The following is a 242,622-nucleotide window of genomic DNA, read 5'->3' on the forward strand; positions in this document are numbered from 1 at the left end:
CTCCACAACCTCCCTGGGCAACCTGTGCCAGTGCTCAGTCACCCTCGCACACTCAAAACGTGTTTCCTGATGTTCAGAGGGACCCTCCTGGGTCTCAGTTTGTGCCCACGGCCCCTGGTCCCGTCACTGGGTGCCACGGCAAGAGCCTGGCTCTGTCCTCCTGGCACCCTCCCTGCAGGTGTTCACCGACACCGAGATCCACCCCGAGCCTTCTCTTCTCCAGGCTGAGCAGCCCCAGCTCCCTCAGCCTTTCCTCACAGCAGAGATGCTCCGGTCCCTTTGTTGGACTCTCTCCAGCCTGTCCCTGTCTCTCTTGTACTGGGGAGCCCAGCACTGGTCCCAGCGCTCCAGGTGTGGCCTCACCAGCACCGAGCAGAGAGGAAGGATCACCTCCCTCGGCCTGCTGGCAACGCTTTGTCTGACGCAGCCCAGGACACCTCTGGCCGCCTTTGCAGCAAGGGCACGTTGCTGGCTCAAGCTCAAACCCAGAGTGAGCCTAATGCTGGAAGGGCAAGAAGCTCTGAGCCATCCAGGGCACGGGGGAACCGCTTGCTTTGGAGGGAGGGAGAGGAAACCTTCACATAGAGAAGACACAGCCAGGAAGATGCCAAACCTTCCCCTCCTGCGAAGCCTCACTACCATTCACCCATCACTCCTTTCTTCTGATAACATCCACAACCTAAGCCTGGAAATTCAGGGGCAGGAAGGCTACTTACCAGCAATCTTTCCCCTCTCATCTCCTCTGGCAGGAGCCGGGCAAGGCTCAGCTCCACCTGGCAAAGGCCGCTGGGGCTCAGGGCTGGTGTGTTCACACAGTCTCAATTTTCCTTTGTCCCAGGATGTGCAGGCATCAGACACTGCAGGTGGGACGTGAGAGCACATAAGTTGATGTTATGGAGGCTGCCAGACCTCACAGACACTGGCAAAGGAGATGCATGTCCACTCAGCCCATTACAGCCAGCTCCCACAATACGATGTGTTAAACCACCTTCATCATCAGCTTAGTGGATGTCACTGGGCTTTCCTCTGAAGCAGCCGAGAAGCAGCAACATGTCTTCTACAACCCCCTCCAGTAAGAGGCAGCTATGGAGAGGCAGGGACTGCTGCAAGGGACGTTCATCTTAAACAGCCTTGGCAAAACTCAGCAGTGCAGACATGGAAGTACCCTCTGGATCAGGATATTCTGGAGACAGTGTGCACAGAGGTCTTCAAGGTAATTCCTGTAGCACATCGGCACCCATGCAGCTGGCAGTGCCCAGCTAACCTGATCCATACCAGCCTGCTTCTGGAAACCTCTTTGCTTTCTCCACATTGCACCTTCCCACCCCAAGAAAGGGATCTGGTCATTGGAAAGGAAGGCTCCATCCATCTGCCTTCCAGCTCACTGACCCTGCCATGGGGTCCTGCCGGCACTGGGCTGGCCGGCAAGCAGCAAACGCTTGGGTAGCCCCTGTGCTTTAGGAAGGCAAAAGGAGCAGGTTCAAGTGATAGTGATGTCTGGGTTCAGCCCTGTCCAGATGCTGGGGAAAAATGAACTCAGTGTTGGGGTGCTCTAGGACCTAGCTGAAAGGAAGGGACTTGATCTGAAAGAAGACAAGCAAAAATGAAGTAAATGAGGTAGTGCTGAGTACCTTGCAGCACAAACTGCTCCTTGTCCCGCTAACAACTGCGTTTTGTCCAGCTGCAATGTCCTGGCTTTTCAAGCAAGAGCCTCCATAGCAGACAGACTCTGAACCTGGTCTCCTGCTGACAGGAGACTCCATAGACTTCCCCTGCTCTTCTTGCTCAAGTTGCAAAGCCAGGGTGAAAGCCACCATCTCAGATTGGGGGCACCACCCAACTGAGACCTACTTATTTGGTCCAGACTTTTGCACTCTATTATGGTCACAAGCTTCCTTCCACCTCCCTCCCCTTTTTCACAGTTATCATTCTGAGCTGAGATGTTCACCCTCCTCTCAAATTGCAGCCACCGGTGGTGTGGGCCTTAACACATCTTCCCTGCATATCGGAACGCTGCAAGATGCTTGGCCAGCAAATAAATAAAGAATTTGGCCATCAGGAGATAATTACCCAAAGTGGACTGCAGCCAGTAACACTTTTGTTGTTTTCAGAAGGACACGCTGATGATGGTGAGACACCAGATTTTACCTAAAGCAGCTCAGGACATGTTTGTAGCTGATGTTTCCTCAGGAGATTTTCATCTCTAGGAGGGATGGAAAACCCACCAGGACACAAAATTCTGTGGCAACGCAGGAGTGGAAAGACCAGGTTTACCCAGCTACCTGGGTCACTCACCACAGTGCTTGGAAGCCTTTCTACAACACCCTTCTTCAGAGACCTCCTGGTGAACCCAGCCTGAACATCCAAAAATTTGGCTGCTGCTTCTCCCCCACAGCTCCTGAGCCCAGCTCAAGTTTCTTGTCTGGCTGGGAGCCGACGGGTGGCTGCTGGGTCCTGGATGCTTTTTTAGTGCCAGTGGCTCCAGCTGGTCTGCCTGTGCTGGGGAGAGTTGGTAGGGGAGGGTGTAGGAAAATAGTGTAGGAAAAAGATGTGACTGTGGCTGTGTTTTGTAATCCAAGGGCACTCTGGTTTTAATCTAGCTTGGGAAAACCCTGAGGGATGTCTCTGCAAGGAAAATAAAGAAAGAGAGCACTGAGCTGTCAAGGTCAACTGGCTCCTCGTGTTTCGAGAAAGGGCAGGACTTGCGGCAGCGCTGAGCCACAGACAAGGCTCTGCCCGAGCTGCAAGGCGAAAGCAAGCCCGAGGCAGACTCCTGCAGACTGAAAGTGCAATTCATGCAATTTCCATCATGCTATGGGTGAACCCAGGCCAGGACAGCCCTCATGGACAGGCTGCATTGGTCACTCACCCTGGCTTCAAACTCTGCCCTTCAACCTGGATGAGAAAGACCTTGGACACCATTAATGCACCAGGGTCTGGAGGACACAGAACTTGGCTGAAGTTTGGCCCAAAAGCACATTTATGCGCCAGCAATGGGGGAGATGGCAGAGCATGGGCTTGAGCAAGACCCTTTTTACAGGCAGGCTGAGAAGTGCATCGATTTAGCACTGTGGTTCCCCTCTTGAAGGTGTCACTACCCAGCAAGTAACATGCTTGTGCCAGTGCAGCACATCCCTACCCAGGTAAGACACATCACCACGCTTATAGCAATGCAGTGCTCCCACAAGGAGAAGTCATGTAAGGGGCAGGTCTGAGGGCAGTAAATCCTTTGGAACCCAATCTCCATACAGAAACTGAGGGACATCAGAGCCCCCCAAGTCCCAGCCTCCTCATTCCACATGCAGGTGAGATCTTGGCTGGCATCAGCCCCTTCCCTGCCATGCCATGTTTGCTACCAACTAGTCTCCACTCAGTCTTGTGTCCAGGGTTGGGATGCTTCTTCCTGGCCCAAAACGAGGTTTTGGCCACCCAGGAGCTTTCATCCTGCTTGATTTTGTCCCTTTCCCACCCCAGTCTAGCCACAAGCCAAGGACATAACTGGGAAGCTGTGCACACATACGCATGACTCTGCAAGCCTTCCCAGCACAGGGCTCTACCCACTGCCTTCAGGCGTCAGCCAGTCAGGAATATTTGGACAGACCTGTCTTCCTTCCCCCAGAAAATTACACAATGTATAGATACGTATCTCAACAGGATACATTGCCTTTCCCAGCTCCGGGGACTTGGGGAAGGTTTGATGTCCTGCGAACATCCCGTTTTCCATCCTCCTAAAATGCAATGTTATGTGCATGAGGATTTTTTGGGTTCAGTTTTGCTGCTTTATTTCAGATTTCAATTATTCTTGTTGCATTTGCAGTAGCCATCGTACCAACACTTTGGGGTGTTTTAGCTCCCTGGGAGAAGGATTCAAAGCTCAACCTTTCCTTTAGGACACACAGACTGTTTCTTCCCAGATCTGAGGTATTTGCAGGGCCCCTTGTTCCCACCATCCCCGCATTCCTATATAAATCATTGGCAATGGGCCAGGAGGTCTGCCCCTCTATCCCACAAGCACTCACCTTCTCTCCAGCAGTAGCAGAGGCTGGAGGCAGCTCATCACATGGCAGAGATGCTCTCCATAGGGAGAGCCCAAAGCCACCCTCTCAGAAATTGTGTTCCAAGCCATATTTTTTTCCCCTATGCCAAGCTCCATATGTCTTTTCTCCCACCTCCTGGGTTCAAACAGGGATGGGGAGGAAGGCAAAGTGTTAAAGAGGGGAAGCAGGAGACGTCTGGAATGTCCCACCTGCAGTTTGAAAGGAGAAGAGACAAGGGGGCTGAGATCAGACACTGGATCTTTCCCTAACGAAATGGCCTAATACTGCCAAAAGGGGTTTTTCCACTTTACAGCTACTATAGGGTTGATGACAGGAAAGCTAATTATATCAACATCCTGTTTACCCGGCAGCATGGAACAAGAGCTGAGATATACTTGGGCTGTGAGGGCATACTCTGATCTGGTTGCATGAAAGAAAAATTTCAGCCATGCATCTGGGTCATTTTCTTCTGCAGGTGAAGTGCTACCTGCTCCCACTGCCCCAGCCTTCATTGGTTTGCCCAGAGAGAGATGCTGGAAAGCAAATCATGCAGTGTCTACCTTGTGCAGTTGCTGCTGAGAACAGCTCGCAGAGCTGGGAAACTGCTTACCCTGCTCTTGTTGGAGATCGTGGGGTTTATTTAAATCCCCATTGGGTTCCTGCTAACCCTGCAGCAAGCCCCAGCCCAAAGCCTGGAAGGGAGCTTTCCCTCAGAACACCCTGACCAAGCAATACTTCGCAGAAGTAGCAAAACACCCAGCAAAAACCACCCAGCAAGTCAGGGCACCTTGCCTCAGTTTCCCTCTCTGTCAGGGCTATATCCAACAGGCCAGTGTCTTTTCTCATCCCCTCCTGGCCCCACACCTGACATTTCTGGCTGGCAGGCAGATGGGGGTGCTGGCAGGGTCCTCTTCAGATGTGATTTTGGTTTCTGTCCTTCCGCATCAGCCATGGCCCCTCTGCTCATCTGCTGCTGCCCTACTCTTTTTCCACATTTCCCATCACTTTACTTCTCCTGTTAAGCCTGAAACATCACAGGACAGCAGGGCTGGAGGAGACCACCAGCAATGAGCCTTCTCCATCTCCCTCCACTCCCTGGCATGTTGCCACCGTGCCCTGCACCTGAAGTCCTTGAACTTGTTGTGGGTTATGTGGTGGGCACTCACCGGCAGCAAAGCAAGTGCATTCTGTTGGCTTTTCCCCCTTCATATCAGCATTCCAGAGCACCTGTTAAATGCAAACCCAGAGAACTGAAATAATTCGTCCAGGCTTGGAGAAACCAGCCAGGACCAGAAAGTGTCCATGTATTCTTGCTCAGCTGCTGGCTCGGAGAACAGCTGGAGAAAACATCTTGTCCTACCGTCTCCTGGCCAGCAGGGCCCACGGCGTGATGTGGTGTAAAGAGCTGAAAGGCACAAATTCCTGAGGCAGGGCTAGAGCTGCCAGCCGGCAGGGGAATGGGCACCTGGATGTGGTCCAAGGAAAGTGCTCAGTCCAGGTGTCAAAAGCTGCCAGCATGTTTCTACCTGAGTATCAGAAATAAATAGAATAGAATATTTCAGTTGCAAGGGACCTGCAATGTCCAGCCCAGCCGCCATGTCATATTGATGCAGCCAAGGGAGACAGCGGTGGAGATCCACATCTGGATCTGAATTTATGCAAAGCTCCAGGGGGCTCAGCAGAGTTTAGGACTGGGCCCACCCTGGTGAGAGCCCACAGGGTGGGCAATGGTCTTTATAGCTAACGTTTAATGCCTTCAGCCTTTCCATACAGGCGATGTGCTCTGGACCCTCACTATCCTGGGGCAGGGAAACAAGGTTGCTGGACCGCTGGAGGTCCTGCCTTCCGTGGCAAAACAAGGCAAGGTCCTGTCAGCTCTTTGTTATTAGTGACCCACCAGCATTTTCAGTGAGGGCTGTGTCATTAACCACGAGCCCCTGGGACCTTTCTGAAGTACAGTTACCTCCAGCCTCCTTCAGATGCTGCTACAATTTCCAAGCGTTGTGCAACAGCCAGACCATGGCACAGCGGTGTGGGGCACAGTCGTGTGGTCAGATGTCCCCTTTCAGGTGGACTGCCTTTCTGCAGCCAGGGCGCAATGATCACCTTTGCATTAACATCTAGGTATTGTGAAGCTTCATCACTCAGCTCTCACAATGTGCTCTGGAAAGAGATGGTGAAGGACAGATAGGCAAAGAACAAGGAGAACCTGAAGGACCAATGTGAATGTCCAGAAAAGTGTGGCCGGCAGGGCGGGGGCAGCGCCCGTCCCCCTGCCCTGGGCACTGGTGGGGCCGCCCCGCGGGGCCTGGGCTCAGCGTTGGGCCCCTCACGGCCAGACAGACACTGAGGGGCTGGAGCGTGTCCAGAGCCGGGCAGGGGCTGGGGCAGGGGCTGGGGCACCAGCCTGGGGGGGCGGGGGGGTCAGCCTGGAGAGAAGGGGGCTGGGGGGGACCCGGTGGCTCTGCAACGGCCTGGCAGGAGGCTGTAGCCAGGGGGGTCGGTCTCTGCTCCCCAGGAACCAGCGACAGGACGAGAGCAAACTCTCGTTGTGCCAGGGGAGGGTGAGATTGGGTGTGAGGGAACATTCTGCACCGAGAGGGCTGGCAGGCGCTGGCACAGGCTGCCCGGGGACAGGGGACAGTCACTGTCCCTGGGGGTGTTCAAAAAACACATAGCTGTGGTGCCTGGGGACATGGTTCAGTGGTGGCCTTGGCCATGCTGGGTTAATGGTTGGACTCGACGATCATAAAGGTCCTTTCCAATGTAAACGATTCTGATTCTCTGACCCACACAATCATTCATTTCAAAAACCCAAGGACCCCAAATCCACATCTCAGCCAAGACTGGGTCGAGTGAAATCTGTTTTAAGGATTTTGTTCCTCTTGCCAGAGGCAGCCTCAGTCCTAATTAAGGTTAGGCCAAATGCCATGGCCAAGACTTCAGGAGACCACCCTTGTTGCCAAATCCTTTTTTTCTTCCTTCCTTCAAGTCAACTGCAAAACCAAAATGACCATGTTTTTTCCAGACCTTATTATAAATTAGCAAGGCTACCCACATATATTTATTATCCTACAACACAGAAATGTCATTGTAAACCACCACGGCCCACCATTTCAACCTTCTTTCCCGTCGTCTTTCATTAAGGTCATCTGAAAAGAGGGGGAGGTCGTGCCTCAGGCCCTGTGACGTGTCCCCTCAGGGGTACTGAAATGAAGAACATGAATTGCAAAGCCTGGCAGTCCCAGCAGGCTCTGGGGTGGGATGCAGCTGCCCACCAGGGACACCTGGGCCATGGAGAAGCTCATGTCTCCATTTGCAAGGGGCTCGTTGATATGACCAGAGGACCAAAGGGACATGCACACCCTCCCAGAGCAGCACCTGGAGACCAAGAGCTAAGACAGCTCTGCGACCCTGTGCTTGCACAAGTGTCCTACGTGAGCCATCACACCCTAAGGTAACAGCGTCTCCCTCAGACTACCATTTCCACTGTAAAATGTGGATTTAAGTGGCCAGAAGAAACCATGAACTTGGCAAATCATTCTGGCCAGATGAAAAAAAGAACAAAAAATACACAAAAGTGGGGGAGGTGTTCAGAAAAGTCAACATCTGCCACAGCTTATTCACACTAGCAGTACTAAATCAAAACAAAGCTAAGGCTAGAAACAAAAGCAAAACAACTCTTTCAGTTTGGGTCCGATTTCCTTGTTTCTTTTTTAACAGTCTCTGTTTTCAGTGGAGGAGGTTCTTCTGTTTATTTACATGGTTTGACTCAGCCCCAAAATTCACTTTGATTTCGCAGTGTAAGCTGGAGTCTAGCTGGGTTATTTGCACAGCTGTCTGCGCGCCCCACTGCAAAGCACGAGCCCCTTGTACCGGAGGGCACAGGGACAGCCACCTAGGGTCAGCTCAGAAGTGCCACACGAGACATCCTGTGACGGAGGAGCAGGAGGGATGGCCACGGCATGTCTCAGCCTTTCTCTGGTCCTCCAGTGTCCCGGTGCAACCCACAGCACCATGCAAAGACAGGAGTGCGGTGAATTCACAGAGCCATGGCATCATGGCATGGTTTGGATTGGAAGGGACCTCTAAAGGCCATCTAGTCCAACCCACTGCCATTGGCATGGACACCTCCCACTAGCCCAGGTTGCTCCAAGACCCGTCCAGCCTGGCCTTGGACACTGCCAGGGATGGGGCATCCACAGCTGCTCTGGGCAACCTGTGCCAGCGTTCACACCCTCTCCTACATGCCATGAAAGCCACCAGAAACAACAGTTATTCAGCTAAAAGGAAAGGTGAGGTTAACATCTGCAGAAATAAAAAATAAAGCAAATTTAATGAAGAGTTCTGTGAGCAGCATGGAAGCAGGATCCTGGTTCCTTCTAGCCAAGGTCTGGGAAGACAGAACCCCCATCTAGGCAAACTGGTAGAGAATTTGCATGGACAGCCCCAAACCACACATCAGAGAGTAAAGAACCTGGAACAAGCCCAGCTTTTCCTCTTACAACTTTCTGTACAAGCACAATCCCAACCTGTGTGAGACAGCATGGTAAGAAAGAGCCACTGCTCTATGGTGAAGCAATTCCAATGTCAAGTTTAACCCAGATCCAGCCTCTGCAGGAGCCCCATCTGCCTCTCAGCTCAGGGTGGAGGAAGAGAAGGGTATGGAGGGTTTCTTGGTGACATCCCTGGTTTGCAGCTTCTGCCCCATCTCCACAAAGGTAGTGGTGGGGGATTTTGAGGGTTCGTGTTTTGGGGGTCAGTTCCAGCAAAGGAAAATCATGCCTTAATCTTCTGGATGAGCTGATGCATCTCCTGGGAAAAGCAAGTTGGGCAATCACACTGAGACTTTTGATGTGTACCAGAAGTGCAACCACATAGTTAAGCAGTCCCAGCATGAGAAGCAAAATGATTTTATAAAGTAGAAGAGGAGATAAAATGAAGAACCAGATGAAGGTCACAGCCTGTGTACTCATCCTGGCATAGCATTACAGTCCAGTCCTACCACTACAGGAGATAGATCAGGACACCAGGGCTTGGTTGAATTGTGTAGCGGTCCAATTGTGTAGGACTGGGATATCCCACCTACCTCTAGCTGCGGTGCCAGAAGAGCCCCAGTCTCTTGGAGGTCCTCTGCTAAATCCACCAGCCCCACAGGGATAACCCAGGAATGCCAGGTCATTGCCTCAGAGAGCAAAGTTGCTTCTACTGGATTGAAACTTAGGGAGGGAGGAAGCACTGGCTTTATAGAATGAATGTATTACAAACTTTTCCAGGACTGAAAAGGAATTTTAGGAAGATGTTAAAAGCTTTCATGTTAAGCCTACAGTCCTTTCTTCCTTTTCCCTGACTGAGCATTGCAGGAAGAAGCAGCCTTGCTATGCCAGGAGGAGGTTGCAACAGGCATGTGGCCAACAGAGAAGATGGTTTGCTGCCAGACAAGGAAGAGATCTGCTCAAGGACAGAACCCCATCCTTGGGAAGTACTGTTGGTATAGCAAATGCAAGGACATTCCCCCCTCTGATTGCCCTGATTTCAGGCCTCCCTCTGATGCATGAGGAACGAAACAGCTGCAGAAAACAGCTGGAAGCTTCCCTCTCCACCCAACAGGGGCAAAACATTTTTTTTCTTCTAATCTCACTTTTGCAAAATGCTGAATTATTTTAGCTGAATTTTTCCAAAAACGTTTCAGTCTGCAGGCAGCCAGCCAGCCTGGAGAAAAAGTAAAGTCTGGCAGAGTTATCAGTAATTAAAGACAAAGTTTTATAACAGGAAACAAGGAGCATGTTAATGATAGATACCAGCTCTCCCTTTAGAGAGGCAGCACCTCACCAGCCACTGAAATAGAGATGCCCTGGGGCACTAGAAAGGAGTGAGTTATTTATGGAGGGATGGGGGGATGGGTGGGTGGGTGGGTGGGTGGATGGAGCAAAATGGTAAAAACCCAAAGAAGCCCATTCCCAGCTCAGGACAAAAGGCAGTGTACTCTTCATGTCCTCTGGATAAAGCCCTACAAGCACAGCCATAGCCAGAGGAGGTCCTCTCAGCCCCTCCTCCATGGGCATTAGACATGCTTCAGGCTGCCCTTCACAGCTGCCCTGCAGTCCATGGCACTGGTGGCATCAGTTGTCACCTCACTGGGAGATGGGGTGGGGATGCAAACTAATTCATTTCAGTTTTCCACTGATACCTGCAGGGGTCCTTGGTCTTCTGACCATGAGCAGCTCGTGGAGCACCAGACTGCCCAGATGGGATGCTTTCCCTAAGCTACCCATAGAATCACAGGGAAATCATGCATGGTCTTCCAGTGCTTGGACCACTGAAGATGGTATCTTCAACAGAGGACAGGTCTCCTGAAATAAGAGGGGTGCTTTGGGATCTAGCAAGGGGACAGTGCCACCAAATTAATTCAACACTGCACAAACAAAGCTCTGCATGGGTAGCTTGCTCCAAAGGCACAAAGCAGTCCTCTTTGTCCTTGGAAAAGCAGGCTTATGACCTGTCACAAGCTCCTAATACATATTAAGACCACCAAAAGCCTCACCAGAATGCAGTTCCAAATTGCACAGACTGACCTGGGGTTTCCAGCTAGCTTGGCCATTGAACACACATGGAAGCAGCATTGCAGAGCTCTGGGCTTGCTCACGCCGGAGCTGGTGCTCCAGTGAGAAATCCAGCTGGAGACTGTAATCCAGCAACAGACAGCTGGAGGGTAGCAGATTTCCATCAAAACCACAAAATGACAGGATTGCAGATACAGCAAAAGCTGTGAACAATCTGAAAATCTGCTGTGGCCAAGAGTATCTATATCTCATTTGGGATCAGCAGGATAGACCGACCAGCACATTCAGACCTCAGGAATACCGACTTAGGAATTCTTGGATTGTTAAAGTATCTTGTTTGGACTTTTTTTGGTCTGTCTTCTTGATTTTGAACCATTAGGTCCTATCTTTTCAGCCTCCTCTGTGCAGCTGGATGGACCAAATATTTTTCTTGCCTGAAGATCTATTCATGCAGTATTCCTGTGAACACTCACACAAGCTAGGGCATCAGAGATCCAGCCAGCAGCCAGAAGTGTCAGTATCCCTGGTGTATTGTTCTTAATTAGTTGCTATAATAATTTTTCTATTAATTGATTTTATTGTTTTGGTTCCTAAGCTACTCTTTCATGGGCCAGGATCACTTTGTGCAAGATGCCATAAAACAAAACCAGTTTCTGGTGCAAAGAGACAGGATTCCCACATTTCCAATCTATATTTCAAGTTTGCAGAGTGAGATTTCAAACCTTTGTACTCTTGGACAGGGGAGTAATAAGGTCAGCATCACAAAAAGTACAAAGGGATGTGTATCCAGCGACATGTGTTTCCCACCAAGGAGCCAGAAGATGCAACGACAGCTTCAAGCATGATGATTGCCTGCAGAGAGGTATGGTCAATACTCCATCCCTTCTTCCCCTCCCTCTCCCTCTCCATCGGCATGTGAGCAGAGGGAGGTCTGATGTAGCTGGGACAGCTGTGTCCATCGCTACAGAAAATCCTGTGGTGAGAAGGGACTGTGTCTGGGAGAGGAAGGCAGGCAGGGGAAATAGGGCTGTCAGGATTTAAAGTAAATATCTTGTGCTAGCCACATCTCAGGCCCTGTGATGTTCATGTGCCCACCAGGGTCTGATGAGATTTCGCTCAGGGCCTAGCCCTGGTTTGGGTTTATCTAAAAAAAAAAAAAAAAAAAAAAAGTGCTTTATGGCTCCCTTCTGCAGATATCTCCTTTCTGTCTCCTTGCTCCCACCACTGTCCCTTCCATTGCTGCACTGAGTTGCCTGGTCCCCTCTGCAGGGAGTAGCTCAACAGATGAACCCCTACAGCCACTGGCTCTGCTCCCCCAGCACATGGCCTTCCAGAGATGCTCCCCACCGCGTGCTCCCTCCATGACAAAGCAGTGCCTCGAGACTGGCACAAGGCATGGGAAGGGGGCAAGACCTAGTGCTCTGATGGATCTGGGAGACCAGGTAAAATCCTGGCTTTGCCAAAAAAAAAAAAAAAAAAGCTGGACTTCAGGCCAGTTGCAATGGTCACTGGTCCATCACTCCTGCTAACTCCAGGGTTTCCCCAGCTTGGCCCTCATCTGTTTCTGCAGCAGGAGAAGCATGTGATCTTTCCAGAGCCAGATGCTGGCCAGCTGCCCTCCAACCGGTTTCTCAGGCTACCTGGTGAATGGAGGCAGTGGGATCTCCTTCCACCGTCACTGAAGGTCCAGCGTGGGGTCCCTCAAGCATGATGCACGCATGCTTAAAGGGATGCCAGAGTCACCCCTTTTACCTTCCCTTCTCTCCCTCATCTGTCTCCCACATAAGCCAGCTCCCTGTGCCCTGGCCTGGCCAGATACTAACCTCACCTGCTGCTCAGACGGCATCATGGATACACCCCTGCTGCAGTGACCCTGTCTTCTGGCCCACAAGACCTCCAGCCTGGGACCTCCTCCCTGGTTCTGTACACCTCACTAAGCAACTCCTTGTCCCCGGAGCAGCTCCCAACACACTTTCTCCTGCTTGGAAAGAGGAAGCGAGTCTTTTCTGTCCTCCCTAACATTACACAACCTCCACACAGTTGTAGGCCCAAGTAGTAGGTTCAAGTCAAGAACACTTTGAAGATGCGGCTCAAGTAAGCGTGGGGAGACATCAAGACCACAACTTACAAATGGAAAAAATTTCCCAAAGACCGGGCTCTCACATGCCTATCTAACACAGCTCCTCATTCTAAACAGCCCACAGGAATTTATCTGAATGAACAGAGCTAGTAGCTGGCCTCCAAATCCACCCCTCCTTGGAGAGCCAGACCCAAGACTTGTAGCCCTCAGAGGAACTTGGTGTCGGCTGCAGATAGCAGTGTGGCATGAGGACTTGTACATGGACCAGCCCGCAGCGAGGCCTGGCTTTACGTCATTCTCCAGTGTCTGTGTGGATGATGATGGGGTAAATATACTGAAAATCTCAGCAGGGCAGCACTGTTGTCTTCACACTGAGCAGGTGAAGCCACAGCCATGCCTGTCCCATCAGCACGGACCAGAGCAAAGCACCAGTCCCTGAGCAAAGCATCGCCAGCAGAGTTTTAAATACAGGTTTCTAAAGGCTAGTGGTAGTGGACACCAAGCACTTTTCAGGCAAGAAAAGCTGCCCCCGACCTTCACTGCTGATGGAGGAAGGGGAAAGGAGAGCATCCATGCAGGTCCTCCCAACCCCACTCTCCCACCTTCCCAGAGAAGAGCCACATTCCCTGCATGGCGCCTGCGACTCCGGAGACATCTCCGCCCCACCATCACTGCTGTGCTTCTGGATATAGCCACTAGAGGATGGCAATGTCCTAGGTCACCCACCGCATGCTGGAAATCACCGAGATCCAGTTTCAGAAACCAGTGGTATGGGGGATCCCATCAGCGCCGAGGCCACCGAAAACACCCATCCCGTGTCACTCAGGTCCGAATCACAAGCTGAAAATCCCCAGCCCTCAGCTCTGCTTCACATCCCAAGCAAAGACAGCCCCTCCAGAGACCAGTCATAAAGAATTTTCAGGGGATCAGCCCACACGTGCTCCCTGGTCCCCTCAGGACATAGGTGGGTGGGTGTTTTGCTATATTACCTGGTGCATTTTGAGATGTTACTGTTCCCCCCCAATTTTTCTGACCACAGGACAGTCAGACCCCCAGCATCAGGGAGTCCCTGACACTTCCATGGTTTTCTTGCATCCACCATCAGATGGCTTGACCAGAGCAATGACCCTCTGGGTTCTCCACAGGGCTGTGATTTCCAGCAGAAAGCAGGGAGCCTGACAAGCCAAGAAGATGGAGGCAGCCCTGCACTAACCCCAGCATGCTTTCCAGGGGACTTTCAAGGCAAACAAATGTCTGGGAATGACAAATGACAAAGTAAAATCCTGATTATGCCAAAAATGCCCTGTCTGAGCCACAGCTTGAAGAAATATTCCTCCTCACGAGGAAACATAAAAGCCAAGCTGAGCTGCAGAATGAGATGAGCTGTATTATCTTTGAACGATGTAATTATTCCCTCACTGGGGAATAAAACATCATCAGTTGTTTCAAACTAAGATCACGGTTAGGAGTGTGAACAAACTTGGGGCTGTGTGTGCCTTATTCATGGGTGCACATCGCCCTGCTGCAGCCACGGTGTGGGTGATCTGAACAGTTTCTGGGGGAGCCAACCTCTCCTCTCCCCTGGGGTTGAATTCTGCCCACTGTGCAAGTGCTTTCCTCCAAGCCAAGAAGAAAATGTTCAGTTCCTGGTGGGTTTGAGCAAAGCAACAAGGATAGCCCTCCTAAGACATGGGGGAGAATTAATTAGCTCAATATGCAAATAGATCTCAGTATGCAAGTAGGTAGAATTTGCTCATGCCTGCCTTAGAGTGAATATCGGTAGTGATGACGACCTCTTCACCAGCTGAGGGCAGCTGTGGATTTCCTCTTCTCTCCCATACAGAAGACAGACCCAGCTACTCTGAGCACAGTCCAGCCAGCGTGGTGGATCTGCTGTCCTGGCCCTAGTACACCAAGGTCTCTCTTGGACTGGGGAGCTCAGAATAGGACATGGTCTCCAAATGTGGTCTTGCAGTGGTCCCAGGTCCTGCTGTGCAGGTGTCCAGCCTGTCCTGAGGTATGACATTTGCCTCTGCTGAACTTAAGGAGGTTCTATTGACCTCATTCTCTGTCCTGATGAATAGCATCCCTTCTCCCTGGTTTGGTGTTGCCCAAAAAATGCAAAGACCCACCGTTGGCTCTGGGAATCCTCGCAACCAACCTCAGGATGCTGGGGAAAAAAAAAAAAAAAAAAAGAATAAAGCTCCTCAAGTGCCCCAGGGCACCCCACATATGTTGGGGATACTTTGCTTTGGCCATCTGCACTAGCCATTGAGTGCTTTCAGGGGCCGGAGGGACATGGTGATACCTTGCCCTTCCCAGGCCATATCCCAGCCCTGGGGAGGGGGACCCGGTGGCACAGCATCCACCGCAGTATCCCTGAAACACTTCCCTGCTGCCAAGTAAAGGCTCTGACATCAGTGTTTTGATGCCAAGCAGTTGCATAACACCTGGGGGTGTCCAGGGCTCTACGCTGTGTCAAGGGCAGGGACAGAAATAGATCCCCAAATTCCAGCTCCCTGCTTTCTGTCTCCCTCCTCAGGTCCATGCTGGTGGCCTCCAGCCTGGCACAGGCATGGGAGGGACAGAGGGAGCTGCTGGCCCCGGGGAAGAGGTTGTCCCCCTCCATAACAAGGTGGTAGCAGAAGCAGTACAGATCAGCACTGCTGGTGGCACACCCTGTGGTGCCTTCAGAGGGGGACCCCAGCTCAGTGACCCCTGCCACCCTCATATGGACTGTCTAACTGAGCATCGGGACCCCTTTCCTCTCTGGTGGGGATTTTCACACAGTGGCTCAGCTTTCTCCACCCAGAGTTATAAAAAGATACAGTGAGACCTAAGGTTCATCCAGCAAATTCCTTCCAGCGAGAAGAGTAGGTTTTCACAAGGGACCGGGTTGATGTTTCAAAGCCAGAGCCAAGTCCAGCTGAGTCAAAGCTCCCTACCGGCTTGCCAGCTGGATGTGATGCACCCCAGTTTTACGGGAAAGGCATCCAGCCAAGAGGTGTATGAAGCATTGCCCAGGTCATGTGGTCCTTACCTGCACACAAAACAGGGCATCAGCTACGTGAATGGAGGCAGGTGCCTCCTCCGTGGGACCAGCCTCCATAGATCATAAATCATCCCAAAGATGCTCAGATTGAAAATTCCTGATACTGCGCAGGAAAGTCCTTGGTTGGAAGGGCACTCGCACTCTAAGCTCTCCCAGCTCTCCCCGGGGCTGGTGGGACAGGGGGTGAAAAGCACCTTCTGCCCCCTCCCCCCCCCCCCCCCCAAGGAGAGTGGCTCTGCTGCAGCACCCAGGTTCAGGATGGACTTTGGCCAGCTGCTGAGCAAGGTTACCCAACGACCAATGCCATCCTCAAAATGCTGAGGACACAGCCCAAGTTTTCTGGGTCAAGCCAGTGAGACTGGCCTCTCCCAAGGCCTTGGGACAACTTTGCATTGAGCTGCAGGTCTCCCAGCCTTGCTCTGCAGAGGTAATAATCCTCTTCAGTTCAAACCAAAGCTCTGACCTGGAGTTCTCAAATTTTGAGGGAGCTGCAATATGTTTTCCAGGGCCTCCTGCTCTCTCCTTTCCATGTGACAGTGTCCCACACCATGGTGTCCCATTTCCCATGGGAGCTGCTGATCTTTCCCCCTCTATTTCCAGCAGCAATGTGAAAGACCATCACTTGGTGCCCTGAGAAGAACATTACAAAGCCGGATGTCTCTGGGGAGAACAGGTCACCCCAATGGGCTGTGCCTCAGTTTCCCCAGCTATCAAAAGAGGATTAGTTCATTTCCAGGATGTCATGAGGATCAGAAATAAACAACACTGGGGCAGGACCAAGCATCATGCAGGCAACAGCTTATCTGGGCTGCTCCCAGCACTGCCCAGGAAGAGAAGATCTGATGAAGCCTTGCATCCCCAATTAGCCCAGTAACAGGCAGGGACATCATGGGGGCAGACACGTGGCGTGCTGTGTTTCCTTATGCTCAGAAATTACTCCAGTTGCTGAGCCCCAGTTCTTCCAGTCTCCCCATTTATCCACAGTATAAATGCAGAAAGGGTTTGCGGGGAGAATCCCGGTGCCACACCTGCACTTCAGGACTGGCCACCCACATGTCAGGGTGGGAGGAGAGGTGAAGCCCTTACAGGCATGGCTTCCATTTAGCGAAGGTGCTGCTGGGCTGGGATTTCTCCTACTGGAGAGGTGTTTGCAGGAGGATTTCACCGCAGAGAGGAGAAAAACACCTTCAGCATCACCCCCATCACCCTATCGATGAAGCCCCAAGCCCACCCAAGAGGAAGGAAAACCCCTGTGAGGGTTTTCACCTACATTTTACACCTGGGGAAACTGAGGCACGGGGCGCACCTTGGCCAGAGGGTTCCCAGCTGCTGTTTCTCTGCAAGCATGGGAGGATTTAAGGGTGCAGCCAGCATCATGCATCTTCTCTCACTTTCTTGGCCCAGCTCATGCAGAGTAAGGGATGCCCACCTCCCCATCTACCCCCTCCTTGTGCAATCACCTTAATTATGGCTTCAGCGGAGGATCCCACCTCTCCCTCCTCATTCACTGCCGTTTCTACCTGGGTGATTGCACACTGATTTTCTGCCTCACGAGCAGCTTTAATCCCCCCATGAGAAGCTAACCTTCTCCCGTTACAGGGCCAGGATGGCGCGGGGGAGATCACTTGGGATCATTTCTCACAATGTGTGTAACAAGAGGTCTGGGTTTCTCTCCCTGGGCTCACATTGCAAACTCAGCTCTGTTGCTTCCCACCAGCTTAATCATGAAAATTTCTGAATTCCTGTGTGACATCAATGCCAACCTCCTGAAAAGCCAACCACTCCCCTCCATGGCTGGCCAGGGCCAGGGAAGCTTTGCAGAAGCATCATAGCTTCTGTCCGCAGGTGGAATGGGAAGTCCCTTCTCACCCTGCTTTAGTATAAGGGCTGATGACCGTGCTGGGAGCTGCAGACTCCCATTGGGGTGTAAAGGCAGGGGGTGACCATCTCATCATGCTGCTGCCAGGGTAGCATCATGTTTGCAGGGTGCTTTGGTGTCCAGGTCCAGCAAGAGAAAAACAGGTTAGAAATGACTGTGGGCAGGATGTGCTGACCCAGCGAGTCCTTGGCTCTCTCCTTCCATGCCGTGTAGGGGAGCAGCCAGAGCTGGAAGATGCTCGGGGCAGGGACTGAATCTTCCTATAAACAGAGGCAAAATTTCCCGTAACCACAAGGCAAACAGCTCTAAGAAAGGCCAAGACCCACAACCCCCAAAAAAACACTTCAGAGGAGCGAGTGCTGGAGGAAGGATTAGAGGAGAGCCTTTTTGGGTGGCCCCTGCTGATGATGCATTCAGCATTTCCTTCTCCTCGCTCTCCCGACCGGGCTCAGCCGGCTCCACAGGAAACTCTGTGTTTGCTGGCGAGCGATGCTATCAGGATCCACAGCTCTGCCCATACTTGCAGGAGGTAAATCTGCATTTGGTACGAAGGGTGGGGACTTTCCTCGCTCCCGACTTTAAGGCAACTTCAGAGGAGCAGTGCCTGCCTCCCACCAACACACAAGAGCAGGCGCCTGATGGCCACTTCACCAGATTTTTTCAGACATGGAAGAGGCAAATTAATTGGCCCCTCCAGCCTGGCCCCAGTGGTAGCCATGAGAACAAGGCTGGAGATGTCATTTCTTGCAGCAGCTCCAGGGGATTTATTTTCCTCTCTATATATTTATTTGTTTGTTTGTTTGTTTATTTATTTATTTATTTAAGGATAGAAATTATTGGATCTGCAGAGTCATTTGCTACCTAAAGCTCGCTCCACGAAGGATCCACTCTTCACATGAGGCAGGAGGCTCACCAACAGTATGCTGGGTCCCAAATTCAGTGTCCTCAGCTCCAAAAGCATTACGCAATCAGAAGAGCTCTGGTCATCCCATCTGCTGGATGTTGCAGTGGTGGCCCTCCAACACTCAGAGACCCTTGATGTCCATTGCATGAGGTCTTCTCTGATTCCTCCCACATGCTGCTGCCCCTTGAACATGGCAACATCCCCATATCCTATGGACCTGGCATGGGATAGGAGAAATCTCATACCCCTGCCCACCTGCATCCTGACTTATTTGTGATGCCATAAGCCAGGTAGCACCCCACCACCTCCACGCACAAATGCATCTCCTCTGACTTTCACCTGCTGGGAAATTGTCCCCCATGTGAAAGTGGTCCCCGGCTTTACCCAGGAACCCCGTCTCTCTGCAAGGTCTTTCCCAGCCTAATTTTGAATCAAACCTAGCCGATCAAGTGTGGCATCACCAAACTGAGGCATCACCGCGAGGATCTGAGGAAAGGACTCTATTTAATAAAGATTCTCTGGGCTCTCAGCTCCCCTCCTCATGCTTTGATTGCAAGATCTCTATTTCAACAACAACAACATAAAATCCAAAAAGCAAATTGCCCTCAAAACCCCTGGGGCAGTGACGAATTTTGGCCCAACACTCCACCTTATGGCTAAATCAATGTGTTAGAGGGAAGTGGCTGCTCCTGGTAAGGTGGGAATCGCCTTCCATTTCCAACACAGCTGCTTGGAGGGGTGTAAAATCCCTGAAACTGCCAAGTCTCAGAGGGATGCTGGTGAGACAAAGCAGACGGCAGATCACAGGAACTGCAGACTCCAGCTCTTGCATAGTCTCATGACCAAGTGTACCCCAAAACTGTGCCTGGAATGGATCCCACCTGCAAACCCCAAACACTCCTGGACAGGATGCACTACAGCAAAAACCCGACTGAAGGCCTGGCAGAGCTTTTGGGGTGAGACTGTGTGTGTGTACGTGTGTGTATGTGTATGTGTGTGTGCGTGTGTGTGACCATCTGAGTCTGCGGAGGGCAGCTTGGACCCTTTCCTAGTTTGGAGCATTCCTGTCTCTTTATGGCTGATGTTCTCCAGATGTTTTGTATTGCAGTCTCATGTGGAAACCCACTGGCCCCGGGGCTGAATCCTGCTCAGCCCTCCACGTTACACCAGGCAGAGAGGAGGAACATAGCTGTACGGACACCTTTTATTATATTTATCACATATTTAAAGCAACCCTGGAGCTGAACCACGGCTGTGCAAAAGTGCCTACCCCAGCATTCACTCTTACCTTTGAACTCTTTTTTCCCAAGGAGACACTGCATGCGTGATCACCCCGTCTCCACAAGTCCATCAAGTACAGTTAAACAGAAAGATACGGATACAACCTCTGGCTCAGGAAGTCCCAAAGCAGCAAATTGCCGGAAACTGAGAGAATATAATGTGGAAAGCATTACCCTGGCTTGGCCCTTGCCTTGCATTCCTCCCGAGCAGCTCCCCTCGGTCCCGGCCAGCTGATGGATACTAGCAGAGATGGACCGTGGCTTTGAGCCAGGAAGAGCTCTCGTCTCACCTTGCATGCGTGTTCCTTGCCCCTATTGTCCAGTTTCGGTGGATTTTGTTGAATGAGTGGAAGCTGCAACCAAGGATGCAGCCGGTTTCACTCCCTGCCTGCGTATTCTGTGGGTGGGATGATGTACTTGGGGCACACTTAAGGGTAAGGGGGAATTTGGATCCCCTCCTTCAGTTCTCAGCTCTGGTTTGGTTCCTGTAGGCAATGAATGTGGCACTTCTCAGCTTGGTCCCTGTTGGTAAATGCCCCATCCCCAACAGGGACATGGTGGATCCCCAGCCACAGGACAAGGCCATGGTGGCCCTGGCAGCATCACTGCAGCAAGGCATCACATTTTCTGTGCATTAGTCACCATGAGGCCTATGTACACACTGTCTCGGCAAACCGGTTTGACCTCCTTTTAAGGAACTTTCTCATTTACTATTTATAGATTTTTTTTCTCTTTCCAAAAACATCCCTCCTTTGTCCTTCTCCCTCTTCACCCCTCCATGGTCCATACACCACTGAGGTTGAGGAGCAGTCCTGCCCTCTCCCGTCTACAAATCTGCCCATTACTGGGGCTGCATACCCCGCCCTAAGCCTACTTCTCCATTTGCCACCCATCCTCTGCTCTTCCCTGCCTGTCCATCCTTGTACCAGTGACAGATCCTGCACAGGACAAGGGAACTCAGGCTAAACAAGGGTCTTTTTCCGTGAGCAGGAGGCTACAGGCAGAGCCCTGTAGCGCTAATGGGGTGAGGAAAGTTCTGGCTGCCTAATGGGAATTCCTGATCTCTTCCTTGCATCTCAGGAAACTGCCTGCATCCACCAGCAAATGCTCCCTGTTCCAGAAGAAGGCACTTGAAAAGTTTTCCTGACCTCAGTGGTAGGAAAACAGCCATGGCAATCAGCTTTCCATTGTGATGGCACTGATAGCAGCTCCAGGCTGTGCCGGACACCCCAAACTGCCAGAGGCTGGACACTCCTGGAAGGATTAGTCCCTGCCTGTAGCTCTGAGCACTACAGCCATGCTTTTCCCAGCTAAAGCTTTCAGCATTGCCCAGCAATGTCCAGATTGTTCATTTTTCCTTGGCACGTTTTTGGTACAGTCTGGAGCACAGCATGAAGATGAGGATGAACCTGTGTGGATGCAGGCTGTGCTGTGCCACCTCCAAGCACCTAAAAACGGGCCCCAACTCCATTTACTTCCCAGCATGGGTGCAAGCAGTGATTACCCAGATTCCCCTTTCCTATTTGGACTGGCAGGATCCTGTGTTGCAGCTGAGCCCCACAGTGCATCAACGGAGAGGAAGAGCCATGGGGTTTGAGTTGCCACCCAGGAGCAACACCTGCTCTGCTCGTTAAGCGGGACGTGATGCTCACAGCGAGATCACCCTGGGTGGGTGCAAGGACCGCAGAGGTGGGTCACGAGGAGGTGGGTCACCCTTGGGCAAGCCCTGCAAAAGCAGCATTGTTCCTTGACTCACAAAGCCATTCATGAGTCAAAGCTCCCAGGTAATCGTGCCCTGTTACAAGGAAGAGGAATAGTCTGCCCTGCTCCACCCCACTCCACATCAGTCTGGCAAGGGGCAAAATCAAAATCCTGCTGACGCCGTGAAAGGGGCGGAGAAGAGGTCTGAGAAAGCAATCCTACACCCCAAGTGGAGCAATGCCTGTGCTACCAGCTGAACAACGCTGTGGCAGCAGGGATGGAGTGAGGAGGTTCCCTTCATCCCATTTCAGAGGCAGAGGTATGGGATGGGCACGTTCTGCATGAGTCTGACATTCACCAAGTGTCCTTTGCTGGCCATGCTCCCTCCTGGATCAGTGAGCAAGGCCACAACATAGACCTCAAGTGAAAGGGGGGAGAAAAGGAAGCAAGGTATGGGGACATCAAGCAGTCATGGTGGATGAAGAAGGAATAGAAGGGGCAGAGCGAGGGGGATTGTTTCCAGTGAAGGAGCTGGAGGAGGATGCACAGGCTTCTGGAGGTGTCCTGGACCTGACAGCAATATACCATGGTGTCCTGGTTTTGGCTGGGATGAAGTTAATTTTCTTCCCAGTAGCTGGTACAGCGCTGTGTTTTGGGTTTAGCAGGAGAACAATGTTGATGACACGCTGATGTTTCAGTGGTTGCTAAGTCGTGCTTACCCTAAGCCAAGGCCTTTTCAGCTCCCTGTGCTCTGCCAGCGAGGGGCTGCACAAGGAGCCAGGAGGGAGCAGAGCCAGGACACTGACCCGAACTAGCCAAAGGGCTATTCCATACCATAGAACGTCATGCCCAGGATATAAACTGCGGGGAGCTGGCTGGGAGGGGCCGATCGCTGCTGGGGGACTGGCTGGGCACCGGCCAGCGGGTGGTGGGTGATTGTATTGTGCATCACTTGTCCTCTTTGGGTTTTATCCCTCTCTCTGTTTTCTCCCTTTTCATTACAATATTATTATTAGTAGTATTATAATTATATTTTACTTCAATTATTAAATTGTTCTTACCTCAACCCACAGGTTTTACCTTTTTTCTGACTCCCCATCCCATGGAGAGTGGGGTGGAGTAAGCGAGCGGCTGCGTCGGGCTTAGCTGCCAGTTGGGGTTAAACCATGGCACATGGGGCCTGGGGCCAGAGGAGGGGACACTCTGCAGGAGCCCAACGCTTCCTCTGCCCCCCAGGTCTCCCATCAACACCACTTGCATGATAGGCTTGGCCAGACTGCTCAGGCTGAAGGTCCCTTTGACCAGCAGAATCAAGATATAAGAATAGATGGTCCAGGTAGGCTGGTTTTATGTCCTCTCTACAGCTGACATGCTGAGATGGCCAAAGCCTATTGCTGCTGGCAGAGTTGAGCTCACACCACAGCTTCTGCCACTGACAGATGGGCTGAGGGATGAGATTTCGGCAGCTTAGACCTCACCCAGTAACACGGTCAGGCAAACCCTGAGGGAAGCAACCAGAGGGTCGGTGATGAGAAGGGAAGGTCAAACAGGAGTTCTCCTGTGTGACCCACTAACACCTTCTGCCTCATTTCATTGAGGCCGCAGCTGAGGATAAACCCTTTATGTGAAATCCCTGCTGAGGCCAGGAAGGGCTCCGGGGGGCCACGTGTCACCAGGCAGTGACAGCACTACGGATCTACACCTCCCACCACCTCCTCCATGCTGGAAGTCAGAGGGTGTCTCCCCCCACAGCCACCTCATTAGTTTTTATCCAAATAGGGAAAATTACACTCAAGCCCTGCTGAGGCTGGTGTTCACCTCCTTGCCAGACAAATTTTAGGTTTTCTGCTCAAATGAGGGCCCTTGGGCAGTGACAAGTCCTGGGTCCATCAGGCCCACAGAGTAGATTACTGCTTTTGTTGGGCTACATGAGTGGAGGTAGGTCTAACTTGCCCCGGGGAACCCAAAACTCTGCCAGCTCTGCTCTCTCCGCAAGCAAGACTGAAATGCCACCCAAAAAGAGCTTGTCTCTGTCCCACAGGCAAGTTGTGATCCACCCAAGGCAACCTCAGAAGAGGAGATCCTGGCAGGCTGCAGGAGGTGGTGAGTCAGGGCTGCTGCAAGCACTCCAGCCTCCACTCACTTCACAGGGACATGCAGGTCCCATCCCTGGGCTTGTCACCCCCTTTGTCCTGCGATGACAACAGATCTGCCATAGCATTTGTGGCCCAGCACCACCTGAGCTCAGGACTGTGCTAGGAGGAGAGCTTTGCAGCTGGCTTGGTTCATGTGTTGTGAGAAGAGTCTCCTAAAGATGAGCTGCTCCACAACAAGTCCTCAACCCCCTCTGCTTCCTCCCCAAAATCAGAATAAAGACTTCAGGGTGTCTCTAGAGACTGGATCAGTGCAGAGGAGTGTCATGTGCATCGTAAGAGGAGGAGGAGGTCCCTGGCCCCAGAGAAGGCAGCCTCTGCTCCATCTGCTCTACGCACTTTGCCAGCGGGGGCTGTGCTTGTGCAGCGCAGCCGCAGCTTTGCAGTGGGATGGAAGGAGGCGGTGGAGGTCCATCAGCCGGCCTGCGAGCCTTCCTATAACTAAGGGCGGGTGATTGTCACAAAGCAAAAACATCCCGGAGAGGAATGAGAGGCGAAAGGAGACATATTCCACCTTCCCCACAAGACAGACCCACCCTTCCTTACCATGTCATCTCTCTGCAGGAAGGTCCAGGCATGCTCGACCTCAAATGCCTTCGCTCATCGGGTAGGAAAAAAAGGATCTTCTCATACATGAAGTGGGTGTTATTAGCAGGAGCACATGGAGCAGGGAGAAAGTGACCAGCATGGTTTCCTCCGCAGTCAGGGTGGTGAATCAGAGCTCAGGGACATGTCCCCACTCCCCGAGATGAGCCAGTTTCAGGTGCCTCTGTCCTGCAAGCCTCACACCACCAGCCCACAGACAAGACACTGCTCATCTGATCCTTCCCCTTCCACCAAGGGGACTTTCCTGGCCACATCCCCATGGAGACAGCAGTGCTTCCCAAAGGGGACACTGAGGCAGGGAGGACAGTGCATCACAGGGAGCTGTTTGCTGTAGTGGCAGCAAAGTCTGGGTGCGGGGCAGTATCTGGAAGCCCAGTGCCAGCACTGGGAATCCCCACAGCCACCCCGCACCACGGTCCAGGGGCAGAAGGTCCCTGCCTGTGGGGCTGGTTTGTGCATTTTTTTCTCTCTTCCAGGGAATTTCTTCCTCTGGTGAAATGTCACAGCCTGGTTTCCACCTGCACCCCAGACTCCTTCATGCCTGTGTCATCACCTCCTTGGGGTGGATGTCATCTAGTCTCCTCCCAGGTCTCAGCAGCTCAGGAATGCTAGAGGAGGAGGTGGCATTTAAGAAGCCATGCACTGAGCATGCTAGTCCTCAGCTCCCTCTGGGTCCTGACAGTCAGACTAAGCTGGAGTCCTACTCTCCCACATGCAGACTCCCACCAGTGCAGCCCCGTCCCTCAGAAATCAACCCTCACAGACTTCCCAGAGGAGCAGCCTGCAGGGACACCCTGCCCTGTGCATCCTCAGACTGTGGTGACAGCAAGCAAGGCCGTGCCGCAGGACTGGTCCTGATCCATGGAAAGCCCATGCTCATGTGCCATCCGGCTGGCAGCATGCTCTTCCCAAACCCCGCCGGTACTTGGGCTGGGCTGGTTTTCCCCCTCCCACCCTTCGCACAAAGCCCGGCGAGGTGCTGGAGCCAGCACACATCCCCACAGCTCTGCGCGGATTCTACCAACCAGTTCAATAATAACAATTTATTAATAAGGGCCAGACTCTCTTCCTTTAATATGGATAACAGAGGAAGCAGTGTGAGCAGATGCAGAGCATCGCTTGCCTTTGTGTATTATCACAGCCTGCTGTGATGAGCGCATTGAGAGCAGCCCCACGAAGGACCTGGGGGTGCTGGTGGATGAGAAGCTGGGCATGACCCGGCACTGTGCGCTCACAGCCCAGAGAGCCACCCGTGCCCTGGGCTGCATCCCCTGCAGCGTGGCCGGCCGGGCGAGGGAGGGGGCTCTGCCCCTCTGCCCCGCTCTGGTGAGACCCCCCTGCAGCGCTGCCTCCAGCTCGGGGGCATGAGGGACATGGACCTGCTGGAGTGGCTCCAGAGGAGGCCACAAAGATGGTCAGAGGCTGGAGCAGCTCTGCTGTGGGGACAGACTGAGAGAGTTGGGGTGGTTCAGCCTGGAGAAGGCTCCAGGGAGACATTAGAGCAGCCCTCCAGTGCCTAAAGGAGCCTCCAAGGAAGATGGGAAAGGACTCTTTATGAGGGAGTCTAGTGATAGGATGAGGGATAACACTTTTTAAACTGAAAGAGGGTAGATTTACATTAGATCTTAGGAAAAAATTCTCTACTGTGAGGGTGGCAAGGCACCGGCACAGGCTGCCCAGAGCAGCCGTGGATGCCCCATCCCTGGCAGTATTCAAGGCCAGGCTGGACGGGGCTTGGAGCGACCTGGTCTGGTGGAAGGTGTCCCTGCCCATGGCAGGGAGGTGGAACTAGGTGGTCTTTACAGTCCCTTCCAACCCAAACCGTTCTACGATTCTATATGTGCAGAGGACAAAGACTGCGTTTGGGGCCAGCAGCATTCCCCTCCACCAGCTGCAGCTCCAGGCTTCACCCAGGGGTGATGACGGCTGGCCAGCGTGGGAGGAATGGCAGAACCTGATCTCCAAGTGCATTTGCTTCCCAAATTCATCGTTAGCTGCTGGCAGTAGGTCCTCACAGAGCCCTGGCTCTGCAGTCTCTTCGTCGACACCAGGGCTCCCAGCTAAAGAGAGCTCGAGCATGTTTAGGCAAAACCCTCCCATGCAAAGTGGGGATTCCCACAGCAGGAATGAGGCTTCACTCAGTGAAAACATCCAGCAAACTGGCTCCCTGTCTCATCGCTCAGGCATCCTGAGGTCAAGGCCAGCGTCGTCTTCAAAGATGCTGCGAGTTCTCCCATGACACCACATTAGGGCATCCTGTGCTCACGCTGCTGCCTTCCTCCGCTGGCGGGGTAGAGCAGGTCGCAGCTGGGATTAGTTCATGCTCTCAAGAGCGCCCGAGGACCTTCACGTCACAGACCTCTGCAGAGCCTGGAGAGAGGCGAGGCAGGAAAGCAGTGCTGGTCCCCGCTGCTGGAGGAGTTTCCCACCATCGCCGGCAAAGGCCATTTGATTTCACTGGGATGTGGCTACTGCCACAGCACAGCCCGGTGTGTGGGGCCAAGGGATGGAAACAGACAGACGAACTGTATTCACGGGTTTCTCATTACAGACTCACAGCTAATTACAGCCCTACCTTCTCTCCTTGGCTTGCCCACCATTGGATCTGGCCTTGCCAGGCTTCGCACGCCCAGCTGGGAACGGAGGAAGATAAGACTTTCCTTGGCACATTAATAGCATCCTCCAGATGAGCTCGGGCGCCTCAAACCTTGAGAGGAGCTCTGATAAGGTTGAGATGAGTCACTGATGTGCCCGAGATCCTGCGCTCAGTAAATCACTGCAGCTGATGACGCGCACGCCGCTATCACGCCAGTTGTCACCCGGTTCCGGCTGCGGCAGGGTGCGGAGCCCCCGCTGTGTAGGTGCCCGCTGGCCTCTCCTGCTGCCCACCCAGTTTGTCTTCAGAGGGTGGGAAGAGAAAACCTGTTGTCCTCAGGACAACAGGAGCTCGTTCCGGTGAGGTGACACTGGCTAGCTGACATCCTGGCACTGGGGGGTGGTGTCACTTCTCTCACAAATGACGTCATGTCCCTGGGGATGGGGTCAGGGATGGGTCCTTCTCCCTCTGCACAGCCGGCTGCTGGCAGAGGTGACCGGAGCAGGACAGTGCCTGCCTGCACACCCACCTCAGTGTCACCTCCTGTTCCCTCTTGACCCCACTGCCACCCTGGACAGGGTCACCCCCCCTCCACATCATCTGTCTTGTCACCACCATCACCCCATCCCCGCTGTCACGCCCTGTCTCTATTTTCACCCACTGCTACCCCCATCCCTGTCCCCACAACCCATGTCTCCAATGTCACCTCCTGTCCCCACAGCCCTTGCTCCCATGGTCACCTCATGTGTCCCCACTACCGCACCCCCTGTCCCCAGTGTCACCTCCGATCCCCACACCATCTCCCTGTCCCCACAGCCACCTCATGTCCCCACAGCCTCTGTCTCCAATGTCACCTCCTGTCCCCACACCATCTCCCTGTCCCCACAGTCACCTCATGTCCCCACAGCCTCTGCCTCCAATGTCACCTCCTGTCCCCACACCATCTCCCTGTCCCCACAGTCACCTCAGGTCCACACTGCCTCTGTCCCCACAGCCACATCCTGTCCCCAGAGCCCCTCTCCCCTCACCACTGCCTGGTCCAATGTCACCCCCTGTCCCCTCACACCATCTCCTCAGCCCCCGTGCCCCAGCCCCTGTCCCCTCACGGCCCCCAGTGCCACCCCTCCTCCCCTCACCCCCTCGGCACCGCCCCACCCACCATCCCCTTCACCCTGATGTGACGTCACCCCGTCGCTCCGCCCCCGGGCGCGGCGCCGCGCAGGCGCAATGCGGGCAGCGAAGCGACCAGGCGGTGCCCGGCACCGGGCGGGGGCGGGGCGGGGCGGGGCCTCCTCCATCCGGGTCCCTCCCCGCCGCCGGGCAGTGCGGCCGGCGCGAGCCTCGGCGGGACAGCGGCGGGTGAGTGCGGGGCGGCCTGCGGGGCGGTGGGGGCCCCCTGGGGCGCTGGAGGACCGGGCACCCCCTTCCTGTGCACCGCTCTGTGGGGCAGGGCACGGCTCCCCCCATCCGCCGTGGGGCACGGCCCCTTCCCTGTGCGTTGCTCTGTGGGGCAGGGCCCCCCTGTAGGGCAGGGCCCTCTCCTTCTGCACCGCTCTGTGAGGCAGGGGCCTTCCTCCGGCCCCGCCGTGGGGCAGGGCCCCCTCCCTCCGCGTTGTTCTGTGGGCCAGGTCCCATCCTTCAGCACCCCTGTGGGGCAGGGCCGTTGTCCGATGCTCTGTGGGGCAGGAGCTCCCCTCCCTGTGCACTGCTCTATGGGGCAGGACCCCCTCCTTGTGCACTGCTCTGCGGGGGAGGGCCCCTCTTTTATAACCTCTGTGGGGCAGGGCCTTTGTGTGACGCTCTGTGGGGCAGGGGCTCCCCTCCCTGTGCACCTCTGTGGGGCAGGACCTCTTCTTCAGCAACCCCTTGGGGCAGGGCCCCTCCTTGTGCACTGCTCTGTGAGGTAGGGGCACCCCCTCCTCAGCAGCCCCAGTGGGGGATAGGCTGCCCGTTCTCTTGGCTCCGCTCCGCAGCCTCCCGATGGGGCAGGGACCCCCACAGGGAAATGGGGCTGCTCCTGACTGTGCCCTGCAGGGCATGGTCTGTCCTTCCTGCCCCCATGCAGACCCCTGTAGGGCAGGCCCTCAGGGTGACCAGGGTGTGCCTTTGGGGTGGCTGGCAGCCCGGTGGGGATGCCATAAGGTTTCTACTTGGGACCCATAAGGTCCCCACTTGTGGGGCAGAGAGGACAGCCTGGAGGAGGGGGCAGCAGGGGCTGGACCGTGATCTGTGACTGCATTGCCCAGGAGTGACAGAGGAGGGGGCTGGGGTGGCACAAAGGGACAGGGACTTGTGCAGGGGATGTGTCCCTATCCTCCCCACACCCCCTTTATGAGGGGGAGCTCCTGGGAGTCCCACCCCATGCTCGGCTTGGGGTCCCCGGTTCACCCTGTTCCTGGTAGCTGCTGGCTTTGAGTCAGGCACGTCGCCTTGCTTTCCTGGGGCTGAGACAGGACGCTGTGGGTTTCTTCGGCTTAAAAAAAACCACCCAGAAATGGGAAAAGCTGCTTTTCAGAGTTATACAGGGCTGCTGTTCCTGCCATACAGGCACGTACGGAGCTGTCCCAGCATCCGCTGCTTTGCCTGTTTTGGCAGGAGACTTGTGTGGGTCCCGTGGGACTGAAAACTAATGGGTAAAAATGCACCTCCTGCGTTTTTTGTTTTGGTTTGGTTTGGTTTTTTTGTTTGTTTGTTTAGTTTAGCCTGTCTTTGTTTTAGCCTGGGCAGGCGGAGGAGAGCATCTCCATAGGTCCAGTCACCCTGTGCACCTATAAATGGTGCCAGATCCTTCAAATGTGCCAACGTGTGTGTCTGGGGGTTATTTCCCCCATCCCTTGCACACCTTTGGCAGGGCGTTTGGATGACATCTTGCTCTGGCACGCTCCTCTCCTTTGATCTCGAGTTTCCTACCATGTATAACGTGTTCGGCAACATGCGAACCCAGCTCCGCAGCTGCTGGGGAGGGCAATGCGGGTGCCTCCTCGCCCCGGTTTTCCCCAGCTGCCTCCTGCCTACAGCTCCTGGCTTTCCTTTGTCTCAGCTGCCGCCAGGACGGGCTCTTGCAGCCCAAGGATGCTCTGAACAGAGCAAAGGCAAGCACAAAACAAAAACCCTGTCCCTTTGTTTCCTGACGTTTGCGGGCTCAGCTGATTTTGTGCAGCGTTTTGTGTGCCCAGGCAGATAAACCGACTACTTGCATCTCTTTTTCTTTTTTTTTTTTTTTTTTTTTTTATTTTTCTGGGTTATTTTGGGTGGTTTAGTTTGCAGGGAACATATCCCAGCTGCAGGCTGTGGTGGAGCGATGCGGCACCTTCCTAGAAATGGTGTGAATTAGCCAGAAGCGTAATTGGAGCATCTTGTGGTTGTCCTCTCGTGTCCTCGCCTCTCCTCAGGTGAGCAGAGCCATAAGCTCTCAGCACCGCACACTGAAATCAGGGTTCAGCACCTCTCCTCCTTGCTTGTAGGAGGAGAGGGTTGACCTCTGTTTGCATGACCCGCTGCCCACAGCAGCTTTGGGGCCAGTGAGGAAGGAGGAAGGTGAACGAAGCCCAGGTCTGAGCTCAGACCTGACTGCCTTGTCAGCTGAAATAAGCCTTTCTTTGTATGCTTGACTTGCGAGAAAGCAAAATACAAGTTTTAATATTATTATTTTGATTCCTATTTTTTTCAGTTCCCCTGGGTGTTTAGTTTGATAGCGAGACTGTAGCCTGAATTCATATTAACACTTCTTTTTTTATGACGGGTGTAAATAGAGCTACTTTGAGCGTGTCAAACAGCCCCTGAGTAAATCAGATTATTTGCTCTATTACTTTATTCATACAGGTTAGATGCTCCAGCTGACGCATCTAGAGTGCTGTGCCATCTGGAGCAAAAATTAAATACAAATTTGGCCCCCAGCCCGGAAAAATAACAAGCCTTTGCCTCCAGTAACTGGTGGTGGAAGAATATAGCCCCTGACAGAAGAAATGCTTGGGGGCAAAGTGGAAGGAACCCAAAATGCACTAATTGATATATTTAAAACACAGCAAAAAACAGGAAAAGAAATCCTTCTAGCCCTGTGTGCTGAAAGCAGCTGGGAGGGATACTGTGATCCAGTTACCAAGTCAAGGTGCTGATGCCCACAAGTGAAAGTGGCCTGGTCCTGAGCAGGTGGTGGAGCTGCTGGAGGTGAATGTGGTGGTGACCTCTGGGCCTCCCAGTCTTACTGTCAAAGTAAATCCCCTCCACAACCTCCTGAAGCTCCACTTGACAACCTGCTCAGTTCAGGTTTGCTTATTTTTCTTAGACCAGTAAAAGTTCATGCCAAAGCTGGTGTGCTGGCTACGACCTTCCTTCTCATCTCCAGCTGGGTTTGGAAACTCCAGGCATGCTGCCTGGGTCACTGGCACTGTTGTTTGGTCAAAGGCTGTCTCAGGTTTGGGGGCACAGGAGGTGGGTAAGCTGTGGTGGGACCTCTTGCTTGTGCAGCCCAGGCTTCAGTCCACTTACCTCTGAGCACAGCTGGGGATACCTGTGGTGGACCAGCTGTGAAGGACACCTTGGTTGACATGCACTGGATGTTGTGGGATCTGTCTGACCTTCAATAAGGAAGACCATACGTGCCAAATGGGAATAAGATGATGACTGCTGGTTGCTACCATTATTCTTGGCCAGAGAGTAGTCCTGTCCACGTCCTGTGGGAGATTTAGATGAGGCATCGGCAGAGCTGTTCATGGGATGTCTCCAGACTGTGAGACTGAACCAAGCCTGGGGGTTTTTCTGAAGGAGGTCTGATTTCCAGCTGATCTCCTGGACTAAGTGATGCATGGAATGATACGAGGACACCTGGCTTTGCTAGAAGGGCTTTTGTGCTTATGGACCACCTCTCCATATGTTCCTTCTTGGGGCATCCCTCCCAACAGCCCAGCTGTTGCTTCCATGTTAGCTGTACGGCACAATACATGTTGAGAGTGATTAGCTTGTAGCCGTAAAACACCACCTGAGTGTAGAAAAGGTGGAGAGGAATGGCTGGGCATGCTCATCTTCTCCTGCTCCCACCACTGTGACTTGAAATGCTTCTGCCAGGGGATGGCAGGGCTTGGCACGGCTGAGACAAGGTCCTCTCCGAATGGGTCAAACTCCTGCTGTCTCACCCAGCTGCACAGTAAACCCAGGACTCCATCCCTTGGGGATGCAGATGCTTCTGGTGGTCTTCAACCACCTTGGAACCATTGGTGTCAAAGTCTGGAGAGTGTTTTTTTGGGTTTCAAGCTTTTCCTGGTCTTCAAGTGCCTTGGTCTGGACTGTGGTTGGTGTTGCTGAGCTGGATTTCGGTTTATTTTTATTTCCTGTGATCATTCATCATGAAGCTGAGTGTTGTTGACATAAGATAACATCTACTTTGTGTAGACTTCCCTCTCCTGTCCCTTCATAGTGACGTTGCCCTGAAACCACTCAGACTTTGTGTCGGGAGTGGCCATCCTGCCCATGTCCCCACCCTGAGTGACTGACAGCGCTTTAATAATGACATCAGCGATGATGTGATGTGGGGCTTATCTGCAGGCGAGCTCAGCTATTGCCTGACTCCAGTGGGTGCCTTTTGGTTGAGAAATGCAGGTGATCCCATCGAACACGTGCTCAAAGAGAGGATGCAAAACCCTCACAGTTTCACAGTAGCAATGGGCAGAGGTAACTTGCTTCCTAACTTGAAGAATGGGAAAGCCTCAGTATCTTCTTCATCAGGAATGGTGGGTTGGAGCAGTACCTGGTTCCCCCATCCCAGGATGCAGCGGTACCTGAGTGCTCACTGGGGATGGAGCTGCATCATTTTCCCTCCCCAGAGTGATGACATAGGCCATCCATCCAGCGTGTCTTTCTTCACCAGTATCGCACATTTCTTTTCCATCAAAGAAAAAAAAAACCTAAAAAGTTCCAACTATGTGTCAGGGGCTCCTGTGTCCTCTTAATGAACTGATTGCGGTGCCAGAGGGATGTCAATGGGAGGAAAGAGTGGCCATCCAAAGCACCTGGAAAGGATGCCAGCAGTAGCATCCGTGGTGAGGACAGAGCAATTGTGAAGCCTCCAAGGTGGGGATGAGCAGTGGCAGGAGAGGAGAAGACATGCTTCTGGAGGATGGTCAACTCTGTGCCCGACCTCGCTGCTCTGAGAGAAACAAGAAGCCTCGGTGCTGATGCATGGACGGGCAGCAGGAGCTGGGTGCCAGACCTCACAGACCAAATTAGCTGCAAGCAGCTGCCTTGGCGTAGCCGAAGGCTGCGAGGTCTCGGGTTGCTCCGACGCTGGAGCTAAAACTGGATCAGCCTTTGGAAAAAGCAGGCGAGACACTGAGAAGCAGGAGGAGAGAGGGCTGTGGGAAGCCTAGGCGGGGAACTCCTTCTGGTTCCTTTTTCTGCAAGCTCCAGGGCTGTGGACATGATAAGCAAGCAGGAATAACTTCTCCTTGTTTATTTTGGTGGTTTTTTGATCACAGGTCAGTTTACACAACACAAGGCTGCTAGCAACGGACAGGGTACACCGGTCTCAAAGCCGGAAAGGAATCTTCATGCAGGAGTTAGCAGGGCTCGTTGAAAGAGACTTAAACTAGATTTGAAGGGGAAAAGGGATAAACCCAGGCTCACTAGAGAGAAGCCTGGGGAACCACAGCAGCGTTTGAGGGACGGCACGCTTGCGAGGTCCTTCGGTCTGCCACCTCAGTGGAGGCAGGGGATGGAGATCCATGCGGCAGCGAAGACGCAAGGGTCATGGATGTGTCAGAACCACGGAACCGCCTGAGAATGGTCACGCAGGAATTGGGGCTTCTCCCCCCAAAAAGGTGGCGGGATCAACAGCCCAACTGAAAGGCATCACAGTGTGGGCAACAAGCAGGAGGAGCCGGAAGCCACTGTGCAGCAGGGAAATTAGGACGTAGTTGCCATCACAGAAACACAGTGGGATGACTTGCACGACTGGAGTGCTGCAATGGGTGGGTATGAACTCTTCGGAAGGGATGGGCAAGGAAGGAGAGGCGGTGGGTAGCCCTGTAGGTTGCAGGGTGTTTTGGTTGTCCAGGGCTGAACAAAGGTGACGATAGGGTTGGGGGCCTATGCGTAGGAGTCAGGGAAAGGCCAACAAGGCAGATACCTGGTGGGAGTCTGTTACAGACCACCCAGCCGGGACGAAGAGGCAGGTGACATATTCTATAAGCAGCTGGGAGAAGTCTCACAATGGCAGCCCTTGTTCTGGTGGGGGCCTTCAGCTTAGCAGCTGCCCGCTGGAAGTACAGCCCGGCAGGGAGGGACCAGCCCAGGAGGTTCCCGGAGCGTGTGGAAGAGACCTCCCTGGCCCAGCCGGTGAGGGAGCCGGCGAGGGAAGGTGCCCACTGGACCGGCTGCTCCTGAGCCGAGAAGGGCGGTGTGGTGGCTGGAGGCCGTCTACAACAAGGGCCAGAAAGAGGATCAGGAAGCTGCAGCCCTGTCAGCCTGACCTCGGTGCCGGGGAAGGTTATGGAGCATCATCCCAAGTGCCACCAGGCGGCACGTACGGGACAGCCCGGCGATCAGGCCCGGCTGTGATCACCTGCTGTGACAGGGTGACCCGCTCAGTGGGCAGGGAAAGGCTGTGGCCGGTGTCTGCCTGGGCCTTAGTGAAGCCTCTGGCACCGTCTCCCACGGCATCTCCTGGAGACACCGGCTGCCCGTCTCTGGACACGCTCCAGCCCCTCAGTGTCTGGCTGGGGCACCAGCCTGGGGGGGCGGGGGGGTCAGCCTGGAGAGAAGGGGGCTGGGGGGGACCCGGTGGCTCTGCAACGGCCTGGCAGGAGGCTGTAGCCAGGGGGGTCGGTCTCTGCTCCCCAGGAACCAGCGACAGGACGAGAGCAAAGGGCCTCACGTTGTGCCAGGGGAGGGTGAGATTGGGTGTGAGGGAACATGTCTGCACCAAAAGGGCACTGGAACAGGCTGCCCAGGGATGGGGAGGTATTTAAAAGACATGTAGCTGTGATGCTGAGGGACATGGTTCAGCAGTGTCCTTGGCAGTGCTGGGTTAACAGTTGGACTTGATGATCTGAAAGGACGTTTTGCAATCTAAACAATTCGAAGTTGTTTTTTTTTATCCTTGTGGAGCATTAATCTTGCTCCTAATACAGCTTTTAACTTGCAAAAGCGCCTTAGAGGAAATCATGCCAGGAGAGCATTTGCAAGAGAGAAACTGAAAGCGCTGAGTGGGGAGAGCAGCCACCCTCCTTTTTTCAGCCATCGTCAGGCTCGGGGCCGTTGCTGCTCTCCCTGCCTGCAAATTGTGGTGGGTTTCCTGGCTTCTTGGCTTGGAGGATTATTTAGGGGAAAATATAAGAGCTCTGGGGCCATGCAGATTCCTGTCCTGGGAACCAACAGGCATGGAAGCAGGAGGTTTCAGCTCTTCAGTCAGTCTGTTTGAAGCCAGGAGGAGCAGCCTGGCAGGTAAGAAAAAGGGTGAAGCCAAATTATCCATCAGAATTGGGTGGGAGGGAGCACGGTCTCCCACCTGATGGCTTCCAACTAAAATAAACTCATCGGAGCATTGTGCCTCCCCCTGACGAGGCTCTTTGTGCTTGCAGCCTGCGCGAAATTAAATTGCCGGCATACCGTACGGATTGAATTAAACTTCTCTTCACGCAGAGCTTTGTCGCGAGCAGGCAAATATTTCCATGGCGCTTTAAAGATTTTCATTTTTCTATTGTTCTGTATAAAAACCCGTCGTCAGGCTGGGCTTCCCCTGGGGTGATTTCCTGGCTCCTTGGTTATTAACGCAGCTGCAGGGCTGTTTTTTCTTTTGCTTTTTAGTTGAGAGAAGTGCTGGATTAAGACCCACCGTCTCACTCTCTTGGTATCTGAGATAAAAGATGAGGCTTTTGGAGACTCTGTGACAGTAGTGGCTATCCAAAGTGGGACAGGACTGTGTGGTGTTAGATGTTTTGTGGCTGAATAAATAATGATGATCTCGCCTGAGAGCTGGCTGGAGCCTGTCTGCTGGCGCTCACGTAGGTCTGCTCTCCATCAGCTGAGCTCTCCACCCTGGCCTCACTTTGTATTCGCACCCAAAGAAAACCTCACTGTTGTGCTGAGCGTTATTTGGGGGTGGCACATTGGGAGTAAAAGCAGAAAAAATGCATCATTTCCTCAGCTGTGGCTTTGTCTGGGGGACACTCAGTTGTTGTGTGCTCCTGACTACCCTTGAGACTTCCCCCTTGTGTCTTCCCCGCCTCGCATCAGCTGCAGCGTCTTCTCTTGCATCTCCTGCAGCGCCTTCCCCATGCATCTGCCATTGATGCAGCAGCAGGAGTGAGTCAGTGGTGATGGCAAAGGCCTGGGATGTGTTGCAGCCATGTTATAGGAATGGGGCTGGAGGCAAGCCCGGTGCTGGGTGGTTTATTCCAGTATGGAGGAGCCTTGGACTCTAAAGCTGGGAGTGGGAGTGTTGCAGCATTAGGAGATGGGCTGCACGGGGATGCAACGTGTTTTCCCAAAGCCAAAAGAAAATTTTTCTGTGCCTAAAGAGGAAAAAAAAAAAAAAAAAAAAAAGTGGTACCCCATTAAAATGGGCTGGAGAAGAGAGGTACTGCTCCTGTCCCATCAAGCGCCTCCAAAAGTGTCTTTAAGATTAGAGCTCTGGTTTAAGCTGAGGCTGAAGCTTAAATCCCATCAGGTTTCCTTTTTGCATGGCATTTTAAAGAGGAAAGAAGCAAGCACTAAGAAAAGTTTGCTTTCTTCGTTAGAAAACTTTTGTTTTCTAACTGAAGTGGCTTATCCTCACCAAAGGATCACCTGAATCTTTTTTGCCTGAAGCCCCCTTTAGGTTTTGATTTATTTCAGCTGTTAATGCTTCTCTTAAGAGCCAGGACATTGAACTTGGGAACAAACGGTGGTTGGTATCAAAAACTAGGTTGTACGTTGCCTGCTTCATCTTCTAAATCAAATAATTTATTCCTAATATTACGAATTATTCATTACAAATGTAGCAGCAGGTGCCAGACTGTTTACACAAGGATGCCATGTTATATTTATATATTTAGTAATTTGGGTCCTTGCCTCAAAGCTGTGTGATGAAGGTTGCTGTAAAGCTGTGCAAAACTTGGGTTTTGTGTGAGTTATCCAATTTGCTGCTTAAAAGTTTGCGCTCTTTTTGCCTTACTATTAAAATACCGTTTTCCTTAGCCAGCGCAGAACAAGTTGGAGGTTTTATGTGGTGTTGTGTGGTTTTTTGTTTTTTTTTTTAAAATCTGGAGCATCATTCCAGTAACAGTGGGACCCCAAAATGGGTTGTGATGCCCCTGTGGGATGTTCGCCTGGGACAGGATCCTGCCTTTTGGCTGCAGCTGGGCAAGCTGACTGGGCTTGCCTCAGATACCGGCATCACTCCAGACAACCCTCCATGGCGCTGGGATAGAAATTCCCCTTTTCCACCCCAAAACCAGCTCTGGTGAGGATTTCTCGGCAAGGACTCACTGTGTGGCAGCCATCTCTGCAGGCTGTTCTCCGCTTTTGTTTACATCTGGTAGAAAACTTCTTAAATTTACTGGTGAGAGAGTAATTCTAATCCTTTTCAATGAGATCAACGGATTAGTGTCTCAGATGCTTATAAAATTGCAAGGATTAGCCGAGCCTTTTTTTTTTTTTCCCTCCTCCTTTTCTCTCTATGCCATGTAACGTCATCGCCGTGTTTTAAAAGGGGATCTCTGTGCTGTTACTAAAAGCTGAACCAATTTATAGGAGCCTTTGTGAAACAAAGCATTTAAAACCAATATCTTCATCCTGTCCCTTCCTCGCTCTGGATTTTTGTGCAATATTAGGGATTTTTTTTCTTTTTTTCCAGCATCCCTGGCAGCAAACCGCAGTAGCCGTTCAGCAGATACGTTGGGTTTGCGTGGCTTGGCTGCATTGCGGCACCCGTGCGGGTAAGTAGGGAGCTGACCCAAAAGTTTTGCTTGATTAGAGACTTGTAAAATCGCATATTGAGTTGACCAGATCCTGAAAACAAGGTTATTTCATGAGGTTGCCCCTTATTGCAAAGGATTCAGACTTTCATGGTCCATCCCCAGAGGCGCTTCTGGGTTGATGGGATGCTCTCACCCTGGCTGTAAGGAGTGATGGGAGCGGGATGAAACTCCACGCACCCCACATTCCTGCATCCTCTTAGTTATAACCTGCACTTTCATTAGGACATGATCACTAACTGGCTTGTAAGGGAAACCATGGATGGAGCTAATGTGGAGGAAGGTTTAGTTCAAACCCTGTTGCTCTGCTTTCTCTTGCAATACTGCCCTGTGCCTTTCCCTGTAGGGTATTTTTTAAATGCCTTTTCTCTCGGGTCGATGGCTGCATGGTCGTTTGACCTGTGTGAGCAAAGCAATCCTGAACTGCCGAGTGGTAGGAGCTCCAAGCCAGGAATTTCTGGCCCTGACCCAATATACTTTCAGAGGCAAGCTTTTAAATATATACAAAGACAAGCTCATAATTTCCACTATACTAATGAGGCCACAGCGTTTTCATTGAAATGTGCCAATAGGCGCTGCGGTGGTGTTTTAGCAGCCTTGTACTGTGAATCCAAATGTGATTTAACATGGCAGCCCCCGCGGAGCGGAGGAAAACCAGCTTCTCCCACTGAATTTCAATGATGCTTCTCGGCAGCACTACCCAAAAATCTTTGCGGTGGTGGGAACTTTCCTTGCGTTACATCTCAACACGGGTTTTCCCCTCAAATGCCACTGTTTTGGTGGAGGTGGGGAAAGGTAGGAGTGGGTTGAAAGAGGGATAATGATATTTGAGGAAGGGCAGGTCTTGGCTTTAAAGATTGGTTTTAAAAGATGTGTGACTGGCTGGTGTGAGGTGGCAATTTAATAACCAGACTCGCTGCAAATATCTTTAACTCATAATGAAAACCGAATGCCCGGGCTCTCAGGCATCATGTGCTCTCTTGACCTTTAAAAAGACACTCAAGGCAGCCTGTCTGCCTGTTGCCAAGCCGACTTGTTAGTGCCACTCATGTATTTTGCCTTCTAGTAAGCGATTCAGTGCCCAGGAATTTGTAAAGAACTGACAGCAAACTATTACACGCATGAAAGTCGCATTGGTGTTTTTTAGCTTCGCTTCCCAAGGAGGCCCCAGTAGCCTTGAAGCAGTCAGAAAATATTTAGCCGTATTGTGCCGTCAGCTGCAAGAAAAATGCCAACTTCAAGTAACACTCTCAAAAGTTGTTTTGTGGGTTTTTTTATAAAAAAAGTGAGTCCTGCATCAGCAGCATGCCTGTAACTTGGAGTTTTACTTATTTAGGGCTCAGTTTATGAGAAACCTGTATAAGAAGCAACATCCTTGGGCAGAGGAGGTGTGTGGGTAGGTAATGCTGAAAATTCACAGATGCCTATCCATTACCTCGTGGTTACAGACTCCCAGGGTGTGGGTACCCCTGAATTTTCAGGTCCCCTGGCTTTCTCCATCCCACTAAGGTTAGGCCATGTTGCCAGGCAGAACAGGAGAGAAGGAAGGTATCCCATGGCATTGCCTTCAGTGCTGCGACTCTGTGTGACAGAGAAGGAGATGTATATGTTGGGTTTATGCATGCCTATCTCCATCAAGCACCTAGCTTGACTACACAACTCTGGGGTTTTCCATTTCCAACTAAATTTTGAGGGGTTTGCGATCCTTGCAGCCCCCTTTGCTTATGCTGATAGTGAAGTGTTTTGTCCCCCGTATCCATATGGCTCGGGGAGGTATTTTTGCTGGACTCTGAAGCATTGCAAAATCTTCCTAGTCTCTGTTAGCAGAGGAGAAGGAATGATAGAAAAAAATTACTCCTTCAAAACCCAGTACTTCTGTTAAAACCAGAGGAAGGGAAGACTGACTGCGCAGCTCATTTTTCTGTAAGCATTAGGAAAACAGCAAACAACAGTGACGTGGCATTAGTGTAAATTCCCAGCAGGCTGAGGTTGGGGTTTGTTTGGGTTTTCCTGAAGGCTTTATAATGCTGTCAGCTTCTTAAAATACAAACCTTGCACAACCAACGTGGGCTTTGGGGGACGGCTCCTCTGCAGGATTTTAGTGACTTTTTTTTTTTCTGGTATCCAGACACCAGCTTTTACACTCTTCTGCATTCAATTCCCTCTTCTCTTTAATTTTTACCACAAATATAAATGGTGCAGTTAAAAGGGTCTGTGGAGAGCATTCCTGGGGACTGAAATCCAGGATCTGGGAGCAGACATCAGCAACATAAAGAGGAATTCTTCCCTCTATGGCCTCATGCTGCTTTTCCACCGCAAGGCTTTACAGCCATCTGGATGCCCTTTCAGATTATGCCCCCCCTCAAAAAAATCCATAACCTAGCAACCTTATTTAGGGTAAACGAGAGCATTGTGCTTTCCTGCATCCCAGTTTATGCTTGGCTCCTCTTATTGCCTTTATAGGATGCCTGCTAGCAGCTGCAATTCCCATTGCCAGCACAGGGTGCCTACCTCCAGGAGGATTTTGTAGGGATTATTGATCCCTGGGTGTTGCACTGATTTATTTTATTTCCCGCGTGCCGCACCACCCACCCAATTAAAGGAGCTTAGGAAATGGGGAAAAGGGTTTCAGGAGGTCATTTAGTCCATCTGCCTGTCAATATGAAAGAGCAGAGAAGGCTGGTTGCTCTTCTGCTCTGCAGAAAACAATTTGCTTTTGTTCTGCCTGAAGACAACTTGATCAAAGCAATATTATTTTTCTTCCAGATGTGATATTTTGGGAGCCCCCAGTGGCTCTCAGTGTCCTCACCCAGGAATTTGCAAATTCCCTGAAGCTTTTAACACCAAGTTCTCTGGTCCAGCCCTTCAGCAGCATAGGCTGAGAGTTTCTTACAGGGTTTCCAATTGTCTTTCCCCAAAGAACCTGCTAATTGGGGAAAACTCTTGCACATGAGGAAATACAACTGCAGATGAAAGCGGAAGATCATTTCCACCAAATTGAGCAATAGGGGCGGGGAGACTGCAACGTTTAGTGTAAAGCTGCCCACCCTACAGTGGTGTGTAACTTCAGTGCTTTGCTTCAGCTAAAATACACCCATATTTAATAACATGCTGTGTTATTAAATGTTTTAGCACCTGAGCTGTATGGTATGGGGTGATGCTGCTCTGTCAAGCACCACAGCAGCAGGCAGGGATGGCGTGATATGGTCCCATCACTGTGACCCTGCACAGGGTCCTGGGGGCTGCTGCCTTCTGCCCTCACTGCTGTGAGTATCAAGGGGGCTGGGGGCAGGACAAGGCAGCAGTGCGTCCTTTCCCACCATGCTTTCAGGAGGAGGAGTGAGCTCAGTGGGTCATGATGTTGGATCTGGGATGGAGCTGTGTGCCCAGAAAAGGGGGGAAAAAAATATTAAAAATCCCCAGGGCCAAAGGGAAAAGATTCCTCAAGTGTTATTTCATCCCCGAGAAGCAAACTGAACCATACTTGAGCAGCTAGTGTGCACATTTCAAAGCAGGGAAACTACTGACTCCGCTTCAAACCCTCCTGATAAGTGATCTCCATTTCTTATTTCTGTGATCTGATGGGAGCCCAAGCAGGGCTCTCCTCCAACCTCCACTTCCCCCCTCCTGCAGACCTGATTAAAAAGCACTATTGATTTCTCCCACCCCCACCCCCGTTTATTTTTGCCTTTTTTTCCTGAAACTTGTGAAATCAGCCCTGAGCAAACCTCTGGTTTGCCTTCCCGACAACACTGGGTGAAAGCACTTGACTTTAAACTCAGCGATGGGAGCTGCAGCTGACCTATTTTCCACACGTTTCTCTGCCAATAGTAGCAAAAACATTTTCGTGTTTAAAGGTGCTCCTTGGTATTAAGGTTGTGGGATCATTATTCTGTTAAACTGTCCAGAATCAAAAGCACTTCATGAAAATTGCAGTGGTACCAGTTGCGCTGCTGGGTATTCCTTTCATTATAAAGACTTTTCTGGTTTTTTTCCAGTGGCTGATTGCTTCATCGCATTGCCACGTTGCTCTGCCTATGTCCCCCTGCCCGAAGACAGTGGAGAGGGTTAAGGTTTTGTGCTTGGTGTCAGCCAGCCAGGGATCACTGCCAGGAAATTTCCTGATTCCTATTCAAAAAAAGCATTGGATTCACTCTTGGGGGAAGGGATCAAAGGTTCCAAGTGGTTCTTGGTTGGAGGTCAGTTTGGTTTCTTGGTTGTCCAGGCATGCAGCAAAAATCCACCACCACCCTCAAAACCTGCACACAGCGGAAATGGGTCAAATAAACAGGTTTTGTTCTTGACACCCAAAAGTTTCCTCTGTTCCCCAGCCACGGCACAGCATTGCTCCAGATGAGCTTTGCTGGATCTCAGTGCAGCTCTGCCATGCGGTGTCAGGGATGCGAGGGACCTGTTGGGATGCTCTCCATTCCTGGCACACTCCGCTGCTCCGTTATTAATCCCACTAAGCAATAATGCTGCTGAGCCATGCGAGATTGCTCATGCTTCTCCTCTGTTCGCTGTTGTTTTTTGTGGTGAAGGAGGTGGGTCCCGTTGGATGCTCAGAGCCAGCACTGGATGTGGCCAGGCTGTGGACTGACACCATCCCTATAGTAGCATCATAGCCCAACTAAAATTGCAGCATGACGAGACTTTGGTTGTTTTCCCCCCACTCTCGGTTCTGTTGTCCCCTGGTTTTGAATGGCAAAGGACGTTGCTACCAGCTGGAGCAGCGCTGAGATTTCCCTCCTGTTCCATCCCAGGCGAAGGCGATGCAGCCTTGTGGCATCTCCGCATCTCTCGGGCAACAGCGGTGCTGGTTTTGGGGGCTGGCTCTGCAGCTGCTTGTGATTTTCCGACTGCCGCGGTGCAGATCCTCACGCTGGACCGGCTCCAGAGGTGGAGCTGAAGGAAATTCCTTCCAGCTGCTTGAGGTCAGGGCTTCGCTTTTCTTTTGGGGTTCACAAGGGGGGGGGGTGTGTATGCTTGCAAGTTAAAAGCAGGCATCTGTTGCTACTTTTTTAACCCTGGCAATTTTTTAATTTTTTTTTTTAATAAATATTATCCCATTAGTCATACCCATTAAATAACTTTTATGTTGTGGATTCATTGCATGGAAGAATACCCTGCTTCGCAGTACAACTTGGGATATTTCAGAAAGGTCTTGTCAGCTGCTCACAGTTTAACTTTCAGCCGAGTTAATAACCATTTTGGTTAAACCTGTATAAAACAGGTTGTGGGCTTGCGTAACGCCTTTGAAACTCGAGATGTCATTCACGCCTGCTTGAAAACTTTCCCATTGATAAAATATTTCAACTTGGATTTTTGCCACGGCTTAGCATTTTCTTTTCCCTGAGGTTCATGGCTTCGACTGGGCGACAGGAACCTGTGTGTGTCTGGCTTTGTTGAGTTTTTAAAGCTCAGTATTTCCTGGAGTTGTATTGGCTTCGCCAGTGGGGTGCTGCAGGGGCACAGACCACCAGCTCCATCCAGTTTCCTTAGTTAATGGTTCAGGAGGTTCAGACTGTCCTGGGTTTGCTTTGAATCCCTGTGGAGGAAGTTGTTCATCTCGAAAACATAAGGTAAATCCCTCTGAAAATGGGTTTTTATTTATGGCAGCAGAGGCAGAAACCACCCTTCCATCCAGCACATGGGCTATATTTAGGTACGATGCACAGCGCTCGTGTGGCCCCTTTATGCACTGGTATTATAAATAAATAATAACAATTTTTTTTAAAAAAAGTGCACACTCCTTTTAATAAGTAAAACCCAGAGAAGGAGCACACAGTTCAAATCCATGCAGCAAAGCAGCAGGAAACAAAAAAATTGCGGCTCTCAGCCCATGAGTGGTGCTCATGGCATCACCTACATCAGACTAGCAGCATCCCTGGTGTCATATTCCAGCCTCATAGACTGTGACTCTCCTGCCTCGCTCTGCTCCTCCCTGCCTCAGTTTCTCTACCTGTAAGAAGTTAATTGCCTCCTTTATTAATTCTTTTGAGATCTCCTAATGAAAGCTCTGGGTAAGAGGTTGGCCCCACTTATTAAGCGCATTAAGTGCTTGCTATGATTATAATAGGGATTAATTCGGCTAGGTGGCTTATTTAGGTTTGCCTTTAACAGCCCAACTTGTAATCAAAGCACTGCGAAGCCAGCGAGCTAATGCTGACCTGTAACACTTCACTTCCTGACTTCTTGATATGCCATTAACTGTAACTTGGCTTTTAATTAAAGCTCATTTTTGTAGTTGTTGAAGAAATGGGGATGTGCTCAGCCCTGCGTGGCTGATTCATTGGAGGGTGTAATGAAGGAGGAGGCACAGAGCTCGGGTTGTCCTGCTTTGTGGTGCTGCCTGCATGTGGCCCTATCGCGAGGACACTGCCATTCCTTTTTATTTTTGCAAGCTGTTAAATTGTTAAATAGTCACCCTTTAGTTGCCTCCATGCTGCGGCCTGGGAAAATAAGATTTTTTTCTCCTTTCCTTTAGTCAAAGATAATTTTATTTGCCATGTATTACATATACTATATATATAAATATGCAAAGAAATATGCATGCATGTATACGCACGTATATATTTAAATTTTTTTTTTATGTGCACTGAAACCATTTTCTTCCAGCCAACCCTTCAGACTCTCATAGGACTTTCCTGGTTCAGGGCTTTTTCTTCCCACTCTTTCACAAGGTTTATCTTTCTTTAGCAAACTTATTTCTTTTGTCCTGAGTGCTGCTGGCCAGCAGACATCCTCCCTAGCTCTCGATGTTTAGCAGTCCTCTCCCCATGACCTCACGCTCTGCGAGGACATAAAAACCCAATGGACCCAGATGCAGTCAGAAACCTAGGCAGAGATGGGCATCAGGCATTCTATGCTTTGTCTCTGCCATCGTGGCAGCTTCATTGTACAGACAAGGAGCAAGTCAGTGTGTTCCCCCCAGACCTTGATATCCTCATGCCACAGAGACAGTCTCATCCAGCCCCAGGGAAATCCTCCCCTCTGTAAGGTTTCTGCAGTATCAACCCCCTTTTCTCCAGGCAGCTCATGCCCCCCATCCCAGGGGCGGTGGGTGCCCCAGGAGGGGTATCTGCCTGCTTTGAAATGCCTTGCCCACAGCGAGAGCAACAGGGAGGCTTTTGTTCTGCACCAGAAACTTTTTATCCTTTTTTACAGCTTCTTTTTTATTTCTTTTGGCTGCATTCTCACAAATCTGAACTAGATTAAAATACAGTTCCTCCCCCCCAACTCCAAAAAAACCACCCCAACAAACCAACAAAAAAATCCCAGCCCCAAAGCGTGGCTGCTTAAAATCATCTGATTTCAGTGAAGTCTTTTAAAGTTAACAGTTTCCTGGATCCTGTGCAGGCTAAAATATTTTTTACCTCTGAGCTCCATGTTTTTGCCATAACGTTTCTTAGCTGTTGCAGCAGGAGGGAGGGAGGACCAGGTGGTTCCTATGTGGAGAAGGTTATTTCGCACAGGGGTTGGATGAATCTGGTGGTGGGACTCGCTGGACTTGCACCGTAGGGGACTGAAGTGTCCCCAGGAGGCTGAGCCCCTGCAGTATGGCCAGCAGGTAGGTCGTGGCTGCATTGGTGACATCCTTTTGGGGCAAAATATTAGGGAAGTAGTGCTGTTGGAAGAAGAGAGTAGGATGCTGTTGGTGGGAGGGAGCTCCATTTCTACTGACTGTTTCGTTGCTGGGGGCTGTGATGGTTTGTAGCTGTGGGCATAGTCATGGGGACTGGTGGAGGAGCTGTACAGCTGGGCTGGACACAGCCATAAGGAGTTTTTCTGGCTCAGTGAGATTTGCTGCCCTAAATGCAGCCTGGATCTTTCTTACCCACCATCTCTGCTTTTGTGCTCGGTCCGCTGAGGCATCTCCTGGTGGGAGAGCTGAACCGAAGCCCCCACCTCTGGTAAGAAGAGTTAAAGGAGTTGTAAAGGGAAGAAAAATAATAGTCCAGTGCTGGGTGGTTTTGTTGCCTCTTCTCAAAGAGTGGTCTCTCTTTTGGAAAAGCTCACCTGAAACTTGCCTGGATGGAGGATGTTTGACTTTCTCTTGGGTGGTTGAGGAGCTGAAGGCAGCCAACCTTGGCCAACACTAATACCAGCACAAACCTAAGTGTGAGCAGGGGCAACTGGAGCCTCGTCCTCCAGCCAAAACAGCCTCGGTCGCGTGAGCGTGACCAAGGGGAGAGCCCCTGAACCTGAACCGTCTAAAATCCCTTTGACTCAGCAAACGGCATGGAGATGAGAATCAGACCCAACCCTGTGCAGTAACTCTGAGCTGTGTATTAACTGCCAGAGCTGGGAACAAAGGTTTGGGGGCTGGTTTTGGCTTTTTAAAATTTATTTGCAAAGCAAAACAGCTCAGCTGAGCAGAGCAAGCATTGCTGGAGGACTGTAAGCTGCCGGGTGGTTGCTGTGCTGTAAAATCCCATCCCCACCAGTGCTCGCAGCGCGTGTGCCAGCTCCCCGAGCTCCTGTAGCATTTCCACATTGGCTGGGAGAGTTTCTGAACATGCGTGTTCGTCTCTGGAGGCTTTAATCAAATCCAGGCTTTACCAGAAATTGCCTCGAAACTTCCAGCGAGCCGAGGAAACTGAAAGCAAGGAGGATCTCGGGTGGGCGTTTGGCACTGCCAGAGATGCTGCCTTCAGCAAGGGGCGTGAGGAGGGTGCAGGCGAGGGGCTAGTGCTGGCAAAGCAGCCGGGATGAAAGGTGAGTCTGCTCCCTGCCTAGCAGCTGGGGAGCATGCAATGTATATCTACCTGAGCAATGTGTATGTGATGGGAGGACAGAGGAAAGCCCAGGGGGTTTGGTGTGAAAGGGGTCTGAAGGAGAAAAGGAGATGCGGGAGCAAGGATGCTGCTTGGAGGAGCAGGGCATTCAGAGGATGCTTTGATTTTTGGAGCATCCTTCCCCAATGCGTTTGGGTTCAGATCCCGCAGTTTCCCCAAGATCTTCTCATCCCATGCAAAACTGGGAGCTGTGCAATTAATGCACCATTGAAAACTCTCCAATCTGGGGGAGGATTTTGTTATTCCTCAGTAATTTTATTTGGGAAATGGGGTTCAGACTGCAGGTACTTTCCCTGTGAAACTGAATTGCACGCTGCATCCAGCCCTCTCCTGTGGGCCAAAAGGAAAAAAAGGCATGTTTTTTAACTTCCTTTTCTAAGCTGGGGGTGGGTGAACTTTATGCCCGGCCAGAGACAGTTGTGATCATTCAAGGGTGAGTGGCTCAGAGAATGATTGCAATAGAAAGGAATAATAATAAGAGATAGTAAATATGTGCTTTCCAGTTAAGGGGTTTAAGCATTAACAGCAGCAAAAGGGTTTATATGGTGATACAGAAACATCAGGCTGGTTTTCTGCCTGACTCCTGAAAAATACCCTGTTAAGAGCTATTGTAAAATATCAGTGTCCCGTGCGATGAATCATAAAACTAAAATCATGGGAGAGATGATACACTGAAGTCGTTATCCCGGGCAGCTGCTCGTGTTTCAATTGGGTCTGACTGAAGGCAGGGAGGTTTTGGTCACACGTCTGAGATGTGGTTATGTCGACGGCCAAAATCGTTGCATCTTCCTCTTGGAGGCCACTCACGGGTGCTTTGGGGTTTTGCTGCTGCGGGGAGCAGCCTGGGGTTGTACTGAGAAGTAAACTTGAAACCTGCAAAAATGCCTTTAAACAACCAAACCCAGATCTCACATGGAAAAAAACCAAACCAAGTCTCTTTTTACAGCCCCTATAATTTCTTGGCAGTGCTGCCGTATGGCATCAGAATGTCCTTGTCCTCTCCTTTCTGCCGGGGATGTGTGGGGAGTGTGTTGAACCTGCGCCGGTTCACGTGCATGCTCAATGGTTTTAGAGGGAGGATTTGTACGGAATGAGGAATCTGGCTCAGAAACCGCAGGAGGGGAAGGGAAGAAAACCTGCCTTGCTACAAGGCTTTCTGGCTGCTTTTAGTATTTGGCCTAACTAATGAAATTAGAGGTTTGGGGGACATCGGCTGCAGCTGGCGCTGCTTGGATGCAAATCCCCACCACCCATCTGATACAGCATTTAACTTGAAGGATGACGTGTGTAAGGAAGAGGGGAAAATAGCTGGAGGAGAAGCTCACAGCGGGAGAAGAAAAATCCCAGCCCTGGCTGATCCAGCCCTGCTTTGTTTTCAGGGTTGCTGAGCAGGGGGCTCGGTTTCAGGAAAGGATGCCTTCACCCCGGGGGATGGCAAGCGAGAAGGCAGCACTGCTTGCTTCCCTCTTCTTCCCCTCTGCCTGCCTTTGGAAGGACCGTTCGTCTCCAAAGGGCATCCCGTGCTGCCGAAGGAGCCTCACATCCATCTGTTTTCTCCCTGTCTCTGCAGCCTACCCATGAGCTCGGACTTCCAGCATTACAGTTTCAGGATGCCGAACATCGGGTTCCAGAACCTGCCTCTCAACATATACATCGTGGTTTTCGGCACGGCCATCTTCGTCTTCATCCTCAGTTTGCTCTTCTGTTGCTACTTGATCAGGTAAGGGAGTGTTTCCTGGCCGCTTTCAAGAGCTGCCCTGGTTCAGACTGAGCCTGTTGCTGATCCCTCCATCCCCAAAAGAGGATGGCATCACCTTGTCATCGCGCAATGCATCTCATGCCAGCCTGATGTGATCCCCAAAGTGATTTAACTTTCCCTCATCATCAAAGAATTTGCTCAGCCATGTAGTGTCAGATCCAACATTCATCCCTAATAGAGCTAATAGACCCGGTGCGTACGCAGCGAGTACTGAACGCTGGCTGCCCAGAGTATCTTGGAGCAAGGCAATTACATTATCCGCTTTAAAAACGGGAGATACATTTATATGTGTGCTCAAACAGGCATGAAAATGTAGTTGGCTTCTCAAAAAGACTGGAAAGGGATGTTTTATGGTTCCTGCTTTCTGCTTAATGTTTCAACACGTTTTCCTCTTTAATGAGTAACTTGTGTACTGTGTGCATAAGAAATGTTTAATACCTGCTCTGTTCGTTATTGTACACAAATTGCTCATTCAACAGCACAGTTTAGAGATTAATGATGCAGAGTTGCCTTGTTAATCTGAACGATGGGAGTGGGACAGGGGGGTTAAAGGTTGTTCTAGTTTGGGACTTGTTCTAATTATTTTATGGGCCATTGAGGAGAGAGTCAGGCCACTAATTGAGAGGAGGAACTCTTCCTGCCGGAGGGAGAGCAAGAGGCAAGTGGGGAAAAACGGTGCCTGGGAATTGAGGCAGCGATGGGGGCCAGTTGTGCTGATAGCCTGGGATGCAGGGCTGGCTGTGCCTCTCCCTGTGGCTGGGAGTGGAGGGCATCGCTCTGCCAGCAGTGGCTGCTGAAATCCCACAGGCCCAGAGTTCTGCCAAGTTGCAGAAGAGCTTTTCCATCCCCTTTCCACGCCCTCTGGCTTTTCAGATGGCCCCAGTTCCCTGCTAGCTGTACATCCCTCTGTACCTGTAAGGCAGGTGTCAGGTCTCTTCTTGCACCACAGAGGCTGCATCTGTCTGGCTCACAGCAGCCAGTCCTACCAGGTTTACTACCCAGAGGGTGTTGAAGATGTTTTGTCCTACTTTTGCAGACCAGGGAAGCAAGATTTCAGTGTCGCCTTCTAAATATTTGATAATTATCACCTATTTTCAACTCTGTATGAAGCAAAACCTTGTAAAACTTGCAAGTGAGCCCAAACCCAGTCTTACCCAGGGGTGACTGGGGCTGCCTGGACATCAAATCTTCACTTTTGCCCACAGTTATGTACAAGAAGAGGGTGTTTGAAGGTGCGACACATCTGTCCTCCCTGGCAAACAAGGCGGAAACAGATCGAGAGGTCATCCCTGACCAGGCAATTTGTATCTCGGTGCTCGATGTTAACAAGGCCTGTGCTGGGGTATTGCATCTGTGTTCAGCGTTTGCATTTTAGCTGGGATGCCTGTGGGAGGGGATGCAAAAATAAAAAAAATAGACAAATGGTGCTCAGAAGGATCAAGGATGTGTTTTGCCCAGATTGAGCTTGAATCTATATGGCTCGCTTGCAAAATGAAGAGCCTTTTGGACCTTCAGAGTATTTTTCTGGGCACCAGGTCTTGCTGGGTGTGTTCCGCCCCAAAGAAGAAATAACAAGTAGTAATGTCTGGAAGATCAAGCCAGAAAATCTTTAAATTTAGAAGCTGGAGGTGTGTTGTAAGAGGGAGGCTGAGTAACTGGTGAAATAAGCCAGAAAAAGAAGTGGCAAGTCCTCTGTCTCTTCATGTCTTTAAATCAAGACAGAGGACCTTTCTGGATGAGACGTACTGGCTCCCATTCCCGGGAGTAACGAAGTGCTATTTAACACCCTATGATAGATGGGAGGTTGGATTAGATCATCTAATGATCCCTTTATAGCCCTAAACTCTATGGAGACTCTATGAATTGCTCTTCAAACCACCGCCCCCAGCTCTATCATTGGCAAAACAGCCAAACAGGAACCTCCAGCCCCTGTTTGGGAGGGTTTCTCTGTGCCACGGGTTTTAGCTGTGCAGATGCGCCCCAGGAGTACCCACCTCCTTTGGAGCTGCCGTGTAATCTCAGCTTGCATGGGGTATAAAAGCTTGAAGCTTCAGCGTGGTTTGGAGAGCCTTGCAGGTGGACAGCAGGACGAGAGGACCACATGCCTGCAAGCGCAGAGCATTGCAAATGATCATTCCAGGAAAGATTTCCCATGTCACTCCCCTTCAGTGCTGTTAAACACCGAAGCGTTACTGGTGCCTGGCTGCATAACAAGCAAATACCCATAGCCCTGTGGCAGGAAGATTTGGTGTACAAAGTAAGATACTGAATCTAAACTGAATTTTCCCCCCTCCCATACCAGGTGCTAAAGCCTCCTGGATTACCCCCATGTTTCTAACCCTTTCTGCAATGACATGCATGACTTTAATGGAATTACATCTGGAGGCTGTATAAAAGAGGGTTGTTAATTTAACAAGCAGATGCAGCATGGATCAAACAGTGGCGTCACAGAGAAACAGACCCAAGGCAGAGGGGTCTGGGCAAAGAAGGTCCCCTCAGGAGCTCCAGGGCTCTGCTTGCACCTGTGGGGATTATTTGTGGGTAACAGCAGCTCATGGCTTTCCCCACGTCCTGCTTAGGTGGAGAAGCAGCACAGCCCATTCTCTCCCTCTCCCTCCTCTCTCATGACTTGCACATCTGCAAATATTTGGCAAATACCAAGTGGAACTCCTGACACCATCCCTGGTTCTCATCACCTGCTCCAGATCAGAGCATCCTGTGCTGTCCTCCTCGGCATCCCCAGCTGGGGAGGCATCCAGAGCGAAGAAGAGCCAGTATCTGGTGTGTCTCCCCCTCATCAGAGAGTTGGTGGCATTAAATGAAGGATGCACCAGGGGAGGAGAGCACCTGGGCTGCGCTTCGCAACTGTGTGAATAGAGAGTGTGCTGCCCTCTCTGATGGGAGGAAGAAGTGACATTTTTCATCAGGTTGGCTCAAAACGGAGTCCGATAGGCATTTCAGCCACAAACAAAGCAAAGAGCAGTGCTCTCTGTGCGCAGTCCAGGCGAATCTCCAATTTTTCTGCCGCCGCAAACCACTCCGCTACAAAGCACAGGTCCTACCCTCATGGATGCTGCCTCTACTTGGGAAAATAAGAAGAAAAAAAAAGGGGGAAAGAAAAAGGAAATGAAATTTTGCAGGCAGTGATTTGTTTCTGATCTCTGCTGAATTAATGAAAGTAATAACCTTGTGTTGCCTTCGGTCCCATAAAACTCAGTTCAGAAGGACACTGAGCTGAGCGATGCTATGCTTTCCACGTGGTTTAAATGGAAGGCACGCTCACCCTGGGTAAACGCCACAGCATCCTCTATACCCGTGCTTTGCCGTGGGTTATGCAGGGCTCATCTCTGCCCAGACTAGAGTGGCTTAAAGTCTACGGGAGGCGCAGGGTACAGAGCCCTTCAAAAGCCCTTTTTTACAGGGCTCTTTCTTTCTGCATTCAGACCTGCCAGGATCAAATGCTGCAGTTGGGTTTGGAGCGCCCAAGGAGCCCAGCCAGGCTGGGAGAGTGATGCAGTGATGGGGCAATGAGCCAGAGTCGGTACCAGTTTCTACACTTTCTGCTGTGAAGTGTCAAATAAGCAGATCTTGGAGGTAATCCTGCAAAAAATTGTTTCCTCTGCATTTCATTCCCATGGTTCGCTTGCTATAGATGATTCGGAGTCACCCGGAGAAACAGAGTACTCCCTTTCTTGTGGGAGGCATGGAAAACTTGGGAAGAGATCACAAAATCCACGAGAGGTGGTTATTAAATTCAGGGATGGGTGATGGCATGCGCGTGCACACACGATCTCCAGCCATGCGCTGGCTTTTAAGATGCTGTGTGGTCCCTTATCTGAATCAGCCATCTGCCAGAAATTCCTCCGGAGTCACAGCTCTTGACACGAGATGGATGAAGCCCTGGGCTCGACGGGGAATAACGTCTGCCAGGATCTGGGGTCTCGTTACGACAGCTGCCCTAGGTCCACCCAGCATCCATCTGGCCCAGGAATCCTGGCTTTGAAAGGAAAGCGTGGAGGAGCAGACTGAGCTTGCACACCTCAGGACCAGATGTGCTCGTGCTGTTCCCCATAACCTTCAGGGCGATGTTTATTTTGGCAAAGTCTCCCCTTGTAGCTCAGCACTAGCCCATGGCATTGTAGCATCCGTGCTCTGACAGCGTGGAGCTGCGCAGATCCATGGCCAGGTGGTTGCTTCTTCGCCATTGCTGGTCCAGATGCCACCACCGCGTCCCCAGACGCTTGGGCTTGTTCTGCGCGACACCTTCCCTCCAGTGGCTTTGGCTCATCAGGGCCAAAGCCTTGGTGGCTGCTCGGTTCTCCATAAGACAGATGCTTTTTCCTGTGCTGGGGGAGTTTTTCCCCCTGTATGTGGTCTCCAGCCGTGCATCTAGCTTTGCCCCATCTGTGTTTCATAACCAGTTTCCCAGCCACCAGGATCCCTGCGGATTGGGCTGGTTTCATCCTGTTTTCTCTATTGTTCGTGCATCTTCTGCTCGTGTTTCTGCTCAGGTCGTCGGTGGAGGCATGCGACCCCAGCCTTCTCCTTCCTGCCTGCTGCAGTTTTATCCGTGGCTCTGCAGGCAGGTTCCCTGCCAGGCAGCATTATTAGAGGAGGAGGGATGGCTCTAAATTTGGGGCTCAGGAGCTGCTGACTTACTTGCCACTCTGTCTGCTGCGTTAAGGTGCATTTTTACCCATTCCTTGACTTTTAAGGCCCACATTTTTTTGGAGTATTTTTGAGCAAAAAGGATAGGGATGTATTTTTACATCCTATTTTTATAACTTACTCGCTGCAGCCTTATGGGATCAGGAAGCCCCTGAGAGCTCAGAATGAAACAGCCCGGGTTTGAGACAGCTCCCAGAATATTTTCAAAGTGAAATTACAGGCGAGGGGGTTTCCCATCTGAAATCACACTCAAGGCTGGCTGGGGAAAACATTCCTGTGGCTGTCCAAGCCCTGCAGACACACACTGACATCTTATTAGAAGTCCTTGGCCAGCTCTTTAGCCTTGATGACTTCCCTCTTGCGTTTTCGGAGCGCTTTGCTAAATGCCGTGTCTTGTAATGAAAAGCCATTTCAGTTAGTTTTTTAAAAATGTATTTATTTTAGGAGCATATTCGGCTTCTCCAGCCAGCTGATTCCTGCAGAGCGCTCTGGCGGGCTGCGGGAAATGGGCTGCTGTTTTTTCTGCTGTGGAATTACGTTTTATTAATAATATGGAGGGATGTGATGGTTTTGTGTTTGCTGTTTTGTTCAGTCCCCAGGAATGGGGAAAAATGCTCCCACCCATGCCTCCCGGAGAAGGGGAGGCTGGAGAGGGAGGGGCCGGGACTGGCCCTTTGCTTGTGGCCTCAAATTCCTGCTGCCACTGGATGGAGTTCCCACAGCAGCAGGCATTTTTGCAACAGGTTCATCCCCTCCATCTCTGTCCCTTGATTTGCTCCAGGAATGGATGCTGTTGGGGAAAAAAGACCACCCAAAACCCCCAAAATTATGCTGAGCAGAGTGCTTTGAAAGCGGGGCGGGGAGCCAGCTTATGCAGTTTATAATCCTGATTTTGCTGCATTGGCTGTGGCCCTGGCTGCTTCCCTGGGGCAGGGAGTGCCCTGGGTGATTGTGTAGTCTTGTCAACCTGTGCCTTAATGTAGCACACCCCCGTCTGCTCTCCTGATTAGGAAAAAAAACCCCAAACCCCCCCAAAATCCCAAGATGCACGTTTGTTCTCCTGCGGGTTTTGGCAGCTTGTTATCTCTGGTTATTAAATTGCCCTGTGTGATAGGAGGTGAGAGATGGAAGACGTCTGGTTGCTTCTCTGCCAAAGCTTTCTGCTCTGGTGTTACCTTCGGATAAATAGCTGTCCTTTGCTTGCTCAACCAGAAGGGTGGCCTCTTGTTGAATGCTTCTTCCGAAGAGTTTGGGAGGCAGAAGCAGCACAATTGATCTCATAACTGAAGATAAAGCTGTGTTTGAGGAACCCAGCATCTCCCAAGCAGCAGGATGGGGGCTTTGGTGGGAAACCTCTGAGCCGGGAGGTCTCTATCCCTGTCATCACTCGGATGTGAGTGGAGTTTTCCTTGGCTCTGAATACCTATCGCTTGGAAAAAGGCGCCACGTCCAGTCTAGAAATTGTTAGCAGCAGAACTGGCTGGAAACTGAGGGTATTTGTGGCAGCGCGTGATTTACTCAACAGTTTTTGCTGGTCTTAACGGTGCAGGTGCTGTCTGTGTGGAAAATGAGGGAAGACAAAAGAGGAAAAGGGGAGGCAGTTGTGTGCTTCTGGATGGAGGTGTTGCCTTCCCAGCTACACGGAAAGCTGGCTGTTGCTTAAATATATAGTTTCATGTGGCCATACTCATTTCTGAAATGAAATTTTTTTTGTAAAAAAATGATTAAATCTGGAAAGGAAGGAAATGAAACCTGGAGATATTACAGTAATCCTGATTTTTTGCCTGAATTAATGTTTCTCTGTGTTTCGATTGCAGGCTCAGACATCAAGCACACAAAGAGCTTTACGCCTACAAACAGGTGAGATGATACGCAGTCAGTTGTCAGCTTCTTCCCTTCTGCTTAGTGCTGAATACACATTGGAGTAGTCACTCCATCGAATTTCCTTGTACTGTTCTTCTCCTGGGGAGCATTTTGGTCTTTGTGAAGAGAAATTGTAACACCCAGACAAACCTCTGTCCCTGCTGATTTAATGTTTTTCTACCAGCTGGGCATCCTGGGAGCATCTCTCACCTGTTAGTCTGCAGGTCTCTGCATTTTCAGATGAGGTCCCTGAGCAGTGGGGACATCTCTGACACACCTCAACTGGGAACCTCTTCAAACCCTCAGCTTATTTCCAGCTGGTGAGCTGTAACACCATTGCTTCCCCAGCAATTAAATGATGTTTTGTGGGGTCCAGATCTGCTCCCTGGGTTGGACCCGGCTGCTCCGAACCACCCGCAGCCATGGGGCTCTCATGTGGACCTCTCGTAGGGAGCACCTCCACGACACCTTGGCAAACCCAGCTGTTTTCTGCACGCTCCCACACATGCCAGTGCCTTGTATTAAAATAAACACGACCAAGAGGTCAGTTCAGGTTGCTGCTTCAACGTCCCATTTTCTCCAGGGCTTGTATAATTTTTCTGTCTCTGATGTGTCATTTGAGCAGGAAACTGGGTGGAGATGGGCTGATACCAGGTCGTCCTGGGTTTGTAGCCCTCTCCAGGTGTTTAGCCTGCATGGACTGAAAATAAAGTGGCAGATGTCAGTGGAGGAGCTTGTTGCAGAGTGTGGGAGCCCAGGAGGTTTAAATCTGGGAGGAGACCTCCTGGATTTGGTCCTCGTGTTAGTGGTTACAGCTGTGCCAGTGCTGCCTTCCCCCTGTTCCTGTGCAGGGGTGAAGATGTGATGTGCTCCCTGGCTGTGACGGGTTTACTGGGGGTTTCCATGTCTACTGGGATGCTAAATGGAATCCCTCTTTATGGAGATTTTTCCTGCGGACGCTCATGGCAGAAGCTGTGTCCTGACCCCTGGCACTCTTGTTTTACAGGTTATACTCAAGGAAAAGGTGAAGGAGCTGAACCTACATGAGGTGAGTATGTCCCTGGGGCAGTAGCATAGCAGCAGACTCCCTCACCCTCTTCTTCCTCGCACTGGAGAGGGGATGGAGGATGGTAGGAGGGTGCAAAATCTCCAGTTTAACTCCCATCGGGAGCAAAACACACAGCTAGGTGTGCTTTGGAAATCAGGAAAGCACAACTGCTTTACTTCTCCTTGGAGAAACGGAGCACCCTGAAACCTTTGTCCCGGGTTGGGAGTGCCTGGGCGCAGCGTGGGGTGTTGGCAGTGCCTGGGCAGGGTGGCAGGGCTGGACCCGAGCCAGGATGCCCTGGCCTTGGCTCTGCTTTTTGAGGGAATGTGGCCAGGGCAGGTTAGCAGCAGCTCCTGACGCTGCTTTACTCTTCCAGTAAGTCTGACTGCTTGTTAATGCAGCCAGTAAAAGCACATCTGCAGAGGAGGTCTGGATTAAACCATCTCCCTCCTCCTCCTGGGCCCCCTTTAGCTTTTACTGTATTATTATTGTTTGCTGTGTGGTTATTTTTATTATTTATTGCATTATTATTATTATCACTGCAGTAAAAAGCTGTGGATAAAAAGGGAGGCAGAGACAGGCTGGGCCATGTATAAACAGTGTCCCTTGACGGTTCTGTCCCCTCCAGCCCCGCTCAGCCTTGCCGCCATCAGAGCGTGACGATATCTAGCATATCTCTGCCAGCCGCGTTACTTGGGCAGAGTAAACTCTGCTGAAATTTAATTGAAATCAAAGATAAACACGTTCCCCCAGCTTCTACCCCTCACGCTCCAGGTTTGCAGCTTTGCAGAGAAGAGCTGGCTGGAAGAGGCAGGCAAAGGCGTGTCTGCTTGGACACATTAAGAATTAAAACCACTTTTTGCAGTCCCCAAAACAGAGGGCTTTCTTCTCAGGGTCGGGAGGGGGGCAGAGTCTGCAGCAGCTGTAAAGCAAAGCCCCGGTGGACTTTGCATTTAACCTTCGCAGGGGGAGTTGTGCCAGCAGTGTTGGGCACAGCAGTGGCTCTGTGCTGGGTCCCTCTGTGTTAACGGGTTGAGAGGAGGCTGAAATGTGGCTCAGAGTAACAATGTTATCCTAATCCACCTCCACCTACCTGCCCCTTGAGGTTCTCTGCAGGTTTCCAGGCTGCTTTGGGGCTTAGCATCCCTATTTATGGACCATTTTTTGTGCTGAAACTGAGCAGGAATCTGCTGGAGCCATGCTTCAAACGTGGGCTGGATTCCTTTCCCCTAATAACCACAAAAATGCCTACCTGCATCCCAGACACGAGTCCACTCAGCTGTTAAATACCAGCTCCATTTGTTTATAAGCTGCTTTTTTTTGGTTTTAATTCCCTGAGGAGAGCAACGTGTCCCACGTTTCATCCTCACCCTCCGCTCCCCGCAGTGCAGGAGCTAAATTCCTAGGGCAGGAGGGATGGAGTCTGTGCTTCAGGCCCCTGTCTCTGATCCACTCACATTACATTGACCTGCAGTGGGGCTTTTTACTGTCACACAGACTTAAAAGCACTTCCTGGTGTGAGAAGCTTGTTGCAGGAGGGACTTGGGAGTGTGCCAGAGCCCGAATGGCAGCGATAACCCTTTGCTGTCCTCCCCCATCTCCTCGGTTCCCAGCTCTGTGCAGCTCTCCCAGCCCAGATGCTTTCAGGGAAGGGGGCAGAGCAGCTCGAGCCTTTCCCTGGGATTTGGGAAGGGCTGGAAGAGTTCTGCTCCAGCTCGCTCTGAAACATCCCTTTTTGGGCATTTGGATTTGGGTATTTACAGTAAGCGCTTCTGGAAAGCAGAACGCGGGGGGCGGATTTTGCAACATCGTGGGGCGGCTGCCAGGGCTTCCTGGAGCCTTGCAGAGGGGAAGGTGCCCATCTAGCTCTTCAGCCCCGTGCTTCAGGCTTTGGTTTTCCCCTTTTTTCCATCACGCCACCTCTGCCAGGCTTTCACGGAGCTCGGGATGGGCGCATTCCTCCGGGGCTGGCCTGAGCAGCTGCACCAGTGTTTGCTTGCTCGATAAAAGTCTCCAACAAGCTTTGGGAAGTATCGATGGGCACCACATCCCCAGGAAAGCCGGGAGCCTCCCATGGTGCTTGCCAGCCACCTGCCTCATCCCAAGGGCTTTTGGCAGCAGGGCTGGCCCTTGTTTCGGACTGCCAGAGACTCCCAGGCCGGGGAGGCTGTGAAAAGCAGCTGGGAATATCCAAAATCCCCAGGATTATCCAAAGTGGGTCAGGAAAAGCCAGCAGTATGAGGGAAGCAGATTTTGGCTGGGTCTCTTTCCTGCAGGGAAAACAGCCAACCTTCCCGGCCCTGGGAGACACATGCGCCCTTTGCCTTTTCCTCTTCCCAGAGTTATCCCTACGGATGCAGTTCAGTCCCAGGGGTCAAGCAGCAGCGTGGATCCATCCCCCTGCACCCTAAAGCCTTATGGCACATCAAAACACATCCCAGGCTTGTGGCTGTTGCTTCGGGGTCCCCTCCATCAGGAAAGGGAGACCCGAGCCTCAGGCTGTGATCCTGAAGCCCGATCCCAAAGCCCAAAGGCCGGGCAGTGAAGCCTGGGAAGGCCCTGGGGGTGATGCCACACCGCTGCAATGCAGAAACCTTCCAGCACGGCGGCAGGGGATGGGGGGGGGGGCGGGGAGGGGCAAAAATAAAAAGCAGCTGCTTGGTCAAAACAGGGGGTTTGTAGCAAAAGAGGGGTTTGCTTTCCCTGTAGCACGGGGAGGGTTTCTCTCCCCACTCCCCGTGTATCCTTGCTGGCATCAGAAGCCAAATTGCCCTTCGTTCCCCCAACCAAGGGTGGGACAAGGCAAGCACTGGGGAGATGGAAGCTGGCTGAGGGCATCGCTTAGGGGCAGGGGTTTTTCTTTTTTTGGGGGGGAGGGTTTTGGCTGGTTCAGAGATGTTTGTGTCATTTGTATGTGCAAAAAAAGTGCTCCCCTGCTGCTGACTGCTGTTTCTCTCCACCTCTCCTTTCAGATCTGCGCCGTTTGCCTGGAGGAGTTCAAACCCAAGGACGAGCTGGGGATCTGTCCCTGCAAACATGCCTTCCACAGAAAGTGAGTGGGCAATGGGGGGGCTGCAGCTGGGCCACCCTGACTGCCTGGCGAGCCCCGGAGGTCTAGTAGTGCTGCTCCTCACCCAGGGTTTATTCCCACCCCAGTTCCAGGGGAAGGAGGGGAATTGCAGCTAAAAGCCCCTCATTGGATGGATTTGTGTTTGGAGCAGCAAAAGTCCAGTCGTGGACTGGCAAACCACTTAATTTTATATATACATACACACACATACTTCATATATTCCAGAATGTATATTTATATCTGTGTGTGTGTGTGTATATATCTGCATATATAACATTTATATATATATTTATAAAATAGGCACTGAGAACCACTGCAGCCAGCTCCCCAGGGAAGCGGCCACGGCCGCAGGGCTGTCGGTGGGCAGGAGGCGTTTGGGCGGCGCTCCCGGCTGTGGGGTTTAGCTTGTAGGTTGCCCTGTGCTGAGTGAGGAGCTGGCCACGGTTGTCCTCACGGGCCCCTTCCAACTCACTCCATGATTCTATGAAAAAAAAATAATAAATTTTACATATATGTGTTGTACAAAAACGTAAACCACTGAATTTTATATGCATCATATATATACATTCTGTGATGTATATATGAGATGTTTGTATACCTTCTATAGATCATGTGTTTATAAAATGCATATATTCATGTCACTTTTTATATATTCTATATTTTTGTGTATGTATATATTTTTATATCTCTATTTCACAAATATATATAAATTATGATATATATGTACACAAAAATCCAGATATACACACACACACACAGAAGACCCCTAATAAATGGTGAATTGAAAATTGGGCACCAGCAGCGCTCCAGGGAGGGTGACAACAGGTCAGGCCTGGTGTGTGGCCCCCAGGGCACAGCCCCTCACTGCCGCGGAGGGACAGGGTGGCTGCCACCCTGCAGGGCTGTGTGGGGCACTGAGTTAGGGGGTTATTTTTGCAGCACCCATGTAATACCACTATCCCCCCGTGTCTGTGTCCCCCACCAGGTGCCTCATCAAGTGGCTGGAGGTGCGGAAAGTGTGCCCGCTCTGCAACATGCCAGTGCTGCAGCTGGCCCAGCTGCACAGCAAGCAGGACCCCGGCCCCCCCCAGGGCCCCCTCCCCGGCGCGGAGAACATCGTATAGCTCCGCTGCCCCAGGGACTGCCCTGCCACCAGCCCCGGGGGACTTGGAGACAACCAAAGCACTATGGCACCAGCACGGAGGGACAGGCGAGGACGCAGGTGGCCGGGTGGGGAGCCCGGAGCACTTTATGGGGGGGCACGTCCCTACCAGCTGAAGCAGAAGAGCCCCACACCCCAAAAACCTGCCTCCACGGAGCCATACCAGGATGAAGGGTCTCGCAATTGAGCCCAGGCTCAACTGCCCTCCTGGGGTGTGAAGGGGGACTTGGGGTCCTCCGTGGGCACCTGTATGATATTCTTCTTCCAGCACGTCCCTTTGCCAGCGCGACATCCACCGGGAAGCGGCGTGGGCCATCACAGAGCAGCACTGATCCACCCAGGGTGCCCGATAGCCTCCCACAACGCCACGACATGCCCTCCGAACGCCCCAGTATGCTCCCCAGCCCTGCTGCCCCCATGCCACGCCGACACCGTCAAAAACGATGCCCAACCCGCATGGGGGGACTCTGGAGCGTCACGGCTGGTTCCTGCCTCGTTCTCCTCTTTGCCGTTCTTTTGATGGGGTTACCTCTGCCTTTGCAATCCCTACCTAAAAAATTGGATCTCGGCACCATGGGTGCAGCCATGCTGGGGTTCGTGCGGCCGTCGGGAGCCTCCTCGGCACCCGCTGCTCCTCCGAAAGGGCTAACCAGGACGGGGAAGCCGGTGTCGCCCCTGGGAGATGGCAGGGTGGCAGTAGTGTGGGGTCCCGTGGGCTTTGGTTACCCCACCCACCCTCCCCCAGGGCGGTGTCCCCCACCTCGGTGTAATGGGCTACCTCAGCGGGGCCGTGAGTCCCTCCGGCGGGCACGATCCTGGCGCTGAGCCATCACCGGTGAGAGCCGGCACCCGCCACCACCTCCTCGAAACCGCGGCACGGCCTTGCTGGGGAAGGGGGGCAGGCAAAACTCCTGTCCTTGGGGTTCACCCCATCGCTGTCAGCCCGGCCCGGGGGAGGCTCTGGGTGACGGACGCGTGAGCTGCGCCATTTTGCCTTGCCAAAACACCCCGAACCCAACCGGCATCGAGCGCAAAAGCTGCTGGGGGGGGGTGGGGGGGGTGGGAGCTGTGCTATTCCCTCGCCTCTGACCGCCCCGTGGGGCCAGTTTGGGCACCGTAGCAAACGCCCCGGCGTCCCTCTCTGCCTTTGCCAACTCTTCTTCCCTTTTTCCTGGAGCCGGGGGTACGTCAGTATTACATGGCAGCAGCTTTCCCAGCCCCCTCGGGCACAGGATGGGGCTGGGAAGGCTCCGGGTGTCGTCCCCCCTCCTGTAAATACCGTGCGACTCCCGAGACTGTTTATGGAGCGAGGAGCCTCATAGACGTGTTTGTACACTACGAATTCTGCAGCAGAATATTTTTTAAAACGTTTGCTGGTTGGTTTTTTTTGGGTTTTTTTTTTTTTTGTAAGCTATATTTTTGTATATTTAATTGCTATTTTAAAATTCTAATGCATCTTTTTTGCTAATCACACTATTCTTAAGGAAAAATGAGGAAAGGAAAAAAAAACAGTTTGCATGTGATTTGACTTGAAATGTAAATAAAAGCAGGTTTTGGAGGCGGGGGTGTGTTTGCAGGGGGGGTTGCACCTGGGAGAGCCCGGCCCCGGGATGGAGGGGTCTGCCCTCCCATGGGAGAAAGGAGCAGCCCTCGTTCCTCAGCGCCGCGTCACCCCAGGGATGTCCGGGGGGGCTGGGACCTGCTGTGCCGCGTTGGCCCCGGCCCTTTCCGTGGGGGAAGCCCGGGAAATGGGGGGGATCGGCCCAGGGGGGCAGGCTGGCAGCCCGACGCGCCTGGAAATCCCCAGCCGAGGGGGATTTTGCAGGGCCTGGCCTCAGGAAGGGGGGGTTTCTCCGAACCTTCCCAGCCCTGGGCTCAGCCCAGGGGCCGGGGCTCCCGGGCCCGGCTGTGCCACCGCCAGCCTACCGCCGGCCACGGGGCTGGGGAAGCTCCGCGCCCAGCCTCCGCGCTGCGGGATTTCCTGGGGCGCAGCTCCCAGCCCCACCTCCCGCTCGTCTCCTTTCAGCCTCGCCCTTCCTCTGGTGGAAATTCCCCTTTTCCTCCTCCCAAGCCTCTCCACACTGCCTGTCCCCAGGCGGGCTGCTTAGTCCCCGCAGAAGCCGGGTGCGGGAGGGCGGTGGGCTCCCCCGGGCCTGGGCCGCCCCCCAGAGCAGAGAGCTGCTGCCCCCTAGTGCTGGCTGCCCGCCGGGGCTGGGCAGGTCCCACCCGGAGCCGTCGCGCTTCACCTTCTCTCCAGAAGGAAACAGGATGGTCCTTCTCGCTGCCCTCGCGGTCAGCTTCTGGAAGCTCCAGGCACGGCCAGGAAGAGCTCGCTGGGTGAAGATTCCCACCGGTGGGACGAAGCAGCAGAGGTTCTGGCCGAGCTCCCGGCTGGATCTAGCACCGCGAGGCACAAAACGCAATGATTCTTGTTATTCCCCCCCAAACTCTGAAGCGATGCTTTGCTTCCACCTCCCACCCACCCCACCCACACCTGAAAGGCCAAAGGGCCTCCGACGCACCCGCCACCACCCGCCACCACACCAGTCTTCCATCAAACCCCGAAACGGGGCCGTCTGCCCTGGAACGACACTGGAAAGCCCCTCGCTGGCTGCGAGCGAAGGCCCGCCGTGTCCCCCGGCAGCCGCCTCCCAAGCCGAGCTGCAAAACCAGGCCCAGAGCCGAGGCCGGCTGTGCACAGGCCCACCCTGCCCCGAAGCACGGAGCCACCCGCGTTCAGGTTTCACTCAGACTTGGGGTCTTAGCCCATTTCAAGTACCTGGTTAAAAAGGTGACCGGCCCAGGGAGGCTGAGCATCAGGAAGGGATCCTCACTACCAGCAACAAGGAAATACTCATTTTTTAATATTTTGTTTTCCCTCACTGCATTAACACACTTCGAAATGCAACTAATTTCCAGAGACCCGAACACGCAAGGAGTGACACGTAACCAAGGACTGCTGACAGATATTTTTAATAAACCTCTAAAAATCAGCTGGAAGGGTTCACTTACACCTATTGCACTGGCACTCTCTTGGTGCTCATTCACATCAACGCTCATCCCTTTATAGGAAGAACAAGACAAGAAGGAATCAATAGTTTCAAGTATATAAAAATAACTCTGATATTTTATTACAAGAAGAAAAAAAAGAAGTTTACAAAAAAAACCCCACAACAGATACACACAATACATCGGGAACTTTGGTGCTGGACATCAGACTCCAAATCCACAGAAAAAAGGAGTCACACTTCCACGTGTGCTGAACAAACACAGAAAAGCCTGCGGGACACTGCCCCCGGGCACCCCAGCCCAGCACCCCTCCGGGCAGGGGCTGGGTGCTCCCTGGCTGCAGGCTCCCCGCACGGCTGCCTGCGCTCGGGCTCGGGACAAGTCTCTCAGCTCCCTGCAGCTTCCCTCTGCATAACGAAATGGCACCTTCTTTCTTCCGCCAACCTTCAGCTCCCAAATGCTACCGATATTAAAAAATAATATAATAAATTGCCTTTCTTCTGTGTTTTACAAGGAGTCAGGGAGGTTTACAGACCCTCCCCACACCGAGGGGGGCTGTGTAAAGCCCCTAGGACTAATTAACGCTGAGAAGCCCGTGCCAGCCCAGCGTACTGCCAAAGCACTACACCAAGGAGCTAAGCAGGTCCTGGGCACAAGGACATTTCAAAAAGCCAAAGCCTGTTTCTTTTCCACGAGTCAAACCAGGGCCTGAGTTTGGACTCCAGGGGTGGGTGACCCAGCTGAAACGGCAGCTGGTTACATGCTGCGGATCACATTTGATATGGGAGAGAGCACGTTATGTCAAGTCTAGAAAGCCTAGTCAGCGATTCGAAAGTGGAGTTGTTTGTAATATGCCTACCTGGGGTGTCTTCTGCGTGATTTTACAAGAAATGAAGAACAAATGAGGTCTCTGGTGTAACGGATCCCAAACAGGCTGCCCAGAGCAGCTGTGGATGCCCCATCCCTGGCAGTGTCCCAGGCCAGGCTGGACGGGGCTTGGAGCAGCCTGGGCTGGTGGGAGGTGTCCCTGCCCGTGGCAGGGGGTGGGACTGGGTGAACTTTAAAAGTCCCTTCCAACCCAAACCATGCTGCTGTTATCCTGCTCAAACTCCTTCCCTCTAAAAGCACACCACATTACGTTGAACACAGAACAGGACACAACTAAACCTGCACTATACTGCAGGAAAAGCACAAAAATTTTCTTCCACGGACAGCATGCAGCAAAGATCACCTCTCATGTGAACACTGCTCTCTTTTCCCCTCCATTTTATTGTTGTTGTCAAATTACTGGATGTATTCAGGATGTTCCAGGCCCACAGTTAACTGATGTTTAGAAACTGCCTTGCTTTACGGTGTCTCTGCTGCCTGGAACACCTACCCAGCAGAGCTGATGGGACAGGCTTTTTTCACACAGCACCTCATCTAGCAAAGAGTAAAACTTCTGAATCGTACTTCCCTCCCTTTTCAGGCCCAAAAGAGAGGCAGGTGCCACACAGCCAACCCTGTGAGCTGCACAGCACCTCGGACCTGGGGCTGCAGTAAGGAGCAGAGCCAGGCGCGAGCTGCTGTATCTCTGCTGTACGTAGCTGCAGCCAAACCACAAGCCACCACACCAGCGTGGGCCGCCCAGTGCTGCGATCTGTCATCTAAACATGCACCGGGATTGGAGAGCTGAAAATCAACTTATCTGAAAAGAAACCATGCCTTTAAAAGATGTGTTTGAGTTGGTAGACAGTCATTCCATGTCCTGGGATAAACCCCGATAAATACGAACTGCAGTGATCTGCACTTGCATTGCACGGAAGACTGCCTCACCCTGCTCACGGAAGGATGGCCGCTACACCTAGCAGCTGGAAAGCCGGGGCACAAAACTGCGGGAATGCTCTGAAGGAGCATCTCCCTTCAGCTGGCATCATCTTGAGATGGCTCTTCAGAAGAGCAGTTTTTCCATGCTCCCTGACCGGAGCGTGGTTACACCGAGATAACCAGATAACCGGCAGCACGGCAAAGAGAACACCGACACCCTTCTCAGCACAGATCTTGTTCATTTTATAGCGCAAGATCCAAGCCCGGGAAGAACTTCTGAACCGAGCAGGGCAAGGCAGAGACACGAGGAAGGAAGGTCAGGTTACAAACCATATGCATGCTACTTTTCTTTTTTAAACTGCTGTCCACTACCAGCATCTCTGTGGTTTTGAGAGCGTTTATTCAGTGTGCACTAAGCCATTTCTAAACCCACGTCCCCCCAAGTACAATAGCTTTAGGAATTCCAAACTGCAGCAACCCAGTTTGCAGGCTGTATGCAAGATGGCATGCACAGAGAAAACAAAGGGTACAGCATGCATGTGGGAAGGAGAGGTTCCCCCCCCAGAAACTACAGTCATTTAGCAATTAATAAATGTAAAATGGAACATTACAGAGAAAATCCCAAGTGTATGACTGGAAAAAACCCCCACCATAATCTCTTTGGTATAGTTATATGCAGCCAAGTTTTACAACAGAGAAAACACACACACACACACACACACACACACAAACCCCCACACTATTTCATACTGAAATTTGCTTTTAGCAGATCTCAAGGTCAGAGGCTGACAGACGCTCCTAACACTATGCCAGCACTACGGCATGTCCCAAAGGGTATTATGGTCTGTATCGAAGCATTATAGCCTGAAAGCAGAATCAACCTGAGACACAGGATTTGTGCCTTACCTTTCGTCTCTAGTATACATAGATAAGAAACTGCAGTAACAGGAATAAAGCCTTACTGGCAGCACCAGGGTGTCTGCCTGGCCGCTGTACGGTTCAGAGGAGACGGAGGCGATCCGTGTGCCTTCTGCGTGCCAGGGCTGTGCTGGTGGCCTCTCCCCCTTACAGACAACGCACAGCACAGCGAGAAGGCGACGCTGTGGAGTACAAACCGCTGCAGCTCAACTCGATAAACTGTGAACTGTGTAGACATTCAGCACTCAAAGGAATCTTGATGGAAGGAACAGAGTGCACGTCTTCTGTTACATCACCATCACTAAACATGTAGACCATACATAAAAAGGGCTATTTGATGGAAGTGACTAAACGCCCTACCGATGTTCCAGATACAGCCGCTACGTTCGGTCAGCATATTTGCATACATGCTCCTTTACAAACCTGCGTTGTAATTGAAGATTAGTTTCAACTATTTACAGACAGAAACTCAACAGTCCTTTCCTTTTCTGATTAGGTCATGCAGAATTAGTTTAACAGTCTGTGAATGGCTGCTCTGAAGCGAAACGTGGGCTTAGTGACCTGGGAAGCACCCTGACTTTGTAGGTCCAACGTAGAGAATGTGCACAACGTCAGGCTGAATCCAGAAGTTCCAGAAGAGCACCAACCGCACCAAAATAACCCTGAAGAGCAGACAGGAATGTCTATTAAAAACTCAAATGTGGGCATACACCGACAAGAACAATACAGATACAGTGTAGTTTTCACAACTTATAAAGGACACTGGACAGAAATAACTATAGGCAGGGATATTACAAAATAGATTCTAACTATAATCACCGCATTGGAAAGCAGAGCTGCACAGAATCGTCCATACTGTCAATAGTCTGAAAAGAAAGTTCACAAGCAAGATGAAACTGGTAGTAAACAATTCTGGTATTAGCTACTGGAACAACAGACATGTTTTTTTTCTGACCCTACACTGGGCAGTGCAGTAACTGTGCCTACAGTAACAAAGGAACGGGAACCTGCCACACAATGTCTATCAACAGCAGCTACAGGCTCCACACGGCTGTTTCCAGAGCGTTCCAAAGATTTCAATTTGCCACAAGACAAAATAAATTAAAAAAGTAATTTCACCTCATGTTCCAAGAAAAGTGCTTTTAACTGTCCCTTTGACCAGTAGTCCAAAGCGTATGCCAGAAGCCTCATCGAGATTGTATTGATCCGAAGGAAATTGCCAACAAACACCACTCGATTAATGTTCTGCAAGTATTAAGGCAAAAAAAAAAAAATAAATGGAACATTAAGGCTAAATTCCATTTGCTGCTTGCAATGATGAAAACCAAACCTTACAGTAAGAAGAAAAGAAGTTACACTTTTAATGCCTTTTAAAAATGCCACATGCAGCTTTTCAAATCCATTTTCTGGTGAGACTTGATGAAAACCAACTCAGCTGAAAGCATAGACAAGTCACCAGTTGACACTAAAGCAACCAGATCCAGAGAAACTGCATCACCCCAAATTGCTGTTCTGGCAGCTAAAAAGCATAATTGCTTCAGTAGAGCGGGGATGGGAGCTGCAGAGAGAAAAGGTGTAATGCATCTGCAGCTTTCTGAACTTGAAATTTTAAAACTGGACCCGAAAGAGCCAATCTGCAAGCAGGAGGCAACACCGAGTTGGCTTGGGGTCTGGCAGCAGCAAGACACAATTTGAAAGAGCAAGATGAGATCATAAAGGGAGAAGTGAGATGGTGGGGAACTGCACTGGGAGCGGCCAGACACTGCACCAAAAGACAGAAAGAACTGCCCGGGGCACTGGTGGGGCCGCCCCGTGGGGCCTGGGCTCAGCGTTGGGCCCCTCACGGCCAGACAGACACTGAGGGGCTGGAGCGTGTCCAGAGCCGGGCAGGGGCTGGGGCAGGGGCTGGGGCACCAGCCTGGGGGGGCGGGGGGGTCAGCCTGGAGAGAAGGGGGCTGGGGGGGACCCGGTGGCTCTGCAACGGCCTGGCAGGAGGCTGTAGCCAGGGGGGTCGGTCTCTGCTCCCCAGGAACCAGCGACAGGACGAGAGCAAACGGCCTCACGTTGCGCCAGGGGAGGGTGAGATTGGGTGTGAGGGAACATGTCTGCACAGAAAGGGCTGGCAGGCGCTGGCACAGGCTGCCTGGGGACCAGGTGGTATTTAAAGACAGTTATGGCACTTAGGGACATGTTTCAGTGCTGGGCTAATAGTTGGACTTGATGATCTGAAAGGTCTTTTCCAACCTAAATGATTCTATGATTCTATAAATTAAGTGACTGCTGAAAGTGTAAGGCAGGATCTGCAGAACATTCTAAACATCCAACAGCTCTGTCGGACAGCAGCACCAGCCAGGTCATTTTAAGCCAGGCTCTTTCTCAAACTCTTGTGCACTACCTGGAAATCCAGAGGTCTAACTACAGCCTTTCTAGACTAGGAATTAGAATAGAACAGTTGATGTTTTGCTATGAGATCCCTATACTGGCTAGGAACACTGATCGTCAAGTGCCATCTCCTCTCTCTCCCCTCGTCTCCAGCCTTTGACCCAGCATTTGAAAAGCTGAATGGCACCCTAATGTTAACTCTGAAACAAAGAAAGAAAAAAAAATTTAGAAACCCATAACCAACACAATTCTGAAAGGAAAAGACCGACCAAGCAGACTTCCAGCCAAACTTTTCAATCCCAAAATAGCTCTCCTGAGCCAAGTGATAACTGTGAAGCTTTCTTGTTCTCCAACATGAAAATAATTTTCAGTTTCTTCTCTTACCAAAGAATCAGGATCAACTCCTACCTGCTCCTTCGCTCACGCCCTATGGATTTTCCTTCCATCCCCACATTCATTAACGTTTTCCCCTAACTATTCAGCACCTTCTTTGCCTTCCACTGTGTACTCCAGAGTGAGGACTCAGCAGATGCATTGTGACCAAGGCTGTTTATAATATTTCTTGCCCAGTTTCAGCCATAAGCGAAGGTAAATAGCGAGCATCTGCCAACAGCAACAGAAGTCGGGGGGATGCTTCGCCCTGTTACCTCATCCCATAGGAACAGGCTCCGCAAGAAGTGGAGAGCATGTCTCTGTTCTTTCATAGCCCTGTACAATGCTGCTTGACATGAATGCAACAAGGCAGCACTGTAAAGAAGCTGAAAGCACAAAGATACAGGATCAGCTGTGGAAGTGGTGGAGCCTGACCAAGAAATCAAGAGCAACTTGTAAAAACAACACAAGAAGGGTATCCAGCCTTTATGCCCTTCCACCCCACCTTTCCTTCTCTCTCCACCATCACAAGAGCTGTAGTTTATCACACACCTGCCATTCCTCAAACCACTGCAGAGATGCTGCTTAACTCCTGACCAAGCAGAGGACCTAATGAGACCAACAGCCAACCCCTAATTAATTCACAGCTCTTCAGTTCACAGCACAACAATCTGGCTCTAACTACACAGACAAGCAAGGACAAATTTTACTGAACAATCCAAAAGAAGCAATTATAACTTACTGAATATCCAAGAGAACGAATACAAACACACACCTACAGAAGCCTATGCAGGGAAAGACACTGCGTGACAGCAGCACACAAGTGATGCTTTAGACAGGAAACAAGGAAACAGATTTCCCCATAATACCTCATTAAGTGCACACATCCGTGCTATGGAGCCAATGTTATTAGTGATGGTTATTAAAGTAGCCTTTGCCAGGTCCTCTTTGCTGACAGATTCCCGCTTCTCCTTGCTCATCATGTTTCCAAAGCTGTAAAGACAGTTTTTGGGTTAAAGGTCCATTTGCATCAGAATTCTAGAAAACAGAAACTGCTGATTTAACCAAAAAGATTCTAACTCTAAAAAGCTTTGCTATCGATAATTTAGATCTGTTAAAACATAACAGCAGAAGGAATGGCTGCTCTCCTCAGACACACAAATCCAGTTTTTCATCCTTGCAGAATCTCCAGTGAAAATAAAAACAGAAATCAGCCATTACCTGGATGCTACAGCCCAGCCTGGCAATCCAAATCGCTCATAGTCTCCTCCATAAATGTCCCGCACTAGTTTGTCCACTTTGGTACTGTCTCCATGGGACGCCATCTCTAGGGCCTCTTCAAAGGTGGAGCAACCAGTAAGAAGGCAGCAGAGACCAAAAAAGGTTCCCCCTCCAAGGCTGCAACATAAAACAAAATGAAAGTCACTCACCTTGCTTCCAAAGCAGAGGTCCTCAAACTTTTTAACCAGGGGGCTGGCGCACGGATGCAGTGGCAGGCAGTCATCTGCGGCTGCTTGGTTTCCCCCCCCAACCCCCGGCGGGGGAGGGCAGGGGGGTTCTGTCTGTAAATACCGGGGGGCGGACTGAGGACCCTGGGGGGCCGTATCTGGCCCGTGGGCCGTAGTTTGAGGACCCCTGTTCTAAAGGGACAAAAAGAGGAAATGGCTTGTTCCACTGAAAGCCCAGATTTCTCAGCTAGGTGTCTGAGTTAGCCCAAGTTGCCCCATTCCTTCAGCTGCTTCTCTTCTCAGCAAGAGCCACCTTGGAAGTTTTCTTTAAATCTGTTACTTTCCAATATCTTACAGCCTGTAAGGAATCCCAAGCCCTCACAGCCTTCTGCAGAGGGCATGTTTCTAAATGAGAAATTACATCTCCACCTTCTTCCCAGGACTCGGAGAAGTCAATCTTAAAATAAATAGTAGTCCTCAGGGATAAATGGAGTATTAGGGCACAGCATATAATAACATATGTTATTATATAATATATATATATTATATACACATATAATAACAACATATAATAAGACTAAGATTTGTACTGTGGTTTTTTTTAATTATTATTATTATTGCTAACTATCAGGAAATTCAGGAAAGCTTAAAGCCACAGAGCTCTTTGGCTTTGCCTGGCAACCAGAGCCACATCTTCAAGAAGGATAGCTGCAGCAGCCCAGCAACTGTCTGGGGAACTACTGCGGTGCCAACATCCCTTCCACCAAAACAAGGTAACTTTTGGAAGTCAGGATGCAAATCTCTACCACTAGGATCAAAGCTAACAGCTGTTAACATGATCATTAGGAGTGTATTTGGTATAATTCCAAAGTATGAGGGATCTCTCTGATGGCAAATAAAACACCTCCATTCCGGCAGCAGGGCAACTGAAATAAAAGCTGCTAAAGTGACTGGTTGCAGTAAAGAGACCAAAACATGAAATTCCCACTCTTTCTTCCAGGAGGGATCTTTGTTGGCAGAGATATGGGACTGCAGTAAAAGCAGAAGCTGTCATTCAGCTCACCACCTACTGCAGCTTGTCCCTGCAAATGTCATCTACAATGCAGAAATGAATCCCAGACTCTAAAATACAACTCAATTTACCCCCACACAGCACTCACCTGGTGCCCGTTACCCGTTTATAGTTTTCTTTTGAATACACAGCCAAAATGCTGACCCCTGAGCCAATGTTCACCAAAAGAAGAGGATACGGATTCTCCAAGTTGAATGGGAGCTTCTGACATCTTTCAGCATCCGTTGGGTTTTCAAAATAGTAGCACTCTGAATGTCCGTTGAATCCAACTGAATCAATGTACAAAACTCCTTTAATAAGGCAATCCAGTTCATCTAGTTTACAAAGCTGAAGGTCACCCATCTGGTGGAAAAAAATAGAAGAAAGATGAATATTCAACAAGTAGCTAGGGATCAGAAGTGTTTATGCTCAGGGCTAGAAAAATGCATTCACTGCCAGTTAAATTCAGCTATCTCCATTATGGCCTGCAGTGACTCAGAAAGAGGTACAGATCACAGGAGGTCTCCATCCTTCTCCATGCACGACTGCTAACTACCCTGGCCCAAAAGTGTGCAGACATGGAAGAGTGAGGGAGACGAGCAACTGGATCCACAGATGGACACTGAGTGAATACCATCAACTTCCATGGGCCTGATTTAGGCCCTGACTCTGCAGCACTAGCACAAAAACCAAGGAAAAGTGAAAAGGAACTTAACAGTTTGACAACAGCAACAAAAAAATATCCCCAAACCCATCACATAACATACCCCAAGAAAGGAGGAAGTTAGGAAATTATTTTCCTCTCATGTCACAGCCTCAATTGCACAAAAAGCCCATTTATTTGCTGCATTTTTTCAAGCCCTGGTTAGACAAAGTACTTATCACACATGTTTTTCACTTATGAACAAGAATCAAACTTACAATGAAGCCACATGATGATGTCAAATCCCAACCACTAACCTCCTTTCAGTTAACTTACCACCAAATTTGACTGAACCTCAATCAGCTCACCCACACGTGCATTAGAAATGAAACCACATGAGCAAAGGAACAATAAAACATATATTAAGCCTGTGAAAGACAGCAATGAGAAAAAAAACCCACAAGACTGAGATCAGCATAATCAGAGATTAATAATATAGCGGAAGTCTTGTGAGAGCACAAGCCATGGAAGTTAGCGATAAATTTTAGCGTTACAGGAGTGTTACATGCACTTTCAGGAAAGAAAGTATCCTAATTTGGAGATGCGAACTTGACTCCACATGCTGTTTCCTGAACCAAGCTTAATTTCCATTAGGTACACTGTTCCAAAGATAAGATTTAGAGAAGTTTTCGAGTCTGCAGAGAAAGTTTTCTAGGTTTAAGCTTTAAAAAAATTTCACTACCAGATCCTAATCATATAGAAGCCAAAAATGCATACTGTGCGAAAGTCCTGCTCAAATTTGTACGCTCCACCTCCCGTGGCACATAAGGTAGTATGGAGGCTTGAGAAGTGTTTTTCGCTTCCCATTTGAATAAAAGCAGGCATGTCATGAGTAGGAAAGCGTATAAAGTGCAGATTGCCTTTACGTCCACACAGGGTAAGGTCCTTTAGTTCAAGATGCACATCCCGGATGCCTGTAGATCCATAGGCTACATTTGATGTCAGGTATTTGCGGATGCTTTTGAGATTTTCCACTTCCTCCTCCTCCTCTTCAGCAGTGATGTCCTTTGGTTCAAAATAAACAAGTTTGACCAAGGTCCCTCCAATATCCAGGCCAAACCAAGGAAAGACTAAAGAGAGGGGGGGGAAAAAGAAAAAAAGAAAAAAAAAAAAAGAAACAGGGTATGATACTGTCATATCACCAGCAATACTTATAAACTGAATTAATTAATGCAATTCTCTAGGACTGCAAAATGCAGGCCCAATGGATCTATTCATTTTCAAGTGGAAAAGGAAGAAAGAAACATTAGTAGTCTGGTTTGTCTTCGACAAGTGTGGCTGAAACTCCTCTGTACAAAACCACAACTCCTGTTCTGAGATACCTCATGTTCAAAAGCTCTGAGCGTTTGATATGCAATACCCAAAATACTTACACCACCACCACGCTGCAGATAACACACAGCACACGCCTGACAGTATCCATACACCCGCTAGACACCGCTGCAATTTTAATCCCCAGGCATTTCTTTTATAAAGTTCTGAGCCAGAGCCAGAGCCAAGGATAATACCAGTGCTTTTACATCAAAGGGATGTACAAACGTTAACTAATTACAACACATAACTGAGGTAGACAAGTAATCTAAGATGCCCCAGGGAGACAAAACCAAATGTCTAATTGGATTATTTTATTAGTCATTCCCCCATGGTACAAAATATGCATTAGTGTCAGGCCCAGCAACATTTACAGCTGTATTAGATAATGAGCTTCTTGGAAAAGATCAAGAGAAAACCCTGATCAGATGGAATCTGCGATTAGAGCTGAGAACTGGAACAGATTAATATTACTATTAATGAGCTAAATGATAGGCTAGAGCTAACAAGATACACAGGCTCCAGAGCAAAGAGAAAAATGTAGCCACATGTTATGGCTTATGGCAGCAGGATTAAAACCTCAGGGTTTTTTTCCAAAGGAAAAAATGAATGTTTAGAAAATAAACCTGAATGCAGCACAGACATTACTAATGTTCCTCTGGAAAGAAGGATCTCAGGTTTTAGTAAAATTCTTACATGTCAGAGACAGGCATGTTAACACGCTACTGTTATTTTTGCAAACATGTTTGCTTATTGTATTTGCAGACAGATAAGCATGCAACACAAAGAAGCCCTCTTCCTACTGCCCTTTGACAGCAGCTATCCCTCCAGTTATGCGTAGGGAAGCAGCGGCCACCCCCCGAATGCAGAAGAATGCAGAAGTGCCCAAGCGAGAGCATGCTGCCCGGCCCCTCGCCCTGCCCATGCACGAGGGGCATGCCAGGCTCTGCCACTCCAGCCCCAGCAGCACAAAGCAGTCAGAGAGCAATACCCAGATACCCAGAGGCATCACTTAAAGCTGAACAGCAAAGAAATCAGCTCAGGGTCAGGAGGGGGACTCACTCCCAAAGAAAATGATCTTTGAAAAGCCACAAAGCCAACAGGCAAGCGCATGTTTGAAGACGATGCGTTCTCTCCTCGACAGGTTAACTTGGTTGCTGCACAGAGCGGAGATAAAACAGGCCCTTTCCGAGCATCACAATTCCGCAGGAGCAGCTAGAGCCATCAGTTACCCACGTTATTTTTAAACCACTGAGCTATTTTTATGTGTTTACATACAGGCCAGCCCCAACCATCACCAAAAGAAATCTTGAAAGAAGATGCAAACTCTATTTTAGGAGGCACATCCAAATCCCAATCACTCTCTATTTCCAACGCATATACTTCAAACAAGAACAGATGTAAAAATAACTTCATGAATGACAAAGAGAGAAAAATCTGAATCGTGGCCCAAGAGAGAAAGCAAGCAGGAGCAGAAAGCAGGAGCAATTCAAGGACTTTTCTCATGACAATTTCTCATTCTGCACTCCTCAAATTAATTTCAGAACTGCAAACTATCCGCATTTCAGGATGGAAAGTCTACCAAGGCCTTTGACTGGAGTAAAGTTTAGCATTTATGTCTTATTTCAAGACTCCCTTGTGAAAACCTTATTAAAGAGTGCCACAAAAAATTAAACAGTGAAGTTACTTCTCAAGAGAGGAGCACTGGCTGCCTGGGCCTGATCCCGTAAAATCAGGAGAACCATATCCCTGGGAACAGCAGACCAGGAGGAGCACCCTCACGGGAAAAGGAGTCCAAGACCCCAGAGTATAAATGAAGGGAAAAGCAGAAAGGATAAGCCCCAGGTTTTCTGCACGCCCAAAAGAAAGGGCCTTCTTGTGGAGGAGCAAGGCAACATCAGCTGAGCTGGCAGACAGAAATGAGAGACCACGACCACTCCAACAGGGAGACGGACACCCTTCTGCACGGCAGGCATCAGGGCAGCAAACACCAAACATCTGCTTGTTTCACTCACCTGCTCTTCCCAACACCTTAAACGTAAACATCTGTACACAGGTCCTCCTAATGGCATCCTGAAGCCATCTCCAACATGGCACAGCCAGCCAGTGGAGACCAGTGATGAGTGGTGTTCCTCAGGGGTTGGGACCAGCACTGTTTAACATCTTTGTCAGTGACATGGGCACTGGGATTGAGTGCACTCTCGGCAAGTTTGCCGAGGACACCAAGCTGTGTGGTGTAGTTGACATACAGGAGGGAAGGGAAGCCATCCTGAGGGACTTGGGCTTGAGAGGTGGGCCCATGCAAATCTCATAAAGTTCAATGAGGCCAAGTACAGGATCCTCCTGCACATGGGTCAGGGCAATCCCAAGCACAAATACAGGCTGGGAGGAGAATGGATTGGGAGCAGCCCTGAGGAGAAGGACCCGGGGGTGCTGGTGGATGAGAAGCTGGACATGACCCGGCACTGTGCGCTCGCAGCCCAGAGAGCCACCCGTGCCCTGGGCTGCATCCCCTGCAGCGTGGCCGGCCGGGCGAGGGAGGGGGCTCTGCCCCTCTGCCCTGCTCTGGTGAGACCCCCCTGCAGCGCTGCCTCCAGCTCAGGGGCATGAGGGACATAAGGACATGGACCTGACCAGGAAGATCGTCAGAGGCTGGAGCACTTCTCCTGTGGAGACAGGCTGAGAGTGGGGGTTGTTCAGCCTGGAGAAGAGAAGGCCCCAGGAGACCTTAGAGCAGCCTCCCGGTGCCTAAAGGGGCTGACAACAAATTTGGAGAGCGGCTTTATACAAGCGCCTGTAGTGATAGGACAAGGGGGAATGGCTTTACATTGAAAGAGGGGAGACTTAGATTAGATATCAGGAAGAAATTACATACTGTGAGGGTGGCGAGACATTGGCCCCATCCCTGGCAGTGTGCAAGGCCAGGCTGAACGGGGCTTGGAGCAACCTGGGCTGGTGGAAGGTGTCCCTGCCCGTGGCTTCTGCCCATCAGCTAGATGATCTTTTAAGGTCCCTTCCAATCCAAACCACTCTGGGATTCTATGATCTGTAAGCAGTCCCCATATTAATGGCAGAATAGGACACCTCCCTCGCCCAAAGTGTTTTGTCTTTCTTTGAACCAAAGTCCTAGATTTATCAAACAAGTACCACAGAAAAACACTTTGAACAAGAATCATGCCCTGCTATTGAGAAAAGAAGGAATAAAAATACCATCAGAGTCACACAGGTAAAAACAGGGCATTGGCAGCCAAACCAGAGCCTTCTGCTGCTGCTCCAGTCCCTCCAGTGACTGGAACTGGTAAACATGACTCTATTTAAATACCCAGTTCACATACAGGATCACTAAAAACAGTTTCCCCACATGCATTATGCTTTTCAATACTGCATAAACTCGGCTGGAAAACTAACAAGCTAAGGAAAGGAACAGGAAGAGGCTTCCCACATTACTCAGCCATGCCTTCTCCTGTCTGTTGTCACTGACATCTTGGACTACCTTTCCACAAATTTCCTGCTCTTAAAAGCACTTGGCTGCTTTGTCATCTCTGCTCTGACTATTAAGGGACTGATTCCAGAAGGCTCCTGTTCTGATGCTGGGAAATTTCCTTTAAATTTCTGGAATATATTTGTTCCTGTCAGGGCACACAGTGTTGTTCCTGCATTATGAAGCCTGCACTTTTTTTTTTTTTTTTAAGCATCCCCACTCTTGTATTTAGAGACAGCAATCTTCCCCCAAACTCACTTTGCCAGGCTACACAAGGGTAAAAACAGGGAAAGAGCAGAGGACGGGGTGCTGGAGATGCCCTGACTGAGCTGCAGCAGCAAAGCATAGAAAAACTACGGCACGGTGCCCTGCTGAAGCCCCATAACTGAAAATGCCGTACGGGCTGCTTCATCACAAGCTAACGGGATTCCACTTCAGAGTAGATGCTCAGCTGCTACTACATGCATTTTTTCAGCAGAATAACACTAGCTGACTTTAAAGCTGCTTGTTAAGTTCACACCCCAAACTCCTACATTCAGGGACACAAACCTTCCAGATTTTAGGGCATGAGAAGCACCAACTCAGTCCGTCAGTTTAGGAAGCTTTCCTCATCACAAAAAGATAGCAGCTCCTTAAAAACTTCATCCCAGCTCATTCTCAGTGCCCTCAACACCTCCAATTTTTTAATATATAGAAATCTACTTCTTATTCAGGTGTTATAGCTGCTACCGGACTAGCAGAGTATCAAGCGTGGGGTTAAACCGTGTCATTATCCACCATCTGGCATCCCAGAAGACACGGCTAATGGGAAAACAGGAATGATGCCTGCAGAGCTGGGTGTAAACTGCAGTCAGGTTGGGCTCAGGGCTTACCAGTCTTCACTGAGCACTAGCCCTGCGAAATCCCAGCTGGCCCCAAAAGGAGCATCCAAGCCCCTGAGCTGGGACACAACCTCAGGCTGGAGCTGGCTTCACACAGCCGTGCAGCACCAGCTGCAGGAAGCCTCTGTACAGAGCAGCTGGTGCTCTCCATCTGCCAACAGCTCAGCTATACCTTCAGTAAGTCACCAGGGATAAATTCGAAAAGATAGCCTATTAAGTTAATTAACTTAAACCACATGATTCTTAATTATGGATCTCTCGTTATATACATCCCACCACAGGTTAAGAATCCACGGAAGAAGCGTGCTAGCTCAAAATTAAGTAATTCTTTATCTTACTGGAAAAGATTTTCTACGCAGTAAAGCCTACACAGAGCACTCAAATAATTTGGGGCAGGGACAAAACTCCCCCTATAAACCCATTTTTGCAGGAAAGGGGTGTGGCACACAAACAAGAGGAGGAAATTATTTTAACAACATGGAGAACCTTCCCCCCCCCAACACCTTACACTTACAGGAAGTCAGCCAACACGACAGGGCAGTCACAGGCAGGGCAACGACAGCTCTTCCATATCTGAGAACTAGAAAAATCCATGCCTTCAAAGGGAGGAAGGAGGAAGCTCTCTTGGATCAATGCCATCACCATCTGCTACTGAGAGTTCTCTTAAAACACTGATTTTTCCCGGCATCTGCAGTGCAGTTGAAAACCATCCAAAGATCTCTCCCTTTTAAGCCTCTAAAGCATTTTTTCCAAGAGAGCTGCTGCAGGAGACGGCAGATCTAGAGCAGCGTGAGAACTGGTGGCATCCAGGAGCTGCTGGGCAGCCTGGAGGCTGATTTTTCTCAGTCAGAAGGTTCTGCTGAAATAACCAGTGCAAGAAGATGGCCAAGGCAGAAAATGCAAATGTTGCCTCTCTTCACCACCTCCCTGCTGCTACTTGGAGCCCTCCATGCTGGGAGCAAGCCTGGCACGCCTCTCCTTTCCAGGCGCTTGCCAGCCAGAGAATGATGGAGAGGGTAAGAAACCTGTAGGCAGAGCACGGGAAGAGCACAGCAGTACAAACCTCTGGACTCTCCTCCTGCCCAGCACCTTCTGAGAAGTGTTTAGTCTCTCCCTGGGTGTTTGGACATTCACAAGAAAAGCAGGAAATCCTCTTCTCATAGCTAGAAGTGCTCTCCATTCAAAAGCTTCTACAGTCTTTTTCCTTAAAGAAGGTCTCTATATTACTTTGTTGGCACAATGACAGCCAGTAACACCACTCTCCAACACTGTGTAAGACACAAAATAAATTCAGCAGAGTTCAGTGTGAAAAGCACCAGGGGTACAAAGAAGGTGCACAAGGAACTGGCAAGACTGTGGCACCGCTCAGCCCATCAGGCATAAAAGAACAACTAGCCTTATTTCCGTTTGCTTCCTACTGCAACATACTGCAGCAGCAGTTATAAAGTATCTTAAAGCATTTTTTTGCCATGAAAAAAATTCTTCAGCTTTTGGCCTGACAAAGCATTGCTTTCCTTGAGCACGACACTTTTATAAAGCAGCTCTATGCATACATTTTCATATGCACAACGTACATACAGCTTTGTCTTTAAAATAAACCTTCTTCTAATAGGCAGACCTATGGATACACAACAAACAAAAGACCAGCCTGCAAGGTTAACGACTTACAGCTTGTACTAGATAACCTCACACACAGAAGAGCTCAAGGATACTATGTGTTCCCACAGCAAGAGCTGCCACCCTCCCTTCGTCTTCAAATTCATTTTAGAGCTAGACTGTAAGCTCTTTGGGGCAGGAAAAATATAATGCCTTTATTTTTATGTAAATTACTTTATTAAATTGGACACTATATAAATAAATAAAAAAACCCCTCAACACACTTATTCTGAAAGCTGCAGAACTGTCAAGATGAAAGAGGTGATATAATTACAGATCTCTACAGTGGTTTTCTTCATAGGACAAGCTGCTCAACTTGTATTTCAGACTGATCCTTAAGTTATGAGCCAATTATATCAGAAGCTAAAAAGATTAGCCTGCAGAACAACGAAGACTGATGATTTAGTTGAGTGTATGACAGCATCTCTATGCTTACTCTAAAATATTAAACATTATATTTTAATAGTGTTATACCACAATAGAAATTTTACAGCTGCGAGAAAAAATATATTCATCAGCATTTAATATAAAGTGACACTGAGTCTACATATCCTCCCATCTCTAAAAATAGGCTAGGAATTCACATTTCATACACAATTCTGAAACATAAAAAGGTATTAAAAAATCAAAGCTTAAATTCTGTACTGCAAAGTAGCTGCCAAAACCATATTTTCTTTGTACCTCTACGTGGATACTGTGTGTATTGAGAATTTAAAGCAATGTGTACATCACGTCTTTGCATGAACCTGACAGAAGATACTTCATTATGATCTGGTCATCAGAGGTTTTATGCCTGGCACTTAACGCTACCCACAGCCAGCCATTCGGTATCCCACAGTTATGCTAAAGTAAACATAATGTGAATAGCCTCTTTAGTCACCCAGGGTATTTCCAGTCCAGTTTTTAAGTGTAGATTTCAATAATGGTACTGATAACTCATTACCAGAAAGGAATTCTTCTGTATTGTCCCTGGAGCTGATTAAGCTTTTTCTATATTATAATTTCTCCCTGCACTAATAATACTGTCAAGCCCTCCTTTGCACCCCACCAACATAATACTCCAAAGCAGCTAGCAACTCCAACAAATCTCTGCTTCACATTTTCAGGGACACTTCTCATTCCTTTCCAAGAGCACTGGTGTCCTTGACTTCTCCTTCTTTTGCCTGTGGCATACTAAAAATCACAGTGTCTGTGGTAAAGCTCTTTATTTCCTATGAAGCATTTAACCAAGAAACATTTAACAGCCTGCAATGCATGAAAGCACGTAGCTCGGACATCAGCTGAACTGTTGTACAGGTTATTTCAGATATATCCAATCTAATTCCGCTTGGTCTCAGACCCTTCAGTCTGCAGCGAAACAGCCCTCGCTGCACACTACTGGTACAGAGAGGACAAGGGAGGAAGAAAGATCACAAGCTTGAATCACAGCCTGCTGAAATCCTTTCATTCCTGGGGAAGCAGGGCTCATCTGCCAGGGCATCTGCCAGCGCAGGCAGGCAAGACAAGCCTCAAGGTCACTGAGCTTGTTTGCCACATACCAGCAGCAGACAAGTGGGAGCTAAAGTAGGACATTCTCGATCACACGCCTATTAAGTGGTCTGCTTTCGTTTAGGCTTGCTTGAATCTTCCTTAAGGTGGGATCAAGCATTTTTAACTTCAAAATGTAATTCAGTCTGACATCAGACACCGTCCCTATTAAGGGATGTACTTGCTCCAGCACATTTCTCTTCCAATTATCGCAAGCAGCATTTAGGAAAGACAGGCTACATTGTAATCCCAAATCACACTACGCTGACCTTCCAGACTGGATCCAAACCCTGCCTTGGAAGCTGCCACACCACCTGTTTCCCTGGAAGTACCCCACACCAGTCTCTGCATTTAACTTCACCGCAACAAACCAGAACCTCAACAGCCAAGTTTAATCTACATTTTCCCTAGAAGACACAGAAACTGCCTGCAAGCAAGGCAGAAGAGTATGATCACCTAATGCGTAGCTCCATCTAAGTTCACACTAATTGTCATACCAGCGATCTCCTTAATCTCCCTACAAACGACTGCAGCCTCTTAACGAGCACATCTCTAACATCCCCACAGCTCCCATAGGTAGGTTTTGCTGTGATTTCCTTAGAACAGCCACATAAGTGGACTTTCACATACAAAGCTGGTTTTGCTGCATCTAAATCACCGGGATGCTCACCACTGCTAATGCCCTTACACCCCTCTACTAAATTTCTCTTTCATCCTATTACATCTTCAGCAAGCAAAACCCCTGCAATTACCTCAGTTATTTAACACCAACTTTAGAATAATTTCCTGCTGCAGGACCACTCCTGCAGCATGATCTGGAAACGAAAGGAAGGGATAGGCAAAGGGAATGCAGGTTAGCACACCCACGCTGACACTACATTCGCATTGCTGAGCTGCACTCGCCTGAAATTAGTAACGCAGGCAGCATCCAGCTCAGTAAATGTCTTTGAAAGCCTTTTGATATGTAATTCCTATTTTTCACACAAAGACGGGGCAAAAGAGAAGCTTCCCTTCCCCCCCCCCCAGCAATCAAAAAAAGAGAAAGAACACTATATAAAACTTTACATTAATACAGTAACAATAACATCTCAGTGTCGCCAGCCAACAGACAAGAGTCTCACTACGAGAAGCAGGAGAATTTTGATTCCTGTTTTCAGCCGGGACTCATTTGCTGAAGTCCTTTCAATAGCTGTGCCAGGTAACAGGGAACTACGTTGATGCTATTTCAATTCCAGGGTACGGCAATTTCTTTCCAGCAGGAAGGACTCCAGTGCAAGTAAAGAAATAACCACTCAGTTCCACTTCAAACATGGCTGAAGTAAGTCACCAGCCACAGGCACCTGAACGGCAGCTCCTGCTGCTGCCAAAATGAAGGCTGCCATCCATTTTGCACCTAACTCACTCCACGGACCGTTTCTGACACAGCGTTTAAAAACATGGTTCAGGGGATGGTTTTTTCCTCGCAAAGTCTGGTTTGGTCCATGCCCAGTCCCTGCCAAATCTGCACGGTTCTCCCCTCCCAAAACTTACACCTTTCTCTTTGCTCTCTATTGCTTTTCCTCCACCAGTTACCAATCCAGCCACACAGCCCTCAGCCCCCGGCTCTGGCTGCACACCCTGGGCCCTCCGTCTGTCCTTCTGTCCCCTTTTCTCCACCCCCAGTGTCCTCACCAGTCACCTTCAATCCTGCTGCAATCCAAGGTGCCCAACTCAGGCACCTCAGCACCTGCCCCAGCCTCTGTGTCCTGCCCCACCGGGCCAGGCACTGTCTCACCCTGAATATCCCAGAGCCCTTGTACCTCTGCTTGTCCCATCCCCACCCCAACCTGCTGAGCCCTTGCCACTGTCCCACCATGTCCCCACCGTGCTGTCCACGAACCAGCCATGCTGGAAAAGTCATCATCTCACTGTGTCCTCACTGTGACATTCCCCAAACCGCCCAGGTCATCACCCCATCATGTCCCCACTATGCTGTCCCCAAACTGCCCATGTCATCACCCCACCACGTCCCCACCATGATGTCCCCAAACCGCCCATGGCACCATCTCCCTGTGTCCCCACCATGATGTCCCCAAACTGCCCATGGCACCACCTCACCATTCTGCACTGTGATGTCCGTGAACCACCCATGTCATCACCCCACAGTGTCCCTACTGTGATGTCCCCAAGACACCCATCTCAGCACCCCCACCATGTTCCCACCATGATGTCCCGAAACCGCCCATGGCATCACCCCCCATGTCTCCACCGCACTGTCCCCGAACCGGCCATGCTTGGCCCGTGTCACCACCCCACCGTGCTGCCCTAGTGTCCGTCCCACCCCCCACCTCCCCCGCCTCACCCCACGGTGGCTCTCCCCCGTCACCCACCCTCCCCACAAAATAGGAAATAGGGAGCCCCCTTCCCCAGCCTCCCCCCCACGCCCCCACCCCCCTCGGACCCCACCCCCGTAGCCCCTCCCACCACGCCTCATTACCATAAGCCCCGCCCCCGCCCCTTCCCCCTCGCCCCCCTCCCATGGCCTCGCCCCTCCCTCCCGGCGGCCCCACCCGCGCCGCAGACCCCGCGGCCACCTCAGCCACCTCGTCCCCCCCGCCGCACTCACGCGGGCGGTTCTTGCGGACGGAGTCCCGGCGCTGGCGGCTGGCGGAGCCACCCCGTTCATGGGGCTGCGGCCCCGTTGCGCTGTCAACGCCCGCCGCGGCGCTGCTCCGCCGCCGCTGGGGACCGGCGTCCGCCGCCGCCCCCCGCCGTCGCGGCTTCTCCTCCGCGCCGCCGCCATTGCGCAGCGGCTCCATCCGCAGCACGGCCCGGCCCCATGGGCCGCCCGCCCCGCTGCGCCGCGCTCCTCACAGCCGCCACCGCCGCAGCCACTGCCGCCAGCGCGCCTGCGCCAAACGGCCCCTCGGGAGGGCGGGCTAGGCTGTGAGAGGGCCCCCAATCCGCGCCCTCCATTGCACGGAATGACAGGCGGATTCGCCAATGGATGACACAGACTGGACGGCAGTGGGGCGCCAAGCACTCCCCCCGCGCTCGGCTGTGTATAGTGACAAGCGCTGCTGCCCAATCCAAGGCGCCGTCTCGGTACCGGGCGGGAGTTAACGCGCCCGCGGGGGCGGGACTGTATGACACGGCGTTGGCCTATGGACTTCCTCTGGGAAGAGAATGGCACGGCAGTTGTTCAATGATGCGAGGCGGCTGTCTGGACGGGGCGGGAGAAAGGTGGCTGATTGACAGGCCGGGTAACTATAGCAACGCAGAAGTGGGCCCGAATGGAAGCCCGCAGTAGGCCCGTCTGGGCTGGGCCGCGCGGGGGGCTGCTTTGCGTATCATTTGCATATGCAGACAGCGAGGTCTCCCTGGCCCCCTCGGTACAGGGGGGCTCTACGGCCCACGGCCCCCCGCCATGCCCGCCTACGCCCCTCGGCAGTGCCAGGCCGGCCTGTGGCCGCTGGGGCCTGGGGCCTAGCCTTCCATGTCTCCTGGGCACAGCGTGCCCCTTCCTCTCGCTCCTTGCCCTGCGCTGGGGGCCCCGGCCTGCCGCAGCGGTGCAGCCTGCAGGAAGCAAGGTGTGCTCCAGCTCCATGCCGTCCTCCAATGCGACGCCGTGCTCTGAAGCATTGTCTTCGCAGGCTGCTCCTCTGGGCCACACTAACAGTGCTAACATAAAGCGAAACAGAATCGGATGTTTCTGAGCTCCACACACAGCAAGAGGGGCTCCAGCCTCGTTGGGGAGAGCCAGGGTTTCCCTCTGGCAGAGAAAAAGCCAGCCAGACAGCAGGGAGAAGCCCCATTCCCTTCACAAACCCTTAGAGATGAAGCTGGATTGAAATTCGGTTAGATGAAAACACTCGAGTTCTCCAAAGGTCCTGCAAGCTCGCTAAAAAGGACAGACACAACAAACTGGAAGCCAAGTCAGGAGATTTAGGGGGAGAGACAGAGAAACAAGGGTCAAGCATTCAAGCTATAGCCTGACCCAATCCTCAGCTCCCCTATATATCACAACAAAATTTAAATGCTGATGCATCCCATTCTTTAAACTATGACCCCACATTTATCAATGCTGAGGTAACAACTACAGCAGCAGCCATCCAGGCAACAGAAAACTTGAGATGTCCATAAAAAGGACTGCAAGCAACCATCAATGGGATGACATTCAAGAGGAAAACGGGCTCCCAGGCTACATGGTGCGGTAACAGCTCCTGTTGTAACACAATAGAGCTTCCCAGGTAGAATGTTAATTGATGTCTAACATACCCAGAGCATGGCCGAGTGTGGATCTGCAACCCAGTGACCCACAATGCTCTCCACCTGCACCACGTTAATCTCAGCTCACCGCAATCCTCAGGCATTAATTCGATACCAAAGGGATAAGGGACTGACATTCAAAAAAAGGTGTAATAAATTCAGTAAGAATTTACTGAAATCTGGTTGCTGTGGTGAAAACAGGACAAAGAGATTAGCCAGACTTATTCTGTATGAATTTAATATCCCACTGGGGGAAGTGCAGGAGGCATACAAATGGGGTTGGTACCGATACAAGATAAAGCATAACCTCTCTGAATAAAAATAACTTCTTCATAAAAGTGTTACCTTTATGTTGTTAAAAAACAAACTCACTGAGCTTCACTGCCTGAAGTTCAGAATATTTTCAATACTGAGCTCTGAATGCTTTTCGTATACCTGGGTTGTAAGTCAAGAGCTCCAGCTGGGAAAGCAGAAGGCAAGGAGAGCTGGTGGGATGTCTCAGCTGTGAATACACAGCAGATCCCTTGGGAGCCTCTTCTGTAAAAGGCAGCGTGGAGATGGCATGTAACACTACTACAAAGGGCTGTTTCCATCGCGCTGCTTGAAAACTTCCTATTTGTCCCCAGAAGGTGTATGCCACAGGCCAGCTCACCCCCAGGGCTCCCTTTGCCAGTGAGGGGTGAGCCGGAGCCCGGCACAGTGGCAGTTTTGGTGATGTTGATACCTCTTTTCTGCAGGTCAGGCCAAGCCCAAAGCTGTTCAGCAGACAAGAAGCGGTACCTGGGGAGCAACCACTGCTGGTCCCTGCACACCAGAGCTGAACCCAGGCTGGCAAAGGTGGCCCAGCTCCCTTTTCTGTGCAGGATCCCACAAACCAATTCAGCCAGAGAACCTGGGAGAATTTGGATCATGAAGAAATGTCAGCAGTGTGCCGCCCTTGGTGCATAGTGCCCACCTCAGCATGCACCCGTGCATGGTGTCTACCTGGTTACATGCAGGCCCGGGGGTCCTTCCCTCCCAGCCTGCCACCACCCAGCTGCAGCTGCCCACGGCCCTATTTCTTCCAAACACTCTTCTAGCTTCCAACTGTTTGCAGCTCAGAAATATGCTTAAAAGCTTGTGGTGCATTTCTCTTCCCAGAACTTGCCCACTTCCTTTTTGGCAACCACAATATCCTGTGAAGATTTCCATAGCTCAGCTACACCTAAAGAATCACCCTCCCTGTCTTCATCCTCAACCTGCTGTCTGGGTTTCCTGTGACTGACAGGAAGACCTGCCGTGGCGGGCATCCTCTAGACCATGACCTCTGCTTGCTCCGAAACAAGGTCTGGGAAGTGTCCCCAAATCCTGTCCACCTCTTCCTGGTACAGACTGATGGCCTCAGTCTCACTGTGTCGCTGCCAGTAGTGCCCTGCAAAGCATTTCTCTCTGGCAACAGTTTCATAAACCTCCTGCTCCTCAAGACCCTGGCACAGATCCGGATGTTGCTGTGAGCAACAAAGAGGGCTTTATACCTGCCCCTTTCACCAAAAGGCTGCAGATGCGGTGGTTCTTGGCACTGTCTGAACCTACCCACAAACCCCGGGAGGTCACCTCTGCTCTCTGGGATGCTGGAATAGGAGGTGTCACCCCAATGTGCCCAACACACAGCTCCTAAGATCAAAGCTGCCCAGAGGTGGACTGAGGAGGAGGAGGAGAAAATGAAGCTGAATTCCCAGCTGACATTTCTCGATACACAGGCAAGAGTTCTCCAAGAAATCCAAACGCAGTTCCACAGCAAAGGAAACAGTTCAGCCCCCATGGATGGAGCCACTTGAAATTGTCTATGGTAAAAGTTGTACAAATGGCCTTCTCTAAAAGCACCTGTCATCTTAAATGGGAAAACAAAATGCATCAGCTGCTGCAACCCTGCCCCAAAAAAGGCAGAGGAGGGCTGCTTGCAGCCCCAGCACCCTGAGCAGGTAAGTTAGGTGATTTAATTCTCCAGCCAACTTCTACGTGAAAACTTCCCGTGTTCCACAGAGGCTTCAAAAGCTGAGATTCATACCCCTCGTCTTACAAACACACATGACAACCTCACAAGTTGAGTGTGAAGTGGCAAACAATTTTATTATACAGTTAGTAAAAGGCTTTTTATCTTATTTTGAATGATGTGCAGGGACACAGTTCCCTCCTGCAGGCTTACCTGCTGATTATACCTTTAAAGTGCTAAATGACAACTGTGAAAATATCGGCACTTCACAGCAGAAAACTGAACATGTGCTTTTATCAAGTCTGAAGTGATGATAAACCAGCTGTTTCACAAGAGCAATTTAACATGAAAAAGCAAAGCGTACAAGCTATTGCTAAAAAGAGGCGGGAAAATATGTGAAGAATATCGCAAGGCAAGTAAAGCATCAGAGAAAGGGCCTTGGTGTGGATGCTGCTGGTTTGGGATCTCACAGACGTCCTCCAAATCATGCAGAAAGCATATGGAGAAGGCACATGCCCCTTCTCTAACAAATTTTTAGATGGATTCTGCAGTGTAGTTATGCAGGCTCATGTATTCTGCTTCATTTTGGTGCAATATTGAGCAGTAAACATGAGCCTTTTAACAAGGTGAAAGGATTTGGGGAGATTTCCTTACCCACTCCAAATAAAGAGCAATTCTTAGTGGTGAGAACTACAGCTTTCATGGGGAGTGGCAGGGCTCTACAAAGCCCCCACTGGCAAAATTACAAAAGCTGAGGAAAAAAACCCAACAGCTTACTGGGGACTGCTGATGGGGAATCCTGGAGGTTTTGGACAAGTCACCACGTTACCTAGAACAGGGGAGAACAGCCCTCACCTTCCATCTCCCAGCAGAGGAGGTTAAGTGTATTTAAAAGCACCGTCCCTTCCTCTGACAGATAAAGCACCAGGCACTGAGCAAGCAATGAACAAACACCTCAAGCTCACCTGGATAGCAGCCTTGTCAGATCAGTATCAACACCTCACTGTTGCATATCTTTATCATCCTTTACCGTTTAAGGTAGGCATTTCTTGCATTTTTGAGCAAAGACGAAGTGTTAGGAGGGAGGACTGGTCATTCACTCCATCGCAGGGCTGACAGACCCTTCCCACCACAGGCTGAGCTCCAGACACTTGGCAGCCAAGCACCGGGGAGCTCACCTCCCTCCTGCTTGCCTGCCAGCAGGAAGGATGTATTTTGGGAAGCTGTGCCAAACAGCAGGAATCCAGGGGGAATAAGTTACTGGACACAGTAAAGCAGGGAAGAAGCAACAGCCTGGATTACAAGTGTAGCCCAAGCATCAGCACCAGGCCACCAAAGTGGTTTCAAGTCCACCACATCCTCGCCCGATTCAAACCGTGCCAGCCCATGGCACAAGCCTTCTGCAGTGCAAATCCAGGACCAGATCGCCAAACGTTTTGCCCAGCCCCATCTCCTGCTCTCCTGTTGCCTCCCAGCAAATCACAGGAGGTTGGGAACACCTAGATGTCTATGCTGGCATTTTAAGAGCTTAAAAAAAATTTAAACAATCCTCTAGCTATAACAACCCTCTCACTACAGAAAAGTAGTTTTGTTACTTTTGTGTCCCTGTGCTTTTGGGAGGGAGTAGATGAGATGGCAAACAACCTGCAGCTGCAGCAACAGAAGCAGGCAGCATGACTGGGGATCACTACACTGCCTAGAGTTAGAGATGCCTGCCAGCAGCGACTGAGAGGTGTCCTTTCTGCCCTGGGCTGGGGGAAGCTGAGAATTTATTTGGACTTAAAAAATTTATCTTACAAATCTTGCAGCCCAGTCCCCTTGCACTCCAAGCTGATCTCTGGGGATAAGCAGGGAAATCATGGGCTGCAGTTTTGAATGGAACCTTCATAATAATCCAGAGCATCTCAGTCACTGGGTAGAAGCTGTGGATGCCCCATCCCTGGCAGTGTTCAAGGCCAGGCTGAACGGGGCTTGGAGCAACCTGGGCTAGTGGAAGGTGTCCCTGCCCATGGCAGGGGGTTGGGACTAGATGTTTTTAAGGTCCCTTCCAACCCAAGCCAGTCTATTCTATGATTCTACGGCCTCCCTGCAGCGTACAGAGCCAACCCTATTTGTGTCCCAGTGCAGATGCAAGCTTCCTATATTCCTATCCCTTAGCACCATGTATCAAGAAAGGTGAGAACTACATCCACGCTCCTAGCCAGGCTCATTAAATACAGCCGAAAAATTAAAGACGCCCAACAATCCTGTGTGGGACCAAGTCCACTTAGCACTGGCATTGCATGAATCTGCACTCCTCTTAAAGCATAACCCCCCTTCCCTGCCTGGAGGGGGGTGAAATGAGGTTGATCCTCAAGCACGCTGGTTAGATATGGCTCTTTCCTGACCCTCAGCTTTATCCCCAGGGTGCCAGTGCCACATCAAGTGATGCCAGAGTCCACCCCTGACCCTCAGCAGCAGGGAAGGATGCTCCAAAGCAGAGCACCAAAGTAGGACGACAGCTCCTGGGAGAGCGGGCAGCTTGCATGCGGTCTAGCCCAGCATGACAGACTGTGCTCTCATCAGAGGGGCGTCTCTTGTCATGAGTGAGAAGGCAGTGTGACTTGGTGCACCAGGGTCCTGCCTGTGCACCCAGCACTGGGCAAAACGAGCAGCAGAGCCGAGCAAAGGTCCCAGCAGCAGACCCAGAGACATGAAGTTAGGCAAATTCAACATGAAGCACCTCAGGCACGTTTCAAGCCAAGGTGAGGAAAGCCATCAAAATCAGTCACTCTTTGGACCACCAGGACCCTCTTGGGACCAAACAAGGAAGACGTGGAGAATTGCCACGAGGACTTCCTTTTTTGACTTAAGGCATGACTCCTTGAGCAAGACCCTCTCTATGGGTGTAAAAGGAGAAGGCTACAGAAAAGATGGCTGGGAAATGGGGGAGGGAACAGACCCAAACCCAACAGCATCACACAACCAAGGCCTCTTCCAGCAAAATCTTTCAGAAAGAAATGTAACAACGCCCTGACTTGTCCCCCCCGCTGCTCTCCAGGTTTCAGATGTGTTGGCCAAATTTGTGCTACAAAGAGGAATCACTCAGGCTGAGTGACGGTCGTGGCACACCACCCACTCCAGCACTATTTCTGCAATCGAGCATACACCAGAAACGCCACAGCTGAAATCACAGCGATGCCCACAGCTGCAAAGATGTATGGCAGGGATGGTCCATTGCTGTCCCCTGGGGGGACTTTGGCCTGAGACGAGCTGGTCACAGTGCCACGACCCCTGCTAGAGTCAGGGGAGTTTCCTGGAGGACCAGCTCTGTCTTGGAGGTCACTGCCTGCCTCGAGCTGGGTGCTGGGGTAGTGGTCCACACGGACCTCATGGGTACCCAGAGAGGTGCTGTACCAGCTTGAAGGTGGATGGGAGTCTCTGCTTGCTCCAGCTGTCTCCCCTTCCCTGGGGTCTGCTGGAGCTGGGCATCCTAAGGAGACTCTAGAGAGCTGTTCTCCTGAGCTTGAGCTATCCGTGCTCACCATGAGCTGTTCACTACCAAGGGTGAAGCTATTGGATTCCGTGGAATAGGGGCCGCAGGGCCCTTGAGAGCCTGGGCATATGCCAGCTGCCTCTGGGTGCTCCCCATCTGTGGAGAGGAGGATGCCTGGCTTGCTGAGCTCCACATCACCCTCGATGTTGCTGCCAGACTCCCAGACGCTTGTGGCAGAGCTCACCCGGGAGGCCGTCCGCTCAGCCTTGCCTACAACAGTTGTGCCCAGGAGAGTGTCCACCGAGGCTGAGACCACCTTTGGGAGACAATGAGAGGGTCTGGGTGCCATGGGGAGCACCCATTTGGCCTGGTCTCAGGTACACACGTTACGCGACAAGCCCAATTCAGCACCCTTCAGCCACTAACAGCAAGGTTGGGTCATAGGTAACTCCCAGGGCTGGGAGAGCGAGCAGGGCAGGGAAGCGTTTGGGCTCCAGGGAGCCTTTGGTATTAGGGGGAGAAACAGGAAGGAAGGAAGGGGAGACAAGGAGTGAGAAGAGGGGTGGAAAGAGACACCTGGAAGCCAGGAGACTGGCAAGTCAAGGAGGGGAAATAAGGAGTTAAAGCCCAACAAACCTTGGCTCCCTTCTCCCATGCTCCAGAATTCAATGTCTGGATGGGGACATGAACACAGCAGGAAAAAAAAAACAACCAAATAAACTCGCTGCCAGCTCAAAATCTTACACTGCAGCAGCAAATCTCCCAACCAGGAGGAGTTTGCAAGGACCTGAATGAAATGCAAGTGGCAATGAGAAAGGTCACCTACTTCCTCCTTCATCGGCATGGAGAGGGTGCTGCTGGCTGTCTCCCCTGTGGGCAGTTCTTTCTCTTGCACAGGAGGCTTCGTGGATGTGTCACAGAACGGGGAAGCATCTCTGGGTGCAGGGGTAGCAACCAGGGTAGTTGTTTCCATCAAAGTCTCTGTTGGGGAGAAAACAAAACATATTGTGTTAATCAGGGGACCCAAAAGGCAAATTTTGCTCTTCCTCAAGGATGCTGCCACAGGAAACTCCCAGAGCTGAGGAGGTCACACAGGGAACAAGACCCAGTGCTGTGGGACCCAGCGCTCTGCTGGCACCTGAGCTCTCCCAGTAGGTCCAGGTAAACAAGATGGCACCCGCCAAGCCAGCACCTCCAATCTGTTCCTCCCTCTGAGAGCAGGATAGCCCCATGCTGCTGAAACTGGGGTGCAGACATTCAGCTGAGACATTTTACATTACAAATGAAGCAAGTGCCTCTGCCGAGTTCTGGTCAGGATGTTTACCAAAATATAGTGAGCAACAACTGCAACAACAACTGGAAGAAGAACAAGCAGCCAGGTGGGATTTCTGCACAACCCAACCTCGCTCCCTTCCTGGAGAAGGCTGGGGAGATGGGAGGGGAGATAAGCAACAACACCAGAAAGTTGTTCTCTGCACCTCCATGAATGCTCTCTGCACCCCCATGAGCGCTCATGGGCTATGAAGGCAGACGCTACCTTGGGCTGGCCTGTACCAGCAGCTATGACTACTGCCTGTCCCATTCCTTGGGAGGGTCCCCATGGCATCCCCCAGTGTCTGACACCATGCCACCACCTTCTCTGCCATCCTCCATCCTCACCATCAAGCAGGACAGGCACAGAATGATAAAATAGAATCACAGAATCATTTAGGTTGGAAAAGATCCTTAAGATCGTCCAGTCCCTTTAGATCACTGAGTCCAGTATCTTGCCTGCCAGCAGGTTTGCAGACAGGGGGAGTGGGGCAGCACCACAGCATCAGCACCCTGGCTGGGTGGGCAGCACCCATGGATCCATAGGCCAAGGGTACTCAGGGTGGGCTGCAAGTCTGGGGGAGACTGAGGGAAATTGAGGCTTTTAAGACTCCTGCAGGAGCTGAGCTCCATAGCCACCAGCCGCCAAGAGCATCTCCAGAGGGACAGGGGTCCTGGAGTGGCCCTATCCCACATGTCCCAGACCAGGAGATGCTGACCCTCCTAGTGCAGAGAAGGCTGGGAGGGATGGGGGTCCCTCCCAGGGACCCTGGAGGGGAGGGCAGGGCTTTGTCCTGACACACGGAACCCACGCAGGCGGCTGATGCAGGAGATGTTAAATCCCCCCCCAGTCAGCAGCTGTGGGACACAAACATCTCTGCAAACTGGGTGGGTTTCACACCCCAAAGCTGCCCCACAGGCAAACAAAAATTAAAATGCGGTTGGACTAGACAATTGTTGTAGGTCCCTTCCAACTGAAAGTCTGTTCCATTGTATTCCAACCATTAACCAGCACTGCCAAAGCCACCACTAAACCATGTCCCCAGGCACCCCATCTACATGTTTTCTGAACACCCCCAGGGATGGTGACTCTTCCCCCCTGTCCCCCCGTCCCCATCCCCGTCCCCAGGCAGCCTGTGCCAGCGCCTGCCAGCCCTTTCGGTGCAGAATGTTCCCTCACACCCAATCTCACCCTCCCCTGGCACAACGTGAGGCCGTTTGCTCTCGTCCTGTCGCTGGTTCCTGGGGAGCAGAGACCGACCCCCCCTGGCTACAGCCTCCTGCCAGGCCGTTGCAGAGCCACCGGGTCCCCCCCAGCCCCCTTCTCTCCAGGCTGACCCCCCCAGTGCCCCCAGCCGCCCCCATGACTAGCGCTCCAGCCCCTTCCCCAGCCCTACTGCCCATCTCTGGCCATGCTCCAGCCCCTCAGTGTCCTTCTTGTCAGGAGGGGCAACCAGCAGCACCTTCAGCCCTACTCCCCATCAGCATGGCTGCACAGTGGCTACATAGCTCTGCCAGCAAGGAAACCTACCTTCACCTCCTCTGTGCTCTTGCCACATCCCGACACACTTCTGCTCCGCGTCAAACTGCTGCTGTATGAGGAGCGGGCTGCGCACATCCACAAAGCTGTCTGGGGGCTCACCATGCTCAAAGCTGGGCACAACCTGTTTTTCTGGCAGTGTGTTTGGGGGCTGTGGCCCCCTGCTGTGAGCGGCCTCCTCCAGCCTCGGCACTGACTCAGTGGAGACATAGAAGTCCTCTTGGGGCTCGTTCCTGGGCTGCCTAGGGCTGTGAGCGATGCTTGTGTCCCTCAGCGGAAGAGACCTGCCCAGACCCAAGCCTGGTGCACCGCGGTGCAGGTGGTTAGCGTTCCCAAAACACCCGTTGTCCACACACACCGGGTGCTGCTGGCGGCCCAGCCAGTCCCGGCCCTGTGGAGGGGGGGCAGCCAAGGCCACAGCCACGCTGTCTGCCCTAGGGGTCCCTGGTGCCACCTGGGTAGTCTTGATGGGGTGTGAGTGATGCCTCTCTCCACTGTGCCCATCACTCACTCCATCACACACTGCACTCTCAGGTGGAGGTGACTGGGGGCTTTCTTGCTCCAGGAATGTTTTGGGGAGCTGGAAGGAAATAAGCTGTGTTAAATCACTGCACCAGGATGAGGGGGTCTGGGACCAGCAGGGTGTCCCGAACCCTGACTCAGTGACCCAGGTGATCCTGGTGATGAAGGTGCCCTCCTCAGCACCCAGCTCACAGGCCTGCATGGGGTCAGGGGCTGTGGAAGGGAGCCTGGACTAACAGAACAGACCCTGCACTCCCATCCATGGAACGGAATCAGAAGAGGGGAGCAGCTATAAGGCTATATGTAGGCTACATATTACCAGATGCAGCAAGCATGGAGCAAAGACCAGCAACAAGAGGCTGCTTGTGGTGTCCCTGAACAAGCCTGGCCCTATCACAGGCTCCCCACGCCCCACCACACCGGTCCCAAACAGGACCTTTGTGTCCCTGTCTGATGCGTGCCCCACTCACCGATTCCTGCACCGGAACCCTGGCATCCAGGTCCATGCCTGTGACGGTAGCAGCACTGGGCAGGAGAGGCGGATGGCTGCCAACAGGTGGGTCTTGGCATGGCTGCTCAGCTAATGGGGTGCCCAGAGCAGGGCTCGGCCCTGTGGATGGTGTGGAGGAACCGACAGAGGAGACAGCAGGACGGGCATTGCTGACTGCAGGAGGGAAGGAGGCACTGGCAGCAGCTGGGGGACCTGGAGGAGCCAAGGTGGTTCATGAACAGGGATGTTGGGGAAAAAGCCGAGGGGGCAGAGGATCAGCATGGGGCCAAGGCAGCCTCTCGTGTGTCTCTGCTCTTCCCCACATCAGCCAAGCCCACAACACCCCTTCATTCATCTTTCCATCTCCCCTCCAGGTGAGAAACCCAGCCCACTGCCAGCCCAAGCACCATCAAACAAGAACCCTTTCATCCTCAGGCACATCACCAGGGTGAGGAGCATCCCTGGAGATGGTCTCAGACACCCCCAGGCCACTGGGAAGCCAAAGCAGGGAACAAGGCCAGCTGCTTGGCAGACATCAGGAGACATGGTTTGGGTCCCCATCTCCACCTGACCTCTGGGGCAGCACCCAGGGACAACGAAGCTACATACTGATTTGCCAGGAGTTGTATACGTGCTGCAGCTCATCAGCCAGATGCCCTGCATTGTTCTGGCGCAGTGCTTCGATGAGATCCAGCACCCAGCCCTGCCGGCACTTCAGGTGCTGATAAAACCTATAGACGGTCGCCTGGCTCCCCCGCATTTCCTCCCGAGTGTGAAGCTCATCCTAAATAAAACACAGAACATCTAAGAGCGGGTCTGGCTTAGAGGTAAGGCAGCTATACGTTGCCCAAGCTATACAATGGGGAAGGAGCCCAGCAGGACTCAGGAAAGCAGGAAATTACTCTGTCATCATCGGTGAGGCAGCTCAGGGAATCGGCCAGTGATGCCACACGGATGTTCTTGAAATTTTTGAAGTTTTTCAAAATGTAGTCGTACACTTTGTCTTCAGCAAAACCCATCCTGGCTCAGCAACTGAGGAGAGAGAGAGAGAGACTTGGCATGAGTGGAAGGCTGCTTTGTTTGGCTTTTCTATAGGAGCGTGGGCTTTTCTGCAGGAGCCTGGCCCCTCGGCACAGACACTCAACCTCACTGCCACAGCAATTAGGGCTGGGGGAAATTCCAGGCAGAAAGCACACAAAGCAAAAATATTGTGGTCAAAGTTCAGCTCTCGACTGTGCATTCACCAACCTAGTTCCCTTCTGCCATGGCCCAATCTGTGTTTATTCTTTTTGCGCCTGGGTGTATCCCAGCTGCGGGCTTTGACTGCAAGCAGTGCAGGGTCATGCCAGGCGAAGGGGCAAGGCTCGGATCCTGCTTTAGGCCCAGGGCGACGTGGCTTCTCGCCGACGGAAAAGGATGGCAGCCCGACAAAGGTCCTTCTCCCAGAGCAGCAGCAGCCTGGGACGGTCAGGCCGCGGCAGGGCCCTGCCTGCTCTCTCAGCCGGGCCCCGGCGCCCCGCAACTCGGCCCCCCCGCCCCCAGGGGGGCGCTGCCAGACTTTATGCTTGTCAATAAACTCGAGAGCCCACCCCCGCCCGCCGCCCCGGAGCTCCCAGCTCGGTGGGCCCGGTGGGCCTGGGGGCGGGGCGGCCACCGGGCCCTACTCACGCCGGGGTCCCCTTCCCAGCGGGGCCCACTCCCGGCGGGTTCCCCTCACGCCGGGATCTCCTCACGGCAGGGCCCCATCACGACGGGGTCCCCTCATGGCGGACCTCGCTGGAATCCCCCCCCACGCTGGAATCCCCCCCACGCCGACTTCCCCCGGGATCCCCTCAGGCCGTGTATCCCCTCGCTCCGGACTCGCGCCCGCCGCCGCCGCGCTGCGCAGAGGCCCTACCTGCGCCCGCCGCCGCCGCGCCCCGGGGCCGCTCTGAGCCCGCCCACCCCGCGCGTCGCCGCCACTGATTGGCCGTCGTGCCCGCCCGTCGCGTTGACAGACAGTGGCTGTGAGGCGAGGAAGTGCCCGCCCTCTCCCTCCCGGAGCACGGCGCCGGATCCGGACGGCGGGGCGGGCCCGGGGCGGCGGGGCCGGGCCCTGCCGTCACCCAACGGCGGCGGGACGGGGAAAGGGGCGGGGTGTGCGTGTGGGGCAAACCGGGGCAGCCTCTCGCAGCCGGCAGGTGGCAGCACCGTAACGGGAACGACCGCCGGGCACCTGGCGGAGGGATCCCGCTGTGGCCGCCTCGCCCCGCCCCTCGCCCCGCCCCGAGGCCCCGCCCCGGCCCTGTCAGCGGAGCGCGCCCTGCATGGAGCCGCACCATGGCGGCAACGGCGGCAGCGGCAGGAGCGGGCGGGCGGCTGCGGGGGCGCCGCTGAGGGCCGGCAGCCCTGCGGCGGGGCGCTGAGGGGCGGCGGCGCCTCCCCCCTTCCCCTCCCCTTATTCCCCCCCCTTCCCCCCCCCCCCCCATTCCCCGTTCCCCGACCCCCGCGCCCTCCCCCGGCGCGGCGTCCATGGTCGCGGCCGGCCGCCGCGGCGTCGCACCGGAGCCGTTGGGCGGCGGCGAGAGCCAGCGAGGGACAAGAAGCGGGCCCGGGCCCGGCGCCGCCCGCCGCGCCGCAGGTGAGCGGCCGCCGGAGCAGGGGGACGCGGCGGGGAAGGGCCCGGGGTTGTTATAGCGACGGGGGGGCGACGACACACGCGTGTTCGCGGCCTCTGCGTGGGGCCCGGCTCGGCGGGGTCCCACCTCGTCCTACACCACTCCCCCCCCCCCCGCCCCGCTGTGGGTTTTATTTTTTCATAATAATAATCATAAAAAGTGAATCGCGATCGGGGCGTGTGAACTTCCACACGTGGGTCCGCAGCTCCCCACGGCCCCCTCCCACCCCGCGGGGGGGCCGAGCTGGGGACCCCCCCGACACCGGGAACACGTCGCCGGGTGCAGGCAGATCCCAGGGCACCGGCCACCTCCCTGCCACGGCTCGGCTCTCCCTGCTGCAGGATCTGGGCTCCGGGGGTCCCGCGCTGGGGCCCCCACACGTGGGCAACCCCCTCGGCCTGACCCACGGCCTCCTTGGCACCTCTTGGCCTGTGCTGAGGACGTAAGGATTCTTTGCGGGAAGGGTACGCCAGCCTCGTAGGCGTGTGGCCTGGCTCTCGCCCTGTCCTGGCCTGGGAGAGATGATCCAAGCTGGAGCACTGGAGGGGACACCCTTCCTCACCACAAGGTCCCAGGGCTGTGTCCCCTCCTTGCCGGTGCCTCGGTGCATCCCAGAGGGGAACGTATGGGCTACCATGATCCTGGCTCTCCCACGCTCGGTAGATGCGTCTTCCCTCCTCGTCCAGGACTTGCTTTTTTCTGTTCTTGGATGTCATCAAGGGTGGAAAATGTGACAGGAAGGAAGGGAGGCTTATTTTCCTCCTGCTAAATATGGACTGACATTAAAATCCAAATACTGTCGTGAAAGGAATCCCAGCCCCTGTTTGTTGGAGGAGGGAAAAATGATGTTTTCTGCCTTTTCGGCTGTGAGGTTCCAGCTGGGAAGTTTCGCAAGGAGCAGCAGGGTCCTTGCCGAGAGCCTCAGGAATTTACTTCGCTTGTTCACAGGACACTCTCTGCAGTGTATTAACGCTAAAAAAAATTAGTCATCCCTTCTCTGCCTGTCTGTGGCTGGGGGAAGCTTGCCGCGAGCATGCATGATGTTTTGAAAATATGTAGGGATTTTTCCTCTCCTGTACGAGGACTTCTAGATACGAAAGGGGTGCAGGCGAATAAAACTGCAGCCCCAACAGGAGTTCATAATCTTTCTTTATTTAAATTCCTGTTGCTGCAGCAGACGGTGGCAGGGAAAGAGGTGTGCGGGTGGCTGCAGCTGATACAGGGAACAGCCGGGTTTGCAAGGAAGATTTATGTCTCTTTCCATCAAGAATCAGATGCAAACTCATGCCGTTATTCCCACGGTGAAGTTGGGAAACCGGCTCCATGCAGGGCTCTGGGACGAGGAACAGGACCCCAGGGATGGCCGTTGTGCTGCCAGCTCCCCCAATGACTTCTGCTGTGGCCAAGGTGAAGAGCCAGGGCGGTTTTGGGGGGGTGGGGGCATGGACCACAGCTTCACTGGGACCTGGGGGTGCTGTGTGAGAGACACTTCGTGTCTGTGCTGGGCAGAAAATGGGCACTGCCACGGTCCCCCTCCCTGTGTTCCTCTCCATGCCTGTTGGAGAGCTTTTTGGGGAGGTGTCTGTTGGAAGCTCCAGGCTTTTGCCTGATCTTTATAAAAACAGTTTGTTAAAGCAGTGGGAGGATACTGGGAGATGCTGAAAATAGATGTTTCCCGTTTCCAGGGGCATTGCTGTCCTGGCATTGCTGCGGCTGTATTGTTTTCAAGCTAATAGGATACAAAGCTCTGCTTTTCTGAAATGCCACTCTCAAATAACTGATGCTCTGTGCAGATCTGTGATATTGGTCCAAGTCCAACATCAACATCCTTGTGGAAGAGTAGTTCGAATTCCCTCTCTCCCCATCTCCTCCTGCCGATGACCTACATCTGTTCTCCTCTGACCCCCTGTGTTTGCAGTGGGACGGCAGATCCTGATCCAGCGGGAAGGGCGCAGGTTGCGTGACCTCTGCCGGGCTTGGCCTGCAGGTCTGCCTTAGCTGCTTCGGGTAAGGCAGTGCTGAGCCACGATTGGATGGCCGTGCTCTGCCTGATGCCTCAAAACACTGGGGAGTGTAGGGTAGGTTATTTTGCGTGGAACAGAGTGGCCATACGCTTCCATAGGGTCAGAAGCAGTACAGCAGATGTGCAGGCCGCTGGCTGGTACTTCATTCTTGGTGTTATGTGGGAAGGAGGTCAGCCCTCACGGCTGCTTTTAGGTCTCATTCACAAATTGCATTTTCCTCTTGAAATACAACAAATCCCCAGGCTTTCCTGTCGCAGTGGAAATCATTTGAATGTGACCAGGTCCGTAAGCATCCCCAAAGCCTGCAGACAGGAAGAAACACTAGAGTGAAGAAGTAGGAAATGTCCGAGTTTATAGCAGTAGGGTGATTCATCTCCCGGCCCTTAACTCTTTCCCTCCTGCTTTTGGTGAGATCCAGCTGTTTTGCTTCAAGGCTCAGAGGCCGAGGAGGATATCGCCAGCTCTTTTCTAGCTGGATCACAAAATGCTGCTGGGCTTTGTACATTGTGTTTATGTGGTTTGGGGTGGAAAAGGAATGGGCTGTTGGGAGTGTGCGGTTATCTGAATCGGATAACTGGAACATCGGCAGTCACATTAGGAAAGATTAATATTTCATATATGGGGTATGAATCGTTTGTGCTTAATCACTGTATGAAGGGCTTAGGAAGAAATTTACCGATAAGCAAGTGATTCCTGAACTGTCCAGAATGTTTTCTTGCATCTTCCTCAGGAGCAGCTGCTCCTGGATATCGCTAGAGACTAGTCTGATCCTGTTCTTCCTGATGTCTGTAGCTTTTGTAAGCAGGTAGAGCAGCTTTCATCACAAGTGCTTTCTTCTCATTAAACACACAAAAATTCTGGAAACCGTTTTTCTCTGGTAAAACTTACGTGGCTGTACTGTGAGCTGCAGTACCTGGCAGTGCTTCAAACTTACGTGTGTAGCCAGAGCTCATAGGAAACATGTCTTGGGCTCTGTGGATGCCATCACTGTTACATACATCTGTCCAGCTGCTAGTGCGGAGGTGGCTCATTCATACTTTTCTCTGGCTAACCTCTTCAGGAGACCTTAAATTTCATCTTCATGCTCCCAGCATGGTCCTGGAAACACCTGTGATGATGGTGCTGCTTTCCACATCTGCCCCACATTGATCCATGTAGGGTTCTTTTTGCAGTGGAAAGTTTTTTGTAGCACAGCAAGAAGGGGGCCACCCTTCTGGGTTGGGTGCCACTGTGTTTGTGTGGGGGGACATGTTGGGGCACACAAATAATCCATCTTCTCTGTGTCCTGCAGGTTGGTGTTGAGCCGGTGGGAGGTTGGGAAGCGGAGGTGGGAGGTGGAGGTCTCATCGTGACTCTGGTGGGACTGCTGAGGTTCAACTAAATTTGAGGGTTATGTCTCTGTTGTGGGAAACCCTGCTTTAGGCTGTGGGAGGGTGTGTGGCTGCGCCTCCCCTTCCCTCCCTGCCCTGAGTCAAAACCTGCCTAACTGAAAACATCGGCCATGGCCGTCAAACCCTCTTTTGCTGTGGTTACACATATGGTACTGCAGTGTTTATGGTGGCTGCAGTTTTGATGGTGGAAGTCGAAACAACTGAGTGTGGGTTGGGTTTTGGCATGTTGGTCATGTAGCAAATCCTGATGGCTGCTGTAAGAGGCATGGAGGTTAGAAATCTTCTAAAAAATGGGGAGGGGGCTGCTTTTTTCCCAAAACACATGTGGGAGAATGCCCCTTTTATTCCACGTGCAAATAGATAGCTTGCTTAGGCAGCAGTGAGTCCTCTCTATTCCAGGATAATTTGTTGTCCTATTTCCTTCCTGTTGAAGCAACTCCATTTTGCATGGAATAATTAGTACTAATTTGGGCCTGGGATGGAAAACAAAAATTCTCTAACTTCAGAAGAATAGACAAGAGCACAACCTCTGCCTCTCCTGTGTGAGTCAGGTCGTGCCATTCCATCCCTCCTATAAAGCAAAATTAAAACCCGTACGTGAGACCAGACATCCCAAGTTGGTAGGAGGGAGCAGGAGATGTAGGTGTCACCAATTTTAAGCCTTCTGCTGTTGCAGGGAGCTGAGGACATCTGTGGTGAGGGGGAACGGACCACCACCTCCTTCCTTCTTGGCTAACACTGAGGAACAAATAAACAAAAATGTTCCCACTGCACTGATGTGAAAAGCTGCTTCTGAGCCGATCTGGCATGTCGGTGTATTCCTGGCGCCCCAGCCAACTACTTGAGACCTTTTTATTGCTGTAACAAGGACTTCCACATCCTGCCCCGCAGTCTGACTTGAGCCATGGCTACTTTCTGGTCCTTCCGGGAAGACATCCCTGTTCTCCCTTCCTTTGCGTAATCAAGGGACGCCAGCCAAATTCCTTCCCTGCCCCAAATCCCTGCATGTTTGAAGAAGGAGGTGCAGGCATCCTTTCTGCCTTCCTTGGAACTTACCTGGGAAGCATGAGATGAATTATGGCGCAAAGGTACTGCAGGCAGGATCAACTCTGCCCGTCTCGCAGCCACCTTCCTTGATGCTGGTAGGTTCATAATTTCTGCTGGTGGTGATGGCAAGCATCAAGGCTGTGTCTTCGTTTTCCAGAGTGCTGCGTGAATGTCTCTTCAGGCTGAGCCCTGGAGGTGGTGGAAATGGAGGTGTCTAGGCTGGAAATCCCAGCTGGCAGATGTGCTGCAAGTGAGACAGGCTTCCCAATATCTGGATAGCCAACCCCTAGAAGTCTTGGCTGATGGATGCTATCTGCCTGCAGGGTTACACAGGGATTTTTAAGTCCTGTATTCATAACTTGGGGGTCCAAAATGCTGTTTGATGCTCCAAGCTAGCTTGATAAAAGCGTGTTAGAGGCTGATTGCAGAGGTGCTGCGGCAGCATACCAGTCTTAAAAACAGAGTTTGGCATGTTCGAGCTTGTAGGTTTTGTGTATCCCAGTTAGGTAATAGGTGACAGGAAACCTTGATTCAGGTATGAGCAGTGAATCAATCAACGCTGAATTGCTCAGTGGTTGAACCGGCCCCCCTTGGGATGACTGCCTTTCCATATCATGCCTGATGTTTCGAAATAACTTCTCCGAGTTGTTCTGATCATCTAAAACCCAGGGGTTTAGCTCACTTTGGTCTCCACCCCATTAGTGATGACCTTGCTCTGGGGCTGCAGAGAGCAGCAGAGATTTCTAGTTTAACTGCTGGAAGGTAGGATGTCTCCCTGGGTCTGTGCTTAGATGCTCTCCTCCAAGGAGCTGGGTATCTTCTGACCAGAAAGCAACGTGTAGAGGGTTTTCCCAAAACTGATACCCACAGCCATCTTCGCTTGTCTTCTGTGCATCCAGTATGTTATCTCCTGTGTCTGTTATTTATAGTGGACAGTCTGGTGTGCTCACACGTGCTCATCTTTAACTGGGGTTGACCAGTTGGTAGGATGAACAATGATCGGAGATGACGTGAGTGGGATGGACTAGACAGCTTGCGGGCATTTCTGGAGCATTGCTGTGCTTGAAAATGCTGATAGTAGCTGCAACTAAGTGGTTCAGCTGTAGTGGTGAACTTGCAAACCAAGAAGCAGATCCTCCTTTAATCCCTGGGATTCTGTGGGGTCCATCCCTTGCTTTTGACCCTGCATTTTTAGAGTTGGTTGATTCATACTCTGGGAATTTCAAACACTTCATTCACAAGCTGCAGCTGGCTAAGGGCTGATACTACTAATTTGTGTTAGTAAATTATGTCATGGTATGTGTTAGAGAGTGTTCTGCAACCAGGAAGTTTGTTCCTGGCTCCAACTTGTGTTGCAGCCAGGCTGAAGTCCTGCTTGCTTCTGGTTGGGCATCTCTTACTTCACCCTTTGAAACAGCCATCTTGCCCTTGTGAGCTTTCAGATGAGTACTGAAGTGATAACTGGTGATGTGATATCCAGACAGGTCTTGACAAATCTGGGGAAGGTTTTCTGTTCACTCACCTTTATTTAAAAACAAAAAATATAAGGAAAAGGATCTTCCCTGCATTGACCTGGAGGTCAGACCACTTAATGTAGGAAGGTATTTGCCATAGCTGTGCTTATCTTGTCCATGAAAGAGTCTGCTACACACTGTGCAGACCCAGCCCCTGACCAAGTACTGGAGGAAAAATGGAGATGGAGGAAGCAGCAACCTGCCAAGGTAGTAATGTAGGTTAGCGGAAGAAAAGCCAGGAAGGCAACTTGGGTCTGGCTGCTGGTGGCGAGGTGGTCCAAGAGACTCAGCTGAACTCGGGAGGGCAGAAGGGACAGATGTTACAATCCTGATGCTGTTAGAGGCATTTAGAAATCTTCAAGTAAGTAAATCTTACTAAGAGGAGAAATACAAAGAACAGAATTTGTTTTGGTTTTTGTCTTTTTAAAAAAACCCAACATTTTAGTGGTTTATAAAGATTCCAGTGGTGCTCTGGGAAAGGGCAGCCTCTTGTTCCAGGCACCACGCGTACAGCATAGGGAATATCCTGGCTCTCAACCTGAAGGTTTTGAGGTACCATAAATTTTTCTTGTGTTAGTATGTGGCAGGACAGCATGCAAAACTTTTCTACTGCTTTACAATTTGAATAATGTTTTTATCATGCCAGCAGATAATCATCTCACTTTTGTTCCAGAAGCAAAGCTCTTATGGATATGTTTGAGAAGCCTGAAAATAAAAATGCTCACATGTGTTTTCCAGCATTGCTTAACACGTGGTATATCTCAGAGCCTCTGGATTTCACGCTCTTGCAAACTGTCCACTTTTGAGTGTGAAGGCTCAGAAGTATAACTTTAGGCCTGCTCTCAGCTAGGCATGTGCATATTTAGTTGGTCTCTAAGTGGAAGTACAGACTTAGTCTTCCCTTGTTTCTCTGCATGGCTGGATCAGAAGGGCAGTGCTTTCATCTCTGCAGCAGCCCAAATGCTGCAGTTTCCTGTCCATCTCCTAGAAGACATTAATGCCATCTGTGCTAGGCCTGAATGATGAGTTAGAAATGAACAGAGATGAGTTAGAAATGAGTAATAAATTGGAAAGCATGGATAATCTTCAAGCTTTTCTCTTAAGGAGACTTTAAACCTATTTGGCTACAGACAGAGAGATGTTTTTTAATCCCAGTCGCCATGTACAATTTGCATTCTCATTCCAGTGGCAGGGTGGCAATGCCAGGCAGGATCTTTGGTCAACTCAGTGGCAGCAGCTTGGTTTTAGATACTTGGCTAGCTGGAAGACTGTGACTGTGATTAGAGAGGTTAAATTATTTTCTAAGGTTATCTCAGAGTATATGGAGAAGAAATGGGAAGACTCTTTTCAAGGCTAGCATGGTTTTACTTTGTAGTTTTGCAAATGACATTTTACTACTTTTTGGCTCTGCTTCAGTCAGTCCTTCAAAATATTTCTATTATGTGGATCCCTATTTTTTTCCATAATTTTAACCATTTAAGAAATTTAGTGCATGCATATTGCTTCATAATGGGTAGATTTGCATTTCAGTCCTCCACTGAGCTGTGAAAGGCTGCACAGGTTGGTGAGCTCATCTAGAGCAGGCTACAGACATTTCCTGTGGGGCTGTGGGAGAATCTCTTACATAGCACTACCTTTTAGAAAAAATATTCAGCCAATTCATCTACCATTTTTCTGTTCCTGGCTTGATCTGCAGTACTTGCGTATGAGTTTTTGGGTTTTTTTTTACTCCAGTAGGTACCTGGAGGTGAAATCTGTGACCCAGCCCTTAGTCTGTGTTGCTGCAGTGCCTGGTCTGGGGCTGTACTTCAGCTCTCGCTGTGCTGAACCGGCAGGTCTGGCCTCCCAGAATCCAACATCCAAACAAATAAAATGCACAAAAGAGGTTTTGTTACAAAGGGAAACTGAGGGATAGGCTAGTTGACATACAAAGGCAGCTTTGGAAGGGTTAAGATGAATCTCTGCTCTCCTGGGAAGTAACTTAAATGTGCAGTCATCCTTTCTCATATCTTAAAACATGATCAGAGGAGGCGTGGGATGGGCAGCTTGCAGCCTTGCCTGTCCATGCAACCCAGTCTCGTAAGAGAATCTCCTCTTGCTTGTCTCCTCTGGAGCGTAGAGGAAGAGCAGCTCTCCCATCCTCTCCTCAGCTGAGCCTCCAGAGAGGCAGACAAACCTGGTGGTGTTTGAACATTTTTCACCTTGGGTCCATCAGCGTGTTAAGATGGCTTGGAGGGCCACCAAAGTGTCTCCATCCCTCTCAGCTGCTATTGAGAGGGTCCCTGTGGGAGGTCGTGTCCCTCGGTCAGGGCTGCAGGAGAACTCTTGGTGATACAGGTGTAAAGACAGTGCTGCAGGTGCATGTTCATAAAGGCGGCAGATCTCTTGATCCACCGAAGAGAGGTTGTGTAGTTTTCAGAGTATCTGATACTGCTTCTAGTGTCTGTGTCTTACCCCCAGTGTGATGGAGGATTTACTCTTTGCCTCCCTTGATATTTGTTAAACAGAGTTCAGTGCCTGTGCGGGGATAACTGTCTCTTTTCTAGGATACAATATATTCTGTGGAGGGTGTTTGAGTTTATGTAACTTCCCGTATGTTGCCCTCTTTGTGTATAAACTTGAAGATAAATTGTGAAATGCAGGGAGCTGCTTTAAAAGGATATACCCTCAGCTGGATCTCACGCTGTTTGTGGCAAGAAAAGAGGAACCCAGGGAGCCCTCTGTCCTTATTTTCTCTCTCATACAGCTGAGTGAGCAGCGTGGTATGGACCGCCTGATGCTGCCCCATTGCCCAACACTGTGATGCTTCTCAGGGAGAGAGCATGGTGAGCTGTCAGCAGGCTTGAGAGCGGCATGTGCTGCTAGGAGGGGTGGTGGTTTCTCTGTGGAGATGCTGCAGCCCCAGCATTGCTCCCTACAAGCCCTCTACCCCTTCCCAAAGCTGCTGCATTCCTTACCATGCACCTCTGCCCAGCAGAGATGTTGCTGTTTTCAGTGAAGCCTTAAGTCAGTGTAACTTGAATCAGTTGGCTGGACATGACCTTGCCAGGTGCTGCTTGGTCTCCGTTCCTGTGTAGATCAAGGGGATCTGAGGATGCTCAGCATCTTGCAGAAGAGGGTTCTTTGGCTCCCATGGCACACGAGCGCAGCAGCTGGTGGGAGATTCATGGCTCTTGTTCACTGCAAACTTGAAAGAAGCTGCTCACCCATCCACGGCTCATTTCTGCTTGTCAATTTTGAAAATGGTTCAGTAGCAAGTGTAAGAGCAACTGTAAGCATGATGCTGCCAGAGTTTGCAGGTTGCCTCTACTGAATAATTACACACTATGTAATTAGGGTATCTGAAAACATCCATTTCCATTCTCCCCTTGAACAAAACTAAGAAGCCTAGCTCCTGAACTACCCTCCTTTTGAACTTTAATGTTGAGAAACTGAATTTTTACTCTGAAAACTGTGCTTATTTGACTGGTGGATGGAGAACGAGGAAGTCTGTGCACAAGTGCATGGAACTGGTGGAAAGTCGGGGGGGGCGGGGGGGGAAGTGCTTCAGAGATGAGCCAGGCAGATCTGATGGTAAGTAGGTGGAAACTTCAGCCAGGGCTCCTGGGCAGCGAAGCAGCCTCAGAGGTGATGGGAAAGTTAAGCTCCTCAGCATCCAAGCCCAGGAACTGACTTCTTCAAGTGATTTTTTTGAAGTTACTGCAAGATCATGACTGTTTTTAGGAAGCCAAGAACTTTGCAGTTGCTCAATACTTGCTCAGCTGCTTTTGTATGGATTATTTGGAATGATTTTATTTTCGTAGAGTGGATTTAGAGTTGCTGACATGGGCTTTTCAGAGATTAGCGTGTTTAGCTGCTGTGGAGAGGACACAGCATGGTGAGCAGCAGTTCAAGCCTCTCCTAGCTGCTGTGAGGGGAGAAGGGCTGGCCACTGAGGTCCCAGTGAGGTGGTGCCTGGCTTGGTGACTGTGGCTTCATTAAAGGTGGCTGAAACCTGGACATGCCAGCAGCCTTCAGGCAGTGTGGCAGACTAGAAGACTAAACTTGTGGTTTAATCTATTTAAGCTGGCTCTGCTGCCCAAAACAAGTTCTTGCCTGTTGCTGCCCATGATCCAGGGTGCCCAGGTATGGAGAGGGCAGGTCTCACCCACTGACAATTTGACTTAGTTTGGAAGAGAATCTTTAAAATTGTGTTTAGAAGCGTTTAAGGATTCTTTCTCAGTGGGCCTCATGGTGTGGCTCCTCATGCAGCCATTAGCACAGAGAGGGTGTGGTGATACGCATGGGGGGATTTCATTTTGGGCAGTTCAGTGCCCCATGGGCTGAGAAACACGATGCAGATTTAAGGGAATTTAGGTTCCTGGAGCCCTGTCTGCTGAAATGCCATCCACTTGCATCAGAGAAGGTACTGCTGGCTGGCTGAGGTTGCCTCTTTATATTTAATTTTTCCTCTCCTGCTGCTTCATTAAAGCAATGTAGTTACAGAAATGTAGGTAATTAACTAATGAAGGACACAGGCGGTAGCACAGTAGCTATCTTGCCTGTTTTTCCCCATCCAGCACAGAAGGGTCTTGTCAGGATACCTCTGCCACGCTCGTCACGGCAGTGACCAGTCCCATCTTATGGGCAACGTTTTCTGTGTCGCTTCAGCTGTTTCCAGCCCTCCGGGTGCTCATGGCAGTGTGTGTGCTGTACCCCCTCTGTCACCAGAGTGCAGGCTCCCAGCCCTGCCAGAAACCCTGCCAGCAGCAGATCCCAAGCCCAGGGATAGGAAGAGGACTGCCACTTCCACGTTTGGTTTTTTTTTTCCATTTTGCCTCTTACAGTGACTGTTACAGATCTTTTAAAGCATTGCTTGAGCTTTGTCTTCACTAACAAGACTGGCTTGTTGGTGCAGGGTGTTTCCAGGAGGACTGTTGCTGTTTAGGTGACAAATTGCAGCTCGGCTCCTGTGAGATGCATTGACTTGACACTTGAAGAGGTTAGCCTTCCAAGTGAGCACGAGGCGTCTGGAGCTCAGTCCTCCGTGTCCCTCCCACAGCTTGAGACCAGGGTAGGGCAGCATAAAGTGTTTTTAAAAAGCCTCTTGCCTCTTTTCAGTTCTGATTTCCCTGCAGCCTGAGATGTTCCTGCCTCTTTATCTCCCTGCGCCAGCATCTCTGATAGTGAGAATCTGCAATGTGGCAAAGCCACCAGTACAGGGGAGATGGGCTTCAGGCTGTGGCAGTGTAATAGGGTTTTTCTCCTGTCCTTTGATAAAAGGACTGGCAGCAATTTGCCCCAGGGGTCCAGGTTGCACTGACAGCGTGCCAGGCCCAGTGGGTTTCCAACATGAGAAGCAGGCTGCAGGACTGTTTTATGTGAGGCGAAGGATGTGTTTCCCCCAAGATCTTATTAGAGCGGTGCTGTTGGCAACCCCTTCCCAGCAGCTGAGGGCCTGCCCTGCTCCCCACCCTGGCCCTTGGGAAGGGATGCCAGAGGGCTGAGGATGGGAGCAGATGCTGAGCTGCGCTTGTGAGTTTGCTTTCACCTGTGGCTTTTCATCATGCAATTCTGTGTGGCATGATGAAGGACTGAGGAATTGTGGTTTTTTTAAAGATGAAAGTGCTAAATCTGGCTGTAGGGTTGAAACCTTGTTTCAGGGACTAAGCAGGGACATAGATTTTCCCTTCTGCTGCCCTCCAAAGGTGCTGCAGCTTTGTGTCTAGGGGCAATCAAGGTTCAGCCACGGGGTTCATTCAGTTTGGTGGTGTTTTTAGAGACTTTTGGAGAGCTAATGCTACCATCAAGCCTTGGGAGGCTGCATGGCCTCTGATATCTGCTGTGGCACAAACCCATCATTTGAACTTGGGCTACCAACTTCCATCTTTGGGCCAACTCTCAGATAACAGTGGCTTATGTTAAAGATGGGAAGGTACTTTGTGTCCCTCTTGAATGAGGTTCTTCCAGTGGCCTGGCTGTAGCTCTTCAGTGTTCTTCATCCAGGTCTCAAGCATCTCTGACTACCCCAATTTATCTGTGGTCACTTTATGCGTGGTTACAAATGACCCTGTCAAACCATAGTGTTGGATGTTACATTAGAATCAATTTTTCTCATTACTGATGGTTTTACTTCCTATATTTTTGGACGCTGGGACCTAATTTTACTTAGAAGCAGTCAAAACATTGAATAAAATGCTCTAAAGCTTTCAAAGCATTTGAACTACATTCTCCCATCAGACATACTCAAAGTCACTTCCATTCTGGATCTGACCGTGAATACCAGCTTTGAGCAGTGCCCAGGTTGCAGAGGCACTTGGATCTACCTCTGGGGAGAAGAGAGAGGCCTGGGGAACATTGGGAAGTGATGGTATGAGGGCAAGGAACTGGGTATGTATGTGGAGCTTAAATCTGTTCTTGCTAATAAGAGCCACTTGAGAATTTATTTTTGAGCACAAGTTTGGTCCATCCTATTCTGGAGCTAAATTCATGGCTTGCCAATTGGATTGTGTCTTCCTTCCCTCTTGGCCCCCAGCTGCCAAACCCTCCGTTCTCCACCATGCCCTGGCACGTGGCAGTGTCTTGACCAGGACTGCAGATGTGCCAGCTTGTACAGGTATAAGTTTTGGAAGTAACAAAAACTGATGACTTCAGAAAAACCTTCTTGTTTCTGCTGAATTTTGTCTTTGCTTGGAGCCCAGCAATGTTGAACAGGCACCTCAGAAGCTTGGCTTATTTCAGACTTTGTGCAACATTTGGTTTCATGCAGGATAGCTCCCAGGCTTTGCTGCAGTTCTTCTCACAGATGTCCTTGCACACTTGCTCTTCTCATCAGCCCAGGCTGGAGCAGTCCAACATGTGTGTTGTTGCAGTGCTGTGGAAGTAGACACCAGCATAGGTGGTGGCTGGAGGTCCACCTTGCCCTTTGCCCTACCTGCAGCAAGCAGGCATGGGCTGCCAAAACCAGTGGGACTGGGTCATGCCAAAATCTTGCTGCAGATCCTGTGGTACAGGAGTGAAAAACTGAGAAGCCATTTTCATCTCCCCACTGAGAGTGGTCCTTGGATCCTGCCCCTCCATCTCTACAACCATGAGCCAAAAGATGATCTTGGAATAAAGTGCTTGCAGGCAGAAAGTCTGGCAGTACCCAAGCTGCCCTCTGTTCCCCTGTCCTCCTTTGCTTTTACAGACCTGTTCCATAAATTGTCTCCGTTGACAAAATCACACTTATGTCAAGCACTTGCCTGCTTAATTCTTCCACTTGTAGTTTTTCTTTCCTCTGGGCAGGGTTGTTTCTTAGCAGCTTCAAGTGCAAAGCTGCCAATTTTTTAAGTCTTTCCTGGCTTCAGAGTTGAAACTCTGAAGTTTAATTTAACTGTTGAAGACAGTTTAATATTCCTGTCTTCTGTGAGCAATCTTCCATGAACTTTCCTTCACTCACTACCCTACTCCCATTTATCGGTGCTTGCCTTGATCACAGATTTTGTGCCCACGACAGGACTGGAGTATTCCCGTTGTGTCACACCAGGCTGCCTGCTGTCCCCAGGGAAAAGGGAAGAGATGTGAAATAAAAGGAGTTGGTGCTTCCATGCTTCTTGAGAACTGCTGGCTTTTATTCTAAGTCTGAAGTCTCTTGCTTGGACAATAGATATCAGGTGGCTTAACAGTGCTGACTGCTTCCTGGTCAAGCTGCCCACTGCCTGATCCAAAAGGGATTTATTCCCTCTGAAGTGGGGCTCCTTCAGCTCACTTTAAGTAATGGGCAGCTGAAAAGGCAACACTTTTGCTTTTTCCTAGTGGAAAACATCCTGCAAAGGATTCATTATTAATAATAAGCTGCTAAACCTTGTCATCTTTGATAGCCAGGCATGTGCTATTAGCTGAACTTGGTTTAGTCCCATCCTGTAAGCTCCCTTTAACCTCGGTGCCATCTGTGCCTATTTCACCATTAGTAGTTGCACTTAACATTCCTACTTACTGCTTAATAACTTGGGGTCAAGCCCTGTCTCATCAAAATCAGGTGTTCTCTGGGGCTCAGGTGTAGCAGCATTGGTGCATTAGTTGGTACTTGGTTGAAGAGGGAGGCCTATTGCCCCAGTGTCCGAAGGAAATTAAGTTATAAAGAGTTGATTAGTTGTTACGTGACAGAGGTGAGCTGATGTAGGTGTTGTTTTGGAGAGTTTACTTTTCTGCACGTGTTGGGCCACATCTGACAATCGGGTAAGGCAGCTCAGCTTGCTTACCTTGGCATGAAACCGCTCTCCCTGGCACAGCACCCTGTCCTGTCTGACATTTTGGCAGGTTAGGAAGGCAGGTTGGCCTGCTGTGGCTGACACAGAGCCTGGCATGGGCAGCTGTGGGAATGCCTGGTGTGGGGAGGCAGAGGAGAAGGGACCCCACATCTGGTGGCAGTGGCCTGTGTGATCATCCGGCTCGAGGACCCTGAGTAACCCACCACAGCTCTTCTCCCAACTCCAGCCTATGCCCCTGACTCTTGCCTCTTGGTAGGCTGAAATGAAAATGTGGAAAACAGATGTGACCTGATGATACTATCTTGTTTAACTATCTATATCCAGATGTTTCCAGCTTGTAGTGCTAATTTCCACTTACAGTTGTCCAAGAGCTAAATCCAAGATGCTCACTGCTTTCGTGTCTGGGAAGAGGAGTCAAACTAACTTGAATGTTAGTTGTGTGATCCGTTACTTTTCTCAGTCCTATATCTCTTGCATCCAGGTAGGGCAAGACTGCCCATCCCAAACGGTCACATGCATCTAAAAATCTCCTTGTAGGGAAGATTTTTCTTCATTAACTGGATGAAAGGATTGAAAAGCAAGAGGAATAAGACTATTTTGAGAGTAGTCCTTACTTCAGGTTAAATACTTTGCAAGGGCTTTTCATCATGTCTTTTTTTGAAGACATGTGAATAGCTTTCTCTAAGGGAGGCACTTCCCTTGAGACTGCACATGCTTTTCTTAAATTTCATTGCCGCATGACCACTGAGCACTGAAGGACTCATATGAATTTTTCTAACTCCATTTGAAAGGCAAGCTGTTCTTTCAGCCTCTTGCAGAATCTGTATGACAGGAGATGCTGTAATCAAGCTGCAGCAGTAATTGCATTTGTAATGTGAAAGACAGAACAGAGTCTAAAATTCTCATCCTTGACTGGCTCTGTAGGGACTCAAGGTAGTTAAAAAAAAAAAAAAAACAACCCAAAAAAACCCCACCAAAAACACAACCTACCAACCCAACCATTGCTTTTGACATTTGAAATTGGTCTGGGCAAAACATTAGGAAACAACATACTCTAGGGGACAAGATGATCTAATACATCTGACTTTAAAGAAACATGCTCCCGTGGAAACTTATTACTGTGCCTATTCCAAAGCACTGGCTGCTGCCCTGATCTCCCCTGCCCTCTGCTCCCTGTACCATGTCAATGTACCATGTCACTGTAGTCAGCAAGTTCCACTTAAACTTCTCTTCTGCCTTTTTATTTTGTGCATGTTGCCTGAGTTAGCTCTGTTCCTAAGTAAGCAGTTCTTTCGCAGGAGAAAGTCTTCCAGGATGCTACTGGCAACTTATTGTCCACTTCCTGAGGAAAACTACTTGTAAGTTTTGTAAGAAAACTTTTAAGTAGTTTGCCAGAGATCTTGACAGTTCCAGTGCAGCTGAGGCTTCTTGCATTGGTTCACCTTCTTGGGATGAAGTTGCAGCCACCCACATGCACTTTCTGCATTAGCTTTAAGGGAGAAGCCTGGAGAACAAATCTGTGCTGTAGGATTTCGCCATCACCACTTCGTTTGCTCCTGTGACATTGCAGTTACAACGTGTGATGATCCTCCGTGTAGCAACCATGATTTACAAACAGAAGCTTTCCACTGTTTAATGCTGTTGAATTTTGAGGGATGGGGAGCTGGGAGCTGGGCTGGAGTGAGCTGCAGGGGTCAGATGTCCCCAGCACTGCAGGAAGTCACAGCTGGAGCTCAGTGGCTTGGGCTAGGGATGCTTCTGGGATGGCACATCCTGCTGGGTCCTTCCTCTAGCCAGCCCCAACTGCGAATCAGACCTTTATGAAAATAGCTCTTTAGTACAAAGGTAGTGAAAGGGGCTTAGCATCTCAGCTGGATATGAGCTTGTTTGCATCCGAGTTACTCAAGGTTTTCCTTTTAATAAAGGTTTGGCATTCCCTGTTTGGCTGGCTTGAATACTAGGCTGATTTTTTTCTTGTGTGTAATCGTAGGTGTGGTGTGGACTTTCCCAACAGGACGTTGCTTATTCAGTCCCATTCCTCTTCCCTCATGCTGCATAGACAATCTTTTCAGGGTCTGATTGTGGCTGGGTTGTTCAGGAGCAGGTGCCAACAGCCACTCTGGGCATGCATGAAGTGATACAGGAGAAGCTTGTCTGGAATTGACTGTAGCCTTCTCTCTGCCTCTGAAGCACTGAACCTCCTTGAAAGGTTTTAATTTTCATAAAATCCACCTGTAGCAATGAAACCTGGAAAAAATGAACTACCAGCTCCAGCAGACTGACTCGTGTTGGTGCTTGGGTTTTTAACAGGGGTGAATGAATCAGCCTGTCCTCAACTGAGCATTAGTGCAGCATCAGGACTATCAGCACTGCTTGGCCACCAGTTTCCTGTTGTTCTGGAGGCCTGTGCATGGCTGTAGGAACAGATCTTGCCTCCATCCTGCTGCCTGTTATGAAGCGGGTATTTCCAATGGGTTAAACTATAGATAAACAAGAAAAAGTGCTCTGTGAGGTTGCCTTGGTTTGAGAAGGGCAAGTTTTCTGCTCCTTGTGCTCTCTGCTGGCTGTCCCTAGCTGCTTAGTCTCAGAACTTCTCACAGACTTAATACTTTAGGAGAAATCCTCTTAAACCTGAAATAGGATACAAACATCTTCCCCCTCCTCCTCTTTCCCTGGGGGAGCAGGAACGGTACTTTCTTTATATAAAGACACTTTACTGAGCTCATATGCATTTTTCATGGCACACTGGCTGAAATCCCTACATTCTGCAGGCAGCACCTCCTACTGACCTACCTCTTCTCCATTTCATTTTAAGTCACAGAGGTTGCTTTGTTGGGCTGCCACGGGTACTCGATGTGCTTCTCCATCTCCCACATCCTGTCCTTGGTGCTGCTGCTGACCTTCTGCACAGCAGTAGAGATGCTCCCCTTGCTTTTGTTACTCGCATTTGCCTTTTGTTGAAGCTTTTAGGGCCAGGGTGCATGTTTGCAAGCGTGTCTAGATGTTTCCTGTTGTTGGGATTCTATGGTATGTGTCTTCTTGGCTCATTGTTTCCAAAAGGAGGAATGGAAAAGTGCCGAGATCAAGAGCTCCCTAAGGTCATCAGACGAGTTATACCTAGTCACTCCACAAATAAATCTTTATAAGTCAGCATTTACACTATAGAACTTCATGCAAGTTGATTGCGAAGTCACTTAAAGTGCAACAGAATAAATAATGTTAGCTGTTATGAGGTTAAGGCTTTAAAGGTGGATAAGTACCTATTTAGCAGCCATGGAGGACTGGTGACTACAAAGCTATAGCAAACTCGTACCAAATTCTTGTGTTTAGTTCTTGGGATAGAGCCTTGGTGTCTCAGAACCATGCTTTGCATACTGGACACTCATATTTTTCATTATTCATCCCTTCTTCCTAAAGAAAAGAACACAAGGGTGTGCGATAGTGCCATAGAACCACCTGTGTGCCCAGGTGCTGAAGGCATGTCTTTGGCTTGTCAGCATGTGGGAATATCTGTATGGAAACTGGCACTTGTGGAGACGGGAACTGTTGCGACTGAAGTCAAAGCAGATGGGATGCACAGACTGAACCTGCCCATCTAGTTTATGCTTTATTAATTAGACATGTTATCGAAGTAATCTGATTTTCCTTTTCTTTTTCCAAACCAGTTCTTCTGCTTCTTTGCCCACAGAGGTACTAATGAGGAGCACAGTCTGAATCTTTAAGACTTGCATGGCAATGCTTGTTTGTCATGGTCTCTACTAATGCTGTAAAAACTTTGGGGTGAGAACTCAGTGGAGCTTTGTGAGCTGTGGGTATCATAACCTTTGGAGTTGATGGTACTTTCCTGGTAGCACATCCTTCTCCTGCCTGCTATCAGTGTTTTTAAACACTTCCACCCCGTGTGTTAAGCTGTGTTGCTGCTTGTTGTAGGATGCTTAAAAACTTACATGGATCAAAAAGGTGACTGGATAAATTCATGGAAGGAAAGTGGAAAGATCCCTGGGCAGAAACAGACAGTGCTGGAGACTGGGAAGTGTTCTGGGGATAAAATGACATGTGCTGGTGTGGGTCTGACCTTGCTTCCTGGACTTGCTGCTGGTTGATGTTAGAGGTATTGAATTAAAGAGATTTTAGATGTGGTCTGTTGTGCTCATTCAGACAGTCTTCAGCTGTAACTATGGACACTAATTTTTTAAGATTTTACTGAGGGACAGAAAAACCTTTTGGAGGTTAAAGCACTTGGTTTAGAGGTGGGGAGCAGAGGTTTCCTCAGATTTCCCTTTGGACCTCTATTCCCCTGTGGGTTAATGTCTGCATCCTGAGTGGCAGTTCCCATATCTGTACATGAGGGTGAAGACTGTAAAACCCTTCAGTGTTGTCTGCTCACGTCTAATATGGGAGACAGAAACCTCGTAAAGCTAGCCTGTGCCTGAGCATCCACCTTTCAGACACGTGGATCTGTTTTACAGCTGCCATTTGGCGAGGCAATAGCGAGGTCTATGGATTTGCTTTATGTCTAACGCTTTTCCAGGGAAGATATTAATTCACTGAATGAACCACAGGATCAACCTTGCACAAATGGGGGAGAAAATGGCTGTTAGCAATCAGTTTGTCAGCAGCCTTGGATATTGCACAGATCCCTTCCTTTACAGCAGGATGAGATGATGACCATGTCCAGGCTTTTCCTTGCACATGCACACAGCGTATGTTACCCTTGAAGTCCTTTTCCCAGCCGTGGCATGCCTTTGTGCATGCAACAGCGTCTACCGTGTTAATAGGTTGCTGGTGTCTTATATCAGCAAGTTAATTGAGTCCCTTAGTGCAGGGATATTTCCTGCTGCTGCATCCTCTTTCTAAAACTGTGTGTCTACCTTGGGTACTTCACTGCTGATGAAGATATGTGATGCTGAGCTATCTGCTGTCCCTGAAGCCAGCAGAGGTTAAATTGCAGATAAACCCTTGGGATTGCTTTCAGGGAGGGGGAGGGAATATGCTCATGCTGAGAGGGCCACTGGAATCATTTTAATTGAAGTGTGTTTATCATGCTTACTGTAAACACAGCAGGAGATGGCTGCTTCTCTGGAGCCTGAAAGCCGGGCATCACCCTGCAAGGGTGTATCGATCCTGGAAAGCTATGGGGCACAGGTATGCCAGTAGAGATCTCAGCTGGTTTGTTTGCAGCTGAGGATGAAACCTCTCTGCATCCAATGCTTCCTCCTGAACTCGTGTCAAACTTTAATGATTTTGTAACACAATTTTGAGGCTGATTGTTCCTTCTGAAAGCAAGCAGCTCTGTTGCTAGGGAAGGCGGGGGGAGAACCTCAGAAATACTAGTCTTCAGCTGTCCGACACTGTAGATAACATTGAGTCACTGCTGAAAGCCTCAAAGCAAAACAGATGTTCATTTTCTAGTGACTAAGAATTAAAGGTACCAGATGAGCAAAATTTTAACTGAAGTATTTAATCTGTGGTTGGCAACTGAGACAAAGCATGAGCAAACAAGGTGCAATGCAAAAATGGGCCTCTTTTCTTTCTTAGAATTGCCTGCATGTTTTCATTAAAACTTTTTCCCATTTTTTTTCTACTTTTTTAAATAGGTCTTTCCGGCTTGACTCATTCTCACTGTAATTGTAACCTTTGGTACTGGGTGGGAAGGCGATTATTTTGCAAGGCATGAGGCCAGTGGTAGGGTGAGTGGGCTTTTGTTGCCGCCTCTGTCATTTCACTGACAGGTCACTTCTCTAGGAGTGTCTTGTGTCTGTGAAGTTGGGGATAATTATACTTGTTCTCAAAAAATAAGGAAACTGGACTTAATGGTGCATCAGCTTAGCCTTACTTTTGAATTCATGAATGAGTAGAAGACTTTGAATCTGAGTGCGACTGTCATACAGCTGTTATCCTTTGAGTAAGAGACAATTTTTGAAGACCTTTGTTCTTAAAAAAAATAAAAAAATCAAAACTCTGATCCCAGGAACCTGGGCTTTTTGAACAGCCAACACTGGAACCTCCTTGAGATGTTTCTGGTCTAGGTGTTGGGTTCCCATTCCTTTGATTGTTGGTGAGAAACAGGCAACGCTGTCTGGCTGTTTGAAACACAAGTGCTGCATCCCTCCTTGCCACTCAAACCTGAGCACTCATGCAGAGGAGTGTACAATTTATTGGTGGAATATAAAAGGGAAGGATTTGTATCCTGGCTCCTCTTCTCAGCAGCACTGTAGTGTAAGTGCTTGTGGGTTTCTCAAATCCAATGAATATCTAACATAAAACACAGAAAGTCCTGAGAAAGAGGGCCATGGCTAGAACCTCCCTCCTAGGTAAGTCCATTAATCACTATGTTATGTACTTTCTGGTGTAATGACTCTCATATTTGGCCGCTTGGCATCGTAGCATCATCAGGGAAGGACAGAAAAGACCACGGGCTGACTAGGCTGCTCTCCCTGGCATGTGGGAAGTGGATTTGAACTGCTGAGCCCAAGCGGGAGCTGAAGCCAGGGCTCCATCTCGCTGGTCTTGCAGGATTTAACTTATTGGCAAGTTCTAGATGGTTTCTATTAAGTAAAAAGCTTTTTGGATCTCTTCTGAGGGTGCCTCCCTTTGTAGGCTTTCTGAGGAGCTTCTATGCTGAACACTTAATCTTCCATCCTACTTAAGGGAAGAAGGGCAGATACCAAATCTCGTTGGCACCTCATTTCCCTTAATTTTTGCATTTAACTGTTCTTGGTTGGGCTTTTAAGAGAGTCTCTGCCAAAATCAAGAAACTGAAAATTAAAATAATTATTGTGGTGATGAAAGCAATAAAAGAGGCCATCAAGTTCCCTTGTCCATGTGCAGTGGAGGAAAGGAACAGACTGGGTTTAATCTGATCTCTGGGACATGCTGGGCTCCAAGAGTTAATTTTGCCCCTGGCTTCTCTGTCCATGAGTAATCCATCTGTACTGGAAGTAAATGGCAATTTCTTGCAGTGAGGATAGGCTTCACTACTGGAGAATATTATGTATATTTATAATCCATATAGCTGGTGTTCTCTGTGCCTTTTTTACTTGTTGTTGATGTAAACTAAACTGCCTACTGATGAGCTTGCCCGTATGATATCAGATTTCATAGTGACCTACAAGTGTTTTTCTTTCTTGCACGTGCTGTTTCCCTGCAATTTCTATCACAGCAATAATCAAACGGTATCCCCTCAGGAAGACTGAGTAGATAAATGTGAGATTCTCCAACTTCTTTGAGGCAAAACTATAAGTACAGATAGGAGATTGAGCCACTCATCCAGGCACTTGATGGATGACAAAGTCATCAGGAGTGGTCAGCATGTGTTTACCAAGGGGAAGTCCTACTTGGCAAACTTGAGAGACTTCTGTGATGAACTGACTGGCCTGGTAGATGAGGGGAGGGCAGTGGATATTGTCTGCCTAGGCTTCAGTAAGGCCTTAGACCCAGTCTTCCCTAAGATCCTTGTAGAAAAGCTGTTGATGTACACAGTGGATGAGCAGACAGTGAGGTAGGTTGAAAACTGGATGAATGATTTGGCCCACAGGGTGATGACCATTGGCACAAAGTCTACTGGGAGGCCGGTAACTAGCAGTGTACCCTGGGGGTCAAGACTGGGTCCAGTTCTGTTGAACATTTTGATTAATGAACTGGATGATGGGGCAGAGTATGCCCTCAGCAATTTGCTGACAACACCAAACTGGTGTGTGATTGAAAAGAGTGGCTGATACTCCACAGGGTCATGCTGCCATCCAGAGGGACCTTGACAGGCTGGAGAAATGGGCCAGCAGGGACCTCATGAAGTTCAACAAGGCAAAGTGCAAAGTCCTGCCCCTGGGGAGGAACAACTCGAGGCACCGGCACGTGCTGGGGGCCACCCCACTGGGCAGCAGCTTGGCACAGAAGGACCTGGGAGGCTGGTGGACACCAGGTTGTCCCTGAGCCAGCAACGTGCCCTGGCTGCAAAGGCGGCCAGAGGTGTCCTGGGCTGCGTCAGACAAAGCGCTGCCAGCAGACCGAGGGAGGTGATCCTTCCTCTCTGCTCGGTGCTGGTGAGGCCACACCTGGAGCGCTGGGACCAGTGCTGGGCTCCCCAGTACAAGAGAGACAGGGACAGGCTGGAGAGAGTCCAGCGAAGGGACCGGAGCATCTCTGCTGTGAGGAAAGGCTGAGGGAGTTGGGGCTGCTCAGCCTGGAGAAGAGAAGGCTCGGGGTGGATCTCGGTGTCTGTGAACACCTGCAGGGAGGCTGCCAGGAGGACAGAGCCAGGCTCTTGCTGGTGGCCCAGTGACGGGACCAGGGGCCGTGGGCACAAACTGAGACCCAGGAGGGTCCCTCTGAACATCAGGAAACACATTTTGAACATCAGGGCATCTGGCACAGGTTTCCCAGGGAGGTTGTGGATTCTCCATCCTTGGAGATCTTCCCAATCTGTCTGGGCACAGTTGCAGGCAGCTGGCTCTGTGTGGCCCTGCCTGAGCAGGGGTTGGACCAGATGATCAAAAGGTCCCTTCCAACCTCAACCACTGTGGGATTCTGTGAGGCAGGGAGGCTGAGGTCCTCAGGAAATAACAGGGATCAGCTGAGCCCTCTGTAAGGGTATGGCTGTATATATAAATGCAGCTAAATTTTGAATCATATAGCACTATATGATCACATCTTGTTTGTTAGATTCCGTTCTGTGTAAATGTAAAATGGCTTAATAATTCCTCTCTTGCTGTTTTGTATTAATTTGTATCTTTATGCTGTGTGTTTTCTTTCACTTGCTTCCTCCTTTCACCTTCCCAGATGTCTCCTCAGAGCAAACTTCCGTGACTCTTATTGTTCTGCTTATTTTCATTCTTCTTCTTGGGTAAATGTATTATTTTTTTCTAAACATGGTTTCCTAGAGCTGTGCAAAATGCTCTTTCCATGCTGCATTGTGAAGTATTAGTTGCAAAAGAAAGAGCACCGGAGTCCTAATTCAGGTACATTTCTTTCTTTATCTATTTTTCTTTTTAGAAGTGACTAAAGCCACAAATAAATAATGCTACCTTTTGCTACCATCTGTGAATTCAGGACCAAGCTATTTCAGAGTGGTATATTTTAATGCTTTCTTTATCTGTTAAGGAGGGGAGAAAAAAAGGTTATTGCTGCTAATGCAAAGAACAATCTCCCACAAATTGTAGTCTGTGTTCCCATCTACCACTAAAACCCAAAGCAAACAAAGATTCGTGCAAAGACAGGAAGCATTTTGGGTGTAATTGCCGGTAGGTCTTTGCTTTCACAATTTTTGGTTTCACCCAAAAAGGCAGCTGAGCAGTGCTGTGGTTCACTTCAGTGGATTTATTATGAGCTCTCGCTGTGCTCTAATTTGACATTTTTGGCAGCTCTGGGAGTTTTAAAACATCCTCTGCAAGAGTCTCCTGGCCACGCTAAATGAAAATGTCCCATGGAGGAGAGGGAAGGGGCCAGTGCATGGCAGCACGGGTGAGCTACACCCTGATGACAGCCCTGCCCGCAGGCTCCTTTACTTTGGCCTCAAGCCTCTGTTTTCATAATACCGTCCTGATCCCTTGCTTTCTGCTTGGATCGGACTTAGAGGACCCTCCAGTTTGACCAGATGGAACTGGGAAGCAGATCTCTCCCATCATCTGAGCCCAGGAGGTGGTAGTGTTGGTAGAGCCAGTTGGCCTTGGCTATGTTAGAAGACTTCACCAGTACCAGGACCTGATTTTGGGGCTGCTTTGGAGGCTGGGAAAAAATCAAATCTTGAATATGGTCTAGAAATCTGTGGAACAGGTCTGGCTGGCTGCTGGAGCTTGTGTGTTGATTAGCTGGATGGTGCTACGGTGCAGCCCTGTGTCATGGGTGAGGTCTCACCTGTGAAGTCCTTGTGGCTTTTTCTGGTGTATTTATCTCTTGTTCATGTGAGTTTACCAAACAATAACTGGACTGTGATTTAGGACCAGGTCTTTAGGGTAGTTTGTCACAGTGATGTGTAATAGCCTAATAAAAACATAACTGCTTAGCTTTAATGTGTCAAAATGACTCATTTAAAATACCATATTGGAGGTATGAGGGTCTAGAAGAGAAGTAAGACTTGCATGGGAAGGCAATATTGGGTAATGGACCAACAGCTATAACTGGGGTGGGGGGATGGCGGAAGCTTATCTTCCGTTTCAGATCTGAGGAAGTGGTTTGTCTGCCTGAAAAAATGTTTTTGTCCCCCATGCACTGAATCAGTTGGTCTGGCAGAAGTCAGTACTTGCCTGGGTCAATGCATGTGAATTTAGCTACTTGGCAATCCTGTGCATTGTGCAAGTTGTGCGATATATAAACTGCTTAAATATTGATCCAGTTTCCATATTTTTAAATAAAGCTTTCTATAAAACTTCAGCATTTCTGGTCTCATAGTCTCCTAGAGCCCTTCATGAAGTGTGCAGGTAATTTTCCCCTGTACCCCAGTCTGTAAGTAAATGATACTTCTTTCAACTTCCTCCACATACTATCTGCTTTCTATGTGTAATATTCCTGTTATTTATAACTGCTTTATTAAATCCTAGAGGCAGCTGCCACCTGCATTTCTACATTAGATGGAAGTTGAGGTCCAACAGGTTGGTGCATAGTCCTGCCCTTCTGGGAGCAAAAAATTGATATGGAAGTAGGGAAAACATCTGTGTCCCTATAGCTAACCTATCTTTCCCTATAGCTAACCTCCCTTTATTGCCTGAATATAAAGTGGCTGTGTACATCTCCTTCCATCCTGCAGGAAGCCAGGGAAGCAGCAGACAGACATACGAAGGATTATTATATTTGATCAGGCTTTGAAATGGGCTGTAGATAAAGCCCTTGGTGTTTACTGGGCCATTAAACATTTATTAGCCTCTATCCCAGTGTGTTGGTAGCGCTGTAAATAACGGCTGTGATTAAAGGGAAGAGTGGGGTCAGCAGTTGCCTTTTGCACCAATGTTTGTAAATGGAGAAGCAGGTCGTGTAATTTTTAAGAGCTTGGTTGGGGAAGCATCTGCCCAGATGCCTTGGAGGGAAGGGGCAGATGAGCTAGCAGACTGGAGCTCCTTTTTATCACGAGGAAATGCTGAAATCTTAGGAAGTGGGAGAATTTAAACAACAATGAAAAAAGATTAGGGCCAGAGTTAGGAGTTAATTTATCCCTGCCTTTCCTAACAAAAATGCTTAATGCCCTTGGATCAGAATGGCTTTTGAATCTGGATTTAATTAGGTTGAAGAAGGGTTCATGCCCCTCCCCCCGCACTGCCCCAAATAACCCCCCGGCCACCCCCCTGCTCAGCCATGCATGCTGGGCTCATCGAGGCTGTGTTTTTTGCTTGTTGGCATTTCCATCATCAGACTTTTATTTCCCTTTCACCCCCTCCCCAAGCTTTAATAGGGAAAGGAGAAGCATAGCCGCAGGGCTGAGACTTGGCTTGTGGGGTCTTAGCTGCAGCACCTGGTCGGATGATAGGGTTTTTGAAAGGAGGAATATGAAGGGATTATTTTATTGCTGGGAGGCTACAGCCTGGTGATTCATACTGCAGGCGATCCCTCTGAAGTCAATGAGATTGTAAAGCGTGTAAATCAGTATGGAATTTGGCATTTTCCTAGAAAAGTGGGGGATATTTGTTTTACTTGCATATAAATTACTTCTAATAAGACTCTGTAGACATGACTGATCCTTGTAATCACACCATTGCTCCTTGCAGTCCCAAAGTTACTCTTGCTATCCTCTCATTTAAAATAATTAAAAAAAAAAAAAAAAAAAAAGACTTACATGGGAAATACCTGTGGTTGCTGCTGGGCTGCAAAGCATTGCAGGGAATGACTCAGGCAGGAGCGTGTCCTCGTGTGCTTGGGACCTGCGGTGTGAATGCAGAAAGGAGACAGTCTTGTTTTCACACTCTCTCATTTTGAGTCTCTGACATATTTGTGTTCCACCATTTAGATGTCATCAGGCTGACTGGTAATTAGAGGGAGGCTGTTTTGCTACAAAGCCGGATTGGGAATCCACATTGCCATGAGCAAGCCTGGTTTTTTTGTTGGGGAATGCAAAGTGGCAGAGTAGGCGTTGGGGGAGCATTGCTGCACCACGAGGGAGAAGGTGCTCTGCTGCTTCTTTCCTGTCTCTACAGAATATATGTCCTTTCTACAACAACTGAAATGAATTGATCGTCCCATTCATCAAATGGAAATATAAAAGCTGTCACTGCAATACTTAGAGATGGAGTGGTGATATTTGTTCTTTCAGTGGTGCTTTGCAGCCTGGCAGTCTCCATCAGCTACACCAAGATGCTTGGAAGCAAACCCGGGAGGCATCAGTTCTGCTGCCGGCTTTGCTGCCTGGGTGCTGCTGGGTGGTTTGGGTGCTGTGCGCAGCGGCTTGCTCTCTATATGAGAGGGCTTTAATACTCTAATAATAAAGCATTATAACAAAGAGCATCAGCTTTTTACTTGCTACAGTTGAGGAGGAAGTTGAATTTTGCCAAGATGTTCTAGCAGCGAGGGTGGTTTTAGCTACTTGGGACTTGCCTTACCTTATAAAAATGCATCTTGCCTGTTTATTTGTTTTGCGGCATGTGGAAAGCGTGACAATCTTTGGTTGAAAATGAAATCTAAAACTGGAAGGAGTCATACAGAAAGTAACCAAGAAACTGAATATATATAACTGAATAATGAGAAAATAACCAGGTCCCATTAAGCTGGTTGTCAAGGGAATAATTCACTCGTCTCTCCCCCAGCTTGATGAAATATTGTTTTCCTGTCCTCCTTACTAACATACCTACAACTCCAGAAAAGCCACCTATCCACTCCTGCAGATGGACTGATACATGCCTAATTCTACCTCAGGGCCATTTTCGTGAGCAGGGTGTAGCTTTGAAGGCACCTTCTCCTGTGTCAGGCCTCTAGAAATGTTTGTACAGTTGAAAGGTTTGTCCCCTCTTTCCACTGATGCTGGCTGTCCTAACAAGTGCCCTGCTCCTGCCCAGAGACCTTGCCTTGTCTAGAAGAGAGAAAATAAGGTGGGTTTTAAGCCAGCATCTAGATTTAGATGTAAAATCTGGCAGAAATCTTAGAATGGTTTGCATTGGAAAGACCTTTGAAGATCATGTAGTTCCACCCCCCTGCCATGGGCAGTGACACCTCCCACCAGCCCAGGTTGCTCCAAGCCCCGTCCAGCCTGGCCTGGGACACTGCCAGGGATGGGGCATCCGCAGCTGCTCTGGGCAGCCTGTGCCAGCGCCTCGCCACCCTCACAGGGAAGAATGTCTTCCTAAGATCTAACCTAAACCTACCCTCTTCTAGTTTAAAACCATTCCCCCTTGTCCTATCCTACAGACCCTACTAAAAAGTCTGGATCAAATATAAATCTTTCCAGCTTCAGGCCAAGTGTTGTATATTCCTTGTTGTCCTCTCCGCAAAACAGAAGAGTTTAAAACTAACTTTTTTTGTTCATTGGGCTCCTGGTGTATTAGCAGACTGCATAGCTTTGGGTTACTCCCCAGGTGACCTGAGCTGTGGTCTTCAGTCATCTTCTCGACTGCCTCGATGCCTTCTGCAGGCTGGTGTACCTCCAGCTGTGCTTCTAATGCTTTGATAAACTTATTTTATATGGGGACTACATTAGTGGCTGGGACAGTCTCATTTATATGGGACAGTCCCAGTCATCCACAACAAAATTCAAGCAGCTGATACGGTAAAAAGGCTGTTTGCTTGATATAGCTGCTCTGTGTGAAACAACTTGCTCGTCTTGGCACAAGCCACTAACTGGGTGTTTCTCTCTTACAGGGCGCATCGAGAATAATCATCAGCCTTAAATAAGGATTGATTGCGTACTACCCATCATAGTCCCAGTTCGATATTAATTGGAAAAAGCTTTGACTGTTGCATTGGGGAGGTGAAAAGTTGAATGAGCATCCCTTTTAAGGTAAAGTAGAAACATTAATGAGATGTGTGGGGTATGAAGCTAGTACTGCTGTAGCCTGCATAGGAGAACAGCAGCCTTTGGTGGTGCTGAGTGTACAGATTTCTCATGGATTCACATCTCTGTCTTACATCATCTACATGGTGAAACCTGTGGTCCATCGTTCCCCTGTTTGAACTTAATGAGCATGGTCCTCTTAGACTGGGGGATTGCCTTTGTTTTGATGCAAATTTTGGTGAATCCAGTATTTTCTCTTTATTTACTTGAAAGAATCTTTAATTTTTGAAACTTGTGGTTTGTGCAAGGCATGCAGAGTTGGGTATCAATATGTGAAGAGGATTTATCTTAAGGCTTTTTTTTTTTTTCTTGGTTATACAAACTAGTATTAGACTGAAACATACTGACCTCTGCTATTACCTTGGCACAGATGGGCATATGATTCTGGCATGAGTGATTTATTAAGGGGAGGGAAGGAAAAAACCCAGAGTCTGTCCGAGGAAATCAAGTTCATGTAGAAAGAAGGAAGGTTATGAAGTAAGAAGGGACGTTACTCAGGATGTTAGTGAATTAAAAAACAACATCCAGCAGGGAGTTTGTGGGAAGTTGTTCTGGTCAGAGTTCTTCCCATGAGCTGACTTGAGGAAAAAAAAATGAGGAATGCTTTTCTAAAATAAAAATAAAAATACTTAACTGAATTTCATGTTGTGTTTCGCTACATGTATTTTTTAGTCTGCTTGGCCCACTTTCTGATTCGGGGAAAACTCCTATTGAGCTCAACAGCTGAAGTAATCCCATTAGTTTAGTGAGAAGTGGCCAACTGTCCTAGAAGAAGGGCTTTGTCTTTTGTGCATAGTTTCTCCATAGCTGATCCCAGAAAAGGATTAAGTTCAATGAGACTAAAGTCAGAGACAGCAGAAGTTTGCCTGTGATGCACCTCGTAACTGTTAATAGCCTTAACTTCATTTATTAATCAGTTTTTGCTTGTATAAGAAAAGCCTTTTTAGAGAAGCAAGAGACTGATGAATATTCAGCTATCTGCCAAAATAACACAGGTCCTGTCGTAATCCAGTGAATGTGTATGGCAAAGATGCTACCTGCGCTCTGGCAGTAGCTTTCTCAAAAAAGCCTGTGGTCTAGATCTGCCTGTTGAAGTTTCTTAGCTGTTTGTGGTTGGAAGCTGGCAATTAAGTGACCAGCTGGAACCCTAAAGCCGCTGAGATCGGCAGGATGCACCTGAACTCACGTGAAGAGGAGCGGCTGTGGGCTGGAGCCTTGCCATGGCCAGTGCTGTCTGATTTGACTGGCCAGTGTAAACGGTCTCAACAAAATTGCTTGTGTGTGAGTGGTTTGTCTTGCATGATGAAGCCAGATGTGGATGTGACTCTGTTGGCTGGAGTGAAATGGTCTGACAGCACTTCGGTTCTGCAGCAAAATTATTTCGGAATAAGGCAGCAAGGTCCATGGCTGAGTTCATGGGACTTGTTGTTCTGCTGTTTCAGGTAGTGTGGGCTGCTAGGCAAGACGCAAAGTTGGATGCTGGAGTGCCAGAGGTGTCCATCATCCTGTGAGCCTCTTGACTGTTGTGGGTTGCTGTAAAGGTGGTTTGGGCTGAGTCGTTTTTCTCTCTGAAACTGGGGTTCTGAAATAGCTGATGTTAGCTGGAAGGGCTTGAGCACCCTTTTATGCTTTTATGGGTTGCTTTTTAAAGTGTTTCATTATACATCACTTATTGATTCATGTCACAGTTCCAAAGCATTCAGATTTGGATTTTGTGGGAGAAAGCTAATGCATGAAGACTGTACAAAGCTCTCCACTCAGATGTATCGCTAGATTTCTGGGCTTTGTTTTCACTGGTCACATTCACTTGTCACAAGTTACTGTCCTCTTTTTGTCAGCCATTTCAGTGATGTGGCCCATTTATTCTAGCTCAGACTTAGCATGGAGTATAATGCTGGCAGACCAGGGAGTCTGCATTTACAGAACGCAAATAAGAAGACTTCAAATTTTAGATCTAAAACCTTTGTTACGTCCTAAAAGGTTCTGCATGTGTAATTGGAAACTTTGGGATCCCAAACATCGCAGTGCTCCCAGGTCTGGTGGCACCTCTGAGTAGAGGTCACGGTCATCTTAAATCAAAACTAGCTGAACTGAAGAGGAGAAGGGAAGGAGGGTGGGGGTAGAAACAGAGCCACTAGCAAACACTTGACACCTCTCCCAAAGAGCAGGAGTGGGAATCATAGAATCCTAGAAACGGGCTGCCCAGGGAAGTGGTGGAGTCAACATCCCTGAAGGTATTTACAAGACACGTAGACATGGAGCGTAGGAACATGGTTTAGTGATGGCCTTGGCAGTGCTAAGTGAACAGCTGGACTTGATGACCATAAAGGTCTTATCCAACCTAAACGATTCGTGATTCTGTGATATGATAGAATATTTGAGCTGGAAGGGACCTTTAAAAGCCATCTAGTCCAGCCCCTCTGCAACAAGCAGGGGCATCTTCAACTAGATCAGGTTGCTCAGAGCCCTGTCCAACCTGACATTGAATCTGGCATTTCCTAGCCAGGTATTATTGCACCAGCTCACTACTACCTGATCTTCCAGGGCTTCGGTATCTGTCCCAGTTTAGCCTACTAGACAGCACAGTTTCACTGAGCCTTGTTGAGTTAGCCCAGGGTTTTCCACCATAATTATTTTCATGATCCCAATAGGTTTACAGGATGGGTAGGGGGGAAGAGTGCCCCATGACATTTGCAAATAGAACAAGGGCGGGCTTATCTTCTCCCCAAGCTTTAGGCCACCAGACTTGCCTGAGGCAAGCCTTAGGCTTGCGTAAACAGTTGTGTTTAGAGAAATTGAGGGCATTATTCAAAAACGCTGTGCTGTTTCAATGCTATACTAGCAGTAAAGAATGTGGCACAGCGACAGCTTTGTAGGAGATTCAGCTTTCAAAATCCGCAGAGAAGCCGCCACTGCATGCAGCGGCTCCGCTCCCAGCAGCAAGTCGGAAACTCCGTTTTCGGGATTATGGCCAAGAGACGTTTCTTGGAAACTCTTCCGCGTGCAGTGTGAGCAGCAGGACGGGAGGTCTTGATTTGAACTCTAGATGATAAAACCACTGAGGTTTTGGCAGGGCTGTGTGTTTGGATGCCTTGTTCTTGGCCTTTCTTGTTTGGGTGTATAGGTGAACCCCTGCCTGGGCTGGCTCAGAAGCTTCCGTCTGACTTCATAGCAAGCTGAATTTTCCACTGAATAGGAAAGTTTTTTGGGAATGAAACAACTCTCTTATTTTTTTGGATGGAATTCTCCAATCCACTGGCTACACCCAGTCTATTTTTCTGAATCAGACTAGTGCTGAACTTACCCTGCAGGGTCATTAATTTTTCCTAAAGCTGACATTCTTCTTCCATGTTTGCCCTCTCTGACATGTAGTCTTGCTGCTCACATTACCTCTTGGCCCATAAGAGAGAACAGTAGTGTAGGTCACCTGCCTGCCTGCCTGTGACTCACTGAAACTTTTGATTGATTAATATTTTTTTTCTGGTAAATCTCATTTTGGGCAGAGGGGAAGAGGAGGGAATAGGTAGGTAATCTCTGGTTAGATCCAGCACTGATTTCTTCAGTAGGAATCCATAAGCACTGCTGCAGTAAAAGTAATATTGATTGTTATTATTTGCCTTTGAATTCCCCCAAAATACTCCGTTCCCCTTCACACAGAGGTTTAGAGGCTCACATGTACAGCAAGACACGGAGGTAGGAAGGGGAACTGGCTCACTGCAGTCCCTGGAAGAGGTGTGCCCACATCTTGAGACATATAATCATGCAGACAGAGCACTGTTTGGAGATTTGGTTTCTGCTGCCCCAGCTGCTGCAGGGGAACTTCAGAAGAATAAATGGAAAATGGAAGGAACTGTGGATGTAGTGTCAAGTGTTAATTAGTCTTTAGCCTGGGTCAGACGTCCCTCAGTCTTTTTTTCTGTATAGGTTCCCCATCGCTTTCTCTGAATCCTGTCCTTCTGTTTTTCAGGAAACTTTAAAATTTATGTGGAGAAGGAAGGAAAATCTCTTCCTTTCTGCAGGGGCCAGGTCAGCATCTTTTTTTTGAAATCCCTGTGAGAGCAGTTTGTCAGAAAACATTGGGGAAAGCAAAGAACTGAGCCTAGCAGAGCCAAGCTGAGCTTGAATGCTCCCATGGTTTGAGCTCAGCAAGGTGCAGTGGGAGCAGAAATCTTTTTGTTGGTGACTGTACAGAATAAGAAGGAGAATTTCCCAAAGGTTAGGCTTCCTCCCTAAGTTTTCTTCAAGGAGGCCCTGAGAAAAGCAGATACACTGGGAAGTGGGTAACTTCAGACAAGTGCATGTGTGCACCAGTGTGCATACTCACATGTACGTACACAGAGTGCTTTCCCAAATAGCCTAGAACCTGAGAAAATGGAGATAAAATCAGAAGACAATTGAAATTAGTTATGCTTTCAAGGCAATCGGAGATTGGTTGAAATCTTGTGGGATTTCTAAGGCCTCCCAGTGCAATTTCGAGCTGACTGTGGGGAGGAAGGTTTGGTTGCTGTGGTCATGAGTGTCTCAGTTGTGACTGTCATCTATTGCTGGTATTGGACGATGATGCTTTTGACACAGATGTCACCACCAAAACACAGTTATCTTCTCATTGCAAAGTCTTCCTTCTGTTATTTGGCTGCATGCTATGTGTACCCTTTCATGGTGGAGGAAGTCTACCCTGGCTCTTTAAACTGCACAGCACAAATCTGGATTCAATATAAGTTTTGGGTTTAGATTAAAAACAACAAAAGAAGCATTCTGACATGTGACTGAACGTCATTGTTCATCCACCCACATATGTTCTCCTTTCTTTTCATCCTCACCAAAATCTGGCTGCATTTTGTGTTTTGGTCAATGGTGAGTTGCTAGCCTAACTTTGAACTTAATGAACTTTTCCAAAGATCCTTCAGAAAAGGCCACATTCCAACAAGGTCTTGGATATCTCTTTGGTCTACAGAGGAGATGGTGTATGACCAAAACTCTTACAAATGCCAGACATCAGACACTGGGGGGTTTACAGTTGAACAGGTGTGGAGTAACAGAATTAGACCTCCATCATGATGGTTAAATGTCTCGCTTCCTGTGATGTGAGCTCGAGAAACACAAGGAAGAGCTGTGCTTTAACTCTAGAAGAACTGGAGTCTTTAGGGATCTAGCAATGGGAGTTCACAAAATACACAAAACTGTATGGGACAGTATTTCATGCTGTGTCATTCTGCATCTGTGCGACTTTACACCAAGAAGCGCCCCACTAACTTCAGAATTTTGCCTCACCTAACCTTTGGATCTACAAACATGTTGTAATGAGGTACCATCAAGCGTGTTATTCTGTGAAATTGCACTGCGTATTTTTTGATATGTTCATGTGAGTCTTTGTTTACCAGTAGAAGTCACCAGTAGAAGCAGGTGTATTATTAAAAAGATAACACATACTTGGGTTTATTCCCTTAAGATGGAAAATCTTTCTTAAAAGAATCATGAATAAAACAAGACAGTGCCTCATAGCGGGTATTAAGGGAAAAATAGTAATAAAATAAGTCTTTGGAATGGTCTTTCCCTCTGGCATCTTCACTCTGGTTCTGCAATCAGTAATTCAAAGAAGGTTTTGTGGAAAGGAGAGGTGAGATGCAGGAGTTGATATGACTTCCCCAAGGGTGAGAACTTCTAGAGCTGGGACCCAAACATTAATCTCTCTAATTCCAGCTCAACACTTCACTATAAGATTATTATTCTGTTTGATTAATCAGTGCAATGCCTCGAAAGCCTCTATAAAGCCATAATGCTACATATGTATTGAAGAATCCTACTGTGAGTCCTCATTTGTGTATCTAGGAGCCTTTTGCTTGAACTTTGAATGCAAGGAAGTATTCCCTAGCCTTGATTGGTCTTACTCTGAGCTCATCATTAGAGCTGACATGTTGCTAGCTTTCATTGGGGAGCATTGTTTTCAACAGGGGTATAGACTTCTTGGTGCTAAAATGCTAATATTTGATAGGTAAGGATACAGCTGCAGCAATGACAATGTCATTCGTAGTTTTCGTACAGCAATGTGTAAAGTGCTGTGTTCTTAAGCTTAATTTCCTAAAGACAGGAGAATAGTTGCAGGACATAATTTGCATTTGTCAGCCCCTCCATCCCAACCAATCTTTTGAACCACTAAGCAATTTCAGCCACATTTGAGAAACTTCAAAATCTTCAAATCTTGAAGGTTCTGTGAAAATTGAGTAGCAGGGAGATTGAGTGGAGAGATTATAAGACTTCCCAGGCTTGATGGAAAGTCTGCAGTGTAAATTTGCTTCTTAGGTAATCCATATTTGATTAGTAGGATGATGCCAACTCCTTGGTTGAGATCACGGTATTACCCAAGGCCTCATGTGTGATACTGGGCAGTTGTTTCGCCTCTCTGCCTCATTAACCCCATCGTACGTACAGATGACTTCACCTCTGTTCACTCAGAGGCATGTGCTGCCTCTTTTACAGCCATTAGCAGATTTACTGGCAGCACCTCACACATCTAAAATGCTGTCAGTGCCCCATGCCGGGAGACATGTGAGTGTCTAATGCATCACGTTGCAAACTGTGAAACTGAAGATTCAACCCCACTTTAATGCTTTAGCGCTGTAAGCAGCAGAACTAATGTAGCTCAGCATACTAATGAGGGAGGTATTTGTCATTAAGTGCTGGGCCATTAGAGAATGGCCGACATTCAGCTTCACCCTTGAAACCTTTCTGGAAGGCTGGTCTTCCTCTTGGGCTAAGCCTTGTGGGGTCCTTGGCAAACAATCGGCATCACAGCTAAAGCACAGCTGCCAGTGGCAGAAGGAAAACCCCAACTTGATGACTTTCAGGGAAGTAACCCAGAAAATATAATCCTCTGTATAAAAGACCTTAAGGAAGGAAGGAGGAGGAACTGATGTGGAAATGATTGTTCTTCCTGGGGAGAAAGTGATGATGAAACTGAGAAGAGACCTAAGCCGGCAGGTTACGATGGGCATAAGAGTAGGATGCTAATAGCTTACAGTATCGCTTGAGGGTATCAGAAATGTTGGTATTTCCATTTTGGAGAACCTCTTCTCCAGCACTGTCTATTCGGGTCACTGTCATCTGTTAATTTTAATTGGATAATATCAATATGAGTGAAAGCATCACTTTTAATTTTCTCTACTTCTGGTAGAAAAGCATTTAGAGCTAAAAGCTTTAAACAGGTATTGCTGTTACCTGGAAATACTGAATGGAGAAGGCTTCATTGAGATGAAAGACTGCTTTATAAAGACCAGTGGGTTTGTCAGGTACTATCTCATTAGGAGCTCACTGGAAGGGAGGTTTCATTGACGCTCCTCAAATTTGTAATCAGGGCAGTTTAAATTCTCTATTTAGAAAGGGATGGGGGAATACTTAGGAGAATTTTGCTTGCAAGAATGGCTTCCACCAGGAGGGGAGCATGTCATGGACAGAGCATGGTGAGGTGGTTTCTGTGATTTTGAGTAATTTTGTGCCAGCCCCTGAGGCTGTCCAGGTTTGAAATGGCAAACCACTGAATTATGTGTGATGTAATAACCGAATTACTTAAAACCAAAATGGCCTCCTGAATATCTGTTCTCTTGACTTGGGTGGAGGGCCTCCAGGAGTGAAGATGGTTTTAGTTTAAATGCTCTTAGCTGTGAAATGTGCATCAGCAATCCCAAAGACACAAATTCTGCTCTAATTGCTTGACATCTCTGCATCTAGCTTTCATGTCCCTGGAATGATCTTGATTTTGTTTCCACTGAGAATGTGAAATTCCTGCTGAACTGCACGGTGCAGAACTTGGAGTAGCACGTTGACACGGTGCTGATTGGGAACCCGAAGAATTTTAAGAGCCTGATGGGAAATTACAGCAAACAAGGGCTGTTGGCAACCAGCTTCCAAATCTAAATCCTCCATGCGCACAATACACTACAATTATAGCAGCTTTCCCAGGTCAGGAAACAAATGCTGTGACTGCTGTATTCCTGTGTGTGATATTTATGACACACAATGTTATCTTTGTAATTGTTACGTATGCTTTTATGTAGTGCAATTAGGGTGGGGCTGAGGTTAATGGTAATGTTAATCGTTTTCATGTTCTTAATTTAGACGCTGAATGCTGTCGTTTAGTAGGGAGTGAGTAACAAAAATTATTCATGCTATTGTAGTGCTGTCACATCTGTGGTGCAGGGAGATGGCTACAGCACAGCCTAAATCAGCAGAGATCACCCAAGCCTTGGATTTACCCACTGATAAGCTCATTCACTTAAGCTTTGGCATTTTCTTCTGCTTGTACCACATTGGAAAGTCCCAAGGGTCTCAATGGATGGGCTTGCTCCAAACCAAACCCTGCGCTGGGAGAGGTATCTGTAAAGACTTCCACCCAGCTGAGGGAAAGAAGCTATTTACCATGTACTTGTTCAGACAAACTTACCTCTTCACATAATGACTTTAATTCACCCTAAATTTCTCTTTTTTGAAATGTGTTCTGGAGATGCAGTGGAAACTAGTGTAGAGTCCGTGGGTATGTGGTTGTAGGGTTTTTTTCTTTCCCACTGCCAATCCATGAGTTGGGCTGTGTCTGGCTACAGATTTTATACAAAATATCAAAAAATAAATAAAAACAATTAAAAACAAAAGTACCACAACACCCAAACCTCCTCAACTTGTTTTGCTTGGTTGTTTTGTTCAGTGACCACTCCTAAAATACAGTTGCTCACCAAAGTTATGAAAATAGGCACCCTGTGCATTCTTAGTATTGGTTGAGGGGTTCAGCTCAATGAAAAATGAAAAAAATACAGATTTGCTTTTTTGTGTGTTTTCTTTTTTTAATTCTGTAGTGTCCAATGAGAGTAGCAGAAGCTGAGAATTACTGCTATCTCCAGGATCAGGTTCTGCTGCTGGTGGTAGATCTCATGGAACTGTTCTGCTGTAGCCTTTATCAGAGGGGAAGTTAAAATGCTGGGCTGCTCAGCTTCCTAAGGGGCTGAAATGCATCTTTTTGCAGCAGTTTAAAGCTAAAAAGATAGGAAGTGCCAGTTTCTTTTTCTAGAAACTGAAATGTTGCGGCCGTCTTCCAGTAGTTACAGAAGGAACACATGCAACCATTTTGCTGAGGATCAAACTTTCTTTTTTTTTATGATGTGCTCAGTTCACAGATAAAAAGCTTATTTGCTAAAGACTGTTTGCTTTTGCTGCAACCAGACCAAAGAGGCTGTGCTCAGGAAGCACCAGAGGGCTGGATGAATTTTATAAGAAAAAGAACAAACTTCTGAGAGTGCTCTTCATGTTGCACTTCCTCAGTTCAGGACTCCAAGTCTTTCACAAAACTGAGAAGTGTCCCATGGGGCCACAGCCATCCTGGGGTGGTGGATTGAATGACAAGTATCTTTTTTTGGTCCGATTTGTGACTCTAGCTTTAATTTATTGCCTCCTCTGTAAACCACAGATATGTTTGCTATTTGCAATTACATGGTGAAAAAAAGGCAAAAAAAAAAGCTTTATTTGGATTTTTAAGTCATTCTTTCTCTTTGCCTTGGCATTTGTTGCAGTGAAATCCTTTTATGAGGCTTGTGGAGAGAGCTGGATTGAAATAGCTTCTCAACAGGACACGTGAAAGGCAGCAGTGGTGCAAGCCCAAGGAAGGATAAGAACGAAGGGTTTATGCCATTGTTGAGACTGGTTAGTGCAACATTCACCCAAGTCAGTTCTGTACGTTGAATATTTTAAAAATGTAGCTCTTTTTTTTTTACCCTAGAAACCCTCCTATCTTGAATTTAAACTGCTTACAGGAGTTGAATTTCAGTGTCTTTTTCAAAAAAATATCCACCTGATGGGCACCTCATGGTCTGATGATGGTGGTCATCATATACACGTACCTCAATTCAGCAATAAACCTGCTTGTTTGTCACTTAATGCAACTTTAAAATGTTTACGCTGGAATTTTCCTGCGTGTATAATAGTTTCTCTCTCCTACTTTACTGAATCTGATAGATTAATTTTTCATTTTCATAGTGGGGAGAAACTTGTGATCCAAATCCAGTCATTACTGATAAAATACTTTCAACAAATTTAGCAAGTGGTCTTTCATGTTAGTTTCTAATCTATCAGTATCTTATAAAAGCAGAAAGCTGTGTATTACCTGGGTAGTTTCCATAAGTGCATGAAGCATGTATGAAACATTAGTCAGTGCTCAGAGAAGATGAAATGTTTTGTTTAAACATAAAGCTTTGCTCTCTTTTGTCCAGAGGAGGCCACAAAGATGGTCAGGGGCTGAAGCACCTCTGCTGTGAGGACAGACTGAGAGAGTTGGGGTTGTTCAGCCCAGAAAAGAGATGGCTCTGAGCAGACCTTATAGCGAGTGGTCTTTAATACTTTAAGGGGGTTTATAAGAAAGATGGGGACAGACTCTTTAGCAGGGTCTGTTGCAATAGGGCCAGGGGTAAATGGTTTTAAACCAATAGAGGGTAGACTCAAACTAAATATAAGGAAAAAATATTCTACAACGAAGCTAGTGAAACAGTGGCACAGGTTGCCCATAGATGGCAGGTGCTCCATCCCTGGAAACATTCAAGGCCAGGCTGGATGGGGTTCTGAGCAACCTGATCTGGTTGCAGATGTCCCTGCCCGTGGCGGGGGGGTGGGGGGTGGGGTTGGGCTAGATGGCCTTTAGAGGTCTCAACCCACAACATTTTATGATTCTGTGATTCTCGTGGAATTCTGTTATGAAGATTATAGTTCTCAACCACAGCTTTCAAGTGATATTGAATCATAGAATCACAGCATGGTTTGGGTTGGAAGAGACTTTAAAGCCCATGCAGTCCCAACCCCTGCCATGGGCAGGGACACCTTCCACCAGACCAGGTTGTACCAAGCTGGCCAGGGCTGGGGCATCTACAGCTGCTCTGGACAGCCTGTGCTAGAGCCTCGCCACCTCACAGTAAGAATTTTGTCTTTACATGTAATCTAAATCTCCCCTCTTCCAGTGTAAACCCATCCCCCCTTGTCCTCTCACTACAAGCCCTTGTAAAAAGCTCTTCTCCAGCTTTTTTGGAGGCCCCTTTAGGTACTGGGAGGCTGCTCTAAGGTCTCCCCCCAGCCTGCTCTTCTCCAGGCTGAACAACCCTGACTCTCTCAGCCTGTACCCATAGGAGAGATGCTCCAGCCCTCTGATTTCAGGAAAGTTGCTGTCTGGATTTCAGGTTGTGGTGGAGAAGGACTCTCATCCATGATGTGGTGGAATTGTAGGCTAAGTGCATGTAGCAACTGAATGTGAAAAAAAGTGACAAAATTAGATTGTTCGTGAATATCTTACTAAATTTAAAAAAATCTAGTAAATGTAAAATTTAGTAAAAAGCCCAATGATTGCTTTTCTGTAATTGCTTTCCATCTGCGTGACAATAACATATACCAACATGAACTCCAGTGGCAATGGGGGAAGGACTGAGTGGGAGAAAACAAAGTTATCTTTTGATCAGTATTATATCAGCTCAATGATAATATTTTGATTAGAAAAGTACTGCACTGTGCCCCAAAAGAGGCACAGGCTTCCTTGTGTTTTCTCTGTCATCTAGAGTTGTTTGTGGAGGGTTGAATACTGCACGGCTTAAAAATACCAAATCACTAAGACCTCACGAGGAATGGATCATCTTTTAATAACTCTGTCATCTGCTTTAAATCCTTTTTATTTCTGCAGCCTGAGTGCCTGGAAGGAAGCTGGAAGCTCTTCACTATAAAGTGACACTGCTGCCTCTGGCTGGCTCTGGCCACCTTTCATGTAGGACTACTTGTGAGCAGGGTCAACTGTATCAAAAGGCCCTTCAGTTAAATAAAGGATTTTCAGCACTGGGGGTCAGGGTGGTCTCAGGGCTGCAGCCACAGCTGCTGCTGTGGTTTCTGTTTGTTCTGGGCATGGAGATGATGTGGCTGCAGTCACAGAATCACAGAGTGGTTTGGATGGGAAGGGACCTTCAGGAAAGCTTCTAATAGGTTTCACCAAGTATTTTCACAGTGAATTGAGATTGCAGGGGAGATAAAATAATACAGCTCTCAAAATGCCTGGAGATTCCGTTGCGAAGGGTGGTAAACTGGATTTCTGGGCTTTGGGGGAACAGCCGTGGGGGAGTTATCAGTAAGCTGAAGCGATAAATCCAGGATTACTGCTAGGATGTTTGCTGATGGTAAATAGACCCGTGAGATGTGCGGCGGCAGCTAGAAAAGCTATGAGCACCGTTGCTGGGTACGGTGCAGATATCCATGAATTGGTTAAAAAAACCCCAAACCCTCAGCGCTTAAACTAGTTCTGCAGGCAGAAGAGGTGGAGATGCCAAAACTGGGAGGAGCTTTGATACCCTGCGATGAAAAGCTGTTTCCTGAGTTGGAGGCTGGAAGGATGGATCCTGTAGGTTAGAGTAACATGGGGACACTGGCTTTCCTATTGCTAACTGCGTTCCCTTTTCACTAGGTGATATTTATTATTTCACTTGGGTTATAACTTCCTCGTTGGTGCATGGGGGTGTGGGAGGGGGAAGGAAATGACACTTGCTTTCTTTGCAGGACGTTTTAAAGATCTGCAGATTAAAGGTTGGCTGTAAGAGCTAGGTGTTACCAGAGATGGTAGAAATAACACGCTTCAGAGAAAATCTTTGCAGGTACATCAGGTGAAGTAACCTGAAACCTGGCGTTCGGGTGCGGCAGGGGAAGATTGCAACCCATCCAGTTCTGCTTTGTAATGTAACACACCATGGAAAAGGGGCTGTTGCTTTTCTTAACTTGTTTTTCCTTTTTTTTCTTTTTTTACTTTTTTTTTAAAAAAAGACTGTAGGGGCTGGGTGGGTTTTGGCCATTCACAAGCTCTTGCTCCTGCCTGGTGGGAGTTGAAGGTAGCTGTGCTTTGTTTGCGCGGTTGCCTCCAGAGCCCTGTTTCCCTTAACACAGTCGCAATCAGGCAGGAAACGGGTTTCTTGTCCGCTGAGCCAGCCTGGTTTTCTCAACAGCGAAAGCTCCCTCCTTGCTTTTTCCCCGGGTCCTGCTGGGAAGGTCTCCAGCTCTGCTCACCCCCGCTCTTGTCCATGCAATTCCCCTAGAGCAATATCAAACCAAAGCTTTTGGTCACTTAGCCTCACCTGACTTTGCACAACGCTCCTTGTAATTTTTGCACCTTACACCTCAAAAAAATCAAGTGCCCTTGCCTGCTTCTTCTCATATCATTGTACAAAATGTGTCTGTCACACCCACCAGCTTCCTTTTAGGTTTTACCCAGCGCTGGACTCCGAGTGCCTTGAATAAAGCATTTTCTGCTGGGACGTGGCAGCGGCAGGCTTTCCTACTGGCATGACCAGACTCTCAATGTGACATTCAGAGCTGTAAAACACTCCCTGACAATAGCTGGTGTTGTTCAAAGAGCGGCATAAATAATTGAGGGGATTTTTTTTTTTTTTTTTTTTTTTTTTTTTTGGAAGAAGAATAACATCTCCCCAGGCTGGCCAGGGAGGCGGCAGGCTGTTTGCATGCACAGCACTGGGGGATAAGTGTTGTAGCATGGAGGGGAATCTCAGGAAAGGGGTGACATCGAAAGGGGGGACTTGAGGTTGTTATCTAGAAGGTTTTCAGCATGGTGGAGCTGGGATGTCTCTTAAATAAGGTGCTGGGACCTCGGTTCCCTTGTATACCCATTTTTATATGGACTAATATAATTCCATCATGCAGATTTTTGGGTGTTTATAGCATGACAGATTGAGTTTGTGGCACAAGCTTTAATTGCTGATGGGTTACCTTGGAGGGCAGGCTCGCAGAGTGGTTCAGGTGGTTAGATGAGGCCTCAGGAGGTCTCCAGACCAACATCCTTCTCCAAGCAGGCTCAGCTGTGAAGCTGCATGAGGCTGCGCAGGGCTTTATTCAATTGGGTCTTGAAAACCTCCGGGGATGGAGTTTGCACAGCCTCTCTGGGTTTTGACTGACCTCACGGTGGAAAAGGTTCTCCCTACAGTTTGATTATCTCTTGTTTCGTCTGCTGCCCAATGTATCGTGTCCTCCTGCCATGTGGTCCTGTGAAAAGCCTGGCACCCTCTTCTGCCTGACCTCCTTGGAAATGCAGGATAGCTGCTGAGCCCCTTTTCTCACCTGGTGCTGGTAGCTGAGTGTGCCTGGAGAGAGAAAGGAACAAACGTGTATTTGTGCAGCTACCACATACCTCAAGTTTTCCCTTATCTTTTCATATGTCCCTGGGTCCATCCCACCTCCATTGTATTCATAGGTCAAAAGCAGGGGGCAAAAGCTTTTTGGTCTTCATTTAATCTTTGGCTTTCTCAACTTAGAATCAGCTAAATTAGATTAAAATTTAAAATAAAAGTTTGTTGAAGAAGCTACCAAAAATCTGGATTAACAGTTCAGTGAAATTTCGTCCCCAGCCATTAGCCCATGTGCCTGTTGACTTACCTCTTCTGAAACGTCAGTAGAAAATGTGTTTGGTTTTTTTTTTTTGCTTCCAGTCTTTACATTCGTTGCTGTCAATACACCCGATAGGTAATGTGATGCTGGCCTCATTTTGTCAGTGAGGTGGCTTTTGGGGCTGTGACCTGAATATGGGGCAGAGCAACTGCTGATTTCTTCCTTTTCTCTTCAGTGTTTTTGTTTCTGTTCTTTCTTGTAATTCTTTCAAAAAATCAAGACTGTCAGCATTAAAGCAGCTTCTTTCTTGGTAATTTCTCAAATACTATGAGAATAAATCACTGAAATAAATGTTTTTTTGTACAGAGTGACTACGCGAAGGAAAAAGGGTTTGTGCATCCTTTATACTGAAACTGACCCCAACCTCATCTATTAAAATCGCATCTTTGTAAAAGCTGATTTAAATATGCTCTATGTAAAATAAAAACTGTTCTAAAACTAAGCTTAAACTGAAAAAAAAAAATACGCAGTGGTTGTGACCATGCACAGACTTGGCTCTGCACGTGATGTGGGTATGAATGAGCCCTGGCAGTTTTGTCTCTGGGCTGGATTAAGCACAGTTGCTACTGGTTACTGCACAGCCCGGCTCAGCGAGGCTCCGCTGTCGGGGCCGCTTGTCTTTCCTCTCCGAAAGCACAGCAGAGGGTTGGGAACCCAATGGGGTGGCAAGGACGTGCCCTGAGCAGGTGGTGTAGGGGTACAGCTGAGACCATTCCAGCCCACACTCGTGCAGCATCCCTTAATGTCACTTACTGGGGTTCTAGATGTTTTATAGTCCTTTGACCTCCCAACAGCATCCAGAGGAGGCTTTTGCTTCTGGGACTTGTTTTGGGTTGAAATTTTCTTAATTTTTCTTAAATCTTTTACAGGATTGAAACTTGATGAAGACTATTTTTTAGCAAAGATGCAGTTTGATTTTTAGCCCTGCCACTTGCACAGGCTGTTGTCAGTCCCGGAGCGAGCGATGGCGGATTTTTTTTGAGATGTAAAACAAAAGCATCTCATGGTTTCTGTGTGCTGCATTCTGTTGTTGGGAGGGAAGTGTCAGCCTTGTTTTCAGCTCGTTCCTGCCCTTGCCTTCCTGTGACTCCATTGAACTGGCTCCTGTCAATCAACGATGCTTTTAAAATGAACGCGTGGGATAAAGCTGCAGAATCATTCCTGTGTCAGCTCTGGAGCGATGACTGCACAGCTCGGTTTGTTGGTGCACAGACGTAGCCATGTGCCACCATTTTTGCACAATCATTTTTGCCTGCCTGAGGTGTGGCAGTAGACATAGCAAAATAAAAATGCCAGCATTGGAGGGGACAGTTCAGGCAGAGATGGCAAAGGGCAGGATGGCTCTAGGCACCCCATGTCTGAGTGCTGTGATCTGCAGCAGAGCTTGAGTTATTTTCCTTTTGAAAATAATCTGAATGTGGGAGCACCTTGATCCTGTATGCACTTTCTAGACTTAAGTCTGATAAAACCAGTTTTAACTGCAGCCTTGCTTAGTGGAGAAGGGACATGGTGGTGTGTGGTCCCCTCCCGAAGTAATAACTGGGAGCTCCTGTGTATGGTGTATTCAGATGTCGTCCTGGCTGCACAGCTAAAGCACATGGCGATGTCAGAGTACCCTTCGCTGAGGGGAGATCTCCCCTCCTGGTGCTGAGCTGCCTGTTGCAAGCTAAGCAAAATGCATTCAGGTTTTTTTTCACCCTGGCAGCATATTTTTAAAGTAAGACTGGCAAAAACAGTGGACAGAGGAGGGCCATGAAGATGGTCAGAGGCTGGAGCATCTCTCCTATGGAGACAGGCTGGAAGAGTTGGGATGGTTCAGCCTGGAAAAGAGAAGGCTCCAGGGGGACCTTAGAGCAGCCTCCTGGTACGTAAAGGGGCTGACAAGAAAGCTGGAGAGGGGCTTCTTACAAGGCTAGTGATAGGACAAGGAGGGATGGCTTTAAACTAAAAGAAGGCAGATTTACATTAGATCTTAGGAAGACATTCTTCCCTGTGAGGGCGGCGAGGCGCTGGCACAGGCTGCCCAGAGCAGCCGTGGATGCCCCATCCCTGGCAGTGCCCAAGGCCAGGCTGGATGGGGCTTGGAGCAACCTGGGCTGGTGGGAGGTGTCCCTGCCCATGGCAGGGGTGGGACTGGGTGGGCTTTAAAGTCCCTTCTAACCCAAACCATGCTGTGATACTATGACTTGAGGAAAAAAAGGTGTCGAAGCAGTAGCGATTGTTGGAATTGTTAGAGCAGCGTGGGGGAAATGCAGGTATACAGAAATAGTAAGAGGTGGCTTTTGGGCAGCAGTGTATTTCAGAGAAGGCTCAGTTAAGTATGAACAACTTTATGAGAATTAGGCATCTGGAAGAAGCCCTTGAAGGTGAGTTGACCTCCTTGTAATGAGCTGCGTGGACACAAAACATGTAGGCATCTTCCCATCTCTGAGTTGACTCCTCCAGTAAGGCTGACCTAGCAGCTCAAAAGTACTGCCAGGAAGAGAACAAAGTACCCAGTAAATAAATTCTGGGTTTGGTTGTGTAGACCATGGAAGCTGCTTGCTTTTAGTGCTCTTCTCAGTATTTGTTTGTATTTTTTTGCCATTGAGTGCTGTGCTTGAGCGAAACCACCCATGATCTTGCTTGCATTGGTAGGTGCTGCTGTTGTGGGTAGCTCTCAACGCAGCATTGCCACCAGGGACCGGGCTTGTCGTCTTCTCTGTTGCTGCTGAAATTCTCAGCCCTTCCAGAGCCATGACCTCTGGTTTATACCTATATACCTGGAATTATTCCTCAAGCCATGTTGTGCAATAGGGAGCATGATTCCACATGTGTTTTATAAAAGCAGAACAGGATTTCAGGTGTTGTGTTGGAAAATCAAAGCCCTATTTGGGGGAACTTGCGGTCTGACTATCCAGTTGGACAAGCTCAGCTTTCCCTGCAATTTAAATATACTCTACCAGAATTTTAATTGTGCCAGTCTCCATAACTACGTTTTAACTCTTTAGGAGCATGCAGGGTTTCCAAGCCACCATCACTCTCCTGTTTAAATGATACAGCCTTAGAGGAAAAGAACAGCTTGGAATATGTGTGCACATCACCTTATTCCTCTAGAAGCCTTTTATGGCTGCATTATGTCATTTGGGATAACCCAGAATATCTCTACACAGCTCAAGAAAGTCCTTTCCTCCCCACCTGCCTTCTCAGAGCTTCCCCATCCTGCATGGAAGTGGAGATCTACCTCTGAGCACAGTTTTTACCCTTATTCAGCCCAGAAGTTCCTCTGCATCTTTGAGGGGGGCAATATGATATCCGTAATGTCTTGGCACTTTAATTCTGTTTTCTCATTCTCAGTTTCTGCTGGCACTTAACGTGCTCAAAATACAGCATTTTCCTAACTAAATTCAACCAGACTAAAAAGCATATACAAAGAGAGCTTCATTTATTGTGTATATCAACAACATTGGGGAAACAGCTGTTCAGATCAGAGAAGTCTCTGAAAATCATTATCTCACCTATTAGAATGAAAATAAGAGAAATAATCTGCTAATGCTCCAACTATCAGGCATAGAGAAGGAATTGTGTCAGTTTTGTTTTGTTATGGTCTTGTGGGAACACAAGTGTGCTTAGTCCCAGCTGGAGCTGCTGCAAAACCTGTACCCTGGAAATGCTGGAAGCTTTGCTGTCTATTTACATGTATGCAGAGTCAAACCCCATCTGTATGCTTGCCTGTAGATTATTATTTCACCGGTGGTGAAAGTTTCTGCAGCAAAACCTTCATTTGAATAGACAAGGTTTACGATGATAAGGAGAATGGGGAGAGATTAGGGTAAAGCAATTTGGTTTTGTTAATGCTGCAGGCCAGTTCTGGAAATAGAAAAAGAAAATTAATCTCCTTTTTCCCAGGTGGCTGTCTTACCTGGAGCATGTACCTTCCCTAAGAGGTGGTAGATGGATTTCTTTGTTTTTTCTTAGGCTTGTGAAAAGTCCAGGATCTTTGGAGGAGCAGCTATGTATCTCAAGAGTTAGATTTAGATGTCTCATTGTAGCCTGTATTATTAATGTCTACTGCAGCTGATGCTGCTGGTAGGCTGGACCCATAAATACACAGGGTCTTCTGGCACTGTCCTGGACTCTACAGCAGCTGGGATAAGTTTCACTGCTCAAGGGTCTTCATCTGATGTGTTGGTGAGATTGTGGCTTAGCTACACTTGGGCTTAGAGGCAAAGCCAAGCTCCTGCTCTTGCCCCAGTGCCTCCTGCTGCCAAGCCTGGAAGATTGGCTCAGGCACTGAGTGACTGTCCATCATATGATCTGCAGAAACAGGTTTCACTTCCTTAGTGTGTAATGCAGCAAAGAGCATGATATGTGGGTGTGTGGCTAAACACATTTAGCCCTGCCAGAGAAACCTCTTCCATGCAGATCAGCTGTTTAATCTGTCACCCTTGTGCTCCCCGCACACCTTCCCTCCACGGGTTTGTCTCGTGGATGGGGCAGGAGCCTCCAAGGTGGCTTTCCATGTGACAGCCACAGGGTATTCCAGCTGAGGATGTTGGGAGTGCGTCAGTACTTGGCATCCTCACTGCTAATTTATTTTTTTAAAGCTTAGGTAATTAATCATATCAAACAAATGATGGTAGCTCAGGTAGGAACTTATCTGTGGGGGGGGAAGTCCTGGTTAGAGCCTTGCTTTTGCTCGGGTGAAGGACCTGAGCAAATTCAAACTGAAAATACATGGTCTTAAATTAAAAAAAACCAAACCCAACCTTTTAAAGCAGCATTTTGTATTATTAAACAAAGAATACGGTGGTATGGAGAGGATTTCTAGATAAGCAAATGACTGACTTTACTGCTGGAGCAGTGTCTCCATGAAAGAAACAAATGAGAAGCCCCTGAAGAAAACTGAGCCCTCTTCCGTTTGGTTGTCTGAAGACTACGGGAGGTCACCATGATGGATTAAAGCAGAGCCCCACAGCTGTGCACAACATCTGGCACCACGACTCACGTCAAAGATTTTCCACCCATAAAGAGGTCTCATCCATGGCTTCTGGCTCCACTTTCCATCTCCAATATGACTAAAGGTTACGAAATTCCCATGGTAGGACTCCTCGTGCAGTGTTGCAGGGGTCCTGCTACTGGCATGATGGATCCTGCAGGTTTTGTTGTGCCGTCCACTGTATCCCTCCAAGAGAAACATCAAAAACTCTTGCAGAAAAAAAAAATCAGGTCTGGATCTTCAACTGTTTGGGGGAATTTGGGTGGTAAGGACTAGGAGGTGGCTCCTCCAGGGCTGTGCCTCCAGAAATCTGCCCTATAGCCTTGATGCACGTAAAGATTTGTGCCATAATTCTCCTGACCCTTAGGTCTGCTGAGTCCCCATGGGCTTCAGTGGTCTTGCAGAGGTGGGGGTGTCAAAACTCTGAATTTCATCCAGCCTAAAAGCTACAACAGAGCCAACAGTATTCTTTGGTGCAAATTGCTGAGCAATCCACAGGAGATAAAAGCCTGGTTTTGCAGCATGCACAGGGTCGGTCCCTTGCCTTTTTGGAGTTACTGCTGAGGCAACCCCTATCGTATGTGAGTACATGTTGTTTTAAGCCATTTATAAATAAATAAAAGCAAAAAAAAAAAAAAAAAAGAAGCTGATGGTTCCTTGTTCTATGTAAAATTGAGTGGATTTATGCACAAGCTTTATTTTGACAGTGAATCTAAGATCAGAACCTGATAGTGAAGCCTGGAGGTGAAACTTCTATGAACACGCTGGAGTGGTGCAGTGCTAATGCCAGAAGTGAAAACCCATTTTCCTTTGTTCTCTGCTGCTGTGGCTTAGTTTTTTCCCCTCATGTTCAGCTTCTGCTTTTTTAAAAAGCCTTATTCTGCCCTGTCACTACCTGATGAAGGTTTATTTGATGTTCAGCTGGAGCAGGACCAGGTCAAGGTGCCACAGAGGTGTGTAACACGGTGTCCTGATCAGCACTGATAAAAGACCTTGCGATACAGATGACCAGCCCTCAGAAAGGGGCCAAGGCTGTTGCATTAACCTTGAGTCCCTAGAAAAAGCTGCTGGGGAATCCAAGCATTAATGACAGCCTTAAAGGAGCTGTTGCTTTTTGAGCAGCATGACTTGCTGTAGCTCTGAACTTGTGACCCAGAGGAGAAAAGCGCAATATCCTAGCTACAACAACGTTGTGTTTATATCCGAAGCTCAGAAATCCATCTGTGTGGAGGAATGAAGAACATCCTATCACTGCCTGATGCTATAACCATTTTTAGAAATCTGGCTGGAGCTTGTTTCTTGGGTGGCTTCCTGAAGGGTCGCTTGCTCTCCCTGCCCTGGCTTCACCACCTGCAAGCATGGAAATCACAGCTGAAACCACTGCTTGACTCCATCATACAAGCTGCATCGCGTGGGTCTGCCTTGAAAACAGCTCCTGGTTTCCTTCAAGCGGATAGAGCTCTGCCTGGTGACTTGGCAGTCTTTGGGCTGGGGTTTGGTGAAATGATGGACAGGAAAACCCAGTGTGTGGGTCACGAAACTGAAACCTCTCCTGGCAGGAGCAAGGAGGTTTCCATTGTGGTGATTTGCATTGGTGAGCAGAACAGGTGGTGGCAATACGGTACGTGGCAGTGTTTGTTGTACCGGCATGGTGTGTGGGGTACAAGTAGCCCCCATTCCCTTTGGTCAGACATAGAAGTTCTTGAATTTGAGACCTGGCAAGCCAACAGCATGACAGGGATGTGGGATTTTTTCCCAAAACCTTTGGGGAAGCACAGATGCCGGTGTGCTGCATTCGTTTACTCTGAAAAATGTATAGGATACAGCCAAGCCTCCTGCAAACAAGCTATATGTCCTGACAGCCCTGTTCATTGAGTGGATTGGCTTAACATGCCTTACGAAGACGGAGCCAGCCCTGAGCCACCAGCAGAAGTTGCCCCTGTAGTAGTGTGCATGTTCTGCCACACCATCTGCCCCGTGGCAGCTCATGTCCCTGTTGCACTGCTAAAAATCTCACGTCTCGTTGCCCTTTCCAAGCTGCTGCTAGCAAACCCAGGCTGCGCAGAGGACAACTGAGTCGTGTGAATGGCGTTCCCCGCCCCCCCCCCCCCCCCCCCCCCCCCTTCATAAGTATGTTTATTCGTTAAGGAAGTCAAAAAAGGAAGGGGAATAAAAAGGTTGCAAATGTTTTGCTGGGTTAGAAATGAGACCTCAGTGACTGGGCTGCGCGTTGCTCTGTGTATGATACATTCGGCAACGATAGCATCCCTGGCATGGAGCTCAGGAAGACTAATGTGCCCTCCCAAGATGCGCTGAGGTAGGGTCACAGCTTGTTTACATATCTACTTATATCCATATTGACCCAGGTGCCAATATTTGACTATCAAATCATCACTGATGAGCGCCTCTTGCATACAGTTGTGCATCCACTGGCTTTCTGGGACATGGCTTTTGGGGTCAGTGGCCACCTCTGCCTGCCTGGGTTTCTTTTTTTTCTCTAACTATATCACTTGGATTTGTAAAGGATGCCGCTTTTCAGACAGCTTTGCCCTGTCTCTTTACATCTTCCAGTATTAAGATACAGCAAGACCTACATTTTGCAAGCACCAGGAGAAGATTGCCAGGTGCTTCTGGAAGTGCTGCTGTGCTGGGGCTCAGGCGTCAGCCCTGCAGCCCATCCACGGGAGCAGAGCCAAAGGTAGCTCAGAAAATGCAAGGGAACGATTTCTATGTGCACACACAGATATGGTGAGGAAAGGAAAGCAGAAGGATTTGCCAAGGGAAATGGTCTTGTTACGCAATCATGTTTTCTTTGTGTATTTGTTTCCCCCACCTCATTCAGGATGCGTAATGGGGTTTTGAAGATTTGAAACCGTCTGGTTTATCTCTGGGTGTGTCGTTGCTGCAGGCTCTTATCAGGTGTGTCACGGTGAGCGAAACCATTCAAACAAAATCCTTTCACGTAAGTTTGTGCGTGGTACTCTGCGTTCATGTGTTTAGCCAGGGTTTGATGTATGCACAGGGGTGGAATAGGTCCACAATTAATGCAGCTACCGGAAAACTGATTACGTTTTTGGTCTTTAATAAATTATTGGGGGGGATGAAAATCCTAGGGTGGTTTAGTACAGATGAATGGAGGTTAGAAACATTAGTGAGGATGTATGGAAGCACCTGCAGCAAAATTAAGGTAACTGCATATTAGAATTATAGAATAATTTAGGTAAGAAAAGACCTTTAAGATCATTGAGTCCAACTTTAAAATTATTTGCCTTGGTTAGAAGTGTAGGAAAGCTCTACTTTCTGAAAACTGCGGGCTTGTTCACTTGTCAGGGAAGCAGCCAGATGCTTTCTTTGTTCGACTGCTTGTTTAGCTTTGACATGCTTTTTGCTAGGATGAAAGGAAAAACATCAACAGGCAAAACTGCAGGAACTGCCGGCATTTGTTGCTGTCATGCCTGCATAGTGGTACTGCCAGTACAGTAAACAGGCAGGTAAATAGGCAGGTAGAGTAAATAGGCTGGATTTTTTAAATTCTTTTTTTACCAGAAAGGAGATAACTATTGGATGCTGTCCCATTTTCAGATTAGGAATTGTTTGCTAGGGTTGAATTACAGGAATTGCCGTAGCGAGGCAGATCAGCTCCTTGTGCCATTAACTGAGAGCTGGCAGGGGCCAGCACAGCTTCACATGCTGGGTCCCCGCATTGTGCTCCCATCAGAAACAATTCAAGAAACTGTGATAGAAACGAAACCAAATTGGTCTTAAGCTTTATGGGAAAATAAAACAGTGAAGAATAACTTCATTGAACCTGTTTTTCAAATCTTGCTGTATTTCCTTCTTAGCAGCAGAAACTGTTCAAACTGATGGTGCAGCCAGGTTGTGTTTTGTATTTTCCTTTTTTGAACTGATTTGGTATGAAGAGTCTTCAGCCAAAGCCTTTTCATACAGCTTTGGCTTAGTTGCAGTGCAAAACTGATCTGCTGCTGACAGACTTAAACTAATTATCACCAAGGGGTGGAGAGAAGAGTTTTTAAAGCTCCTGCTGTGACAAGGTATTCAGTGTTTGGAGGGGCTTGGGAATTACTGGGTGCTAAGGCGCCGATGCTGGCCTGTGCTAGTATCCATATTACTTCGTAAGGAGGGAAGAGATGAGATTGCTTTCACTGCTAAACTACTTAGGGGGGGTTCTGCTTAAAGATGAGGGGGAACCCACCACCCAGCCACCTGTGCTTGAGGGGAGCTGCAGAAGAGCAGAAGGAAGCTGGCTGTGGGTTGGGTTGTTTTTTTTTGCTTCATACCTTGCTAATTCCTTTGGCCCTGCAGCTGGGGCAGCTCAATTTTGTTCCCTGTTCTTGCTGCTTATGAAGCATCCCCCGATTCCTATGTACTCTTGCCCTTTTAATATTTTCATCCTTTCACCTTTGTTTTCCCTTTGCTGCAATAACTCATTTTTATCCCTGCTTCCTTTGCCTTGGGTTGAGTTTAGGGTGCTCACTGGCCTGCTTATAAACAGGGTTTGTTCTCTGATCATTGATCCTCCAGGTTCTACTGCAGGATTTTGTAGTATCTTCAGCCCGGAAGGTCTGTGGAGCTTGTCCCTGTGCTGCAGCTGGGCAGCTTCGAGGTGCTGCTGTAAAATCCATCTCCTGATATTTAAGGTTGAAGCAGCAAAGAAATGCAAAACTCCAGGAACACTTGAGGCCGAAGGCATTAAAAACCCTTCACCTGGGCATCTGTTCCTTGGCTGGTTTGGTATTTAAGCACCATTATTCTCTGAAAATTTGTTATTTTTACTTCATGCTGTACAGGGCGTATTGTATTTGCTCTCACCTGTGGCGCAGTGAGTGTTACCATATGGTTTGCCCAAAGTTGATTTTTTTTTTAACGCTTTTAGTGGTAGGTTAGTGCTTGGTGCTCTTCTGCTGTATGTTTTTAAGCCAGGCAAAGTGCCAGCATGTCTGTCGGAGGAAAACTCCTGGCTGGATCCTGGAGAATAAACTGAGCCTGAATTCACTCTGAAGGGAGAGAGCTCAAGTCCCACAGGTAGGATTTTTCATTGTAATGATCCCATTTAGCAGCTAAATTAGTGACCAGTTTTGGTAGGAAAACTGAATGACTTAAGGAGCATCTCCTGGTACCCATAAGGAGGAGGGCAGTATGGTGCAGCCCCAGACCCACCCCCAGGCCCTGGAGCTGGAGCTGAGCATCACCAGCAGCACTGCAACGCACAGGGACACTGACCGTGCACCTGCAGGTTGTCAGGGCTCAGGGTGCAGGATACCTATGGGGTATTTAAAAAAATTCATGTTTTCGTAAGAGACCCTGAAAGTCTACCCTGATAATTACCTACAATAGATAGACCTACTCATGTGTGACTAATTAACTGAATCTCAAAAACTGCTTTGCAGTTTGTTCTTCCATTTTCTTTGTTCATTCAATTCTTAAGATTTAGTTGCTGTGTTGGTTTTTTTGAGGGCAGGGATCATCAGAGATAATCTATGATAAGTCCCTGATCCCAGTGAGCATCCCAACCTCTGTTGCAGCTTCGGTGGGGATTGGAAGGAGTGAAGTGCAGTGGCTCTGTTTTTCATGAGGATGACTTTGTTTCTTCATGTTAGGTTTGATAAAGCAAAGAGCAGGGGATTTGAGTCTCCTGTTCCTTTTTTGTCTTGCATGCATCTGGGTGTTTGCACCATGGTGGTTTATTTTGCTAGCAGCCTCTCTCTGCCCCTGTCTATAAATCAACCTCATTCATACATCACAGGGGAGGTCAGGATGCGATGTTTAGGAAGTAGAGTTATTTTTTGATGGTGGCATTGTAACCTAGAAAAGAAGCCAGCATTTCAGACAAAGCAACAGGTCTGCTCACCCCTTCTCCTCCGTTATTTAGGCTTGCTTTGGGTTGGTGTGTGGCCAAACCTGCTGCAGTGAGATGCCGGCGGAGCGCTGGCCCTTCCAGATGCAGCAGCTCACTTGCAGCACTGTCCCAGAGGATTGTGGCAGATTGCAAACACGCTCGGCACAATCATACCATTCCAATTACCATAATGACGCTGCTAATTTATGCACAAATTGCCCTAATTTATGTGTCAATACAAATGATTAAACCAAGCACAGGTGGAACGGGGTTCGATCTCAACCCAAATGGGGAAGCATAAAGCTGCGTCCAGGCCAAAAGGTCCAGAATTATTCTCCTTGTTAACTAAAATGTGGAGCTTTGTGTTGTTTTGCTCCTGCAGCTCTGGCAGCATGAAGGGTTGTGGGGCAGGACTAAACTCGTGGTAGGAGGTAAAAGAATAAAAGATTCTGCACTGAGATTTGCATGGATTAAAAGCAGCTTTAATTTCCTTGATACACTTGGCTTTCAGGTAGATTAAACAGGCGGCGGGGTTTGGGGCTGTCTAGCCAACTAATACTTGCCTTACTTTTATTGTAATTATTTTAATAAGACATGGAGGAGTCCTATAACTGTAGGCCACCTTTGCCAACCCAAGATCTTGAATATTTTTGTGTTTTATGCCGTTGACTTTCTAGATTAACAAACGTGCTGTCATTGCCTGAAGTCCCACATAGTGCAACTGATCCCAAACCACTATCTCAGTGGGGTTCTTCCACAAGAGACCTCTTAGTTTGTGCATTTCTATTCCTCATTTTTCTAAAAGATATTATGTTGCACCATAAATTTTTTTCCATAGCAAGCAGGATGATCCATCACAGTAATCATAGAATCATTTAGGTTGGAAAAAAAGACCTTTCAGGTCATCAAGTCAACCGTTAACCCAACACGGCCAAGGCCACCACTGAACCATGTCCCCAAGCACCACAGCCACATGGTTTTTGAACACCCCCAGGGATGATGACACCCCCGTCCCCGGGCAGCCTGTGCCAGCGCCTGCCAGCCCTCTCGGTGCAGAATGTTCCCTCACACCCAATCTCACCCTCCCCTGGCGCAACGTGAGGCCGTTTGCTCTCGTCCTGTTGCTGGTTCCTGGGGAGCAGAGACCGACCCCCCTGGCTACAGCCTCCTGCCAGGCCGTTGCAGAGCCACCGGGTCCCCCCCAGCCCCCTTCTCTCCAGGCTGACCCCCCCGCCCCCCCCAGGCTGGTGCCCCAGCCAGACACTGAGGGGCTGGAGCGTGTCCAGAGACGGGCAGCTGGTGTCTCCAGGAGATGCCGTGGGAGACGGTGCCAGAGGCTTCACTAAGGCCCAGGCAGACACCGGCCACAGCCTTTCCCTGCCCACTGAGCGGGTCACCCTGTCACAGCAGGTGATCACAGCCGGGCCTGATCGCCGGGCTGTTCCGTACGTGCCGCCTGGTGGCACTTGGGATGATGCTCCATAACCTTCCCCGGCACCGAGGTCAGGCTGACAGGGCTGCAGCTTCCTGATCCTCTTTCTGGCCCTTGTTGTAGACGGCCTCCAGCCACCACACCGCCCTTCTCGGCTCAGGAGCAGCCGGTCCCGCGGGCGCCTTCCCTCGCCGGCTCCCTCACCGGCTGGGCCAGGGAAGTCTCTTCCACACGCTCCGGGAACCTCCTGGGCTGGTCCCTCCCTGCCGGGCTGTACTTCCAGCGGGCAGCTGCTAAGCTGAAGGCCCCCACCAGAACAAGGGCTGCCATTGTGAGACTTCTCCCAGCTGCTTATAGAATATGTCACCTGCCTCTCCGTCCCGGCTGGGTGGTCTGTAACAGACTCCCACCAGGTATCTGCCTTGTTGGCCTTTCCCTGACTCCTACGCATAAGCCCCCAACCCTGTCGTCACCTTTGTTCAGCCCTGGACAACCAAAACACCCTGCAACCTACAGGGCTACCCACCGCCTCTCCTTCCTTGCCCATCCCTTCCGAAGAGTTCATACCCACCCATTGCAGCACTCCAGTCGTGCAAGTCATCCCACTGTGTTTCTGTGATGGCAACTACGTCCTAATTTCCCTGCTGCACAGTGGCTTCCGGCTCCTCCTGCTTGTTGCCCACACTGTGATGCCTTTCAGTTGGGCTGTTGATCCCGCCACCTTTTTGGGGGGAGAAGCCCCAATTCCTGCGTGACCATTTTCAGGCGGTTCCATGGTTCTGACACATCCATGACCCTTGCGTCTTTGCTGCCGCATGGATCTCCATCCCCTGCCTCCACTGAGGTGGCAGACCAAAGGACCTCGTGAGCGTGCCGTCCCTCAAACTCTGCTGTGGTTCCCCAGGCTTCTCTCTAGTGAGCCTGGGTTTATCCCTTTTCCCCTTCAAATCTAGTTTAAGTCTTTCAACGAGCCCTGCTAACTCCTGCACAAAGATACCAAGTTGCCCACTGACGTAGGTGCGTGCCCGTACTGTCCCACACATCCTGCCAGTCACAGCTATGGCCTCGGGGTCGATCTCTGGGTGGCATTCTTAAATAGTTGTTTAACTTTAAGCAAGACCTGAAACACATTCAGAAATAGGAGACACATCAACAGGAACATGCTGGTTTGAACATCCCAAGAATATTCAAAATTCCCAAGAGCTGTTGTAACTAGCCTGGAGGAGAAGGGGAAGGGGGAGGAGAAAGGCAGGGGAAGTAGCAGTGGCAAGTGTCACCCCTTGTCTCCCCCATAATTTGGGGGAGACATTTTATCTGAGGGAAAAAAGTTTGGGTGTAATTATTAATAGTTTCCAAGAGATGGTTCCTGAACTATGGAGATGACAGCAGTGCTGACTACAAATACCAGATTAATCTCACGACCCATAATTATATGATGTAAGCCAGCGTTGCAAAGTACAACACAGTGATAACCTTAACGCTGCCCCCCGCGATGATAAACATCCCGACAGGCAGCGTGTACAGTGAGGGAGGTGGGACACACTGCGCAACAACTCTGAGAGCAAATACATCAGCATTGTGACCAGCCACTGTTAAACCAGTGTAATGAATGCTTATAACAAGTTTGTTTTAACACGCTCTGGTCAGATCTGTCGTTACCTGAACGCTTCGTGCCCCACACTGGGCACCAAAAAGCACTGTTGTGTTTTAACCCCGGCCAGCAGCTCAGCCCCGCGCTGCCGCCTGCTCGCTCCCCCTGGCTGGGGTGGGGGAGAGAATTGACAAAAAGGTAAAACTGGTGGTTGAAATAAAGACACTTCAATAGGACAGAAAAAGAATTTTAAAAAAATTAATTATAATCATAATAATGCAAAATAATAATAATGTAATAATAATCTCATAATAGCGATATGAATAAAAGAATTAGAATATACAGAGCAAGTGATGCACAATGCAATTGCTCACCACCCACCGACTGATGCCCAGCCAGTTCCAAGCAGCAGCCCCGGCCAGCTTTGTCCCCAGTTTCTACACTGAGCATGATGTGCTATGGTATGGAATACCCCTTGGGTTGGCTGGGGTCAGCTGTCCTGGCTGTGCCCCCTCCCAATGCCTTGTGCCCCCCAGCCTCTCCACTCACAGGGCAGCATGAGAAGCTGAAGAGTCCTTGACTACCACACTGCAACCAGTAAAACCATCAGTGTGTTATCATCATTATTCTCATCCTAAATCCACAACAGGGTGCTGTACCAGCTAGTGGGAAGAAAATTAACTCCTTCCCAGCCAAAACCAGGACAGCAATGCTGGAAGACACTTGGCTGATGAGTCCAAAGGTCTCTTTCATAACTGAAGCTCTTTCTGATGCAGCTTTATGCTACAGCATTGTCCAGGAACACCTGGATTAGGTCACTGTTGGGTTTCCCAATGCTGCCGGACTTTGGCTGTAGAGAGTGGAAGCTCTTTCCTATAGCCAGCGTGCCTTCCTTACTGTTGTTGTGCTGTAACAGTGTGTACATTTATCTGGTTAAATTGCTTTCATCCAGACATATGAAAGTAAATATACAAATAGTAATTACAAATAGTAATCATACTATTCCCAAAGCCGGTGAGTTGCAGCCATGGCTTACCGCAGTCAGCTGACTGCACCAGATCCTCAGGATACCACGTTTTTGGAGGATTATCTGGCGAGCGGATTACATTGCCGGCACGTGGGGGGCACAGTGGGCCCGGAGCCAGGCAGATGACTGGAAAAGCTTGTGTGTGGCTGGGGCTGCATAACCCAAATGTGGGACACGCCACCTCCTTTCGGTTCTGTTGTATGTTTGCTCTTTGGCAATTGTGTTTCCTCTGTGGGCCGGCTGTATGACTAATTTCTATGAACAGATGTGGATATAAGATATTATTGTAAGTATGTATAACATAAGATGTTTCTACTCTTACATACTCCAGTGGCTTGAGTGCATGCCTGCAGTGCGCTCTGTACCTGTCAAAAGGTTTATGAGTCACTGCAAGTCACGCATCATGAATTACTCTCTTCTGTTACTGATCTGTTTTTACAGCCGTCTGAAGACACAGTCTGCTCTAAAACCCATTCAAACATGTTGCATTGACTTACAAGCTTTTATAGGCTTTTGTTTTCATTCTGCCTTTGCATTTGCTGGTTTTTGTTACCTCCCAGTGTCTGTCTTTCCTTCAGCAAGGTGGTGTCCTTGCCTTGCAAGCGACCATGAGTGTACACTGAATGTGTTCTGTTCCAAGCTTTGTGAAAACTCAGCTTTATTGCCGATTCCCTTTTAACTCACAGATGATGCTAATAACAGCAGGGACGGGAAGTCTTGCGTTCCATCAAGGCCTTCTGAACCTGGAGTTGAATGCAAAGTCTTCCAACTTTTCTTGCACCTAACATTGTCCAAGGCTGTGTTTTGAAACTGGCAGCTTTGTGAATGAAGGAATAAATTGACCATGAAAATATTGATAGCACAAGTTGCTTATGCCAGATTCCTGATTTGGTCCCATAAAACGTTTTAAATACGTATAGCTAACTGAAGGATGGAAGGATCTTATCCCCATTGCACAGGGAGAGGAAGACAGACCCCTCTGCCCTGGGACAGCAGCATTGCTGGGAGGTATCAGGAAATGCTGGATTGTAAGGAAGAAAATGCAAGTGGTACAGGGGGAGCAGTGAGTTCAGCACATCTGTGGGTTGCTTGCTTTGAGCCAGAGACAAGAGAAAGTTTCTCCAGTTGCCTTAAAAAAGAGATAGCAGGAATGTAACACAGCTCTCCTACTCTCTGCCAGATCCAATGTCTTTTTAATCTGCTTGCTCTCAACTTCTTTTAAAATGGAAGTTGCTGTTTGCTGGTGGTCTGCTTGTGTTAAGCAGCTATTCTGTCAGACTTCAGAGTAGACGTGATCTCCAGGACTCATTACTTTGAAGCTTCTGGTTCTATCACACTCAACTAAATCAGACTTTTTCTTCTCTGTGGAGGTAGAAATCAGCCTTGTGTGCCCATCTGATTGAAGTGCTGAGACTTGTCTAATTGAACAAGTGCTCGAGTCAACACTTGAGTAGGATGAAAAGCAGTGAGGAGATCACCCAGGGATTATGTCTGAGAAGCTACTTGGCACCAATACAGCAGATGGCTGGGTCGCATCCTGCCCAAGGCTGGGGAGAAAAGACATCGATAGGAAAAAAAATATTAATTTGGTTAAATATATTCAACTCTAAATCTAGAAGTGCCTCGGGTCTCTAATTTTGTACCTTATAGCATCAGCCCAGAAAATGGGATTAGTGAAAGGAGGGGTTGGTTCTTCAAACTCCTGCAAGGAGCCCACTGTGGCCTGAAAGCTGGTGTAGGTAAAAAATATTTTGGGAGACAGAACAGAGATGCAGAGAGTGGGAGCGACTTGGCTTGTCATGTAAAAGGCGGGATCCACTGGCAATGGTCTTTGACTTTGTGAGTGAACCATGAGCCCCTGCAGTGCGGCTATGCTGATGGAGTGAGGAATCCAAGACCAAGAGCTGGTGGGAAGGGAGGCTGCTCTGTGCAGAGGTGTGAGAACATCACTGCACAACACCTGAACCACAGGGACAAGCTTCAGCCTGTTTCCTTTAGGAGTGCACTTGCGCCCTACAGCCAAAGTCTATATCCAGAGAGGTTTAGGCTTGGGGAAGCTGGTGGCTGTGTCTCTGCTACATCACCATCAGGAGCGCTGGTGACCGCCGTGCGGCTTTCTGGCCCCTTCGCTTGGGGTAGGAACGAATGAACATACGTAGAACTGCTTTTTCAAATGCCCCAGCCACTTGTGTCTGGGTAAATACACACTCATAGCAGCCCAAAGCAAATATTGTACCTTCACTATGATAAAAATTATCCACTTCTAGCTGTGGACACTCCTAAACTTTACCTCAAACAGCAGTCCTCAGATCAAGCGAAGATGTGAAGTCAGAGTCTCCTTCTCATTTGTAATTGCTGCTGCTGGCCTGTAATCACCTGCTGCTGCCTCTGCCCAAAAGCACTTTTAACCCCAGAAGCTCCCACAGTTTTGCCTTCTGTATTTAAAAGTTATTTTCAGGTTTTTAAAGTGTGTCTCTGGCTTAAGCAGTAGTGAAAAGGTGCATTTTGCATATAGATAAAATGAAGTGGAATCACCTTGCTGACAGCAGCAAAAATACTGTTTTCCAAAGATGTTACTGAATTTTAACTCTTTGGTTTTAAAAGCTTTTTTGTTTGTTGTTTGCAGGGGGCACCACTGGAAGAACCTTTATGGGCTCCTAATGACGTGCAGGTGGACAATTTACTTATGAAAATGAAGGTAGGAAGAAGCTTTGTTAGTTATGGCATCTTGGCAACTCTCCTCTCAAAATAAAATCACACTGGCTGGTGGCTGGCCAGTCATCACTCCATTTTAGGGTTTAGTACACAACAATGGCAGTATGGAGTAGGACACGGCCAAGGCATTAACTTGTGTCAAAGTGTCCTTTTAAACACAGAGGGAAGGGAAATCTTATTTAAGAACTACCTGGGAACGTAACTCAGTGGAAAAAATCTGACTTCCTCCCTCAAAGGATAATAAGGTCTCTGTTGGTGCAGAGCTGGAAGGGGCATGACTTATTTGAGAGCGCTCAGCAACAGGGATTTTTTTGTTCTGCTGAAACGTAGTGGTTGAGTTGGAATTCAGGTTCTAACTTGCCATCTCAAAAAAAAAAAACCCAACAACCAACAACCACCCAAAACTAAAAATATATTTTATTAGTTTATTTTCATCATCTTGAGGTTCTGTGGAAAGCTGGTCTATCTCCAAATGTGGCAAGAGAGTACTCAGTTCTTGATTAATGAAACAGAGGAAAATCCCTGATGTTAAAAACAGTAAACTAATGGACAAACTTGGAAAAGAAAATAGAAATGTGTGCAGAATTAGATGTATTTATAAGTAGTTTTTATGATACCTTAATATCTGGTTTCTGGTCTGCTGGTCATTTCTGCCACGGCTGTGGTGCTCGGAAGCAGGTTCAGGGTGGTGTAGTGGTCACTGCTGGTCTCTGCCTCCTCTTGAAGTAAGAAAGAGGGTCTTCACTGTAGTCACCATATAGACCAACTAAATGAGTTGGCCTTTCCCCTTCCAGTCAAAATACCTCAAAAAGTCATCTTGACTTCACTCAGGCAAGAGGACTGTGTGCATTTCCAGGCTTTGCTCTACATACTGATAAATTTCAATTTACAAGCTTGAAGAGGTGGTAGAGGTATCTTTGAGTTCCCACCACAGTATCAAACCTCTGCAATCTGCAAATACCCCAAATACAGCAAAGATGGATGCTCTGCTCTGGAGCCTGGTGAGGTGCTTGGTGGAGCTGACATCACAGGCAGGATTTTGTTCTTGCATTTATTCTGACTGTAAATGTGTAAGAAAGTGTCGTGGGTGAACATGGGGTATGTTATGTCTGTTGTACTTTAACACAGGCTTTGCTTTATGTTGCAGTTGGGGTTTACACTTCTTACTAGCCTGGGTGGAATTAGTGGTTTGGTTGGCATTTAGTGTCAGTGGATAGTTTAGTGGCTGAGTTGTTGGAGGGAGAGGGAGAAATTCAAGCTGTAACAAGAGTAAATTCTTTTAATACAGGTCTACAGTTCTCAGATGTATTTGTACTTTTTGTTTGGCTTGTGATAAGATGCACTACTGTGGAATTTGCTTGGAGCAGGGATTTGCATGAATTATTGTTACTTAGAAAATGAACATCTGTGCAAGCCTTCTCCCTGTGCTCGGCAGTACCAGAGCACCCATTAGAAGGACCTGTGTGCTTGGATGCAGTGGTCAGCAAAAGCAAGTGCTTGGGGGAAGGAAAGATGGATTAATAGAAACAAAGCTGCTGAAATCACAGGGAAAACTCCTTCTGGGCTGTGGGACGGTGTCTGGATGCGTGTGTTTACTTTATATGCTGACCTCTTCCCTTCTCATCCCAGTGTGATTTTTTAAAAAGCAACATCCTTCTGCTAGGAAAAACTTGGGACAATTATGCTTGGCCTCTTGCAGAGTTCAGTTTTATATTTAGGAAGTACAATGCTGTGAATCACAGGAGCTGCTGACTGAAATAGTGTGGCCCAAAAATATGAAGAGGATGAGAGTAAACAATCATTACGGATGGTCTCTTGACTCTGCGCTTAAAGCATTTTGTTTGAAGGGTTTCACATTTTCACAGAGAGATCTTTTCTGTAAATCACTAATTAAGCAAATTAGCTACAGTTCATCAGTCTGTCTACAAAAAGCAAGAAGCTGACGTTTTGAAGAAACCTTCAAGCTGCAGGCTCAAATTAGCCAATATTTAAAATTACAATGTCTCATAGGAATAGGAGGAGCAATGGAAGAATCACTTGAAGTTTGGGTGACTTGAAACCAGGTTTCATGTCGAAAGGCAAGCTTTTTATTTTACTCAAAATTCTACATGGGTGCCAAACCTGTCATCCTCACTTAAAATTTAGCTAAACCTGGTGGTATTAAATCATTTGCTTGTAATTCTCTATTTTCATTTTGAAGACAAAAGGTTAAGGTAAACATGTTGGGATGTTCATGTAAAATACTTTGTGTAATGTACTTATTTTCTTAAAAATTGGCTTTGACAGTGGAAAACAAGGAGGAGAATTTCTTTGCTGAAATAAATACCCATGACACAGAGCATCAGGTGCAGGTGTGAGCAATGAGACAGGTGGGGCATTAGTGGTTCCAGCATTCATGTGAATGGTCCTGAAATGCTCAGAAAGAGCACCAGTGTGTGTTGAAAGCAAGAGGAGCAGCGTGTGTAATGTGCTGAAGACGTGGCATTGTGTTGAGCCGTCTGTACTTGAGTGTGCCATTGCCAGATATGCTGATTAATAACTGCCAGCTAATGCAGATGCTGTTCGGGTTGTGTGTGTGTCCTGGCACCAGCGGGTTTTTTGGGTGTGTTACAGTTGTGCATATGGTCGGGGGTAAGTACGGGTTTACATGAGCTAATCAAAAGAGCAGAAAACCATCCAGGCATGGAAGTGACAGTCATATCAATGCTGGTGCAGTGCTGAGCTGAGCCCCATGTTTTGTTGAGGGTGAGTAATAAAACCACATATCCTGTTTCAACAAAGTCCATGCAAAGCCCTTCGCTACCTTCACACCATCCATATCCTTCCCTGTGCCTTTTCCAGCTGTGTTGCCAACATCTTCTGGGAGATGGGAGCCAAGCCGATGTGCCCTGTGGATTTTCAGAAGTGATTGACATGTGTGGTTTTCTTCTCACTGGTTCCAGCAGTGCTGATTGCCAAGCTAATGTTTTTGGTGCTACCCACAATAACTGAAAGATCTTTACTGCGAGATAAGAGTCAGTAATTGTAGTTGGCTCTTTCCTCTGGTATGCGTTCCCGTATTAACTTGAAATTGAATTTTTTGTTTGAGTGCTGCTGCTGCTGCATGGCTCCATCCACTCCAGCTGTCCCCTCCAGCCTGGAGGCACCAGCTGCTGCAGTGGCTGGACCCTGCACCCTCTCCCTTAAGGACTGCTCTTCAGATAAGTGCCTTGGTGCCATAGCTTGATCTTCTCGCTGAGTACATGCAGTTGTGAGCAAACTGCAGGAGAACTGAAGAGGAGGGGATGGGTCAGGACCAGTCCTGAACTGGTTCACCCTGATGGCTTTTGCGTTGGAGGGTGACCAAGCCAAGAATTGCTTTTTCCCCCACTTTGAAGATCTGCTCCTGTAGTTTCAGAGGAAGCTCCCCCCAGCTGTAGTCCTTCCCAACCCTTTAAAGATTGCTGTCAGATTTAGGCATTTGTTGATGTGCAGGCTGACCCTTGGAGTGCTTTTTGGGAACACAGAGGTTGCCCTGAGACCAGAAATCACAAATTACTGGTGCTCTTAAATCCCATAGGCACTTTTCCCCACCTCTTCCTATGAAGCTTCAAACTTCTACATGGAATTTGACATCACTGATGGTAGGTAGCTGACCTGGCCTGCTGCATGCTAATATTTTTTTGTATGAGCTGTTACATACATACAGACTGTCAGTACTAAGCATACACTCTGGTGTTCAGCTGTTGAACTGCTGACTGCAGGCTGGGGACGTGAAGGAGACAACTGCTTACAGAAACCACACCGGGCAGCGTGTTGGGACCTGCAACCCATACCTGGAGCTGCTGTGTATAAATAAACATATCCACCCTCCATCTTATTTCTGACAACTACCTCCCGGAGTAGTAATACATTTTTTTCCAGTAGCTTGTTCTCCAAGCAGGTTTCCTCATGCAGGTTTTTAGGAAGACCTCATTTTTATGTTAGTTCTGTGGAACTATCATTGCACAACATCGACTGCTCTTGCGTCCTTCTGAGACTTGTGATTTTTCTTGAAATTCAGTCCTGAAAAACTGATACCAGCAACTGATGTATCTGTCACCTGAATCATATAGGAAACTGCACAGAATTGGTGGTTGCCTCAAAAATATGTTGCCAGCCCTTGTTCTGCAGGGTGTAGCAACCACAGCTTCAGCTTTCAGCAGCTGTGGTCTGCAACCTGTGTTCAGGTTTTTTGTTGTGTGTGCTTGCTGAGTTTAAGGGCTTCCTCAACATCATGTCTCCACAGAGATCAAGCAGTGGTAATTACAGCGAAACACAGTTACTCTAAATACTAGTGCACATGAATCTATAGGAACATTTTTTTTCACGTTGATGGCTTCAGACACATCTCTGCTTTGATTATGTTTGGTCCCATGAAAGGGTTGAGTTGATCCGCACCATCCTTCAATAAAATAGATCCTTCAAATTGGGCAGATAACATATTAGGCAATTTAAATCTCTGCTTTTACAGCTCAAAATGGATCTTTTTCCTGAGCAAGTTTAGCTCCAGCCAAACCTGCATTGCTCTGGTTGATCCATATTGTGTAACAGATGGGAAGGCAAGGTCCACACTGCTGGAGAGTTTATCTACTCGTGGTCAGAACAATAAGAGATGACAAGTTGAGGAAGTGAAGACACAGAAGGGATAATGCTCAGGCTCCTTTGTCATTGCTAGGAGCCAGGAGGTGCCTCTGAAGGATGGAGTGGCATGGCATCACCTTTCTTTTCAATCAGTGGTGCCCTTTCCAGCTTTTTTAGGGTGTCCTTCATGCTGTTAGCTTTTCATCCTCCCATCCTCACCATTTTGGGAGAACGTGTTAACAGAGAAATCCCTGCTATCTGATGATAGAAAACAGAGAAGAGCTGATGAAAGGTCTTCATCAACCCCAGCTTTAGATGGCAGTGGCTTCCTTGTAGCACAGGAGGTCCATCAGTGGCTGTGCAGAGGTATGCATAACCTTGGGTAGACCTGATGGCAGAAATGCCTGGTTAAGTAAGACAAGAGGACACCTAATCGGATGTTCTTTGGGTTTGTTGGTGCCAACTGCTTTAGTGACAATTTTTTCATAGAGGACACTGAAGCTGGAGGGGCAGATGAGAACATCTGGTCCCAGCTGATATAAAGCAAAAGCCATGTCATTATCAAGTTGCACCCAGTAGGTTTCTTGCCCCAGGACCTTACCATGTGCTATAAAGTACATCCTGCTTTCAGGAATACATTCAGTCAGCTGAATGCAGGTCAGCAATGGGATTAGACAGGTCGGTGATTACTAACCCCATTAACTTCTCATATCTCCTTTTCCAGAACTCAGTTCTCGTGATGTTATTTAAGTGTTTTGTAGTCCAAATCCTTGAAGTTCTCTGCTAAAAGCTGAAACAAATGTATCAATCCTATCAGGTCTCTCCAAGAGCTAAGCACTGAAATCCCCTGTCCTCGGGCTGGCACCATTACTGGTATTTTCCTCTCTCCCTTGACCAGTGACTTCTCCTGTAATACTGCAGTCTAAATCTTGTGGCCTATGCACTGATTAAAAAGAAAGAAAGAAAAAAAATGCTACAGGAACTTGGCAAGCAACGCATGGACCTCTCACAGTTCCAGTCAGAGGTTAGATGGATTTGTCATACTTACATTATACGCATGTATGATTGACTTGTGGTGAGTAACTGCTAGTGCTTGGTCAGGGACCTGTTCCCTTTTCACACAGAGTCATTCTGAGGGCAAGCAGATATTTGTTTTGGGGTTTTCTGTATGTGGATGTACATGGAGGGATAAGGCAGACTGGAAGAATTCATTCGTCTCTGGGAGGACAGAGTTTTTACAAGTACTGTGATGCTTTACTCGTGATGGTCTAAGGTGGGTACATTTTATGGGAAGTAATATCTGGTAGCAGGTAAACTGCTGCAGATGGGGAGAAGCAGACAAGCTTTTGATGCGTAAATCCTCCAGTCCTGAGACAAAATGCGTTATCGGTCTTACAAGCTCAGCCAGTTGCTCTGAGCTTCATCCAAATAGAGTAACACTTCAAGTGAGAGAGAGGACAGTTGGCACCTGCGGATCTGAGGGATGTGCTCACTGGGGAAGGAGGTAAATTATTTCTTGAGGAATGTGGAAGGGTTATTTGAGGACCAAGGAAGAGGACAGTTTTGGAGGGAAATTAGCTTTTGGTTGACCATTGCTCAGTGGCAGGGAATTTAATTCTCAAACTTACTTTTGCAGTGTGTTTTATAGATTTCTATCAAGGTTGATGTGTTTTGCAAGTCATACTCCCTTTCTCTTGCATTCTCTGTGTTACTCAGGTGCTTCTGCCCAGTGTATCAGTGGGCTCTGGTGCACTACAGGAGGTGGGGGTGGGGGTGCACTGGGTGAAGCGTATGATGTTTGGGGAAACAAATATTGTAATACATATGGTTTTGCTGCTGCAGAGAGCATTTGTGGGGATGGGGGCTGTGTGTGAGCAAACACTGCAGCTTGACCAGGTTCTGCTTCCATTTGATGTGATGCATGTGCCTTGATGAGCAATTCAGCAGGGTTGAAGAGCTTTTTGAATAGCTGGAGGGAGGGAAGAAGCTCTTTAAAGTTAAATACTTCAAATATATATGGGGTTTATACAACAATAAAACTGCATTTTACTTCTGTGCTGCTGTTTCCCCACTGTGAGGTGCCTTGCTGGTACGGGATGCTGGCTTGACTGCACCTTGCTCAGCAGATGTTCTTGGCAACCTTGTCTTACCTTGGGCTGAGCTTTGAGGAAGCATAAAGTCAAATTGTGGTAGTTCTAAAGGAAGTTTGTAGGTTATCAGTTAAACTAGATGTGGTCCTTTAAAAAAAAATTAAAAATTAAAAAACCCAACTGTTTATTTAATTTAATTTTAATTACATGTGGGCTGCTTTCAGTACACAGGGGGTTGGAGAAGTCAACAAGATTGTGTGAACAAGACCATGCTGCTAAGGAAACCAGTGCCTTAGGTTTTGCAAAGAGCTTTGTATTTGAGACAAACTAATTTTGAGGATTAAATGCTGCTGTCCACCCCAAAACGACTGGATATTATGGGATCTAAACTGACATCTGAGCTTCCGAGGTACAGGTGTGACTGAGCAGGAAGGTGTCTGAAGCTGCAGTCCATTTGGGTTTAGTTATCGCGTCTTACTGTGTGCAGTGTTCCTTCTTGCAGAGAAAAGTTGAGGGGACTTGAGAGCTCTGAAGGAGGAAAGGGAAATGACCCTAGAGATGGGGCCGCAGAAAGATGACTCATGAAAGTGTTGAACCTGGATTGGGTTGTTCTGTAGAGAAGTTGGTCAAGATGCGCGTTGTGTTGGTGCATTTTAATCTGTGCAAGAAGACTTGGAGAGGTGCGTTCAGAGATGCACAGGGAGGAAGAAATGATAGGCGCTGAGCAGGCACTTGCCAGAATGCCCAACATCTCGATTTCTTTGTCCCAAAGATGAACTCTTTAAGTTATAGACATGGTAAGGTAGATGGTGGGACATCATGACCAAGAACAGTGTGAGCTTGAAAGGATCTGGAGGGAAGGAGTTAAATCTGAGAAAAAGCAAAGCATCTGGAAGGGCTGGAGCTCTGCCTCTCAGTGCTTCCCCAAAACAGGACATGCAAGTCAGGAACCCCAGGAGTGGCTCCTGCACCGGGGGTCCTTGTGGAGGTCTGCACTGGGACTGGTGGTGGCTGGGTGTTTTCTTCTGAGTCTGCATCTTTGAAGGAACGTGCAGCGGAGAGGACAGCAATTCTGCTTGTGTGCTCTCCTCCTATTGACAGACCAGGTGTCCCCTTAAAGACACCAGTTACAGTAAAAAAAACATTCTGAAACTCTAGTCGCAATGGATCAGTGCCTTCAGCTGCAGGGGCACTAACCGTGTGCATCAGGGCCACCTCACTGCCTTGTCACCACTTTTTAAAATAACTGCTGTTGAAGAAAAGCAGAGCCCTGGTCCTGCAGGTCCTGGGGTGAAGAATACCTTGACACCCATGCTGCTGGTACGGCTCTGCCTCCTTACAGAGCTGGCAAATGGCTCAGGTCTGCTGTCTGAAAGCTCAGGCACACGTTATGCATAACGAAGGTTTGTTTCCCCAAATGACCGGTTGCAGGCAACGAATTTTCTGCTCCTCAGCTCCCAGCCCAGCCCATTGGGTTGCAGTGAGGCAACCCAGCTCCCGTTGTGCCTGGCTTGGCTCAGGTGCCGTTAGCAGCCTTGAAGCCACCCTCAACTGTTTTACGGTGGGGATGCTAACAGGTATCCACAGGCACAAAAGCAGACTGGGAAATCCAGTATGCCACTGGTTTTGACCTAGCTGCTTGATGGAAGATCAGCTTTGCTGGGGGATGCTGCCACCTTCTTTTGGTAGCTGCTTCCCCAGTTATGCTGTTTTGCTTCAGAGGTGAATCTGTTAAGTCCTTTCCCTGAGTGCCAGCCAGAGGCTCAGTCAAAACCTATTTAATAGCTATTTCTTTATTTTTATGTGCTTTGAGTAGGGCCTGAAATGTATCATTTGGGAAGACGTTTCTGTGAGATGTTGGATGGCAACCCACTTTCTCTTTTGCGTTAACTGCTTTAAAACATCTACTCCCGGGTTCAATTTTATTTGAGCTTTAATAAAAAAAGATAGTATCTGCTGGACACTAGTTTTTTCATCCCTCAGGCAGGTGTTTAAGAGTTTTCATTGTTTTTAAAGTGGTTGTTTCTGTGCTTTTTGAATGGCTGTCAGCTTGCTGAAGATGATGATTAATCTTTATCAAGTGCTTAATTGAAAATGCTGTTTAAGTGATGTGATGCAGATGATCACCGGCGTGCTCAGGATCACCTTTGGTCCACATACTGTGCTGTGAGCATCGCTGCTTTATAATTTAATGAAAGCAGCCCTGTATTTTGAACATTAGCAGGGGAATAAGGCCTTCCTCAGTGGTTCATGTCTTGCTTGTAATTAAATGAATTTATTTTCTTGTGCAGCAATCATGATAATTTTAATAAACTTTTCCCAGTCACAGAAGGGAAGAAATATCATGAACCGATTTACTGCTTCTCTTCACCATCAGCCAGATTCTTCCTGTTAAAAGAAGTACCTTTTAAAATCTGCACTCTTTCAGCCTTGCTGATTGAATTTTTTCATCCATATATCTATTTTTATTAACAGATAGGGAAATAAACCAAGCACTTTTCCTTAGGCATCAGTACTTTCTGCACTCTGAGCTCATCCCAAGTGCAGAATATCTTCTGTGTAAGCTAAACAGAAAGCAAAAGTAACCAAGGCGAAAGCCTTCCTCCAGGATAGAAAGCAAACTGACTTCTGGAATACGGCAGTGTGGCCTTGGTGCTGCGTTGGAGTGAGAGCAGTGGGGCTAGCTCCATCTGGCTTTGACAGGTATCTGCAAAACCCAACATCAACATGAAATCCCCTTTGCTGTGATTCTGCTTTTCTTTCAAAAGTCAGAGCTGTTACAAAGAACTTGCTGAAGAGTTTGGATAGATTTATGCCTAAATGTTGGTGATTATGATTTCTTTAAATCAGATTCTTTAAATCAGAATCTGAATGTTCTTTGAACTGTTCAGTCCTTAACTAACTGGGATTTTTAACAACTAAATGCTCCTTTCCATGTAACTGCCCTTTCCCCTGGTGAGAACAGAATAGATTTTTTAAATGTGCAGGGTGGATAACAGACTTAGCGCTAATTGTACATGTGAGGGTGACGGGGAGCTGTGGTCACTGGCCACAAGAAACAAGGGCACCAGCTGTGTCTGTCTTCAGGGTAGCAGCAGCATGCACAGCATGGGACAGGGTAGTAACTGGGGGCTGCAAGGCTCACAGCAAGATGACTTTCAGACCCTTACAGCTGTTGATTTGCCCTGGTCTTTATTCTTGAGAGCAAAAATATGGAAGAATTTTCTGTTATACATTTTTTTTAACATACATTTGGAGGGTTTTGTACCACAAGGTGATTTGTTTTCTTTCCCCAGCGATGCTTTAGCATCTGTATTTGGTAAATTATGCTACTTTTTAAGCATTTATATTGGTGACTTTTATTTTGCAACTGATCCAGTTTTGATGTGAAACCAGGTTTGGTGAAGAAGTCCAACTTCTGTTTCTGGGGGGGAGCAAAGTTATTTTTTCTTACCAGCCTACATGGCATTTAATCCAACTGGAGCACAAGGCAGCTGTGATACAGAAAAAAAGACTCTGTCTTCCACAAATTCTTCCCTGTGTGACATCAGTAGTTAAAGCTGGTTGAAGAAGTGGGCTTGAATCTCCTGCCCAAGGACTGCTGTACTATAAGCTAGAAGTTGTTTGTGTTTAAAGATGCTGCTTCTATTTCGGTAGGAAAGTATGCATCGTCAAGAAGTGTTTCTTCCCACTACCTGCACACTTGTCCCAGTGTACAGTTTCTAGAGGGACATCTTAATGAAATAACCCACTGGGGGCACAAAGCAGCCACCCCTGATAGTGGGCCCAAGCTGGATGCTCCCCAAAAGCAATGAGCCCAGCTACCATGTAGCAGAGGTTGGGTACCATCGAGAGGTTAGTGACTGATTAGGTGGTGTTTGAAGAAAGTTGTTGACTGAGCAAAGTCTGGTGTATTACTGGATAGTAATTTTCATCTTGTACAGCGAAACATTGGATTCTGCATCTCATCAGCAAAAAATCCCAGGGATATTTTTGTTCAATTTAGATAGGCTGGGATGCAGTGAGGACCCACGATAGCAGGGGCAGAGGGCTGGCAGTTAATTAACCTGTTGGACACGTGAGGATGTGCAAGGGATGTCTGGATGCAGCTGGTATGACACACAGCTGATCTCCCAGCATCCAGGGATGTGCTCTTGAACCAGAGTGCAGAAGTTAGCAATGCAGTGAAGAGTGAAGCAACTTCTCCCCTGAAAAAGTAATGTAATAGGAGAGGGGTTGTATGCAGGGACTGAAGAAACACATGTACAGATATGTTTCCATTGTTGTCATCACCTTCCTCACATGGATAAAGATGAATCAAGGGGGAGGGATGGAAAACTGGAGGAGTGGTTGGGGGACCTGTTTGGAAAGCCAAACTCTCTGCCAGCTGATGATCTTGGTGATCCTGTTCCTCTTATCTCAGCATCATACATGCTGTCCTTGTGAGTATTTCTAGAGGGATTTACAAAGCTGCTGAAGTGATTTAAGTGCTCAGAAATATTTGAATATCCCAGTAAGTATTTATCTGCAATTAAGGTCTTGTAAAAACATTGTGAAACATGAGCCGTCATCCCAGTCCTGCTTCCCTTTCTGTCAAACTGGCAAATACCAGCCTTTGATGGAGCCATCTCCTTTTTTGTTTGCACAGAGGACCCACAAAAGCATCTGGGACTGCGCATGGGCCATCACAGCCCCAAACAAGCAGCAGCAAGGCCCATTTCTGCAATTTTCAGGCTCACCAGTGCCTTTGTGAGATGGTACCAGCTTTGGTACTTCAAAGAAAGGTGTCAGAAATGCAGAAATGAGCAATTAAAGATTAATCTGCTTGTGGGGATGGGTATCTGCCTCCCCCTTCCTGATTGTGCTGTAAATTAGTGGTTGACTCGAGCCCTGTAGTGTAGCTATTTATACCTCGAAGGTTTTGAATTATAGCTCTGTAGATTATATCATTCCTTTGTTTAATCCTTTTTCCTTTCTTCTGTCATGGTTTTGACCTCAGTGATTTTCAAAGCAGTCAGATTCGCTTCCTATGGTTTTCTTGTGATGGTATTTATATTCAGGAAAGGGGAGGAGAATTTAGATGGCTTTTTCTGTACCATTTTATTTTATCTAATGCTCTCCCTTACTCACTTCCTCACTCGACAGCCCAGTCTTTTTTTTAGCCTTTTCAGAGGTTTTTATATCACAATCTTCATAGCCTTTCTAGGGCTTTTTATTTCATAGGACTTCAAAACGGTGTGTGCAGAGCTAGGGGACAGCCAGGATGAATATTGCACCTTATGAGCTTGAACGTTTCATGGAAAGCTTCAGAAAGGATTGCTGCTGCCATGCACCTGCCTGCCTGTTGGACCTATGCCTTTCCTTCATTCCCCCCCCACCAAAGTACAAGCAATGCGAGGGAGGGTATTGTTACTATTGGATTTATTGGCTGTGATTTTGCAAATAAATGCTTTATAATCACTTCCTTGCTACTCCTTGCAGCCAAGAAAGGGAGACATGCAGCGAAGGAAGGGCAGGCTGCCTGCTTGTGCTCCAGCTTTCCCTTCGGATATGCATTTCCTATTTCCAAGACTGCTTTCTTTTAGATCTCTAATAACTGTTAGAGCATTTAGAATACATATTTTTTCATATATCCCTCTATAAGTTGCATTTTAAGCAAAAAACCCAAAGTTGGCCTCAGGCCAGTGACTGCAGTGATTCCTGGCTCTTTGCTCGGTCGCTGCAATTTGATGTTCCCATACTTCCTATCCAGGAGAAGCTGTCAGAAAAATAAAGGGCACAGGAGATGTGGACACACTGAAGTCAGTTGAGTATGTTTAAATGTTAGACCGTGCTGTACAAGGATGGGAAATAAACTTCACTGCTAATGCAAGCAGATAGTCCCTCTGCAGTGCAAGTATCCCGCCCATCCCTCTGGATGAGGATTCCTACCTGGAGCAGCCCTCTCACCAAAAACATTCCCTTTGGCTTTCAGACCCTTGTATAGCAAGACATTTTTATTTGGTGGAACACAAAAAGGACTTACACATATGCTTTAATGTTTTGAACAAGAAGGAATTAAGATAGCCAGCCACCAAACCTCCCGAACACGAGCGTAGACTTTTGAAACTTGAAGTTGAACTGATCTGGACACCAGCTGCAATGACAATGGAGGCAGCAGGAACACTCATGTGATGGGAATAGCCTTTAATTAGCTTGTAATATGGACAGGCTGAATGCATGACCTCCAAAAGAGAGGCCATTGCCCGTTAACATCCAAATGTTAGCCCATCAAACCAAGTCAAGTCGTGTAGGTAAACCCAAGAGGACAATTCCAACCATTTGCCATCACCTTTCCCTGTAATGTCTTTTTTTATATGCTTTCCAGACTTACCTGGAAATGGAGAACATGCATTTATGTTGAAGTTGATAACGAAGAGCGTAGGCTGAGGAAGTGTTGAGTGTTGTCATTTACTTTCCTTTTGTGTTGGTTGGACAACTCAGATCAGGACCCTCTGATCTAAGCAGGAGGGCTCTTAGATCGAATGGGTAATTATTTGTTAAAGTGTGAGAATTTCCATTATGATTAAGCCGTAAGATAGCCATCTTGTTTTAGTAAATTAGAATGGCTGTTACCAACAGCAGGCCATCAGACAGGCAGATCTGGGCATAAAATTCTATATTGCAAATTGCTAGGGAAAGGCACTGGCAGATCGGAGCTGAGTTTTCCAATCAAGGCTTTCTTTAGGATGTTTTCAGTCGAAGCTGCTGCGTTTGTGATGCCCTTTACCAGTATATGCTGTAACCACCAGCCTGATGGATATTTGGGGGTGTGCTTGCCTCTTGCAGCTGTTCTGATTTTTGTGAAAAGCTAGGGGGGTTTTTTGAGCAGCATTTCAGACCTTGGTCATTCTTCTTCCAAGCTGCTGCCTGCAATTTGGCCGGAAGTCAGCCTCTCTCTTCCTTAGTATTTATGTGAAATGGATGCTGTTGCCTGCTGCAGGAAAGCCAGTCGTTGGATAAATGCTGATTCTGCATCTGAAATGGGGTTAGGAATATTCATCAGGCAAAGCTGGTATCGTAACCTGCATTTTCATACGCCTGGAGAGTGTTGCAAGCAATTAGACTGGTCTGATGGGATGGGTCCCTCTCCTCTCTCCCCTTCTCCCTCCCTTTCTCATTTTATCCTCTGCCTTCCTTCCCTCCTCCCCCAAAAAAGTGAGGAAGGAAGGGGAGAAAAGCAAAGTGACTTGCATGGATGGAGAGGAGGTGTAATTATGAGCACTGGGACCAATTTAAAAGTGGAAGATTTTGGAGAGACTCAGACTTACTTTGACATGTTGGGCTTTTTCGTAGAGGATAAAAGGAAAATAAACTAATTTATTCTGAAATTTTAATTCTTGTTTGGTATTAATCTATTTAATTAATGTAGTTAATAAATGCATATGTGCAGGGGAGAGAGGGGGACTGCAAATTGAAATGAAGGAATTTTCAAAAGGAAAGTCTTGATAGGAAAGGCTTCCTGGCAGTGAGATGTTTTGGGCTGCGGGGAGAAATAATATCCCAAGAGAAGAGGTGGAAACTCCATTGCTTTGGACTTTTGCAAGTGAGACTGGATGGAGTAATTTAGGAAGTTTCTTATAGGGAACAGTCTTTTGCTGCATGCTGGGTAGGACAAGATGATCTAATCGATCTCTTCCCTGTCCAGTTCATATGGTTTTCATTTCCTTCTGCTGAGAGGTGGGGAAGGGAGGTGGACTGGTGAGGAGTCTGGTGGTATTAGGGATTTGTCATTTGTTAGAGGGTTAATGTTTTTCTGGGCTGTGATTCTGCTACTCCAAAACATTTTAAATTAAAAAGGACTTTTTAGTCCCTGCTCTATTACTAGAGGAAGAAGGGTGTAACCATCTTAGCAATGATTGTTCTTCAGCTTTCCTGAAGCTGCAGTTGAGGCATCTCCCAAAACTCTTGTGTCAGTAGGGTGTCAGCTCTGGAGCTTAATAACTGGATTCTGTTTCACTGAGGTTTTAATAGTTTTTTCTTTGCTTTCACACACAAGAAATTGTGTTTCCTATTCGCTCCATGGTACAGAGCTCTGAGAACAGGTAAGAAATGGGGGCAGAACATAGCTGGCCATGAATGTTTTATTTCCCCTCTCTTCTAACCTTGGTCATCATACAGGTTGGTGTTGAGAAAACCTTTTGAAGCATGGTAGGATTTGACCTGCTTGAAATGCTAATTTTTGTGGCTAATAGCTCTTGATGTGTTGGGGCTGAATCATGGCTCTAAGGTTGCAAGTGGTCTACCACTAGCCTTATTTATCTACCAAGGTGGCTGCTGTTAATGTTGATGGGAAGAAAAGCAAGGCTATATGACTTGGTATGAAATTCCAAGGAGGAATGGAGAGATCTGAGAATAATTTCTTACCTAGGAAGTGTGGCTTTGCAGCCAAGCTGGAAACGACGTGATGAAATGGTTGTAGGGCCTGGGAAGGGGGAAAGGACGGGAGAGTGGACTATGCACAACATGTAGGAAGAAGGTGGATTAAAGTTTGGTTTAGTGCTAAATGTGAAGGTTGTTCTTGGGAAAGGGATAGCTGGAGCAGGAAGGATGAGGACTGTAGAGCATTGGATAAAGGAGCAACTTCAGCGTGGGTCTACGGTATGGTCAAGAAGTAGGATGCTGGGTTTGGGCATTCAGCCAAAGCCCAGCAGGGCTCATGTGGAAAGCCTGTACAAGGAAACCTTGTATTTTATCCCCAGCAGAAGGAAGATTACTCATTGCATCTCTGAAGAGTATGAGTAGCTCTCTGCCGGTGCTGGCTTCATGGTTATATTTGTTCTTGACACATAGGTGCATGCAAACCCAGTTTGCATGTGTCTGTTTTTGAGGCGATGCGAACTCTGATGTCCATCTTTATTTGGTTCTGTGCTATAGGGCTTATATTCTTTTGTTTCAAGAGCGAGAAATTGAACCACAGAGAGTGGGCGTGTCCATCTCTGGTGTCCTCTCCTAAGCAAAAGCCTGCAGAGACCTCCTCTGGATCCCTGCTTGTGAGCAGGATGGGCTCAGAACACGTCCATCACCTTACACAAATGCAAGGTCAGGTTGCTGATGGATCTGGTTTTCCCCTTGGAAGAGGAGATGGCTTTTCAGGGAAAAAGTTTGTTCTCCTTGACAGCTATTTTATCTCCCTGACAACTTTAATTCCTTCAGAATTCTCCCAGTGGTGAGGGACAATTGAAGTTGGATACTGCATAATCTCTGATCCCCTGGCAGTTCTGCATCACTCCTCTTGGCAGTGATTTGTAAATATTAATTTCCCCCAGTATTTTAGAGGACATTTTTATAGTCCCTGGCAGAAGGAGGAGTATTTTTCTGGGACTACTGTTGTATCGAATTTTGTTCCTTGTTTAAGATTTATATTAAACATAATAGCAACACCAATGGAAATGCAACTTTGGTGTTTTCCTCTTAAATTACCTGTTCACTTACAGTCTGGGAGGTGCAGCTTTGCTACCACTTGAGACCCAAAATATGAATATAACTAAAGATCACGTGGAAATCAACCATCCATTTTCTGCCCTCCTGTGTGAGGAACTGAGGTGTACAAAGAGAAAAACATTGGCAAATATACCGGAATTTAAAACTTGGCAGAAAATAATGAAGCAGTTGTGGGCTGCACATTGATCGCTTGCACAGGGCAGTGTGATTTTGGTGTCTTGCCTCAATTTAGCTAATTCTTAGCAGCATAATGGTAATTTCATGAAAGCTAAGTCAGTTAGTATCAAAACTGCACCACAATAAAGATAGATTATTTTTTTCCTGATAATGGTTTTGATCAGGGTTTCCTTTTATCCTGCAATTTTTAAATAAATGGCCCAGTTGCTCTTTGCTTTTATTGTACTCAGGATATTATAAACTTAGATTGTTTTGTAAACCACTAATTTTAGACAGGTCTTGATGCTTATTATTCCCTGCATTGTACTTTTTTAATACCATGGCAGAGCCGCTGCAGAGAAACGGAAATCATCGGTGTCCTGAGATTTTTATGTCTAGACTGGATGAAGTGCAGGAAAACGCAGCCGGAGCAATTACCCCCCAGTCTTTTTTAAAGTCGCATTGCCTTCCTAATCCAAAATTCACAACTCATTCCCTTTGCCATAATATTAGGAAGCGGTAATTGGACAGAAATCATAAATGTACCTATACTGAATGAGTGTGAAATTAAAAGCAGCATTCCAAATCAGTAGCTATATATAATAGCCAACGTGGGCATTACAGATACAACTGAGTTGCTAAGGCAGGGCTTTCCAATAGTGCCTTGTATAGCCCCGTATCGTCTAATTATTCCGCTTCAGTGTAAGTTAACAATGAAGAGAAGATAAAAGCTTGGCAACCCGTTTGCTTAGAGGGGTCAATTTATCCCAGCTCTTTGTAGGGCAGTGTAATTTTAGGCTTTTACACAGCGGATAACGCCATCCCCCCCGCAGCAACACTTGCTGCAGCACTTCCGTAAATAGGTCAGGAGAGGACGGCGTGGCGTACAGTGTGGAAAGCGATGCCAGAATCATACCTTGCTTAATGTGAATTATTTTTCTCTCGAAGAAAGTAAGATGGTTTTGTCCCTATTCACCCAGTTTGTAAAAAAAACTGGGTCAGTTGGACAACTGCTTGTGCCAGCAGTGTGTTTCGGTGTGCTACATTTGGGATGGGAAAGTTCACGGAGCCTGGGATTAACACTTTCTTCAGCAGCAGCAAGGAGTGATGTCTTTTTTTCCCCCAACAGGAACTTCTGAAATAATATACCGCAGGTGTTTCACCTTTCTGAACATTATTTGGATATACTGGGCTTGTTTGGCATGTATTGTAAACCTATAGTGGGGCTATGTATTGGCAACAGCACTTCTGGGGGGCCTTAGGTCTCATCTTTGGAAGCAGCTTAATCCCTGTGACATCCAAAAAGAAGGATCTCAGTTTTCTTTGATAACTTCTGTATTTTCCAATACTGCAACAAACTACAGCTGTTGGTTGTGCTCAAGGGTTTGGCAACGGTGGTAAAAGACACAGCAATAATGGGGTGAAGTTCCTCATTCCTCCTCACCCCACTGACAGGCTACTCATTACTCGAGGAGGAAATAGGAGGACTCTGGAAGGCAGAGCGTTGACAATCAGGTGCCAAGGTAAATATAGCCTGGGCCCTGCCTTTAACCGACTCGAGGCCATCATGATTACATGAGGAGTCCTGCTTGAAAACAGCTGGGATGATACAGCCCGAGGTTAATAGACAGCTTTGAACATCCGCGAGCAAGCGATGCAAAACCGTGGGAGCATTCTTCTCTCCCTCGGTATACGAGCAGGCAGCAGGCTGGGACCTGTCCTCCCGGAGCTGCTGAAGAGCACTTAGGATCAGAGCAGCACAAAGGATCCATTAAAAAAAAATAAATAATACACTTCTGTTTGCCTTACTGTGGATTTTGCTTCAGAAACCACACAGGAGATAGATAGACGTGTGGGGAGGTTACAAAGTTGCATTGGGAAACCTTTAGCTCTTCTTCCACACAAACCACAGGCATTGCTCGTGGGCATGGGATAGCCAAATGCCAGAGATGCTTTTCATTTTGCAGTCTTGATGAGGAAAAGGAAGGAAAAAAGGCCACTTCTGTTAGTCCACTTTGCAGGAATGCTGGGGCTTGGCTCAGCAGGGACTTAGCTCCTCGTTGTGGTTGCTTCGCTTCCTGAGTAGAGCTTCTTTCATCTAGTGCAACCAAAGGACTTCCAGGGTAGGACTTTAAATCAAATTTTCCTCTTCCAGTAAAACATGAGGGTCATTTGAGGATGACCAAGTGCAACAACACTAAGTAGGAGCAGAAGAAGGAGTTCATCCATTTATTTTGTCACCTAGTTCTCTCATTAATTCAAGCATAGGTCTTTTTTTCTCTCCTTCCTCTGCTTCTCGGCATCTTCTGCACTGGTACTCAGGTTACATGGCCAGAGGCTGCAGCAGTAAGGAGTGACCCCTTGATTTACTGAGCTCCTGTACCTGTTAACATGTCTTCTTGATGCCACCTCTCCAGTTACTGCCCTTTCACATCAGACACTTGCCGCTCCTGCCCAGGAGCCTCCTTTGATCCTTGTGCTGCTTTCCTATATAAAATGAGTGGAAAGACACTGAATGGCAACTCCTTTGGTCTGGGAGACGGAAGGTGGGTGCACAGCAAGACACAAAATAATAGTGGTGCCATTATTCTTGCATGCTGGAAACAATAGTTGGCTCCCTGAAACCAAAGCTTCTCTGCAGCAAGGATGTAGATGATGGTAAAGCCCAAAGACTGGGACTCAGGACACCTTGCTGTCCTTGGCTGCCCTTGTTGCCTGTTTCCAGGCTGGCTCCCTGACTCCCCAGCTCCCCATCATGGCAAGCAAGCAGATCCTCATACCATAGATATAGCTTGGGGAATACTTTGCATCAGGGACTGACTTGGTGTGAACAAGAGGCACCGGATTTCCCTTCTGATGCCCCACCAAGTCCTCTGGTTACTGCAGAGCTTGGGCAATTAAATGGCCCCATGTGCTCCTGTGCTTGTGTGACTCATGGTTTTACCTGCCAAGCTGTTAAACCCCCAATTTTGGTGTGCTGCATCACAGTTCTTGTAATATCTCAGGGCTTTTGAAATGGAAAAGCAAAAAATGCCCCACAGGAAGATGCTGTTGGGCCATGAGAATGTTTTGGGACTCGGGGACAAGCCAGGCACAGTGCTGGGCAGCAGGGGCAGAGCCTGCTCCAGATGGGCTGATCCTGAGCAGTGGGCTTGTTTCGAGGGGCTGGGGATCACTCCTTGGTGGATGCCTTTGTTGGGTAGATAGAGCTAGCAGAACCTCTTGACAAGCTAGTTAGTGTTTTTGTAGCTGTGTGTGCCATATGTAAAGGAGGATAGTGATGATTTGGCTTCCCTTCTCTACATGGATTGTAGAGCACTGACCATTTGAAGAGATCCAAAACAGCTGGAAATGATGCCTAAGCTCACCAGCAGCCTCAGAGCTGACTTCTACTGTTTGTCGTTGAAGCCAGTGAGAGTCATTTTGGGGAGGTGATATGCTAGAAGAGCCATATGAAGGTTTTGTGATGCAAATTCACAGAACCCCAGAGTGGTTGAGTGGGAAGGGACATCTGGTCCAACCCCCTGCTCAAGCAGGGCCACCCAGAGCCAGTTGCCCAGGACCATGTCCAGATGGCTTTTAAAGATCTCCAGGGATGGAGACTGATTCTGTGGGTTCTGTCTACATTAAAATGTCCCCACCACCACAATGAGACCTAAGCAGGAAAACTAGATGAGAAGAGAGAGAGCAAAGATGCTGAGGCACGTGAGAGGATGGTGGGACATTGGGTGCCCCTTTGGTGGGCAATCAGACCAGAAGCGCAGACCGTATTCCTAGTGGTTGTACTGATCATCTGAGATGCATTAGACCTGGCTGCCAAAAAAGAAAGACTTAACTCTTGTCTTCAGAAAGAGGGTGGGGACAAGTGTCAGCACCTGTAGCAAGTCTGCTACGGCAGCGAGGGCTGATGGGGAGCTGGGAGGGTGGTGAAAGGGCTGACGTGGAGCTTGTGTAGACCGATAGAGCCCCAGAATCCAAACTGGATGGATCCTGTTATCTCTTTACAGTGGGGTCTCCTTTGAAGTACCCTGTAAGAGCAGGGATGGAAGACCACGTGCAGTTTCCACCTACAATTTTCACAGGATAAGCCAGCATCCTTTCCCAGTTTCAGACTAATTTTCATACCTAAAACATTATCATTTTGACAGAGGCGGGGTACGCTGCATTCATAAAGTGTGATTCATCTTTTATTTGTGATACCACGTAGAGGTCCCACAGAGCCAGGTCCTGCATCGAAAACTACTGGAGCATGTGCTGAGCAGAATTATGGTCCCTGCCCCAAAGAGCTGATACATACAGAGTAGTCCCATTGCATGGTGCCGTGAACGTGGGAGGGAGAAGGACCAGCGCATCCCTTTGTTGGTGAATCATCGCTTTTTGTTACTTTATGGCTGCTGCTTCTCTCATACAGAGATCTGCAGCTGAAGAAGGACGATGGATGGGAAGGGGGGCTCTGTAGGACAGCAGAAATAACGTGGGAAGGCTCATACACACAGAGGTTTGCTGAGGAAAACCTTGTGTATTTTGGCATGGTGGAAGGAAGGCCACATCTGCCTCTGCATGATGTGTGACAGGGAGATGGTGGGCTGTCCTGGCTGTGGCGTCAGGGATGGGCACACCCTGATGGGAGGTCCCCATGAGTCGCTCCTCCTTCACCACTGAGCTGGTTCCACCTTCATGCCTGGACCTACTGAAGGAGCAGCTGTGCAATGCTGTGATGTGATGGAGTAAATCAGATGCTGAAATGTTCCCTTCTTTTCATACAATGCCAACAGAGCAGTGAACACCACGAAGACATTTATGGCTTTGGGATTTCTTTTCTACTTTCTCAGAGAGTTTTCTGCTGCTGAGATAAAACTATTGAGCCACAGCTTGAGAAATATAGCTTTCATAGCGTGAAAAGCTGCCCAGAGACATGGTGGAATCACCATCCCTAGAACTGTTTAAAAAACACACAGATGTAGGGCTTAGGGACATGGTTTAGTGGTGGCCTTGGCAGTGCTGAGTTAACAGTTGGACTTGATGATCATAAAGGTCTTTTCCAACCTAAATGATTCTATGAAATAAAATTATCTTAGACCCTCAAGCCATATTTTGTTGAATGGTTCCATCTGTTTGCTCCCCACCTTACTGGCGCAACTAAAGCCTTTGGGGTTGTTGCTGGAGATGACCTTTCTGTCTTCAGACTTTCTGCTGACCTTCCCAATGAGGAAACCAGCTCGCCAAGGCTGAGAGCATCCTTGCTTGGCAGTAGAGGTCCAGTTGGGTTTGAGTGCCTTTGGCACCATGTCTGATGCAGTTTGAGGATGACAGTTGATCCCAGGGCTGGCTGCACGGGTACCTGTCCCAGAAAGATGCTTGCAGGTGAGACCATCCACCTGGTCCTCAAACCTGAGATCCCAAGTCGGTTAGTTCCCTGCAGTGGTGAGCCAGGAAGGGGAGATGCCAACTGCACACTGTGTTTCTGGTAGCTCCTCTCTGACTTAATAGGAAAACACTGACCACAGAAAATGTATAATATGTTTTTTTCTCTGCATTTTCCTGAAATCTGTTGAATCACTTTGGCTGTAGAGGGAGGAGGGGTGATATGGGGGATGGGGAAGAAGAAATAATGGTGTCTGTTCAATGAAACTCCCCTAACAGACAGTTTGTGTTGTTTTTCACCCCTCCAAACACGCAGATCTGATCTGAAAATCCAGGGCTTAAAAGCACAGACGTTTAATCTGACACACAAACATGGCATCTTTCCAGCAAGTGAAACAGCTTTGCCACTGGTGAGTTTAGAGGAGCTAATCTGGGATGAGAGGAGTAAAAGCTGCTCAGCAATAGCTGCATCTTTGAACCGGGTCACCTGAAACTTTCCTTCCCTTCCCTCCAGGTGAAGGGGTCTTTCCCTTTGTAGTAAAGCAGCTTTCAGAGATGTTACTGCTTCTTGGGTCCCTTGAAGTGTCGTCTGGGGCAGGGGGAGAAGCAGTGGTGGGGATGTAAACCAGTCAGGGGCAGTGGCACTGTGTCGGATCTTGTGAGATGTTTTTTGTGGGTCTTATCGCCATGCCCAAATAGGTCAGGACGAAGACGGTATTGGATTAATTCTGTCTATACATACATCTCATAGTCAGAGATGTGTTGGGGTGCAAATTGGGATGGCTAGCCATTTATTTCTAACTCATTAATTTTAATTCCAGTCCACACCAGCAAGGATTACAAGTCACCCCACTGCTGGTGTTCCTTGCTTGACTCTTAATAAGTATCTCAGCATCCTGCCATTTATAACTGGTTCGTCCAGCTGCTTTAAGAGCACCCCACACCTGAAATGCCCTTCTGCTGCTAAGAAAGGCCACCTGGAAAGAGCAAGGGCTGCCCTGCTTTTGCCTGCTCTCTCCCTTTCTGGAGCATGTCTTTTCAAATGGTGCAAAATCTGCTTTAGAGGCTGAGCTGTGCCCGTTGTCTTTGCTGCCAATGTTAGAGCTGGGAGGCGGTCAAAATGGCACTCATGAGCATGCTGGCAGCCTCTGCAAAGTGGTGGCTGAGATACGGAGGTTTTCCTTCAGCAAAGCAACTGGCAGGCACTTACAGCTAAACCCTTTCTTGTGTTGCTCTTGGGATAATTAATTGAGAATGAAGTTGCCACCACATTTTCCAAAGCCTCCAAATCTGCCTTTCCTATAGCTCGTGCTCTATGCCAGAGTCAGAGATGGAGACGAGTCAGCATCCACCCTTGTAAGTATACAAGCATTGGAGCACCAGGAATATAAAGAGGATAAAAAGAGATCCCATAACATCTGGAGACTTGTTTTTTAAAGCCAGCTAAATCGCACCCAGAACCTGTAGGATGCCTGTAAAGCTGTGGGAAGAGAGGAACAGAGGTTGGTTGGAGACCCAGTGCAAGCACTCTGTCATGGGGCTCATGTTTACATTAAGGCACTTCTGGAATTGATGTCTAGATTATGAAATTATTTGGAGATAGTGCTTTTGAGAACAGTGCCCTAACAAGAAGGTATTAAGGCAGAAATGAACACAAATAACCCTGTACTCAACTGACTACTCATAACATCCCTCTTGCTTTGTGTACGTGTTAGATGTTGCCCTTTTTCCATCTGTAGGACTCTGTTTTCAACCCTTGTGCACTTCCCAAAATGACATCTACTTTTCTCCCTCCTGTTTGGTACATCCCTGCATTTTGTTACGGCAACATTGCAGGGGGGTCTTCAGCTGAGCATCCCTCTTTCTTCTCGCACCCCACAGCTATACAAGCACCGGATGGCTTGGGGCGCAACAGCACTCGCTTGAGATAAACCAGACCCAGAGATAAATCACCTAGAAATGCTCAGCATCTGATTTCAGGCAGGGCACAGATTGAAGATGGATGTGTGTCATGAAGGATTGGACTTGATTGGACTGGATTTGGTTTGAACTAAGGGGAACAGAGGGAACCTGGGCCAGGTTGGACCCTGCTCTTCAGCAGGCTGCATTTCATGGAGCCAAAATTGATGACACCAAGCTGAGTGGTACAGGTGACTCACGGGAAGGAAGGGGTGCCGTCCTGAGGGACCTTGACAGGCTTGAGAAGTGGGCGCTTGTGAACCTTATCAGACTTGACAAGGCCAAGTGCAAGGCCCTGCAACTGGTTTGAGGCAATGCCCAGTATCAGTGCAGACTGGGGGATGAAGGGATTGCGAGCAGCCTTGCAGAGAAGGACTTGAAGGTACTGGTGGGCAAAAAATGACCCAGCAATGTGTGCTCGCAGCCCAGAAAGCCAACCATCAAGGGAGGGGGCTCTGCCCCTCTGCCCTGCTCTGGTGAGACCCCCCTGCAGCGCTGCCTCCAGCTCGGGGGTCCTCAGCACAGGAGAGACGTGGAGCTGTTGGAGCGGGGCCAGAGGGGACCACGGGGATGGTCAGAGGCTGGAGCAGCTCTGCTGTGGGGACAGGCTGGGACAGTTGGGGGGGTTCAGCCTGGAGAAGAGAGGGCTCCAGGGGGACCTTAGAGCAGCCTCCCACTACTTAAAGGGGACTTCTAAGAAAGACACAGCAAGGCTATTTACCAGGGTCTGTAGTGACAGGACAAGGCGCAATGGTTTTAGACCGAAAGGCTGGGCATAAGAAAGAATTTTTTTATGATGAGAGCAGTAAGGCACTGGCACAGGCTGCCCAGAGCAGCTGTAGATGCCCCATCCCTGGCAGTGTCCAAGGCCAGGTTGAACAGGGCTTGGAGCAACCTGGTCTAGTGGAAGGTGTCCCTGCCTGTGGCAGGGTGGTGGAACTAGATGGTCTTTAAGGTTCCTTCCAACCCAAATGATGCCATGATGCTATGAAAAAGAGATGAGTTTATTAGGCTGGACCACTGTGCCACCAATGCAGTCTTGGTCTTCAGCAACAGACTTTGTCTTGTATTTGTGCAGTGACAAACTGCTACAGAAAGCACTCTCTGTTGTTGTGTGTGAGCTCCTGTACCATTTAATGCCTGGTTAGGGGGCTCTCTTATTTAACAGCAATACTGAGGAGCCTTCTGTGTATTATGCTCCTAGCGAGGGCGTGATGGAAATGGGTGTTTTTGTAGGAAAGCTGCTTTTCAAAGCCTTTTGAAAATGCTGGGACAGCAAAGACTTTCAAAGATGGTGATGTCTCGGTTGCTATCCACTGCATTGCTATTGAAATGAAAATATTTAACCTGAGTGCTCCGTCATTCTGGATGGGTTTGAAATTAATTTAAATTAGCAGAATTTTGGTAGCTGTTTGGCCTATGTGCCTAATACAGGGGGATTTGAGCTCTGTCAGAGCCTTTTAATGTTTATTTGAATATCACTGAAATCTAAGTGACACAAGGTAATATTTAATGCTTGCTCAGGGAGACCTTGTTTATTGGCAAAAGAACAGAATGGGTCATAAAAACTGAATTGCACTATTACCTTGACTCTGTTCGGTCATGGTTCACCCCCTGCCCTTGCTGGAGCAAGACATGAAGCTCAGGACCACAGAGGTTGGAGCAGTGTGTGGGCTTAGGTAGAGCATCGCCTGCTGCAAAGAGCAGCATACTCCAGCCGTCGGCTTTCGTTTAAGGTCCGCTATGTGATACTCATATTTTAAATGCCATCCTGGAGGGAAAAACACAACAAGGCTGCGTGTCAGGTTATTTTCCTCTGTCCAAGTCCTAATCCTCTCCCATATTTTTTTGTATAGGGTGGCACCGGGATTCCCAGCTACCCGGCTGCGCCCCCAAAAAAGTCTGATTTAAACCTTAGCAACAGGGTATTTTTGTTTAGATTGTATTTATTGTCCTGTGAGAGTCATTGTTCTCTCCCATGCCTTGACCGTTCTGAAGGCTGATGATAAAAGCCCTTGCTGACAATAATACAGTTGAGTTCAGCCTTTTGTTGGGAGATTAAAATAGAGAATTAATTGTAACATGGGAGGGCTAAAGGTTAGTCGTCCCAGGCTGTTGTTTAATTACTTTAAGGATAAGAAAAGGCATTTTAAGTTTTTTATATTTTTTTTCAGAACTACTGGGCATTAGGTTTTGTGTTGGTATCTGCAGGGGCTGCAGGAGCTTATGGCCACCCTGTTGTTTAAGACTAGGATTGTTTCAGTTCACATAATCTTGTGTCAGCAAGAAATAGGTTTATAGCAAAGACAGTAGGTTTATGATAGTTTTACAGCAATATATATATAAAAAATAGATTTATGATATTGGGTTTATATCTATATATGTAAAAAATATATATAAATGTATATATAATAATTTTATAGCAGCAGCAGTGATAGAAGATTCCCAGCCTGTTAGTGTGGCTCTAAAACCTGTGTCTACAGCATCGCTTCTTGAACAAGGACACCCCTCTTGGGCATGGGAGATGGAAAGGAAAATAGATGAAAAAAAGATGGATGGAAAAAATAGATGGAAAATAGATGGGAAAAAAAGATGGAAAGTGGAAGCAGAGCCACTGAAGCCAAACAGAGTTTGGTCCTTTTTCAGGAGCGTGGGCTGATGAGGAGAAATGTTTGGGAGACTGATCTGCCCAAAATGCCAACAGCGTAAATGATAATGGGGATTGCCCCCAAACTCTGCTGGCTCTGAAATCCTTTTCTTGCTGCCGATGTTTTGGCTGCTCTCTGGGCACAGGCTCCTTTCTGCCGGGATATTTCTGTTGCCAGTGAACTTCCTGTTCACATCAGCATCTTGAAAAGCTTCCCATCCCTCCTCGTAGACAGCCTCTCTCCCCAGCTGCTCTTACCTGCAGTCCCTGTAATTGGCAATAATTTCCCTAATTGCTCACAAAAGCAGATGTTCTCTCTGTGGTCGCATTGAACTGGCTTATACAGTACTATATACATGAGCACACAGCATTAAAGGACTAATTCCTGTAAATAAGCCTATTAAAAGGTTAGAAATAATGCCTCCAACTAAACCATCAACAGCAGCTGAATTCCGCTTGTTTTATTAATTTGTTATTTGTAATGTGGTAATCCCTGTCTGCTCGGGACTGGGATGCCGTCGTGCTTGGTCTGTTGCTCTTACGTTGTGTTTAAAGGATGTCTTAGCATATGAGATCAGCCCTTTGCATTGTTTCCAGCTAATAAATCACATTTGTAGGTAATTAACACTACACCTAACATATCCCCAGTACTACTGGTGAGCGGGAGGAGAGACTGGTTCATGCAGTCGATAGCTGAGGGACTGTCCTTTCAAGGCTTTAAGTGATACTGCTAAAGAAAATAAGTAATCTTAATTTTCCTGCCTCAAAGTTGGGGGGAAAAACGTTTTCCCAGTTCTTCAAGTGCAGCACTTTGCTTTTCACCCTTCATGAGGAAAGAGTTATCGACAGCTGTGCAGCACCAATCCTGAGGCAGCCTCGGGAAAAGCCCTTACATGAGTCATCAGCTTAATTGCCAGCATTAATTCCCTGCACTGTCTGAACCAGGTGTAATTAGGCTATGGGAGGGTAATTGCTAGAAGCTCCATCCAGTGGTGGGGGTAGCATTGCCTTCTGGAAAGCCCTTCCGTGCTTTTGGACTGTCCTTTGCTGGTGGGTGCCATCAGCTCTTGCTGTGGATGTGAAGTTCCTGTTGCCTGTGCTACAGGGAGGGCACAGCCCTGCAGCATTCAGAGGCTTTTCATATATTTATATTTTTTTTTTTTCCTCAGGTTATTTCTATTCATTTAAGAACTAGGGACTGGAATGCTTTCTATAAATTGGGATGACCAAAGAGTGATTGTTTCTCTTCTTATTTTCTGGTGGGTCCCATATGATCTACAATTGCTCCAGCTTTTAATATCTCCAGCAACTGCATTGGAGCTCGCAGTGTTGCATTTTGATCCAAATTTCACCTGCAACCTGAATGAGAGCTTCAGCAGCCGTTCCCACTGCTTTACAAATAAGATGCAGCTTGTTTCCATGATAGCCTTTGGCTGGGCAAAAGAATCTTACAAAACCGGCATCCTTGGTGCCAGCCAGGTGGTAGCTGAAGTCTCTAGGTCACCTTCAGCTGATGATTCTGTTTCCCACTTTGGACTTTTACATTTTACTTGCCTAAAGCTTTCTTACTGCTAGCAGGGGAGAACTTTTCTCTCTCTTTCTTGGACCAAAATTTTAGCTCAAGCTTCTGAAATCCCTTATGCTGACAAAGAGGGGTATAAAGTCACAGCCCAGAAGCTTTGCTGCGTGTCTGGGTCAGGGCACCACAGCCTGATAGTCTGGGACTGGAACATGCTGGCACTGCTTGGCTCCTGCCCTTCCCCAGGACAAACCAGAAGCTGTGCCTGAGCTCAAGGAACAACTTTCACCAGCAATTTGTTTTTCAGCCTTTGCATCTCTTTCAGAGGTGATGGCTCCCGGTTCTTATCGGTGGATCTGGCTGAAGTCAGGCTGCTGGGTTCTGTGTCTTGTGGCAGCCCTGGATGATGGAAAAATGCAGAATCTGCCATTGCATTAATGAATATTATAGGCTATTATCTCAGTTTTGGTCCTTGGCCCCACTTGTTTAGCACCATTTCATCCTCTTGGAGATTCATCATCCAATGAGAATGGAAAAACTAAGGTGTTTTGATGAGCTGACTTTTTAAAACACCATGGCTCTGGATTTGCAGCTCCAGAAATACCAGTCAGGCCATTTTCCTCTCACCTGGAAATAAGCTCCAGTATCTTATTTGTAGATTGTGTTGAAAAACACTTGTGTCTGGCAGCACAACTGCTCCCAGTCAGACTTTTCAGCTTGAAGCCTTCAGCAGAAGACATGCCTCCAAATGCTTCTGGCATTCGAATAAAAGCCAAGAAAGGAAAACGCTTTCAGCGCTGGTTCCCCACGTGTGATTTGGTTTTTTTCTCTGGCAAACTGCAACAGAAACACAGTTAATGCAAGATGCAGGGGATGCAGCCTTGGTCCCACTCTGGCTATTACCATTTGTACATCACGCTTGACCCTTTTTTTCCAGTCTAATACATGCAAATATATGTAAAGAGTAAAGACTGTTCCACCGGGTCTTGCACATTCATTCAGAGAGAAGGAAAACAAGCTGAATTTACAGGGAATTTGCAAGCTCTATTTGAAGACCCATATATAAAAAAACCCGAGCAGCAGCTGGCGGCAGTGGACGGTGCTGACCGAGGCGATGCTTTCTGGCGTCTTTATTTTCCCTGCGCTTGCAATCATAATGTCATTAATATGGAGCTTTTTGAGAACTGGAGTATATCCTAATTAGCAGCCTCTGATTTTTTTTCTAGTTTCATAATCAGTGATCTCGGCTACACCAGAAGTGTTACTGTGGCAACAGGGCTGAACTGAGCAGCGGTGCAGAATTACTGCAGGTAAATTGGTGATTTTACAGATCCACGGCACTTTCTTAGCTCAGGGGCTGCTCCGTGGGACGGGCTGGCTGATCCCCGCACCCTACAGGTGTCCCAGGCGGATTTCAGGGTAAGCACAACCAGCGATTAAGCTGCATGACCGAACGCATGCTTTTTAATTGGAGCTTAGCCTCTGTAATGAGATTTTAAGGCTGTCATGCGAATGATCCCCTCCGACACCTTTGTTTTAAGTAGGATGCTCCCTCTCCCCAGCTTGGTCGTGGCTTGGAGCTGGGACTTCGTTTCGGTCCTGCAGAAAGGGCTGAGCCCCAAAGCTGGGCTTAATTTTTCATGGTTTTTTTTGTTTTGGTTTGGGTTTTTTTGGTGTTTTTTTTAAACCTTGTTTCTCCTCCCCACGTACCGTTTGCTTGCTCTCTGAAAGGCATCGTGCTAGGTCGGGATGTTGTTATGCTAAATAATGGCCATGCTTCATCCTGACTCCTCAATCAAAAGCAACCAGTCCTTGTCATAGCTGGTGTGTGAACTGCACTCATGTTTTCTTTGTACATGTTACGAAACGATGCCTGGGACAAAAGAAGAGGGGACACTCTAAAATGGAATATTTAAAGAAATACATTCCTATATGACTTCTTTTTTTTTCTAAATTACTAATTCATTATTTTGAATAATGAGTTGAACCACCCTCTCTTGTGCCTCTCAGGCGGTTGCTTTCTGCTTCCTAGTGCTGTGTTGCAGCTACAATGCCCATCCCGCAGGGGAAAGCACACCAGGAGACCATGGGGTTTTGCCTCATACTACTCAGGGGTTTTTACAAGCTCTGGGGGTGTTGCTTCAGCAGATGCATTTTGATTACCCCAGAAGGAGGTCTCATCTCCCTCTCCCCTTTGTGACAGCTCCTGCCGCCCCACCATCCCTCATCAGCCTGGCCTGCAGCGAAACCTTTCACCCCCAGCACCTTCCTCCTGGTCGAGGCTCAGAGTCAGTCTTTCATCTTCATCCTCCCTGACCTGACATCTCCCTTGGGCATGGCCCACTGCTCTTCTGTCTTAGAACCTCGCCTTCTCCCAGTTATTACCTGTCCCACCTTGACACTCCTTGATGACATGTCCTTTAGGAAACACTCTCCAGCTGGTCATTCTCCATTGCTACAGCTCCAAGAAGTTTTTCATCCCCTTCTGTCTCCCTGCACAACTTATTCCCCAACCCATCGCAGTTTATTCTGCAAAAGCTGCAAGAGCAACTGGCACATGCTGCCATGATCAGACAGCCATGGCACCAGCAGAAAAGAGTGGCTGAGGGCAAATTAAACCCATCCTAATTATGACAGTTATTAAGAAAGTTATTATTAGGAAAATAATGGGACACATTTGTAGCTCTTCCCCTCCAAGGCACTTGGGCAGCTTCCAGATGGTGACTCTGCTTGCTGTGCCGGCAGTGCGGCCATGAGTGCCTGTCCATGCAGCTTGATAGGCAAGGACTGGACATCACTGGGTGCCTTGGTCTTGGACGTGCCACTGATCTGCCCCTGGCATAGCTGGGGATGGAGCCTACATCTCCTGGCTCTTACTTTTGTATTGTCAGCGTGAGACCATTGAGTTTCTATGCTCTGTCTTAGTTTTTAAACATACGGAGAGAGATTTCTTTCCTAAAAGCAAGGCAATACAGAAAACTACGATCTGACCTGCCACAATTGCAGAGGACAGATACCCACCATCAACATTACTGTGCCTCTCTAGGACCATGAACTATTGCATGTCTGGAATACTTAAGCATCCATGTTCATTAGTGTTTGTCTCTGGTTTTCTGCTTAAAACCTCATCAGTTTAGTTTTCCTGTCTCCTAACTGGGATAACAATTCCCTAGTCTCAGTGCTTTTTGAGGAGGCTCTCTTACCAGTCTTTGAGATGCTCCAAGCTCCTTTAGGGAAAGCTGTAATGGGCTTCTTTCCTCTGAGCAGCATTTGTCTCTTCGTTAGTGGCTCCTGGGGGAGGGTCGTCTCGTACATGGCAAAGGGCTGTCATGGTTTGCAGTAACTAGTGCTTGTTCACTGAAAACCAGCGTAGAGCTGAAGGGACACTGGTGAGATCCCAAGATACATCCTGCGCAATGTAGGGATCTCCTTCTCAGTGCTGGATGCTTACTCCACTATGAGCTTAAATCCCAGCAAGTTTGCCTTCTGAAAAGTTTGTAGGATAGTAAGGTACAGAATCTCAGGGTGGCTGAGGTTGGAACCTTTGAGGTCAACTGGTCCAACCACTGCTCAGGCAGGGCCACAGAGCCAGCTGCCCACAATTGTGCCCAGACAGATTGGGAAGATCTCCAAGGATGGAGACTCCACAACCTCCCTGGGCAACCTGTGCCAGTGCTCAGTCACCCTCGCACACTCAAAACGTGTTTCCTGATGTTCAGAGGGACCCTCCTGGGTCTCAGTTTGTGCCCACGGCCCCTGGTCCCGTCACTGGGCGCCACCGGCAAGAGCCTGGCTCTGTCCTCCTGGCAGCCTCCCTGCAGGTGTTCACAGACACCGAGATCCACCCCGAGCCTTCTCTTCTCCAGGCTGAGCAGCCCCAGCTCCCTCAGCCTTTCCTCACAGCAGAGATGCTCCGGTCCCTTCGCTGGACTCTCTCCAGCCTGTCCCTGTCTCTCTTGTACTGGGGAGCCCAGCACTGGTCCCAGCGCTCCAGGTGTGGCCTCACCAGCACCGAGCAGAGAGGAAGGATCACCTCCCTCGGCCTGCTGGCAACGCTTTGTCTGACGCAGCCCAGGACACCTCTGGCCGCCTTTGCAGCAAGGGCACGTTGCTGGCTCAGGGACAACCTGGTGTCCACCAGCCCCCCAGGTCCTTCTGTGCCAAGCTGCTGCCCAGTGGGGTGGCCCCCAGCACGTGCCGGTGCCTCAAGTTGTTCCTCCCCAGGGGCAGGACTTTGCACTTTGCCTTGTTGAACTTCATGAGGTCCCTGCTGGCCCATTTCTCCAGCCTGTCAAGGTCCCTCTGGATGGCAGCATGACCCTCTGGTGTATCAGCCACTCCTCTGTTCGGTGTCATCAGCAAACTCGTTGAGGGTGCACTCTGCCCCATCTTCCAGATCATTAATGAAGCTGTTAAGCAGGACTGGACCCACCAAGTTATTCTTAACTGTGGTCTTAAATGTCCTTGCAAATATTTCTGAATTAATGAAACCTGCGTCATTCACTTATGGAGTAAAAAAGCCAATTTGGGAGCCTTTTCATGGTAAATCAGGATGAAGCACAGGGATTTCCAGTTTTTGGCAGCAGAGGTAGAAAGGGAGCTTGGGGAACCTCCTTCCAGCTTCTGGCTGGTGAACACCTGATCCTCTGCATCCACCCACGACAGTTTCACACACATTGCTGCTACCAGTGTGTGCTTTTGAGAGCCTGCGTGATCAGCATGGGATAGACTAACACCTCGCTAAAGATGATATCCATGTGAAAGACTGATGCTGGTTCAGGCCAGCAGTTTTTAACATCATCCTAATGGTGCTAGATATTTCTGGCTGCCCAGAAAGCCAGGTGGTGGTAGGGTCGGGTTCCCTCCATGCACGTATGATGGGGTTGCTCTTTGAAAGAGGACTGCACTCGCCTGTTGGACTGAAGGCCTTGGAGATGGTTGGAGGGCTGGAGCATCTCTGCTGTGAGGAAAGGCTGAGAGAGTTGGGATTGTTCAGCCTGGAGAGGAAGAGGTTCCAGGAGACATTATTGTGGCCTTTCAGTACTTAAAGAGGGCTTGCAAGAAAGACTGAGAGAGACTTTCTGCTGGGGCCTGTAGTGACAGCACATGGTGCAATGGAGCACATGGTGCAATGGTTTTAGACTGCAGGAAGGTAGGTTGAGGTTGGATGTATGGAAGAAATTTTTTATGAGTGTGGCGAGGCACTGGCACAGGCTGCTCAGGGAAGCTGTGGATGCCCCATCCCTGGCAGTGTCCCAGGCCAGGCTGGACGGGGCTTGGAGCAGCCTGGGCTGGTGGGAGGTGTCCCTGCCCATGGCAGGGGAGTGGAACTAGGTGATTTGTTGAAGGTTGGGCAGGTGGAGAAAAAAACCCAGGCCTTTACCGCAGGCTTGTCCTCCTCCTCATGCGCCACTTGTTACAGTGGCTGTCACTCATGTGAAAGCCGCCTGTTTATTTAAAAGGAAAAAAAAAAAAAAAGAAAGAAAAAAAGAAGTGGATGTTCAGAAAGGGTGAATGGTTGCCGTGATTCATCTTTTCTGTTGAAGAGTGGAAAAGCAGAGGGTGGGGTGGGGGAATAATGTTCAGTGACACATCAAAGGCCTCGTTTCAGTTTCGGAGACACATGCAAGGAATTAGTCACTGCTGCTTTAGTGCAACAAAACCCTTTTCCCTCCCTAAACTGAACAGTTCCTCTCCCTGCGACGGCCAGCTCGCCACAGCCCTTAGCCGTCCCAGCGCAGTTTGGAGCCAAAGCAGCTTGTTGCGTGGTGCTAATGAAGAAGGAATCAATGCACAGCGTAAGGAGCCCCCATACAAGATGCTTGGCTCCTCTGCATGACTTCTCATACAGAACCAGGCTTTGCTTTTCGGTGCAGAGCTCCCAGCAGCAGGGCTCATCCTGATTGTTATTTTTACATCCTTTATATCTCATCCAATGTGAGAGGTTTGGAGTTATGGGGAAGGGGAACCTCGTGCTGATGAAATTGTCCTGCCATCAGATAAGCCCATGGGCAGTTCTCCTCTGCCATGGATCACAGCTCCAGTGAGAGGCTGGAAAACCACAAATGGGATTTAAAAGGAGCAGGGAGTGGGAGAGGGAATGGCAGGTTTGTTTTCCAGGGTGGCTGAGCCATGCTGATGGCTTGCTGCCACCAAAAAGGAAAAAAATAAAAAAAGACCTTTTTCCCCTTTCTTTATGCTAATGCTTGTTCTCGTCCCACTGTGAGCTGCTTCAAAGACTTAACCAGTGCAAATGCTAACCTTGTTCTTAGTTTTGCTCTCTTCTCTGCCAAAAAAAAAGAAGAAAACTGAATGATTTTTTTTTATTTTTCACTGCGGTTGGGTGGTCTTGGTTGAGCCACTACGTTTTAGCATCCTACTGATAGCAGCAGTGGTTTCTGGAGTCCCAGAAAGACAGTTAGAATTCAGGTTGTGTCTCCTCCTTGCACACAGAAAAAGATTGCCTCATTTTCCAGGAATTAGGAATATGTCAGAGGTGGGGGTAAATCCTGCCTTTGACTGTGAACGGCTGTTTCTGGGTGGGTTCCGGGCCGTTCCTGCAGCACTAAATACTAATTCTTTGCTTTCTGAAAGCACGGGGAGGTGGTCCTGCAGCCTAACCCTGCTATAGCAGCAGCAGACGTAAGTGCCATTTTTAAGCCACTTACTACTTTATAAAGAGATTATTTCCTTTTTTTTCCCCCCTTCAGTATCAATCGTCTTGACAAGATGAGCTTATTTTAAAATATATGTCCTGCAGCCTAAAACCCAGCCTTTTCTGTCGGAAGATCCTGAGCAGTGTATGGGAGAGTGCAGGGCATATACACTCTCTCTATGTATGTATTTACAAATACATTTTTTTAAGATACATATATATAAAATATTGCTGGAGACACCAGTAGCATTTATTCAAGTTTCTAATCCTGATTTTTGAGAAAGATGGTTTAAAATGAAGACATGATACTGAGCATCCCAACCTGCCGGGGCAGCGGTGCTGAAGCCGGCTCCTTTCTCCTCGGCAGAGCCGGCGCCGTGACGTCAGGGTGTTTTTCTGCAGAGCTCGCAGGATGTCGCAGCCGGCCAAGAGCTGTGTTTATGTTGATAACATTACAAGTATTTCCTCTCCGTTTCCGAAACCAGCAGGGAGGGAGCCGAGGGGGAAGGGAGACTTGGGTTTCTCCAGCTTTGGGGTAGGACTCTCGAGGCCTTTTATGTTAAGAAGCGGGTAACGGTGTACCGCTGGCATTTATTTATACTGCATTTGGGAATAGGGAGTGTTTAATAGCAGGGGCTGGGAGCCGGGAGCTGGGCTGGCACAGCCCTCCCCTTGCGCAGGGCTCTTTCGCTTGCTCTCTGCTCCAAATCCAGTTTATAAGGTGATAAAGCAGCGCTGGCAGCTGATTGCTGGTCACAGGAGCAACTCCCAGGATTTTTGTGTAGTGATCTGCACAGCAAGCCATGGTGCTCTCGGGGCTGCCCGGCGGCCTGTTTCTTTTGACATTCACAGTAATAAAGCCGTAAAAACTCAGGATCCACACGGACTGCCTGCGTCCAGCTTTCTTCACAAAAATGGGGTAAGGCTTGGGGAAATTCTGTATTCTCTCCCCTTGCCAACCCTTTCCTCCTAATGCGATCCACCCAAGGATTAATGAACTTATGAAACGGACTATCAAGGGGGTTTAAAGGCAGCTGCCCCTGATGTAATTCCAGGGCATCGGAGCTGTGCTGCTGGGTCAGCGAAGGAGGGACCTGCATTGGTGATTAGACTAGATGTTCTTAAGGATTTTTCCCAACCTAAATGATTCTGATTCTATGATTGTCCCACCATCCCAAAGGGATTTTGCAGCCAGTACTCATGGCTAGTCCAGGAATTGCCTGTAGCTTTTGTCTATGTAGCATTCAGGGTCATGAAAATAAATCCAAGCTCTTTTATTGTATGTGGGTTACTTCCCTGTAACGAAGGGCAGAAAGAAGAGGGGATTCACAGCTTTCATTTCCACCCACCCACCCTCCATGTCATGCCTTTGATACCAAGGGAAAATGTGTTGAGGATGGGGGAGAAGAGCTTCAGAGGTTAATGGGACATTTGGCTGTTGGCCTTAGGGAAGAGGTGCGAGATTGGTACGGGCTAACCCATCATCCTTTCCTTCCTTAACTTTCTCAAAAGGACTCCAGGGACCACAAAGGGGAGAGGAACCAGGTCCCCTGGGCTTCAGCCCCAGTTCTGCACTCCTTTACAGAGCGACCGTGAGCAAGTTCATTCCCCTGCTATTTGAGATGTGCTGCAAGAGCTGGAGCAGCCAGCTCAAAAGATCCTTGAAGCCATTAAGAAAGGCTTGGAAGAGATTAATGTCTATATGGTTTTCTAGTGATTGGTTAATTATGGGCCAGGCGTTGAGGAGCAAGATCTCAGTGTGAGGAGTTGGTATGGTGCCAGCGTGGTGGGAGCATCACCATTAGCAACCAGTTTTTCTGCTCTTGGGGCAAACTGCGGCTGCAGGGCTAGTACTGACATAGCTGTGGGATCCCAAATGAATGGAGATCCCAAATTAACATGATCCCTAAGTGAACAGGAATTCCAAATGAATGGGATCCCAAATGAATTTGATCCCAAATGAATGCAAGCTCTCATTTTGAGAAATGAGTTGGGGGAAGAGGGGAGGAGCCACATCCACCTACAGGAATGGTGTTTCTATACAAATATTCATCAAAACACAGCGAACAGTCACTTTTTTTCCTAGTATTATTTTCAGAAGAGCCAGGCCTTTCCCTTTACCTTGTTACTGTTTGCTTGTGGCAGTAGTGATGGGTTCCCACCTTCATCAGCCCGTGCAAGGTTTTAGGAGCATCTCAGTGCTGCCACTATGTTCGCTGGGGATTCAGCATGGGCTGAGGTTCCTTCTGCATTTGCATGCGGGTCCCATCACAGTGAGCACTCCATTTCTGTGGGTTTCCATAGTAGGATGCTCGGAGGAGCTGCCTCCTGCAGCAAATTGCCTTTGTTCTTAGCACAGCTTCATATGCTTCCCAGTTGCAATTAAACATGGGGAGACACGAGCTCCCTTTCCTACACTGTGGGGGTGGAGAACCTCTTTGGCTTGGGACCATCTCAGCTCCAGAGTGTGATTGCTTGTTAAGTGCCTTGAAGCAAAAGCCGGCACCCTGGTGTACTTGCCACTGTGCTTTTCCTCAAGCTCCAGCTGCCCTGGCTTGCCATCAGCTCTAAAAATATAGACTCACAGAATCATACAATCATCAAATAGTTTGGGTTGGAAGGGACCTCTAAAGGCCATCTAGTCCAACCCCCTGCCATGCGCAGGGACATCTGCAACCGGATCAGGTTGCTCAGAGCCCCGTACAGCCTGGTCTTAGATGTTTCCAGGGATGGGGCATCTCCCAGCTCTTGGGGCAGCCTGTGCCAGTGTCTCACCACCCTCAGCACAATAAATTTTCTCCTTATAAAGATCGAGTTTTCTCTCCAAAGCCAAAAGAATTTAGGCCAAGCGCATCTCAGGCTCTGGCAGGTGGTTGAACAAGTTGCATGGTGTGTGTTAAGCAGCAAGAGTGGAGCATGTCATCAAAACCCTACCACTTGCAGGTTTTGAGGACATCCCCCCCTGGAGCAGATCCTCAGGGAGGCATTGCAGAACCAGTCCTGCTCTCACCAACAGCAGGACTACTGAATCAGTTCAAATTCATCCAGACAGATATTTTAACCGGTGATGAAACCCTCTGGAAAGCTGCTGCTCACACCAGTGGGACCCCTTGGAGAAAGCCCTGCCTTGCATGCAGCAGCAGGGCTGGCTGCGGAGGGAGCCGAAGGAAAGCTCTTATCTCTGGAGCTTGGTTTCCTTCTGCTTCAGGGTTTGTCTGACCTTTTGGTCACTGAGTAAGTTCAATTTTTGCCAGGTTTTCTTTTGTGGGGGGAGGAAAAACATGTAAGTGGGTGGTGCTGGTGGGAGGATACTCCCGGGTGGGGTGGGGAGGATCTTGTATTTCTGATACCGCTTCCAGCATGTTGATGACTTCAGTGTTGTCCTTTTGCCCGGAGTTTGGGATGGGTCTAGTTTGAAGCAGATTTAAATAAATAGAACAAGAACAAACAACACAAGATGTATTTAAGAGGGGGAGGTTTAGGCTGCATATCAGGAATAAAACCTTTTTTGGCAGCATGTCAAGTTGACTTGGCAGTGAGATCTCCCAGCCTTCTCCCAGGAGATGCTGAAGATGCAGCTGGACGTGTGACAAAAGCCTGAAGGACAGGAGAGAGTTGTATGGCAGCTGCTGGTTGATGGCGCATATCAGAGCTGTCTTCGAGCCCTCTCTGGGCTTGCAGCAGATGCAAGATGCTGGCCCTTCTTTGGGAGGCCCCTGTGCCATGTGCTGGTGTGGGGCTTGGCAGCTTTGGGCTCTCTCCTGGCCAGGACGATGATGTCTTGCATCTCACTGTCGTTTGCCTGAGCCTCTCGATCCATATCTGTTTAGAGTAGATAACAATACCCATTTCTTAGGAGCTTTTTGAGGTCTACAGAGGAAAGAAATCACCATTAAAACATTGTATTTAAAGGAGCTGAGGGAGAAAGCCATGGGGAAGCAACTTGACTAATGTCATCGTCCTGTGATTTTGCAGGATGTTTCCTGGGAAGAAGCATACAGTGGGATGAATGTGCAGCCTGCGCTTGCAGATGATCTTGGATTATTATTTATGGATATTTGTTTTGTCCGCACTTGCAGGGAATCTGATGGGGGTTGAATGGAGCTGAGCCTGGCTTTATGCGGGTGTTCTACCCATGCCGAGAAACAGGCTGGGCACTGCCTGCAGGAGCTGACCTCTCCTTCCCTGCCTCCAGTTCCTGGGCATTTTGGCTCAAGGCTCCTTGCCATGGTTGTTGTCACATGTATTGCATTTCGGTTTGTTCAAAGTGCACCCATTTGCAGACCACTATATGAACACATTATTAATTTCCTTTAAGCCCAGGTACTTCTCTTTGGCGCTCAGCTTCATAGCTCATTCCTCGCGTGCTCTCCCACGGTTTGCCCATTGCCTGCTTCATCTCTCGTCACCTTTGCTGGTCCACCAGACTGACATCTCTCCATGCGCTCTCCCATTGGGGACGTATGAACATATCAAATCCCTGCCATCCACATACCTGCAGGGACTCCAGCTACCGTTCACTGCTCCCTTACAGCTCTACACATGCAAGATGTGCAGCGGTATCTCTCCAGTTTGAATTATTTTGGGATAATGCTGCCTGAGGGTTTAAATAACTGTTCTTTGCTCTCTTCCCCAGGTCAACATGGATTTGTGGTTCTTTCTGCTTTTGCTTGGAAGTGGCCTGAGAAGTGTAGGGGCTAACAACATTACAACAGGTAAACTATACTTGTCGTTTCCTCTCTTGTCCCTAAACTATCTTTAGGATCAAAAGAGGAAGTGCTCATGTGCTTGACTTACTCCTCCTGCCCTCCACTTAACTGTAATATAAAGTATTGGAAAGAGGATGATGGGCTGCAGGTGCTCATAAACAGGACCTGCAGTTTTTACCTCTAGCAAATATTGATCCTCTCTTACAGGCGCTCTAGTCTTTGTACCTCCTCAATATCATAATACTAATTCAAGTTTTATAAAGTTTGCACCACCATACTGTGCAGAGCATTCCCTGTCCTGGATTCGGGATTTTTTGGCTGTTTTACCCTTATACTCATGTGAATCTCCAGCATCTCAGACTTCCAGTGTTGCACAAAGGTATCTCATGGAGGTTCCCTTGTGCTTTCTCCTCTCACAGAGCCACCCACAACAGTGCCCACCTCTCCCAGGAGCTCCACCAAAGCTCCTACAGTAGGTCCTGAGGATGGGACTATGACAAGCGCAAACAGCCTCAACATTAGCACTCCAGTGACTGTTTCTACCATGGTGTCAAAGCCACCTACAACCACAGCCACCAAGATCTCCCCCAACACCACCACTGTCAGCCTCAACACCTCCACCCTGGGGACATCGGTGTCCGTGCCTCCAGCCACCTTCCTGCTACCCAGTGTGACGCCATCTAATCCACACACTGCTCTCCCCAGCACAGAAGCGGAGACGACAGAGAGGAATTTCAATGCGACAGTGACAACTCAAGAGACCTCTTCTGCTTCCCACAACGGTAGGCATCTCCTTCACCTCTTCTTCCCCAGACCACCCTGCCTCCGGGTTTGTTTCTTTGCTCTTTTTTTGTTTTGCTGAACGGAATGAGAAGACCCCTCCAGGCAAATTCCATGGTGATAGGAAACAATGTACCTCCCTGAACTGAGCAGATCAGGAGAGATTTATCCTATCGAAGGTTTGGGCTTCTTGCCAAAATGCTGGGGCACCAGAAACCCTAGGATCTTGTTCCACTTGAGGCACAGTAGAATTTCATCGCTTTTTGTGGTTTCCGTAGTGTAAAACAGGGCCAGTGCTGCACAGCTCCCAGGTGTTGGCTAAAAAGTTGATCTGTAACGGGTCTATGTAGGCAACAGCAATAAATCACTCCAGGTTGCTGCTCAGCTGCAGAGCTTGGGTTATCCAGAGTGTTGCTACATTTATATGTACTTTGGTAACCACCATGGTCTCAAGCCATGCTTTTTGGCACTGTGCAAGCACACACACAAGGCAGTCCCTGTCCCAAAGGATGTAAGGCTTACACTAGAGGTGGCCAGCCAGGGGTAAGATCCAGTTCCTGAGGAGGGCTGGAAAGCTGGGATGTTATCCAGAACTAGCGAAGCTGGGGATGAAGGTTGATGCAGTGGGATGATGATGGCCCATCTGGCTGGGTAATCTCTGCGCACCACTTGATGGTTGCTAAACCGCTTGCTGCGTATGATTTGATAAATCATCTGAAGGTGCTCTCCACTGTGATGAGCACCAGCAGCAATGTGGTGAGACCTTACTGAGAAGAGTATGCCATGTTCTGGATGTCTTGGTCTTGCATTTGCTGGCAGATCTGATGATGGGGTGGATGCCCCCTCCCTGGAAGTGTTGGAAGCTCAGGTTGGACAGGACTTTGGGCAACCTGGTCTAGTGCAAGGTGTCCCTGCCTGTGGCAGGGGAGTTGGACTAGATGATCTTTGAAGTCCATTCCCCAACCCAAATCATTCTGTGATTCTATGCTTACATTTTCTTTTTTTTTTTTTCCCATTACTTGGGCTACTTTAATCTTTGAAAGGTCTAGACGAGCAAGAGTTGTCTCTGTTGCCATCCTGCTGTCATTCTCCTCTTGGCACATCATAAAATTGAACCCTAAGAATGTAGTTTGGCTGCTGAATGTAGGTTAAGAGTAAAAATCAGGCAAAAAGAGGCTGAGGTGATCAGAAATCTTAGCTGATCTGTGCCTTTTCAGTCATGGTTTGCCCATTGCTGCATGGTTTGAGACACAGATTTGATACTACGTGCCTCTGAGCTGCAACAGTTACATAGCCATGCCTGCTAGAGCTTATAGTGAAAGCCTTGGCAGTGCAGGTTTTAGTGGAAAAACAGGATGGGTAACTTGGTGATGGGGTGGAAAAGACTGGAAGAAGATAATACTGGAGTTAATGCAGGGAGATGTCAAATGTACATTCCTTAAGAATAAATTTATCGAGGGATATTGGGTGTTGGGTATCTAAAGCACTCTTCACATCAGTGAAATATGTGTGCCCTCTTCCTCTGGACATCTTCGGGGACCACAGCCCGTGAAGCTGCAGTGAAGTTATATTTGCTACCAGCATCAGAAGGGATGTGGCTGAAGGAATTTTGCAACCCAAGTTTCTCAGTGTCCTTCCACCCCTGAGCTCATCCAGCTTCCTTCCAAACCCAAATCCTCAAGGCTCTTTTTCAGGGTGAAGGAGTCCAGACTAACCTTAGGTACATGTACGGTGCAAATTTAGAATAAACATAGCCTTTGAATGGGAATGATGGAGGCAAAAGCCAAGATCTGGATTTCGTAATACAATGCCTGCTAGCAGCGGACTGAATTTGTCATTTTTTTGTCTTTGCTACACTTTTATGGCTTGGGTTACTGTTTTTGGTGAACTCCCTTGGTGTATGTTATGACACATTGACCATTGCACCATCAAGGCCAGATGGGGCTTCTCGCTTGACATCAGTCCTGAGAACAAATGACCAAACCTAATTCTTCCTTTATTTCAAGTAATTTGTCAAGGAGCAAAATTAGTTTTAGGGCTGCCCTTGCCATTAATCTTAATGGGAAATTTGAATATCAGTCATGGAAGAATTAAGTGGTGCTTAAGAGAAGGACAGGGACAGAAGGCAGCGCATGAATTGCATGTTGTACAGGCAGTTCCTGCTTCTCCAAACCTTCCAAGACTGTCCTCAACCCCGTGCTGCAGCTCTTCACATGGAAAAGAGCGGTGTGGGGTGCCTGTGCCAGCAACGTTGCTGCGGGAGAGCTGGGCTGGGCTCTCATTGGCACGGGTTTGTTCTGGTTTCCTCCAGATGAGATATCCAAAGAAGCAGGTAGAGGCTTTCCTTGGATGCTCATCGTCCCCATCCCTGAGCCCAGCTGCTCTTAATTGAACTCTTGGCTCAGCTACTCTTTTAAAATAATGCACGATTGTTATCTCTTAATATTTAAGTGCTAATGAATTCTGCCAGTGGCTTGCTGGTTGTAGGCTTAAACAGACTGTGTTATTGATTAAAGGTGGTAAGTTGTGTTTATCGGTGCTACAGCTTGGCTTCAGCTCCCTGCTCTGCTGATAAAAAGTTGGGGTTTGTTGTTTTTTCCTTGTTACTCAGTGAAGGCTGAAATTTGTTGTAACATCCTGGCTTTTTAGCTGATGTTTTAAAGGAAAGATTTACAAGCAGATGATGAGAGTTAGTAAATATGTTACTGTCTTGGTCTTTGATCCTTCCTGACTTATTAAAATGTGTATTTCTTTGTTGCTAAGAGACACTTGTTTTCTCTTTCTGCAGGTAACTCTGACAGAAGAGGTAAGAATTTTGTATTTCATTGCTCTTTAGTCAAGCCCTCAGTAAAAACATTTCCAGAAGTATTCTGCTGTTAGATAGCTCTCCTTATGACACACTTCCACACTTGTTTTTACAAAGCCTAATCAAGCTCTTTAGAAGAGCTGGTGACACACTGGTATCTTAATTTGTGTTGAGCTTTTCTTTGTAGAAATAAACAATCCCATACCAATTTGTACATGTCCTATTAGATATGAAATGTTCCTGCTGAATGCTCCAAAAACATCAGCTTAACCATCCCTAGAGTTAGATGACGAAAGTCTAAGAAGCCATTCATGAATTTCCTTCTTTTTTTTGCTTATGAATTGTCTTTATTGATTGTGTTTGATCCAGACCCACTCTGCAAATGTTGTGAATAATTATTACTCTCCTTAATTCTGTTGGCAAGCAGTAGCACAAGTCCATTTCTTCTAATATAGTGGCACTTAGGTGCATTTTTCCGTCTCTGAGTTCTGAGAACTGGCATGGCTACTAGAATATTTGCCCTTACTCATTGCTTTAGAAGTATAGGAGTGGGTAGAGCGGAGGTTCAGCCGGTCTTGTTGCTACCTATAGAAACAAGTTTCCTCTGTGTGTTTTCATTGTTGCTGTGGTGGTGTTTCAGCTTTGTAAACCCCACGGCAATCCGCTTTATGCTGCTTGGTGTGCCTGGCTCACACTGTCCCACTGATGGTATAGAGGAAAAGACAGATGCTCTGCGATAGTTACAGTCAATACACATATGCACAGAGGAGATAAAAGGGATGCAGGTCTGAGTGAATTCATTTAAAATAATGGTTAAGTCGCTGTAGAAATATACAGTGTAATCCCCTCGGATCTGGCATGGCTTAGGTCTGATTTTGCGATCTCTGTGCTGTGTTTCATCCCTTCTCCTGAGAGCAAAGATATGAAAAATGAGGAAAAAATCTGACTTCTTAACAATCCTAATTGCTAATAGTAATGTTAATAAAATAATTATTTTCCAAGTCCTGTGACTTGGAGAATTGTTCTAGGGCGTTTGGTCACAATTCCTGGTTCACTGGCACCAAGGAGCAGCACTGGGAGCAAAACTGTAACAGCAAAAAGTGGAGGGGCTGCTTAAAACTTGGCTTGGGTCCTGTTGGGGGTGTATTGCCTTCCCAGTGACTCTAAAGGGACTAATTCTGTCTCTACAGGTCATTCTTCTCCTGCTTTAAGATGGTGGAGTTGGAGTCAGTGCCCCGATTCTGATTTGTTCCAGAAAACAATCCTCTCTGATATTTTAATCATTTCAGGATATAGAAAAGACACAGAATTGTTTTGATTTATTCTTGCATCTAGATGCAGGATTAGTTAGACACAGGATTAGCTAACATGTATGTTCTTCTGACATAAGTACATCTTTCCCAAATTATACCCCCTAACCAGTATAGAATATATCACATCTTATGCAGAATATATCATATCATATATAGAACATATCATATCATATCATGGAGAAAATTGATGCAGGTTACAGCAAGAGCCAGCCTCCCATCAGTTTGTGTGGCTTTTCCATTTAAAGGGTGAGTCTCCGCTAGATGAAGGGGGCTTTGCCACTGAACACATTTAAGGTTAGACAGTGAAACTGTAGCAGATTAAGTCCAGGTACATGAACTTCTGCAGGGCTCACCAACACAGGATAAGCTCTGCTCATAGCTGAAGGCCTTTGAGCTTGTGCTGGAGATTTTCTTTAAATCTCAGGAGGATTCTGAACAATATTTTACAGCAAGGTGAGCCAAGGGAATACATCTCGTCTCATTTCAGGTGTGTGTGCCATGGGAATCACTGGAAGACTTTTAATCTCTAATATTGGAAAGAGGAGAACTAGGTAGCTTTCTTGTCAGGAAAGTTAACAGTAATAACCTTCCAAATTTAAAAGCTTGCCTTTAATTTCCTCGAAATTATTGATGGAGATTGATTTTGAAAATAAGGAGTGGATAAGTCATTTTTATCTGAAGTAGTGAAAATGTGCTGCCTCTTATTGGTTGCACTCATACTGTCACATGAATCCATCCCCCATGGTGTATCTCAGACACCAAGTACACTTGTACAACTATTATTTATGACACTTGCAGGAAGCAAGTAGCCCTTTTATTTCTGCCCACCCCCCCCTCCCATAACAGCATCAGTAGAAGAGGTCTCTGCAAGCTTTGGGGCTGTTCAGTGATGGAGCTGCCCATGGAGGAGCATCAATGCTGAGCAGGGCAGCGTGGAAGGACATTTGCAGGTGGCTATGCTTATGCTGGTCTTCTGATTTGGGGTCAGAAAGGGATTTTTTGTGAAGTCAGACTGATGGAAATCAGTGGTTTGCCTTTCCCAGCAGCACCCAACTCTTGCAAATCCTGCAAGTCCTTCCCCATCGCCTTTTAGTGATCGTGGCCTTTTATGGTGTCTGTCAGCTTGTTTTGTGCTACAAGAGATAGTTTGATCCTTCACAAGCCTGGAAGGGAGAGGCTGACCTAGGCATCCTTGACAGGCTCCCTGAAGTCTTGCCTGCATTCCCCAGGGGGAAGAGTGTAAAGCTGCACAAATATTTATGACTTTACCTGTTCAAGGGGTTATGCCATCCTCCAGGCTCAGGCTCCACAGCTGAGACAGCCGTGGGGATGCATCAGCAAGATAGATCCCTTCCTGGTGAGGCAGTGGGGATGAGAAGTGCCCTGCCTTCTCCTGCTCTGTGCCTGGAGTTGGTGTGATGGATAAAACAGTCACTTCAGTAAGCAGAAAACCCTGGTCCTTAGCTGGTGAGACACTAATGTCTCCTGATGTGACACCTCCTGAAGGGATCATCCGATGGTTGCACCATAGGATCGTCGAATGATTTGTGTTGGAAGGGGCCTTTAAAGGCCATCTAGTCCAACCCCCTTCCACGGGCAGGGACATCTGCAAGCAGATCAGGTTGCTCAGAGCCCCGTCCAGCCTGGCCTTGAATGTTTCCAGGGTTGGGGCATCTCCCACCTCTCTGGGCAGCCTGTGCCAGCGTTTCACCACCCTCACTGTAAAAAAATTCATCCTTGTATTTACGCTGAATCTCCCCTCTTAATTTAAAACCCTTAACACCTTGTCTTATCACAACAGACCCTTCTAAAAAGTTTGTCATCTTTTTTACAAACCCCATATAGGCACTGGGAGGCTGCTCTAAGGTCTCCCCGCAGCCTTCTCCTCTCCAGGCTGAACAACCCCAACTCTCTCAGCCTGTCCCCACAGCAGAGCTGCTCCAGCCTCTGACCATCTTTGTGGCCTCCTCTGGAGCCACTCCAGCAGGTCTATGTCCCTCATGCCCCCGAGCTGGAGGCAGCGCTGCAGGGGGGTCTCACCAGAGCGGGGCAGAGGGGCAGAGCCCCCTCCCTCGCCCTGCCGGCCACGCTGCAGGGGATGCAGCCCAGGGCACGGGTGGCTCTCTGGGCTGCGAGCGCACAGTGCCGGGTCATGCCCAGCTTCTCATGCACCAGCACCCCCAGGTCCTTCTGGGCAGGGCTGCTCTCCATCCCTTCACCCCCAGCCTGTACTGATCCTGGGCATTCTCCTGACCCAGGGGCAGGACCTTGCACTTGGCCTTGTTGAACTTCCCGAGGTTCACATGGATGCAGAAAGGGCCATGCCTGCCTTCCTGAAAGGCATCTCGGCATGGTTTGAAGAAAGTAGGCAACAAATCCTCTCCCATTTCCTTATGGATGGTTTGAAATAATGCATCCGTATCCCACCAGGATGGACAGAGAGCAGCAGAGACACTTGGAGCTCAGGAGGATCCTCTGGCTTTGAAGCATTGCTCTACTTGTTGCATTACTTTCCCAATGCTCCTCACTGCCGTGGTAGCTCCTTGTAGGAGATGGGGCCGGAGGACTGCCGTGCTGAGCAGCCTACTACAGCAGTCTGGCCTTGTCCCAAGCAAAGCATGTGCGTGCATGCGACGCAGTCCCAAGGGAGTAGTTTAAGGTGTTTTGTGAACACGCTCTCTGGTTTACCCTGAGCTGCGGTGTCTGGGGTGGCTTCTTGCACCTCCCAAACACAGCTGGGAAGGAAATATTGCAACAAAAGTTGCATCACAAATCTGCTCCTGCAGGCTCTTTGCAATGTTTGCAGGAAATGTATCTGGCCTGTGATTTAAACCCTATTTGGGATCTCAGAGATAGGATTTAAACTCTTGCTTCTGCTCTGCTCCCCCTCTGCAAACATTTCACAGGATTTGCTTTTCCAGGAGTTCTGCATCTCATGCCCTGGGGGTTTTGTTTAAGAAATACTGACCCTACGTCTTTGCTTCCATTTCTTTTACGCACGTTTCTTTTCCTCATGATCCCATAGTTTCTTGTCTGCTCAATTTGACTCACATTTTGTGGGCAGGCATTGACAGCGATGAGCAAGGAGGGCTGTTCAACCCTGTCCCTCTCTGCTGTGCAGCTGCACTCAGATCTGCGTGATGTATAGGGGACAACCTATAGACCGCTATATAGCACTTCTACATACAGTTGGGGACATGATCTCAAACACCAGAAGATGGTTTTCTGGCTTCTCAGAGGTGCCAGGACAAGATTTAAGCATCCTGATGCCTTCCAGGCTCTGGACCACAGTGGATGCTCCAGCACTGCAGGTCTGTAGAAGCAGAGTGTTGAGTCCTCATCCCTTCTCCAAGCAAATTGCAAGCATGAAACCCCTGGAGACGAGGCTTGAGCGGGACGGGAGCTGGAGCAGGGGGTTGGCATCTCTCACGAGGGCTGGCTGGGGAAGGAGGGACCGGCTGGGGACCCTCCAGCTTGTTTCCTGCCTGGGCTTTGCTGGGTGGGCTGGGCAGCATGCCGGCAGTTAGTGGTCGCGGTGGAAAAGCTCTAACTCATCCAGCCAGATGTGTCGAAAGAACGGCTGCAAAAGAAACCAACCCCCCAGGCTCCCTACATCCTGCTGCCAGAGGCACCCCTGCCAAAACTCCTGCCCGTAAATCATGTCTGCTGCCAACTGGTGCTGCCGCAGTGGCCCCTGCCCACCTCAGCATCAGTTAGGCTGAGCTTAACTCCAGCCAAGGCAGGAGAAATGGTCCAACAAAGTGTAGCGGGGACATATCACCATGGGCTTTGGCAAGGCAGCTCACCTTCCTGTCCTACAGCCAGGGTGGTGCTGATGGTTACGGTCGGAGGTCTCAAGGAGAAACACATTAGAGAGGAGAGGCAAGGGCTGGCTGTGGTTTGGCTAAGATGCTCTGTGGTTGCTTTGCCTTCCTGGTCTTGCTTTTGGAAAGCCTCACGGTGGGTAATGCTAAAAGGCTCAAGGAGCTACCAAGCGTGCAGGAGGCAGAAATGTCTCCCAATAAATTCCTTGATTTTTTGCTGCTGGGCTGGGGGAGATGCCAGCACATGAGGACAGTAGATGGAAAAAGCAAAGACGTGCAAGACCAGAAGGTTTTCATGTTTTTGTTTGCCATACCAGGTCATTGCCTTCAAATCATTACACAAAAATCATATCTTTTGGTTAGAATAACATCTCTAGACCTCACAACCACAGAGGGACAAATGCAGGAATATAACCAGCATCCCCCTTGGTAGCTCAGTAGTCAGAGATGGACAAAATAAATCCCACAAAAAAATCTGCAGCTTGAAATTGCTGAGACACGTGGAGCAGGAATCTGCCCTGGCAGGGAAATGGATGCACAGAAGGTGGAAAGGGGGGTCGTGCCCTGCAGTCTTGGGGGGCTGAGGCATGTAGACACAGTGCAGTGGCACATACAAATTGATTGAGCTGATGAAAAATGAAAAGTGGCGTTGCTAGCATCCACATGTATCTGAAAAAATGTCCTTCAGGGCCATTTTCCTACCTGGTTGGTGTTGCTTGGCTTCCAGCCCCATCTGGGTAATTTGCTTGCGCCAGCCACTGTTTCACTGACCTCCAGAACAAGTTACAAATAGCTTATTTAAACAAATCTATTGTGGGTTCCAGAGGATGGGAATGTTTCAGATCTAGCTAATCTAAGTGTGTTTGCAAGGGAATTGTGCAGTGCCTGCCCTCAAGAAGCATCTGCAAGGGAGCGAACAACAAAGTGAGCCATATTAGTTCATACTCAGTGGCCTTGTGGCACAAAGCATGCACAACGAGTTGTCTACCATCACTTTCTCTCTAAACTCAGTATTTCCAGGGAGGAAAGAATAGGGGGTGGACTAGGTGATCTTTGGAGGTCCCTTGCAGCTCAAACTATTCTATGATTAAATGAAAGAAGCCCTAGCAGGAGCCAGCTCTCTGGAATGAGCCAGGCAGATGATGAGTAGCTCAGCAGCTCTGCACCTCTCCAGCACACCTCACCCTGGAGGTGCTCAGAGCCCAGGTGTAGCGTTGCCCTCTTGTCCTGTTTGACCAGGAACTGCAAGCAAACTCATGACAGTTTTACAAATGTACTATCTGTGGGATCTTAAAAAGACCACAGTTTTCACCTATTTTAATATAAATTTCCTTACCATGTTATACCAAACTCTGTCAGAAACTTCTTGTATGGATCCTTGTGTCTCAGGAGAAGACTTTGTGGTTCCCCAGGTGACAGAGAAAACTTCTACTGGTGGCTGGGGGGCCACCATGGGCACATTCAATTGTGCAGAAGAAACCTCTAAAATAGCTCGCTCACAACTTTCTCAATTGCTGTTTTCATCTGCAAGGTCACAACTTCACAGAAAACTCCTAGAGAAGATTGAGGTGCTTTGAATAGCGGTTACAGATTTTAATCTAACCTTAGAATATCTGAGATACATGATGCTCGCTCAGGTCGTGTTTCTGTCTTCACTGTCAGACTGGAGAAATGTAACCTTACCCAGTACTTATTATTTTGCAAGCAGAAATTGTAGAGCTCTTCCCTATTAAGTGATGGTGCTAGATGTTTTTCGATGTAGGTAACCACACCTTTCTTTTCCTGTTGCAGATGAGACTCCAATTATAGCTGTGATGGTGGCCCTGTCTTCCCTTCTAGTCATAGTATTTATTATTATTGTGCTGTACATGTTAAGGTAAGAGATGCTTTAATGCTGACGTCCCTTCTTTGACAGCAATTAATTACTGGATGAACAGGAATAAGCCTTTTGTGCTGTTTCCTAAACTAAAGGCTGACACAGCCGATGTTTTAAAAAGAAACCTGTAGGGACACTGAAAATGATGTTTGAGGTTATCTAGTAAATGGTGCTTATTCCTTTCTCTATAAAGCTGATCCTCGTGTGGAGTAACGCCTGTTCTGCTACTAAAAATGTCATATTTAGTCGGGTAGATTAAACTGAAGTCCTGTCAGTGCAGTTAAAAAGCAGGTAAGGCTTCCTTGTGAGGCTAAGGGTGTTAGATTGAGTAAGCCAGGAAAGCTGAACATGGCGCTCACGCCAGAAGGTCCTTTGCGTGTATAACCAGGTGTGTTATTCCTTGATTCCCATCTTGATATCAAACATGGTCCAACATCCAGAGCCAAGTTCTGCCTCAGATACCAAACCTGCACATCGTGCCCTGTGCATCTTCTGCTGCAAGGTGGTGTATGACCAGAGCTTGTTAGGAGCATCAGGTGATGCTGTACCTGAAAATACAGCATAAAAAAAGCCTCCCTAGGTTCATTTTTTAAAAATCCAGGCATCTGGGCTGCTCACAACGTAGTGTTCCCAGCTCCTGAGTGCATATCTGCTCAGCTAGAGGAACATGTTTATTCACCCGCAGTAAACCATTTACTCACCATTTTGGTGATTAAATAAGTGAAAAGATGAGAAAACCCAATTTCCCTAGCAGTGGAAAAATTCCCTTCATCTCCTGGTTCTGGGCCTGTCCTTGCAGCAGTGAACCTGATGAGAGTTTTGCCTCAGGAGTTCGGCAGAGTTTGAGTCCTCCCCGCCTGGCTTCCAGCCCTTTAAAAAAAGGGTTTCTGTTTGCTGCTGCCTGCCCAGTGATTCAGCAAAACCTTTAACTTCAGGCAAAGGGAGCATCTGCTTCAAGTTAAAAGCTCATGGAGAAGGGCTTTGCTGCAGCAGGACGACTCAGCCTGGGGTTTCTGGGCTTTGCTGAATCAGCCTGTGGAGCAGGAACTCCTTGGTGTGTCCTCTATAAAAAGCAGCCTTAAAGCTCCTCCTCCTGGCTCTCACCTTGCTCTGGTCTCCTGCAGCCTTTCCAGATGCGGTCAGTTAAAAGTTAGGCCTGTAGGCAGGATTTTTGAGGTCCTGTAGCTTCTTGGACCCACCAGCTAATTCATCAAGCCATGAGAAAGTGCAGAACACCCTTTGTGGCTGCATCTCTCATTGAGAAGGTAACACTGGCTTCTTTGTGGGTATCTACTGATGTTCTTCACTCCCTTGTTTTTGGTAGGTTCAAGAAATACAAGCAAGCAGGGAGTCACTCCAACTCCTTTCGATTGTCCAACGGCCGGACGGATGATGCAGGTGAGGCTCGTGTTGGTGCTACACAGGGAGTAAAAATGCATCTCGCAGAAGGAATAAGCTTTGTACAGATGAAAATGGGTCAATGCAAACATTCTTCAGAATAACAACAGAATATTTTAGGGTCCCCCGCCTCCCCTGCTTAGAATTGGCCAAAGTTAGCTAGTGAAATAACCAGCAATTCTCCCTAAAAATTGTAAAACTTACAAAAATATCATAAAACCCTTGAGGTGGCAAAAGCAGGGTTGGTTAATGCCCTCCGGGGCAGCTTTGTGGGCAGCGCAGAGCTACCCAAGTTGGTCTGCTGACCGTGCAGTGCCTTTCCCCTTCCAACGCAGCAGTAAGACGTGCAACTTGATGGACATGTAGCCGATGTAATACCTGGTACCATGTTTTACTGGCTGGCTCAAATGGCAATAGGAAAATGCTCACCAAATGCTGGTTTGGGGAGGTGATTTACTGTAAATAAGTAAAAAGGAAAATGAGGATTGTGTTCTGTTTGAGTATGGTCCTGGATGGGCATATGAAGGCAGTCCTGAGTAGGTATTTATATTATTCCTGGAGGGAATAATATAAATATTATACACCAGAATAATATAAATATATACATCAGAAGACAAACCTCTGTAAAAGTCCGGGAAAGCCCGTGGGTGCAGCACTGTTGCAACCTGAGCCCGATGCAATGGCAGTGCCTGGGGACTTGCTGGGCTTTGTTCTCCCACCTCATATTTTTGTAGGAAAGTATTTTTTCATTTACCTTTTTATGTGTTTCTTGTTTTGAACTTTCTCTCTTTTCTATGATTTTGGCAAACTTTTGTAGAATGAAAATTTATTTTCCAGCTTTTGTTCCAGCAACAAAATGTTTGCTCTCAAGGAGTTAATATTAAAATGGGAGGTCACTTCCAACACCAAACTACTGACAGTTCTTTTTGAGTTTTCACAATATCTCTTTGACGCAAATAATTTTTTTTACTTTTGGCTGAAACTTTTTTTAACAAACATATCTTTGGGAAATAATTAAATATCCTTCTACCCTTCTAAATTAGAATGACAGCTATTTAAAACTCAAATCCTCACACTAACTGTAGACACCAAACTAACATTTCTGAAAGAAAGCAGGGAATACTTACTATATGAAAACATTTTTGGACCTCTTAAAGATGCATAAATGCAATTTTAAAGTCTTGTGCAGGCATGCTGTAATGTATAAACTCTTCTGTCCCTGAGCTTGTCTCATTTTATGGCTTTGAGCCAGAGCTACCTGTTGAGGATTCTGAAGCTGGTCATCTCCATCCATATGTAGGCATCAAAGTAAAAGCTGAAGAGGAACCTTCACCTCTTAAACTCAGTTCAGTTCCTTGTTCTAAGCTCCTTCCACATAAACCAAACACCTTTGAAGAAAGTTTTTTTTTTATGTTGGCAGCTAAGGCCTTCCTTACCCGTTTTACATTGCTGTAAATGAAGGTGTGAGCTTCATAAACAGTCAGTTGTGTTGGTATAACCCTTGCATGGCCTTCTTGGCTCCACTAAGGAACCACAAGCAACATCTACCTTTGCTGTGTCTACATGGGAGTTATGTGATGGTGCCAGACTTTCCATGTGAGCAAGAGTGAAATCCAAATTGAAAGCAAGGTGGTCTTCCTCCACCAGCATTCATGACTTGGTCCTCATTGCCCTATCCTGCTTCTACGATAGTGTAATGCTTGATCCCAGGCTGTTGAAAGTGTTTTGTGTTTTCATAGAATCATAGAATCCTTTAGAATGGAAAAGACCCTTAAGAGCATTGAGGTAACCCAGCACTGCCAAGGCCACCACTGAACCATGTCCCTAAGCGCCACAGCTACACATCATTTAAATACCATCAGGGATGGTGACTCCATCATCACCTGGGCAGCCTGTGCCAGCGCCTGCCAGCCCTCTCGGTGCAGAATGTTCCCTCACACCCAATCTCACCCTCCCCTGGCGCAACGTGAGGCCGTTTGCTCTCGTCCTGTCGCTGGTTCCTGGGGAGCAGAGACCGACCCCCCTGGCTACAGCCTCCTGCCAGGCCGTTGCAGAGCCACCGGGTCCCCCCCAGCCCCCTTCTCTCCAGGCTGACCCCCCCGCCCCCCCAGGCTGGTGCCCCAGCCCCTGCCCGGCTCTGGACACGCTCCAGCCCCTCAGTGTCTGTCTGGCCGTGAGGGGCCCAACGCTGAGCCCAGGCCCCGCGGGGCGGCCCCACCAGTGCCCAGGGCAGGGGGACGGGCGCTGCCCCGGCCCTGCCGGCCACACCGTTTCGGACACCGGCCGGGACGCTGCTGGCCTCCTGGGCCACCTGGGCACGCTGGGGGCTCATGCCCAGCCGCTGCCGCCCAGCCCCCCCGGGCCCTGTCCCGCCGGGCAGTTCCCAGCCCCCTGCCCCCAGCCCGCAGCTGCCGGGGGTTGTTAGACTTGGTCCTCATTGTGCCATCCTGCCTCTGCAACAGCGTGACACTCAACCACAGGGTGCTGAAAGACTTTCATGTTATCACAACATCCCCAAATTTTTGTGCACCACCTGTAGGAAGAAAAAAAGGCCATGAAAGGTTGAAGGCCAGATTGGACGGGGCTTGGAGCAACCTAGGCTAGCGGAAGGGGTCCCTGCCCATGGCAAGGGGGTGGAACTAGATGATCTTCAAGGTTCCAGCCAACGTAAACCATACTATGACTCTATGAAAATATGGGGATAGTGAGGGTGCCAGGTGGCCCTAAAAGCAGACAGCCTGAGATGTGCGAGTTCCCTGTGCCCACCTGGGTATGGATGAGCGCTGGACATGGGGAGCAGCTGGGTGGGCACCTCTGATGCATGGGTGTCATTGCAGAGCCTCAGAGCATGCCACTGCTCGCCCGCTCCCCCAGCACCAACCGTAAATACCCGCCTCTGCCTGTTGATAAGCTGGAAGAGGAGATCAACCGCCGGATGGCAGATGACAACAAGCTCTTTCGGGAAGAGTTCAATGTAAGTGCCTTTGCTTCTTCCCCTGAATCCTGCAGCCTGCTCTCAGCATCGGGCTTACGACACAGCGAGTTAAAAGCTGGTCTTGCTTCGCAGAGCAGGGACGATACAGCTGGTATGCTGCAGTGTGCAGCAGTACCTTGCCTGGGGATGGCGTGTCAACCCAGCGGGCAATTGAGGTGGTAAAATAACAGTGCTGGGTGCTGTGCTTCAGAAGAGCTTATCTGGGAGCTTCACAAAGGGAGTGATGGTCAGGTCCTCAGGGGGTTTCTCAAAGGGCTGGGAGGTGAGAGGACTGATTCTGTCCCTGAACCTGCAGCAAGGATGGGCAAGCTTCTACCCCTGACATTCCCGATGGAAAGCAGAGGTTTTCTAGCAAGCAGCACTAGGATGTTACATTTTTCTGGGTTCAGGAGGTGTCCTGGATGTCTTAGGGTCTTCCAGAGCTTCCCTGCCTGCTGGTTTCGTCTCAAGCTCTACCTTCTTCCTCCCAGTCCTCATGGCTTCAATCCACAAACAGCCAAAACAAGAGCTCTGATAGAGAAACAGAAATGACCCCGTCTGTTTCAATGAGCTGTTAACCCTGAAACAGAATGATGACAATTTATAGGACAGCAGTGAGTAATAATTCCAGGTATTATGCTTATCCCACAATGCCAGATCATCTCTTCTGAGATGTCTACAACAACTTCTTGATGTTGCTGAGCTCTGCAGCTTCTTGTGATGATAAACCTGTTTTACCTTGGCAATACAAAAATAGGCACAGCAGTACTGAGGTAGCGGACAAAGTTAAATAACGAGCTGGAGTATTGCAGCGTGTAGTGTTGGAGCCGCTGAACTACCTGGACTCTCCACGAGCCTGATTAATGAAAGAAAATCCATTGTTGATCGGGTTGTCTGCACTGCAAAGGTGCCATCTGCAGATACATAAAGCCTTCCGTCTGAGGCACGATGCAGCAATATGAGGATGACGAGTAGATAAAAAAACGCCACTCAGTTTTCTCCAGTTGTGGCACAACTTGATACCCTTCCTGGCTGCGCTTTGATGAAACTAAATAGGTGCAATGAATGCCCGGGGAGGGGGATTTTGGGGGTTATAAATACTTGATTACCCTGAAGACTTCCGTTGCCAAAGCATGTCTGTCCTGCCAGCTGGAGGAAGGGATGGTGAATACCTTCATTACATTCTCATCCTCTTTGCTATTCAAAGGGGATGTGGAGTGATGGTGCTGGGGAAGCACCTCCTCTGCTCCAGCGTGAAACCTGGCTGCTCTGACCAGGACAGCATTGACTGTGACCCCAGCACCCTCAACCCAAAGGTCCCTGGTGCTGCTGGATGAAGAATAACTCCCTGCATGGGTGCTCCTGCCCATCGCTGGGTGTGCTTGGGCGATGGGGCTTTGATGGGGTCACCGTTAACTTCCCCATTCACACAGGAAACCTCAGCCGGAGCCTCCGTGGGCAGAAAGGAGCTTCTTGGTCTCTAGGCTGGTGGGTTTGGTGTTGGAGGCTTTGCTGCCACCTCGTGTTCATGGGTCTTAAGAGTCCAGATACCACATTTCGGAACGGATTTGTTCTCTTTGGTCCAGCCCAGGCTATTTAAATGGTCACCCAGAGCTCAGTGGGGAGGAGGAGCTGGTGCTGGGGTGGAGGCGAGAGGTGTGGATGGTGGGGACATGTCCCAAAGGGCAGGATGCTCTGATGTGGCATGCACCGACACACTGGTTGAGTTACGACCATGCCGTAAGAACATCATGGAAACCCCCCTTTTCTGCCATTGCAGGCTCTCCCAGCGTGTCCCATACAGGCCACGTGCGAAGCTGCTTCCAAGGAGGAGAACAAGGAGAAGAACAGATATGTGAACATTTTGCCCTGTAGGTGTCAGAGCTGGGTGGGCGGGGAGGGACACAGCTAGTGCTCCTGCCAGGGCTCCCCATTTCTGGTTTTGGGGTGAGCAAGGACAGGGTTGAAGTCATTTTGCTTCCCAGATGGGTTGCTGCAGCTGCTTTAGCTTTAGATACCTGTGAGGAGGAGCTCCTCAGAGCTGTCAGCGGCTGGGAGGCCGGGAAAAATGAAATGGCCGGGAAATGCCGAAACAGTCAGCTCTTGCCAAGTGGCATGGGGTGGCGGGCTGGCTCAGGGGCTTCCTCAAATGTCTGCACTCTGCAAAAGAAAAACTTCCTTGGGCAAGGTCTAGCACCTCTCCAGGCTTAAGTAAGAAAAATTTGGAGGGATAAAGGTGTTTGTGTGTGTGTGTAGCCAGTGAGCCCAGGCTTCGCTCCAATGCCTGGCTTTTTTGCCGTGCCAGGTATCAGCTACATGGAGGGAGTTGGTTATAATGCAGAGTTTTAATTTGCTTCCAGATGATCACTCCAGGGTTCACCTGACTCCTGTAGAAGGGGTTCCTGACTCCGACTACATCAACGCCTCCTTCATTAATGTGAGTTTTGTAAGTTGAAGGGGATATCCCTGCCAGCTGCACCCTGGTGGGTAGTGCCAGGAGCATGGGGCTTTTATGGCGTGTGACTTGTGAGAGGAAGGGACTTAACTCCTACATTAACATCTCCCCAGCTCCTCCAGAGCAATAAATTATGCTGTATTTTGATCTTGTAACCTTTGTGTGGCCATGGTAGAGCTCACTGTGCTTCACTTCACATCTTGAGCCCAGATGAGTGTGGTTGGAGTAAGAGGCTGAGAGCTGGAACTCAAATTCTAACTGTAGCTATGCCCTTGCTCAGCTGCTTTGCCATAGTCCCATCTCTTCCAGCCTCTCTTTTTCCCCACTTCTAAAATAATGAGAAGCACTTGCACTCCTTGGAGTACTGCAAAGCCAAGCTGGGTGGTTTGGAGGGGATTTGGGAACCATTCCTGCAGGAATTGAGGATTTCTGATTAACAGCTGATGAAGGGTATGGCCGGTTAAGCATCGGTGCTTCCCAGTTTGCAGGGTTGGACGTGGGAAGGGAGTGAAAAAGAAATCAAGGAACCCAGCTAAAACAGAAACAACATTGCCCTGCTCTGCTTCTAGGAGGAGGTGGATCCTATATGTTTATCTCCATATAGTTCAAATAAGTTGGAAGGATAGTGTGAAGAAGTAGACTTTGAGAGAGATGGAGGCACATGAAGAAAAGCAAGACCCAAAAGAGCTTTTTCCTTTCTTCACCAATAAATAAATATCCATTAGGAAATATACGAAATCAAGTCCCATGAGTTCAACAGCCCTGTCTCCGGAAGATTAATGATGATTTTCACATGACGCTCTGGATGCAGGGTCTGATCCCAGTGGAAGGGCTGTTGGGGGCCACTTCATTAGCGCTTTATGCCAACAAGTGGGGTCATTTCTGCATTATGGGAGCGTGGAGGGTGTTGCTGCAGGGTAAGGTCCCTTTGCACAGCAATTTCCCATTACCTCTGCCCCACTGTTGTGCTGTTTCTCCCCTCGGAAGCTGCAGCCCCTTCTCCGCACAAGGGAAAGTGAGTGATAGAGCAGGTGATAGGTCTGTTTATTAATGGTATAGATGCATTTCACAACTTTTGTGTTAGACAAATGCTCATCTTTCATTTGTCTTCCTTTTTCTCATTTTCTATATAGGGGTACCAAGAGAAAAACAAGTTCATTGCTGCACAAGGTAAATGCTTGTTTATTCCCGTAGCTCTGGCGGCTGGCAGTTGGTCTGGGGTCCTTCTGCTCTGTGGAACTGTGCCAGTCTAACCACAGCACAGCACCTTGCAGAGCTCCCCTGATCAGAAGGAGGCTTGGCTGGCCCACAGTTTGTTCCCAGAATGGTTTTCCCAGTCAATAGACCAGTGCTGGATGCGTTGGGGGAAGAAGAGAAGCCCTACCTGTGCAATACCACTTGCTGGAGGGTGTCAAAGCATTTCAGCCCTGATCCTTGTGCTTCCACCCTGGCCCACAGCTGCAGGTGGTCGTGATCTCTGGAAATATTGCCAGTGAGCTGCTCAATTAACTTCCCCAAGTCTGCCCATGGGAGGTGTTTTGCATTTCCACTCTTGACTTGCAAGTGGGTTAGAGCATCACCTGCCAGTTTGCCTGGCTCTTCCTGAAGAAGGAAGGCTGGATCGGGCCCTTCAGCGGCACCAGGCTGGGGTAAAGCTTTGGCTCTGCTGTTCACTTGGTTCACCCCTAACCTCAGGCTTGGTAAGGGAGTCTAGGTAGAGTTAGCTCCTTGTCTGGCAGGTGGCAGGTAACTATTCTCGTGCCACATTGAAGCAGGTTCCCATGGTTAAAGCCCAAGACTCCAGGGTAGGACTTCTGCAAACTGTTTGAAACAGCCACAGTTTCCCTGGGTGACCTTGGGCAAGCTGTTTCCCCATGCTCCGTTTGTTTGATTTCCCCTTCTTTGGCTAAAAATGGACTTCCTCATCATAAAACATATCCAAAAAGCCCAGGTATTGTGTGATAGGATTGTTCCTTGGTTTAGCCCAGCCACCAAAGCACCTCCATGCTGACATCTATTGGTGAAAAATGTGTTGCATCATGCACGACATGGGACTTCACATGCCGAGTTTCTGTCCCAGCACTTGAAGGGTTGATCCCAAAGATAACGTTTCGTTTTACCTTTCCCTTAGGACCAAAGGAAGAAACCGTGAACGATTTTTGGAGGATGATTTGGGAGCAAAACACAGCAACAATTGTCATGGTGACCAACCTGAAAGAGAGGAAGGAGGTAGGTGTCAGAAAGCTTCATGGGCTGGTATGTAAAATCCAAATCCAGCACATCTCATGTCCATCGGCATGACTTGGAGCCAATCCCAGGCTTGCCAGGGAATAGAGTTCACCTGTGCCCGTTTTCTCTCCCCGCAGTGTAAGTGTGCTCAGTACTGGCCGGATCAGGGCTGCTGGACGTACGGGAACATCCGAGTGTCCGTGGAGGATGTGACCGTCCTGGTGGATTACACCGTGCGGAAGTTCTGCATCCAGCAGGTGCCGGGGCTTGTGTCTCCCATCCCATCCCTCCCCTCTCTGTGCTGGACATCCAACATGTGCTGCCATGCTCCTCAAATCCTCCAAGCTGCTGTGAAAGCAGAGTTGGGATGAAATTGCCTCCAGCATCCATTTTAACTAGAGCTATTAAGAATTTACTCATCTTAAGCACATGGGAGCCCGTTCCAAGTGGGTACCAGCATGGCTGTACTGGGACCTGATGGATGCCAAGGCTGAAATTCAGTCTTGTATGACTCCAGCATTTAGTGTTACCAGTATCAGTTCCAGCTCTCACCCACAGATACTTAATTCCTGCAAATAATCAGATTTCTCCCATGAGCCGAGATAAAATCCAGCGCTGTATGAATTAGTTTTGATTGCTTTCCCATCTGTCACTACATTTTCTAATCCGCCAAGGAGACTCTGGATGCTCCAGTCACTCAGTTTTCCTGCTGCCCTCAGAGGCAGGCAAGGGAGAGCTGGAGATTGGAAACCTGTCTGGACCCTGAGCAGGGTTCTCCTGAGCCCCACCCTTCACTCCAACTACCTGGACATCAGTGGTTTCCTCCCCTGCCTTTAATATGAGGATGCTATGGGCAGAGGTGTGGGGAAGGATGGAGCAGCGGCTTCTGTTTGAGCTCACTGGGAATGAAATATGGCAGCTTCTGCTGGAGCTGCAGCTGAGGCCAGGCTGGCATTTCTTACCCCTAGGCTGTGGGATGTGATGCTGAGCGGTTAAAATGTCATGCATTTAGGGATTGATTTGGCCCCAGAGCCTGGGTCCATGCCCTTTCGGCTTGTGGATGCTAGTGTTTCTCAAGCTGTCCAGCTTAGTCTTGGTGCTGTAACTCCCTCTCTGCACTTGCTTTTGGGGAAAGAATTAGCATTGGAGTATTTATCATTAACCTGAATACACATTTCCCTTTCAGGTTGGCGATGTCACAAACAAGAAGCCTCAGCGCCTGGTAACTCAGTTCCACTTCACCAGCTGGCCCGACTTCGGGGTCCCCTTCACCCCCATTGGGATGCTGAAGTTCTTGAAGAAGGTGAAAACGTGTAATCCCCAATATGCAGGAGCAATAGTAGTCCACTGCAGGTAAGTCCTGGTGTCATGCCTGACCTCTGCATCTCCTGAGTCACTTGGAAAACATCTCCTATTGAATACTGAAAAGATTTTTTCGGTCAGGCCTGTTTTGTTATTTTTATTTAACTTCCCCATGTTAAATGGGGATGTTCCACATGGGAACATTCCAAAAAATGCATGTGAACTGAAGGAACATCTTGAAATCAGTGATGTGATGGTGTTAAAACTTGTGCTGAGTGGTGGTGTGGCTTAACCCCAGCTGGCAACTAAGTACCATGCAGCCGCTTGCTCGCTGGCCCCCTGCCCCGGTGGGATGGGGAGGAGAATTGGAAAGAAGGTAAAATCCATGGGTTGAGATAAGAACAGTTTAATAATTGAAATAAAAGACAGTAATAATGATGAAGATTATAATAATAATAATAACAACAACAACAATAATTGTAATGGAAAGGGAGATGGGAGAGAGAGAGGAATAAACCCCAAGACAGATAAGTGATGCACAATACAATCACCCACCACCTGCTGACCGGTGCCCAGCCAGTCCCCCAGCAGCGATCGGCCCCTCCCGGCCAGCCCCCCGCCCAGTTCATATCCTGGGCATGACGTTCTATGGTATGGAATAGCCCTTTGGCTAGTTCGGGTCAGTGTCCTGGCTCCTTGTGCAGCCCCTCGCTGGCAGAGCACGGGGAACTGAAAAGGCCTTGGCTTAGGGTAAGCACGACTTTGCAACCACTGAAACATCAGCGTGTTATCAACATTGTTCTCCTGCTAAGCCCAAAACACAGCGCTGTACCAGCTACTGGGAAGAAAATTGACTCTGTCCCAGCTGAAACCAGGACAGTATTCACCTCTCATTCTATACCATTTACATCGTGCCCAGGTCCAACACTTTGCAACACCCGATCACCTTTCCTGTCTTTTGTTGTTCTTCAGTGGCCTGACTCTTGAGTACGTGAGCATCTACATGATGTACCTTCACAACCAAGTTCTCCACCCAGGCAGCAACATCTTGCCACAGTGCAGCAGCCCAGATGGGTTTCACCTCTGCACTGCCAGTTACCCTGCTTCCATCGCTGCAGCCACCCCCACAGGGGATTTGTCATCATCCATGGGTCAATGTAGACATGGAAGTAGTGGCCGTTTTTCTTGGTCAGCGGTGTCTAAAGCCAGCTGGATGGCTTTCACCACTGCAAACCAACTCAATTCACCTTCAGCAGTTTCTGGGACTTGTAGGGGACTCCATGCAGCCGCCTTCTACCTCTGATGCTCCCTACAGCATAGCAGGACCCATCAGTAAACAGGGAATATTGCTTCTTATTTCCTGATAATTTATTATACAGTGGGGTCTCTTCAGCACGTGTCACCTCTTCCTCTGGTGATATTCCAAAATCTTTGCCTTCTGGCTAGTCCATGTTCATTTCCAAGATTTCTACGCAACTGGCATTTCCTATTTGAGCTCTCTGTGTGACCAGCATGGCCCACTTACTCCGTGTAGCATCAGTTGTGTGATATGTAGAGAAGATCCTCCCTTTGAACATCCAGCCCAGCACTGGCAGCTGGGCTGCCAGGAGGAGCTGTGCTTCAGTACCAACCACTTCCAAAGCAGCTCAAACCCCTTCATAAGTGGCCTGTACCTCTTTTTCAGTTGGAGTGTAGTGAGCCTCTGACCCTCTATATCCCCAGCTCCAAAAGCCCAAGGGTCAGCCCCGAGTCTCCCCTGGTGCTTTCTGCCGAGGCTGCAGTGTAGAGCACATTCTTTACCTCTTGCCCTGCCTGGACCGGCCCAAGGGCTACTGCATGAGCTGTCTCCTGTTTAATTTGTTCAGACACTTGTTGTTGCTCAGGGCCCCATTTGAAATCATTCTTCTTCCAGGTCACCTGATAGAGAGGGCTTGCAATCAGGCTGTAATTTGGCATCTGCATTCTCCAGAACCCCACAATACCTAGAAAAAGCTTGTGTTTCCTTTTTACTAGTTGGCAGAGACATAGCTGTTATTTTGTTGATCATATCCATTGGGATCTGATGATGTCCACCTTGACATTTTATTCCTAAAAACTGGATCTCCTGCACAGGTCCCTTGGCCTTACTTTGGTTTATGGCAAAACCAGCTTTCAGAAAGATTTGGACTGGTTTCTTCCCTTTCTCAAAACTTCTCCTGCTGTATTACCCCACACAATAATACCACCAATGTATTGCAGGTGTTCCAGAGCTTCACCCTGTTCCAGCGCAGCCTGGCTTAGTCCGTGGCAGATGGCAGGGCTGTATTTCCACCCCAGGGCAGTTGATTCCAGGTGTACTGGACACTCCTCCAAGTGAAAGCAAACCATGGCCTGCACTCTGCTGCCAAAGGGATCAAAAGAATGCATTAGCGATATCAACAGTGTCATACCACTTCGGTGCCTTTGACTCCCGTTCATACTGAAATTCTAGCATGTCTGGCATGGCAGCACTCACCAGCAGCGTGACTTCATTCAGGCCATGATAGCCTGCTGTTAGTCTCCACTCTCCATTGGACTTTTGCACTGGCCATATGGGCTGTTAAAGGGTGAGCGAGTTGTGTTGATCACTCCTTGGCTCTCCACTTGATTCATCAGCTCCTGGATGGGAATCGGGGAGTCTCGGTTGGCACGGTATTGCTGCCGTGCACTGTGGTGGTAACAGTTGGCACTAGTTGTTCCTGCAGAAGAGTCCTCCGAGAGATCAGGCAAGGTAGAGAGCTGCTTAATTTCCTCCATCTCCAAGGCAGCTATACCAAAAGCCCACCAGTACCCTTCTGGGTCCTTGAAATACCCTTTCCTGAGATAGTTATGCCAAGGATGCACAGAGCCTCAGGGCCAGTCCCAGTGGGTGCTCTTGGCACTCATTCCCAGTCAGGCTCACTTCAGCCTCACAGTCAGCCATTGGGATCCCCTTGTCACTCCAGAAATCCAAGTGGGTTCTGCCCACTCATAGTTTGGTGGCATTAGGGGACAGTGTGCACCTGGAGCCTCATACTGCTGTGGGTCTGATGTGCCAGGCCATTGGATCCACCCAGTCCAGTAAACTCAGTTGTCCTTTTCCTCCACCTGGCTGGAGGCAGGGCGCCTCTAGTCCTGGTCATAGTATTGTCCACTTGCTTTTGTAAAAATGGATTACAATTCCTATCCGTAGGATCAAGATCAGCTCTTCTGCTCGGTGTGGGGAGTTGCCCACTGGAGACTGGAGCAGCAACCTTCCTGGAAGAACCCCTGTTTGTGGTTGTTTTTCCTTGCAACTCACATACCAGTACCTCCAGGGTCAAGGTAGATTTTCATCCCACTTCCTCATGTCCTCTCTGTGGCCCCTCTGGTAAAACCACAGGGTACCCCGTGGTGTGTACCCTCTAGATCCTCTCTCTTGACCAAAAGAATGCCTACTGTTAATAGCTGAGATGTGGGTCCATACAGGTGGGTAGTAGGATCTATCCTCTTTTTGTTGCTGGTTTCAGACAGTTTTTCCACAGCCATCATGCAAGTCTGTAGGGAGGAAGGGAGATTTTTGTTGTATTGCCGTAGTTGGCGAGCCACTTCATCTACTGTCGGTGCCTCTTCATCTTGCCAGGTCATTGCTGCCAGTGAGTTGACATATGACCATGGTGCACTCCCTACAAGTTTCCAGCACATGGGTTGTGTGCACTGGACTTTGTCTGGATCTGTGGGTGACTGTGCATTGTTTGGGTCATAATAAACCATCTCTAGGACAGCTAATTCCCTCAGGTACTGGATACCTCTCTCCATGGTGGTCCACTTGCCTGGGTGACATATAGCATCTGCCTTGAAGGGATACCTTTCCTTCACGCTTGACAGGAGTCACATCCAGAAGCTGAGGACTTGTGTCCATTTTCCAATCACCCTGTCAATGCCCCCTTCCCTAGAAAGTGATCCCAGCTGCTTGGCTTCCCTACTCTCTAATTCTAGGCTACTGGCCCCATTATCCCAGCATTGGAGCAGCCAGATGGCAATGTGCTCACCTGGATGATGGCTAAAATCTTTTTGCATATCCCACATCTCACTCAGGGATACGGATCGGGTCGTTACTGCTTCTTCTACCTCTTCTTCCTGTTCTTGTCATGTCCCTGCTTCACCCTTCTTTACTAAACAAGTCTTCTGTTGTGTCCATTTCTTCTTGTGTATAGGGTCAATTCATATTGGCACAGGTTGGTCCTCTAGTTCAGCTGCATTGCCCATCACTGGGGTTTGAGTAGCTGCAGTGTCTGTCGCCAGGGTTGGAGTAGCCAGTGCTTGTCACAGGGGTTGGAGTAGCTGCAGATAGTTGCTTAACCCTAAACAAGACCTGAACCACATTCATGGTTCCTAGCAATAGGATCTTGCTGGTTCCAGCATCCCAAGAATATTCAAAATTCCCAAGAGCTGTTGTAACTAGGCTGGAGGAGAAGGGGAAGGTGTGGAAGCATGTCTCCTCCGTAGGTTGGCTCTCCTAGGAGGAAAGGTAAAAGGTGTAATGGTTAATAGTTCCCAATAGATGGCTGCTGAAGCACAGAGGTGACAGCAATGCTGAGTACACAGACCAGATTTGTTTCACCCAGCCATTCTATAGTTTCATAAGCCAGCGTTGCAAAGTACAACACAGTGATAACCTTAACGCTGCCCCCCGCGATGATAAACATCCCGACAGGCAGCGTGTACAGTGAGGGAGGTGGGACACACTGCGCAACAACTCTGAGAGCAAATACATCAGCATTGTGACCAGCCACTGTTAAACCAGTGTAATGAATGCTTATAACAAGTTTGTTTTAACACGCTCTGGTCAGATCTGTCGTTACCTGAACGCTTCGTGCCCCACACTGGGCACCAAAAAGCACTGTTGTGGTTTAACCCCGGCCAGCAGCTCAGCCCCGCGCTGCCGCCTGCTCGCTCCCCCTGGCTGGGGTGGGGGAGAGAATCGCATGGGTAAAAGTGAGAAAACCCATGGGTTGACATAAGAACAGTTTAGTAATTGAAATGAAATATTATAATATTTTAATGGTAATAATTGTAATGAAAAGGGAGACGAGAGAGAGAAATAAACCCCAAGACAGACAAGTGATGCACAATACGATCGCCCACCACCCTCTGACCGGTGCCCAGCCAGTCCCCCAGCAGTGATCGGCCCCTCCTGGCCAGCCCCACCCCCCCCACCCCCACTCCCAGTTCATATCCTGGGCATGACGTTCTATGGTATGGAATAGCCCTTTGGCTAGTTCGGGTCAGTGTCCTGGCTCTGCTCCCTCCCGGCTCCTTGTGCAGCCCCTCGCTGGCAGAGCACGGGGAACTGAAAAGGCCTTGGCTTAGGGTAAGCACGACTTTGCAACCACTGAAACATCAGCGTGTTATCAACATTGTTCTCCTGCTAAACCCAAAACACAGCGCTGTACCAGCTACTGGGAAGAAAATAACTCTGTCCCAGCTGAAACCAGGACAAGTGGTTGCTGGGGTTAGCTGGGTGCGGAGTGAGCCAAGCTAAGCACCGCTGCTAGGTGTTGGTGGCATCTCCCTTAGCTGTCTGCTGCTCTGGGCACGAGGGCAGCATCCCTTGTTGCGAGAGGGTAGTACTCAGTTGACAGCGTGCCTGGGAGCAAGGGCCATGGTGTTTGACCTCATGTGCTGTTCAGGCACAGCAGCAAGCCTGGGGGAGCCGCAGAGGCTTAAGGCTTTCCACATTTCAGTAAGGAAAAGCCCCATGGTTAAAGGCAGAGATGATCATGTTTGCAACCTCCCAACTTCATTTTTCCAACTTCCTTCTCAGGAGGCAGCGGACAAAGGAGTTTTGTCTTTCCATAGCGTCTGCTGGCCTCATCTTTCTTTTTTTTAATGGCTGAGTTATCAACACAGAAACAAGGCTTCCCCGTGGGCTCACCTTCGTATGGTGGAGGTTGACTGGAAGGAGCAGCAGGCAGCCCATAAGGACTCTGGATGTTGTAGCTGGCTTAGGTTTTGCTTTGGCTCATTCTGCTCTCTGCCTTCACGCACTCCGGTTGTGACAGTTGCTGGAAATGCTGTGTGCATCTCTCTGCAAAACCCAGGGTACACCAAACACCAGGCTGAGGACCTCTCTCATCTCCAAAACAGATTTTGCTATTTGCTTACCGCTGGGAAGCATCTGGCTCGCTCCTGGCTGCTCTACAAGGGACCCCAAAGCCAACATTGCTGCACTGACCACTTGTCCCTTCTGCTCTTTCAGCGCTGGGGTAGGACGCACAGGCACTTTTATCGTCATCGATGCTATGCTGGACATGATGCATGCAGAGAGGAAGGTTGATGTTTACGGCTTTGTGAGCCGGATACGGGCTCAGCGCTGCCAGATGGTACAGACAGATGTGAGTGTGCTGCTTTGGTTTCTTTGGGGCTTTGCTCGATGGAGATAGATCTCCTTTGCACAGTCAGTCCCCAGCCTGCAGCGAATCCTACATGAGGGTTCAGCATCATCCCTCATTTTGGAGGGACGCTGCATCAAGTGAGCTTTTCACTGGATCCTGCTCTTTTTAATCCCCTTCATAGAATCATAGAATTTTTTAGGTTGGAAAACACCCTTAAGAGCATCAAGTCCAACTGTTAACCCAGCACTGCCAAGGCCACCACTGAACCATGTCCCCAGGCACCACAGCTACGTGTTTTTGAAATACCCCCAGGGCTGGTGACATCCCTCCCCCGTCCCCGGGCAGCCTGTGCCAGCGCCTGCCAGCCCTCTCCGTGCAGAATGTTCCCTCACACCCAATCTCACCCTCCCCTGGCGCAACGTGAGGCCGTTTGCTCTCGTCCTGTCGCTGGTTCCTGGGGAGCAGAGACCGACCCCCCTGGCTACAGCCTCCTGCCAGGCCGTTGCAGAGCCACCGGGTCCCCCCCAGCCCCCTTCTCTCCAACTTGGAGAAAGTTTTATGTCATGTTGGCTTGGTGTGGTGCAGCAAATAAAGTCCCAGTCCCCACACAATGGCAGGAAGTTTGTTATCCACTTTTCTGGGGTCTCCAAGGGGTGCCATGTTCCCAACGAGCATGGGTGGGCAGTGGGGTGGTGGGTTTGCATCCAGCATGTGCATGGGCACCGGGAAGTGCTCACTGAGCATGAAGCAGAGACTGATGGCTGCTCCCTGCAACCCTCGCAGATGCAGTATGTGTTTATATACCAAGCACTTCTGGAGCACTATCTCTACGGTGACACAGAGCTGGAGGTGACGTCATTAGAGATCCACCTCCAGAAGATCTACAACAAAGTGCCAGGAACCAGCAGCAACGGGCTGGAAGAGGAGTTTAAGGTGAGTGTGGCAGTTGTCCTGGTGCCTCTGCTCAGATGATGCTGGGCTATAGGGACCACCACACACTTGCCTGGCACTGAGTGGCTCTGAAAGCTGCCTTTGCTTTTGCTCCTTCCTCTGCAGAAGCTCACTTCAATCAAAATTCAGAATGACAAGATGAGAACAGGCAACTTGCCAGCAAACATGAAGAAGAACAGGGTGCTTCAGATAATTCCATGTAAGACTTACTTCTCTGCCTGGGGAAAGCATGCTGGGTGAGTGTGGGGACAGGATTCAGGCTGGAGAAATGGGCCAGCAAGGACCTCATGAAGTTCAACAAGGCAAAGTGCAAAGTCCTGCCCCTGGGGAGGAACAACTCGAGGCACCGGCACGTGCTGGGGGCCACCCCACTGGGCAGCAGCTTGGCACAGAAGGACCTGGGGGGCTGGTGGACACCAGGTTGTCCCTGAGCCAGCAACATGCCCTTGCTGCAAAGGCGGCCAGAGGTGTCCTGGGCTGCGTCAGACAAAGCGTTGCCAGCAGGCCGAGGGAGGTGATCCTTCCTCTCTGCTCGGTGCTGGTGAGGCCACACCTGGAGCGCTGGGACCAGTGCTGGGCTCCCCAGTACAAGAGAGACAGGGACAGGCTGGAGAGAGTCCAGCGAAGGGACCGGAGCATCTCTGCTGTGAGGAAAGGCTGAGGGAGCTGGGGCTGCTCAGCCTGGAGAAGAGAAGGCTCGGGGTGGATCTCGGTGTCTGTGAACACCTGCAGGGAGGCTGCCAGGAGGACAGAGCCAGGCTCTTGCCGGTGGCGCCCAGTGACGGGACCAGGGGCCGTGGGCACAAACTGAGACCCAGGAGGGTCCCTCTGAACATCAGGAAACACGTTTTGAGTGTGCGAGGGTGACTGAGCACTGGCACAGGTTGTCCAGGGAGGTTGTGGAGTCTCCATCCTTGGAGATACTAGAAAGCCATGTGGACACAGTCCTGGGCAGCCAGCTCTGAGCGGCCCTGTTGGGCTAGGGGGGTTGGACCAGATGATCTCCAGATGCCCCTTCCAATCTCAACCACTCTGGGATTCTGTGAGTGTTCAGGAGCTGTCAAGACCGAGTCATTTGTGCCCACAGTAATGGAGTCACAGACTGGCTGAGGTTGGAAGGAACATCTGGAGGTCATCTGGTTCAACCGCTTCTCAAGCAGGGGTAGCATAAAGGGACAGGGCAGAGTCAAGGGCAGGTGGGTTTACATGCCCAAATGCAACGCTGCCCCTGGGGCTTTCTTGCTTTCGTTCTGCCCTGTCCCTGCCATGACTTCCTCAGCAGATGTATGCTGCCAAGGCTTTCTGCCTTGAGGGAGGAGTCCCTGTTTTGAGCAGATCCTGCACATGGAGTCCTCAGCATCCGCTTCTCCCCCAAACCAGGGCATGGCAGAAGGCAGAACTGAGTCTGCTTGTCCCAGTCAGGTGCTGTAACCACAGGGCTCTCCTTCTTGTATCTCTGTCCTCTCACTTAGGGCTTGGTGACATCCTAGCTAGAGGCCATGCATGGTTATCAAGGAACCATGCTTTGAAGGTGTTCCCCAAAACTCAGATCATTTCACTTCTGTTTCAGATGAGTTCAACCGAGTAATCATTCCAGTGAAGAGAGGTGAAGAGAACACAGACTATGTAAACGCCTCCTTCATTGACGTGAGTCTTCTTTAGTATTCTTTCCATCTTCTCCCAATGGAAACTCTACCTCATGCTGCTTCCTATGGAAAAGGATTTGTCCCAGCCCAGGATTTCATAAGGCTCTTTCCACCTGCCTTTGCTTTGTGTCACTGGGTGGTGCTGGTTTCTTTCTCCAAGAAACCCACTAGTTTCCTTGTGACCCACGGATGGTGGGAGAGGAGAGCTGGAGCCTGAGCAGAGCCTCCAAATCCTGGCCTCACTTCTCTGTCTCTGGGCTCCGATGATGGCTTTGGAGAAGCAGATGCACGTAGCTGTGGAAATGATTGCTGTACAGCACCATTCATTTGGTTAGAAAACTTGCGCTAGATTAGGTAATGGAGCAATACACAGATCCCAAAACCCTTGAGAAAAAACGGGTCAATCCCATTATACCTGTCTGGGTGACGGGAGGAGGCAAGGCAGAGAGGTTAAGTGCTTTCCTCACTCTAAGGAGGAGGTAAGTGATTGCACATCCTTTTCTCGTGAGTAATCCTGTTGACTTCAGCGGGGCATCTCGTATGAGTATTTATCTTTGTGAGTGATGCCAGTGCTGGCTGACTGACAGAGCCTTGCTCTTTTCTAGCCCAATTTCTATTTTCATCTCCTAATGGCAGGAGGTTTTTTTCCCCCAAAGGGAAATTACTGCCATGGGTTGAACTAGTAAAACCAACTTATTCCCAGATATAACATCCGAAATTAATTGCTCTCTGAAATCTCCATTGCTGCGTCCCCACGGGTTGCTCTGGCTGCCTGAGCATCCGACGCAACACAGCCGGGAGCAGCTGCCTTGTTCTGCATCGAGATCAGAAAGCTTAAATGTCACGTAAGCAATTTTTGTTGCAGATTCAATTTCCTGCTCTGCTTAACTTTGCTTAAACAACAAGCTCCAAATGACGAAGCATCTTTAGCCACAATCTGCAGCAAGGGCACAGGGGAACGTTGGAGATTTTTGGAAACAGAAGCGCTTGTGGAAGAGTCACCCAGTTTTACTGCTGGTTTTCATAGATTATAGCCCATATAATGGGTTGGGTTGGAAGGGACCCTAAAGATCATCTAGTTCTCTCTGGTTTTGCTTAGTTCCAAAAATCCCTGGTAAAAGTCATACCTGAAGTACTCGGAGCTTCGGCAGGGCTCTGCTCCCAGCACTTGGACTTTGCAACATTGCTCAGGAATGCTGGAAACCCAGTTCTTCCTTCACCAGATGGATGAGGTCGTGCATGTGTAGGGGATATGATCCTCGTGCCGCTGCATTTCTTTAAAAACATAGATCTTACCACAGTAGAGCACCGGTGATGCAGCTGCCGAGCAGCGGTGTGGTAATGCCCATGCGTGAGGACACAGCCCACCGTGACAGCAGGTTTCTCTGCCTAGGCTGTGGTCATTCGCACGGACAGCCATGATGCTCCCAAAATTTAACAGAGCTTGGTAACCCAACTGTGTCCAAGAGCGTTCCCCCCACTGCTCGCAGCATCCAGGCGCTGCTGATTCACCGCTGACGCTGTTTTCAAATTGCAGGGTTATCGCCAGAAGGACTCCTATATCGCCAGCCAAGGACCACTGCAGCACACGATAGAGGACTTCTGGAGGATGATCTGGGAGTGGAAATCCTGCTCCATAGTGATGCTAACGGAGCTGGAGGAGAGAGGCCAGGTACATGCCCAGGGATAGCTGCATTTAAGCACCTGCAAAATAAATCAGTACAACCCCTTAAAATGTCCCGACAGCTGCAGCACTGCCAGTGCCACACGCATTGGGTGCTATTTCACCCCTTCTCTGGCAGGAAATTTATTTCAGCCTCTGCTTCTAATGCAAAGAGGCCAGTTGTTTGTAGACCCGGGGTGGGAAAGTGTTCAATAAATCAAGTCTGGACCCTCTGTTCTCAAAGCACCTTTGGGTGCAGCAGGCAGCTTCTCTCTGAAGCAAGCCTGTGGGATCCCACCTGGTTTTTGGCAGCTGCCAGCCCCAGGAAGAGACTTCTTCAATTCAAGCCCATGGGAAAAATACGGGGTCTTCACCCTGTCTCCTCCTGTAATACTTTCTCAGGAGAAGTGTGCCCAGTACTGGCCATCTGACGGCTCCGTGTCCTATGGAGACATCACTGTGGAGCTGAAAAAAGAGGAGGAGTGTGAGAGCTATACGGTGCGGGACCTGCTGGTAACGAACACCAGGGTAAGAGTCTGGCCTCCCTACGGGGAGCTTGGAGCACTCTTGGGTTTGGCTGTCATTAACCCTCGCTGATGTTTATGGTGCTTTGTGATTCCTCTTGCAAGTGCTGAACTTTCCCTCTGGCATTTTCAGCTCCATCACCCCATCATCCCAAAGAAGCATCCATCCCTTGCAATCCCACCTTGTTCCCTATGCTTACCTCCCACCTCTGAGAGTTCCTGTGCTGCTGATTGCTTGGCATCGAGCCCTGCTGTCCTGCTGCCACCCAGCAGCCCTCATCCTCCTTCTGCCTTGCGCCCGTGCCCTCCACCCAGCCTCCCCCCTGCTCCCCGTTCCCCACACCCTGCCCTGCTCTGTGCCACGGGAACGCCTCCCCTCCACAAGCAGACAGCTTTCCTAAGCAGACAGTTTTCCTAAAGCCCTGAGCTGGTGGGTTTCATATGGGTCTCCCACCAACTTACTGACCTTGAGCTGTGCTCTTCCACCAGGAAAACAAGAGCCGACAGATTCGGCAGTTTCATTTCCATGGCTGGCCAGAAGTTGGGATCCCCGGGGATGGGAAGGGAATGATCAACATCATTGCAGCTGTGCAGAAGCAGCAGCAGCAGTCTGGCAACCACCCGATCACTGTGCACTGCAGGTAAAGCCCAGGTGGAGCAGGGGCGGCCACCCCTCCAAGGGGATCTGCTCTACAAGGAGCCTGGGAGATGGTCAGAGGTCCCTGAGAAGACTTGGGTGAGCAGGAGCAGCCCAGGCAGATGTGGTACAGGGTTTTCCTGCTTGGCTAAGCAAAGAGGCTTCGCTCTTGTAGAGCATGTCCTAGCTAAAGTGGGAGAGCCTGGGGCAGGACAATTGGCTCCTCCAGTTGTGCGGTCGTTCCCCTATGGATTGCCCCCTGAGCAAAGCCAGCATGGCCAGGACAGACAGCTTCCATTACCTTCTGGTTTCTCTTTGCCAGTGCTGGAGCAGGAAGAACAGGCACCTTCTGTGCACTGAGCACTGTCCTGGAAAGGGTGAAGGCAGAAGGGATTCTCGACGTCTTTCAGACAGTGAAGAGTTTAAGACTACAGAGGCCACATATGGTGCAGACACTGGTAAGTGCAGCGGAGCACATCCCACACTCCTCCTGCCACCCCAGACCCCAGCAAGAATGGGCTGGGTACTCAACGTGGAACAAAAACTTCCTCAGTTGAAGGTTTTCTCTCTCCATGAAAGAGTAGGGAAGGGAGGTGGGTCAGGAGGTGTCGCCCCTTCCTCTTGATAGGACATCTGGAAGAGTAGAGCTTGGCCAGCTGAAGGCATCAAGCCCCTTTTGAGCACTGACACAAGCTGTAGGAGTCTCCTCAGAGGTGTCCTCAGCCACAGCCCACATACTTACGGGCTCCAGGAGCCTGGAAACCTGTCCTGGAGCAGCTGTGGCACGGGCTTGGGCATGCAGCATGGCAGGGAGGAAAAAGGCAGGCAGGACTAGGTGGGGTCTTACAAGAAGGGATTTAAAAAAAGTCTTTTGGCATCAAAATAGGACCTCGAGAGGAAGGGAAAAGCAGAGTTTCTTTTGCTGATGGCACCCCAGCAAGATGGGCAGCCCAGTTCTGGGGGGCACGGAGGAGGTGGGACCGGATGGGCGGGAATCCAGCTCCTGCCCTCAGTCTGGGCTGAGGAACCCTGCTATGCATGGTCCCAGCTTGCTGCAGACCATGAGGCATCAAATTATGTCTCAGGTGTGAATTTTTCTTGGTCTAACGCTGTGCTCTCCCTGAACCCCACAGGAACAGTACGAATTCTGCTACAAGGTGGTGCAGGAATATATCGACGCCTTCTCAGACTACGCCAACTTCAAGTGAAGAAAAAGAAAAATCCACACCCTGAAACAAATGACAGAAGAGTTGCCTTCTTTAATATTTTGTAATATTCTGTTTGTTAATATACCCCCCAAAAAAATATGTGTATATATCTTAACTGTTTTAGAGGTTGGTACCATAAGCTTCATATTAGCTGGAGATTTTATATGTAGCAAAGTGTTAGTGCAGATACTGTTGGCTCCTTTTTTTCCAATGTTTTATTGGGGAATTAAATAGCGTGATGTTTGGATTAATATTGTCATACCATCTCTCTTCTGGAGAGTCGATACAGGCTGTTATTTTTTGTTTGTAAATATTTTTTTTCTTGAGGGAGAAAAGCCTTTTTTTCTAAAAAAAAAAAAAAAAAAAAAAAAAAAGAAGAAAAAGATATCCTGGCTCTCATCTGAAAAAAAAAGAAAGAAAAAACCCCAACAAACCATGACCCCACAAGCACAAGCTTTTCCGAACCTGCAGGTTTCACATTTTTCTGCTGGTCAGCTCTTTTTAAAAAAAAAGAAGGAAAAAAAAAAGTGTTTATTCTGTGTGTGTGTATATATACAAATACCCTAATTTTTGTATCAAAAGCAAAAAAAAGTTTCCTCCTTCAGGGTCACGCCACCTCGTGCTGCTGGATTGGAAACTGTGTTGACCACAGCAGCAACTGTTGGGATTTCAACCCAAAAAACCAAACCTCAGAAAAACAACAGGATTTTTGCTCCCTGAAGGAAACGTCCATGTGTTTGGTGCCGGACTGTAGACCTGCCGCGGGGATTGGGGTGGGAGCCGGGCCCTGGTGGCCCTGAGCCGAGGATGCTCCCAGTGGCCCTGCCGTTCCCACTGGTCCCTTCCAGGAGGGAGCAGTAGCTGCCGGCTCCCAGCAGCGAGGGATGATGCTGCCTGGGGTCTGGGGGCTCTGGCTGAAGAAGAAAGTAGCTCCATGTGGTCCAAGCTCTGTGTTCTCACCTGTTGTGTCTCTTAAGTACCACCCAGACCCTTCTCTTTTCTTGGTCTGTAACAGCAGTTGAAGAAAAATTTTGGAGCTATTTCCAATTGACAGTGTGCTGTAGGTCCTTCCTTGGACCGGGGTACCTCCACCCCTAGATGCTGGAGGAGATTTCAGATTATTTCTTCTGGCATCTCAAGAGATCATAGAATCACAGAACGGTTTGGGTTGGAAGGGTCCTTCAAGTCCACCCAGTCCCAGCCCCCTGCCATGGGCAGGGACACCTGCCACCAGCCCAGGTTGCTCCAAGCCCCGTCCAGCCTGGCCTGGGACACTGCCAGGGATGGGGCATCCACAGCTGCTCTGGGCAGCCTGTGCCAGCGCCTCACCACCCTCATCATAACGAATTTCTTCCTTGTGTCCAATCTCCACCTACCCTCTTACAGTCTAAAACCTCAAGAAGGTCTCCAGATGGTCACTGCTAAAGCACTCACTGGTTTTTAAAGCCAAGTGAGACACTTCTCCAGCCCAGAGCTTGCTCTTGCCACCCTCCGGACAGGTCTAGAGGTTTTTCCTCTCTTCCCCTGCACCCACACACCCCACACCCCCAGTGGAGGCTCCATCATGGAGATGAATGTGGGTTATCCAAGAAGAAGGGAATATATAACAGCCGAGTTTCATCATTCCTCTCCCAGAAGAAAAATATAATGCTGGTGATGGGCCAGAGCACAAAGAAGGGTCCAAAGGGTCAAAAAAAGGGTAAAGAAAGGTCCTGAGGACACAGGGGTGCAGCACTTTCTATAGTAAAAAAAAAAAAAAAAAAAAAGGTTAATATGGTTGATTTTAATTTATTTTTTTTTATAAAGAGGTGTTTGATGAAACACCTTCCTCCTGCAGCAGAGGGGAACGTGCCCTGGTTGACTGGGGGAGCTCCATCCCCTGCTGCAGGCGCTGGGAGAACTGGGTTTGGAGAGGTTTCACCCCAAGGTTCAGCTGGGCACCCCAGGTGGGGATCAGGGGCGCAGGGAGGCAGCAGGGCTCGGGGACAGTGACGTCGTTGCCCAGCCAAGGGAAAACTCAGGGGACGTGAGGCTGAAATCTGGGAAAACATGGGACAAGCCACCCTATGAGTCAGGGTATCCGAGTTTTCCAGCATAGCTTTTCCATCTAGGCAGGATTTCCTGGGGGGTGTGGGCATGCAGGCAAGGGGACCCCCCAGCAACCCAAAACACTCCCCTAAAATGACCTTGCTGCTGCCATCATTCCTGCTTCATCACCCCCTCCTGAACCCCTGCATCATCACTTTGTTAATAAACTTTAACTCTTGAATTCTGGGGGGCTTTCAGCCAAAGCTGTCAGTCACTCTCACAAATACATGTGGTGACCCCGAAAGAAATGGGGACCCTCCTGGGATGGGGGAGACGCACACCCACCCACTGCAGATGCTCACCCCAGGGACACAGACCACCCCACGCACCCCCATCCCTCCATCCGCCGGGTGCTGGCTGCTCCGCTAATGAGGTTTTCCCCCTTTTTCCTTCCTCCCTGGGATCGCTGCAGGGATGGAGGAATTTCAGGGCGGCAGGGGTGCCCTGGTACAGCATCTGCTGCGGCCCCATCCTGCCACCGCATCCCACTGCAAATAGCAGAGGCAGAAGCAGCTGTGGGATAATCCAGGGCCAGATCCTGCCTAAATCCCATCCCCTTCGTGGGCTCTGTCGCATCCCCACGCCAGGGACTTAGGACCGCACAGTCATTCCCAGCCCGCAGCCCCAATCTGGGGGCCATGAACCTGAAATGGGGGGAGAAACGCTGAAACTGGGGCTGGGTGGGGAAACTGAGAAATGGAGAATTTGCCCCCTCCTGCTTCCCCAGGAGCATCCCTGGGGGCTGCAGAGCAGCTCCTGGGCACATCGTCTGTGGAGCTGGGATCATCTGGGCTGGATCCGGCCTTTTCCCAGCCACCAGGAGCTGCGTCTAGAAATGAGCCCATTCCTGGGTGTCCCCAGCCCCCCACCCTCCCCAGATCTCGGTGACAAGCCAGAGCAGGCTCAGCTGGACAGACACACCCCCCCTAAAAAAACGGATATCGGGCCACTGTCCCCTGGTGCCAAGGGGAGGGGGGCGGGGGGGACAGGATGCGACGGGCACTGGCATGGGGAGGCCAGCGCCATCAGCGAGGTCACGGTCCCCTGTGGGAGTGGTGGCGGGGCCAACGTCACCGACACCAAGTCCTACAAATAGTGGTGCCCAGCCTGGCCCAGCCACTGCTCCAGCCGGCCACCACTGCCACCGTCACCCACCTGGCCAGGTGAGGCTGCCCCGGCAGCAGGGTGCTGGGTGGGGGGTGCTGGCAGCACGCAGGGACCCCGGGGTGGGCGGCATGTGGGGCTGTTCACCCCGAATCAGACCCTCATGGCACCCCTGGGGGTCTGTCCATGCTGGACCCCAACGCCAGCGGCACCCTGAGGTGCTCAGCTCCTCTGCTTCTCCATCCCTGAACCCACCCCAAAGCCCACCCATGGGTGCTCATCCCCTCCACTTCTCCATGCCCACCCCACCCCAGCCAAGACCATGGGGTGCTCATCTTCACTGATCCCCACCGCTCTCAACAGCACCCATGGGTGCTCATCCCTCAAGCATCCCCACCAGCGAGCCCCCCCGCAGCCCCTCCCTGGGCAGGTGCTGGTGGGACCCTGCGCCCCCCCGCTGGGTGCCGGTGGGACAGGGACCCTGCGCCCCCCCGCTGGGTGCCGGTGGGACAGGGACCCTGCGCCCTCCAGCCGGCCATGGCGCCCCGCGCGTTGCCGCTGCTGCTGCTGCTGCTGCTGCTGCTGCCGGCCGTGCCGCCCTGCCGCGCGCAGCACTGGTCCCACGGCTGGTACCCGGGGGGGCAAGCGCGACCCCGGCCCCGCCCCGGCCCCGCAGGTACGGCCCCGCTCGCCCCCCGCCGGATTCCCCCGCCTGGTCCCCCCGGGTGATCGCCCCGCCTGATCCCCCCTGGCTAAGCTGTTCCCCCCGGGGGTCATCCCCCCCGGTCTGAATCCCCCCCAAATCTGATCCCCCCCGATCTGATCTCACCCCCCTGGGGTGATTCCCTCCTCCCCGGGCTGATCCCCCCTCCCCCCCCGGTTGACCCCCCGGTGTGATCCCCCCATCTGGTCCCCCCTGGCTGATCTATTCGCCCCCGGCGTCATCCCCCCAATCTGAATCCCCCCCCCCCCCAAATCTGATCCTCACCCCCGAGATGATTCCCCCCCCGTACTCCCCGGGTTGATCCGTCCTCCTCCGGTTGATCCCCCCCGGGGTGACTCCCCTGTCTCATCTGATCCCCCGCAGGGTCACCCCCCCAGTCTGAATCCCCTCCCCCCCCCCCAGTCTGGTTCCCCCCCCCGGGGAGTTCCTCCCCTCCCCGCGGTTGATCCCCCCCCTTGGTGACCGCCCCATCTGATCCCCCCCCGGAGTGACACCCCCCCCGGGGTGATGCCCCTCCCAACTGACCCCCCCCGGGGCTCCCCCCCTACCCCGCTGACACCCCCCTCCACACATTTCCCCCCCCGGATTTATCCCCCCCCCCGTGTTACCCCCCCCCAACAAATTACACTCCCTGGATTATCCCCCCAGCCCCCCGTTTATCCCCCCTCGATTTAGCCCCCCGCCCCCGATTATACCCCCCTCGATTTACCCCCCCGATTACCCCTATAGATTACGCCCCCCAACGTTACCCTCCCGCGGTGTTCCCCCCGCCCCGCCCCCACGGCGCCGCTCTCCCGCAGGTCCCGCCCCCCCCCCCGGCGCTGCCGCCCCCCCTCCGTGTTCCCCCCCCGGCGCCAGGAGCCGCTGCTGCTGAGCGGGGCGCGAGCGGCCCCGCCCCGCCCACGCGGGACCCGCCCACGCGGGAGCGGGCAATAAAGGGGCGCGAGGGGAGCTGGAGCGCAGCGCTGCGCCGGGGGCGGGACGGGGGGGCGGGGGGCTGGGTGTGCAGGGACCTGTGTCCTGCGTGGGGGGGTGGTGGGGTGCGGGGGGCTTCGTCCCGCGTGGGTGGGTGCGGGGTGTCTGTCCCGCGGGGGGGGGGGGGCGGGCGGGCGGGCTGTGTCTCGTGTGCTTGGTGTCCGGTGAGAGGGTGTTTGTCGTGGGCTCCGTGTCCCGTGGGTGCCGTGTCCTGTGGGGGGGTCCGTGGGGGTGCCGTGCCCCGGGGAGGGGTGTTGTGTCCGTGGGAACTGCCGTGGTGGTGCCGTGCCTGTGGAGTTCCGTGTCCCGGGGTGGGGGGGGGGAGGGTGTCCGTGGGTACCGTGTCCCGTTGGGATTCTCTGCCCCGGGGGTATCCATGTCCGTGGGTGGGGGTCCGTGCCCCGTGGGTGCCGTGGGCTCCGTGGGCGCCGTGTCCGCCCCCCGCACTACATTTCCCGTCAGGCCCTGCTCCCGCGCGCCCTTTCCCACAGTGCCCCGCGGGCGGGGCGGGGCGCTCGCTGACGTCACGTCCGGCCCGGAGCCCGCCCGCCGCCATGCTGCGGGCGCTGAGGCGCTGCCGCCCGGCGCTGGGCTTGGGGCCCCCGCTGGGCCCCGTTCCCGGGGCTGTCTGGGGGCCGCGGCTGGTCCCGGCACGGGGCCGCAAGACGCGGCACGATCCTCCCGCCAAGTCCAAGGCGTCGCGGCTGAAGGTGCCGCCGCCTGTCGACCCCGAGGAGCTGCTGGTGGTCAAGGAGCGGTACCGGCAGCACCGGCTGGTCCTCGGCGCCCTCCGGTACTCACAGGCGGCTGGGGCCGCTGTGAGGCAGGGAGGGTCAGGGTGCTGGGCAGGAGGCTGGGTGTGGGGCTGTGGGGTAGGGGACTGGCTGTGGGGTTGCTGTGGGGCAGCGGAGGGTTGGGGGCCTGGCTGTGCCTCTGAGAACGGGGCTGCTATGGCCCAAGGGGCTGGGTACAGGGTTGCGGGGCTGCTGTGGGGCAGGGGGCTGGGTACAGGGTTGCGGGGCTGCTGTGGGGCAGGGGCTGGGTACAGGGTTGCGGGGCTGCTGTGGGGCAGAGGTGGGCTCTGTACAGGGCTGTGGGGTTGCTGTGGGGCAGGGGAGGGTTGGGCTTGGGACCATTGGTGGCTGCTGTGGGGCAGAGGTAGGTTGGGGGTTTCCTGTTGGGCAGCTGTGAGGGAGAGGGCTGGCTGTGGGGCAGGGGAGATATGGGGGCTCTGGGGCTGCTTCGGAGCGTGGGTGGCTAGACCCCAGGTTACTGTGGGGCAGGGGAAGGGCAGGGTGGTGGGGCTGGCTCTGCTATGGGGCAGGTGCATCAGAGCCCCCTGGCACCTGGCCACAGGCAGGAGCTCAGCAGCCTTTCCTGGCAGGGCTGAGTTTAGGGCTGAGGTGCTACAGAAGAAGCGGGAGGCACTGCTGGCCCAGGAGGACTCGGCGGAGCTGAGGGAGGAGCACCAGCGCCTGATGGCTTGGAATCAGGAGGAGAATGCCCGGCAGCGGGCACGCAGGTCAGCCGGGACACCACCTTCTTGCTCAGCTCTGGCTTTTGCTTATGCATAATTAAATTCAACACCTGGGTCAATTAGTCAGGCTAATTTTTACAAAGACACTTGACCTAAAGTTTGACCTTTTTAAAATAAATCTGCCTACGCAGCGGTCGCGTTCCTAGATTTCTCGCTGCTGAGGGGTGTTACTGAGCTCTGGACAGCCTCCCGCTCTCTACGGCGATGGGTGTCATGGGGGGATCAGTTTCTCCATGTTCCCTCCTATGCCACCCCCAGGGAGCCTGTTGATGCTTCCAAGAAAATCAGTGTCTGCTGAATCTTGAAAGCAGGAGGAGGTTAAAGGCACAAAGCACTTGAGCTCCTGCATCCAGCTCCTGCCGGTGGCATTGCATGCGCTGACTTGAAGCTGCCAAACGGAGCCAGACCCTGCTGGGGCTCAGGTCCGCAGCGCTGTGGCAATGCCAGCCTGTTGGAAAGCTTTTGCATTAAGTTTTGCATCAATTTTTCTCTCGCAGGAGGAGGGGGATTCTCTTTGTCTCCGTGGCTGCTTTTCCCCAGCGTAGCTGCTCTGCTCCTTCCTGTTGGTTGTGGCTGCGCTTGAGCTTGGCAGCTTTGCATCCCAAGGGATTAGCACATCTCACCGAAGCACCACCGTGCAGAGCGTGAGCATTCACCAAAGCTGTGTTGTTTTGTTTTCCTTTCCATGTGGCAGAGAGGAAAGAATTAGGAAAGAAGAGGAAGAACAGAAGAGGAAGAAGTTGCGGGTTGCAGAGAACAAGGCCAGGGTGATGGAGGCTTTCCTGAAGGAGAAGGAGCAGGAGATTCTGCAACTGCAGGTGAGAGCAGCTGGTGCCTCCTTGGGGAGTGTGCTGCCAGCAGCCCCTCTGAGGGGCTCAATGGCAGCCTGTGGGAGCGATGTGGAAACTACAGGCTTATTTTTAAAAGATTTTTATATTGGTAGCTGGGAACACAAGCGTTAGCACCTTCCAGAAGTGTTGACAGCGTGTGGATGGGATAGAGGTTGAGTGAGAGCTCTGAAAACAGGGTGGAATAATCCTGAGGGAGAGAACAAAGGTTTCCTTGTTCAGAACTCGGCTCCTGCTGGGGTCCTGGCGATGCTGGTGGCATTTTAGGCTCTCTTGGAGGTCTGTGAGCTCTGCAGGCACCTGCAGCTCATGCGCTGCCCATAGTGACTCTTCCACTACCACGTGTTAAGAGCCGGTACTTGTCCTTCGTTCAGGAGGAAGCCAAAACGTTCATCACCCCTGAGAACCTGGAGGCACGGATTGAGGAGTGCCTGGACAACCCTCGCAACTACAACTTCGCCATCGACAAGGACGGGCGGATCGTCAAACGGACAGTGTTGTCTTAGTGGCATGGGATGGAGGGGTGCTGGCCTGGTTTCTGTCCAGAGGCACCAGCCAGTTTCTTCTTTTTAATGAATAAATTGACCACGGAACTGGTGGAGGAAGCCTGCTGGTCTGGCTGTGGTCCTGCTGAAGGGTTAAAGCCTGCGGATCTGACTGTGGTTCTGCTGAAGGGTTAAAGCATGCGTGGAGGAGGGTGAGGGAGAAGCAAGCAGGAGAGGCAGAGGCGCTGGCAGTCTCTCAGCCCTGCGAGGCAGCAGCGGAACTGCCTGAGAAGCTGCGGGTGTTGGTGTGCCCGTTGCTCTGACTCTTTGCAGTTCCACCTCCCACATGTTTGGATCCCTCCTGCCTTCACCTGAAGCATGTCAGGCGGGAAGCGGGAACAGTCCTGAGGCAGATCCTGGCTCTGAGCTCCTTGCTGTAGCCCTGGCTCTGCTTGCATGTTGACCCCTCTAGATGCTTTTGAAAGAAAACGAGGTCTGAATGGCTTTGTAGGAAACCCTGACCCTCCGCCGTTTCTTGTTGGGGGAGCAAATTTGTTGTTTCTCTGTTTTCTGCCATGGTGGTGGGACCTTTTGTTCCTGTTCACACTTTAAATCCCCCTTTGCACATCTGTTGGTGTGGCTAAATGAGAAAATGTGCAGAGAACATCTAAATGACACTGGCTTTGTGGGTCTCCTTTTCTCTTCTCCCCCTCAGCCTTATTTTACTCATCACCTGGGGCTTAAGTTGTAGATAATAACTAATTTGGGTCCTCTTTGGTGGCACTGGCTTATGGTGGTCTTGCAGACCAAGCTGCTCTCTCAACTGTGCCCTAAAACCACTGGCTTTGTGCTGCCTGACACCAGCCTGGAGTTTGCTGTGGTTCAGCAGAGGCCAAGCAGACTAACAGCAGGTCCCTGTGCCCTCCCTCACTCGGGTAAAACGCCAGCTGTGAGCATTGACCTTAAATTCTTTTAATCTGCGCTTTCCTAAAAAGACTTTTTCTCTCCAGCCAGCCCCCCCGTGTCTGCACCTAAACCATGCAAGTGCACAAAAAACATATAGACTTCTTTTCTTGTTTTTCTGTACAAGTTTTATTTCTGATGAAGATCATCACTTAAATCTGAGTCACAGACCTTGGCTTGTCTGTTCTCGGCCTGATGCAGGGCTGGTACAGCTTGATAGATAAGGGATCCTGCAGGTTCTTCTTTCCCCAGTGGTCTACGTGAACAGAATTTCTTGGTCGCAGGATGAGTCAACCACACAGCCCTCTGCATGGGGAGAGAAAGGAGAAGGCACCGCATGAAACAAGGTGTCAGGAACCAGCCTTCAGAGACACCCCCCCCACCCCCCACCTCTGGCGTTGTTTCTTTAATAACATCAGGCAAGGTCGTGTTCGCTTTGTGCCCTGTAGCTCCTCAGGATATGGAGCAGGATCTCTGGCAGCATCTGACTTGGGGAAGAGGCTGGGATTTATGGCAAACTGTAACTGAAGCAGGAGGGAGCCTGAGCTGCCATGCAGCTTGGGTGTTCTGCAGCTTGCTCAACCCCCTAAATCCATTGCTGTCCACTTTCCTCCTTCCCTGAAGCCTCCACAGGTGTCCTGCTGCTTGCTCAGTCCCCTGAATTTGGTTACTGTCTGCTTTCCCCCTTCCGTGAAACCTCACAGTCTGTTCGCGCCTTCCCTGGGGGTTAGGGTCAAGTCTGCCCTGAGTGGAGTGGCCCTGGCTGTTGGGGGGACGGATGGGACAAAGACGGTCCCTTGGGCAGTCTCCCCTCCCAGGTTTACATCGAAGCCCTGAGGTCCCTCACATGTGTGAGGACCCCGCTGACCAGGGTCCCAGGTGGGACACAGCCCTGGTGCTGCTCTCACCGCTGCTGCAGCAGATGCCGGGGGCCGCGCAGCTCCCTCCGCTGCTGCCGCAGGGTTTGTGTCCAGACTCGCAGGGCGTCGGCAAGAAGTTTTCCTCCTGGCACCGCAGGGTTTCGGACGTGCCGATGTAACAGCCCAGCTCTTCTCCGCAGCAGATGGTGGGCCCGAAGCAGTGGCCTTTGTTCCTGGGACCACAGGGCATGCACTGCATGGGGGAGAACGGGAGGAAAGGGAGTGGAGAGTTATTTCATGAAGCACCTGGGGTCAAGCCTTTTCTCTGGTCTTTCCCTCCGTTCTGCCTGCATCTTCCCCACTGGAGCACTGAGAGGGCTCAGGGAAAGCTGGGAGAAGGAAAGGAAAGAGTTAGAAGGTCTCCCAGCCCGCCAGGACGTACCTTCCTGATGTCCATGTCCAGGACTGCGCGTTTGCCCCCGATAGGGCAGTTCTGGATGTAGCAAGCGGAGGAGAGAGCCAGGAGCCCCAGGAGGCAGATGGCGAATGCCTTGCAGGGCATGGCTGCGGGGTCAGGAAGATTTTCGGCTCCTCATCCCCACGAGTGGTTGGGTATATATAGTGCCAGCTCCTACTTAGGCATGCCGGCACCAGCGTCACCCATTTCCCTTAAAAACCACAAGGCATTGCTTTCCACACCGAAGGGCTCTGCTAATAGCCAGAGGTCGAGGATGTGAGGTCAAGGCCAAAGTGTTGGTTTTTAACTCGGTGATGACTCCAACTGCAGCGGGGGGGGATGTTTGTGGAGGCTGCGGATGCTGTTCGGGGCTCGGGTCCCTCCACTGCCAACCCCTTGGAGCTGCTGAGCTGTGGGTTGTCGCTCCGTGTCCCATTTGGGACTCCTCCAGCGTGGGTTGGGTGGGGATGGAGGCAGGCATCCCAATCGCCTGGTGAGCTGCATCCACCCAGGAGTGGGGCGAGAGGGGCATTGTGCTTCCCTTGGTGCCTGCTGGTGGGAGGAAAGCAAACCCGTATCTTCCTCCAGGATCGTTTATGGGATCTCGGGTAGGAAATGCGGTGTTGGTCCTTTCCACCTGTCTGTGCCTGGCCTTTGGGGGAGGATGCTCAACGCTGGGCTTGTCCTGCTCCAGAGTGATGGTGACACTGAGCCTGTCCCCACCTGCTTTTATCTAATGGCCTGAAAACACCCAACCTCCTTGGCAAAGGCCTAACACCCCAATTTCCCCATTGCTTCTGCCCCACAGCTGCACACGGGGCTCGAACACGGTGCCCCGAACCGCGCTGTCGACAGGTAAAGGACCCCCTGGAGAAGGGGCGCTGAGGCTGGGGCCGAGGGCTGACGCAGTCACGCAGGGTCCTGCTCGCCCCAGCCCCTCGCCTTCATTTCCACAATTAAGAGCTTCCTGGCTCGAATAAATTCCTCTGCCACAGACAAATCCAACCATCTATTGAGACCATTACCCCGGTCCCTCCCTGCGCCTGCTTAATTGGGAATTATGCAGCCCAGAGCCTGAAAGCCGTGACCTCTTGTCATCCCTGCTGGCTTGCTTCAAAGTCTGCCACTTAGTGTGGCCGGTGGCAAGGGCAGCCAGGTCCTCGTCACCCACCTAGGGTCAGCCAGCCGGTGAGTCTGGGTCCCTGGGGACAAGCCGGGCACCGAGATCCGTGTTAATGGGGTGGAAGTGGGGCTCAGCGCCATCCCAGCAGCTCAGCCCTGGCTGCCGTCCCGCTGTGGGGTGGGGTGGAGGGGCAAATGCCATCCCGGAGCCCCTGCAGCTGGTCTGGGGGTGCTTGGACCCCAGTGGGCAGGGCTGGGATGCAACCTGGGGAGACAAGTGTAGGGAAAAAAACCAACCACCCCGATTATCAGCTCCTGGTGCTTTTTGGGACCTCAACACCCCAGTGCTAAGGCTTCTGTTGGCTGGAGCATCACCCAGGCTCAGCCACACATCCCTGTTGCTGCAGGAGGAGTTGGGCGGGACACATCCTGCACCCTGGGACAAGCTGAGTGCCAGGGCTGGGCTTAACAGCGTGATTTCTTCATCTCAAGGGTGTCCAGTTTGGAGTCACCCACCCATGTGTGTGCTGCCCTTTTCCCAATGATTTTGGGGTGATTTTGAGTCGCCCACCTCCCCAGGGCTGGGATCAGATGCTGGTTGCAGGGACCGGGTGCTGGGTTAATCCTGCACCCCCTTGGAGGTGCAGGGAGGTGACATGGGCAGGATGGATCCCACTGGTGTGGATGAGCTCCACCTCCCCGAAGGTGCCACCTCCCTCAGGGACATTATAAAGGACGAGCTGTCCCTTGTGCTGTGGCCAGATCCCAGCCTGGAGAGAGCCTGGAGCAAGGACCCCGCCAGGGTAAGAGACCCGGGGAGGGGGATGGGAAGAGAATTGGGGTAACAGTACCCCAGATTTGGGGGTTGATGGTGGAACAACTGGAGGATTGATCCTGCCCACCGGTGTCTGAAGGGGACCAGTTTGGTGAGTGATGGTGGGGAAAGATGAGATCAGCCCTGGGGGGCTGTGTGAAGCTGGGAACCCAAATCTTTCCGCTCTTGCAGCGGGGGTTTGGGTGCTTTTCCTTTACTTTTTATCATTTTTAGTAGTTGTGGCTTGCAGCAGCCTGTTGTGCTGGCTCCTGAAGGCAACAAGGCCCTGAATCCACCCTGAAGAGAGGTCTTGGCCAAGAGGTAACATGACGGTGGCACATCCTAGCCA

The 242,622-nt window shown here is 49.3% G+C and overlaps 6 protein-coding genes across 21 annotated transcripts; 3 read left to right on the forward strand and 3 right to left on the reverse strand.

The window, feature by feature from the left end:
• Nucleotides 1-28,155: 28,155 nt before the first annotated feature.
• RNF24 (ring finger protein 24) lies at nt 28,156-61,726 on the forward strand. Of its 6 annotated transcripts, none has more exons than XM_056343449.1 (7): nt 28,156-28,210; nt 37,680-37,761; nt 48,169-48,318; nt 54,843-54,885; nt 55,895-55,936; nt 58,909-58,988; nt 59,992-61,726. In XM_056343449.1, the coding sequence occupies exons 3-7, from the start codon at nt 48,176-48,178 to the stop codon at nt 60,128-60,130; spliced, it is 447 nt and encodes a 148-aa protein (XP_056199424.1). In that variant the 5' UTR covers nt 28,156-28,210; nt 37,680-37,761; nt 48,169-48,175; the 3' UTR covers nt 60,131-61,726. The 6 variants fall into 6 exon arrangements, with proteins under 6 accessions (XP_056199424.1, XP_056199398.1, XP_056199388.1 ...); XM_056343413.1 differs by lacking the exon at nt 28,156-28,210 and adding an exon at nt 33,278-33,813; XM_056343402.1 differs by lacking the exon at nt 28,156-28,210 and adding an exon at nt 35,050-35,287.
• A 3,636-nt stretch (nt 61,727-65,362) lies between these two features.
• PANK2 (pantothenate kinase 2) lies at nt 65,363-83,597 on the reverse strand. 2 transcript variants are annotated; one of them, XM_056343378.1, is made up of 7 exons: nt 83,319-83,597; nt 72,575-72,927; nt 71,264-71,517; nt 69,877-70,053; nt 69,525-69,648; nt 67,021-67,146; nt 65,363-66,563 (listed from the first exon to the last, which is right to left on the reverse strand). In XM_056343378.1, the coding sequence occupies exons 1-7, from the start codon at nt 83,509-83,511 to the stop codon at nt 66,513-66,515; spliced, it is 1,278 nt and encodes a 425-aa protein (XP_056199353.1). In that variant the 5' UTR covers nt 83,512-83,597; the 3' UTR covers nt 65,363-66,512. The 2 variants fall into 2 exon arrangements, with proteins under 2 accessions (XP_056199353.1, XP_056199363.1); XM_056343388.1 differs by lacking the exon at nt 83,319-83,597 and having other exon boundaries at nt 72,718-72,858.
• A 3,447-nt stretch (nt 83,598-87,044) lies between these two features.
• Nucleotides 87,045-96,311, reverse strand: MAVS (mitochondrial antiviral signaling protein). Of its 5 annotated transcripts, none has more exons than XM_056343532.1 (7): nt 96,169-96,311; nt 95,174-95,303; nt 94,881-95,055; nt 94,252-94,484; nt 93,251-93,839; nt 91,235-91,389; nt 87,045-90,724 (listed from the first exon to the last, which is right to left on the reverse strand). In XM_056343532.1, exons 2-7 carry the CDS (start codon nt 95,288-95,290, stop codon nt 90,059-90,061), a joined length of 1,935 nt encoding a protein of 644 aa, XP_056199507.1. In that variant the 5' UTR covers nt 95,291-95,303; nt 96,169-96,311; the 3' UTR covers nt 87,045-90,058. The 5 variants fall into 5 exon arrangements, with proteins under 5 accessions (XP_056199507.1, XP_056199530.1, XP_056199516.1 ...); XM_056343555.1 differs by lacking the exon at nt 96,169-96,311 and adding an exon at nt 96,132-96,152; XM_056343541.1 differs by lacking the exon at nt 96,169-96,311 and adding an exon at nt 95,940-96,058.
• Nucleotides 96,312-96,734: 423 nt separating this feature from the next.
• Nucleotides 96,735-230,547, forward strand: PTPRA (protein tyrosine phosphatase receptor type A). Of its 6 annotated transcripts, none has more exons than XM_056343474.1 (24): nt 96,735-96,891; nt 124,909-125,047; nt 157,064-157,135; nt 196,264-196,342; nt 196,756-197,118; nt 199,905-199,922; nt 206,851-206,935; nt 208,260-208,333; nt 211,171-211,307; nt 213,088-213,178; nt 213,668-213,744; nt 214,896-214,932; nt 215,894-215,991; nt 216,129-216,248; nt 217,178-217,344; nt 223,532-223,667; nt 224,451-224,600; nt 224,724-224,817; nt 226,189-226,265; nt 227,802-227,936; nt 228,330-228,455; nt 228,941-229,092; nt 229,411-229,546; nt 230,222-230,547. In XM_056343474.1, the coding sequence occupies exons 2-24, from the start codon at nt 125,030-125,032 to the stop codon at nt 230,294-230,296; spliced, it is 2,517 nt and encodes an 838-aa protein (XP_056199449.1). In that variant the 5' UTR covers nt 96,735-96,891; nt 124,909-125,029; the 3' UTR covers nt 230,297-230,547. The 6 variants fall into 6 exon arrangements, with proteins under 6 accessions (XP_056199449.1, XP_056199466.1, XP_056199473.1 ...); XM_056343498.1 differs by lacking the exon at nt 96,735-96,891 and adding an exon at nt 186,199-186,282 and having other exon boundaries at nt 124,921-125,047; XM_056343507.1 differs by lacking the exons at nt 96,735-96,891; nt 124,909-125,047 and adding exons at nt 184,623-184,712; nt 186,199-186,282 and having other exon boundaries at nt 157,080-157,135.
• A 5,049-nt stretch (nt 230,548-235,596) lies between these two features.
• MRPS26 (mitochondrial ribosomal protein S26) lies at nt 235,597-238,177 on the forward strand. Its single transcript, XM_056324459.1, has 4 exons — nt 235,597-235,980; nt 236,572-236,709; nt 237,419-237,542; nt 237,947-238,177. Exons 1-4 carry the CDS (start codon nt 235,742-235,744, stop codon nt 238,076-238,078), a joined length of 633 nt encoding a protein of 210 aa, XP_056180434.1. The 5' UTR covers nt 235,597-235,741; the 3' UTR covers nt 238,079-238,177.
• A 149-nt stretch (nt 238,178-238,326) lies between these two features.
• LOC130142468 (neurophysin 1-like) lies at nt 238,327-240,523 on the reverse strand. Its single transcript, XM_056324471.1, has 2 exons — nt 240,323-240,523; nt 238,327-240,133 (listed from the first exon to the last, which is right to left on the reverse strand). Exons 1-2 carry the CDS (start codon nt 240,440-240,442, stop codon nt 239,864-239,866), a joined length of 390 nt encoding a protein of 129 aa, XP_056180446.1. The 5' UTR covers nt 240,443-240,523; the 3' UTR covers nt 238,327-239,863.
• Nucleotides 240,524-242,622: the final 2,099 nt, after the last annotated feature.

This window comes from Falco biarmicus, chromosome 1 (assembly GCF_023638135.1).
Source record: "Falco biarmicus isolate bFalBia1 chromosome 1, bFalBia1.pri, whole genome shotgun sequence".
In the NCBI taxonomy this organism is placed as follows: Eukaryota; Metazoa; Chordata; class Aves; order Falconiformes; family Falconidae; genus Falco; species Falco biarmicus.

Coding starts and splice junctions, on each gene's coding strand:
- RNF24 (XM_056343402.1), top strand. CDS start 35,224: ATGGAAGCAGGAGGTTTCAGCTCTTCAGTCAGTCTGTTTGAAGCCAGG. Junction 55,937..58,908: donor AGGAGCTGAACCTACATGAG/GTGAGTATGTCC, acceptor CTCTCCTTTCAG/ATCTGCGCCGTTTGCCTGGA. Junction 58,989..59,991: donor AAACATGCCTTCCACAGAAA/GTGAGTGGGCAA, acceptor GTCCCCCACCAG/GTGCCTCATCAAGTGGCTGG.
- PANK2 (XM_056343378.1), bottom strand. CDS start 83,511: ATGGAGCCGCTGCGCAATGGCGGCGGCGCGGAGGAGAAGCCGCGACGG. Junction 70,054..71,263: donor AAACGGGTAACGGGCACCAG/GTGAGTGCTGTG, acceptor TTTATGTTGCAG/CCTTGGAGGGGGAACCTTTT. Junction 67,147..69,524: donor GGATGTGTGCACTTAATGAG/GTATTATGGGGA, acceptor TAATACTTGCAG/AACATTAATCGAGTGGTGTT.
- MAVS (XM_056343532.1), bottom strand. CDS start 95,290: ATGGGTTTTGCTGAAGACAAAGTGTACGACTACATTTTGAAAAACTTC. Junction 95,056..95,173: donor GCCTCACCGATGATGACAGA/GTAATTTCCTGC, acceptor TGTTTTATTTAG/GATGAGCTTCACACTCGGGA. Junction 94,485..94,880: donor ATACAACTCCTGGCAAATCA/GTATGTAGCTTC, acceptor TGGCTCCTCCAG/GTCCCCCAGCTGCTGCCAGT.
- PTPRA (XM_056343474.1), top strand. Junction 227,937..228,329: donor AGCTGGAGGAGAGAGGCCAG/GTACATGCCCAG, acceptor ATACTTTCTCAG/GAGAAGTGTGCCCAGTACTG. Junction 229,093..229,410: donor CCGATCACTGTGCACTGCAG/GTAAAGCCCAGG, acceptor TCTCTTTGCCAG/TGCTGGAGCAGGAAGAACAG.
- MRPS26 (XM_056324459.1), top strand. CDS start 235,742: ATGCTGCGGGCGCTGAGGCGCTGCCGCCCGGCGCTGGGCTTGGGGCCC. Junction 235,981..236,571: donor CTGGTCCTCGGCGCCCTCCG/GTACTCACAGGC, acceptor CTTTCCTGGCAG/GGCTGAGTTTAGGGCTGAGG. Junction 237,543..237,946: donor AGGAGATTCTGCAACTGCAG/GTGAGAGCAGCT, acceptor TCCTTCGTTCAG/GAGGAAGCCAAAACGTTCAT.
- LOC130142468 (XM_056324471.1), bottom strand. CDS start 240,442: ATGCCCTGCAAGGCATTCGCCATCTGCCTCCTGGGGCTCCTGGCTCTC. Junction 240,134..240,322: donor TGGACATGGACATCAGGAAG/GTACGTCCTGGC, acceptor TCCCCCATGCAG/TGCATGCCCTGTGGTCCCAG.